At 47.6% G+C, this 288,358-nt stretch overlaps 5 protein-coding genes across 11 annotated transcripts; 4 read left to right on the top strand and 1 right to left on the bottom strand.

Moving 5' to 3' along the window:
* Positions 1 to 20,818: 20,818 nt before the first annotated feature.
* On the top strand, positions 20,819 to 35,699 carry LOC137562006 (zona pellucida sperm-binding protein 3-like). Its single transcript, XM_068273349.1, has 7 exons — positions 20,819 to 21,137; positions 26,821 to 26,933; positions 27,634 to 27,737; positions 27,807 to 27,984; positions 33,039 to 33,195; positions 33,818 to 33,909; positions 35,636 to 35,699. Exons 1-7 carry the CDS (start codon positions 20,982 to 20,984, stop codon positions 35,679 to 35,681), a joined length of 846 nt encoding a protein of 281 aa, XP_068129450.1. The 5' UTR covers positions 20,819 to 20,981; the 3' UTR covers positions 35,682 to 35,699.
* Positions 35,700 to 83,803: 48,104 nt separating this feature from the next.
* LOC137562530 (very-long-chain 3-oxoacyl-CoA reductase-like) lies at positions 83,804 to 201,818 on the top strand. Of its 6 annotated transcripts, none has more exons than XM_068273947.1 (11): positions 83,804 to 84,031; positions 167,798 to 167,844; positions 167,916 to 167,991; positions 168,510 to 168,620; positions 171,877 to 171,944; positions 181,978 to 182,022; positions 183,854 to 183,888; positions 186,095 to 186,176; positions 188,738 to 188,803; positions 190,303 to 190,452; positions 201,619 to 201,818. In XM_068273947.1, exons 1-11 carry the CDS (start codon positions 83,875 to 83,877, stop codon positions 201,727 to 201,729), a joined length of 948 nt encoding a protein of 315 aa, XP_068130048.1. In that variant the 5' UTR covers positions 83,804 to 83,874; the 3' UTR covers positions 201,730 to 201,818. The 6 variants fall into 6 exon arrangements, with proteins under 6 accessions (XP_068130048.1, XP_068130047.1, XP_068130045.1 ...); XM_068273946.1 differs by lacking the exon at positions 83,804 to 84,031 and adding an exon at positions 107,666 to 107,893; XM_068273949.1 differs by lacking the exon at positions 83,804 to 84,031 and adding an exon at positions 142,617 to 142,641.
* On the bottom strand, positions 149,037 to 152,886 carry LOC137562531 (uncharacterized). The gene is made up of 3 exons (XM_068273950.1): positions 152,707 to 152,886; positions 152,080 to 152,181; positions 149,037 to 150,479 (listed from the first exon to the last, which is right to left on the bottom strand). Exons 1-3 carry the CDS (start codon positions 152,850 to 152,852, stop codon positions 149,624 to 149,626), a joined length of 1,104 nt encoding a protein of 367 aa, XP_068130051.1. The 5' UTR covers positions 152,853 to 152,886; the 3' UTR covers positions 149,037 to 149,623.
* Positions 201,819 to 219,247: 17,429 nt separating the features above from the next.
* On the top strand, positions 219,248 to 255,541 carry LOC137562526 (very-long-chain 3-oxoacyl-CoA reductase-B-like). Its single transcript, XM_068273940.1, has 11 exons — positions 219,248 to 219,499; positions 222,710 to 222,756; positions 222,832 to 222,907; positions 223,668 to 223,778; positions 232,098 to 232,162; positions 235,839 to 235,883; positions 239,747 to 239,781; positions 245,532 to 245,613; positions 250,689 to 250,754; positions 252,197 to 252,346; positions 254,943 to 255,541. The coding sequence occupies exons 1-11, from the start codon at positions 219,343 to 219,345 to the stop codon at positions 255,051 to 255,053; spliced, it is 945 nt and encodes a 314-aa protein (XP_068130041.1). The 5' UTR covers positions 219,248 to 219,342; the 3' UTR covers positions 255,054 to 255,541.
* A 3,592-nt stretch (positions 255,542 to 259,133) lies between these two features.
* LOC137562527 (eukaryotic translation initiation factor 4E type 2-like) lies at positions 259,134 to 277,894 on the top strand. Of its 2 annotated transcripts, XM_068273941.1 has the most exons (6): positions 259,135 to 259,303; positions 264,028 to 264,162; positions 267,867 to 267,971; positions 269,346 to 269,498; positions 270,963 to 271,099; positions 277,546 to 277,894. In XM_068273941.1, the coding sequence occupies exons 1-6, from the start codon at positions 259,226 to 259,228 to the stop codon at positions 277,583 to 277,585; spliced, it is 648 nt and encodes a 215-aa protein (XP_068130042.1). In that variant the 5' UTR covers positions 259,135 to 259,225; the 3' UTR covers positions 277,586 to 277,894. The 2 variants fall into 2 exon arrangements, with proteins under 2 accessions (XP_068130043.1, XP_068130042.1); XM_068273942.1 differs by lacking the exon at positions 267,867 to 267,971 and having other exon boundaries at positions 259,134 to 259,303.
* Positions 277,895 to 288,358: the final 10,464 nt, after the last annotated feature.

Here is a 288,358-nt window from a genome sequence, read left to right as displayed (position 1 = left end):
AAACCACCCCCCAAAAAAATCAAAAATAGCCGGCGTCAGCGAATTCGATTTTAGATGTGAACACACAGCCTCAGAGGCAGAGGATTAGCAGGACAGCCAGGTATGAGGCCTCTTTTCCATGGACTGCTGAGCTGTGTGCTCAGCAAGCAGTTACCAGGCAGCAGTGAGCAGTTACCAGGCAGCAGTGAGCAGTTACCAGGCAGCAGTGAGCAGTTACCAGGCAGCAACGAGCAGTTACCAGGCAGCAACAAGCAGTTACCAGGCAGCAACAAGCAGTTACCAGGCAGCAGTGAGCAGTTGTGTGAGTTTGAGAGGCATTTCACTGCCTATCAACAGTCCATGGAAAAGAGGCCTTACTTAGAAGGAAATAGATATGGCAGCCTGCCTCCATTTACCTCTCACCTTGGGTTTACTTGAAGGAATATGAGTTTTTACACATCCATGCAAGCTGAATCCCTCCATAACCAAATCACGCACTTCTGTGGGAACACCCTAATAGGGTGAAACTGCATTAGCGATCGCCTCTGGTGTTAACTAGAGATGGCCCGAACCATTCGCGGGCGAATCTCTATGGGCTGGTTAACACTAGAGATGTACGGAGTAGTACGCCTGCACTGGCCCGGCGGTGCGCGTCTTTGATCACGCGCCTGTTGCTGGGCACTCTCTGCGCATGAGCGTGACGTCACGTCACGCACATGCACAGAAAGTGCCCGGCAACAGGAGCGCGATCTAGGACGCACATCGCTGGGCCAGCGCAGGCGTACTACTCTGGGTCATAGTGACCTGGAAGTAGTACAGGGTAAGATGTTCGCCGACATCTCTAGTGTTAACCAGCCCTACATGTTTCCATCATATAGCTTTCTATCTAACAATAAGGCCTCTTTTCCATGGACTGTTGAACTGTGTGCTCAGCAAGCAGTTGCCAGGCTGCAGTGAGCAGCTACCAGGCAGCAGTGAGCAGTCACCAGGCAGCAGTGAGCAGTCACCAGGCAGCAGTGAGTAGTCACCATGCAGCAGTTAGCAGTTTGGCCTAGTGCACACCAGAGCGGTTCGGCAGCGTTTTGCGATCCGCTTGCGGGTGCGGATCCGCTTGGGTAATGTATTTCAATGGGCTGGTGCACACCAGAGCGAGAGGCATTTTGCGGAAACGCATACTCCCGGGCTGCTGCAGATTTTGGATTGCGGAGGCGTTTCTGCCTCCAATGTAAAGTATAGAAAAACCACAAACCGCTCTGAAAAACGGCAGTTCAGAGCGGTTTCCCAGGCGTTTTTGTTACAGAAGCTGTTCAGTAACAGCTTTACTGTAACAATACATGAAGTCTACTACACCAAAAACGCTTCACAAAACCGCAAAATGTTAGGTGAAACGCTACAGAAAAATAAGAAAAAGCGTTTCAAAATCTGCTAGAATTTTGCCGATCTGCTAGCAGGTTTTGGTGTGCACTGGGCCTTTGAGAGGTATTTCACTGCCTATCAACAGTCCGTGGAAAAGAGGCCTAAAAATGGTAAATGAGACATAATAAATTCATGGTTGATACAGGATTATTCAAATACTGTATGCAAATATATACAGCTTGAAAATGGACCAATCGAATTCAACCTTGAGAGATTTGATCAGTCTATTTTAAGCTGTCTAAATTTGCATAATCCTCCTTAAGGTGGGTACACACATCAGATAAAAGTCTTTGGAAAGTGAAAGATATCAGACCAATTGTACCCCCTTCCATGTAGTATGAGAGCCATACCTACACAGTCTATTCTATGGAGCTGAACTCCCCATCAGACAGAAATCTTTGCAAGATGCTGCACACAAAGATGCTGTACACATTCAACAGATCAGTATCTGCAAAAGATCTGTTCCTGCAAAAGATTCGTTCCTGCAAAATGCATTCAGTGGGCTCTATTCACAATCATTTTCCGAAATGTGGAAATGCACTTGTGGTAAATTCCCGACTGAAAAAAGACTTTCCCTGGCAACTCCATGGCAGCATAACATATGGGCAGTTCCCCGCCCTGAACTGCCAGATAGGACAACCTCTAACTATAAAAGTGAACTCCACCCAATGGCCAGCACTCCTTTTCTCGTCCTCGCCGCCAGATAGGTCTGTGTTATTTTTATTTTTTTTATCTTTTACCAGTTTAAAGGTATGTTTTTATGGATTGTCCCCTATGCCTTACCTATAGCCGTTTTTTGGCTCACCAATCAGTTTGTAAAGCCTTCTGATTGATGTCCTATTCCTATGTATCTAAATGATCTAAAAGGGATAGAGATGTGCCTGGGTGGTCTCCAGCGCAACTATAAAGTGTTCATTAAAGATGAATAACTTGCCTGCCAATACCTCTTGGATGCCGGTTAGTCTGGGTGGCTTCCGTTCTGCATCACATTGCCGGGCGTCTCGTATAGTGAGCGGTGTCTGGTATTTCGGATTGCGCGATTGACGCAAACTACATTGCCGGTCGCCTCCCAGAAGGGCTTGGCGGCGTCTGGTATCACCGCGCATGCGCGGTCGGGGTGAGAGGTCATGGCGGCCATCTTTGCTGTGGGCAAAGATGAGGAAGGGTTAGCGGCGGCCATCTTGCTTGTGGGCGGCGGCGTTCCGTCATTAAAAACAGCCGGAAATCGCCGCTCGCAGTCCGTTTTCATCCTCAGCAGGATAGGAGGATACAGGGGACTAAGCGGAGAGCAGCAGTGCGTGCCCTAACAATCTTCATATAAGGTATTTATATTAACAAAGCCACCCTTCCTCACATGCTCCATAGCGGTGCAATGTTAGTAATACCTACATTACTTTCTTTGCATCCAAATCACACTGAGACAGTAATCTGATAAGAAAATGGTTTCGGCTCCCTGGGATCTCTGTAGGGTGGTTTTATTCCCCCATTTCCCAGGTTGAGCTGAACCCATTATTGGATATGTCTAACTTAACATCTTGGTGTTCTGGACTACATACAAGTACTGCTATAAGACTATAACTTAAACAGACATATGTATGTGTATTGATTTATCTTTCTGAAGACAAGAAATACTGTTTGTACCCTGTATGTACTGAAGATATGTAATTTATATCATTTTCTTTCAAAGTTATCAGACTTATTGTTAAGTCTGTTGTTGTAAAATTTCAAAAACTGTTCAATAAAAATTATTGAAACATACTTTCTTTGCAGTACAATCGCTATGGGAACACGCTCTAAAAAAGACCTGGATAAAAGAAAGAGGTAAGGAAGGTGAGTTTAGGAAAAAGGCTTTTGTTCTTCTGGGGAAGAATATTTAGTATTATTCTTATTTTTCTTTCTAGCCATAAACATCCCCGGACGAAGGAAAGTGGGGCCATGGCAAGTACAGTGTATAAAGTTTCCGGAATGCATGAATCCAGGAGAAAATCAAGTTCGGATAAACACTCTCCTTCAATTCAAGTTCAGATCCTTTAGATTCAGAAAAAGATCATCCTCTTGACCCAGTATCCAATATTAAAGCTTACTTAAGCATGACAAAGGACATTAGAATCTCTGATAGATTGTTCATACTTCCTTTAGGATTGAACAGGGGAAAAAATGCTTCTGTTAGAAACATTGCCAGATGGATAGTTTCCACCGTTCAGGGAGCTTACAAGTCTAGGAATCTTCCTCCTCCGCAAATTATTTCAGCTCACACTACAAGGGCAATGTCTGCTTCGTGGGCTTCCCTAGGCAATGTCTCAATTGAGACAATATGCAGAGCGGCTAATTGGGCTTCTAGCCATACGTTTATAAAGCATTATAAAATAGAGCCTGCAACATTGTCCACTGCCTCCTTTGGAAAGAGAGTAATTTCCTTGGCAGCAGAACAGTCATTATGAACTTATATCTTACTTACTGTATTGATTTGGTGTAATTAAAATTTGTGTTTATGCATTCCCTCCCTTGTTTTCTTATTTACTAGTTATTGCCCATATGTTATGCTGCCATGGAGTTGCCAGGGAATCAGGAAAATTGTATACTCACCTTCAGGCAATTTTCCTTTCCTGGCAATACTCCATGGCAGCATACATGCCCACCCATTCTTTGGCGGCTCGTCCGTTAGGAGTGCTGGCCATTGGGTGGAGTTCACTTTTATAGTTAGAGGTTGTCCTATCTAGCAGTTCAGGGCGGGGAACTGCCCATATGTTAAGGTGCGTACACACATGCGACTATGGTCGTTTGTAACGATCGTTCCCCGATCTTTACCAACGACGATCGTTACAAAAAACGAACCACCGACTATTAAGTCTAACAACGAACGAGCCAAATCGCTACAAAAGAAAGTTCTGTCTCGGCGGATTTTAACCAACGACGATCGTTTGCAAAAGTAGTACATCGTTGGAAACGATCGTTTGTACCAGGCTGGACATGCACATTTCACTTTTTCTCCAGGGAACTTTACAATTTTATGCGCAGGCGCATTGAGTGCTTTTACGTGGTGTAACGTTCGTTCTAACGATGTGATCGTTACACACTTTTTAGAACTAACTTTACTCCGGTCGTTCTTTCGTCAATTAAAAGATCGTTCGTCGTTAACAACGAACGATCGTTGTCGCATGTGTGTACGTAGCATTATGCTGCCATGGAGTATTGCCAGGAAAGGAAAATTGCCTGAAGGTGAGTATACAATTTTCCTGAATCTTGACATTCTCAAATTTTTACGCATCATTATTTACCACATGCATAAAATTGTACGCATTGTTTACCCGCATGCGTAAAAAGTCCGCAAAAGTCGGTAATTCCCGCAAAAAATAAAAATTCACAAAAAAAGGGGTGCCTTATTTCTGACTTAACTACCGATTTTTTTATCACCTTCTAGTACTTGGTGATATAAAAATGAAAATCTGACATTCCTGTGCAGTGCGGGAAATTACCGCCTTGTGCGGAGATTATCACAACACATGTCACTGAAGGTTAATTCATAAAGATTAGAGCAGGCGGAATGTGTGCGGAGAAATGCAGAGAAACCCGGCTGCTTAGATAAGGCGATAAGCCAGCCATTACAGGCAAGCTAATGGAGAGACAGACCTCCCAGGCAGCTGCAGTGAGAGGAGAGCAGACAAGGCATTCCGGGACACCAAGGCTGTGTTTTTTTAACCCCTTGGGTACCTGTTTTTAGATATGTGTCACATCAGAAAGCCTGCATGTGTAACATTTCTGGAACTTCTTCTAAGCTGCAGCAATTAAATAGATTGATTAGGAAGGCTAATAGACAGATTCAGCGCAGATTCAGGAGGAGAGGCAGAAAAATGCACATGTAAAGGGATGCTGGGGCTGCCTCCCTCATACTAACGCTGTCTCTGCAGGAGAAAATGTGACAACTCAGCCAGTACCGCCAATTTAGTGCAGGAATTCCCCGACCTATTATCGCAAGTGTAAACATTTTTATGAATTAGCACAGAAAAGTCTTAGGGCTGGTTCAGACAGACATCTGCGTGGCATTGTGTTTGGGGGCGTTGTGGCGGCTGCGTGGTCAGGCTTTCAGTAGCCTTCGCGTCGCGTTCCGATGCGGTCGCGTTTTTGCTTCCCCTAGGGGGACATTAGCCGTCGCGGTTGGCCGCCCCCTGGAAGCTACATGTCGCTTCCAGGGGCAGCTCAAACGCTACCGAAAATCGGGACCCGAACGCAGCGATCGTGCAAACGCGCGCAAAAGCTCGGTGTAAACGCTCCCATTCACTTGAATGGGAGCGTTTACCGCGACGTTCCGAATGCTTGCGGTAAACGCTCCGCAAGCGTCCGTCTGACCCAGCCCTTAAATACCGATGCAGTGTTTTCCCTCCAAGATTTTTTTTACCGCAAATGTTTTATGAATAGAGCCCATAGTGGTAAAAAATCTCTTACCGCATGTGTGATTGTGAATAGAGGCCATAGTCTATGATATCTGCAGATCTCATACACACCTTGGTTTAACAGACGATCATCTGCAGATCAGATCCACCAGGATGGATCTTCAGATCTGCAGATAATTGTCTGATCTGCAGATGAATGTCATTTTCCAAAGACTTTTAGCTGATGTGTGTACCCACCTTTTTTTAGGCCTTCTTTCCACGAACTGTTGATAGGCAGCGAAATGCCTCACAAACTCTCTCAACTGCTCGCTGCTGCCTGATAACTGCTCACTGTGCCTGGTAACTGCTTGCTGAGCACACAGCTCAACAGCAGTGAGCAGTTACCAGGCAGCAGCGAGCAGTTACCAGGCAGCAGCGAGCAGTTATCATGCAGCAGCGAGCAGTTGAGAGAGTTTGAGAGGCATTTCACTGCCTATCAACAGTTCTTGGAAAGGAGGCCTTAGGGCGCTTTTACACTAAGGCCTCTTGGTACTTATCCGTTAGCCGGGCGCATCCGGCAGGTGGCGCTAATTACTATTCCCCCTCCAGGCCGACATGGATAGTAGGGAAAGATGTAACTCTGGTGGAGTTTTGTCGCCACCTAGAGGATGCGCCCAGCTAACGGATAAGTACCGGCCTCTTTTTCACGGACTGTTGAACTGTGTGCTCAGCAAGCAGTTACCAAGCGTCAGTGAGCAGTTATCTGTCAGCAGCAAGCAGTTACCAGGCAGCAGTGAGCAGTTGTGAGAGTTTGAGAGGCATTTCACTGCCTATAAACAGTCCGTGGAAAGGAGGCCTTAATCAGTTGGTATGCATTAGTGAGCATTGGTACGCGGTTTTTCCATAGCAGTGCATTGGGAAAAAGATTTCAGTTAAATGCGTATAGGCCTCTTTTCCACGAACTGTTGAGCTGTGTGCTCAGCGAGCAGTTGCCAGGCAGCAGCGAGCAGTTACCAGGCAGCAGCAAGCAGTTACCAGGCAGCAGTGAGCAGTTGTGAGAGTTTGAGAGGCATTTCACTGCCTAGAAACCAGGGCCGGATTTACCAATAGGCACTATAGGCACGTGCCTAGAGGCGGAGCCATTTGTAAGGGGCGGGTGGCTCACTGGCCACCAAAAGTGCTTCCTTCTCTTTCTCCCTCCCTCCTTCCCACCCTCTATACCAGCGGCCGCGATGGCGAGCGGCTCCATCCCCCGGCAGCAGCAAGCGGCACGGGTGAAAGGATGCTTATCGGCTCCTGGTGTCCAGCATTGACGTCACTCAGCAGCGCCCCCTGCGTCCTCGCCATGGTTACAGTGTGTGACCGTGGAGGGGACACAGCGGGCGCTGCTGAGTGACGTCAACCCCGGTAAGCATCCTATGAAATGTGCTGCTCGCTGCTGATGCCGCTGCTGGAACCTGCCGCCACTGCTCCTTCAGATCCGGCTGTCCTTCTCCATCCTCTGAGTCCTTCTTCTGCCCATCGAGTCCCCCTCAGCCGCTATCTGGATCCTCGGGGCAATTGGGAGAAGAAGAATTTGAATCTGCCGCAAGTCCGCCCCTCCACCCGGAACCCCGCCCACTCCAACACCGCCGCTGTCAGTGGACCTGAATGAACTCCGGCACAGTGACCTGAACTCTTACAGGACAGAAGGACCCTGTAAGTGTTAAGAGAGTTTAGCCTGTCTAATTCCCTGTCATCTGTGCTTAATAGTAAATTGATCTCTCCTCTGTTTCAGCTGGGTGCCATGGCAGAGATAACAATATGTCTACTTCCATGAAAGCAGGAAGTAGACAAGCTGCAGATTTATTGCAGGATTTGTATCAGCTGTTACAAAATGTTTATTTAAAGGTTATTATGCTGTTGCTATCTTGCTCTCCCACCTACCTACCAACCTACCCCCACTGACTCCTCTCTCTGCTTTATACCTACCCGCTGTGTTCTCCCACTTACCTACCCCCACTGACTCCTCTCTCTGATCTTTATACCTACCTACTACACTCTCCCAGCTACCTACCCCCACTAACTCCTCTCTGTGCCCTCTACACCCACCTACTGCACTCTCCCACCTACCTACCCCCACTAACTCCTCTCTGTGCCCTCCACACCCACCTACTGCACTCTCCCACCTACCTACTCCCACTGCATCCTCTCTCTGTACCTACCTACTGCACTCTCCCACCTACCTACCCCCACTGACTCCTCTCTGTGCACTCTACACCGACTTGTAGCACTCTCTCACCTACCTACTCCCACTGCATCCTCTCTCTGTAGCTACTTGTTGCACTCTCCCACCTACCTACCCCCACTGACTCCTCTCTGTGCACTCTACACCGACTTGTAGCACTCTCTCACCTACCTACTCCCACTGCATCCTCTCTCTGTAGCTACTTGTTGCACTCTCCCACCTACCTACCCCCACTGACTCCTCTCTGTGCACTCTACACCGACTTGTAGCACTCTCTCACCTACCTACTCCCACTGCATCCTCTCTCTGTAGCTACTTGTTGCACTCTCCCACCTACCTACCCCCACTGACTCCTCTCTGTGCACTCTACACTGACCTGTAGCATTCTCCCACCTACCTACTCCCACTGCATCCTCTCTCTGCTCTCTGTAGCTACCTGCTGTACTCTCCCACCTACCTACCCCCACTGACTCCTCTCCAGGGCCGGATTACCGACCAGGCAACAAAAGCAGTCGCTTGGGGCCCCCATTCAGAGTCAAAGGGGCCCCATTAGCACATAAACCAGCCCTTGCCATCCTGTCAGCGGTGGCTGGATGGTTTCATGGTTAAAGGGACTCTGAGCAGTGCAGTAACTATGGAAAGATGCATATCATTTTAAAGCTCTCTTTCTCCTCTTTCCAATGATATCTAAACGGCTGCTCTATGCCTTTTAGTTTTCGATATTTTCGCGATTGAAATCGTGGCCACAGGACGACTTTTCTCCAAAGTCAGCGGTGGCTGGATGGTATAATGGTTAAAGGGACTCTGAGCAGTGCAGTAGCTATGGAAAGATTCATATTATTTTAAAGCTCTCTTTCTCCTCTTTCCAATGATATATAAACAGCTGCTCTATGCCTTTTAGTTTTCGATATTTTCGCGATTGAAATCGCGGCCACAGGACGACTTTTCTCCAAAGTCAGCGGTGGCTGGATGGTATAATGGTTAAAGGGACTCTGAGCAGTGCAGTAACTATGGAAAGATTTATATCATTTTAAAGCTCTCTTTCTCCTCTTTCCAATGATATATAAACAGCTGCTCTATGCCTTTTAGTTTTCGATATTTTCGCGATCGAAATCGCAGCCACAGGACGACTTTTCTCCAAAGTCAGCGGTGGCTGGATGGTATAATGGTTAAAGGGACTCTGAGCAGTGCAGTAACTATGGAAAGATGCATATCATTTTAAAGCTCTTTTTCTCCTCTTTCCAATGATATATAAACGGCTGCTCTAAGCCTTTTAGTTTTTGATATTTTCACAATCGAAATCACGGCCACAGGACGACTGTTCTCCAAAGTTGGCAGCTCGATTCAGCACAATGCAATGAAATATAAGGAACCCAGGGGGGTATAATTACAAACATCATGCTGGTAGGTGTGAGGATGTAATGAATTAGTTGTGGGTATGCTTAAAGGCATATCCACAGGCACTGCTTGGAGTCCCTTTAAGGGCTCTGCCGCTGACACAGGAGACCAGGGTTCGAATCTCAGCTCTGCCTGTTCAGTAAGCCAGCACCTATTCAGTAGGAGACCGTAGGCAAGTCTCTCTAACACTGCTACTGCCTATAGGGCGCGTCCTAGTGGCTGCAGCTCTGGCGCTTTGAGTCCACCAGGAGAAAAGCGCGATATAAATGTTATTTGTCTTGTCTTGTCAAATGATGCCGTGCGCTGCTGATTGTCTTCAGAGCCAGGCTCTCCTCCTAGGTCCCCCTCCTGCTACTGTGCGCTCTGCCACTGCCCACTCCACCCTCCCTTCCCACAGAGAACCACAGCTGCAGCAAGAATGACAGCAGCAGATGGCAAACGCTCACTCACCTATCCATGATCCAAGCAATAGCGATCCCGTCATCTGAAACCCATCTGTCTTTTCTACAGTGCAGCCGCTCGCTCTGAACTTCCTGATTCTCAGATCAGACATGAAGTAGGAAGTAGTAATAGTAGTAGTAACAGAGCGACAGCACTCTAGAGGAGACAGATGGGCTCCGGATGACGGGACCTCTATTGCTTGGATCGCAATAGGTGAATGTGATTCATCTGGTGCTGTCATTCTCCCCCACTGCGGCTGCCTTCTCTGCTGGACTATCGTATTCACTGGGATGAAGGCTGCATGGTGGCTGTCTAGTTTGGGAGGAAATTGGTTGTTCGGTGGTGGGAGTGGTTATGTAATTCTGTCTGGGGAACGGCTTCCGGTTTGGCGGTGTCCAGAGCTTTCTGCTATTGCCAGGCTGGAGATGCAGGGGGAAAGTGCTGCTGCTGTGATATCTGGCGCCCTCTTCACAGGGGTGCCCCAGCCCCTGAGTGCAAATGTCCCAGCCATTCATCTCTGACTCTGCATTTTGCCGCTGCTATTCCCTGCATTGTGCACCCACAGAGTAAAGCGTGCTGTTGCCCATAGCAACCAGTAGCTCGGCTGCCCGGTGTGAGCGACATATTGCTGTGCAGCTGCATCTTCTGATTCTATTACGACATGATGGGGGGGCCCAAATCAGTTACTTTGCTTAGGGCCCCATTTAGCCTTAATCCGGCTCTGCTCCTCTCTGTGCCCTCTACACCGACCTACTGCACTCTCCCACCTACCTACTCCCACTGCATCCTCTCTCTGTACCTACCTGCTTCACTCTCTCACCTACCTACCCCCAGTGACTCCTCTCTGTGCACTCTACACCTACATGTTGTTCTCTCCCACCTACCTACCCCCACTGATTCCTCTCTCTGCTCTCTGTACCTACCTGCTGCACTCTCCCACCTACCTACCCCCACTGACCCCTCTCTGTGCCCTCTACACCGACCTGTAGCACTCTCCCACCTGCCTACCCCCACTGACTCCTCTCTGTGCCCTCTACACCTACCTGCTGCACTCTCCCACTTCCCTAATCCCACTGACTCCTTTCTCTGCTCTCTATGCCTACTTGCTGCACTCTCCCACTTATCTACCCCAGTTGACTTCCCTCTGAGATCTCTGTACCTACCCAATGCACTCTCCCACTTTTCTACCCCCACTGACTATTTACTGCGCACTCTATACCTACCTGCCGCACTCTTCCACCCACCTACCACCACTGACTCCTGCTAGTATCAGCCTACATTTCAAAACAGTGGGGGTGTGGCCTGTTAAGGGGCGGAGATTAGGGCGCCGGAGGGTATGTGCCTATAGGCTCCGGAGCTGTAAATCCAGCCCTGCTAGAAACAGTTCGTGGAAAAGAGGCCTAAGTGTGAAAGGTGCCATAGGAAAACTTGGGCATTACTTTGAAAATCAGTTTTCTTTCAGTTATAACTGAGAGCAACTGATTTAGGCCTCTTTTCCACGAACTGTTTACAGGCAGTGAAATGCCTCTCAAACTCTCACAACTGCTAGCTGCTGCCTGGTAACTGCTGACTGCTGCCTGGCAACTGCTTGCTGAGCAAACAGCTCAACAGTCCATGGAAAGGAGGCCTAAGTGTAAAAGGACCCTTAGGCCTCCTTTCCATGAACTTTTTAACTGTGTGCTCAGCAATCAGTTACCAGGCAGCAGTCAGCAGTTACCAGGCAGCAACAAGCAGTTACTAAGCAGCAGTGAGCAGTTGAGAGCGTTTGAGGCCTCTTTTCCACGAACTGTTGAGCTGTGTGTTCGGCAAGCGGCTACCAGGCAGCAGTGAGCTGTTACCAGGCAGCAGTGAGCAGTTACCAGGCAGCAGTGAGCAGTTACCAGGCAGCAACAAGCAGTTACCAGGCAGCAGTGAGCAGTTGTGAGAGTTTGAGAGGCATTTAACTGCCTATCAACTGTCAGTGGAAAAGAGGCCTGAGAGGCATTTCACTGCCTGTAAACAGTTCGTGGAAAAGAGGCCTTAGCCTTGAGCCGTGTGTTCAGCAAGCAGTTACCAGGCAGAAGTAAGCAGTTATCATGCAGCAAAAAGCAGTTAGCAGGCAGCAGCAAGCAGTTGACAGGCAGCAGCAAGCAGTTGTGAGAGTTTGAGAGGCATTTCACTGCCTATCAACAGTCCGTGGAAAAGAGGCCTTAAACTGAATTGTTTGCATGCCAATTACTATCCCCAATCAGGAGAGCTATGCCAAGAAAGGCCTTCAGCTGGATGTAATGAGTGTGAATTGCCCCAGAAGAGGGAGGGGTTATCAGCTGCTGGGAGGAGTTATCAGCTGCTGGGAGGGGTATAAAGAGCAGGTCTCTGCTCCTCCCTCATTGTGCTGTTTCTCCTGCAGTCAGGATGGGTCTGGGTGGAAGTGGATGGTGCAGTTGGCTGCTGGTCCTGGCTCTGATCTATGGGCCGGAGTATAGCAGTGCTAGGGATGGGGGCTTGGCCAGAGACAGGAGGCAGCAGGATTGGTGGAGGGAGTACCAGAGGTTCTCACTAGAGATGCGAAGTTCAGATCTTTTCAATGATCCGGATCATTCGATTCGGATCATTGAAAAGATCCGGATCTTTGATCCGAATCTCGTATCATTTTACAAGGGAAGCATTCGGGGGTGAAATGACTAGCAGGACAGGAGAAGGGGAGGGGGGTGGACACACAGAGAAGGGGAGAAGATGGACAGAGGGCAGGGAGTGGACAGAGAAGGGAGGAGGGACGAGCAGAGAGCAGAAATGTTTGTTTGCACACAATACCCACATGTTGCAATCATATGCTTTACATATATTTCACCTACATGTTCTTCTGTATACTCCCAACTTCCATTCCCCAAAGCATGGAACTGAAGGAAACACTGCTAAAATATATACTTAAACTTCTAAATATACAATTCTTAAGGAAAACAAAGAACACTCCAGGCGTGGCATTTAAAGAGAATATGTATTGTTAAAATCACACAAAAGTAAACATATCAGTGCGTTAGGGGACATCTCCTATTACCCTCTGTCACAATTTCGCCGCTCCCCGCCGCAATAAAAGTGGTTAAAAACAGTTTTAAAAAGTATGTTTATAAACAAACAAAATGGCCACCAAAACAGGAAGTAGGTTGATGTACAGTATGTACACATATAGAAAATACATCCATACACAAGCTTGCTGTATACAGCCTTCCTTTTGAATCTCAAGAGTTCATTTGTATGTTTCTTTCCCCCTGTTCTCATGCACTGAAGTTTCAGGCTGCTTGTTTCTTCCTGCAAACAGCTTTGCCCTTGTCTGTAATTCCTCACTATGTGAAAGCCCAGCCAGCTCAGAGGACGATTTATCCAGCTTGTAAAAGATAAGAGAGAAGAGAGAAGCTGCTCTAATCTAAATAATACACAGGCAGTGTGCATAGAGCGGCCTGGAAGGGGGAGTTCATAGCAGAAGCACAACACTGAAGAACTTGGCAGCCTTCCAGACACAGGCCTGACAAGTCTGACAAGAGAGAGATAAGTTGATTTATTACAGGGACTGTGATAGTACAAAGTGCTGCAGTAAGCCAGAACACATTAGAATAGCTTTTGGAACTTGTAGGATGATAAAAAACAGGATGCAATTTTTGTTACAGAGTCTCTTTAAGGCCGTGGCCATCTTTATTGATTAACTTAAATAATAAAAAGGTTGAGTTCCATAAATAACTTTATTTAAAATGTAAAATTTTTATTAAAACCAAAGTATATAAATATAACACCGTTCATTAAAATGGTCCACCAATACGGTTCGGACCACGAAAACTTTAAACAACTTCCAGTAGGACCCCAACTCTAAGTTTTTGACCATGCCGGCAGGCGTGACCTTGATCAATAAAGACTTGACCACGACGATGTCTTCTGTAAAGAAAGGGGAGTGGTGGGCGGGGAGCTCACCCAGACCGCTCTGGTACACTGGCTGAAATACAGGCGACGGACCCTCCTTTTATACACTGAAATTGCTCCCCATTGGATGCTGCAACAATGTATGCCCCCCAGCAACACCTGGCAGATTTACCTGCCAGTATTGCCGACCAATCAGACTCCTTGCCATAGTACCACCTTACTGCAGTATCCTTTCAGCCAATCAGGAACTAGCTACCTCACAGAGGGAAAATTGAACTAGCTAGATAACTAATAACCCAGGTTACCACAGTCCCATGTAGGGCCTATTATTAGTCATATTGGCCCTTTTCATGGAACTGAAGGAAACACTGCTAAAATATATACTTAAACTTCTAAATATACATTTCTTAAGGAAAACAAAGAACACTCCAGGCGTGGCATTTAAGGCCGTGGCCATCTTTATTGATTAACTTAAATAATAAAAAGGTTGAGGTCCATAAATAACTTTATTTAAAATGTAAAATTTTTATTAAAACCAAAGTATATAAATATAACACCGTTCATTAAAATGATCCACCAATACGGTTCGGACCACGAAAACTTTAAACAACTTCCAGTAGGACCCCACCAGCCAGGCAAACCTAGCCTGGCACCCCACCAACGGCTCTTTCAATGCAGCACTGGAGGTTCCAATTGAAGATGTCGAGCCCGACATCACTTAAGTGCACTAAATCCTGCCTATATAGGCCTAAGGGACCACCCTCCAAATCGACATGTCTAAAAGAAAACCCCCGATGCATGGGAGGAATTTTTCCAACTTGTGATTTAGGCGCCGTCTGATCTTCTCGCAGGGGAGAAGATAAGAAGGCTGTAACCATAACCACCTAGGGACGATCTCAGAAAACACAATAGTTGTTTTCTTTGAAAATGAGGACAACATGGCGAGATCATCCCTGATGTTAAAATAAAGTTCAAGAGACTTGATTTTCCCAATGTCGTTTCCCCCTAGGTGGATTATCAAAACATCCGGAGCAGGCCACACATTAAACAAATCGAAAATAACCTCTTTCAATTGAGACCAAACCATCCCTCTCACTCCATGCCACAGGATTAGAAACTTCGATGGATCCAAGTTCAGGTTGGTAGAATAGCATCTTCTAAACGCTCTGTTATGGGCCCAAAAAACATAAGAGTGACCCACTATCCATGTCACCGACTTTGAACCTGAAAAATATAAATAGCATTAAAGAGAAACTCCAACCAAGAATTGAACTTTATCTCAATCAGTAGCTGATACCCCATTTTACATAAGAAATACAATGATTTTCACAAACAGACCATCAGGGGGCGCTGTGTGACTGATTTTGTGCTGAAACCCCTCCCACAAGAGGCTCTGAATACCGCGGTACTGCTGGCAAACTGCCACAATGTAACAATGTTCAGAGACAGGAAATAGCTGTTATTAGCTGTCTGTAACAGACAGAGCAGCTAGAAACAGCTAAATAACCTGCCCACAGTAACAATGTCACCATGTAATAAATGTCAGAATGTTAATCTGGGAGAGGAAAGATTTTACAATGAGCAAACACTGACTAAATCATTTATACATAATTATTGTAAAAAATGAAGCACTTTTTTTACTACATTATTTTCACTGGAGTTCCTCTTTAAGGGCGAATATAGAGCTTGAAAGCTCCTGACCTCCATCTACCCATTTTCTTAATAACACTTTCAGAAAGACCCAACCTGGCAGCTTCTGTGGCAGCTCCAATACGAAAAGAATGAGATGTTAGTTTGTAATTACTCAGCCCTGCTGCCGTTACACAACGTTCTAAAACAGAGGTAAATTGGTTCATAGATAAAGAAGAGCCATTTTCATGCCTTAATAATGTACCTGTGGCATTGCCTCTAACCTGAAGGAAATTGAGCAGATTCTGAAGAGGGCACAACTTATTCCCTTCCCATGCATTTAGCTCAATCGTACAACCTTTTCCCATGAAATACCTGTAGATATTGCTCTGTGCACAAGAACGCTGTATGGCTACTTAGAGAGTGCAAAGGCCAAACAAAATTGCAATACTTCCAGATTTGTAGAGACAGAGGCTTTGCACATCTCTTCTAAAACTTCACTTTTAATATTTCAAATAAAAATACATTACATGTCCATGCATACGGAAAGAGAGGTACAGGCAGTAAAGGAGGTCGACAGCCGTTTCACGCCGATTACATACAGTGGCGCATCATCAGGACCTAATCCTGATGATGCGCCACTGTATGTAATCGGCGCGAAACGGCTGTCGACCTCCCTTACTGCCTGTACCTCTCTTTCCGTATGCATGGACATGTAATGTATTTTTATTTGAAATATTAAAAGTGAAGTTTTAGAAGAGATGTGCAAAGCCTCTGTCTCTACAAATCTGGAAGTACAACCTTTTCCCAGCTGATCCGTTTTGGAGGATTGCAAGAAAATTCCCACCTTTTTTGTAGATATAATCACATTCTCATATAGTAGTCCGCCGGCATCGGCCGAAGATCTAGCGATCAGCTCAGACACCCGAAGAGCTGCAAAAAACATAAAACAAAACGCACAGCGAAATAGAAGGGACTCATAGTTTGAATAGCAAACTATTGCAGTAGCATCAAATAGCTGGGATAAGACCTGCAGGGAGATTGGGAGCCTGCTATCAGGTTTGGACGAGAAACGCTTGTGTCCCTTTAAAACCTGCTTAACTGAAAAATAGGAATTACAAGCAGGAAGATTAAACAGCTTCAAAAAGAATGAAATACCGGCCAATGACTTGACAATATGAGAATGTGACAGACCTTTTTTAATACATGCTGAGACATAGTGTAGAACTAAACCTTCTGACACCTGAAGCTCTTCAATACCTAAAACTCGAATGAAATTAATCCAATCCCTCCAAGCGCCTGAGTAAGACCTCCAAGTCGCTATAGAGACTGATTGCTGTATCCGTGAGCCAATTAACTCCATATCAGATTCCAGAGAAATTTTGGTACTTCTTCCCCTACTGATCGCGCTGTGGGGGCCAACGACCGGAATCTCTGCATCTGAAATCGGGACAGAGCATCCGCAATATCATTTGATATTCCTGGGACATGTTGTGCTTTCAGCCAGATATTAAATTTGAGAGAATATAAAACTAATAGTCGCAGTAATCGGACAACCAGTGGGGATTTAGAAGAGAGACAGTTAACTGCATAAGCTACTCCTTTATTGTCAGTCTGCACTAAGATTCTTTTCCCAACAAATTGGTCTCCCCAGATATAAACAGCTGCTACAACTGGGAATAGTTCTAATAGCACAATGTTTCCCGTCACCTCCTTCTGAAGCCATTCAGAAGGCCACCTAGCACAGAACCAATTATCATTAAAAAAGGCTCCGCAGCCGACGCTGCCGGAAGCATCAGAGAAGAAATTTAACTCAGAGTTCGTTTTAAAATCATCTTGCCAAAGGGAGCGCCCATTGTAAGTATCTAAAAAATTGGACCAGACTAATAAATCTTCCTTTAAATCTGCAGTCAAACGTACATGAGAAAAAGGGGATTTTAGACCCTTTATAGACATGGCCAACCTACGGGAAAATACTCGGCCAATGGGCATAATTCTACTGTCGAATGCTAAGGAACCTAGCAAGGATTGTATTTCTTTCAGTAATACCTTCTTCTTGCGCAAAAACGAACAAATCAGGGATTTAATTTTAATCAATTTTGCTTCTGGCAGGCGAAATTCCATTCTGATTGAATCAATGGTAATACCTAAAAACTCAATGCAGGTACAGGGATATACAGTTTTTTCCACTGCCAGAGGGATACCAAAATCTTGACAAATAACTGAAAAAGCTGTTAAAAGTTTATGGCAAATGTCTGAGGATGCTGGGCCCATGAATAAAAAATCATCTAGGTAGTGAATTAAATAATCATAACCTGAGATAAACTGCACTACCCACTCCAAAAAGGAGGAAAAACTCTCAAAATAAGTACATGAGAGTGAGCACCCCATCGGTAGGCATTTATCAAATTAGAATTGGTTGTCTAAATGAAAACCTAGCGAACTGAAAGCTGAGGGATGAATTGGTAACAAACGAAAAGCGGATTTAATATCCGCTTTCGCTAAAAGGGCATGGCGACCTAGGGGCCGGAGCAACTCCAGAGCTCTATCAAAAGAAGTATAGCAAACTGATGATAGATCACTGGAAATTTCGTCATTAAGAGAACTACCACTAGGATAAGATAAATGGTGAATGAGCCGAAAGGCACCCGGCTCCTTTTTTGGAACAATACCTAATGGTGACAGGCGGAAATTTACAAAAGGAGGTGACGGGAAAGGACCAGCTATCCTACCTTCAAGCAATTCTTTGTCAACCTTCTCTTTTGCTATGTGAAAATGTGACTGAATAGATTTTAAATTGTCAACCATAGAAAAACCCTGACCTGAAAATACTGGGAGATTAAAACCATAGTCAAAACCATTAGTTAGAAGGACAGCTTTCTCCTTGTCGGGGTAAATTTTGAGCCACGGCAACATTCTTGCCAGCCTCACTGGAGTGGGAGCTTTTAAGAAAAAGCTCCTTAGAGCCTGATTGTGCTACTGAACCTGCCTTCTTGAAGCATCTTGAAATAGGATGCGACCCGGCGCAAAAACCGCATTCGTGGCGATATTTACATGAACCGGGCCACTTGCACTGCCCGTCGTTGAAAGCGTAGCAGACGCCTTTCTTGTAATTGGAACCCGAATTCGGAACGGATTGTTTAACATTTGAAACTTTTGGTGACATCATTAAAGTGAGCCATAGGCCCACATCTTTTGAACCCCATTTTGTACCTGGGTAGATAGATAACTTTTGTCTGAAATTCTCATCGTACGTGTACCAACCAAAACCGCCGTACGCTTTATATGCTTCAAGAATTGTATCTAAGTATTGGAACATTTGCGGACACTGTTCAGGATGACGTTCACCCATAACACTGGCGTATATGCAAAATGCCTGTAACCAATTGTGCAATGATCGCGGAACAGGCCGCCGGCAATCATCTTCAGATTTGTCCTCCTTTTTGTCCTGCTTTAAAAATTCTTTTGAACTAGGAAGCAGTGACAATAAATCAATAAACTCACCTTTCCAAATTTTCTCCTTGACGCTAGGTGATAGATGAAAACCTAATGGGGATAGTTCACATGACATCTGTTCTTTATATACAGTCTCGGAAATGCCGGACTTTCTTATAGGAACAACAGGAGCAGAATGAGCAGGAAGAGCAGAAGGAAGGGTAGGAAGGGAAGGATTAACTGCAGGAAACAAAGGGTTAACTGAACTAGTAGAAACTGAAGGATTAGAAGAGACATTGTTATCAACCCATATGGTATCAGCGTTGCAAGGGTTACTGTTCTTCTGAAGAGCACACAACAAAGCAGACATCAAAGAGTTAATTGCATTTGAGTCGGCATACTTACTGCCTCCTGCAGCGGATGCTGGAGCAGTGGCTTGCTGCCCGACCCCTTCGCTGTGCTGAGCTGAGCGCTGCTCCTGTGTCCCCCCAGCATGGAGCTGCGCTGCACCGCCAGCTGCCGCCGACAAAAGCGTCCCAGGTTGCCCTGGCAACGACATGTCAGCGGCGCAGGCATGCGTACGCTCGCTCCCACCGCTGGTTGATGCGACCGGATGGTCGTTCGCCGCCTGAGCCGCCCCTTCATAGTTGTCGTCATCGGAGGAGTGGTCGGAAGAGTCGGCGGCCACATGATTGGTCGCCGAAAAGTGGGCGGAGCTGCCGCTGGCCCTTGAAGTGGAAGCCCGAACCTCTTCCGCTGGATAGCTCCGCCCATCTAGGACTGCCGCCGGCGGATTGGCTGGAAATTCAAATCCAGCCGCAGAACACGCCTCTTCAGACCCCGGATTGGTCGGCGCAGAGGATGCCACGGGGGGGCGGGATTCGGCCGGGATCAGCTTCACCGCCGCTGCCGAGGAGACCCCGCATGTTGCGCCGGGCTGGCGCTCACTGTTGGGGGGCTTCTTCCTCTTCGCCGCCGCTCCAACCGCCGATGCCTTCCCGCCGCCGATCCTGGATGAGCTGCCGCTGGAGTCATCCGGGGAGTAGGACCTGCGCTTCTTCCGGAGCCTCTTCGCCGGCAGGTTAGTAGATCTTCCCGCTTCTGCACCGACTCGCCGCTCCTCTTCTGCCAGCTGGAGACATCTCGCCAGCATCTCCAGTCCCCCGGGTTCTTCGGCTCTTGAAGCCAAAAGCCTTACAATGTCCATTGCGGCTGGGTAGCAACGTAATACAAGCTCAAGTACTACAAGCTCAAGCTCACCCAGACCGCTCTGGTACACTGGCTGAAATACAGGCGACGGACCCTCCTTTTATACACTGAAATTGCTCCCCATTGGATGCTGCAACAATGTATGCCCCCCAGCAACACCTGGCAGATTTACCTGCCAGTATTGCCGACCAATCAGACTCCTTGCCATAGTACCACCTTACTGCAGTATCCTTTCAGCCAATCAGGAGCTAGCTACCTCACAGAGGGAAAATTGAACTAGCTAGATAAATAATAACCCAGGTTACCACAGTCCCATGTAGGGCCTATTATTAGTCATATTGGCCCTTTTCATTCCCAGAAGTGAAGTGCAGCTGTATAGAGCAGTGCATGAGGATCATATTGCGCAGCAATCACAGTGCCCCTGTCCTAGCTCAGCATGCTGCCTGTAACGTTACTGAGCTGTGCCAAAAGTTTCCAATTTGTTCACTGTGCACAACTACGGAACAGACAGCCTATAATGAGCAGCACATTTCAGCCAGTATGTGTTCTCTACACATATCTGGCAGTGGCACCAATGTCCCCTCTCTCTCATCTACCTGTGGCTGTGCAAGGCTGGCTCCCCTCCAACTGAGCGACCCATCTCCGCTCTGCTTCCAGGACCCCGCTGCGAGGGGGTCGTGCTGCTCCTGGCCCCGCCCCCTTTGCGATCCGAATCACTCATTTTGATAATTCGGATGATTCGACTCACAAAATAGATTCGGATCAAAGATCCGAATCGTTCATGATCCAGACAACACTAGTTCTCACCTGCTCAGGGCTCTGCTAGAGCTTCTGCTAGGGACTTTGCTCGCCCAGTGGTTGGGTTTGGCTCCAGAAGAGGTGGTTCTCCCTCTGGGTGGGGGTCTAGCTTTGGTGGTCTCCCCAGACAAGCAGTGCAGCAAGTGTCCCAGTCTTCTCCCATCAGCCTCCAGTGTGGAGAGGATGTCATGGTGGTCAGTGTGAGCAGGAATTTCTATGGCAATGGGAAGCTGGTGAAGCCCTCTGATCTGACTCTGGGACCCCAATCCTGCCAGCCCACCTCCCAGACTGCTGATACTGTCGTCTTCCAGAACACCCTGCAGGACTGCAGCAACCCTGTCCAGGTAATGGTCAGCCGACTTATCTTTTATTCCTGTTGGGGAAGAGACTGAGCCCTGATAAGAGGGAGTGTTTAAAGAGGCCCTGTGGGGACATATAGTAAACTTTTCTAGATGCCCACTTTTAATGGTAATTTTCCTGGTTTTCCCCATCAGAAACCCTTCCTATATTTTATATATTGAATGTATCCCGGCACTCCCAGTGGTGCTTAGCCCAGGCTGACTAGCTATGTGGAATTTATTTTCTTCTGACAGCACCTGCCAGGAATAAAGATGTCACCACACATGTACTAAATGTCACAATTGGGAATGGTCCTGTTGATGCAGCTTGAAAAGGCCTAATCCAGCTTTACTGACTCAGGACTTGATTAGTTTTTCAAGCAGCATAAATTTGCATAAGGCTGCATTAACTTGCAATTATTTGCATTTCATTTACCATCAATAGAATGTAAATTGGGGTGAGGCAACAGGAAAATTATAATAAACTGTAGTTTTCCTTTCCTGGTGATGCTGCATGGCAGCATACAGATGGGCAGTTCTATACCCTTATGTATCCTGCAGTGGAGTCATGAGGTAAAGGCTTTTCAGTGGGCAAGACGGGCTGTGATCTGACACCTTGAAGCCCAAATTGTTCAATATGCCAGAATGAGGTGCAAAATACAGTGAAAGTACTCACAAAGGGAGGTTGCATGAGAGGCAATAACCACTAGATGCAGAAAACTCCATTCAGGTGTCCAGAGAAACCTGGATGTGGTTGCTCTCTTAGGGGGAACAAAACAGGCAGCAGATGTCAGAGCTACAATGGGCAAACAACCATTTATAAATGATGTATTAAATGTTTGAAATGTGGCCAGTCAAACGAGGAAATGGACCCCCCCCCACCCCCAATTCTGAACTGCTTACAATCTGCTTTGAAACAGGAAATTGGGCTCTCTTCGCAATTTTCCGCATACGGAAATGCACTTGCGGTAAATTCCTGACTGATATAAGACCATCTTGACATTCTCACAATTTTACGCATGATTTACCTGCATGCGGAAAGTGTGGTAAGTCGGTAATTCCCGCAAAAAAATCAAAATTCACAATCAATTTCTGACTTAACTACCGATTTTTATATCACCTACTAGTACTTGGTGAGATTTTGCTTCCCATTGACTTAATGTAGTCTGGAGCTGTGTGTGTCACTGCTTTCCATATGGTTACTATGTAATTACACATGTTTCCCAAATTTTTTTTTATGCATTGTTCCCGCATTCAGAAAATTTTAAGTAAATGTGGAAATTATCACTGGCGGTGATATAGCGGTCAATCTCTTTCCCATTATCTAGATCTATTCAGGTTTGCCTAATAAGTATAGTGTAAGGATGGTTCATGACATATTGTAAACTGAGTTGATGCAGGATTATGCTGTTTAAAAACGAGTCAAATTTCACATTAGTGACTTGTTCCGTCTTCTAGCTGCAAAAACGTATTTTCTGCATCTGGCTCCGGATAATATATTGGAACTGTGGCCTGAATTTGCATAAAACTACAGACTTGCTTAAACTCCCTAACCATCCATAGTGTCAGATACACTAAGTCCTGGCATTATAATCTGGGGTTACTGAGTTTAGTATAAGCAAAGCAGGGCTTTACTGGAATGCTAAATGGCAAAGCCTTAGGATACCTTGTCAAATAGTAATGGTGAAACATCATGACTCTTACAGCTGAGCCAATCAAATTCCAGTTAATTTGGACTGTCCAAGCTCACAGAAGCCAGAATTGTCTCATGGTTTGTCTACTTCCCAGGAATGAGCATGTTTACTATGCAAGAAGGCCTTGTTCACATTGGGGGCACTGCTGTATGCTTTTCACAGTGCGCTTTGCTAGATACAGCTTTTCTATTGATCCTAATGTACCCTGTTCACATGTATGCGCTGCGTTACTGTCCATGTATAATGAAATGTGGTGTGTGTGCGCTTTATATTTTTTTTTCCCTTTTTTTTTTTTTTTTTTTTTTTATAGGGAATGTCCAAATAAAAATCTACTTGCCTGGGGCTTCCTGCAGCTCTGATTAGCCACTAGCTCCCAGTCAAGTTCACGTTGTCTGGAGTGTACTGGGCAGTACACTTCGGACAACATGGACTTGATTGACAGCAGAGCAGGTGTCGTAGAGGACAACTTTGCCAGGCCGTCCTCTGCACCGACAGGGACCCCGGGCTGGCGGCTGAGAGCAGAGCTGCGGCATGGGACATTTTTTTGACAGGCATTCCCTTTAAGCAAGAAGCGTCTAAAGGGACATGTAAGTCTATAAATTTTACTCACCTGGGGGCTTCCACCAGCCCCTGCAGCTGTCCGGTGCCCATGCCGTCTTGCTCCGATGCTCCTGTCCCTGCTGGCAGCTGCTTCCATTTCAGCACCAACAGGCCTGGTAACTAAGTGATTCTTCACGTTCCTGGCCGCAATAGCGCGATCTATACTGCTATTGCTGCCAGGAATGCGAAGAATCACTTGTGTTCCCAGGCCTGTCACCGAAACGGAAGTAGCTGCCGCCGGCACCAGGAGGATCCAAGCGAGACTGCGTGGGCACGGACAGCTGCAGGGGGCTGGTAGAAGCTCCAGGTGAGTTACACTTTTTTGATAGACTTAAGTGACCCTTAAAGTGCATATAAAAAGCATGGGTCCACTTAAGTGCAACGCACTGAGATGTCATGAACTGCATCAATGCAAGCATTCTTCATGCGCTTAAATAGGTTTCTGAATGCACCTGATAATGAGGCCTAAACTTTGCATTTACTCAATCTGCAGTTTGCATCAGCAGAAATGGCATCTTGGGCATGGTTCTCAAAGCTTTCCCCTGTTTTTTTTTTTTTTTTTTTTTTTTTTTTACGCTCAAGATATAATATAATCAAAGTAAGAAAAGTAATATTGAAGTGAATCAGTAACAACTTAGGCCACATACAGACATCAGACTATAGTCTTTAGAAAATGAAAGATCACAGACCAATCTTACCCCTTTCCATGTTGTATGAGAGCCATACTCTACACAGTCTATTCTATGGAGCTGAACTCCACATCAGACAGAAATCATTGCAAGATGCTGCACACACAGATGCTGTACAGACACAAAAGATCAGTATCTGCAAAAGATCTGTTCCTGCCAAAAATCCATTCCTGCAAATTGCAATGATAGTCTATGAGATCTGCAGATCATCATACACACATGATTTAACTGACATTCATCTGCAGATCTGCAGATCTGAAAATCCATCCTGGTGGATCTGATCTGCAGATGAATGTCAGTTAAATCATGTGTGTATGATGATCTGCAGATCTCATAGACTATCATTGCAATTTGCAGGAATGGATTTTTTGCAGGAACAGATCTTTTGCAGATACTGATCTTTTGTGTCTGTACAGCATCTGTGTGTGCAGCATCTTGCAATGATTTCTGTCTGATGTGGAGTTCAGCTCCATAGAAAAGACTGTGTAGGTATGGCTCTCATACTACAGGAAGGGTGGTAAGATTGGTCTGTGATCTTTCATTTTCCAAAGACTATGGTCTGATGTCTGTATGTGGCCTCAGGGCCCGTTTCCACTATCGCGAATCCGCATGCGTTGCCCGCATGCGGATTCGCACAGTCAGTACAAGTGGATGGGACTGTTTCCACTTGTGCGTTTCCCTGCACGTTTTTCTGTGCAGAAAAAATATGCAGGCGAATCGCACGCAATGTATTTAATAGGGAAATCGCATGCGTTTTTCCCATGCGTTTTTTGCCGCGATTTCCCATGCGATTTCGCATAGGTACCCATGTTAATTCACACAGGCAGTGACATGGTTAAAATCGCATACAGCCTTACCTATGCGAAATCGCGGCAAAAACCGCATGCGGAATCGCACCCGCATGCGATTTGCCTGCGGTGATTCGCCGGCGATTTCGCAACGCTATAGTGGAAACGGGCCCTTAGAGTGATTGGTGTGTAAATGTGCTGAAAGGTTATCAATTAGGCGATAAGTCGTTTATGAGATTTTTTTTTTTTTTGTGAATGGAGCCCAATGTGTGGAGCTGATCAGCTTCTAGCTTACCTTGTGACCTTTTGGTTCTGTTGAATGGATATTTACATAATCTTGATTTATAGCTTCTCACTCCTAAAGGGGCCCATACACCAGTCGATTTCAGCGCTCAATCAGAAATAAAGTCTATCAGATCGATTTGATTTGGTCTTCCAGGATGGAAAATCTAGGTGGATCTCCTGCTGGCAGCAGATCGATGGCCCATAGTTGCATTGGATCTAATGGTACAATAATGCATTTAGGTAGGTTTCATTCTAAAATTTGTTCCTAGTGTGTGGCACACCAGATTCCTTTCAGATTTGACTTGACTGGCATCTATCTGATAGTCAAATCTGCTGCAAATCTAAGTGTATGGACACCTTAAAGGAATCATGGAAAAAAACAAAACAAATCGGCTTTCTCCAGCCCCTTGCAGCTGACTGTCCCACGCTGACCTCTCCGCTGCCATCCCAGGCTCCGTGCGGAGGCCGACCTCAAGGTCGTCCTTATTGCGTCAAGCGCTGCTGTCAATCACGGCCATGTTGTCCGCAGCTTACTGCACAGGCATGGTAGTTCTGTACAGTAAGCCACGGACAACGTGAGCTTGATTGTCAGCAGCGCTTGACGCAGGCACAGTAAGGGCGTCCTTGCGGTCGTCCTCTGCACTGAGCGGAGCAGCCAGTGTGGGACAGTCTGCTGCAAGGGGCTGGAGAGCCTCAGGAGAAAGCTTTTACACTAGGGGCTTGATTCACAACGCAGTGCTAACTGTTAGCACGCTTGTGAAAAGCACCTTATCGCACCTAAACTCAGCTTGGGCGTGAAATTCTGATCGCGTGCAAAGTGCCCATTCACCTCTATGCAACATTTCACAAGCTGTGCACATGCAAAACTTTGAGCACGGGACTTGGGCGCGATCAGGTTTACACAGCGGTGCTAACCCAGTTAGCACCCTAGTTTTTACACCTAAAATCTTTAAGTGTGCTAACTGGGTTAGTACCGCTTCGTGAATCAAGCCCTAGGTGAGCAGTGATGGAGGTAGTGCAACAAGGCTGATTCCCAAGAGATCTCATGATGAAGTCAATTGTAAATTGGCCCGCAGTGTATGGGCAGCTGAGATCTCTAATTAGATTTGATCAGATCTGTCAAATCTGTCCATACATCGCTACATATATGGGCACCTTAAGTTGGGCATGTCACTCAGGCACACTTCAAACTCCTCTTTCTCTGCATGAGATGTCTGTCTGTCATGGCTGAATGGAGTAATGGTTAAGGGCTCTGCCTCTGACACAGGAGACCAGGGTTCGAATCTTGGCTCAGCCTGTTCAGTAAGCCAGCACCTATTCAGTAGGAGACCTTAGGCAAGTATCCCTAACACTGCTACTGCCTATAGAGCGCATCCCAATGGCTGCAGCTCTGGCGCTTTGAGTCTGCCAGGAGAAAAGCGCGATATAAGTGTTCTGTTTGTTTGTTTTGATTACACATGTCCCAGTGACAACTCTTCCAGAGCTGATACTCAGAGCAGTGAAAGGTCTCCACAATGTAACTGTAGTAGTTGTACCTCCAGATGTGACTCTTGGGAAGGTGACAGAATTCTGCTTTTGGTAGAACAGTGGCTGTCATAATCTAAACGTGTGAGATTCTGGTTTGGCTCCACAGATGACTGCAGATCTCCTGATCTACTCCACCAGCCTGCTGTACAACCCTACTTCTGATGTCCCAATTATTAGGACCAACTCAGCTGTTGTCCCCATCACATGCTTCTACTTCCGGTAAGTCTGTGTTGAAGGTCCTTTTTATTATAAGGACAAATTGAAGTGAGAACATGGAGGCTGCCATAACATCATTTTAAACAATACCAGTTGCCCGGCAGCCCTGCTAGTCTATTTGGGCCTAACTTACAAAGGTTTCCAGGGTTGGAGCCCAGTGGTAACATCAGGTTTTTAGAGTACTTAAAGGACAACTGAAGCAAGGGGGATATGGAGGCTGCCATACTTAAACAAGTCCTCTGCCTTTAATACTTAGCCTTAGACCCTGAACAAGCATGCAGCAGATCAGGTGTTTTCTGACATTATGAAATCTGACCATATTAGCTGCATGCTTGTTTCAGGTGTTGCACTACTGCAGCCAAATGGATCAGGGTTGCCAGGAAACTGGGATTGTTTAAAAGAAAACACGGCAGCCTCCCTAATCTTACTTCAGATGTCCTTTAATACTGATTTGGTGGAAGATGACAGTAGACTTGATGTCAGTGTTTAGCACACATTGAAAAGTACCAAATCTGAAGATGGAGCACAAGGGCATGAAGTTCTGCCAACACTACAGCTACTAACTGCAAATGGCCAGGTCTGAAAACTGTGCCGGAGGGAGCTGCTTCTTAGCTTTAGGATCTTCAGGTTGGGTACTCTGACACTTAATGTTGGAAATACAAAATGTTTAAACCCGACGCTGAGAACTTTGTTTTTTGTGCAGACATGACAATGTGAGCAGCAACGCAATCAGGCCAACATGGTCTCCATTCAGCACCACCATCTCCACAGAAGAGAAGTTGTCCTTTAACTTGCAGCTAATGACTGGTAAGTGGAACTGGCTAAAGGGGAACACTGACAAGCTTGGCCTCTCCTAAACTTTGTGTTCCTCCACAGATAACTGGTCAGGCCCCAGAAATTCCATTGTCTACCAGCTGGGAGATGCTTTCAACATAGAGGCCTCAGTGCAAACTGAGAACCATATTGGTCTGATCCTGTTTGTTGACAGCTGTGTGGCCACCCAGTCTCCTGATCCCACCTCCAAGCCAAGCTATGACATTATCTCAGCAAATGGGTATGTTCTAGGCAAAACCTAAGGCCCGGTTCACATTAGCGGGCGCCGTCCGGAATCGCCGTGCCGGAGCCGGACCGCATGCGGGACGGACGGAACGGACGCACGGCATAGCAATGAAAGCCTATGCGTGCGTTCACATGGTTCCGTTTCGTCCGGACCGGATCCGGACTCCGGCATAAGACCCAACATGCGCTATTTTTTGGTCCGGCTCCTCCGGCAGCCGTATCCGGGGCGGAGCCGGACTGCACTATCCGGCCAATACAAAGCAATGAGAACCGGAGAGCGCACAACACACTGGCTAAAAATCCGGATGTTCTACCCCACTTCCTATGCGGATTGTTGCGGCGATTTTGGATGGGGACACATGGGCAAGCATTAGGAGTGGAGCAGCAGTGACTTTTAATGAGCTGGAGATGTTGGCAGCATGTCGGAGGTGGAGGTGAGTGCTAAACAGCGGAGGGCCTGATTCCACAGGTCCCCCTTCTGCTGACCTCCCAGACCCCAACATTTTATTTGGTTTGTACTAACTTTTGCCAAACTGATCCGGATCGCATCCTGATGAACACCTGATGCAACCTGACCGGATCCGGATCGGATCCGGATCAGAACCGTACAGTTCCGATCCGGATCCGGTCCGGATCCGGTCAGGTCATCCGGTCTGTTTGGCAGAGAACCGCAAGTGTGAACCGGGCCTTAGTTGGTCCCAAACTGTTTATAGATTGGACAAGTGTCCCAGCAAACCTGAACAGAGTCATCAAGTCTTAGATAAGGGGGGGAGGTGGTAACTACCTAAACCTGGGTCAGTGGGAGGGGAAAATAAACTTGTGAACTTTGTGGTTGTACATGCTAGCAGTGAGACTTAAAGAGGAACTGCAGTGACAATGTAGTAAAGTGCTTAACCTCCCTAGCGGTACTGACAGATATATCCGTCCATAAAAACATGCTGTGAACAGTATAAACGTGCATACACATCAATACACTCCTGCACTTTATACTAGACCCTTGCTTGACACATTTCGGCAAGTTACTGGGAAAAGTTTTAAATAAATGTTATCACTTTTTGCACAGAAATCCTGGGGAAATTGAACGCTAGGGAGGTTAAAGGAGTGATCCAAGCTCCAAAAAAATCCACTTACCTGGGGCTTCCTCCAGCCCATGGCAGCTGTCCTGTGTCCCCACCGCAGCTCCCGTCTTCTCCGCTGGTGCAGCCTCACCAGGCCAGGTTCCGGGTCGGCTTCTTCAGCGCTCCAGTGCAGGTCACATGGTTTCCCCGACATCATTAAGATGGTACTGCGCCTGTGCAGTACCGTTCTGAGGTCAGAAATCACGTGACCTGCACAGTAGGAACCCAACCTGGCGAGGCTGCGGCAAAGGCACAGGACAGCTGCCATGGGCTTGAGGAAGCCCCAGGTAAGTGGATTTTTTTTTTTTTTTTTTTTTTGAGCTTGGATGTCTTCATTTTTACTATAATTATGTATAAATGATTTAGTCTGCTCATTGAAAAATCTTCGCTCTCCCTGATTTAATTCAGACATTTATCATATGGTGACATTTTTACTGCTGGCAGGTGATGTCAATGGAAGGAGATGCTGCTTGCGGGTTTTTTATGGCTTTCCCATGGAAAATAAAAAAGCTGACTTGTGTGGTAAATGCTTAAAAGTCATCCAATTCAAAGATCTGAACATGCAGTGAGATATTTAGTTTTAGGGCTCTGGCACAAGAGACCTGGGCTCGGATCTTGGCTCTTCCTAGTAAGGGAGGAGACCTTGGGCAACACTCCTTAACACTGCTACTTCCAATAGAGCAAACTCTAGTGGCTGTAGCTCTGACAGAGACAAAAGGAGAAAAGTGCAATATAAATGTGGTGTTTAGATTGATGTAGAGCCCTCTAGTTGCATGCAGATCTAAAGGGAAGCTGGGAGTGGCTTTTATTATAAGCTGTCACAAGCAGCTCATGTGTTGGCTGGGTAGCTCACCTGAAGAATCAGCACAACTCTGGCCAGGGAGACCATCACTTAAAGAGACTCCCAGCTCTGCCTAAAATAAAAATTTCCACTTACCCGGGGCTTTCTGCAGCCCAGTGCTGGGTGGGACGTCCCACGCTGGCCTCCTGGCTCTTCTCCCCACGGCTGTCCGGCGGCTCCCCGGGCGACACTGGCCAAGTGTCGGGGCTTCTTCTTCCGCAAACCTCATCGACGTCGGCCGCCGTGATGACGCGTGGCGGCCGGGCGCGACGTCATTGAGGTTTGCGGAAGAAGCCCCGACACTCGGCCAGTGTCGCCCGGGGAGCTGCCGGACAGCTCTATATGGACAGCCGTGGGGAGAAGAGCCAGGAGGCCGGCGTGGGACGTCCCGACCAGCACTGGGCTGCAGAAAGCCCCGGGTAAGTGGAAATGTTTATTTTGGGCAGAGCTCAGAGTCCCTTTAAGTCTGGCTCTTTTCAATGAATCGATTCAATTCATTAAAAATATAATCATTTGATTCATTTCACTGGGGTGTGTGGCTAGCAGTAACTCCTTGCTAGTCACTCCCCTGCTAATTGGCCCAGACATCTATTATTCCTTCTCCTTCAGCTGTGTGGGCCCTTTTCCACTAGCTGCGTTTGTCCCAAAAACACGTGTTTGCTGATTCTTAAGTGCAGCCTGTTTAAAATCCTGGATGGCCTTTTCCACTGCCATGTTTGCATTTAACGCATGTCTGTACGATTATGATGCGTTTTGCGTTTCAATGTACAGTGTAGGAACACATGAAAAAATGATTCAATTTTTGTAGTGATTTAACCACTAGTATCTATTTTCAAAAAATCAAGACACTTGCTAATCAAACATAAATGCACATCAAAATTGGTTTTGCAGTGAAAAAGAACCCTGTGAAGCTGCAGTTCCTGGCTCATTCACTGAACTGATTCGGTTCAGTGCCACTCAGATCACTCAACTCACAGGAAAGAACCGGCTCAAATGAACCAACCACTCATGAACCGGACATCACTACACTGTACCGCCAGAACAGCTTGCTGTTAAGACTCCACAGTTGTTTAGACTATCTTTTACCAAATGTCTTAGGGCTCTTTCAGTGTGATGTTAAAGTCGCACATTTAAACAACACTTATAATAACTCAAAGCAATGAAAATCAATGGCCTGTTCAGTGCACAAATAGCGTTGGTGTCTAAAGCTGCACGTTAATTGAAAGTGCTGCATGCTGTGCGTTATACACATTTTTAGCTGCGTTAGACTGTTTGCACATGCTCAGTTAGACTTGCCAACACACTCTTCAATGCCTGTATTTTCTACTATACATGCTGTATGTAACAGGTACAAAAATGGAGGTTGCTTAGGGGGAATCCACCAGACACTAATCAACACAAATTGGTTCAATTTGAATTAATTAAACCAAATAGGTTAAATGAACCAGATATTTATACAATGAATAAATCAACAGTCAATGACACTCTTATTAGCTTTCTTCTTCTCTACTACAGCTGATCTAAACACACCTGTGGGTAAAAGGTTATTACACTTTATAAAACACTACATTCTTCTGCCTGTGAATTAAATTAAGAAGGTTAACATCCTTATCAAACATTACTATCTACATCCAGCATAGCCTTTTCTATTCTAGCACCCAGTAAGGTAAACTTTTACATTCTGCTTTTAAGCTATAACCAGTGGCGAAGGGCCCAGGGTCGCCTTGGCGACCAGGCCCGGCTCCTGAAGGGGGGGGCCATGTCCGTTTGGAGGGCCATGCGCGCTATTGGGAGGGGGCGCTGTAATGGAGGGGGGAGCTGCAACCGCAGGGAGGGCAGCCCGACCTCTCCCTCCCTTCCTCTCCCCGGGCCCCCCCTCAGATGCAGAGTGAGCGCACACAGAAGCGCTGTAGACAGAACTCTCCTCCCTGCGTTCCAATCGCCGATGATCTCCTCTCTGCATAGACGCTGATACACACTGCTTCCGGCTAAACAGGAAGCAGTGTATCCGCATCTATGCAGAGCGGGAAGAGATCAGCGGCGATTGGAACCAGGGACAAAGGTGAGTTCTGCCTACAGCACTTCCGTGCGTGCTCACTCTGCATCGGGGGGGGGGGGGGGGGGCCGGGGAGAGGTCAGGCTGCCCTCGCTGTGGCACCCCCCTCCATTATGTGGGGGCAACTACCTAATCTAACCTTATACTGGGGGGCACCTACCTCATCTAACCTATACTGGGGGCACTTGCTTATTTAACCTGTATTAGGGGCACCTAGCTAACCTATACAGGTGGCAACTATACTGGCTACCTATATTGGAGGCACCTACCTATCTAACCTATGCTGGGGGCAACTATTCTGGCTACCTATATTAGAGGCACCCACCTAGCTAACCTGTACTGGGGGCACCTATCTAACTTATACCGGCGGTGCCTGCCTATCTAACCTATACTGGGGGCAACTATACTGGCTTACCTATGCCTGGCTACCTATACTGGGGAGGACCTATAGCTGGCTATAGGGATTCAGATATGTGTGTGCGTTGGGTGTTGCCGGGGGGGGGGGGGGGGGTGGCCCACATCCAGATTCCACATCGGGGCCCAGAGGTTTGTAGCTACGCCACTGGCTATGACAGCCTTGCCACAGAACTGAGTATGCTGAGCAGCCCACTAGGTCATACCCTATCAGTTCTCTGTCCCTTGCAGCCAAGTTCACACTTGGGGCTTAGATTTATGTTGTCAGACACGGGTAAGATAATTCTTATGCTAGGTCTGTAAAACTGTGGCTCCAATGGGTATATTTAATCGTTGCAGGCCTGGTGCAGGTAGGGCTTGTTCCACAAATCAGCTGAATATAAATAAAAAAAAAAAAAATAGAAACCGATAACATATTCTCCCTGTTCTTCAAGTGCTATCAAACTAGAATGAATTCTCCAGAACAGTGGCTTCCAGTCAGCGATATCAAACCATGCTCCCCAAGTGTACGGGCGCGCTCACATCACTGCCCGACATACACTTGGGGAGCATGCTGGGACCCACTACGCGGCGGGAGGCGGGCTAAAGTCTGTGTACTCGCAGCAAAGCGTACTGCGCAGCCGCAGATCAAAGGCGGCGGCCATCTTAGAGGTGGAATCAATGCGACCCGTTCGGTGGGGTCAGGCCAAGCCCTGGGGGAACGGAAAGGCCTGCACTGATGGTGGAACGGAGCGGGAGACACGCAGGACGTCCTCCATGGATTCTGCTAATAAAAAGGTATAGTGTAATTTTCTTCTTTTTGGCCCTGAAGTCCTTTAAGTCAAAATTCATATGGTTTTAATATAAATGTTACTGGCCAGAAGAATACAAATATAAAAAGGAATTTTCAGTTCTCTTGTAGTAATCCTAAAAATCACCTCAGCAGTTAGAAATGACCCAGGCAGGTAGAATATGATTAATGAGGCAAACAGGCAAATCTTTAGTTTCTCAGAAAATAGGATTATTTGTATACAGCACGCTGCTAATAGCTGACTCTTGCTCAAATCTCTTGTCCGTTATCTGTCTTTCTCAATATACTTCATGCATCTATGACAGTCTGTCCTCTCATCAGATCCTGTCATGTATCTCTGCTTCATTCAATATTTCCTACTTTTCTTGTAATCTTTAATATAATACTGTCTTTATACTTCCTGGCTGTAATCTGCTTCCCTTTCTGCTCACTACTGGCCTTTTCTTCTCACACCATACTTTAAGACAAATACTTATATAGCGCTTTTCTCCTGGCGGACTCAAAGCGCCAGAGCTGCAGCCACTAGGACGCGCTCTATAGGCAGTGGCAGTGTTAAGGAGACTATCTAAGTTTTAAGATCAGACTTTCTAATGTTACAATCCCTCTTAGGTCTACATCACCTGTAATCTGACAGCTGCACCAGCAACTCAGGTCCCCGACTCCATGAACAAGGCCTGCTCCTTCAACAAAGCCACCAATAGGTAAGATGTGGATGGACGCAAGTCTAATAGAAAAGCTTGTCAGAACAGGGATTGCACAAACCTTTCTCTGGCACACACTCAGGGGCGTAGCAATAGGGGTTGCAGAGGTTGCGACCGCATCGGGGCCCTTGAGCCACAGGGGCCCAAAGGGCCCCCCCTCAACTGCAGTATTAGCTCTTTATTGGCCCTGTGCTGGTAATAATCACTTCTATAGATGCTTTGAATATTGGTAATCATAAACAAGCTGTTCCCCATCCCCTTCTTGCACCTCTGACACTGTAGTTGCCATTGGCAGGTTTTGGTGCACCGTATCAATTGTTATGTATAGAGTGCTTGGGGGGCCCCATTGTAAAACTTGCATCGGGGCCCACAGCTCCTTAGCTACGCCACTGCACACACTGGTGTAAATTCTTTGCAAGAGTTGGTAGTAAGGTATTTTTGTATACAAGGGCAGCAGTGCTGCTCTTATTCCAGCTAGACCATTTCCTACAGAGTTTTCTAAACTTCACCTGTAAGTACCTAATGTGACAGATGTTTATGTAGTGCCAAAGCTACTAGGCTGTTCTTGTGTTTTTTTTTTTCTTTGTTTTTTTTTCTTTCATTGATCAGCATTTTGTGATTTCTAGTTCAATTTAGCTTGCAGAATCACTCCGAAAATGCTACAGGCAACACAATTCTATTTCAGCAAATCGCTTAGATGAGAACACTTCCATTGTTCAACAAACATGAATGGGCAGCACAGTGGCATAGTGGTTGGCTTTCTCGCCTTGTATCACTGGGTCCCAAGTTCAAATCCCAGCCAGGTCAACATCTGCAAGGAGTTTGTATGTTCTCCCCGTTTCTGTCGGTTTCCTCCCACATTCCAAAAACATACAGATAAGTTAATTGGCTTCCCCTCTAAAAAAAAAAATTGTCCCTAGACTACAAAACATACACTACACAATACATACATAGACATATGACTATGGTACGGACTAGATTGTGAGCCCCTCTGAGGGACAGTTAGTGACGACTATATAAGCAGGAATTAAAACCTCAGTGCCCATCTTGAGGTAGAAATCTAGAGATGACCTCTTTGTAGTCTTGGGTGAACAGTTTAGCACTATAAAATGGTTAGAGGAACTTCAGCCTGAACATACTGTCATTAAGTTAGTTGTCATTAGTTACTGTCATTAGTTATGTGAATCAAAATAGAGTATAATCTCTTACCCACCCTGTCTTAAAAGAACAGGCAAGTGTTTCATGGGGCAGACATCTTTTTGGTTGAAAGGAGGTGATGAGGAGCATGAGACAGTTCCAACTGTCCTGTGTGCTCGCCCCTCCCAGCTGCATGTGCTGGGAACATCCATCATCATGCTTTACACAGCATCAGGAGAGTATGCCTGGGCAGATTTTTTTTTTTTGATGGGGTGGAGCTTTGCTTCTGTGCAGCTAAAAATGAGGCTTGGGTAAGATGAAATTCTGATGCTGTTAACCTCCCTGGTGTTCAAATTTCCCCAGGATTTCTGTGCAAAAGTGATCTAATTTGCATAACTTTTTCCTGTAACTTGCCAAAATGTGTCAAGCAAGGGTCTAGTATACAGTGCAGGAGAGTATTAACATGTATGGATGTCAATATTGTTCACAGCATGTCTTGTATCGATTGTGTATAACCGTCAATTGTGTTTTTTTTGTTTTGTTTTTTTTGTCTGGAGGTTCACACTAATCTTTCCTGTTCTTCCTACAGCTGGTCTCCAGTGGAAGGCTCTAATAACATCTGCCGGGCTCTGTAGCATGCCTGCCGGTCAGGCCAGAGGATGGGGCTCTGTGCAAGGAAGACAACGAGGATTTGGCAAGCGAGAAGCTGGTGAGTCTACTCCCTCCAGTAATGGTCTCCAACTAGAACCTGAATACAGCTGAGGGGCTACATCTCAATTCTTTCCCAGCAACTAGAGATGGTGGTAACAAGAGAAATCTCAAGGATGTAGGCCTCGGGTCTCACCTGGAATCAAAAACAATTATGCATGCGTAATTGAGTCTCACACCAAATGTTGATGGTATAGTTCTCTGCCCCAGAGAGCTTGGGGAGAGGTTTTAATTAAGCTTATGGCATAATGTAATTACATGTTAATATGATGTATAAAATGGGCTGTATTAAAGATATACATAGCACATATAAAAGAATTGCTGAACATGCTAGATTAATGTTTGTCCATTGGTTAGTGAAATCTGCTGGTATAAGTATTCTTCTAGTTGAGTAATGTCTGTTTGCTGTCTTCTCATAATCTTGTGATTGTCTCATTCCAACAAAATGCAAGCCAAGCATCCTGTCACTGTCTGTACAAACGGTTCCTTTCAGTCATAGAAACGTAAGCATAGATCTGATACACATTTGAAGGAAAATCAACATTTGATAAACATAAACCCATTTAATCAGATGGGTTTAGGTTAGAGTGGGTGTAGAGAAAAATTACATTGAAATATAGAACCTATGGGTCTCTTGACCACAATGTAGCCATTGTGGTCAAGAGACCCATAGGTTCTATATTTCAATGTAATTTTTCTCTACACCCACTCTAACTGGCCAGAGGGATAATTCTAGATTGGGACACCAGGAAGTGCATATGGCAAAATTCCTGCTGCAACATGCATGGGCAATTGGCCACCAGTGGAGGGATGGGAAAGGGCGTGTCATCAGTTGGATGACTCTGACAGCACCCCATGCTTTGTGCCCCCCCCCCCCCCCCCCAGAGCCATCAGATTGGGCCCTCGGGTTGTTTCCCCACTCTATTATATTTGGCTCGCTCTAGACCACCAGAGAAGCTATATTGAAGGGTAAGCCCTAGATCACCAGGGAAGCCATATGGGCAGGGGGACAGCACTAGATACCAGGGAACTGTAGGAGAGGGAAGGGAGCCACTAGACACCAGGGACCTGTATAGGGGAGGGAGGACCACTAAACACCAGGGAACTTTATAAGGGAGGAAGGTGGCCACTAGATACTGAGGTCAGACTGCAATTTGGTCCCACAGCTCAATTTCAGACCACTTTTTGTATTTGAGACTGACACCCCTGCTCCTAAAGGGAGGGAATCTCCAAAGTTGTTGCATAAATTTGCAGGCATTAAATCCACTCTGAATTCTCTAATGGCTAATTTATGACCTTGTTACAATTTCTCAATGGCTGGCCTGTAGGGTAACACTCTATATTTCTCAGTTCCTGCAGGTCTTCAGTCTGAAGTGGTCAGCCAGGCTGTTCTCGGTCCCCTCCTCATAGCTGGAGAAGAGTCTCACCTGTATCGTCGCAATCTGTCCTCCAGAATGTCTCCTCCTGAAGCCCAGCCTTTGGAGCTGTGGGTGTTAGTTGCCGTGGCGTCAGTCAGTTTTGTGGTTGTCATTGCTGGTGTTGCTGTCACTGTAAAGTATCATGAACAAGTTCTGTAATCAAAATAAAATAACCTTTTTGTAAACTGGGTTTTCTTATGATGACTTTCTAATTCAGAACTTTAGTCCTGACGGATACAAAGATTTGGTGCTACCCCACAAAGACTTTCCTTCCAAAGACAGTTAAGAGCTGTGGATGGTACAAAAATCATAACCCAACTTTTCTGCCTCTGCCACACCCCTAATCACACCATAACACACCCTCTACTCATGCATACCATAATTCTTAAGAAAAATTCAGCCCACACTGGTCTTTTAACAGTGGTCCATTATCCTCTAATCTCCATGTGTCGCTTCGTCCAGCTGTCCCTGTTTGCTACTGCGCATGTGCGCAGTATGGACAGGAGCAAGGCAGTTGCGTGTGCACTGGTGGCGGTGGTAGAAAAAAGACCTAGAGCCCGTCTTTAAACGGGCTTGGGTCTACTAGTCCTTCATATTAACATTTGAACAAAATATATTTAAGAGGGGATAAAATTGAATACATTTCAGTAGATATTTACACAGATCTTTACATTCTTGAAAGGGATATGGGGACTGGGTTCCCAAAAGACACTTGGTAGCTGTAACAAAGTTGCCTAAAACTAATATTCACATAAAGACTTGGGCCACAGGAGTCAAACTAAAGGCCTTAATCCCTCCTTGCTGTCCCTTCAGAGCTTCAAATGTGAATCGCTGTAAGCAGAAAACAAGTGCACAGCCTTCTGCCTGTTAAAGGGACTCTGAGCAGTGCAGAAACTATGGAAAGATGCATATCATTTTGAAGCTTTCTCCTCTTTTCAATGATATATAAACCGCCACCCTACACCTTTTAGTTTTCGCTATCGAAATCCCGACTGCAGCAATTTCAATCGCAAAAATATCAAACTAAAAGGCGTAGGGCAGCAGTTTATATACCATGAGAAAGGGCTTCAAAATGATATGCATCTTTCCATAGTTTCTGCACTGTTTGAGAGTCCGACTTTTCCCCAGTGTCGGCAGCTCCATTCAGCACAATGCAATGAAATATAAGGAACCCAGGGGGATATAATTACAAACATCATGCTGGTAGGTGTGAGGATATAATTAGTTGTGGGTATGCTTAAAGGGACTCCGAGCTCTACTTAAAAAGTAAAATTGTACTCACCCGGGGCTTTCCTTAGTCCAGCGCTGGTCGGGAGGTCCCACAACGGCGTCCTGGCTCCTCTCCTAGGCCCTGCTCCGGAATGGCTGGATGGCGACACTCTGCCGAGTGTCGGGCTCCTTCTTCCTGGTATGACGCGGCTGACGTCACCACGCCGGCTGCCGTGATGACGCGAGGCGGCCGGCGTGGTGACGTCAGCCGCGTCATACCAGGAAGGAGCCCGGCCGAGTGTCACCGGGCTGCTGCCGTCCAGCCATTCCGGAGCGGGGCCTAGGAGAGGAGCCAGGACGCCGTCGTGGGACCTCCTGACCAGCGCTGGACTAAAAGCCCCAGGTGAGTACAATTTTACTTTTTAAGTAGAGCTCGGAGTCCCTTTAAAGGCATAGCCACAGGCACTGCTCGGAGTCCCTTTAATGTTTGCAATGAAAACATTGTCAGTTTGAGCTGGGGAGCAGTAATAACCAATAGGACCACTATCTCAATGAAATTAGCAAGGGGATCACACCCAAACACCTTCTCCCAACACTTTCTCCTGACATAGCAGAAAAGTATATAATTTACCTGCTCCAGCGGATGCATTCTCCTTTTCTCCATTTCCTGATCATATCACATGCATTTGGAGCCAGAAGTATGTAACATAGAGCGTGCGGCTGCTGGGAAGGACAGAGGAGACCCAAAGCAGCACTGGAGTATGTAAATATGACATTGCTACTCTGCCTGCAACTTCACCACTGACTATGGTTTTAGATTCTGGCTCCCTGGGGGCAACTATGCTACCTACACTGGGGGCAACTATGCTAGCTGCACTGGGGCAACTATGCTACCTACACTGGGGGCAACTATACTACCTACACTGGGGGCAGCTATACTACCTACACTGGGGGCAACTATGCTAGCTGCACTGGGGCAACTATGCTAGCTGCATTGGGGGCAACTATGCTAGCTGCATTGGGGGCAACTATGCTAGCTGCACTGGGGGCAACTATGCTAGCTGCACTGGGGGCAACTATGCTAGCTGCACTGGGGGCAACTATGCTAGCTGCACTGGGGGCAACTATGCTAGCTGCACTGGGGGCAACTATGCTAGCTGCACTGGGGGCAACTATGCTAGCTGCACTGGGGGCAACTATGCTAGCTGCACTGGGGGCAACTATGCTAGCTGCACTGGGGGCAACTATACTAGCTGCACTGGGGGCAACTATACTAGCTGCACTGGGGGCAACTATACTAGCTGCACTGGGGGCAACTATACTAGCTGCACTGGGACCAAATATACTGGGGGCAGCTATACTAGCTGCACTGGGGGCAGCTATACTAGCTGCACTGGGGGCAGCTATACTAGCTGCACTGGGGGCAGCTATACTAGCTGCACTGGGGGCAGCTATACTAGCTGCACTGGGAGCAAATATACTGGGGGCAACTATACTAGCTACACTGGGGGCAACTATGCTAGCTGCACTGGGGGCAGCTATACTAGCTGCACTGGGGGCAGCTATACTACCTACACTGGGGGCAGCTATACTACCTACACTGGGGGCAGCTATACTACCTACACTGGGGGCAGCTATACTACCTACACTGGGGGCAGCTATACTAGCTACACTGGGGGCAGCTATACTAGCTACACTGGGGGCAGCTATACTAGCTACACTGGGGGCAGCTATACTTGCTACACTGGGGGCAGCTATACTAGCTACACTGGGGGCAGCTATACTAGCTACACTGGGGGCAGCTATACTAGCTACACTGGGGGCAGCTATACTACCTACACTGGGGGCAGCTATACTACCTACACTGGGGGCAGCTATACTACCTACACTGGGGGCAGCTATACTACCTACACTGGGGGCAGCTATACTACCTACACTGGGGGCAACTATACTACCTACACTGGGGGCAGCTATACTACCTACACTGGGGGCAGCTATACTACCTACACTGGGGGCAGCTATACTACCTACACTGGGGGCAGCTATACTACCTACACTGGGGGCAGCTATACTACCTACACTGGGGTATATCTATATATATATAAATATCCCTTTAATGTTTGCAATGAAAACATTGTCAGTTTGAGCTGGGGAGCAGTAATAACCAATAGGACCACTATCTCAATGAAATTAGCAAGGGGATCACACCCAAACACCTTCTCCCAACACTTTCTCCTGACATAGCAGAAAAGTATATAATTTACCTGCTCCAGCGGATGCATTCTCCTTTTCTCCATTTCCTGATCATATCACATGCATTTGGAGCCAGAAGTATGTAACATAGAGCGTGCGGCTGCTGGGAAGGACAGAGGAGACCCAAAGCAGCACTGGAGTATGTAAATATGACATTGCTACTCTGCCTGCAACTTCACCACTGACTATGGTTTTAGATTCTGGCTCCCTGGGGGCAACTATGCTACCTACACTGGGGGCAACTATGCTAGCTGCACTGGGGCAACTATGCTACCTACACTGGGGGCAACTATACTACCTACACTGGGGGCAGCTATACTACCTACACTGGGGGCAACTATGCTAGCTGCACTGGGGCAACTATGCTAGCTGCATTGGGGGCAACTATGCTAGCTGCATTGGGGGCAACTATGCTAGCTGCACTGGGGGCAACTATGCTAGCTGCACTGGGGGCAACTATGCTAGCTGCACTGGGGGCAACTATGCTAGCTGCACTGGGGGCAACTATGCTAGCTGCACTGGGGGCAACTATGCTAGCTGCACTGGGGGCAACTATGCTAGCTGCACTGGGGGCAACTATGCTAGCTGCACTGGGGGCAACTATGCTAGCTGCACTGGGGGCAACTATACTAGCTGCACTGGGGGCAACTATACTAGCTGCACTGGGGGCAACTATACTAGCTGCACTGGGGGCAACTATACTAGCTGCACTGGGACCAAATATACTGGGGGCAGCTATACTAGCTGCACTGGGGGCAGCTATACTAGCTGCACTGGGGGCAGCTATACTAGCTGCACTGGGGGCAGCTATACTAGCTGCACTGGGGGCAGCTATACTAGCTGCACTGGGAGCAAATATACTGGGGGCAACTATACTACCTACACTGGGGGCAGCTATACTACCTACACTGGGGGCAGCTATACTAGCTGCACTGGGGGCAGCTATACTACCTACACTGGGGGCAGCTATACTACCTACACTGGGGGCAGCTATACTACCTACACTGGGGGCAGCTATACTACCTACACTGGGGGCAGCTATACTAGCTACACTGGGGGCAGCTATACTAGCTACACTGGGGGCAGCTATACTAGCTACACTGGGGGCAGCTATACTTGCTACACTGGGGGCAGCTATACTAGCTACACTGGGGGCAGCTATACTAGCTACACTGGGGGCAGCTATACTACCTACACTGGGGGCAGCTATACTACCTACACTGGGGGCAGCTATACTACCTACACTGGGGGCAGCTATACTACCTACACTGGGGGCAGCTATACTACCTACACTGGGGGCAACTATACTACCTACACTGGGGGCAGCTATACTACCTACACTGGGGGCAGCTATACTACCTACACTGGGGGCAGCTATACTACCTACACTGGGGGCAGCTATACTACCTACACTGGGGGCAGCTATACTACCTACACTGGGGGCAACTATACTACCTACACTGGGGGCAGCTATACTACCTACACTGGGTGCAACTATACTAGCTACGCTATGGGCAACTATACTGCCTAAACTGGGTGCACCTTTACTAGCTATACTGGGGACAACTATACTAGCTACACTGGGGACAACTATACTAGCTACACTGGGGGCAGCTATAATACCTACACTGGGGGCAGCTATACTACCTACACTGGGGGCAACTATACTACCTACACTGGGGGCAACTATACAACCTATACTGGGGGCAACTATACTAGCTACACTGGGGGCAACTATACTAGCTATACTGGGGGCAACTATACTAGCTATACTGGGGGCAACTATACTAGCTATACTGGGGCAACTATACTAGCTATACTGGGGGCAACTATACTAGCTATACTGGGGGCAACTATACTAGCTATACTGGGGGCAACTATACTAGCTACACTGGGGGCAACTATACTAGCTATACTGGGGGCAACTATACTACCTACACTGGGAGCAACTATACTAGCTACACTGGGGGCAGCTATACTACCTACACTGGGGGCAACTATACTAGCTACACTGGGGGCAACTATCTTACCTACACTGGGGGCAACTATACTACAATACAATACAATAACATTTGTAAAGCGCTTTTCTCCCATAGGACTCAAAGCGCATAGCTGTGTCTCAGATTAATACAGGGTTTCAGTCTGGGTTGTGTTACAGAGGAGATAGTCAGATGTTCATGAATGCCAGACTGAAAAGGTAGGTTTTCAGTTTAGACTTAAATGCTTCCAGGGATGGAGCTGTCCTGATTGGGTGTGGCAGGGAGTTCCAAAGTGTAGGGGCAGCATGACAAAAGGCTCTGTCTCCAAAGGTTTTGAGGTGGCACTGGGGGCAACTATACTACCTACACTGGGGGCAACTATACTAGCTATACTGGGGGCAACTATACTAGCTATACTGAGGTCAACTATACTAGCTATACTGGGGGCAACTATACTAGCTATACTGGGAGCAACTATACTAGCTACACTGGGGGCAACTATAATACCTACACTGGGGGCAACTATACTAGCTACACTGGGGGAAACTATACTACCTACATTGGGGGCAACTATACTAGCCATTAGTGTTGGGCGAACAGTGTTCGCCACTGTTCGGGTTCTGCAGAACATCACCCTGTTCGGGTGATGTTCGAGTTCGGCCGAACACCTGACGGTGCTCGGCCAAACCGTTCGGCCATATGGCCGAACTAAGAGCGCATGGCCGAACGTTCCCCGAACGTTCGGCTAGCGCTGTGATTGGCCGAACGGGTCACGTGGTTCGGACCCGAACGCGCTCTGATTGGCCGAACGGTCACGTGGTTCGGGTAAATAAATACCCGAACCACGTCATATCTCCGCCATTTGTCTGTGGGTTTAGCTTTGGGTAGGCAGGCAGGGTAGTTCGCGCTCCAGCCACGCTAGCCAGGGTCCCCCCTGTCATTGTGTCACTGCTGGGAACAGTAGTACACCGCTTGCTCAGCCACACTATATAGCATTCTGTTTACTGCCACTCTGTGTACCTCGCTCAGCCACACTATATAGCATTCTGTTTACTGCCACTCTGTGTCTGCTGGGAATAGTAGTACACCGCTTGCTCAGCCACACTATATAGCATTCTGTTTACTGCCACTCTGTGTACCTCGCTCAGCCACACTATATAGCATTCTGTTTACTGCCACTCTGTGTCTGCTGGGAATAGTGGTACACCGCTCGCTCAGCCACACTATATAGCATTCTGTTCACTGTTCTGTGTCTGCTTGGAATAGTGGTACACCGCTCGCTCAGCCACACTATATAGCATTCTGTTTACTGTTCTGTGTCTGCTGGGAATAGTGGTACACCGCTCGCTCAGCCACACTATATAGCATTCTGTTTACTGTTCTGTGTCTGCTGGGAATAGTGGTACACCGCTCGCTCAGCCACACTATATAGCATTCTGTGCACTGTTCTGTGTCTGCTGGGAATAGTGGTACACCGCTCGCTCAGCCACACTATATAGCATTCTGTTCACTGTTCTGTGTCTGCTGGGAATAGTGGTACACCGCTCGCTCAGCCACACTATATAGCATTCTGTTTACTGTTCTGTGTCTGCTGGGAATAGTGGTACACCGCTCGCTCATCCACACTATATAGCATTCTGTTCACTGTTCTGTGTCTGCTGGGAATAGTGGTACACCGCCCGCTCAGCCACACTATATAGCATTCTGTTCACTGTTCTGTGTCTGCTGGGAATAGTGGTACACCGCTCGCTCAGCCACACTATATAGCATTCTGTTCACTGTTCTGTGTCTGCTGGGAACAGTAGTACACCGCTCGCTCAGCCAGAGTATATAGCATTGTGTTTACTGCCACTCTGTGTACACCGCTCAGCCAGACTATATACCATTGTTTACTGACACTCTGTGTACACCGCTCAGCCAGACTATATACCATTGTTTACTGACACTCTGTGTACACCGCTCAGCCAGACTATATACCATTGTTTACTGCCACTCTGATTCTGCTGGGAACAGTAGTACACCGCTCGCTCAGCCAGACTATATAGCATTGTGTTTACTGCCACTCTGTGTACACCGCTCAGCCAGACTATATACCATTGTTTACTGACACTCTGTGTACACCGCTCAGCCAGACTATATACCATTGTTTACTGAAACTCTGTGTACACCGCTCAGCCAGACTATATACCATTGTTTACTGCCACTCTGATTCTGCTGGGAACAGTAGTACACCGCTCGCTCAGCCAGACTATATACCATTGTTTACTGACACTATATAGCAGACTATATAGCATTGTGTGTACACCGCTCAGCCAGACTATATACCATTGTTTACTGACACTCTGTGTACACCGCTCAGCCAGACTATATACCATTGTTTACTGCCACTCTGATTCTGCTGGGAACAGTAGTACACCGCTCGCTCAGCCAGACTATATACCATTGTTTACTGACACTCTGTGTACACCGCTCAGCCAGACTATATACCATTGTTTACTGCCACTCTGATTCTGCTGGGAACAGTAGTACACCGCTCGCTCAGCCAGACTATATACCATTGTTTACTGACACTCTGTGTACACCGCTCAGCCAGACTATATACCATTGTTTACTGCCACTCTGATTCTGCTGGGAACAGTAGTACACCGCTCGCTCAGCCAGACTATATACCATTGTTTACTGACACTATATAGCAGACTATATAGCATTGTGTGTACACCGCTCAGCCAGACTATATACCATTGTTTACTGACACTCTGTGTACACCGCTCAGCCAGACTATATACCATTGTTTACTGCCACTCTGATTCTGCTGGGAACAGTAGTACACCGCTCGCTCAGCCAGACTATATACCATTGTTTACTGACACTCTGTGTACACCGCTCAGCCAGACTATATACCATTGTTTACTGCCACTCTGATTCTGCTGGGAACAGTAGTACACCGCTCGCTCAGCCAGACTATATAGCATTGTGTTTACTGCCACTCTGTGTACACCGCTCAGCCACACTATATAGCATTGCGTACTCTGCCAGTCAGTGTGTATATTGCTGGGATCAGTAATACTCCACTCACCGTCAACCACTATATGAGCTCAACATGAGTTCCCCAGAGACCTCCGCTGTGAGCAGCACTCCCAACAACAGCAACAGCCAACGCCCCACGCAAGCTATAACATCCACCCCAGCAGCCAGTGGTCAGCAGCAGCCCTCCCCGGAGGAGAACGTTGTGTCCATCAGTCCGTCGCCAGAGCGATTAATGAGGGCTGCCATTGAGGAGATGATGGGGCCTGATGTGGAGGAGGAGGTCTGGCTCAGGCCAGCATCCCAAGTTAATGTTGAGGACGATGAGGGGTCTGTGTCTGGGGATGTTGGGGTGGCAGAGGTGGTGGGTGGGTCAGACTCAGGAGAAGAGTTGTATGATGAGGATGATGATCGGGACCATCTGTATGTGCCTCAGAGTCCGACCCCGGAAAACATGTTGTATCGTGTGTTTAGGTACTAAAATCTGCGTTCCCTCCCAGTAGTGTTGGGCGAACAGTGTTTGCCACTGTTCGGGTTCTGCAGAACATCACCCTGTTCGGGGTGACTATATAGCAGACTATATAGCATTGTGTTTAATGCCACTCTGTGTACACGGCTCAGCCACACTATATAGCATTGTGTTTACTTCCACTCTGTGTCTGCTGGGAACAGTAGTACACCGCTCACCCGCCACTGTATAGCATTGTGCTCTGTGTCACTGCTGACAATAGTGGTACACCGCTCACCCACCACTGTATAGCATTTCTGTACTGCCACTGTACTGCTGCCAGTCAGCGTGTACTTTAAGGATAAGTGAAATGAGGAAGAAATCCGGTGAAAGAGGGAGGGGCAAGGGAAGAGGTGTTTCCCCTGACGGTTCACGTACAGGCCACAGGGGAGCACCCAAGAAAACCCACTCAATACTGCCCATGTTGTCCAGGACAACAACCCTCACAGATCCAAAAGAACAGGACCAGATAATTACTTGGATGACCTCTCAAGCGTCCAGCAGTGGGTTAAGCAGCACCAGCACATCACGCACGAGGTCCGAGTCCTCAGCCAGTTAAAGTCTGGGCTTTCTTTGAAGACTGCACTGAGGATGTTACCATGGCGATTTGCAAGGTGTGCAAGACCCGCCTGAGCAGGGGGAAAAGTATTAACAACCTCTCCACCACCAGCATGAGCCGCCACATTCTATCCAAACATCCCACTCTGTGGGCAAACGCGGCAGGACAGGGTACCACCAGCAACACTGCCTCCCTTGGGTTCACCAGACTCACCACCAGACCCGCCTCAGCAGCAGCAGTAGCCCAGCCATTGCGTGGTTCACAACATTCACAAACATCAGACGATGCTGACACTGTCACTTTCCGGACTAGTGCTCTTGAGGTCTCCCAGTGTTCATCAAACACAACAACCAACAGCCCTTCGGTGTGCAGCGCTACGGTTGAGTTGTCTGTCTCTGAGATGTTTGAGCACAAGAGGAAATTGCCAGCAAATGACCCCCGGGCCGTGGCAGTAACAGCCAGCCAGCATAGCCAAGCTTCTGGCCTGCGAAATGCTGCCATATCGAGTGCTGGAGACAAACAGCTTCAAGGGCATGATGTCAGTGGCCATCCCACGTTACGTGGTTCCCAGCCGCTACCACTTTGCGCGCTCTGCAGTGCCTGAGTTGCATGAGCACGTGGTCAGCTAAATAACCCGAAGCTTGAAGAATGCCGTTGCCTGCAAGGTTCACCTCACCACTGACACCTGGACGAGTGCGTTCGGCCAGGGTCGATACATCTCCCTTACCGCGCACTGGGTGAACCTTGTGGAGCCTGGCAGCGATTCCTCACCTGCTACGGCGCGGGTGTTGCCCACGCCGCAAACAGCTGGATAACAACAGCAGCACCTACCTCTCTGACTCCTTCTCCTCCAACGCATCTCAAAGCTGTACCTCATCCGGAAATGCTAACCCAGCACCAGCAGCAGTAGGATCGTGGAAGCAGTGCAGCACAGCTGTTGGCATGCGTCAGCAAGCGTTGCTGAAGCTGATCTGCCTTGGGGATAAGCAGCACACAGGGGAGGAAATTTGGAGGGGAATAAAGGAACAGACGGATTTGTGGCTGGCACCGCTGGACCTGAAACCGGGCATGAAGCTAGACACCTGGCACGAACTGGCAATGTACGCAATAGAGGTGCTGGCTTGCCCGGCAGCCAGCGTTATGTCGGAACGCTGTTTCAGTGCTGCCGGAGGCATCATCACAGATCGGCGTATCCGCCTCTCCACAGAAAATGCAGACCGTCTGACTCAAATTAAAATGAATCAATCCTGGATTGGAAACGACTACGCAACACTCCTGGACCCCAACCAAGTAACATGACCGATGAACATCTGGGATGGTTTAGCGTTTCCGGTCCCTGTTTATTGAACCTCTCATCTGTATTACATTTATGACTGCATGGCGGCAAAAAGCATTGCTGCTATATCCGCACGCTTTTTGTCCTCATGCAAGGCCTGGGTTGTTGTGTCTCACAAAGCGTGGCCTTCTCCTCCTGCGCCTCCTCCTGTTCCATCACGTGTGCTGCTGCTGCTGCTGCTGCTGCTGCTGCTGGGTTACCGTTGCCGGTCCCTGTTTATGGAACCTCTTATCTTTATTACATTTATGACTACATGGCGGTACAAAGCATGCTATCCGCACGCTTTTTGTCCTCATGCAAGGCCTGGGTTGTTGTGTCTCACAAAGCGTGGCCTTCTCCTCCTGCGCCTCCTCCTGTTCCATCACGTGTGCTGCTGCTGCTGCTGCTGCTGCTGGGTTACCGTTGCCGCGTGGTCCCTGTTTATGGAACCTCTTATCTTTATTACATTTATGACTACATGGCGGTACAAAGCATGCTATCCGCACGCTTTTTGTCCTCATGCAAGGCCTGGGTTGTTGTGTCTCACAAAGCGTGGCCTTCTCCTCCTGCGCCTCCTCCTGTTCCATCACGTGTGCTGCTGCTGCTGCTGCTGCTGCTGGGTTACCGTTGCCGCGTGGTCCCTGTTTATTGAACCTCTTATCTTTATTACATTTATGACTACATGGCGGTACAAAGCATGCTATCCGCACGCTTTTTGTCCTCATGCAAGGCCTGGGTTGTTGTGTCTCACAAAGCGTGGCCTTCTCCTCCTGCGCCTCCTCCTGTTCCATCACGTGTGCTGCTGCTGCTGCTGCTGCTGCTGCTGCTGGGTTACCGTTGCCGGTCCCTGTTTATGGAACCTCTTATCTTTATTACATTTATGACTACATGGCGGTACAAAGCATGCTATCCGCACGCTTTTTGTCCTCATGCAAGGCCTGGGTTGTTGTGTCTCACAAAGCGTGGCCTTCTCCTCCTGCGCCTCCTCCTGTTCCATCACGTGTGCTGCTGCTGGGTTAGCGTTGCCGCGTGGTCCCTGTTTATTGAACCACTTATCTTTATTACATTTATGACTGCATGGTGGTACAAAGCATGCTATCCGCACGCTTCTTGTCCTCATGCAAGGCCTGGGTTGTTGTGTCTCAAAGCGTGGCCTTCTCCTCCTGCGCCACCCTCCTCCTGTTCCATCACGTGTGCTGCTGCTGGGTTAGCATTACCGGTCCCTTTTCCTGGAACCTCTTATATGTATTACATTTATGACTGCATGCCGACAAAAAGCATGTTACCTGTGCAAAGAAAACAGACATTTCCCGCATTTAAAAGACAGTTTTCCCTTTGAAACTTTAAAATCGATTTTCTCAAAAACTATAAGCTCTTTTTGCTAAAAAAAATTTTCCTCTTGTACCCACTCCCAAGGTGCACATACCCTGTAAATTTGGGGTATGTAGCATGTAAGGAGGCTTTACAAACCACAAAAGTTCGGGTCCCCATTGACTTCCATTATGTTCGGAGTTCGGGTCGAACACCCGAACATCGCGGCCATGTTCGGCCTGTTCGGCCCGAACCCGAACATCTAGATGTTCGCCCAACACTACTAGCCATACTGGGGGCAACTATACTAGCTATACTGGGGGCAACTATACTAGCTATACTGGGGGCAACTATACTACCTACACAGGGAGCAACTATACTAGCTACACTGGGGGCAACTATACTACCTACACTGGGGGCAACTATACTACCTACACTGGGGGCAGCTATACTACCTACACTGGGGTCAACTATACTAGCTATACTGTGGGCAACTATACTACCTACACTGGGGGCAACTATACTAGCTACACTGGGGGCAACTATACTAGCTACACTGGGTGCAACTATACTAGCTACACTGGGGGCAACTATACTACCTACACTGGGGGCAACTATACTACCTACACTGGGGGCAGCTATACTACCTACACTGGGGGCAACTATACTAGCTACACTGGGGGCAGCTATACTAGCTATACTGGGGGCAACTATACTACCTACACTGGGGGCAGCTATACTACCTACACTGGGGGCAACTATACTAGCTACACTGGGGGCAACTATACTAGCTATACTGGGTGCAACTATACTACCTACACTGGGAGCAACTATACTACCTACACTGGGGGCAACTATACTAGCTATACTGGGTGCAACTATACTAGCTATACTGGGGGCAACTATACTACCTACACTGGGGGCAACTATACTACCTACACTGGGGGCAACTATACTAGCTATACTGGGGGCAACTATACTACCTACACTGGGGGCAACTATACTACCTACACTGGGGGCAACTATACTAGCTACACTGGGGGAAACTATACTACCTACATTGGGGGCAACTATACTAGCTATACTAGGGGCAACTATACTACCTACACTGGGGGCAACTATACTACCTACACTGGGGGCAACTATACTACCTACACTGGGGGCAGCTATACTACCTAACTGGGGGCAGCTATACTACCTACACTGGGAGTAAATATACTGGGGGCAACTATACTACCTACACTGGGGGCAACTATACTACCTACACTGGGGGCAGCTATACTACCTACACTGGGGGCAACTATACTACCTGCACTGGGGGCAACTATACTACCTACACTGGGGGCAGCTATACTACCTACACTGGGGGCAACTATACTACCTACACTGGGGGCAACTATACTAGCTATACTGGGGGCAACTATACTACCTACACTGGGGGCAACTATACTACCTACACTGGGAGCAACTATACTACCTACACTGGGGGCAGCTATTCTACCTACACTGGGGGCAACTATACTACCTACACTGGGAGCAACTATACTAGCTACACTGGGGGCAACTATACTACCTACACTGGGGGCAACTATACTACCTACACTGGGGGCAACTATACTAGCTACACTGGGAGCAACTATACTAGCTACACTGGGAGCAACTATACTAGCTACACTGGGGGCAACTATACTACCTACACTGGGGGCAACTATACTACCTACACTGGGGGCAACTATACTACCTACACTGGAGGAAACTATACTACCTACATTGGGGGCAACTATACTACCTGCACTGGGGGCAACTATACTAGCTACACTAGGGGCAACTATACTACCTACATTGGGGGCAACTATACTACCTACACTGGGGGCAACTATACTACCTACACTGGGGGAAACTATACTACCTACACTGGGGGCAACTATGCTAGCTGCACTGGGGCAACTATGCTAGCTGCACTGGGGGCAACTATGCTAGCTGCACTGGGGCAACTATGCTAGCTGCACTGGGGGCAACTATGGTGGAGGAACAATGGGGGCAACTATACTAGCTACACTGGGGGAAACTATACTACCTACATTGGGGGCAACTATACTAGCCATACTGGGGGCAACTATACTAGCTATACTGGGGGCAACTATACTAGCTATACTGGGGGCAACTATACTACCTACACAGGGAGCAACTATACTAGCTACACTGGGGGCAACTATACTACCTACACTGGGGGCAACTATACTACCTACACTGGGGGCAACTATACTAGCTATACTGGGGGCAACTATACTACCTACACTGGGGGCAGCTATACTACCTACACTGGGGGCAACTATACTAGCTATACTGGGGGCAACTATACTACCTACACTGGGGGCAACTATACTACCTACACTGGGGGCAACTATACTACCTACTCTGGGGGCAACTATACTACCTACACTGGGGGCAACTATACTACCTACACTGGGGGCAGCTATACTAGCTATACTGGGAGCAACTATACTACCTACACTGGGGGCAACTATACTACCTACACTGGGGGCAACTATACTAGCTACACTGGGGGAAACTATACTACCTACATTGGGGGCAACTATACTAGCTATACTAGGGGCAACTATACTACCTACACTGGGGGCAACTATACTACCTACACTGGGGGCAACTATACTACCTACACTGGGGGCAGCTATACTACCTACACTGGGAGCAACTATACTAGCTACACTGGGAGCAACTATACTACCTACACTGGGGGCAACTATACTACCTACACTGGGGGCAACTATACTAACTACACTGGGGGCAACTATACTAGCTACACTGGGGGCAACTATACTAGCTATACTGAGGGCAACTATACTACCTACACTGGGGGCAACTATACTACCTACACTGGGGGCAACTATACTACCTACACTGGGGGCAGCTATACTACCTACACTGGGGGCAACTATACTAGCTACACTGGGGGAAACTATACTACCTACATTGGGGGCAACTATACTAGCTATACTAGGGGCAACTATACTACCTACACTGGGGGCAACTATACTACCTACACTGGGGGCAACTATACTACCTACACTGGGGGCAACTATACTAGCTACACTGGGGGCAACTATACTACCTACACTGGGGGCAACTATACTAGCTACACTGGGGGCAGCTATACTACCTACACTGGGTGCAACTATACTAGCTACACTGGGGGAAACTATACTACCTACATTGGGGGCAACTATACTAGCTATACTAGGGGCAACTATACTACCTACACTGGGGGCAACTATACTACCTACACTGGGGGCAACTATACTACCTACACTGGGGGCAACTATACTACCTACACTGGGGGCAACTATACTACCTACACTGGGGGCAACTATACTACCTACACTGGGGGCAACTATACTACCTACACTGGGGGCAACTATACTACCTACACTGGGGGCAACTATACTAGCTATACTGGAGGAAACTATACTACCTACATTGGGGGCAACTATACTACCTGCACTGGGGGCAACTATACTACCTACATTGGGGGCAACTATACTACCTACACTGGGGGAAACTATACTACCTACACTGGGGGCCACTATGCTACCTACACTGGGGGCAACTATACTACCTACACTGGGGGCAACTATGCTAGCTGCACTGGGGGCAACTATGCTAGCTGCACTGGGGGCAACTATACTACCTACACTGGGGGCAACTATACTAGCTATACTGGGGGCAACTATACTACCTACACTGGGGGCAACTATGAAGGAGGAACAATGGGGGCAACTATACTAGCTACATTGGGGGCAACTATACTAGCTATACTGGGGGCAACTATACTAGCTACACAGGGAGCAACTATACTAGCTACACTGGGGGCAACTATACTACCTACACTGGGGGCAACTATACTAGCTACACTGGGGGCAACTATACTAGCTATACTGGGGGCAACTATACTACCTACACTGGGGGCAACTATACTACCTACACTGGGGGCAACTATACTAGCTATACTGGGGGCAACTATACTAGCTGCACTGGGGGCCACTATGCTACCTACACTGGGGGAAACTATGCTAGCTGCACTGGGGCAACTATGCTAGCTGCACTGGGGGCAACTATGCTAGCTGCACTGGGGGCAACTATGCTAGCTGCACTGGGGGCAACTATGCTAGCTGCACTGGGGGCAACTATGCTAGCTGCACTGGGGGCAACTATGCTAGCTGCACTGGGGCAACTATGCTAGCTGCACTGGGGGCAACTATGCTAGCTGCACTGGGGGCAACTATGCTAGCTGCACTGGGGGCAACTATGCTAGCTGCACTGGGGGCAACTATGCTAGCTGCACTGGGGGCAACTATGCTAGCTGCACTGGGGGCAACTATGCTAGCTGCACTGGGGGCAACTATGCTAGCTGCACTGGGGGCAACTATGCTAGCTGCACTGGGGGCAACTATACTAGCTGCACTGGGGGCAACTATACTAGCTGCACTGGGGGCAACTATGCTAGCTATACTGGGGGCAACTATACTAGCTATACTGGGGGCAACTATACTAGTTGCACTGGGAACAAATATACTGGGGGCAGCTATACTACCTACACTGGGGGCAGCTATACTACCTACACTGGGGGCAGCTATACTACCTACACTGGGGGCAGCTATACTACCTACACTGGGGGCAACTATACTAGCTACACTGGGGGCAACTATACTAGCTATACTGAGGGCAACTATACTACCTACACTGGGGGCAGCTATACTACCTACACTGGGGGCAGCTATACTACCTACACTGGGGGCAACTATACTAGCTATACTGAGGGCAACTATACTACCTACACTGGGGGCAACTATACTACCTACACTGGGGGCAGCTATACTACCTACACTGGGGGCAGCTATACTACCTACACTGGGGCAGCTATACTACCTACACTGGGGGCAGCTATACTACCTACACTGGGGGCAGCTATACTACCTACACTGGGGGCAACTATACTACCTACACTGGGGGCAGCTATACTACCTACACTGGGGGCAGCTATACTACCTACACTGGGGGCAGCTATACTACCTACACTGGGGGCAGCTATACTAGCTACACTGGGGGCAGCTATACTAGCTACACTGGGGGCAGCTGTACTACCTACACTGGGGGCAGCTATACTACCTACACTGGGGGCAACTATACTACCTACACTGGGGGCAGCTATACTACCTACACTGGGGGCAACTATACTGCCTAAACTGGGTGCACCTTTACTAGCTATACTGGGGACAACTATACTAACTACACTGGGGGCAACTATACTACCTACACTGGGGGCTACTATACAACCTACACTGGGGGCAACTATACTAGCTATACTGGGGGCAACTATACTAGCTACACTGGGGGCAACTATACTAGCTACACTGGGGGCAACTATACTAGCTACACTGGGGGCAACTATACTAGCTACACTGGGGGCAACTATACTAGCTATACTGGGGGCAACTATACTAGCTATACTGGGGCAACTATACTAGCTATACTGGGGGCAACTATACTAGCTATACTGGGGGCAACTATACTAGCTATACTGGGGGCAACTATACTAGCTATACTGGGGGCAACTATACTAGCTACACTGGGGGCAACTATACTACCTACACTGGGGGCAACTATACTACACACTGGGGGCAACTATACTACCTACACTGGGGGCAACTATACTACCTACACTGGGGGAAACTATACTACCTACACTGGGGGTCACTATGCTACCTACACTGGGGGCAACTATGCTAGCTGCACTGGGGCAACTATGCTAGCTGCACTGGGGGCAACTATGCTAGCTGCACTGGGGGCAACTATGCTAGCTGCACTGGGGGCAACTATGCTAGCTGCACTGGGGCAACTATGCTAGCTGCACTGGGGGCAACTATGGTGGAGGAACAATGGGGGCAACTATACTAGCTACACTGGGGGAAACTATACTACCTACATTGGGGGCAACTATACTAGCCATACTGGGGGCAACTATACTAGCTATACTGGGGGCAACTATACTAGCTATACTGGGGGCAACTATACTACCTACACAGGGAGCAACTATACTAGCTACACTGGGGGCAACTATACTACCTACACTGGGGGCAACTATACTACCTACACTGGGGGCAACTATACTAGCTATACTGGGGGCAACTATACTACCTACACTGGGAGCAACTATACTACCTACACTGGGGGCAACTATACTACCTACACTGGGGGCAACTATACTAGCTACACTGGGGGAAACTATACTACCTACATTGGGGGCAACTATACTATCTATACTAGGGGCAACTATACTACCTACACTGGGGGCAACTATACTACCTACACTGGGGGCAGCTATACTACCTAACTGGGGGCAGCTATACTACCTACACTGGGAGTAAATATACTGGGGGCAACTATACTACCTACACTGGGGGCAACTATACTACCTACACTGGGGGCAACTATACTACCTACACTGGGGGCAGCTATACTACCTACACTGGGGGCAACTATACTACCTACACTGGGGGCAGCTATACTACCTACACTGGGGGCAACTATACTACCTACACTGGGGGCAACTATACTACCTACACTGGGGGCAACTATACTACCTACACTGGGGGCAACTATACTAGCTACACTGGGGGAAACTATACTACCTACATTGGGGGCAACTATACTATCTATACTAGGGGCAACTATACTACCTACACTGGGGGCAACTATACTACCTACACTGGGGGCAGCTATACTACCTAACTGGGGGCAGCTATACTACCTACACTGGGAGTAAATATACTGGGGGCAACTATACTACCTACACTGGGGGCAACTATACTACCTACACTGGGGGCAGCTATACTACCTACACTGGGGGCAACTATACTACCTACACTGGGGGCAGCTATACTACCTACACTGGGGGCAACTATACTACCTACACTGGGAGCAACTATACTAGCTACACTGGGAGCAACTATACTACCTACACTGGGGGCAACTATACTACCTACACTGGGGGCAGCTATACTAGCTACACTGGGGGCAACTATACTACCTACACTGGGGGCAGCTATACTACCTACACTGGGGGCAACTATACTACCTACACTGGGGGCAACTATACTAGCTATACTGGGGGCAACTATACTACCTACACTGGGGGCAACTATACTACCTACACTGGAGGAAACTCTACTACTTACATTGGGGGCAACTATACTACCTGCACTGGGGGCAACTATACTAGCTACACTAGGGGCAACTATACTACCTACATTGGGGGCAACTATACTACCTACACTGGGGGCAACTATACTACCTACACTGGGGGCAACTATACTACCTACACTGGGGGCCACTATGCTACCTACACTGGGGGCAACTATGCTAGCTGCACTGGGGCAACTATGCTAGCTGCACTGGGGGCAACTATGCTAGCTGCACTGGGGGAACTATGCTAGCTGCACTGGGGGCAACTATGCTAGCTGCACTGGGGCAACTATGCTAGCTGCACTGGGGGCAACTATACTAGCTACACAGGGAGCAACTATACTAGCTACACTGGGGGCAACTATACTAGCTATACTGGGGGCAACTATACTACCTACACTGGGGGCAACTATACTAGCTACACTGGGGGAAACTATACTACCTACACTGGGGGCAGCTATACTACCTACACTGGGGGCAACTATACTACCTACACTGGGGGCAACTATACTACCTGCACTGGGGGCAACTATACTACCTACACTGGGGGCAACTATACTAGCTATACTGGGGGCAACTATACTATCTACACTGGGGGCAACTATACTAGCTACACTGGGAGCAACTATACTAGCTACACTGGGGGCAACTATACTACCTACACTGGGGGCAACTATACTACCTGCACTGGGGGCAACTATACTAGCTATACTGGGGGAAACTATACTACCTACATTGGGGGCAACTATACTACCTACACTGGGGGCAGCTATACTACCTACACTGGGGGCAACTATACTACCTACACTGGGGGCAACTATACTACCTACACTGGGGGCAACTATACTACCTACACTGGGGGCAACTATACTACCTACACTGGGGGCAGCTATACTACCTACACTGGGGGCAGCTATACTACCTACACTGGGAGCAACTATACTACCTACACTGGGGGCAACTATACTACCTACACTGGGGGCAACTATACTACCTACACTGGGGGCAGCTATACTACCTACACTGGGGGCAGCTATACTACCTACACTGGGGGCAGCTATACTACCTACACTGGGAGCAACTATACTACCTACACTGGGGGCAACTATACTACCTACACTGGGGGCAACTATACTACCTACACTGGGGGCAACTATACTACCTACACTGGGGGCAACTATACTACCTAACTGGGGGCAACTATACTACCTACACTGGAGGAAACTATACTACCTACACTGGGGGCAGCTATACTAGCTACACTGGGAGCAACTATACTAGCTACACTGGGGGCAACTATACTACCTACATTGGGGGCAACTATACTACCTGCACTGGGGGCAACTATACTAGCTACACTAGGGGCAACTATACTACCTACATTGGGGGCAACTATACTACCTACACTGGGGGCAACTATACTGCCTACACTGGGGGCAACTATACTAGCTATACTGGGGGCAACTATACTACCTACACTGGGGGAAACTATACTACCTAACTGGGGGCAACTATACTACCTACACTGGGGGCAGCTATACTACCTACACTGGAGGAAACTATACTACCTACATTGGGGGCAACTATACTACCTGCACTGGGGGCAACTATACTAGCTACACTAGGGGCAACTATACTACCTACATTGGGGGCAACTATACTACCTACACTGGGGGCAACTATACTGCCTACACTGGGGGCAACTATACTACCTACATTGGGGGCAACTATACTACCTACACTGGGGGAAACTATACTACCTACACTGGGGGCCACTATACTGCCTACACTGGGGGCAACTATACTACCTACACTGGGGGAAACTATGCTAGTTGCACTGGGGCAACTATGCTAGCTGCACTGGGGGCAACTATGCTAGCTGCACTGGGGGCAACTATGCTAGCTGCACTGGGGGCAACTATTTTAGCTGCACTGGGGCAACTATGCTAGCTGCACTGGGGGCAACTATGCTAGCTGCACTGGGGGCAACTATGCTAGCTGCACTGGGGGCAACTATGCTAGCTGCACTGGGGGCAACTATGCTAGCTGCACTGGGGGCAACTATGCTAGCTGCACTGGAGGCAACTATGCTAGCTGCACTGGGGGCAACTATGCTAGCTGCACTGGGGGCAACTATGCTAGCTGCACTGGGGGCAACTATGCTAGCTGCACTGGGGGCAACTATTTTAGCTGCACTGGGGGCAACTATGCTAGCTGCACTGGGGGCAACTATACTACCTACACTGGGGGCAACTATACTACCTACACTGGGGGCAACTATACTACCTACACTGGGGGCAGCTATACTACCTACACTGGGGGCAACTATACTACCTACACTGGGGGCAACTATACTACCTGCACTGGGGGCAACTATACTACCTACACTGGGGGCAACTATACTAGCTATACTGGGGGCAACTATACTATCTACACTGGGGGCAACTATACTACCTACACTGGGAGCAACTATACTAGCTACACTGGGGGCAACTATACTACCTACACTGGGGGCAACTATACTACCTGCACTGGGGGCAACTATACTAGCTATACTGGGGGAAACTATACTACCTACATTGGGGGCAACTATACTAGCTACACTGGGGGCAACTATACTACCTACACTGGGGGCAGCTATACTACCTACACTGGGGGAAACTATACTAGCTATACTGGGGGCAACTATACTAGCTATACTGAGGGCAACTATACTACCTACACTGGGGGCAACTATACTACCTACACTGGGGGCAGCTATACTACCTACACTGGGGGCAGCTATACTACCTACACTGGGTGCAACTATACTACCTACACTGGAGGAAACTATACTACCTACATTGGGGGCAACTATACTACCTGCACTGGGGGCAACTATACTAGCTACACTAGGGGCAACTATACTACCTACATTGGGGGCAACTATACTACCTACACTGGGAGCAACTATACTACCTACACTGGGGGCAACTATACTACCTACACTGGGGGCAACTATACTAGCTATACTGGGGGCAACTATACTAGCTATACTGAGGGCAACTATACTAGCTACACTGGGGGCAACTATACTGCCTACACTGGGGGAAACTATGCTACCTACATTGGGGGCAACTATACTACCTACACTGGGGGCAGCTATTTTAGCTGCACTGGGGCAACTATGCTAGCTGCACTGGGGGCAACTATGCTAGCTGCACTGGGGGCAACTATGCTAGCTGCACTGGGGGCAACTATGCTAGCTGCACTGGGGGCAACTATGCTAGCTGCACTGGAGGCAACTATGCTAGCTGCACTGGAGGCAACTATGCTAGCTGCACTGGGGGCAACTATACTACCTACACTGGGGGCAACTATGCTAGCTGCACTGGGGGCCACTATGCTACCTACACTGGGGGCAACTATGCTAGCTGCACTGGGGGCAACTATGCTAGCTGCACTGGAGGCAACTATGCTAGCTGCACTGGGGGCAACTATGCTAGCTGCACTGGGGGCAACTATGCTAGCTGCACTGGGGGCAACTATGCTAGCTGCACTGGGGGCAACTATGCTAGCTGCACTGGGGGCAACTATGCTAGCTGCACTGGGGGCAACTATACTAGCTGCACTGGGGGCAACTATACTAGCTGCACTGGGGGCAACTATGCTAGCTGCACTGGGGGCAACTATGCTAGCTGCACTGGGGGCAACTATACTAGCTGCACTGGGGGCAACTATACTAGCTGCACTGGGGGCAACTATACTAGCTGCACTGGGGGCAACTATACTAGCTGCACTGGGGGCAACTATACTAGCTGCACTGGGGGCAACTATACTAGTTGCACTGGGAACAAATATACTGGGGGCAGCTATACTAGCTGCACTGGGAGCAAATATACTGGGGGCAACTATACTAGCTACACTGGGGGCAACTATACTAGCTACACTGGGGGCAGCTATACTACCTACACTAGGAGAAACTATACTACCTACACTGGGGGCAGCTATACTACCTACACTGGGGGCAGCTATACTACCTACACTGGGGGCAGCTATACTAGCTACACTGGGGGCAACTATACTACCTACACTGGGGGCAGCTATACTACCTACACTGGGGGCAGCTATACTACCTACACTGGGGGCAGCTATACTACCTACACTGGGGGCAGCTATACTAGCTACACTGGGGGCAGCTATACTAGCTACACTGGGGGCAGCTATACTAGCTACACTGGGGGCAGCTATACTAGCTACACTGGGGCAGCTATACTAGCTACACTGGGGGCAGCTATACTAGCTACACTGGGGGCAGCTGTACTACCTACACTGGGGGCAGCTATACTACCTACACTGGGGGCAACTATACTACCTACACTGGGGGCAGCTATACTACCTACACTGGGGGCAACTATACTACCTACACTGGGTGCAACTATACTAGCTACGCTATGGGCAACTATACTGCCTAAACTGGGTGCACCTTTACTAGCTATACTGGGGACAACTATACTAACTACACTGGGGGCAACTATATTACCTACACTGGGGGCTACTATACAACCTACACTGGGGGCAACTATACTAGCTATACTGGGGGCAACTATACTAGCTACACTGGGGGCAACTATACTAGCTACACTGGGGGCAACTATACTAGCTACACTGGGGGCAACTATACTAGCTACACTGGGGGCAACTATACTAGCTATACTGGGGGCAACTATACTAGCTATACTGGGGCAACTATACTAGCTATACTGGGGGCAACTATACTAGCTATACTGGGGGCAACTATACTAGCTATACTGGGGGCAACTATACTAGCTATACTGGGGGCAACTATACTAGCTATACTGGGGGCAACTATACTAGCTACACTGGGGGCAACTATACTACCTACACTGGGGGCAACTATACAACCTACACTGGGGGCAACTATACTAGCTATACTGGGGGCAACTATACTAGCTACACTGGGGGCAACTATACTAGCTACACTGGGGGCAACTATACTAGCTACACTGGGGGCAACTATACTAGCTACACTGGGGGCAACTATACTAGCTATACTGGGGGCAACTATACTAGATATACTGGGGGCAACTATACTAGATATACTGGGGGCAACTATACTAGCTATACTGGGGGCAACTATACTAGCTATACTGGGGGCAACTATACTAGCTATACTGGGGGCAACTATACTAGCTATACTGGGGGCAACTATACTAGCTATACTGGGGCAACTATACTAGCTATACTGGGGGCAACTATACTAGCTATACTGGGGGCAACTATACTAGCTACACTGGGGGCAACTATACTAGCTACACTGGGGGCAACTATACTACCTACACTGGGGGCAACTATACTACACACTGGGGGCAACTATATTACCTACACTGGGGGCAACTATACTAGCTATATTGGGGCAACTATACTACCTACACTGTTGGCAACTATACTATCTACACTGGGGGCAACTATACTATCTACACTGGGGACAACTATACTACCTACTCTGGGGGCAACTATACTACCTACTCTGGGGGCAACTATACTACCTACACTGGGGGCAACTATACTGGTGGCAACTTTGTGACACCTTCCTCCCTGTCAATCAACGGTGCGCCACTCCCCCTGGCGCCCAATGGAAGGAATGCCCGACACCGGCGTTACTGTCTGCTGCTGTCCCCTCCGGAGCAGTGCTGCACAGGAGGAAGGGGGAAGTCTCATTAGGATCCAGAAGCTTCCCCCTCCCAAAGTAAGTACCTCCAGGTTCTTACAGATTCTCTTTAATTTTGCTGTAGCATTTCTGATACTCTCAGCAGTGCAGTGGAGGAGGACGTTACAGTTTAACCCAATAGAAATGATGAATGTCTCGAACCACAACAATAACAGAAGGCTCACTAGAGAATGACAGTTCTCTCACTGTGTCCAAGTATGAATTATAGAGTGAAAAAGAAGGGTGTGGGCCGAGATGTGGGAGGGGCCAGAGTCACTCTTCCATGCAGTATAATTCAGTGCAGTGACAGTGGCCGGACAACTGAGAGGATGGACTGTGTGCTGCACCCGGGGCTCACCCTGCTGGGGTACCTGGCTCTGTCCTACCTGCTCCTCACACAGCTCTACAAACTGCTGAGGGGGGTCCGAGTCCACATCCTGTCCCGCTGGTGGAGGAAGGACCTCCGGGAGTACAGAGGCTGGGCAGGTAAGTGTCATTACTGTCACTTACCTGCATTTTATATTACATTCAACATTCTATACTAAGTGTAGCACATCATAACTAGTTTACAGAATAATAGTCCCAATCTGAGATCTGACCATACTTTGTACTGTATCTATAGAGGCAGGAGCATACCCGGGATTTTCAAAGGGGGGGGGGGGGGGGGGATTCCTGAAAGGTCTCTCTCAGCCACACACAATACAGTATAATAATATGGTAGGACATCATGCTGGGTACTCACAATACAATTTCCCGTCCAACTGACAGGATCTGACAATTATTTCCTAAATGTCTGATCTGCTCCCGATCGACAACGGGATTTATCAGGAGCAGTTTGAATACAGATAATAATGAGGACAGTCGACATTGCTAATGAAGAGGAAAGTGAAGCATTCACACAGCAGGGCACAGCGGATCAGTGAATAATGGCGCACAGCGCCTATGCATAAAGATGGCGCCGCATTAAAAAGAAACGCTTATTGCTATTTATCGTTAGTACTGCATAATAATGGCGCACAGGGAAAAAAGAAGAAAAACGGCACACAGTATTGTTATTTATCAATAGCGCCGTTCATATGCCAAACAGCAACTATACTACCTATACTGGGGGCAACTATCTTACCTACACTGGGGGCAACTATACTACCTACACTGGGGGCAACTATACTAGCTATACTGGGGGCAACTATACTAGCTATACTGAGGGCAACTATACTAGCTACACTGGGGGCAACTATACTAGCTACACTGGGGGCAGCTATACTAGCTACACTGGGGGCAACTATACTACCTACACTGGGGGCAACTATACTAGCTACACTGGGGGCAACTATACTAGCTACACTGGGGGCAGCTATACTAGCTATACTGGGGGCAACTATACTAGCTATACTGGGGGCAACTATACTAGCTATACTGGGGGCAACTATACTAGCTATACTGGGGGCAACTATACTAGCTACACTGGGGGCAACTATACTAGCTATACTGGGGGCAACTATACTACCTACACTGGGAGCAACTATACTAGCTACACTGGGGGCAGCTATACTACCTACACTGGGGGCAACTATACTAGCTACACTGGGGGCAACTATCTTACCTACACTGGGGGCAACTATACTACAATACAATACAATAACATTTGTAAAGCGCTTTTCTCCCATAGGACTCAAAGCGCATAGCTGTGTCTCAGATTAATACAGGGTTTCAGTCTGGGTTGTGTTACAGAGGAGATAGTCAGATGTTCATGAATGCCAGACTGAAAAGGTAGGTTTTCAGTTTAGACTTAAATGCTTCCAGGGATGGAGCTGTCCTGATTGGGTGTGGCAGGGAGTTCCAAAGTGTAGGGGCAGCATGACAAAAGGCTCTGTCTCCAAAGGTTTTGAGGTGGCACTGGGGGCAACTATACTACCTACACTGGGGGCAACTATACTAGCTATACTGGGGGCAACTATACTAGCTATACTGAGGTCAACTATACTAGCTATACTGGGGGCAACTATACTAGCTATACTGGGAGCAACTATACTAGCTACACTGGGGGCAACTATAATACCTACACTGGGGGCAACTATACTAGCTACACTGGGGGAAACTATACTACCTACATTGGGGGCAACTATACTAGCCATTAGTGTTGGGCGAACAGTGTTCGCCACTGTTCGGGTTCTGCAGAACATCACCCTGTTCGGGTGATGTTCGAGTTCGGCCGAACACCTGACGGTGCTCGGCCAAACCGTTCGGCCATATGGCCGAACTAAGAGCGCATGGCCGAACGTTCCCCGAACGTTCGGCTAGCGCTGTGATTGGCCGAACGGGTCACGTGGTTCGGACCCGAACGCGCTCTGATTGGCCGAACGGTCACGTGGTTCGGGTAAATAAATACCCGAACCACGTCATATCTCCGCCATTTGTCTGTGGGTTTAGCTTTGGGTAGGCAGGCAGGGTAGTTCGCGCTCCAGCCACGCTAGCCAGGGTCCCCCCTGTCATTGTGTCACTGCTGGGAACAGTAGTACACCGCTTGCTCAGCCACACTATATAGCATTCTGTTTACTGCCACTCTGTGTACCTCGCTCAGCCACACTATATAGCATTCTGTTTACTGCCACTCTGTGTCTGCTGGGAATAGTAGTACACCGCTTGCTCAGCCACACTATATAGCATTCTGTTTACTGCCACTCTGTGTACCTCGCTCAGCCACACTATATAGCATTCTGTTTACTGCCACTCTGTGTCTGCTGGGAATAGTGGTACACCGCTCGCTCAGCCACACTATATAGCATTCTGTTCACTGTTCTGTGTCTGCTTGGAATAGTGGTACACCGCTCGCTCAGCCACACTATATAGCATTCTGTTTACTGTTCTGTGTCTGCTGGGAATAGTGGTACACCGCTCGCTCAGCCACACTATATAGCATTCTGTTTACTGTTCTGTGTCTGCTGGGAATAGTGGTACACCGCTCGCTCAGCCACACTATATAGCATTCTGTGCACTGTTCTGTGTCTGCTGGGAATAGTGGTACACCGCTCGCTCAGCCACACTATATAGCATTCTGTTCACTGTTCTGTGTCTGCTGGGAATAGTGGTACACCGCTCGCTCAGCCACACTATATAGCATTCTGTTTACTGTTCTGTGTCTGCTGGGAATAGTGGTACACCGCTCGCTCATCCACACTATATAGCATTCTGTTCACTGTTCTGTGTCTGCTGGGAATAGTGGTACACCGCCCGCTCAGCCACACTATATAGCATTCTGTTCACTGTTCTGTGTCTGCTGGGAATAGTGGTACACCGCTCGCTCAGCCACACTATATAGCATTCTGTTCACTGTTCTGTGTCTGCTGGGAACAGTAGTACACCGCTCGCTCAGCCAGAGTATATAGCATTGTGTTTACTGCCACTCTGTGTACACCGCTCAGCCAGACTATATACCATTGTTTACTGACACTCTGTGTACACCGCTCAGCCAGACTATATACCATTGTTTACTGACACTCTGTGTACACCGCTCAGCCAGACTATATACCATTGTTTACTGCCACTCTGATTCTGCTGGGAACAGTAGTACACCGCTCGCTCAGCCAGACTATATAGCATTGTGTTTACTGCCACTCTGTGTACACCGCTCAGCCAGACTATATACCATTGTTTACTGACACTCTGTGTACACCGCTCAGCCAGACTATATACCATTGTTTACTGAAACTCTGTGTACACCGCTCAGCCAGACTATATACCATTGTTTACTGCCACTCTGATTCTGCTGGGAACAGTAGTACACCGCTCGCTCAGCCAGACTATATACCATTGTTTACTGACACTATATAGCAGACTATATAGCATTGTGTGTACACCGCTCAGCCAGACTATATACCATTGTTTACTGACACTCTGTGTACACCGCTCAGCCAGACTATATACCATTGTTTACTGCCACTCTGATTCTGCTGGGAACAGTAGTACACCGCTCGCTCAGCCAGACTATATACCATTGTTTACTGACACTCTGTGTACACCGCTCAGCCAGACTATATACCATTGTTTACTGCCACTCTGATTCTGCTGGGAACAGTAGTACACCGCTCGCTCAGCCAGACTATATACCATTGTTTACTGACACTCTGTGTACACCGCTCAGCCAGACTATATACCATTGTTTACTGCCACTCTGATTCTGCTGGGAACAGTAGTACACCGCTCGCTCAGCCAGACTATATACCATTGTTTACTGACACTATATAGCAGACTATATAGCATTGTGTGTACACCGCTCAGCCAGACTATATACCATTGTTTACTGACACTCTGTGTACACCGCTCAGCCAGACTATATACCATTGTTTACTGCCACTCTGATTCTGCTGGGAACAGTAGTACACCGCTCGCTCAGCCAGACTATATACCATTGTTTACTGACACTCTGTGTACACCGCTCAGCCAGACTATATACCATTGTTTACTGCCACTCTGATTCTGCTGGGAACAGTAGTACACCGCTCGCTCAGCCAGACTATATAGCATTGTGTTTACTGCCACTCTGTGTACACCGCTCAGCCACACTATATAGCATTGCGTACTCTGCCAGTCAGTGTGTATATTGCTGGGATCAGTAATACTCCACTCACCGTCAACCACTATATGAGCTCAACATGAGTTCCCCAGAGACCTCCGCTGTGAGCAGCACTCCCAACAACAGCAACAGCCAACGCCCCACGCAAGCTATAACATCCACCCCAGCAGCCAGTGGTCAGCAGCAGCCCTCCCCGGAGGAGAACGTTGTGTCCATCAGTCCGTCGCCAGAGCGATTAATGAGGGCTGCCATTGAGGAGATGATGGGGCCTGATGTGGAGGAGGAGGTCTGGCTCAGGCCAGCATCCCAAGTTAATGTTGAGGACGATGAGGGGTCTGTGTCTGGGGATGTTGGGGTGGCAGAGGTGGTGGGTGGGTCAGACTCAGGAGAAGAGTTGTATGATGAGGATGATGATCGGGACCATCTGTATGTGCCTCAGAGTCCGACCCCGGAAAACATGTTGTATCGTGTGTTTAGGTACTAAAATCTGCGTTCCCTCCCAGTAGTGTTGGGCGAACAGTGTTTGCCACTGTTCGGGTTCTGCAGAACATCACCCTGTTCGGGGTGACTATATAGCAGACTATATAGCATTGTGTTTAATGCCACTCTGTGTACACGGCTCAGCCACACTATATAGCATTGTGTTTACTTCCACTCTGTGTCTGCTGGGAACAGTAGTACACCGCTCACCCGCCACTGTATAGCATTGTGCTCTGTGTCACTGCTGACAATAGTGGTACACCGCTCACCCACCACTGTATAGCATTTCTGTACTGCCACTGTACTGCTGCCAGTCAGCGTGTACTTTAAGGATAAGTGAAATGAGGAAGAAATCCGGTGAAAGAGGGAGGGGCAAGGGAAGAGGTGTTTCCCCTGACGGTTCACGTACAGGCCACAGGGGAGCACCCAAGAAAACCCACTCAATACTGCCCATGTTGTCCAGGACAACAACCCTCACAGATCCAAAAGAACAGGACCAGATAATTACTTGGATGACCTCTCAAGCGTCCAGCAGTGGGTTAAGCAGCACCAGCACATCACGCACGAGGTCCGAGTCCTCAGCCAGTTAAAGTCTGGGCTTTCTTTGAAGACTGCACTGAGGATGTTACCATGGCGATTTGCAAGGTGTGCAAGACCCGCCTGAGCAGGGGGAAAAGTATTAACAACCTCTCCACCACCAGCATGAGCCGCCACATTCTATCCAAACATCCCACTCTGTGGGCAAACGCGGCAGGACAGGGTACCACCAGCAACACTGCCTCCCTTGGGTTCACCAGACTCACCACCAGACCCGCCTCAGCAGCAGCAGTAGCCCAGCCATTGCGTGGTTCACAACATTCACAAACATCAGACGATGCTGACACTGTCACTTTCCGGACTAGTGCTCTTGAGGTCTCCCAGTGTTCATCAAACACAACAACCAACAGCCCTTCGGTGTGCAGCGCTACGGTTGAGTTGTCTGTCTCTGAGATGTTTGAGCACAAGAGGAAATTGCCAGCAAATGACCCCCGGGCCGTGGCAGTAACAGCCAGCCAGCATAGCCAAGCTTCTGGCCTGCGAAATGCTGCCATATCGAGTGCTGGAGACAAACAGCTTCAAGGGCATGATGTCAGTGGCCATCCCACGTTACGTGGTTCCCAGCCGCTACCACTTTGCGCGCTCTGCAGTGCCTGAGTTGCATGAGCACGTGGTCAGCTAAATAACCCGAAGCTTGAAGAATGCCGTTGCCTGCAAGGTTCACCTCACCACTGACACCTGGACGAGTGCGTTCGGCCAGGGTCGATACATCTCCCTTACCGCGCACTGGGTGAACCTTGTGGAGCCTGGCAGCGATTCCTCACCTGCTACGGCGCGGGTGTTGCCCACGCCGCAAACAGCTGGATAACAACAGCAGCACCTACCTCTCTGACTCCTTCTCCTCCAACGCATCTCAAAGCTGTACCTCATCCGGAAATGCTAACCCAGCACCAGCAGCAGTAGGATCGTGGAAGCAGTGCAGCACAGCTGTTGGCATGCGTCAGCAAGCGTTGCTGAAGCTGATCTGCCTTGGGGATAAGCAGCACACAGGGGAGGAAATTTGGAGGGGAATAAAGGAACAGACGGATTTGTGGCTGGCACCGCTGGACCTGAAACCGGGCATGAAGCTAGACACCTGGCACGAACTGGCAATGTACGCAATAGAGGTGCTGGCTTGCCCGGCAGCCAGCGTTATGTCGGAACGCTGTTTCAGTGCTGCCGGAGGCATCATCACAGATCGGCGTATCCGCCTCTCCACAGAAAATGCAGACCGTCTGACTCAAATTAAAATGAATCAATCCTGGATTGGAAACGACTACGCAACACTCCTGGACCCCAACCAAGTAACATGACCGATGAACATCTGGGATGGTTTAGCGTTTCCGGTCCCTGTTTATTGAACCTCTCATCTGTATTACATTTATGACTGCATGGCGGCAAAAAGCATTGCTGCTATATCCGCACGCTTTTTGTCCTCATGCAAGGCCTGGGTTGTTGTGTCTCACAAAGCGTGGCCTTCTCCTCCTGCGCCTCCTCCTGTTCCATCACGTGTGCTGCTGCTGCTGCTGCTGCTGCTGCTGCTGGGTTACCGTTGCCGGTCCCTGTTTATGGAACCTCTTATCTTTATTACATTTATGACTACATGGCGGTACAAAGCATGCTATCCGCACGCTTTTTGTCCTCATGCAAGGCCTGGGTTGTTGTGTCTCACAAAGCGTGGCCTTCTCCTCCTGCGCCTCCTCCTGTTCCATCACGTGTGCTGCTGCTGCTGCTGCTGCTGCTGGGTTACCGTTGCCGCGTGGTCCCTGTTTATGGAACCTCTTATCTTTATTACATTTATGACTACATGGCGGTACAAAGCATGCTATCCGCACGCTTTTTGTCCTCATGCAAGGCCTGGGTTGTTGTGTCTCACAAAGCGTGGCCTTCTCCTCCTGCGCCTCCTCCTGTTCCATCACGTGTGCTGCTGCTGCTGCTGCTGCTGCTGGGTTACCGTTGCCGCGTGGTCCCTGTTTATTGAACCTCTTATCTTTATTACATTTATGACTACATGGCGGTACAAAGCATGCTATCCGCACGCTTTTTGTCCTCATGCAAGGCCTGGGTTGTTGTGTCTCACAAAGCGTGGCCTTCTCCTCCTGCGCCTCCTCCTGTTCCATCACGTGTGCTGCTGCTGCTGCTGCTGCTGCTGCTGCTGGGTTACCGTTGCCGGTCCCTGTTTATGGAACCTCTTATCTTTATTACATTTATGACTACATGGCGGTACAAAGCATGCTATCCGCACGCTTTTTGTCCTCATGCAAGGCCTGGGTTGTTGTGTCTCACAAAGCGTGGCCTTCTCCTCCTGCGCCTCCTCCTGTTCCATCACGTGTGCTGCTGCTGGGTTAGCGTTGCCGCGTGGTCCCTGTTTATTGAACCACTTATCTTTATTACATTTATGACTGCATGGTGGTACAAAGCATGCTATCCGCACGCTTCTTGTCCTCATGCAAGGCCTGGGTTGTTGTGTCTCAAAGCGTGGCCTTCTCCTCCTGCGCCACCCTCCTCCTGTTCCATCACGTGTGCTGCTGCTGGGTTAGCATTACCGGTCCCTTTTCCTGGAACCTCTTATATGTATTACATTTATGACTGCATGCCGACAAAAAGCATGTTACCTGTGCAAAGAAAACAGACATTTCCCGCATTTAAAAGACAGTTTTCCCTTTGAAACTTTAAAATCGATTTTCTCAAAAACTATAAGCTCTTTTTGCTAAAAAAATTTTTCCTCTTGTACCCACTCCCAAGGTGCACATACCCTGTAAATTTGGGGTATGTAGCATGTAAGGAGGCTTTACAAACCACAAAAGTTCGGGTCCCCATTGACTTCCATTATGTTCGGAGTTCGGGTCGAACACCCGAACATCGCGGCCATGTTCGGCCTGTTCGGCCCGAACCCGAACATCTAGATGTTCGCCCAACACTACTAGCCATACTGGGGGCAACTATACTAGCTATACTGGGGGCAACTATACTAGCTATACTGGGGGCAACTATACTACCTACACAGGGAGCAACTATACTAGCTACACTGGGGGCAACTATACTACCTACACTGGGGGCAACTATACTACCTACACTGGGGGCAGCTATACTACCTACACTGGGGTCAACTATACTAGCTATACTGTGGGCAACTATACTACCTACACTGGGGGCAACTATACTAGCTACACTGGGGGCAACTATACTAGCTACACTGGGTGCAACTATACTAGCTACACTGGGGGCAACTATACTACCTACACTGGGGGCAACTATACTACCTACACTGGGGGCAGCTATACTACCTACACTGGGGGCAACTATACTAGCTACACTGGGGGCAGCTATACTAGCTATACTGGGGGCAACTATACTACCTACACTGGGGGCAGCTATACTACCTACACTGGGGGCAACTATACTAGCTACACTGGGGGCAACTATACTAGCTATACTGGGTGCAACTATACTACCTACACTGGGAGCAACTATACTACCTACACTGGGGGCAACTATACTAGCTATACTGGGTGCAACTATACTAGCTATACTGGGGGCAACTATACTACCTACACTGGGGGCAACTATACTACCTACACTGGGGGCAACTATACTAGCTATACTGGGGGCAACTATACTACCTACACTGGGGGCAACTATACTACCTACACTGGGGGCAACTATACTAGCTACACTGGGGGAAACTATACTACCTACATTGGGGGCAACTATACTAGCTATACTAGGGGCAACTATACTACCTACACTGGGGGCAACTATACTACCTACACTGGGGGCAACTATACTACCTACACTGGGGGCAGCTATACTACCTAACTGGGGGCAGCTATACTACCTACACTGGGAGTAAATATACTGGGGGCAACTATACTACCTACACTGGGGGCAACTATACTACCTACACTGGGGGCAGCTATACTACCTACACTGGGGGCAACTATACTACCTGCACTGGGGGCAACTATACTACCTACACTGGGGGCAGCTATACTACCTACACTGGGGGCAACTATACTACCTACACTGGGGGCAACTATACTAGCTATACTGGGGGCAACTATACTACCTACACTGGGGGCAACTATACTACCTACACTGGGAGCAACTATACTACCTACACTGGGGGCAGCTATTCTACCTACACTGGGGGCAACTATACTACCTACACTGGGAGCAACTATACTAGCTACACTGGGGGCAACTATACTACCTACACTGGGGGCAACTATACTACCTACACTGGGGGCAACTATACTAGCTACACTGGGAGCAACTATACTAGCTACACTGGGAGCAACTATACTAGCTACACTGGGGGCAACTATACTACCTACACTGGGGGCAACTATACTACCTACACTGGGGGCAACTATACTACCTACACTGGAGGAAACTATACTACCTACATTGGGGGCAACTATACTACCTGCACTGGGGGCAACTATACTAGCTACACTAGGGGCAACTATACTACCTACATTGGGGGCAACTATACTACCTACACTGGGGGCAACTATACTACCTACACTGGGGGAAACTATACTACCTACACTGGGGGCAACTATGCTAGCTGCACTGGGGCAACTATGCTAGCTGCACTGGGGGCAACTATGCTAGCTGCACTGGGGCAACTATGCTAGCTGCACTGGGGGCAACTATGGTGGAGGAACAATGGGGGCAACTATACTAGCTACACTGGGGGAAACTATACTACCTACATTGGGGGCAACTATACTAGCCATACTGGGGGCAACTATACTAGCTATACTGGGGGCAACTATACTAGCTATACTGGGGGCAACTATACTACCTACACAGGGAGCAACTATACTAGCTACACTGGGGGCAACTATACTACCTACACTGGGGGCAACTATACTACCTACACTGGGGGCAACTATACTAGCTATACTGGGGGCAACTATACTACCTACACTGGGGGCAGCTATACTACCTACACTGGGGGCAACTATACTAGCTATACTGGGGGCAACTATACTACCTACACTGGGGGCAACTATACTACCTACACTGGGGGCAACTATACTACCTACTCTGGGGGCAACTATACTACCTACACTGGGGGCAACTATACTACCTACACTGGGGGCAGCTATACTAGCTATACTGGGAGCAACTATACTACCTACACTGGGGGCAACTATACTACCTACACTGGGGGCAACTATACTAGCTACACTGGGGGAAACTATACTACCTACATTGGGGGCAACTATACTAGCTATACTAGGGGCAACTATACTACCTACACTGGGGGCAACTATACTACCTACACTGGGGGCAACTATACTACCTACACTGGGGGCAGCTATACTACCTACACTGGGAGCAACTATACTAGCTACACTGGGAGCAACTATACTACCTACACTGGGGGCAACTATACTACCTACACTGGGGGCAACTATACTAACTACACTGGGGGCAACTATACTAGCTACACTGGGGGCAACTATACTAGCTATACTGAGGGCAACTATACTACCTACACTGGGGGCAACTATACTACCTACACTGGGGGCAACTATACTACCTACACTGGGGGCAGCTATACTACCTACACTGGGGGCAACTATACTAGCTACACTGGGGGAAACTATACTACCTACATTGGGGGCAACTATACTAGCTATACTAGGGGCAACTATACTACCTACACTGGGGGCAACTATACTACCTACACTGGGGGCAACTATACTACCTACACTGGGGGCAACTATACTAGCTACACTGGGGGCAACTATACTACCTACACTGGGGGCAACTATACTAGCTACACTGGGGGCAGCTATACTACCTACACTGGGTGCAACTATACTAGCTACACTGGGGGAAACTATACTACCTACATTGGGGGCAACTATACTAGCTATACTAGGGGCAACTATACTACCTACACTGGGGGCAACTATACTACCTACACTGGGGGCAACTATACTACCTACACTGGGGGCAACTATACTACCTACACTGGGGGCAACTATACTACCTACACTGGGGGCAACTATACTACCTACACTGGGGGCAACTATACTACCTACACTGGGGGCAACTATACTACCTACACTGGGGGCAACTATACTAGCTATACTGGAGGAAACTATACTACCTACATTGGGGGCAACTATACTACCTGCACTGGGGGCAACTATACTACCTACATTGGGGGCAACTATACTACCTACACTGGGGGAAACTATACTACCTACACTGGGGGCCACTATGCTACCTACACTGGGGGCAACTATACTACCTACACTGGGGGCAACTATGCTAGCTGCACTGGGGGCAACTATGCTAGCTGCACTGGGGGCAACTATACTACCTACACTGGGGGCAACTATACTAGCTATACTGGGGGCAACTATACTACCTACACTGGGGGCAACTATGAAGGAGGAACAATGGGGGCAACTATACTAGCTACATTGGGGGCAACTATACTAGCTATACTGGGGGCAACTATACTAGCTACACAGGGAGCAACTATACTAGCTACACTGGGGGCAACTATACTACCTACACTGGGGGCAACTATACTAGCTACACTGGGGGCAACTATACTAGCTATACTGGGGGCAACTATACTACCTACACTGGGGGCAACTATACTACCTACACTGGGGGCAACTATACTAGCTATACTGGGGGCAACTATACTAGCTGCACTGGGGGCCACTATGCTACCTACACTGGGGGAAACTATGCTAGCTGCACTGGGGCAACTATGCTAGCTGCACTGGGGGCAACTATGCTAGCTGCACTGGGGGCAACTATGCTAGCTGCACTGGGGGCAACTATGCTAGCTGCACTGGGGGCAACTATGCTAGCTGCACTGGGGGCAACTATGCTAGCTGCACTGGGGCAACTATGCTAGCTGCACTGGGGGCAACTATGCTAGCTGCACTGGGGGCAACTATGCTAGCTGCACTGGGGGCAACTATGCTAGCTGCACTGGGGGCAACTATGCTAGCTGCACTGGGGGCAACTATGCTAGCTGCACTGGGGGCAACTATGCTAGCTGCACTGGGGGCAACTATGCTAGCTGCACTGGGGGCAACTATGCTAGCTGCACTGGGGGCAACTATACTAGCTGCACTGGGGGCAACTATACTAGCTGCACTGGGGGCAACTATGCTAGCTATACTGGGGGCAACTATACTAGCTATACTGGGGGCAACTATACTAGTTGCACTGGGAACAAATATACTGGGGGCAGCTATACTACCTACACTGGGGGCAGCTATACTACCTACACTGGGGGCAGCTATACTACCTACACTGGGGGCAGCTATACTACCTACACTGGGGGCAACTATACTAGCTACACTGGGGGCAACTATACTAGCTATACTGAGGGCAACTATACTACCTACACTGGGGGCAGCTATACTACCTACACTGGGGGCAGCTATACTACCTACACTGGGGGCAACTATACTAGCTATACTGAGGGCAACTATACTACCTACACTGGGGGCAACTATACTACCTACACTGGGGGCAGCTATACTACCTACACTGGGGGCAGCTATACTACCTACACTGGGGCAGCTATACTACCTACACTGGGGGCAGCTATACTACCTACACTGGGGGCAGCTATACTACCTACACTGGGGGCAACTATACTACCTACACTGGGGGCAGCTATACTACCTACACTGGGGGCAGCTATACTACCTACACTGGGGGCAGCTATACTACCTACACTGGGGGCAGCTATACTAGCTACACTGGGGGCAGCTATACTAGCTACACTGGGGGCAGCTGTACTACCTACACTGGGGGCAGCTATACTACCTACACTGGGGGCAACTATACTACCTACACTGGGGGCAGCTATACTACCTACACTGGGGGCAACTATACTGCCTAAACTGGGTGCACCTTTACTAGCTATACTGGGGACAACTATACTAACTACACTGGGGGCAACTATACTACCTACACTGGGGGCTACTATACAACCTACACTGGGGGCAACTATACTAGCTATACTGGGGGCAACTATACTAGCTACACTGGGGGCAACTATACTAGCTACACTGGGGGCAACTATACTAGCTACACTGGGGGCAACTATACTAGCTACACTGGGGGCAACTATACTAGCTATACTGGGGGCAACTATACTAGCTATACTGGGGCAACTATACTAGCTATACTGGGGGCAACTATACTAGCTATACTGGGGGCAACTATACTAGCTATACTGGGGGCAACTATACTAGCTATACTGGGGGCAACTATACTAGCTACACTGGGGGCAACTATACTACCTACACTGGGGGCAACTATACTACACACTGGGGGCAACTATACTACCTACACTGGGGGCAACTATACTACCTACACTGGGGGAAACTATACTACCTACACTGGGGGTCACTATGCTACCTACACTGGGGGCAACTATGCTAGCTGCACTGGGGCAACTATGCTAGCTGCACTGGGGGCAACTATGCTAGCTGCACTGGGGGCAACTATGCTAGCTGCACTGGGGGCAACTATGCTAGCTGCACTGGGGCAACTATGCTAGCTGCACTGGGGGCAACTATGGTGGAGGAACAATGGGGGCAACTATACTAGCTACACTGGGGGAAACTATACTACCTACATTGGGGGCAACTATACTAGCCATACTGGGGGCAACTATACTAGCTATACTGGGGGCAACTATACTAGCTATACTGGGGGCAACTATACTACCTACACAGGGAGCAACTATACTAGCTACACTGGGGGCAACTATACTACCTACACTGGGGGCAACTATACTACCTACACTGGGGGCAACTATACTAGCTATACTGGGGGCAACTATACTACCTACACTGGGAGCAACTATACTACCTACACTGGGGGCAACTATACTACCTACACTGGGGGCAACTATACTAGCTACACTGGGGGAAACTATACTACCTACATTGGGGGCAACTATACTATCTATACTAGGGGCAACTATACTACCTACACTGGGGGCAACTATACTACCTACACTGGGGGCAGCTATACTACCTAACTGGGGGCAGCTATACTACCTACACTGGGAGTAAATATACTGGGGGCAACTATACTACCTACACTGGGGGCAACTATACTACCTACACTGGGGGCAACTATACTACCTACACTGGGGGCAGCTATACTACCTACACTGGGGGCAACTATACTACCTACACTGGGGGCAGCTATACTACCTACACTGGGGGCAACTATACTACCTACACTGGGGGCAACTATACTACCTACACTGGGGGCAACTATACTACCTACACTGGGGGCAACTATACTAGCTACACTGGGGGAAACTATACTACCTACATTGGGGGCAACTATACTATCTATACTAGGGGCAACTATACTACCTACACTGGGGGCAACTATACTACCTACACTGGGGGCAGCTATACTACCTAACTGGGGGCAGCTATACTACCTACACTGGGAGTAAATATACTGGGGGCAACTATACTACCTACACTGGGGGCAACTATACTACCTACACTGGGGGCAGCTATACTACCTACACTGGGGGCAACTATACTACCTACACTGGGGGCAGCTATACTACCTACACTGGGGGCAACTATACTACCTACACTGGGAGCAACTATACTAGCTACACTGGGAGCAACTATACTACCTACACTGGGGGCAACTATACTACCTACACTGGGGGCAGCTATACTAGCTACACTGGGGGCAACTATACTACCTACACTGGGGGCAGCTATACTACCTACACTGGGGGCAACTATACTACCTACACTGGGGGCAACTATACTAGCTATACTGGGGGCAACTATACTACCTACACTGGGGGCAACTATACTACCTACACTGGAGGAAACTCTACTACTTACATTGGGGGCAACTATACTACCTGCACTGGGGGCAACTATACTAGCTACACTAGGGGCAACTATACTACCTACATTGGGGGCAACTATACTACCTACACTGGGGGCAACTATACTACCTACACTGGGGGCAACTATACTACCTACACTGGGGGCCACTATGCTACCTACACTGGGGGCAACTATGCTAGCTGCACTGGGGCAACTATGCTAGCTGCACTGGGGGCAACTATGCTAGCTGCACTGGGGGAACTATGCTAGCTGCACTGGGGGCAACTATGCTAGCTGCACTGGGGCAACTATGCTAGCTGCACTGGGGGCAACTATACTAGCTACACAGGGAGCAACTATACTAGCTACACTGGGGGCAACTATACTAGCTATACTGGGGGCAACTATACTACCTACACTGGGGGCAACTATACTAGCTACACTGGGGGAAACTATACTACCTACACTGGGGGCAGCTATACTACCTACACTGGGGGCAACTATACTACCTACACTGGGGGCAACTATACTACCTGCACTGGGGGCAACTATACTACCTACACTGGGGGCAACTATACTAGCTATACTGGGGGCAACTATACTATCTACACTGGGGGCAACTATACTAGCTACACTGGGAGCAACTATACTAGCTACACTGGGGGCAACTATACTACCTACACTGGGGGCAACTATACTACCTGCACTGGGGGCAACTATACTAGCTATACTGGGGGAAACTATACTACCTACATTGGGGGCAACTATACTACCTACACTGGGGGCAGCTATACTACCTACACTGGGGGCAACTATACTACCTACACTGGGGGCAACTATACTACCTACACTGGGGGCAACTATACTACCTACACTGGGGGCAACTATACTACCTACACTGGGGGCAGCTATACTACCTACACTGGGGGCAGCTATACTACCTACACTGGGAGCAACTATACTACCTACACTGGGGGCAACTATACTACCTACACTGGGGGCAACTATACTACCTACACTGGGGGCAGCTATACTACCTACACTGGGGGCAGCTATACTACCTACACTGGGGGCAGCTATACTACCTACACTGGGAGCAACTATACTACCTACACTGGGGGCAACTATACTACCTACACTGGGGGCAACTATACTACCTACACTGGGGGCAACTATACTACCTACACTGGGGGCAACTATACTACCTAACTGGGGGCAACTATACTACCTACACTGGAGGAAACTATACTACCTACACTGGGGGCAGCTATACTAGCTACACTGGGAGCAACTATACTAGCTACACTGGGGGCAACTATACTACCTACATTGGGGGCAACTATACTACCTGCACTGGGGGCAACTATACTAGCTACACTAGGGGCAACTATACTACCTACATTGGGGGCAACTATACTACCTACACTGGGGGCAACTATACTGCCTACACTGGGGGCAACTATACTAGCTATACTGGGGGCAACTATACTACCTACACTGGGGGAAACTATACTACCTAACTGGGGGCAACTATACTACCTACACTGGGGGCAGCTATACTACCTACACTGGAGGAAACTATACTACCTACATTGGGGGCAACTATACTACCTGCACTGGGGGCAACTATACTAGCTACACTAGGGGCAACTATACTACCTACATTGGGGGCAACTATACTACCTACACTGGGGGCAACTATACTGCCTACACTGGGGGCAACTATACTACCTACATTGGGGGCAACTATACTACCTACACTGGGGGAAACTATACTACCTACACTGGGGGCCACTATACTGCCTACACTGGGGGCAACTATACTACCTACACTGGGGGAAACTATGCTAGTTGCACTGGGGCAACTATGCTAGCTGCACTGGGGGCAACTATGCTAGCTGCACTGGGGGCAACTATGCTAGCTGCACTGGGGGCAACTATTTTAGCTGCACTGGGGCAACTATGCTAGCTGCACTGGGGGCAACTATGCTAGCTGCACTGGGGGCAACTATGCTAGCTGCACTGGGGGCAACTATGCTAGCTGCACTGGGGGCAACTATGCTAGCTGCACTGGGGGCAACTATGCTAGCTGCACTGGAGGCAACTATGCTAGCTGCACTGGGGGCAACTATGCTAGCTGCACTGGGGGCAACTATGCTAGCTGCACTGGGGGCAACTATGCTAGCTGCACTGGGGGCAACTATTTTAGCTGCACTGGGGGCAACTATGCTAGCTGCACTGGGGGCAACTATACTACCTACACTGGGGGCAACTATACTACCTACACTGGGGGCAACTATACTACCTACACTGGGGGCAGCTATACTACCTACACTGGGGGCAACTATACTACCTACACTGGGGGCAACTATACTACCTGCACTGGGGGCAACTATACTACCTACACTGGGGGCAACTATACTAGCTATACTGGGGGCAACTATACTATCTACACTGGGGGCAACTATACTACCTACACTGGGAGCAACTATACTAGCTACACTGGGGGCAACTATACTACCTACACTGGGGGCAACTATACTACCTGCACTGGGGGCAACTATACTAGCTATACTGGGGGAAACTATACTACCTACATTGGGGGCAACTATACTAGCTACACTGGGGGCAACTATACTACCTACACTGGGGGCAGCTATACTACCTACACTGGGGGAAACTATACTAGCTATACTGGGGGCAACTATACTAGCTATACTGAGGGCAACTATACTACCTACACTGGGGGCAACTATACTACCTACACTGGGGGCAGCTATACTACCTACACTGGGGGCAGCTATACTACCTACACTGGGTGCAACTATACTACCTACACTGGAGGAAACTATACTACCTACATTGGGGGCAACTATACTACCTGCACTGGGGGCAACTATACTAGCTACACTAGGGGCAACTATACTACCTACATTGGGGGCAACTATACTACCTACACTGGGAGCAACTATACTACCTACACTGGGGGCAACTATACTACCTACACTGGGGGCAACTATACTAGCTATACTGGGGGCAACTATACTAGCTATACTGAGGGCAACTATACTAGCTACACTGGGGGCAACTATACTGCCTACACTGGGGGAAACTATGCTACCTACATTGGGGGCAACTATACTACCTACACTGGGGGCAGCTATTTTAGCTGCACTGGGGCAACTATGCTAGCTGCACTGGGGGCAACTATGCTAGCTGCACTGGGGGCAACTATGCTAGCTGCACTGGGGGCAACTATGCTAGCTGCACTGGGGGCAACTATGCTAGCTGCACTGGAGGCAACTATGCTAGCTGCACTGGAGGCAACTATGCTAGCTGCACTGGGGGCAACTATACTACCTACACTGGGGGCAACTATGCTAGCTGCACTGGGGGCCACTATGCTACCTACACTGGGGGCAACTATGCTAGCTGCACTGGGGGCAACTATGCTAGCTGCACTGGAGGCAACTATGCTAGCTGCACTGGGGGCAACTATGCTAGCTGCACTGGGGGCAACTATGCTAGCTGCACTGGGGGCAACTATGCTAGCTGCACTGGGGGCAACTATGCTAGCTGCACTGGGGGCAACTATGCTAGCTGCACTGGGGGCAACTATACTAGCTGCACTGGGGGCAACTATACTAGCTGCACTGGGGGCAACTATGCTAGCTGCACTGGGGGCAACTATGCTAGCTGCACTGGGGGCAACTATACTAGCTGCACTGGGGGCAACTATACTAGCTGCACTGGGGGCAACTATACTAGCTGCACTGGGGGCAACTATACTAGCTGCACTGGGGGCAACTATACTAGCTGCACTGGGGGCAACTATACTAGTTGCACTGGGAACAAATATACTGGGGGCAGCTATACTAGCTGCACTGGGAGCAAATATACTGGGGGCAACTATACTAGCTACACTGGGGGCAACTATACTAGCTACACTGGGGGCAGCTATACTACCTACACTAGGAGAAACTATACTACCTACACTGGGGGCAGCTATACTACCTACACTGGGGGCAGCTATACTACCTACACTGGGGGCAGCTATACTAGCTACACTGGGGGCAACTATACTACCTACACTGGGGGCAGCTATACTACCTACACTGGGGGCAGCTATACTACCTACACTGGGGGCAGCTATACTACCTACACTGGGGGCAGCTATACTAGCTACACTGGGGGCAGCTATACTAGCTACACTGGGGGCAGCTATACTAGCTACACTGGGGGCAGCTATACTAGCTACACTGGGGCAGCTATACTAGCTACACTGGGGGCAGCTATACTAGCTACACTGGGGGCAGCTGTACTACCTACACTGGGGGCAGCTATACTACCTACACTGGGGGCAACTATACTACCTACACTGGGGGCAGCTATACTACCTACACTGGGGGCAACTATACTACCTACACTGGGTGCAACTATACTAGCTACGCTATGGGCAACTATACTGCCTAAACTGGGTGCACCTTTACTAGCTATACTGGGGACAACTATACTAACTACACTGGGGGCAACTATATTACCTACACTGGGGGCTACTATACAACCTACACTGGGGGCAACTATACTAGCTATACTGGGGGCAACTATACTAGCTACACTGGGGGCAACTATACTAGCTACACTGGGGGCAACTATACTAGCTACACTGGGGGCAACTATACTAGCTACACTGGGGGCAACTATACTAGCTATACTGGGGGCAACTATACTAGCTATACTGGGGCAACTATACTAGCTATACTGGGGGCAACTATACTAGCTATACTGGGGGCAACTATACTAGCTATACTGGGGGCAACTATACTAGCTATACTGGGGGCAACTATACTAGCTATACTGGGGGCAACTATACTAGCTACACTGGGGGCAACTATACTACCTACACTGGGGGCAACTATACAACCTACACTGGGGGCAACTATACTAGCTATACTGGGGGCAACTATACTAGCTACACTGGGGGCAACTATACTAGCTACACTGGGGGCAACTATACTAGCTACACTGGGGGCAACTATACTAGCTACACTGGGGGCAACTATACTAGCTATACTGGGGGCAACTATACTAGATATACTGGGGGCAACTATACTAGATATACTGGGGGCAACTATACTAGCTATACTGGGGGCAACTATACTAGCTATACTGGGGGCAACTATACTAGCTATACTGGGGGCAACTATACTAGCTATACTGGGGGCAACTATACTAGCTATACTGGGGCAACTATACTAGCTATACTGGGGGCAACTATACTAGCTATACTGGGGGCAACTATACTAGCTACACTGGGGGCAACTATACTAGCTACACTGGGGGCAACTATACTACCTACACTGGGGGCAACTATACTACACACTGGGGGCAACTATATTACCTACACTGGGGGCAACTATACTAGCTATATTGGGGCAACTATACTACCTACACTGTTGGCAACTATACTATCTACACTGGGGGCAACTATACTATCTACACTGGGGACAACTATACTACCTACTCTGGGGGCAACTATACTACCTACTCTGGGGGCAACTATACTACCTACACTGGGGGCAACTATACTGGTGGCAACTTTGTGACACCTTCCTCCCTGTCAATCAACGGTGCGCCACTCCCCCTGGCGCCCAATGGAAGGAATGCCCGACACCGGCGTTACTGTCTGCTGCTGTCCCCTCCGGAGCAGTGCTGCACAGGAGGAAGGGGGAAGTCTCATTAGGATCCAGAAGCTTCCCCCTCCCAAAGTAAGTACCTCCAGGTTCTTACAGATTCTCTTTAATTTTGCTGTAGCATTTCTGATACTCTCAGCAGTGCAGTGGAGGAGGACGTTACAGTTTAACCCAATAGAAATGATGAATGTCTCGAACCACAACAATAACAGAAGGCTCACTAGAGAATGACAGTTCTCTCACTGTGTCCAAGTATGAATTATAGAGTGAAAAAGAAGGGTGTGGGCCGAGATGTGGGAGGGGCCAGAGTCACTCTTCCATGCAGTATAATTCAGTGCAGTGACAGTGGCCGGACAACTGAGAGGATGGACTGTGTGCTGCACCCGGGGCTCACCCTGCTGGGGTACCTGGCTCTGTCCTACCTGCTCCTCACACAGCTCTACAAACTGCTGAGGGGGGTCCGAGTCCACATCCTGTCCCGCTGGTGGAGGAAGGACCTCCGGGAGTATGGAGGCTGGGCAGGTAAGTGTCACTACTGTCACTTACCTGCATTTTATATTACATTCAACATTCTATACTAAGTGTAGCACATCATAACTAGTTTACAGAATAATAGTCCCAATCTGAGATCTGACCATACTTTGTACTGTATCTATAGAGGCAGGAGCATACCCGGGATTTTCAAAGGGGGGGGGGGGGGGGGGATTCCTGAAAGGTCTCTCTCAGCCACACACAATACAGTATAATAATATGGTAGGACATCATGCTGGGTACTCACAATACAATTTCCCGTCCAACTGACAGGATCTGACAATTATTTCCTAAATGTCTGATCTGCTCCCGATCGACAACGGGATTTATCAGGAGCAGTTTGAATACAGATAATAATGAGGACAGTCGACATTGCTAATGAAGAGGAAAGTGAAGCATTCACACAGCAGGGCACAGCGGATCAGTGAATAATGGCGCACAGCGCCTATGCATAAAGATGGCGCCGCATTAAAAAGAAACGCTTATTGCTATTTATCGTTAGTACTGCATAATAATGGCGCACAGGGAAAAAAGAAGAAAAACGGCACACAGTATTGTTATTTATCAATAGCGCCATTCATATGCCAAACAGCAACTATACTACCTATACTGGGGGCAACTATCTTACCTACACTGGGGGCAACTATACTACAATACAATACAATAACATTTGTAAAGCGCTTTTCTCCCATAGGACTCAAAGCGCATAGCTGTGTCTCAGATTAATACAGGGTTTCAGTCTGGGTTGTGTTACAGAGGAGATAGTCAGATGTTCATGAATGCCAGACTGAGAAGGTAGGTTTTCAGTTTAGACTTAAATGCTTCCAGGGATGGAGCTGTCCTGATTGGGTGTGGCAGGGAGTTCCAAAGTGTAGGGGCAGCATGACAAAAGGCTCTGTCTCCAAAGGTTTTGAGGTGGCACTGGGGGCAACTATACTACCTACACTGGGGGCAACTATACTAGCTATACTGGGGGCAACTATACTAGCTATACTGAGGTCAACTATACTAGCTATACTGGGGGCAACTATACTAGCTATACTGGGAGCAACTATACTAGCTACACTGGGGGCAACTATAATACCTACACTGGGGGCAACTATACTAGCTACACTGGGGGAAACTATACTACCTACATTGGGGGCAACTATACTAGCCATACTGGGGGCAACTATACTAGCTATACTGGGGGCAACTATACTAGCTATACTGGGGGCAACTATACTACCTACACAGGGAGCAACTATACTAGCTACACTGGGGGCAACTATACTACCTACACTGGGGGCAACTATACTACCTACACTGGGGGCAACTATACTAGCTATACTGGGGGCAACTATACTAGCTATACTGGGGGAAACTATACTACCTACATTGGGGGCAACTATACTACCTACACTGGGGGCAACTATACTACCTACACTGGGTGCAACTATACTAGCTACACTGGGGGAAACTATACTACCTACACTGGGGGAAACTATACTACCTACATTGGGGGCAACTATACTAGCTATACTGGGTGCAACTATACTACCTACACTGGGAGCAACTATACTACCTACACTGGGGGCAACTATACTACCTACACTGGGGGCAACTATACTAGCTATACTGGGGACAACTATACTACCTACACTGGGGGCAACTATACTACCTACACTGGGGACAACTATACTAGCTATACTGGGGGCAGCTATACTACCTACACTGGGGACAACTATACTAGCTATACTGGGGACAACTATACTACCTACACTGGGGGCAACTATACTACCTACACTGGGGACAACTATACTACCTACACTGGGGGCAGCTATACTACCTACACTGGGGACAACTATACTAGCTATACTGGGGACAACTATACTACCTACACTGGGGGCAACTATACTACCTACACTGGGGGCAACTATACTAGCTACACTGGGGGAAACTATACTACCTACATTGGGGGCAACTATACTAGCTATACTAGGGGCAACTATACTACCTACATTGGGGGCAACTATACTACCTGCACTGGGGGCAACTATACTACCTACACTGGGGGCAACTATACTACCTACACTGGGGGCAACTATACTACCTACACTGGGGGCAACTATACTACCTACACTGGGGGAAACTATACTACCTACATTGGGGGCAACTATACTAGCTATACTAGGGGCAACTATACTACCTACACTGGGGGCAACTATACTAGCTATACTAGGGGCAACTATACTACCTACACTGGGGGCAACTATACTACCTACACTGGGGGCAACTATACTACCTACACTGGGGGCAGCTATACTACCTAACTGGGGGCAGCTATACTACCTACACTGGGGGCAGCTATACTACCTACACTGGGGGCAACTATACTACCTACACTGGGGGCAACTATACTACCTACACTGGGGGCAACTATACTAGCTATACTAGGGGCAACTATACTACCTACACTGGGGGCAACTATACTACCTACACTGGGGGCAACTATACTACCTACACTGGGGGCAGCTATACTACCTAACTGGGGGCAGCTATACTACCTACACTGGGGGCAACTATACTACCTACACTGGGGGCAACTATACTACCTACACTGGGGGCAGCTATACTACCTACACTGGGGGCAACTATACTACCTACACTGGGGGCAACTATACTACCTACACTGGGGGCAACTATACTAGCTATACTGGGGGCAACTATACTACCTACACTGGGGGCAACTATACTACCTACACTGGGAGCAACTATACTAGCTACACTGGGAGCAACTATACTAGCTACACTGGGGGCAACTATACTACCTACACTGGGGGCAACTATACTACCTACACTGGGGGCAACTATACTACCTACACTGGAGGAAACTATACTACCTACATTGGGGGCAACTATACTACCTGCACTGGGGGCAACTATACTAGCTACACTAGGGGCAACTATACTACCTACATTGGGGGCAACTATACTACCTACACTGGGGGAAACTATACTACCTACACTGGGGGCCACTATGCTACCTACACTGGGGGCAACTATGCTAGCTGCACTGGGGCAACTATGCTAGCTGCACTGGGGGCAACTATGCTAGCTGCACTGGGGGCAACTATGCTAGCTGCACTGGGGGCAACTATGCTAGCTGCACTGGGGCAACTATGCTAGCTGCACTGGGGGCAACTATGGTGGAGGAACAATGGGGGCAACTATACTAGCTACACTGGGGGAAACTATACTACCTACATTGGGGGCAACTATACTAGCCATACTGGGGGCAACTATACTACCTACACAGGGAGCAACTATACTACCTACACTGGGGGCAACTATACTAGCTACACTGGGGGCAACTATACTACCTACACAGGGAGCAACTATACTACCTACACTGGGGGCAACTATACTACCTACACTGGGGGCAACTATACTAGCTATACTGGGGGCAACTATACTAGCTATACTGGGGGCAACTATACTACCTACACTGGGGGCAACTATACTAGCTATACTGGGGGCAACTATACTATCTATACTGAGGGCAACTATACTAGCTACACTGGGGGCAACTATACTACCTACACTGGGGGCAACTATACTAGCTACACTGGGGGAAACTATACTATCTATACTGGGGGCAACTATACTAGCTACACTGGGGGAAACTATACTACCTACACTGGGGGCAACTATACTAGCTACACTGGGGGAAACTATACTACCTACATTGGGGGCAACTATACTAGCTATACTAGGGGCAACTATACTACCTACACTGGGGGCAACTATACTACCTACACTGGGGGCAACTATACTACCTACACTGGGGGCAGCTATACTACCTAACTGGGGGCAGCTATACTACCTACACTGGGAGTAAATATACTGGGGGCAACTATACTACCTACACTGGGGGCAACTATACTACCTACACTGGGGGCAACTATACTACCTACACTGGGGGCAGCTATACTACCTACACTGGGGGCAACTATACTACCTACACTGGGGGCAACTATACTACCTACACTGGGGGCAACTATACTAGCTATACTGGGGGCAACTATACTACCTACACTGGGGGCAACTATACTACCTACACTGGGGGCAACTATACTACCTACACTGGGGGCAACTATACTAGCTACACTGGGGGAAACTATACTACCTACATTGGGGGCAACTATACTAGCTATACTAGGGGCAACTATACTACCTACACTGGGGGCAACTATACTACCTACACTGGGGGCAACTATACTACCTACACTGGGGGCAGCTATACTACCTAACTGGGGGCAGCTATACTACCTACACTGGGAGTAAATATACTGGGGGCAACTATACTACCTACACTGGGGGCAACTATACTACCTACACTGGGGGCAACTATACTACCTACACTGGGGGCAGCTATACTACCTACACTGGGGGCAACTATACTACCTACACTGGGGGCAACTATACTACCTACACTGGGGGCAACTATACTAGCTATACTGGGGGCAACTATACTACCTACACTGGGGGCAACTATACTACCTACACTGGGGGCAACTATACTACCTACACTGGGGGCAACTATACTAGCTACACTGGGGGCAACTATACTACCTACACTGGGGGCAACTATACTAGCTACACTGGGGGCAACTATACTACCTACACTGGGGGCAGCTATACTACCTACACTGGGGGCAACTATACTACCTACACTGGAGGAAACTATACTACCTACATTGGGGGCAACTATACTACCTGCCCTGGGGGCAACTATACTAGCTACACTAGGGGCAACTATACTACCTACATTGGGGGCAACTATACTACCTACACTGGGGGCAACTATACTACCTACACTGGGGGAAACTATACTACCTACACTGGGGGCCACTATGCTACCTACACTGGGGGCAACTATGCTTGCTGCACTGGGGCAACTATGCTAGCTGCACTGGGGGCAACTATGCTAGCTGCACTGGGGGCAACTATGCTAGCTGCACTGGGGGCAACTATGCTAGCTGCACTGGGGCAACTATGCTAGCTGCACTGGGGGCAACTATGGTGGAGGAACAATGGGGGCAACTATACTAGCTACACTGGGGGAAACTATACTACCTACATTGGGGGCAACTATACTAGCCATACTGGGGGCAACTATACTAGCTATACTGGGGGCAACTATACTAGCTACACAGGGAGCAACTATACTAGCTACACTGGGGGCAACTATACTACCTACACTGGGGGCAACTATACTACCTACACTGGGGGCAACTATACTAGCTATACTGGGGGCAACTATACTAGCTATACTGGGTGCAACTATACTACCTACACTGGGGGCAACTATACTAGCTACACTGGGGGAAACTATACTAGCTATACTAGGGGCAACTATACTACCTACACTGGGGGCAACTATACTACCTACACTGGGGGCAACTATACTACCTACACTGGGGGCAACTATACTACCTACACTGGGGGCAGCTATACTACCTAACTGGGGGCAGCTATACTACCTACACTGGGAGTAAATACACTGGGGGCAACTATACTACCTACACTGGGGGCAACTATACTACCTACACTGGGGGCAGCTATACTACCTACACTGGGGGCAACTATACTACCTACACTGGGGGCAACTATACTACCTACACTGGGGGCAACTATACTACCTACACTGGGGGCAACTATACTAGCTATACTGGGGGCAACTATACTACCTACACTGGGGGCAACTATACTAGCTACACTGGGGGCAACTATACTACCTACACTGGGGGCAACTATACTACCTACACTGGGGGCAACTATACTACCTACACTGGAGGAAACTATACTACCTACACTGGGGGCCACTATGCTACCTACACTGGGGGAAACTATGCTAGCTGCACTGGGGCAACTATGCTAGCTGCACTGGGGGCAACTATGCTAGCTGCACTGGGGGCAACTATGCTAGCTGCACTGGGGGCAACTATGCTAGCTGCACTGGGGCAACTATGCTAGCTGCACTGGGGGCAACTATGCTAGCTGCACTGGGGGCAACTATGCTAGCTGCACTGGGGGCAACTATGCTAGCTGCACTGGGGGCAACTATGCTAGCTGCACTGGGGGCAACTATGCTAGCTGCACTGGAGGCAACTATGCTAGCTGCACTGGGGGCAACTATGCTAGCTGCACTGGGGGCAACTATGCTAGCTGCACTGGGGGCAACTATGCTAGCTGCACTGGGGGCAACTATGCTAGCTGCACTGGGGGCAACTATGCTAGCTGCACTGGGGGCAACTATGCTAGCTGCACTGGGGGCAACTATGCTAGCTGCACTGGGGGCAACTATACTAGCTGCACTGGGGGCAACTATACTAGCTGCACTGGGGGCAACTATACTAGCTGCACTGGGGGCAGCTATACTAGCTGCACTGGGGGCAGCTATACTAGCTGCACTGGGAGCAAATATACTGGGGGCAACTATACTAGTTACACTGGGGGCAACTATACTAGCTACACTGGGGGCAGCTATACTACCTACACTAGGAGAAACTATACTACCTACACTGGGGGCAGCTATACTACCTACACTGGGGGCAGCTATACTACCTACACTGGGGGCAGCTATACTACCTACACTGGGGGCAGCTATACTACCTACACTGGGGGCAGCTATACTAGCTACACTGGGGGCAGCTATACTAGCTACACTGGGGGCAGCTGTACTACCTACACTGGGGGCAGCTATACTACCTACACTGGGGGCAACTATACTAGCTACACTGGGTGCAACTATACTAGCTACGCTATGGGCAACTATACTACCTACACTGGGGGCAACTATACTACCTACACTGGGGGCAACTATACTGCCTAAACTGGGTGCACCTTTACTAGCTATACTGGGGACAACTATACTAACTACACTGGGGGCAACTATACTACCTACACTGGGGGCTACTATACAACCTACACTGGGGGAAACTATACTAGCTATACTGGGGGCAACTATACTAGCTACACTGGGGGCAACTATACTAGCTACACTGGGGGCAACTATACTAGCTACACTGGGGGCAACTATACTAGCTACACTGGGGGCAACTATACTAGCTATACTGGGGGCAACTATACTAGCTATACTGGGGCAACTATACTAGCTATACTGGGGGCAACTATACTAGCTATACTGGGGGCAACTATACTAGCTATACTGGGGGCAACTATACTAGCTATACTGGGGGCAACTATACTAGCTATACTGGGGGCAACTATACTAGCTACACTGGGGGCAAGTATACTACCTACACTGGGGGCAACTATACTACACACTGGGGGCAACTATACTACCTACACTGGGGGCAACTATACTACCTACACTGGGGGAAACTATACTACCTACACTGGGGGCCACTATGCTACCTACACTGGGGGCAACTATGCTAGCTGCACTGGGGCAACTATGCTAGCTGCACTGGGGGCAACTATGCTAGCTGCACTGGGGGCAACTATGCTAGCTGCACTGGGGGCAACTATGCTAGCTGCACTGGGGCAACTATGCTAGCTGCACTGGGGGCAACTATGGTGGAGGAACAATGGGGGCAACTATACTAGCTACACTGGGGGCAACTATACTAGCTACACTGGGGGCAACTATACTAGCTACACTGGGGGAAACTATACTACCTACATTGGGGGCAACTATACTAGCCATACTGGGGGCAACTATACTAGCTATACTGGGGGCAACTATACTAGCTATACTGGGGGCAACTATACTACCTACACAGGGAGCAACTATACTAGCTACACTGGGGGCAACTATACTACCTACACTGGGGGCAACTATACTACCTACACTGGGGGCAACTATACTAGCTATACTGGGGGCAACTATACTACCTACACTGGGAGCAACTATACTAGCTACACTGGGGGCAGCTATACTAACTATACTGGGGGCAACTATACTAGCTACACTGGGGGCAATTATACTACCTACACTGGGGGCAACTATACTAGCTACACTGGGGGAAACTATACTACCTACATTGGGGGCAACTATACTAGCTATACTAGGGGCAACTATACTACCTACACTGGGGGCAACTATACTACCTACACTGGGGGCAACTATACTACCTACACTGGGGGCAGCTATACTACCTACACTGGGGGCAGCTATACTACCTACACTGGGAGCAACTATACTACCTACACTGGGAGTAAATATACTGGGGGCAACTATACTACCTACACTGGGGGCAACTATACTACCTACACTGGGGGCAACTATACTACCTACACTGGGGGCAGCTATACTACCTACACTGGGGGCAACTATACTAGCTACACTGGGGGAAACTATACTACCTACATTGGGGGCAACTATACTAGCTATACTAGGGGCAACTATACTACCTACACTGGGGGCAACTATACTACCTACACTGGGGGCAACTATACTACCTACACTGGGGGCAGCTATACTACCTAACTGGGGGCAGCTATACTACCTACACTGGGAGTAAATATACTGGGGGCAACTATACTACCTACACTGGGGGCAACTATACTACCTACACTGGGGGCAACTATACTACCTACACTGGGGGCAGCTATACTAGCTACACTGGGGGCAACTATACTACCTACACTGGGAGCAACTATACTACCTACACTGGGGGCAACTATACTACCTACACTGGGGGCAACTATACTACCTACACTGGGAGCAACTATACTAGCTACACTGGGAGCAACTATACTACCTACACTGGGAGCAACTATACTAGCTACACTGGGAGCAACTATACTACCTACACTGGGGGCAGCTATACTAGCTACACTGGGGGCAACTATACTACCTACACTGGGAGCAACTATACTACCTACACTGGGGGCAACTATACTACCTACACTGGGGGCAACTATACTACCTACACTGGGGGCAACTATACTACCTACACTGGGGGCAACTATACTACCTACACTGGGGGCAGCTATACTAGCTACACTGGGGGCAACTATACTACCTACACTGGGAGCAACTATACTACCTACACTGGGGGCAACTATACTACCTACACTGGGGGCAACTATACTACCTACACTGGGGGCAACTATACTAGCTATACTGGGGGCAACTATACTACCTACACTGGGGGCAACTATACTACCTACACTGGGAGCAACTATACTAGCTACACTGGGAGCAACTATACTACCTACACTGGGGGCAACTATACTACCTACACTGGGGGCAGCTATACTAGCTACACTGGGGGAAACTATACTACCTACATTGGGGGCAAATATACTACCTGCACTGGGGGCAACTATACTAGCTACACTAGGGGCAACTATACTACCTACATTGGGGGCAACTATACTACCTACACTGGGGGCCACTATGCTACCTACACTGGGGGCAACTATGCTAGCTGCACTGGGGCAACTATGCTAGCTGCACTGGGGGCAACTATGCTAGCTGCACTGGGGCAACTATGCTAGCTGCACTGGGGGCAACTATGGTGGAGGAACAATGGGGGCAACTATACTAGCTACACTGGGGGAAACTATACTACCTACATTGGGGGCAACTATACTAGCCATACTGGGGGCAACTATACTAGCTATACTGGGGGCAACTATACTAGCTATACTGGGGGCAACTATACTAGCTATACTGGGGGCAACTATACTAGCTACACAGGGAGCAACTATACTAGCTACACTGGGGGCAACTATACTACCTACACTGGGGGCAACTATACTAGCTATACTGGGGGCAACTATACTACCTACACTGGGGGCAACTATACTAGCTACACTGGGGGCAACTATACTAGCTACACTGGGGGAAACTATACTACCTACATTGGGGGCAACTATACTAGCTATACTAGGGACAACTATACTACCTACACTGGGGGCAACTATACTACCTACACTGGGGGCAGCTATACTACCTAACTGGGGGCAGCTATACTACCTACACTGGGAGTAAATACACTGGGGGCAACTATACTACCTACACTGGGGGCAACTATACTACCTACACTGGGGGCAGCTATACTACCTACACTGGGGGCAACTATACTACCTACACTGGGGGTAACTATACTACCTACACTGGGGGCAACTATACTACCTACACTGGGGGCAACTATACTAGCTATACTGGGGGCAACTATACTACCTACACTGGGGGCAACTATACTACCTACACTGGGAGCAACTATACTAGCTACACTGGGAGCAACTATACTAGCTACACTGGGGGCAACTATACTACCTACACTGGGAGCAACTATACTACCTACACTGGGGGCAACTATACTACCTACATTGGGGGCAACTATACTACCTACACTGGGGGCAACTATACTACCTACACTGGAGGAAACTATACTACCTACATTGGGGGCAACTATACTACCTGCACTGGGGGCAACTATACTAGCTACACTAGGGGCAACTATACTACCTACATTGGGGGCAACTATACTACCTACACTGGGGGAAACTATACTAGCTATACTGGGGGCAACTATACTACCTACACTGGGGGCAACTATACTAGCTATACTGGGGGCAGCTATACTACCTACACTGGGGGCAACTATACTACCTACACTGGGGGCAGCTATACTAGCTACACTGGGGGCAGCTATACTAGCTACACTGGGGGCAAATATACTGGGGGAAACTATACTAGCTACACTGGGGGCAACTATACTAGCTACACTGGGGGCAGCTATACTACCTACACTAGGAGAAACTATACTACCTACACTGGGGGCAGCTATACTACCTACACTGGGGGCAGCTATACTAGCTACACTGGGGGCAACTATACTAGCTACACTGGGGGCAGCTATACTACCTACACTAGGAGAAACTATACTACCTACACTGGGGGCAGCTATACTAGCTACACTGGGGGCAGCTATACTACCTACACTGGGGGCAGCTATACTACCTACACTGGGGGCAGCTATACTACCTACACTGGGGGCAGCTATACTAGCTACACTGGGGGCAGCTATACTACCTACACTGGGGGCAGCTATACTAGCTACACTGGGGGCAGCTATACTAGCTACACTGGGGCAGCTATACTAGCTACACTGGGGGCAGCTATACTAGCTACACTGGGGGCAGCTGTACTACCTACACTGGGGGCAGCTATACTACCTACACTGGGGGCAACTATACTACCTACACTGGGGGCAGCTATACTACCTACACTGAGGGCAACTATACTACCTACACTGGGTGCAACTATACTAGCTACACTGGGAGCAACTATACTACCTACACTGGGGGCAACTATACTACCTACACTGGGGGCAACTATACTACCTACACTGGGGGCAACTATACTAGCTATACTGGGGGCAACTATACTACCTACACTGGGGGCAACTATACTACCTACACTGGGGGCAACTATACTAGCTATACTGGGGGCAACTATACTACCTACACTGGGGGCAACTATACTACCTACACTGGGTGCAACTATACTAGCTACGCTATGGGCAACTATACTGCCTAAACTGGGTGCACCTTTACTAGCTATACTGGGGACAACTATACTAACTACACTGGGGGCAACTATACTAGCTATACTGGGGACAACTATACTAACTACACTGGGGGCAACTATACTAGCTATACTGGGGGCAACTATACTAGCTACACTGGGGGCAACTATACTAGCTACACTGGGGGCAACTATACTAGCTACACTGGGGGCAACTATACTAGCTATACTGGGGGCAACTATACTAGCTATACTGGGGCAACTATACTAGCTATACTGGGGGCAACTATACTAGCTATACTGGGGGCAACTATACTAGCTATACTGGGGGCAACTATACTAGCTATACTGGGGGCAACTATACTAGCTATACTGGGGGCAACTATACTAGCTACACTGGGGGCAACTATACTACCTACACTGGGGGCAACTATACAACCTACACTGGGGGCAACTATACTAGCTATACTGGGGGCAACTATACTAGCTACACTGGGGGCAACTATACTAGCTACACTGGGGGCAACTATACTAGCTACACTGGGGGCAACTATACTAGCTACACTGGGGGCAACTATACTAGCTATACTGGGGGCAACTATACTAGCTATACTGGGGCAACTATACTAGCTATACTGGGGGCAACTATACTAGCTATACTGGGGGCAACTATACTAGCTACACTGGGGGCAACTATACTAGCTACACTGGGGGCAACTATACTACCTACACTGGGGGCAACTATACTACACACTGGGGGCAACTATATTACCTACACTGGGGGCAACTATACTAGCTATATTGGGGCAACTATACTACCTACACTGTTGGCAACTATAATAGCTACACTGGGGGCAACTATACTATCTACACTGGGGGCAACTATACTATCTACACTGGGGACAACTATACTACCTACTCTGGGGGCAACTATACTACCTACTCTGGGGGCAACTATACTACCTACACTGGGGGCAACTATACTGGTGGCAACTTTGTGACACCTTCCTCCCTGTCAATCAACGGTGCGCCACTCCCCCTGGCGCCCAATGGAAGGAATGCCCCTGACGCCGGCGTTACTGTCTGCTGCTGTCCCCTCCGGAGCAGTGCTGCACAGGAGGAAGGGGGAAGTCTCATTAGGATCCAGAAGCTTCCCCCTCCCAAAGTAAGTACCTCCAGGTTCTTACAGATTCTCTTTAATTTTGCTGTAGCATTTCTGATACTCTCAGCAGTGCAGTGGAGGAGGACGTTACAGTTTAACCCAATAGAAATGATGAATGTCTCGAACCACAACAATAACAGAAGGCTCACTAGAGAATGACAGTTCTCTCACTGTGTCCAAGTATGAATTATAGAGTGAAACAGAAGGGTGTGGGCCGAGATGTGGGAGGGGCCAGAGTCACTCTTCCATGCAGTATAATTCAGTGCAGTGACAGTGGCCGGACAACTGAGAGGATGGACTGTGTGCTGCACCCGGGGCTCACCCTGCTGGGGTACCTGGCTCTGTCCTACCTGCTCCTCACACAGCTCTACAAACTGCTGAGGGGGGTCCGAGTCCACATCCTGTCCCGCTGGTGGAGGAAGGACCTCCGGGAGTACAGAGGCTGGGCAGGTAAGTGTCACTACTGTCACTTACCTGCATTTTATATTACATTCAACATTCTATACTAAGTGTAGCACATCATAACTAGTTTACAGAATAATAGTCCCAATCTGAGATCTGACCATACTTTGTACTGTATCTATAGAGGCAGGAGCATACCCGGGATTTTCAAAGGGGGGGGGGGATTCCTGAAAGGTCTCTCTCAGCCACACACAATACAGTATAATAATATGGTAGGACATCATGCTGGGTACTCACAATACAATTTCCCGTCCAACTGACAGGATCTGACAATTATTTCCTAAATGTCTGATCTGCTCCCGATCGACAACGGGATTTATCAGGAGCAGTTTGAATACAGATAATAATGAGGACAGTCGACATTGCTAATGAAGAGGAAAGTGAAGCATTCACACAGCAGGGCACAGCGGATCAGTGAATAATGGCGCACAGCTCCTATGCATAAAGATGGCGCCGCATTAAAAAGAAACGCTTATTGCTATTTATCGTTAGTACTGCATAATAATGGCGCACAGGGAAAAAAGAAGAAAAACGGCACACAGTATTGTTATTTATCAATAGCGCCGTTCATATGCCAAACAGCAACTATACTACCTATACTGGGGGCAACTATCTTACCTACACTGGGGGCAACTATACTACCTACACTGGGGGCAACTATACTAGCTATACTGGGGGCAACTATACTAGCTATACTGAGGGCAACTATACTAGCTATACTGGGGGCAACTATACTACCTACACTGGGAGCAACTATACTACCTACACTGGGGGCAACTATACTAGCTACACTGGGGGAAACTATACTAGCTATACTGGGGGCAACTATACTAGCTATACTGGGGGCAACTATACTACCTATACTGGGGGCAACTATACTACCTACACTGGGGGCAACTATACTACCTACACTGGGGGCAACTATACTAGCTATACTGGGGGCAACTATACTAGCTATACTGAGGGCAACTATACTAGCTATACTGGGGGCAACTATACTACCTACACTGGGAGCAACTATACTAGCTACACTGGGGGCAACTATACTACCTACACTGGGGGCAACTATACTAGCTACACTGGGGGCAACTATACTACCTACACTGGGGGCAGCTATACTAGCTACACTGGGGGCAGCTATACTAGCTACACTGGGGGCAACTATACCAGCTACACTGGGGGCAACTATACCAGCTACACTGGGGGCAACTATACCAGCTACACTGGGGGCAACTATACTACCTACACTGGGGGCAACTATACTACCTCCACTGGGGGCAGCTATACTACCTACACTGGGGGCAACTATACTACCTACACTGGGGGCAATTATACTACCTACACTGGGGGCAACTATACTAGCTATACTGGGGGCAACTATACTAGCTATACTGGGGGCAACTATACTACCTACACTGGGGGCAACTATACTACCTACACTGGGGGCAACTATACTACCTACACTGGGGGCAACTATACTACCTACACTGGGGGCAACTATACTACCTACACTGGGGGCAACTATACTACCTACACTGGGGGCAACTATACTACCTACACTGGGGGCAACTATACTACCTACACTGGGGGCAACTATACTAGCTATACTGGGGGCAACTATACTAGCTATACTGGGGGCAACTATACTACCTACACTGGGGGCAACTATACTACCTACACTGGGGGCAACTATACTAGCTATACTGGGGGCAACTATACTACCTACACTGGGGGCAACTATACTACCTACACTGGGGGCAACTATACTAGCTATACTGGGGGCAACTATACTAGCTATACTGGGGGCAACTATACTAGCTATACTGGGGGCAACTATACTACCTACACTGGGGGCAACTATACTACCTACACTGGGGGCAACTATACTACCTACACTGGGGGCAACTATACTACCTACACTGGGGGCAACTATACTACCTACACTGGGGGCAACTATACTAGCTATACTGGGGGCAACTATACTAGCTATACTGGGGGCAACTATACTACCTACACTGGGGGCAACTATACTACCTACACTGGGGGCAACTATACTAGCTATACTGGGGGCAACTATACTACCTACACTGGGGGCAACTATACTACCTACACTGGGGGCAACTATACTAGCTATACTGGGGGCAACTATACTAGCTATACTGGGGGCAACTATACTACCTACACTGGGAGCAACTATACTAGCTACACTGGGGGCAACTATACTACCTACACTGGGGGCAACTATACTAGCTATACTGGGGGCAACTATACTACCTACACTGGGGGCAACTATACAAGCTATACTGGGGGCAACTATACTAGCTATACTGGGGGCAACTATACTACCTACACTGGGGGCAACTATACTACCTACACTGGGGGCAACTATACTAGCTATACTGGGGGCAAATATACTACCTACACTGGGGGAAACTATACTACCTACACTGGGGGCCACTATGCTAGCTATACTGGGGGCAACTATGCTAGCTGCACTGGGGGCAACTATGCTAGCTGCACTGGGGGCAACTATGCTAGCTGCACTGGGGCAACTATGCTAGCTGCACTGGGGGCAACTATGCTAGCTGCACTGGGGGCAACTATGCTAGCTGCACTGGGGGAAACTATGCTAGCTGCACTGGGGGCAACTATGCTAGCTGCACTGGGGGCAACTATGCTAGCTGCACTGGGGGCAACTATGCTAGCTGCACTGGGGGCAACTATGCTAGCTGCACTGGGGGCAACTATACTAGCTGCACTGGGGTCAACTATACTAGCTGCACTGGGGGCAACTATACTAGCTGCACTGGGGGCAACTATACTAGCTGCACTGGGGGCAACTATACTAGCTGCAATGGGGGCAACTATACTAGCTATACTGGGGGCAACTATACTAGCTATACTGGGGCAACTATACTAGCTATACTGGGGGCAACTATACTACCTACACTGGGAGAAACTATACTACCTACACTGGGGGCAACTATACTAGCTATACTGGGGGCAACTATACTAGCTATACTGGGGGCAACTATACTACCTACACTGGGGGCAACTATACTACCTACACTGGGGGCAACTATACTGCCTACACTGGGGGCAACTATACTGCCTACACTGGGGGCAACTATACTAGCTACACTGGGGGCAGCTATACTACCTACACTGGGGGCAACTATACTAGCTACACTGGGGGCAACTATACTACCTACACTGGGGGCAGCTATACTACCTACACTGGGGGCAACTATACTACCTACACTGGGGGCAGCTATACTACCTACACTGGGGGCAACTATACTACCTACACTGGGGGCAACTATACTAGCTACACTGGGGGCAGCTATACTACCTACACTGGGGGCAACTATACTACCTACACTGGGGGCAGCTATACTAGCTGCACTGGGAACAAATATACTGTGGGCAGCTATACTATCTGCACTGGGGGCAACTATACTAGCTACACTGGGGGCAACTATACTAGCTACACTGGGGGCAGCTATACTACCTACACTGGGGGTAACTATACTACCTACACTGGGAGAAACTATACTACCTACACTGGGGGCAGCTATACTACCTACACTGGGGGCAACTATACTACCTACACTGGGGGCAGCTATACTAGCTACACTGGGGGCAGCTATACTAGCTACACTGGGGGCAGCTATACTACCTACACTGGGGGCAGCTATACTAGCTATACTGGGGGCAACTATGCTAGCTACACTGGGGGCAGCTATACTACCTACACTGGGGGCAACTATACTACCTACACTGGGGGCAGCTATACTACCTACACTGGGGGCAGCTATACTAGCTACACTGGGGGCAGCTATACTACCTACACTGGGGGCAGCTATACTACCTACACTGGGGGCAGCTATACTACCTACACTGGGGGCAGCTATACTACCTACACTGGGGGCAGCTATACTACCTACACTGGGGGCAGCTATACTACCTACACTGGGGGCAGCTATACTACCTACACTGGGGGCAGCTATACTACCTACACTGGGGGCAGCTATACTAGCTACACTGGGGGCAGCTATACTACCTACACTGGGGGCAGCTATACTACCTACACTGGGGGCAGCTATACTACCTACACTGGGGGCAGCTATACTACCTACACTGGGGGCAGCTATACTACCTACACTGGGGGCAGCTATACTACCTACACTGGGGGCAGCTATACTACCTACACTGGGGGCAGCTATACTACCTACACTGGGGGCAGCTATACTACCTACACTGGGGGCAGCTATACTAGCTACACTGGGGGCAGCTATACTACCTACACTGGGGGCAGCTATACTACCTACACTGGGGGCAGCTATACTAGCTACACTGGGGGCAGCTATACTACCTACACTGGGGGCAGCTATACTACCTACACTGGGGGCAGCTATACTACCTACACTGGGGGCAACTATACTACCTACACTGGGGGCAACTATACTACCTACACTGGGGACAACTATACTAGCTACACTGGGGGCAGCTATACTACCTACACTGGGGGCAGCTATACTAGCTACACTGGGGGCAACTATACTATCTACACTGGGGACAACTATACTACCTACACTTGGAGCAACTATACTAGCTGCACTGGGGGCAACTATACTAGCTATACTGGGGGAAACTATACTATCTATACTGGGGGCAAATATACTACCTACACTGGGGGCAAATATACTACCTACACTGCGGGAAATATACTACTGGGGGCAACTATGCTAGCTGCACTGGGGGCAACTATGCTAGCTGCACTGGGGCAACTATGCTAGCTGCACTGGGGGCAACTATGCTAGCTGCACTGGGGGCAACTATGCTAGCTGCACTGGGGGCAACTATGCTAGGTGCACTGGGGGCAACTATGCTAGGTGCACTGGGGGCAACTATGCTAGGTGCACTGGGGGCAACTATGCTAGCTGCACTGGGGGCAACTATACTAGCTGCACTGGGGGCAACTATACTAGCTGCACTGGGGGCAACTATACTAGCTGCAATGGGGGCAACTATACTAGCTGCACTGGGGGCAACTATACTAGTTGCACTGGGAACAAATATACTGGGGGCAACTATACTAGCTACACTGGGGGCAACTATACTAGCTACACTGGGGGCAACTATACTAGCTACACTGGGGGCAGCTATACTACCTACACTGGGAGAAACTATACTAGCTACACTGGGGGCAGCTATACTACCTACACTGGGGGCAGCTATACTACCTACACTGGGGGCAGCTATACTACCTACACTGGGGGCAGCTATACTAGCTACACTGGGGGCAGCTATACTACCTACACTGGGGGCAGCTATACTAGCTACACTGGGGGCAGCTATACTAGCTACACTGGGGGCAGCTATACTAGCTACACTGGGGGCAACTATACTACCTACACTGGGGGCAGCTATACTACCTACACTGGGGGCAGCTATACTAGCTACACTGGGGGCAGCTATACTAGCTACACTGGGGGCAGCTATACTAGCTACACTGGGGGCAACTATACTACCTACACTGGGGGCAGCTATACTAGCTACACTGGGGGCAGCTATACTAGCTACACTGGGGGCAACTATACCAGCTACACTGGGGGCAACTATACTATCTGCACTGGGGGCAGCTATACTAGCTGCACTGGGGGCAGCTATACTAGCTGCACTGGGAGCAAATATACTGGGGGCAACTATACTAGCTACACTGGGGGCAACTATACTAGCTACACTGGGGGCAACTATACTAGCTACACTGGGGGCAGCTATACTAGCTACACTGGGGGCAGCTATACTACCTACACTGGGGGCAGCTATACTACCTACACTGGGGGCAGCTATACTAGCTACACTGGGGGCAACTATACTACCTACACTGGGGGCAATTATACTACCTACACTGGGGGCAGCTATACTACCTACACTGGGGGCAATTATACTACCTACACTGGGGGCAGCTATACTAGCTACACTGGGGGCAGCTATACTACCTACACTGGGGGCAGCTATACTATCTACACTGGGGGCAACTATACTATCTACACTGGGGGCAACTATACTACCTACACTGGGGGCAACTATACTAGCTACACTGGGGGCAACTATACTAGCTACACTGGGGTCAACTATACTAGCTACACTGGGGGCAACTATACTATCTACACTGGGGGCAATTATACTACCTACACTGGGGGCAGCTATACTAGCTACACTGGGGGCAGCTATACTAGCTACACTGGGGGCAGCTGTACTACCTACACTGGGGGCAGCTATACTACCTACACTGGGGGCAGCTATACTACCTACACTGGGGGCAGCTATACTACCTACACTGGGGGCAGCTATACTACCTACACTGGGGGCAGCTATACTATCTACACTGGGGGCAACTATACTATCTACACTGGGGGCAACTATACTACCTACACTGGGGGCAACTATACTAGCTACACTGGGGGCAACTATACTAGCTACACTGGGGTCAACTATACTAGCTACACTGGGGGCAACTATACTATCTACACTGGGGGCAATTATACTACCTACACTGGGGGCAGCTATACTAGCTACACTGGGGGCAGCTATACTAGCTACACTGGGGTCAACTATACTAGCTACACTGGGGGCAACTATACTACCTACACTGGGGGAAATTATACTACCTACACTGGGGGCAGCTATACTAGCTACACTGGGGGCAGCTATACTAGCTACACTGGGGGCAGCTGTACTACCTACACTGGGGGCAGCTATACTACCTACACTGGGGGCAGCTATACTACCTACACTGGGGGCAGCTATACTACCTACACTGGGGGCAGCTATACTACCTACACTGGGGGCAGCTATACTACCTACACTGGGGGCAGCTATACTATCTACACTGGGGGCAACTATACTATCTACACTGGGGGCAACTATACTACCTACACTGGGGGCAACTATACTAGCTACACTGGGGGCAACTATACTAGCTACACTGGGGTCAACTATACTAGCTACACTGGGGGCAACTATACTATCTACACTGGGGACAACTATACTACCTACACTGGGAGCAACTATACTAGCTATACTGGGGGCAACTATACTATCTATACTGGGGGCAAATATACTACCTACACTGGGGGCAAATATACTACCTACACTGCGGGAAATATACTACCTACACTGGGAGAAACTATACTAACTATACTGGGTGCAACTATACTACCTACACTGGGGGCAACTATACTACCTACACTGGGGGCAACTATACTACCTACACTGGGGGCAACTATACTAGCTACACTGGGGGAAACTATACTAGCTATACTGGGGGCAACTATACTAGCTATACTGGGGGCAACTATACTAGCTATACTGGGGGCAACTATACTAGCTACACTGGGGGCAACTATACTACCTACACTGGGAGCAACTATACTAGCTATACTGGGGGCAACTATACTAGCTATACTGGGGGCAACTATACTACCTACACTGGGGGCAGCTATACTACCTACACTGGGGGCAGCTATACTACCTACACTGGGGGCAACTATACTAGCTACACTGGGGGCAACTATACTAGCTATACTGGGGGCAACTATACTACCTACACTGGGGGCAACTATACTACCTACACTGGGGGCAATTATACTACCTACACTGGGGGCAACTATACTAGCTATACTGGGGGCAACTATACTAGCTATACTGGGGGCAACTATACTACCTACACTGGGGGCAACTATACTACCTACACTGGGGGCAACTATACTACCTACACTGGGGGCAACTATACTACCTACACTGGGGGCAACTATACTACCTACACTGGGGGCAACTATACTAGCTATACTGGGGGCAACTATACTAGCTATACTGGGGGCAACTATACTAGCTATACTGGGGGCAACTATATTACCTACACTGGGGGCAACTATACTACCTACACTGGGAGCAACTATACTACCTACACTGGGAGCAACTATACTAGCTACACTGGGGGCAACTATACTACCTACACTGGGGGCAACTATACTAGCTATACTGGGGGCAACTATACTAGCTGCACTGGGGCAACTATGCTAGCTGCACTGGGGGCAACTATACTAGCTATACTGGGGGCAACTATACTACCTACACTGGGAGCAACTATACTAGCTACACTGGGGGCAACTATACTACCTACACTGGGGGCAACTATACTAGCTATACTGGGAGCAACTATACTAGCTATACTGGGGGCAACTATACTAGCTATACTGGGGGCAGCTATACTACCTACACTGGGGGCAACTATACTAGCTACACTGGGGGCAGCTATACTACCTACACTGGGGGCAACTATACTACCTACACTGGGGGCAGCTATACTACCTACACTGGGGGCAGCTATACTACCTACACTGGGGGCAGCTATACTACCTACACTGGGGGCAGCTATACTACCTACACTGGGGGCAGCTATACTAGCTACACTGGGGGCAGCTATACTAGCTACACTGGGGCAGCTATACTAGCTACACTGGGGGCAGCTATACTAGCTACACTGGGGGCAGCTGTACTACCTACACTGGGGGCAACTATACTAGCTACACTGGGGGCAACTATACTAGCTATACTGAGGGCAACTATACTAGCTACACTGGGGGCAACTATACTACCTACACTGGGGGCAACTATACTACCTACACTGGGGGCAACTATACTAGCTACACTGGGGGCAACTATACTACCTACACTGGGGGCAGCTATACTAGCTACACTGGGGGCAGCTATACTAGCTACACTGGGGGCAGCTATACTACCTACACTGGGGGCAGCTGTACTACCTACACTGGGTGCAACTATACTAGCTACACTGGGGGCAACTATACTAGCTATACTGAGGGCAACTATACTAGCTACACTGGGGGCAACTATACTACCTACACTGGGGGCAACTATACTACCTACACTGGGGGCAACTATACTACCTACACTGGGGGCAACTATACTACCTACACTGGGGGCAACTATACTAGCTATACTGGGGGCAACTATACTACCTACACTGGGGGCAACTATACTACCTACACTGGGGGCAACTATACTAGCTATACTGGGGGCAACTATACTACCTACACTGGGGGCAACTATACTACCTACACTGGGTGCAACTATACTAGCTACGCTATGGGCAACTATACTAGCTACACTGGGGGCAACTATACTAGCTACACTGGGGGCAACTATACTAGCTACACTGGGGGCAACTATACTAGCTACACTGGGGGCAACTATACTAGCTATACTGGGGGCAACTATACTAGCTATACTGGGGCAACTATACTAGCTATACTGGGGGCAACTATACTAGCTATACTGGGGGCAACTATACTAGCTATACTGGGGGCAACTATACTAGCTATACTGGGGGCAACTATACTAGCTATACTGGGGGCAACTATACTAGCTACACTGGGGGCAACTATACTACCTACACTGGGGGCAACTATACAACCTACACTGGGGGCAACTATACTAGCTATACTGGGGGCAACTATACTAGCTACACTGGGGGCAACTATACTAGCTACACTGGGGGCAACTATACTAGCTACACTGGGGGCAACTATACTAGCTACACTGGGGGCAACTATACTAGCTATACTGGGGGCAACTATACTAGCTATACTGGGGCAACTATACTAGCTATACTGGGGGCAACTATACTAGCTATACTGGGGGCAACTATACTAGCTACACTGGGGGCAACTATACTAGCTACACTGGGGGCAACTATACTACCTACACTGGGGGCAACTATACTACACACTGGGGGCAACTATATTACCTACACTGGGGGCAACTATACTAGCTATATTGGGGCAACTATACTACCTACACTGTTGGCAACTATAATAGCTACACTGGGGGCAACTATACTATCTACACTGGGGGCAACTATACTATCTACACTGGGGACAACTATACTACCTACTCTGGGGGCAACTATACTACCTACTCTGGGGGCAACTATACTACCTACACTGGGGGCAACTATACTGGTGGCAACTTTGTGACACCTTCCTCCCTGTCAATCAACGGTGCGCCACTCCCCCTGGCGCCCAATGGAAGGAATGCCCCTGACGCCGGCGTTACTGTCTGCTGCTGTCCCCTCCGGAGCAGTGCTGCACAGGAGGAAGGGGGAAGTCTCATTAGGATCCAGAAGCTTCCCCCTCCCAAAGTAAGTACCTCCAGGTTCTTACAGATTCTCTTTAATTTTGCTGTAGCATTTCTGATACTCTCAGCAGTGCAGTGGAGGAGGACGTTACAGTTTAACCCAATAGAAATGATGAATGTCTCGAACCACAACAATAACAGAAGGCTCACTAGAGAATGACAGTTCTCTCACTGTGTCCAAGTATGAATTATAGAGTGAAACAGAAGGGTGTGGGCCGAGATGTGGGAGGGGCCAGAGTCACTCTTCCATGCAGTATAATTCAGTGCAGTGACAGTGGCCGGACAACTGAGAGGATGGACTGTGTGCTGCACCCGGGGCTCACCCTGCTGGGGTACCTGGCTCTGTCCTACCTGCTCCTCACACAGCTCTACAAACTGCTGAGGGGAGTCCGAGTCCACATCCTGTCCCGCTGGTGGAGGAAGGACCTCCGGGAGTACAGAGGCTGGGCAGGTAAGTGTCACTACTGTCACTTACCTGCATTTTATATTACATTCAACATTCTATACTAAGTGTAGCACATCATAACTAGTTTACAGAATAATAGTCCCAATCTGAGATCTGACCATACTTTGTACTGTATCTATAGAGGCAGGAGCATACCCGGGATTTTCAAAGGGGGGGGGGGGGGGGGGGGGGGATTCCTGAAAGGTCTCTCTCAGCCACACACAATACAGTATAATAATATGGTAGGACATCATGCTGGGTACTCACAATACAATTTCCCGTCCAACTGACAGGATCTGACAATTATTTCCTAAATGTCTGATCTGCTCCCGATCGACAACGGGATTTATCAGGAGCAGTTTGAATACAGATAATAATGAGGACAGTCGACATTGCTAATGAAGAGGAAAGTGAAGCATTCACACAGCAGGGCACAGCGGATCAGTGAATAATGGCGCACAGCGCCTATGCATAAAGATGGCGCCGCATTAAAAAGAAACGCTTATTGCTATTTATCGTTAGTACTGCATAATAATGGCGCACAGGGAAAAAAGAAGAAAAACGGCACACAGTATTGTTATTTATCAATAGCGCCGTTCATATGCCAAACAGCAACTATACTACCTATACTGGGGGCAACTATACTACCTACACTGGGGGCAACTATACTACCTACACTGGGGGCAACTATACTAGCTATACTGGGGGCAACTATACTAGCTATACTGAGGGCAACTATACTAGCTATACTGGGGGCAACTATACTACCTACACTGGGAGCAACTATACTAGCTACACTGGGGGCAACTATACTACCTACACTGGGGGCAACTATACTACCTACACTGGGGGCAACTATACTAGCTACACTGGGGGCAGCTATACTAGCTACACTGGGGGAAACTATACTAGCTATACTGGGGGCAACTATACTAGCTATACTGGGGGCAACTATACTAGCTATACTGGGGGCAACTATACTAGCTACACTGGGGGCAACTATACTAGCTACACTGGGGGCAACTATACTAGCTATACTGGGGGCAACTATACTACCTACACTGGGGGCAGCTATACTACCTACACTGGGGGCAACTATACTACCTACACTGGGGGCAGCTATACTACCTACACTGGGGGCAGCTATACTAGCTACACTGGGGGCAGCTATACTACCTACACTGGGGGCAGCTATACTAGCTACACTGGGGGCAACTATACTACCTACACTGGGGGCAGCTATACTAGCTACACTGGGGGCAGCTATACTACCTACACTGGGGGCAGCTATACTAGCTACACTGGGGGCAGCTATACTAGCTACACTGGGGGCAGCTATACTATCTGCACTGGGGGCAGCTATACTAGCTACACTGGGGGCAGCTATACTACCTACACTGGGGGCAGCTATACTACCTACATTGGGGGCAGCTATACTACCTACACTGGGGGCAGCTATACTACCTACACTGGGGGCAGCTATACTACCTACACTGGGGGCAGCTATACTAGCTACACTGGGGGCAACTATACTACCTACACTGGGGGCAGCTATACTACCTACACTGGGGGCAGCTATACTAGCTACACTGGGGGCAGCTATACTAGCTACACTGGGGGCAGCTATACTAGCTACACTGGGGGCAACTATACTACCTACACTGGGGGCAGCTATACTAGCTACACTGGGGGCAGCTATACTAGCTACACTGGGGGCAACTATACCAGCTACACTGGGGGCAACTATACTATCTGCACTGGGGGCAGCTATACTAGCTGCACTGGGGGCAGCTATAATAGCTGCACTGGGAGCAAATATACTGGGGGCAACTATACTAGCTACACTGGGGGCAACTATACTAGCTACACTGGGGGCAACTATACTAGCTACACTGGGGGCAGCTATACTAGCTACACTGGGGGCAGCTATACTACCTACACTGGGGGCAGCTATACTACCTACACTGGGGGCAGCTATACTAGCTACACTGGGGGCAACTATACTACCTACACTGGGGGCAATTATACTACCTACACTGGGGGCAGCTATACTACCTACACTGGGGGCAATTATACTACCTACACTGGGGGCAGCTATACTAGCTACACTGGGGGCAGCTATACTACCTACACTGGGGGCAGCTATACTATCTACACTGGGGGCAACTATACTATCTACACTGGGGGCAACTATACTACCTACACTGGGGGCAACTATACTAGCTACACTGGGGGCAACTATACTAGCTACACTGGGGTCAACTATACTAGCTACACTGGGGGCAACTATACTATCTACACTGGGGGCAATTATACTACCTACACTGGGGGCAGCTATACTAGCTACACTGGGGGCAGCTATACTAGCTACACTGGGGGCAGCTGTACTACCTACACTGGGGGCAGCTATACTACCTACACTGGGGGCAGCTATACTACCTACACTGGGGGCAGCTATACTACCTACACTGGGGGCAGCTATACTACCTACACTGGGGGCAGCTATACTATCTACACTGGGGGCAACTATACTATCTACACTGGGGGCAACTATACTACCTACACTGGGGGCAACTATACTAGCTACACTGGGGGCAACTATACTAGCTACACTGGGGTCAACTATACTAGCTACACTGGGGGCAACTATACTATCTACACTGGGGGCAATTATACTACCTACACTGGGGGCAGCTATACTAGCTACACTGGGGGCAGCTATACTAGCTACACTGGGGTCAACTATACTAGCTACACTGGGGGCAACTATACTACCTACACTGGGGGCAATTATACTACCTACACTGGGGGCAGCTATACTAGCTACACTGGGGGCAGCTATACTAGCTACACTGGGGGCAGCTGTACTACCTACACTGGGGGCAGCTATACTACCTACACTGGGGGCAGCTATACTACCTACACTGGGGGCAGCTATACTACCTACACTGGGGGCAGCTATACTACCTACACTGGGGGCAGCTATACTACCTACACTGGGGGCAGCTATACTATCTACACTGGGGGCAACTATACTATCTACACTGGGGGCAACTATACTACCTACACTGGGGGCAACTATACTAGCTACACTGGGGGCAACTATACTAGCTACACTGGGGTCAACTATACTAGCTACACTGGGGGCAACTATACTATCTACACTGGGGACAACTATACTACCTACACTGGGAGCAACTATACTAGCTATACTGGGGGCAACTATACTACCTACACTGGGGGCAACTATACTACCTACACTGGGGGCAACTATACTATCTATACTGGGGGCAAATATACTACCTACACTGGGGGCAAATATACTACCTACACTGCGGGAAATATACTACCTACACTGGGAGAAACTATACTAACTATACTGGGTGCAACTATACTACCTACACTGGGGGCAACTATACTACCTACACTGGGGGCAAATATACTAGCTATACTGGGGGCAACTATACTAGCTATACTGAGGGCAACTATACTAGCTATACTGGGGGCAACTATACTACCTACACTGGGAGCAACTATACTAGCTACACTGGGGGCAACTATACTACCTACACTGGGGGCAACTATACTAGCTACACTGGGGGAAACTATACTAGCTATACTAGGGGCAACTATACTAGCTATACTGGGGGCAACTATACTAGCTATACTGGGGGCAACTATACTAGCTATACTGGGGGCAACTATACTAGCTACACTGGGGGCAACTATACTACCTACACTGGGAGCAACTATACTAGCTATACTTGGGGCAACTATACTACCTACACTGGGGGCAGCTATACTACCTACACTGGGGGCAGCTATACTACCTACACTGGGGGCAACTATACTAGCTACACTGGGGGCAACTATACTAGCTATACTGGGGGCAACTATACTACCTACACTGGGGGCAACTATACTACCTACACTGGGGGCAATTATACTACCTACACTGGGGGCAACTATACTAGCTATACTGGGGGCAACTATACTAGCTATACTGGGGGCAACTATACTAGCTACACTGGGGGCAACTATACTACCTACACTGGGGGCAACTATACTACCTACACTGGGGGCAACTATACTACCTACACTGGGGGCAACTATACTACCTACACTGGGGGCAACTATACTAGCTATACTGGGGGCAACTATACTAGCTATACTGGGGGCAACTATACTAGCTATACTGGGGGCAACTATACTACCTACACTGGGGGCAACTATACTACCTACACTGGGGGCAACTATACTACCTACACTGGGGGCAACTATACTACCTACACTGGGGGCAACTATACTACCTACACTGGGGGCAACTATACTAGCTATACTGGGGGCAACTATACTAGCTATACTGGGGGCAACTATACTAGCTATACTGGGGGCAACTATACTACCTACACTGGGGGCAACTATACTACCTACACTGGGGGCAACTATACTACCTACACTGGGAGCAACTATACTAGCTACACTGGGGGCAACTATACTACCTACACTGGGGGCAACTATACTACCTACACTGGGGGCAACTATACTACCTACACTGGGGGCAACTATACTACCTACACTGGGGGCAACTATACTAGCTATACTGGGGGCAACTATACTAGCTATACTGGGGGCAACTATACTAGCTATACTGGGGGCAACTATACTACCTACACTGGGGGCAACTATACTACCTACACTGGGGGCAACTATACTACCTACACTGGGAGCAACTATACTAGCTACACTGGGGGCAACTATACTAGCTATACTGGGGGCAACTATACTAGCTGCACTGGGGCAACTATGCTAGCTGCACTGGGGGCAACTATACTAGCTATACTGGGGGCAACTATACTACCTACACTGGGAGCAACTATACTAGCTACACTGGGGGCAACTATACTACCTACACTGGGGGCAACTATACTAGCTATACTGGGGGCAACTATACTACCTACACTGGGGGCAACTATACTAGCTATACTGGGGGCAACTATACTACCTACACTGGGGGCAACTATACTACCTACACTGGGGGCAACTATACTACCTACACTGGGGGCAACTATACTAGCTATACTGGGGGAAACTATACTACCTACACTGGGGGCAACTATACTACCTACACTGGGGGCAACTATACTACCTACACTGGGGGCAACTATACTACCTACACTGGGGGCAACTATACTACCTACACTGGGGGCAGCTATACTACCTACACTGGGGGCAACTATACTAGCTATACTGGGGGCAAATATACTACCTACACTGGGGGCCACTATGCTAGCTATACTGGGGGCAACTATGCTAGCTGCACTGGGGGCAACTATGCTAGCTGCACTGGGGGCAACTATGCTAGCTGCACTGGGGCAACTATGCTAGCTGCACTGGGGGCAACTATGCTAGCTGCACTGGGGGCAACTATGCTAGCTGCACTGGGGGCAACTATGCTAGCTGCACTGGGGGCAACTATGCTAGGTGCACTGGGGGCAACTATGCTAGGTGCACTGGGGGAAACTATGCTAGCTGCACTGGGGGCAACTATGCTAGCTGCACTGGGGGCAACTATGCTAGCTGCACTGGGGGCAACTATGCTAGCTGCACTGGGGGCAACTATGCTAGCTGCACTGGGGGCAACTATACTAGCTGCACTGGGGTCAACTATACTAGCTGCACTGGGGGCAACTATACTAGCTGCACTGGGGGCAACTATACTAGCTGCACTGGGGGCAACTATACTAGCTGCAATGGGGGCAACTATACTAGCTATACTGGGGGCAACTATACTAGCTATACTGGGGCAACTATACTAGCTATACTGGGGGCAACTATACTAGCTACACTGGGGGCAGCTATACTACCTACACTGGGAGAAACTATACTACCTACACTGGGGGCAACTATACTAGCTATACTGGGGGCAACTATACTAGCTATACTGGGGGCAACTATACTACCTACACTGGGGGCAACTATACTACCTACACTGGGGGCAACTATACTGCCTACACTGGGGGCAACTATACTGCCTACACTGGGGGCAACTATACTAGCTACACTGTTGGCAGCTATACTACCTACACTGGGGGCAGCTATACTACCTACACTGGGGGCAACTATACTACCTACACTGGGGGCAACTATACTAGCTACACTGGGGGCAGCTATACTACCTACACTGGGGGCAGCTATACTACCTACACTGGGGGCAACTATACTACCTACACTGGGGGCAGCTATACTAGCTGCACTGGGAACAAATATACTGTGGGCAGCTATACTATCTGCACTGGGGGCAACTATACTAGCTCCACTGGGGGCAACTATACTAGCTACACTGGGGGCAGCTATACTACCTACACTGGGAGAAACTATACTACCTACACTGGGGGCAACTATACTACCTACACTGGGGGCAGCTATACTAGCTACACTGGGGGCAGCTATACTAGCTACACTGGGGGCAGCTATACTACCTACACTGGGGGCAGCTATACTAGCTATACTGGGGGCAACTATGCTAGCTACACTGGGGGCAACTATACTAGCTACACTGGGGGCAGCTATACTACCTACACTGGGGGCAGCTATACTACCTACACTGGGGGCAGCTATACTACCTACACTGGGGGCAGCTATACTACCTACACTGGGGGCAGCTATACTACCTACACTGGGGGCAGCTATACTAGCTACACTGGGGGCAGCTATACTACCTACACTGGGGGCAGCTATACTACCTACACTGGGGGCAGCTATACTACCTACACTGGGGGCAGCTATACTACCTACACTGGGGGCAGCTATACTACCTACACTGGGGGCAGCTATACTACCTACACTGGGGGCAGCTATACTACCTACACTGGGGGCAGCTATACTACCTACACTGGGGGCAGCTATACTACCTACACTGGGGGCAGCTATACTAGCTACACTGGGGGCAGCTATACTACCTACACTGGGGGCAGCTATACTACCTACACTGGGGGCAGCTATACTAGCTACACTGGGGGCAGCTATACTACCTACACTGGGGGCAGCTATACTACCTACACTGGGGGCAGCTATACTACCTACACTGGGGGCAACTATACTACCTACACTGGGGGCAACTATACTACCTACACTGGGGACAACTATACTAGCTACACTGGGGGCAACTATACTATCTACACTGGGGACAACTATACTACCTACACTGGGAGCAACTATACTAGCTATACTGGGGGAAACTATACTATCTATACTGGGGGCAAATATACTACCTACACTGGGGGCAAATATACTACCTACACTGCGGGAAATATACTACTGGGGGCAACTATGCTAGCTGCACTGGGGGCAACTATGCTAGCTGCACTGGGGCAACTATGCTAGCTGCACTGGGGGCAACTATGCTAGCTGCACTGGGGGCAACTATGCTAGCTGCACTGGGGGCAACTATGCTAGCTGCACTGGGGGCAACTATGCTAGCTGCACTGGGGGCAACTATGCTAGGTGCACTGGGGGCAACTATGCTAGGTGCACTGGGGGCAACTATGCTAGGTGCACTGGGGGCAACTATGCTAGCTGCACTGGGGGCAACTATACTAGCTGCACTGGGGGCAACTATACTAGCTGCACTGGGGGCAACTATACTAGCTGCAATGGGGGCAACTATACTAGCTGCACTGGGGGCAACTATACTAGTTGCACTGGGAACAAATATACTGGGGGCAACTATACTAGCTACACTGGGGGCAACTATACTAGCTACACTGGGGGCAACTATACTAGCTACACTGGGGGCAGCTATACTACCTACACTGGGGGCAGCTATACTACCTACACTGGGGGCAGCTATACTACCTACACTGGGGGCAGCTATACTAGCTACACTGGGGGCAGCTATACTACCTACACTGGGGGCAGCTATACTAGCTACACTGGGGGCAGCTATACTAGCTACACTGGGGGCAGCTATACTAGCTACACTGGGGGCAACTATACTACCTACACTGGGGGCAGCTATACTACCTACACTGGGGGCAGCTATACTAGCTACACTGGGGGCAGCTATACTAGCTACACTGGGGGCAGCTATACTAGCTATACTGGGGGCAACTATACTACCTACACTGGGGGCAGCTATACTAGCTACACTGGGGGCAGCTATACTAGCTACACTGGGGGCAGCTATACTAGCTACACTGGGGGCAGCTATACTAGCTACACTGGGGGCAGCTATACTAGCTACACTGGGGGCAGCTATACTACCTACACTGGGGGCAGCTATACTAGCTACACTGGGGGCAGCTATACTAGCTACACTGGGGGCAGCTATACTATCTGCACTGGGGGCAGCTATACTAGCTGCACTGGGGGCAGCTATACTAGCTGCACTGGGAGCAAATATACTGGGGGCAACTATACTAGCTACACTGGGGGCAACTATACTAGCTACACTGGGGGCAACTATACTAGCTACACTGGGGGCAGCTATACTAGCTACACTGGGGGCAGCTATACTACCTACACTGGGGGCAGCTATACTACCTACACTGGGGGTAGCTATACTAGCTACACTGGGGGCAACTATACTACCTACACTGGGGGCAATTATACTACCTACACTGGGGGCAGCTATACTACCTACACTGGGGGCAATTATACTACCTACACTGGGGGCAGCTATACTAGCTACACTGGGGGCAGCTATACTACCTACACTGGGGGCAGCTATACTATCTACACTGGGGGCAACTATACTATCTACACTGGGGGCAACTATACTACCTACACTGGGGGCAACTATACTAGCTACACTGGGGGCAACTATACTAGCTACACTGGGGTCAACTATACTAGCTACACTGGGGGCAACTATACTATCTACACTGGGGGCAATTATACTACCTACACTGGGGGCAGCTATACTAGCTACACTGGGGGCAGCTATACTAGCTACACTGGGGGCAGCTGTACTACCTACACTGGGGGCAGCTATACTACCTACACTGGGGGCAGCTATACTACCTACACTGGGGGCAGCTATACTACCTACACTGGGGGCAGCTATACTACCTACACTGGGGGCAGCTATACTATCTACACTGGGGGCAACTATACTATCTACACTGGGGGCAACTATACTACCTACACTGGGGGCAACTATACTAGCTACACTGGGGGCAACTATACTAGCTACACTGGGGTCAACTATACTAGCTACACTGGGGGCAACTATACTATCTACACTGGGGGCAATTATACTACCTACACTGGGGGCAGCTATACTAGCTACACTGGGGGCAGCTATACTAGCTACACTGGGGTCAACTATACTAGCTACACTGGGGGCAACTATACTACCTACACTGGGGGCAATTATACTACCTACACTGGGGGCAGCTATACTAGCTACACTGGGGGCAGCTATACTAGCTACACTGGGGGCAGCTGTACTACCTACACTGGGGGCAGCTATACTACCTACACTGGGGGCAGCTATACTACCTACACTGGGGGCAGCTATACTACCTACACTGGGGGCAGCTATACTACCTACACTGGGGGCAGCTATACTACCTACACTGGGGGCAGCTATACTATCTACACTGGGGGCAACTATACTATCTACACTGGGGGCAACTATACTACCTACACTGGGGGCAACTATACTAGCTACACTGGGGGCAACTATACTAGCTACACTGGGGTCAACTATACTAGCTACACTGGGGGCAACTATACTATCTACACTGGGGACAACTATACTACCTACACTGGGAGCAACTATACTAGCTATACTGGGGGCAACTATACTACCTACACTGGGGGCAACTATACTACCTACACTGGGGGCAACTATACTATCTATACTGGGGGCAAATATACTACCTACACTGGGGGCAAATATACTACCTACACTGCGGGAAATATACTACCTACACTGGGAGAAACTATACTAACTATACTGGGTGCAACTATACTACCTACACTGGGGGCAACTATACTAGCTATACTGGGGGCAACTATACTACCTACACTGGGGGCAACTATACTAGCTATACTGGGGGCAACTATACTACCTACACTGGGGGCAGCTATACTACCTACACTGGGGGCAGCTATACTACCTACACTGGGGGCAACTATACTAGCTACACTGGGGGCAGCTATACTACCTTCACTGGGAGAAACTATACTAACTATACTGGGTGCAACTATACTACCTACACTGGGGGCAACTATACTAGCTATACTGGGGGCAACTATACTACCTACACTGGGGGCAGCTATACTACCTACACTGGGGGCAGCTATACTACCTACACTGGGAGAAACTATACTACCTACACTGGGGGCAACTATACTAGCTATACTGGGGGCAACTATACTAGCTATACTGGGGGCAACTATACTACCTACACTGGGGGCAACTATACTAGCTATACTGGGGCCAACTATACTACCTACACTGGGGGCAACTATACTACCTACAATGGCATAAAAATGGCGCCGCATTAAAAAGAAACGCTTATCGCTATTTACCATTAGTACTGCATAATAATGGCGCACAGGGAAAAAAGAAGAAAAACGGCACACGGTAACGTTATTTATCAATAGCGCCGTTCATATGCCAAACAGCAGAAGTTATTGTGCACAGTAACGTTATTTATCAATAGCGCCCTACATAAGCCAAACTGCAGAAATTATTTAACTTCAAAACGGTGAATGGATTTAAAGCGGATCCGAGATGAATTACTAACTATAACAATTAACTTGTCTATATATCTTATCTACAGTTTAGATAGTTTACACAGCAAATCTAGCTGCCAACAGCTTTAATAGAATATGATTATTTCTTCCTGTGATACAATGACAGCAGCCATGTTGTTTGTAAACATTACACAGAGGCAGGCTTATCTGTATCTTGAGCACTCAGCCTGTGAAAAAAACCGAATCCCCCTCCTCCTCCCCCCCTTCTGCCTCTGAAATCTCTGGCTAGTAACACCTCCTCCTCCTCCTGCCCAGACTGAGCTCCCATGAGCCCTTGCTACTGCCAAGGCTCTCTGAAAACCTGTGGGCGTGGCTTCTTTAGTTTATAGGGAATTAGAGTATTAAAACAAAAACAAAAAAGTATTTAGCTTGAGGGATGCCCTATAAACAATAGGAAAGGAACACAATTATGCAATGAGTAAAAGTTCACCTCGGATCCACTTTAATGTAACACTGTCAAGGTTAGAGTTAGGCACCACCAGGGGAGATTTAGGGTTAGGCACCACCAGGGTGGACTTAGGGTTAGGCACCACCAGGAGGTGCTTAGGGCTATTCACCTCCAAGGGGGGTGGTTAGGGTTAGGCACCACCAGGGGGGTGCTTAGGGTTAGGCACCACCAGGGGGGTGGTTAGGGTTAGGCACCACAAGGGGGGTGCTTAGGGTTAGGCACCTCCAGGGGGGTGGTTAGGATTCGGCACCTCCAGGGGGGTGGTTAGGGTTAGGCACCACCAGGAGGGGTTTAGGGGTTAGGGATAGGTACAGAGAGAGTTCTGTGTATTAACGCTAAATAACGATAAGGCTTTAACATTAAATAGTGGTAAGCGACAAATGGATTAGCGGCAACACCGTGCGCCATTATTCTCAGGCGCCATTTTCAGATGGATCCGGGCACAGGGCGGTGCTCATACCTGACTAAGTTTCCCAGAGCTGCTCCATGGTGTGTGCACACGCTGCTGCTCCATGGTGTGTGCAGACGATGCTGCTCCATGGTGTGTGCAGACGATGCTGCTCCATGAGGTGTACACATGCTGCTGCTCCATGAGGTGTACACAAGCTGCTGCCCCATGCTCGGTGCACACATTGCTGCACCATGCTCTGTACACACGCTGCTTCTCGACAGTCTGTACACACGCTGCTGCTCCATGCTCTGTACACGCTGCTGCTCCATGCTCTGTACACAGGCTGCTGCTCCTTTCTCTGTACACAAGTAATTCAAGGTCGGCTGGCACACCAATTCAATGTTCCAAGCAGTTTTATTGTATGCACAACATGACAATTGTTTCGGGGGCCGCGGAGGGTCCCCTTCATCAGATAAAGTGCAGACATACGTCTGCACTTTATCTGATGAAGGGGACCATCTGCGGCCCCGAAACAATTGTCATGTTGTGCATACAATAAAACTGCTTGGAACATTGAATTGGTGTGCCAGCCGACCTTGAATTACTTGTATTGGACTGATGTTGCTTCTGCATCAAGGCTGAGCACCCAACTATCCACGGCAAGGTGTGCCTATCCAAAACCTGATATTGCATGCTCAGTACACTCGCTGCTGCTCCATGCTCTGTACACACGCTGCTGCTCCATGCTCAGTACACACGCTGCTGCTCCATGCTCTGTACATTAGCTGCTGCTTCATGCTCTGTACACACGCTGCTGCTCCATGCTCTGTACACACGCTGCTGCTCCATGCTCTGCACACACGCTGCTGCTCCATCCAAAGTCAGCTGTAGCAGGGAAAGAAAGGGAGCAGTGCTATGAGCTGCAGGTTACCTGCAGATATTCTGGTGTCTCAACTTGTGCCTGTCCCCAGACACTGGACTGGCTCTGGTCTGAGGGGGGATTCTGGGCAGCTGTAATTCCCCCCCCCCCCTGTGTTTGCTTATGAGAGGCATGGAGCGGACACTGCAGAACTTTGAACTGCAGATAGTCACATTGTTATCTAGGTTGGCAAAAGACGTGTTATTCAAGTTCAACCTCTCAAGCCTCTTCAATGCAAGGAAAGCTCACCTGACAGTGAGGCTGACATGCCGTATGTATTTCCTTTTAAACAATACACATTGCCTGGCTGTTAGGGATGCTAATTCGGATTCCGCGGAAACAAAATTTCCATATTTCCGATCGGAATTCCAGGGAGATCCAATTTACGGCAACTCGGTCATTTTAGCCCAATCCCAGAGCTCGGAAGCATTGGAACTATCAGAGAATGCAGAATTTTTCAGCAAAAATCGAATGACCATTGTCATTTTAGACCAATCACAAGACGCCGTTTTGCAACTTTCGATTTTAATTTGCAGTTTTTTTGCATTGTCCGATGCAAAAAAAAAAAGGACAAATAAAATACTGCTCGGAAATTGCACAATTGGAAGAATGGAAAATACGAAAAACTAAAAATTGAAAAAAGTGTTAATTGGAAATTCCGCTGTATAGGAAATGGGCATTTTCGATTACCCCTACTGGCTGTCCTGCATATCTCTCTGCCTGTAATACTTCTAGTCACAGCCCCTGAACAAGCATGCAGCAGATCAGGTGCTCTGACTGAAGTGGGACTGGATGAGCTGCATGCTTGTTTCAGGTGTGTGATGAAAATCAGCAGGATAGCCAGGCAACTGGTATTGTTTAAAAGGAAATATTCTAAATGTGGCCTCCTCTATAGCGCTCTCATTTTAGGTTCCCTTTAAATGTAGATATAGAATTTGCCATAACTACTCCTTGTGCTGTCCTAATCATGATAAAGAAACCCTTCCCAAAGACATGGAAAAATCTCCTTTCCTCCATACACAGCTCATGTTTATATTGTGCTTTGCGCAGACCTTATGAAAACTATTACAGTATATGGCATTTGGATGTATTTATAATTAGGACACTTTTAAAGAGGAACTGTAATGAAAATAACATAATTAATAAAATTGCTTACCGGTATTTTTTAAAATGTTAATTTTGGTGTTAATTTGAGTCTTATTTCACTCTTGCAGCCGCTTCAAATGTGGAGGTAGCCACTCCCTCCCCCGCAGTATACAAATATCAGGAAAGAAGTGGCGCTAGGTATAGCGTCAGTGATGAGAGAAAATGCAAATATTCTTTTCGCCTTCATTTCCGCAAAAATAAATGTTAAATTCTATTTTCGAGCAAAAATGCCATCAAAAATACGTTTTGTTATTTTTCAAGCTTTTTGCACTCTTCGCAAATATTTGCAATAAAAATATTAATTTTTTCACGGCAAAAATATTGTTTTTCCATGTATCTATGATTTTCGCAGTAAAAGTTTTTTTGCGTTTTCATAAAAAAAAATGCGAAAACGTGAAAATTCAACCTATTTTTCATGAAAATGTCTCAAAATCGAAAAAATTGCATTTTTGAAAAAATGACTTTGGCGAAAATTTGCATGCAACACTGATATAAATATAGATAGATAGATTGGATACACGCTATAAAACTACTCATACAATGGTTCTACCCCTAGGTCCCCAAACTTTTTCGGTCAAAGGCCGGGTCAACATACTTCAGACTGCCGGGGGGCCGGAACATACATAAAATAATGTTGAAAAACATAACATTGAATCTAGGTATTGATTCCCCCAATCATGCCCGGAGGAGAACTCCCAGCAGCAGCCAGTCATGTGGTGTCTTTGTGCACCAGACAGTGAAGCATACCCAGGTGACAACCTGCCGTGCAATTGGACAGCAGTGTCACCTGATGCAGAATTGGATTGGAAACCAGCGAATAACTGCTCACTGGCTTCTGCAATATGTGGATGGGTGGGGCCAGCACTGCTATTGTAAATGCGGGCCGCCCATTTTTAAAGGTACAGTGGGCTGCATCTATAAGTTCTACATTTTGTGTTTAGGGGGGCCAGTGAAAAAGCCTCTGCGGGCCGCATTGGAGTTTCAGGACCACTGCAACGCAATCAGCTGAAAAGTGCAAATGCAAGTTTGATTCATAAATATAATGCAGATGATTTTACTACATTCAATCTGACAGATTACAACACCCTTCCTGTAATGTGGTGCCCAGAACTGTACCCCCCCCCCCCCCCTTTATGTGGGCCTCACAAGTGATTTATTTATAGTGATTTCTGTATGCCAGAATTGTATTTGCTTTGGCAGCTGCTGCTTGGCATTGATTGCTAAACATATTGTCAACCAGTACTACCAGAAGCGTTACTATAGTGATAGCAGCCCAGGCAGCAGCAGGAGGGCCCCAGCCACATTTGTTATATGATTGTTGGCAGATGGGACGTCTGAGGTAACCACGGGGGAAAGGGGTGGTAACCAGGGTCGGCTGTAGACTTTTTGCTGCCTGAGGCAAACTTGTGAGGATGCATCCACCCAATTTGGAATGATTGCACAGCACCCGACAATTTAATGTTCTCACGTGACATGCTGCAGCTCAGTGACAAGCAAACTGCTCACCCTCATCTACTCTACTCCTCCTCAGTCAGGACAGCAGTGCCACCTCCTCCCTTCTGCTGCGCAAGTCACATGACACACTGCTGCTCTCCTGCCTCCCCCTCCTTACTCACTGTCAGACTCCTCACACATCACAACAAGCTGCTTTTCCCCAATGATGACCTCTTGACCTCGCTCTCCTCTCGCCTCCTACTCTGACTGCATGCTGTTAGTATAAACACAGTACAAAAATGCTGCCCCTGTAATCTCTGCACCTGATGCAAATGTTTCACCTTGCTTCATGAGAGAACCGGCCCTGGAGATAAAACTAAAGGAGGCCTTCAAAGTTTACTAAAGTCCCCCCTGGACTGGTTTGCAGTTATTCCCCTGAGTACAAGCAAGTCCTTCAGCAAGTCCTAAGTGCCAGTTGCAGGAATTATTGTGGTTTTGAAAACAAAGTCCACTAACAGTCCCTCTATTTCCGAGGTACCCCTTACACACCAGAGCTGCCTACATCTACATTACACGGGTACCGGCTGAACAGGTTTTTAAAGCAGTGTGAGAAACGCCCAAAATGTTTAAATAGTTTAAAAAGTAAGGTAAGGGCAGCTTACCCAGTAATGGAAGTCTAAGCCCGTATGCTCAAAAGAAGAATTTATTGCACACAAAAAAAATGTTTGTGGGCTACAATCTCACATCATCAGGTCAGTAACGTGCCTGAAAAGTAATAACATGGAGCTATGAGTGACTCTAGAAGGTGGTTGCTGTTTGGCAGCCCTGGTTTGTGACTACATTTTTCTGGTTAATAACTAGTCCACATTCTAGACATACTACAGGCAGCACACTGGGCTCTTACTCTTCTTTTGTGTGCTCCTTTTTTTTTTTTATCAAGTTCGCTTGACCTACTTCCTGCATTTTAAAGGATAGTGTCTATTTCTGGATCCAGAGCAATAGACAATTATGACAAGAAATGAGAGTAAATACTATTTGATTCAATTATAGATTGCACAAGCAGGGTGTTTCCAGAGCGAACTCTTATTAAAGAACTGCAATGAATTGTTCAAAACAAAAACACATTAAATATTTGCTATCCTGTCTGTATAGCGTGTTACGTTGAATTTTATAAGCACTACGACTCTCTTCCTGGCTTGTTAAAATTATTATTATTATGTATTTATATAGCACTGACATCTTCTTCTGTAGCACTTTACAGAGTACATAGTCATGTCACTGACTGTCCTCAGAGGAGCTCACAATCAAATCTAATCCTCCCATAGTCATAGTCTAATGCTCTACCACATTATTATTATGTACTAGCTGGACGCCCGGCGTTGCCCGGGTATGTATTTGGCTGGTGTTGGCTCTGCCCACTTTTCCTAACCCTAACACACAATTACTCAATGACCAAGTATGTGAGCTTTGCGGTCTTTGGCATCAATAATTTGCAATGAAATAAAATTAATCTGATTGGATGTGGCTCCACCCCTTTTCTGAATTTGAACCCCAATCACCCAATGGCCAACTGTACCAGGTACAGGTGATTAACAGTGCAAGAATGGCAGCAATTAAATATTCCACTTAAAAATCAATAGGTGGATTTTGATTGGCTTTTATAGGCTCCACCCACTTTTCTGAATATTAATCCCAGTCACCCAGTGACCAACTGTGCAAAGTTTGAGAACCCTACCATTAACAGTGTAAGAATGGCTGCAGTTTACATTTGCGCAATGAAATTTGTATTTTTCTCCACCCACTTATTTCCTAACATTGTTCAGGTATGTATTTGGCTGGTGTTGGCTCCGCCTACTATTTTTAACCCTAACACACAATTACTCAATAACCAAGTTTGTGAGCTTTGCGGTCTTTGGCATCAATAATTTGCATTGAGATTAAACAAATCTGATTGGCTGTTTGTGGCTCCACCCCTTTGTCTGAATTTGAACCCCAGTCACCTAATGACCAACTGTACCAGGTTTAAGGCTTGTGCCATTAACAGTGCAAGAATGGTAGCAATTACATATTCCCCTTAAAAATCAATACGTGAATTTTGATTGGCTTTTGTAGGTTCCACCCACTTCTCTGAATATTAATCTCAGTCACCCAGTGACCAATTGTGCAAAGTTTGAGAATCCTACCATTAAAAGCGTAAGAATTGCTGCAGTTTACATTTTCTCAGTGAAATTTGCATTTGTCTCCGCCTACTGATGACCCGGCATTGCCCGATTATGTATTTGGCTGGTGTTGGCTGTGCCCACTTTTCTAACCCTCACACACAATGAATCAATTACTCAATTACCAAGTTTGTGAGCTTTGCGGTGTTTGGCATCAATAATTTGCATTGGAATGAAACACATCTAATTGGCTGTTTGTGGCTCCACCCCCTTTCTGAAATTGAACCCTGGTCACCCAATGATCAACTGTACCAGGTTTGAGGCTTGTGCCATTAACAGTGCAAGAATGGCAGCAATGTAAATATTCCCCTTGAAAATCAATAGATTAATTTTGATTGGCTTTTATAGACTCCACCCACTTTTCTGAATATTAATCCCAGTCAACCAGTAACCAACTGTGCAAAGTTTGAGAACCCTACCATTAACAGTGTAAGAATGGCTGCTGTTTACATTTTCCCAGTAAAATTTGTATTTGTCTCCGTCCCCTCTTTGGTTATGGGAATAAAAAGTATCCTATACTTTATTCTAGGTAATGTACTATGTGTGTGCCAAATTTCATTCAAATCCGTTCAGCCATATTTGCGTGATCGAGTAACAAACATCCAAACATCTAAACATCCGAACTTTCCCATTTATTATATTAGTAGGATGTATATAGCACTGACATCTTCTGCAGCACTTTACAGAGTACATAGTCATGTCACTGACTGTCCTCAGAGGAGCTCACAATCTAATCCTACCATAGTCATATGTCTAATGTCACTACTATATTATTATTATGTATTTATATAGCACTGACATCTTCTGCAGCACTTTACAGAGTACATAGTCATGTCACTGACTGTCCTCAGAGGTCAGAATCTAATCCTCCCATAGTCATGTAATGTCCTACCATATTTTTATTATATATTTATATAACACTGACATCTTCTGCAACACTTTACAGAGTACAGGGCAACTACCTATCTAACCTATACTGGGGCACCTACCTATCTAGCCTATACTGTTACCTACCTATCTAGCCTATACTGGGGATACCTACCTATGTAACCTATACTGTTACCTACCTATCTAACCTATACTGGGGGCACCTACCTATCTAACCTATATTGGGGCAGCTATACTGGCTACCTATATTGGAGGCACCTACCTAGCTAACCTATACTGTGGGCACCTACCTATCTAACCTATATTGGGGGCAAATATACTGGCTACCTATATTAGAGGCACCCACCTAACTAACTTATACTGGGGGCACCTACCTATCTAACCTATACCGAGGGCACCTGCCTATCTAACATATACTGGGGGCAACTATACTGGCTTTCTATACTGGAGGCACCTACCTGGCTAACCTATACTGGGGGCAATTATACTGGCTACCTATACTGGGGCACCTATGCCTGGCTACCAATACTGGGGGAACTATAGCTGGCTACCTATACTGGGGGCAACTAGACCTGGCTAACCTATAATGCAGGCAGGCGCCTTTAGGAGTAGGCAGTACAGGCCATTGCCTGAAGTGCCATTGCTCCTGCGGGCGCCATGTTGCTGGATTAAGCTCCGCCCCCAAATTAAGCCCACCTCTGGACTAAGCCCTGCCCCATTGGTGTTCTATTACTTGCTTCTGCTGCATCTACTTAACGCAAGTTGCAGGCAGCTGCCACCTCTGTGCCTTGTGCACAGAGGACAGACCCTACTCCAAAAAGAAATTCTTGCTTAGCTGAGCTACAGGCGTGGATGAATGACAACTGGTTGAAACTGAATGCTGACAAAACTGAGGTCCTTGTTCTCCAAACCCAGCGCTTGCCATCAAAACAGCTCTATCCTAAATCAACACCAATCAGGATTGGGAATTCAGACATAAACAGCTCCAACCTTGTGCGCAGCCTTGGTGTGCTAATCGATGGGGAATTGAGTTTCAGAAACCAAATTTAGTCCATAGTCAAATCGTCCTACATTCATCTGAAGAACATTGCAAAAATTAAACATCCGATTCCCCCAGAGGATCTTCCAACCCTAGTCCACGCCTTCATCACATCACGGCTGGACTACTGCAATGCCCTTTATGCTGGCCTCCCCAAAGAGGACCTGCTCCGCCTACAATTAGTGCAGAATGCTGCTGCCAGATTGCTAACAGACCAGCCTCGCAGGGGCGTAGTAATAGGGGTTGCAGAGGTAGCCACCACATCGGGGCCCTTGGGCCAGAGGGGCCCCCGTAGGGCCCTCCCTCAACTGCAGTATTATCTCTCTATTGGTCCTGTGCTCATTATAATCACTTCTATAGATACTTTGAATAGTGGTAATCATTAACAAAGTGCTCCCCATTCCCTTCTTGCACCTCTGACGCTGTGGTTGCAATTGGCATATTTTGGTGCGCCGTATCAATTGCTATGTATAGGGTGCTTGGGGGGCCCCATTGTAAAACTTGCATCGGGGCCCACAGCTCCTTAGCTACGTCACTGCAGCCTCGCCACATTACACCGATCCTTCGCTCACTGCACTGACTACCAGTAGAATGGAGAATACTCTTCAAGATTGGTCTGCTGACATTCAAATCTCTGCACAATCTGGGCCTTGGATACATAAAGGACTTGCTGAAGCTGCACCACACCTCTCACAACCTCAGATCAGCAGAATCCATAAACTTGGTCACTCCCAGAGTGCACCTCAAAACCTGGAGCCAGAGCTTTCTGTCATGCTGCCCCTACTATTTGGAACTCCCTACCATACCCAGTAAAGCCAGCCCCTTCCCTGGAGCTATTCAAATCCAGACTGAAAAGCCACCTGTTTAGCCTGGCACTTCCAGACTTATAGAATTCTTCCTCTGTACCACGATTTACCGATCAACCAATGATTGGTCTGAGCCATGCTTAAGCACTTTGAGTCCTACGGGAGAAAAGCGATTTACAAATGTTATTTGTTGTTGTGCATCCTTCTGCCCCTTTGTGCCTCCTTCTGTCTCCTTGTGCTTCCTTCAGTCCCTTGTGCCATGTCTGACCCCCTATTTGTCCTTCTGTCTCCCTTTATGCCTCCCTCTGTCTCCGTTTGTGCCTCTTTCTGTCTCCATGTGCCTCCTTCACTCCCCCTGTGCCACCTCTGCTTCCTTCTGTGCCCCTTTGTGCCTCCTTCTGTCCCCCTCTGCCTCCTTATGTCCCCTTTGCCTTTCTTTGTCCCCTTGTGCTACCTCTGCACCCATGTTCCTCCTTCAGTCCCACTCTGCCTGCTTCTATGCTCCTGTGCCTCCTTCTGTCTCCCGGAGTCTGTGGGTTCCAGCAGGCAGGGCTACGGGAAAATTGCGTCAGAAGCCCTGCACTGGAGACAATTTGCAGGGCTTCGGGCACTATTTTCCCGTAGCCCTTCTCTGCCTGTCAGCGTGGGAGTTTTGTAGCCGGAGTTGCTGCACGAAGATCATTGGGGGAGCTGCTGCGTGCCGAAGGGAGGCCGGGAGAGGAGTCTTCTGCAGGGGAGTATCACGGACGGTTGCGGGGCCGCAGACGCGTCCTGGAACCGCCCGTGAAGAAAAAGCGATCGCACTCGATTCTCTGCATCGATTGCGCTTCAGATCAATAGAACCTGGATTGATTGTGTAGGAGCATCCTCAGTCTTTTCTCAGCAGAGAGATAGCATCAGCTTAACTGAAGGATGGCTCTTTTGATATGCTAATGAGCAGGACAAACCCTTGAGTTCAGGAAGCTAATCCCAGCAGGGGGCTATTCAAAACCTGCTTTTTCCCCCAGACCGGCCGGAGCCATGTAGACAGAATAAGAAAGCATGGAGTTTAGGATTTTGAGCATGTTTAAGCAATACCGTTCAGGTGAGAAATGTGAAAGTTATATCATTCTGCTGGTCCGGATCTTGTGAGTATTTTGATATTAAATTGGGGCCACTGGCATAACCAGAACTCGGGGGATTCCACCGTTTTTTAACCGGGCATGCAAACATGCCCAAGTTTGGTATCATATGAACTGGCCTAGTCTGAGAAATATGAATATGTGATGGTCATGTGTGTGCAGAAAGCGTAAGCCGAGATATGGCAAATGTCATATTTGGTGGGCATAGAGCATCCCTCCAGGGAGCACACCGCCCCTGTCCAACCCCTTGGCTGTACTTGAGGCTCCACCCAAAGGTGGGCACTGTTCAAAAGTGTTTGCAAGGAACCACTCATTCATTCCTCCATTTTTCCACCTTCATGAACACACGGCCACCGTGAGGAACAAGTGGTGGCCATTTTGATTGAACTTAGCTGAAACAAAGAACTCGGCGGAACTTGAAACCAAGGACTTGATGATTTTCCCACAAAAGGACATTTTCCATGAAACTAAGTATTTTTTCTCCCTTTTATTTCATACTGGCTATTACTGTTTTAATAATTGTTGATTTTAATAATTGTCGGTATATATTAATTATTTATATTGCTTTCAATAAACTGATGCTATCGTCAGTTGTTGTTCTAGCTACCCTATTATTCAGCATACACAGAAACTGATCCCAGGTCTCTGAAGAGACGCTACTATTGTTGTTGTTGGCTAGACAGAATACAGCGTGTTTTAACCGTTTTTATTTGTAGATCTAGGCACAGACAGTCAGTGGGCTCCTCTGTCCCATGGTAACGGAGGTGGTGGCAGTTATACCCTGAAATCGTGTGTAAGTTGTAATTACCGTACCTCACAGGCTCCCTTCTGGTTGGTCTGCGGCCAATTCCCAATGGTTCCTGCGCATTGACTGCGACCAGAGTTCGCACGATCCGTGCACTGGCACCAGAGATGGGACAAGGTCCTCCGCCACCCAAGGCTGAGACACCAAAGTGCGCCCCTCCATCCCTCCCACCCCAGTCATCACACACGAATTGTTAGACTAAGAGGCGCCCCAGGGCCCTCAACACCTTAATCTCTTGTTATCTGGCTTGCAGTCACTGCCATGAATCCCCTTTCATATATTTATTTGCTTCAAACACAATAGGGGAATGATATCTGAGTGAGTTGTGCGTCCCCCTCCTACAATGCGCCCTGAGGCTGGAGCCTCTCTCGCCTCTGCCTCGGCCCGGCCCTGACTGGCACCGTTTGGAAGGCCATTTGCGGTCTGACCACTAGGGCTCCTGTGACAGTGTTTGGCAGCGGTTGGGACCTGTGTTGTGCTGAAAGTATCTAAGATAGCGCTAGCACTATCAAGAAACGAACTAATTCGTTGGTGTAGCTGGAAGGCAATATATTTTTTATATATACAGAGAGACTGTGTAGCCAGTACCCCTCCCCAAAAGTTTTATTTTATTTGGCATGGAAATGTCCGGGAACTACCAGAACATGTGCCTAGCAGACCTGGAAAATCTTTGCCAATCTGCAGAACGCCACGCGGAGAGGGATGCCGCTGAGCGAGAACAGGAGCGCCAACTACAGCATGAGCTAAACATGGCAAAAGTGCAACAGGCCAGCCGGAGTTCCCCGCCCAGCCTGCCTGCTGAAGGAGCTGCATCACCTGTAAGTGCAAAATTTTAATTTGCTAATATTGAAAAAGACACTGACATTGACTTGTTTTTGCGGTCTTTTGAAAAAGCATGCCGTCAGTATCGTCTGTCCATCTGACACCTTTGCTGCGCTACAAAGCGCTTGATGTTTTCGCGGAGTTACCTGCGGAAAAAGATAATGATTATGCCGCTATAAAAGACGCTATCATTACCAAATACCAGCTGACGCCAGAAGCCTATCGCAAAAAGTTCAGGGCCTGGCAGAAAAAGTCTTCTGACTCGTATCGAGATGTGGTCAGCAGCTTGCTCACCACACTCCGCCAGTGGACTCTAGGCCTCACCAAAGGATCTTATGGTGTCCTGGAGGACTTGATAGTCCTGGAAAAATTTCTGAACATTTGCCCTGCTGATGTACGACAGTTTGTGCTTAAGCGCAAGCCTGCGTCAGCAACTGTCGCTGCAGACCTCGCTGAAACCTTTACAACTACCCGGGTGTCTGATACACGCAGAACTGTCCCATCCAGCTGGAGGGGAGATCAGCCCAATACCCCAGCAGACTCTCCTGCCCCTGTGAGCCGTCAGCCACAGAGGCCACCCAGCGCAGCTGCTGCGCCCAGGCTGCAGCCCCTGGAGAGGTCACCTGTCACTACTGCCGCCAGCCCGGACACATGAAATTCGACTGTCCGGAGCGGAGACAGACACCACCAGCACCTGCAGCACCTGTATCACCTGTACCTCCCCCACAGCAGAGGCAACCCACCAGCGAACCACAGCCTGGATCATCAGATTTTGTTCTGTTTGCCCGCGGAAAGGAAATCCGCGACCGGACCGACCAGCAGCAGCCTGTTAGAGTGAACGACAAAGTTGTCACCGGATTCCGAGACGCCGGAGCTGACATCACGTTGGTTCACTCACACCTTGTGCCAAAGGAGAGCATCAGCTCCAGCCGATCCCTTGCCCTTACTGGAGTGGAGGGCATCCTTTTACACATAGCCCACGCGAGAGTGAAGCTTGACTGGGGGGTAGGGGTCCAAGAAAGGGTTGTTGGGGTGGTGAAGGATCTCCCAGTCCCTGTGTTGCTGGGGACTGATTTGGGCAAGCTTGTGTCCTACTACGAACCTGCCACAACCGCTTTGTCGCTCACAGAAGGAGACGGACTCTCCACCCACCACCAGGTACTTTATACACTTGGGGGAGCACCAGGGAGACGTGGGTTGAATGTGCCCAGTTCAAGGGTACCAGGTTCAATAGTGCCTGCTTCAAAGGCACCTGAGTTTGATGCACGAACTGTCTGTTGTGATGATGTAACTGTACCTGTGTTTAATGTACCAACTGTCTGTAATGAAAATGTTCAAAAAGGTCCGCGCTCAATCACATAGATTACAGATCAAAGAAAGTCTCACGTCCTTATTCAAGTCCTTAACAGACACTCCAAGCTAGGATCCGGACTAGACCATCCACTTCAATTCATATAAACCATGTATTCACGTCACATGTAGGAAAAAACACAAATAAAACACACATATAGTGCGTCACTGATGGATTGATATAATTCCAACACCTCTCCGCAGTGTTTGGCCACGGCGGATGTTGGTTCTTTATATACCAACATCCCACACGAAGAGGGGATTGAAGCAGCTAGGTCCTTACTTTCACTTGGGAGCGAAGTCCCCATGGGAGAGATCAACTTTGTTTTGGACCTCCTGGATTTTGCTCTTAAAAGAAACTATTTTCGGCATAGCGGTAGCTACTATAGACAGATATACGGATGCGCCATGGGAGCGGCTTTTGCCCCTTCCCTGGCAAATCTCTATATGGCACTGTGGGAAGAGGAGGCCATTGCCCTTGGGGGGGAGGACCTGGTGCTATGGAGGAGGTACATAGATGACCTCCTCATCTTCTGGAAAGGAGATGAGGAGGGATTCAAGAAGTTTATGGCAGAAGTTAATGGCCTAAGATCCAATATTCAGTTGACCTTTGAGTTGAGTAAGGTGAGTATACATTTTTTGGATCTGGAGATTACTAGAGTTGGGACTGGTTTTAGTACCAAATGTTTCTTTAAACCCACCGATCGTAATGGGTATATAGAGACATCCAGCTGTCACCACCCTAGCTGGCTAAGAGGGGTCCCGAAGGGCCAGTTTACAAGGCTGAGAAGGAACTGTTCCAACATAGCGGATTACTACCTACAGTCCAATTTATTAAAAGAGAGATTTGTGGAAAAAGGGTACAATCTTGACTGGTTAGAAGAGGTATAGAATGAAGTCGCCAACGTAGATCGGGACAGATTAGTCCAACCGCAAGAAGAGGTACGTATGAATGAGATCAGCCCTTTTACCTTCTTTTCTGGGTTTTCCTCTCAATATAAACTGATAGAACGTATTTTTAAAAAACATTGGGGTGTCCTACAAGGGGATCACGTCCTGAAGGATGTACTGCCCCCTAGGCCCTCTTTCATATATAGGAAAGCGGAAAATTTAATAAATCAACTGGCCCCAAGTTGCGTGGCGCCACCGGCGCAGCCTCGATTAGGAGGTTGGCAAGAGAAAGGGTTTTTCCCGTGTAGGGGGTGTAAATGTTGTAATGAGGCTAACAGCATAAAAATGCGGAATATCGTATCAAATGTAAGTGGTCGGTCTTTTGATATTAAAAGTTTTATTACGTGTGCCACAACCTATGTGGTCTATGTAATCTGGTGTACATGCGGCCTACAGTACGTAGGTGTTAAGCTTGGAGGTGTAATCTCCACAGTCAGCATACAACACATAAGCTGACGTGAAGGAGGTACACACACCAGCACAAGGGAACAGGATATCCCCAGTTTAGTGGAGGAGAGGACTGACTCCAATAGGAGATTGTGGTGCACAGAGCCGGTGCAGATCCGAACAGCCACAAACAACACTTTCGTAATAACGTCTCAGCGCAAGGTAGCGCTGAGCGCATAAACCAGGACTGAGGAGATCAGAACAAGTAGACAGAATGAACGCTTGCTAGCTAGCGGCTACTTAGCGACAGCAAGCGTCCAAAACCAGACAGACTGGAATGAGGCAGCCAATGCGTTGCGGCGATGGCGTGCCTCACAAAGACAGGACAGGATAGTCAGAAAATAGCAGGATCAAGATAGATGAACGTAACACAGATAAATATACAATAAGTATGATTTCCTAGCGTATTATAATTACAGCTATCAATGAAACTATTCGTAACGTCTGACTAACATATGTATATATCGGCAATGAACCGATATATGACATAAGCAGGAACTCTGACTAAGACTGGAGTAATACAGGGAACAGGACTCAGAAGGATTCGCTATCTCTTCGCAGAGATGAACGCAATCCACAAACAGGACCAGGAACAGGATAACTAGCTCAGCGTGCTGGAACGCTGACTAACGGAACACAGGATATAAACAGTTCGTGTACGTATATATCAGCGACACTGATGTATCAACGTAACACAAATTCAAGGAAAATAACAAAATGCGCAAGTATGCGTATATATTGGCGATGAACCAATATATGACACAAGACAAGCAAGTAACAACTTCTAGAACAAGAGCAGAACTAGGAGGACTCGCTGACCCCTTCGCAGGAGTCAGCGCAGTCCACACGGACCAGGAACGAGGTGGGGCACGAGCAGAGTAACAGATAGAATCTGAGACTATGGTAGCCCATGAGACATTGCAGGAAGCAGTTCTTTATACTGAGGTCATCCAATGGGAGCAGACCTGCAGATTCCCACACAAGTGAATGGTAATTAATCACAGGCTGATAGCAGGAAAAGGCAGACAATGATATGCAGCCTGCAGGAAAGGGACTGCCCCTCCACTGCAGCAGACAATGTTTGTTTACACAAGAGCATTTTAAACTGTCATTAATTTCAGAGTGACTGCAGATGGAATCAGCAACTAGTTTAAGTGCAAACCAAACTATGCAAGAAAATGCATGTAATGACATCAGAACTGCTTGGGTTACAATACCACTGCAGCCAGCAGTAAACGCTGCAGACATGATCATAACATTACCCCCCCCCCCTTAAAAGCGGATACCAGACGCTTTTCGAAACTGAAATTCCCAACAAAACAATCTGACTGATAATTCATGATGACCGGGACAGCCCGGCAAGACCAAATTCCAGAATCAGTCCCCACAAGACTGGACCCATCAGAACCAGAACCTACAGAACCATGCCCGTCAGCACCACAAGCCTCAGTGTGATACCCATCAGAACCACGACTTCCAGAGAAAAGCCCCCAGAAACTCTCTGAGCGATACCCACCGCCTTCCCGGGACTGTCCAAAAACGCCAAAGCCTTTGCAATGCCCACCGGAACTGTCCCCACTAACACAAAACCCACCGTTGAACCAGTCCAAGGTACCAGGACAAGTTTCCTCAGAGATCTCCCAGAACACTTGGAAGCTCCAAAGAGATCCCCACAGGTCAGAACGCCCCTTAGGCTCACATGGAGAACCATCAAGAACCCCTATGGAACCCAGGGCAACTCTAGAGTCAGGGTCACAAGGACAAACATCAAGATCAGGGTTTTTAGGGACCAGAACCATCTCCGGGCATGCAGGCCAACCGGCAACATCAGAACATGTCTCCACTAGGGAAGCGTGTGAGCACGCCAACACAGACACACTTGGGCACTCTGGCATACGAAGCACATCTGGGCACACCGGCACAAGAGAGACTTCTGGGCATGTCAAGGAACTGCAAACCTCAAAGTCAGTCAAGGTAGGACCGAAACCAGGACTGGGCAAAAAAAAATCATCATGACTAGACTTCACAGTTACTGGATTCTCACTAAAAAATGCAGGATCAGACTTAGATGTCTCTGATTCCAGCAAAGTTATTAACAAATCATGTTCAGGGGCATTTACAAGACAGGACAAATCTTCTGATGTAAGCACCGAACTAGACAGGGTTCCCATAACTTCTTCTGGACTAGACAGAGACTCATCAAATACACTGGATTGGAGCTCATGAAGGGCTGCAAAACAAGTCAGTAGTGCAGCAATCCCCACTGAACTAGGCAAAACTGAGTAACTCACTGGACAGGAAGGGGACTCAGGAACTTCTGCCACACCGGCCAGAGAACCAGAATTTTCCAGGATACAGGGCTGGGTTTCAGAAACATTCATTAACCCGGACTGAAATTCTGAGATTTCTATTATTTTTTCCAGCGAGTCAGAATTATCCATGTCACAGGGCAAGACTTTTGAAACATTCAGAGGACAGGGCTGGAGTTCCTCGGCTGTTACAACACTGGAGAGGGACTCAACAACATTGGTTAAATCAGACTGTGTACAGGGCAAGGTATCTAACACACTTGCTGACGAGGACAATATTTCAATGGCTTCTGCTTCGCTGGGCAGAAATTCATCAAGTTTTATTAGAGCAGACTGTAATTCCAAAACAGCTGCTAGACAAGTGAATATTACTGCAACACCAACTGAGGTAAGCAGTGCCTCAGACTGTTCTGCTAGAGGGTTTGAAGTATCCAAAGTACTGGGTGAAGCATAAGACTCTGTGACCACAGCTTCACTGGACAGGATCACCGAACAGTCCACACTGCAGGGCAAAACCATGGAAGCACCTGCTGGACAGCATAATGATTCTGTGACCTGAGTTTCATTGGAGAGATCTACTGCACAATTCATGGTACAGGGCAAGTTCACTGGAACATTTTCTGAACACGGTAATAATTCTGCGATTTCGGACTCACATAGCAGACGCTCTGAGTTATTCATGAAACTAGAGTGAGGTGTAGAAACAGGAAGATCAAAACACAATGTTTGCGCATCTAAATCACCATTCAATTGTGAAATTGGAAAATTCAGATGCTGGGGTTCTGAGATTTCTGGACAGGATTGCTGGGACTCAGAAACTGATGTAGTGCATCTATTGGCATCTACTGGATCAGACAGGAGTTGAACTTTATTAACACAGGTAATTTCTGCAGAAGTGTTTGCAGAGACAGGCAAGATTTTTCTGGTGTCTGTTTCACTGAACAAAGACTCATGAGTACTGGCTAGGCTGGACTCAGAAGTCAGCAGGACCTCTGGGTCCTCTGCTGAGAAATTTGTGCAGGGCAAGATTAAGGAAGTATTAGTAATTTCTGTCTTACTGGGAAGTAACACTGAGTTATCCATGGTACAGGGTGGAATTACAGGAACTTCAATTTCACACAAAAGGAGCTCTGAATCACTTGCTGAATCAGCCAAAGGTGCTGAAGCAGGCGAGTCCTCAGGAACTGAGGAAGTGGAACAATCTCCACTTGACAGTGTGTCTTCCCTGGTATCAACTGATTGAATCGCATAAAAATCGTCCAGAATCATTCTCCACACATCGATCAATGGAGCCACAAAGTCATACCCACACACACCAGTCTTTATTAGGTTATAGGCAGACTTAATGCATGCATTCAATACTAATTCACTTTTTGCACTGTAAAACTGACAAAATGAACTTGCATCTTTCTTCCATTCATAGACCAGGGCTTCCATCTCTCCTTTCTCAAATGGAGGATCCCATGCATATTTAACAGCTGAGCATTCCGGCTGATCATAGTTTGCAAATGTGTTAGTGGCAGAAACATACATTGGGTTATTTAGCAGGTGATTGGCCGATTTCTTATTCCTAAGGATCTCCAATACCTGTAGCAAGTGTTGAACTGTAGTGTATGCAAATTTCCCTTGCTGCACGAATAAATTGATCTGTTCAATACTCTGTAATATATCTTCATAATCATATTCAGATAATTCATTTAAACAAGAACTTTTATTTTCCCTGGCTAGCAATGAAAGTTCATTAGTAGTTTCATAGGTCCATTTGACTCCCCTGAATGGTGACTGAATTTCATTATCTGCTACTGGCGGAGTCTCATTACAGATCTGATGCGCAGTCGCCAAGGGCAACGACTCCGCTGATTGTAACGCTTTTCTTTTGGAGCGTTTACGTTTGGCTTTAGACCCTGCTGCCTTAGCAGAAGAAAAGTTATCAGAACAATTATCTGCTTGCTGATTATTTTTGTAGGCAGTAGAAGGAGCAGCTGATTGACAAGCTGCCAGGAGCTTATCAAAAGGGCTAGGCAAATCGGTTTTGCGCAGCCAGTTATGGATCACAAACGCTAGAAATTCCAGTGGTCTCTCTTTTAAATTGGTATGATCCAAGACATCGTAGGCCCACTGAAACAATCTTCCCTTAAATAAAACATAAACTAGCTGGGGGGCCCACGTTGAAACAGGAGTAGCCTGGAGCTCGGGATTGGCCAGGAACCTGGTACATTCAGAAAAAAACTCATTTTCTGTTTCAGAATTGAGTTTTTCAAATTTCTTAAAGGAACAGGAACCATAACAAACAGTGTAATTTTTTCTGGGAACCCCCCCCCCCCCCACAATGGGAATTGGTAATGGGGCTACCATAATGTTAAGCTTGGAGGTGTAATCTCCACAGTCAGCATACAACACATAAGCTGACGTGAAGGAGGTACACACACCAGCACAAGGGAACAGGATATCCCCAGTTTAGTGGAGGAGAGGACTGACTCCAATAGGAGATTGTGGTGCACAGAGCCGGTGCAGATCCGAACAGCCACAAACAACACTTTCGTAATAACGTCTCAGCGCAAGGTAGCGCTGAGCGCATAAACCAGGACTGAGGAGATCAGAACAAGTAGACAGAATGAACGCTTGCTAGCTAGCGGCTACTTAGCGACAGCAAGCGTCCAAAACCAGACAGACTGGAATGAGGCAGCCAATGCGTTGCGGCGATGGCGTGCCTCACAAAGACAGGACAGGATAGTCAGAAAATAGCAGGATCAAGATAGATGAACGTAACACAGATAAATATACAATAAGTATGATTTCCTAGCGTATTATAATTACAGCTATCAATGAAACTATTCGTAACGTCTGACTAACATATGTATATATCGGCAATGAACCGATATATGACATAAGCAGGAACTCTGACTAAGACTGGAGTAATACAGGGAACAGGACTCAGAAGGATTCGCTATCTCTTCGCAGAGATGAACGCAATCCACAAACAGGACCAGGAACAGGATAACTAGCTCAGCGTGCTGGAACGCTGACTAACGGAACACAGGATATAAACAGTTCGTGTACGTATATATCAGCGACACTGATGTATCAACGTAACACGAATTCAAGGAAAATAACAAAATGCGCAAGTATGCGTATATATTGGCGATGAACCAATATATGACACAAGACAAGCAAGTAACAACTTCTAGAACAAGAGCAGAACTAGGAGGACTCGCTGACCCCTTCGCAGGAGTCAGCGCAGTCCACACGGACCAGGAACGAGGTGGGGCACGAGCAGAGTAACAGATAGAATCTGAGACTATGGTAGCCCATGAGACATTGCAGGAAGCAGTTCTTTATACTGAGGTCATCCAATGGGAGCAGACCTGCAGATTCCCACACAAGTGAATGGTAATTAATCACAGGCTGATAGCAGGAAAAGGCAGACAATGATATGCAGCCTGCAGGAAAGGGACTGCCCCTCCACTGCAGCAGACAATGTTTGTTTACACAAGAGCATGTTAAACTGTCATTAATTTCAGAGTGACTGCAGATGGAATCAGCAACTAGTTTAAGTGCAAACCAAACTATGCAAGAAAATGCATGTAATGACATCAGAACTGCTTGGGTTACAATACCACTGCAGCCAGCAGTAAACGCTGCAGACATGATCATAACAGTAGGCCGCACCACCACAACCCTGAAAGAACGGATCGGAGAACACATCCTTAATATAAAAAAGGGTTTTAAATCGCATAGTGTTTCACTGCATTTTAAAAAAGAACACCAGTGCGATCCCAATCAAATGTATTTCTGTGGAGTGGAGAAACTTCGCCCAGGATGGAGAGGTTCAAATAGAGTAAGGGAACTGTCAAAAAAAGAGACGCGTTGGATCTATGAATTAGATGCTCTAAGTCCAAAAGGATTAAATGTGGAATTAGATTTAAATTGCTTCATTAACAATACCTAGACTAGTGGCACTTTATTGGATTGAAATAGTAGTTTCTGTATTTGACTCTTTTTATTCTTTTATATTTTACTGTTATTTTTATCAAATCGATTAATTTTGATTGTATGTGCATAGGGTTTTGATCGGTATGGGAATGTCAATATGAGGAATGTGGAAGAACCCGCTGAGGGATGCGGGGTCCGCAGCTGCAGTAAAGAACTCTAAGATGCATAAAGTTCCTAGCGGGGTGGGATTTTTAGTGTAGTATGTTTATGTATAGTGGAGGAATCGGGTTGTGAGGTAATTTTCCTCTCTGCTGGCCGCCGAGGAGAGCGGTTTTTAAACCTTTAGGGGACGTTTTTTCCTGTTTTTTTTTTTTTTTTCCTTGTTGAGCTGAGTGGGAGGGGCGGGCACCCTTTTTAGACGCTGGCCTTGCGTGTGCCGTCAGCCCCTGATGAGTCAGTTCCTGACGAAATGCATCGGGCGGAGCCACGGCACACGCGACCAGCAAGGAGAGACTGAGAGTATACGGAAGTGCGCGGAGCAACGTTTGGCGAGTCTCTGAGACGGCAGCAGACGGGACAGTCACCCGGGGATTATCTCTGTACCTGATATGCTTGTCTGAAGCTAATGTTTATGAGTGCAATAATTATTTTTATTCATTAAAAACCTGACGATTTTACACTATGTCAGCATGTTTTAGATTTTAGTGTTACTGAGGAGTCAAGTGATTATTAAGAAGCAAGAGTGGATTGATCGGTACACTGACGGTCTTAACCCCCAAAAGCTCTAATTCCAACCTCCGGATACTTTGGAGGGCATTTGGGTGAGTGCGGGCACTGCAGGGGGGTGTCCCAGCACGGATGGTGTAGTGTGAGGTGGAGGTAAAACACTGCGGAGAGGTGTTGGAATTATATCAATCCATCAGTGACGCACTATATGTGTGTTTTATTTGTGTTTTTTCCTACATGTGACGTGAATACATGGTTTATATGAATTGAAGTGGATGGTCTAGTCCGGATCCTAGCTTGGAGTGTCTGTTAAGGACTTGAATAAGGACGTGAGACTTTCTTTGATATGTAATCTATGTGATTGAGCGCGGACCTTTTTGAACATTTTCTGATGATATTGTTTTACACAGCAATAGTGGAACGCGAACCACGCATGTAACTTTGTCTGTTCCTAAGCGCAAACGTTTTTTGTTGATATTTGTAATGAAAATGTGTCTATGCCTGTCACTGTCATTAATGCATGCAACGATGATTTGAGTAATGCCAGTCTGTGCCATTCTGAAGGTATACCTGTGCTAGCAGTAGCTCAGAACAGGTGAAGGGGGTTCCGGCCTCCTCCCCCTCCTCTGACCATAGGGATGCGACCTTTCAGCCGCTGGCCTCGTGTGACATGAGCCAGGTGGCTGAAACTGACAGCGTATTCACAGCAGCACTACAAAGGGACCCAAGCCTGGAGGTGCTCAGGCAGCAAGCCTCTGAGCCCCTTGCAGACTGGGCCGCTTTCAAGGTGTACTAGGGAGGTGGGAGACTGTACAGCGAGTCTGTACAGCCCCCTACAGGTAGATCACATGTGAATACCAAATGGCTTGTGGTCCCAAGTGCGTTCAGGGGACATGTGCTGAAATCCGCACATAATTCCCTGACAGGACACTCTGGTGTCCGCAAGACACTTGCCTGTATTCGGAGACAGTTTTATTGGCCCATGATGAACAGGGATGTAGCAAACTACTGCAAAGCATGTGCCGTTTGTCAGGAACTGGGAAGGTCCAGGGATTCCCACGGGGTTCCCTTAGGTCCACAGCCACTTCGCAGGGAACCTGTGCGTGGGCTGGCTGTTGACCTACCCAAACCACTGCCCGTTGTCAGCAGTCCCGGCAGACACCACATCCGACCGCAGTGGCGCCAACGCCCTGTCCAGAACGGTCCATGTCGGGTAAAACCTGAGGGTAGCAGACCGCGACCTGTCCAGTGGAACCGAGCCGCAGGCGCCAATGGGTTTTCCCGCCGTGCCGGCAGCTCAAGACCTGTCAGCCAGGTTAGCGGCGCCGCCACACATCTTGCGGATATGTGTCTAAGCCGCAGACAAGAAGGGGAGCTGTCACGGACGGTTGCGGGGCCGCAGACGCGTCCTGGAACCGCCCGTGAAGAAAAATCGATCGCACTCGATTCTCTGCATCGATTGCGCTTCAAATCAATAGAACCTGGATTGATTGTGTAGGAGCATCCTCAGTCTTTTCTCAGCAGAGAGATAGCATCAGCTTAACTGAAGGATGGCTCTTTTGATATGCTAATGAGCAGGACAAACCCTTGAGTTCAGGAAGCTAATCCCAGCAGGGGGCTATTCAAAACCTGCTTTTTCCCCCAGACCGGCCGGAGCCATGTAGACAGAATAAGAAAGCATGGAGTTTAGGATTTTGAGCATGTTTAAGCAATACCGTTCATGTGAGAAATGTGAAAGGTATATCATTCTGCTGGTCCGGTTCTTGTGAGTATTTTGATATTAAATTGGGGCCACTGGCATAACCAGAACTCGGGGGATTCCACCGTTTTTTAACCGGGCATGCAAACATGCCCAAGTTTGGTATCATATGAACTAGGCTAGTCTGAGAAATATGAATATGTGATGGTCATGTGTGTGCAGAAAGCGTAAGCCGAGATATGGCAAATGTCATATTTGGTGGGCATAGAGCATCCCTCCAGGGAGCACACCGCCCCTGTCCAACCCCTTGGCTGTACTTGAGGCTCCACCCAAAGGTGGGCATTGTTCAAAAGTGTTTGCAAGGAACCACTCATTCATTCCTCCATTTTTCCACCTTCATGAACACACGGCCACCGTGAGGAACAAGTGGTGGCCATTTTGATTGAACTTAGCTGAAACAAAGAACTCGGCGGAACTTGAAACCAAGGACTTGATGATTTTCCCACAAAAGGACATTTTCCATGAAACTAAGTATTCTTTCTCCCTTTTATTTCATACTGGCTATTACTGTTTTAATAATTGTTGATTTTAATAATTGTCTGTATATATTAATTATTTATATTGCTTTCAATAAACTGATGCTATCGTCAGTTGTTGTTTTAGCTACCCTATTATTCAGCATACACAGAAACTGATCCCAGGTCTCTGAAGAGACGCTACTATTGTTGTTGTTGGCTAGACAGAATACAGCGTGTTTTAACCGTTTTTATTTGTAGATCTAGGCACAGACAGTCAGTGGGCTCCTCTGTCCCATGGTAACAGAGGTGGTGGCAGTTATACCCTGAAATCGTGTGTAAGTTGTAATTACCGTACCTCACAGGCTCCCTTCTGGTTGGTCTGCGGCCAATTCCCAACGTTTCCTGCGCATTGACTGTGACCAGAGTTCGCACGATCCGTGCGCTGGCACCGTTTGGAAGGCCATTTGCGGTCTGACCACTAGGGCTCCTGTGACAGTGAGTAAATATTTTTTCTTTGTTATCGGTGCAGGCAGGTATCAGGGCTATTAGGGGGAAATAATGGGAATGGGGGTGAAAAGGAGCCCTGCCTATGTGTATTTTCTGGTGAAACGCTGCCCACATTACGTGTTTTTTCTGGTGAAACACTGCCCGCATTGTGTATTTTCTGGTGAAACGCTGCCACAATAAGTGTAATTTCTCGTGAAACACTGCTGCATTATGATTGTTTTGTGGTGAAACGCTTCTGCATTATGATTATTTTGATGGGGGAAGGGGCACCACACCGGGGGGGGCTCTTTTTTTGGGGTTACAGATTCTCTAACCACTTTCCAACTAACGGGTTTTTCCCCTTCTGTAACTGCATTCCTATTCATTGATCTCCCCTCTAAAGATCAGTGGCGAGTACCCCCGCATGAGCCAGTGCGGGAACGAGCGGTGGCTGTCGGATTCAAAAGACGAATATCTACATTCCTTCGCAGGAACTGAAGTCCTGCGGGACATAGATATACCATCTCAAATTACACAAGTGGTTAAGCCACCAGCAAGCAAGAAAATACTTATTTGGCATTACTTTTTCACCTACTTTTTGGTAAATGTTTAAATTGCAGAGTGCTGAAACGTTAGTTTAAACAAAACAATACAATACAAGAACATTTTTAAAGCGCTTTTTTCCCATAGGACTCAAAGCGCATAGTTGTGTCTCAGATCAATACAGGGTTGCAGGCTGGACTGTGTTACAGAGGAGATACTGTAGATGTTCATAAATGCCAGACTAAACAGGTGGCTTTTCAGCTTGGACTTAAATGCTTCCATGGATTAAGAAGTCATGATTGGGTGTGGCAGGGAGTTCCAAAGTGTAGCGGCAGCATGACAGAAGGCTCTGTCTCCAAAGGTTTTGTGCTGTACTCTAGGCGTGACCAAGTTATTAGATGCTGTTGATCTAAGATTGTGGGGTGTGTGATGCAGTTGCAACAAGTCCTTCAGGAATCCAGGGCCCAGATTGTGCAAGGATTTGAATGTCAATAGGCCAATCTTAAACAGAATTCTTCATTTTATCAGTAGCCAGTGGAGAGAGCGAAGGATTGGCGTTATGTGGCAATGGTGGGGTTGGCTAGTTAGCAACCTTGCAGCCAGGCCCGGTCCGCCCATGATGCCAAGTGAGGCAACTTCCTTAGGCAGCAGAAGTCTGGGGACAGCACCAGGCAGAAACAGGAAGTGACGAGAGTGCCTGGCCAACATATACTGGGGGCAACTGCACCTGACTAACCTATACTGGGACAACTGTACCTAGCTACCAAACTGGGGGCACCTATACCTGGCTACCTACCTATGTGAGGGTGTTTTGTGGGGGCTCAATGCAGCTATAAGGTGCGGTGCAAATTGTCAGGTGCTGTGCAATCATTCCAGCTCGCAGGGGTGCATCCTCACAAGTTTGCCTCAGGCAGCAAAAAGTCTAGGCCTGGCCCTGCTTGCAGTGGCATTCTATACTAATTGCAGGTGGCGCAGGTCTTTGTTTGGAAGGCTTGTATAGAGAACATTGCAGTAGTCCGGATGACAAATGATCTCCTAGGAGAAAACGTTCTAACAATACAACCCAATTTATTAAACTGCAGCACCTCGAGGTATCCCAACTGAAGTTCTCCGGAGATGTATTAGTGAATGAGGTGGTTTGTATACCAGTTATATCTTTTACATGTTCTGTATTGTTCTCTGAATATGAGAGAACAGCATTCCTTGGCATCCTTTGTCCAGTAATGGCAGAGCGAGGTAATACGCTGCATTCTGTATGCTGAATAAGGCTTTATATTTACTCTTGGAGTAGGATGATGATCACGTTACAGTGAAGTGGAGGCCATTCATGCAGCGGATTGCGCACATTAGTCTGGTCATGGTTCACACTCCTGAAAACCCCGCACATTCCTGGAGCTCAGCCAATGTAAAACTCAACCCAGAGCAGCTCTCTGGATTTCCACAGACTAAAGTCCAGCTAGAATAACTCATGAATAATTAACCATACCAGGACCGTGCCAAAAGCTTCCGCTGGCCCCAAGAAGCACCTTTATGTGTGGAAAATACTGATTCATCCAGCGGAGATCCAAAACCTGGATTAACCCCACCTTGTGATGTAACAGATGTAGATTAACCATTTCAGCCCGCAGGGATATTTCACCTTATGCATCAGAGCAATTTTCACCTCCCATTCATTCGCTAATAACTTTATCACTACTTATCACAATTTATTGATCTATAGCTTGTTTTTTTCCGCCACTAATTAGGCTTTCTTTGGGTGGTGCATTTTGCTAAGAATTATTTTTTTATAAATGCATTTTAACAGGATAAATAAGAAACAAATGGAAAAAAATCATTATTTCTCAGTTTTCGGCCATTATAGCTTTAAAGGACTTCCGAGGCCAAAATCTGCCCCCAAAACGTAAAAAAAAGTTAACTACCTGCATGACTTTGTAAGGCACGGAGGATGCCGTCCGCGCCCTCCGTGCCGTTCCGCCTGGTCCCCTCTGCTCAATAGCCCCCCGAAAGGCTGCGACCCCATGGTCCGGGTCGGTATGTGCAGCCTGCATAAAGATGGCCGCCGGAGCTGGCCACGGCTGCGCAGTCCGCATAGCCGCTACTGCGGCTGCACAGCTCTAGGGCCAACCCATGCTGCCTGTTACGTGGATCGGAGGGTTGGCCCTAGAGCTGCGCAGCCGCAGTAGCGGCTATGCGGACTCCGCAGCCGTGGCCAGCTCCAGCGGCCATCTTTATGCAGGCTGCAGATACCGACCCGGACCGTGGGGTCGCAGCCTTTCGAGGGGCTATTGAGCAGAGGGGACCAGGCGGAACGGCACGGAGGGCGCGGACGGCGTCCTCAGTGCCTTATAAAGTCATGCAGGTAGTTAACTTTTTTTTACGTTTTGGGGGCAGATTTTGGCCTCGGAAGTCCTTTAAAATAATCCATGCTACCATAATTAAAACCTATGTATTTTATTTGCAGGTTTGTCTCAGTTATTATACCATTTAAATTTTGTCCCTATCACAATGTATGGCGCCAATATTTTATTTGGAAATAAAAGTGCATTGTTTCCGTTTTGCGCCCATCACTATTTACAAGCTTATAATTTTAAAAATGTTCGTAGTATACGCCCTTCAAATGCATATTTAAAAAGTTCAGACCCTTAGGTAACTATTTATGTTTTTTGTTTTTTTGTATTAAAAATTTTATTTGGGTAATATTTTGGAGTGGGAAATAAACGGGTCCAGTGAAAAATGGCGCCAGCTAAATAATGGCGCCCCCTTCTGCCCGATATATATGTTTAAAGCGATATTTATCGTTTTAAAGGTTAAAATAGTGCAGACCTTTTGAACGAAATTTATCGTTTTAAAACTTTTTTTTTGTCCTGCCTGAACGGTATTTATCGTTTTAACCCCTGCTTTGCTGCCGTTTGGAAAATATCTGCCCGCCAACTTTAATGTTTAATAGCAAAGCCCCCTTAAATGCTAAAAACACCAAATTTGCAGGGAATGTTAAGAAAAAACTTGTGAACAAGAGAATTTTTTTTTTTTCAAAAAGACCTTATAGTTTTTGAGAAAATCCATTTTGAATATTCTCCCTCTGACCGTGGGAAAATTAAATGCCCGCCGACTTTAGCGGTTAATAGCAAAGCCCCTTTAAATGCCAGAAACACCAAATGTGTAGGGAAATGTTAAGAAGAACAGTGGGAACAAGAAGTAAAACATTTTTTTCAAAAAGACCTTATAGTTTTTGAGAAAATCGATTTTAAATCTTCAAAGAGAAACATTATCTATTTAAATCGCGTAATGACATTTTTGCGGAAACAATTCCCGCCGACTTTAGCAGCTAATAGCAAAGCCCCCTTAAATCCTAGCAACACCTAATTTGCAGGATATGTTAAAAAGATACTGGGAAACAATATTTTAAAAAAAAATTGAAACATTTTTTTTTTTTTACATTTAAATTTTTGGGTTATGTTCTGAGTGTGGGACCCCTTGTCTCCCATGCAGGCTGGGATAGCCAGAATGCAGATCAGTGCGGCGGGGGCGGCGTGTGTGGCGTCGGGGCAGCGGAGATCTTCAATCAAGATGTATCAGAAGGTCACAAGATGGAGGATGCTGTCGTGGGACCTAATTGGCGTGGGATTTTTTTCTTAAAGGTACAGGTAAGTATTTGTGGTTAATTTAGAACATTAAGGGGACTCCCAGATGCCACCATGAACCCCCTCCCCCAGGGAGTCGTCGCCCCCGCCTCCACCTGGGGCAAGGGAGGCGGGGAAGCGCCCCTTGGGGGAAGCGCCCCTTGTCTATGGATTGGACAAGGGGCTCCGGGGGGGATGGGGAGGCTTGGCCGCCCCTCCCCCCCGGAGCCCCCCCATACCATGGACCATGCGGGCTGGTATAGCTCAGGGTCGGCCGGGGCTCCGCATTCTGGCTATCCCAGCCTGCATGGGGGACAAGGGGTTACAAAGGCTCGGGAGGGGGGACCCACGTCGTTTTTTTTTTAAATTTGCTATCAATTTTTTTTTTTTTTATGTTCTGAGTGTGGGAAATAAATAAAAAAAAAACGACGTGGGGTCCCCCCGAGCCTCTGTAACCCCTTGTCTCCCATGCAGGCTGAGATAGCCAGAATGCGGAGCCCCGGCCGACTGGGGCTTCGCACCCTGAGCTATACCAGCCCGCATGGTCCATGGTATGGGGGGGCTCTGGGGGGGAGGGGCGGCCAAACCTCCCCCTCCCCCCCAGAGCCTTTGTCCAATCCATGGACAAGGGGCTCTTCCCCGCCTCCCTTGCCCCAGGTGGAGGCGGGGGCGAAGACTCCCTTTAAGAAGGGGACCCCCAGATGCCCACCCCCCTCCCAGGTGAAATGAGTATAGGGGTACAAAGTACCCCTTACCCATTTCCACAAAGGGTTAAATGAAATAAAAACACAACCACTAGAAAAGTATTTTAATAATCTTAATTAACCACAAATACTTACCTGTACCTTTAAAAAAATGTTCCCACGCCAATATATCCTCGGAAATGTTCCAACGAATAACAATATCCTCTTATCTTGCGATCTTCAATTATCTTGATTGAAGATCTCCCACGCCAATTAGAATACTGTACCTTACAATGCGTCCTGCGTAGGGACGCATAGCACGGCTCCCGCTGTCCTCCCCCGCCTCCTCACCTGTCACCCTCACCTAGCCTGGCACCTGGTGCACCGTGCACCGGGTGCCACCCTAGGTGAGGGTGACGGTTGCAGGCAGGTGGGGAGAGACAGCGGGAGCTGGTGCCATGCGTCCGCACAGGACGCATCCTAAGGTATAGTAACCGGCCAAGCCTTCCCCTCCCCCCCGGAGCCCCTTGTCCAATCCATGGACAAGGGGCTCTTCCCCGCCTCCCTTGCCCCAGGTGGAGGCGGGGGCGAAGACTCCCTGGGGGGGGTTCATGGTGGCATCTGGGAGTCCCCTTTAAGAAGGGGACCCCCAGATGCCCATCCCCCTCCCAGGAGAAATGAGTATAGGGGTACAAAGTACCCCTTACCCATTTCCACAAAGGGTTAAAGAGACACTGAAGCGAAAAAAAAAATTATGATATTATGATTTGTATGTGTAGCACAGCTAAGAAATAAAACATTAAGGGCTGGTGCACACCGGGCGGCTTTTTGGGCGTTTTCAGATCCGCTTGCGGCTGCGGATCTGCTTGGTCAATGTATCTCAATGGGGTGGTGCACACCAGAGCGGCAGGCGTTTTGCAGAAACGAAAAATGCCTGGGTGAGGCATTTTTTGGATTTCGGATGCGTTTCTGCCTCCAATGTTAAGTATAGGAAAAACGCAAAACGCCTGTAAAACCGCTTGATCAAGCGGATTTTGATGCGGATGCGTTTTTTCAAGAATGCGCACTTCCAGGTCAAAGTGTGCTTCCTGTGTGGCAGATTTGCATGAGGGATTTTAGACTGCGCAGGAGGAAGATGGCAGCAAAGTGGTTTACCACAGAAAACCTGATAATTAAGATTGAAAACAGCCCAGAACTTTATGACAAGTCTTTGCCTGGATATAAAGACCACCAAAGGGCTCATGAAATCTGGAGCAACATTGCAAAAGATTTTCTTGGAGAAAAATGGAATACTTTGAGCCAAAAGGGCAAGGATTCTAAGAGTAAGTATATGTGTACAGAATTGTTGTATTTTATTGATTTCATGCAGCACTTTGCAGACAATATATCATCACCCCTCCACTAAATGAGTAATTAAACAATTAGAAATGTCATTATCACAGGTCTCTGGCAAAGCTGTTCTCTCTATAGCCATCTCTCCTTATAAACAGCAGGTACATGTGTGTGTATGTACTCACATGTATTATTAGGGCGCTATTTGCCACTTTAGAGTGTCATGAATGATATAGACATACAACACGGTTTCAAGAATGTTTATTTGCACAATAATACTGATCTCGTCATGTAAGTAAATAGCAGCCTGCAGGTTTTTTATTTCTTACAGTTATGGCACAAAATAATCAGCTAATTTGTCTCTGTTGCGAATGGCAGAAATGGGACCACGTAAAGTAGCTGGTGGTAAAGTGACAAGAGCACTGTTTGAAAGATCCCCCTCTTCCTCCTCTATGGTCATGCTATCTAGTGTTCTCACATAATTATGCAAAATACATGTTGCCTTCACCACTATTATAGCATACTTTGGTTGCATTTTTATAGCAGTGTGATAAATGCGCCATTTGTTTGCCAGAATTCCAAATGCACATTCTACTACTTGTCTGGCTTTGGTCAGGCGGTTATTAAAGACTACTTTCTTATGAGTCATATCTCTCTGTGCATACGGTCTCATAACATGCTCAGACAGTGCAAAGGCCTCATCAGCCACAAACACACAGGGGTAAGGTGGTTCTACAGTGTCAGGCCAGGGGCGTGGTGGTGGTAAAGTCATCTGGCCTGTGCGAAGCTTCACGCCAAATCGACTGTGCTGGAAGACTGAGGAATCATAGGAACTTCCGTAAGCCCCAACATCCACATAGATAAATTTCAAATTAGGATCCACAACAGCCATGAGCACTAGTGAAAAGAATTTTTTATAATTGTAATAGAGACTGCCAGTGAATGCAGGCATAACCAGTCTGACATGTTTCCCATCCACTGCTCCAAGGCAGTTAGGGAAATCATGTTTCTCCCAAAAAAGCTGCATGTTAGCCTCCCACATAGGTACGTCAGGAGTTGGCATAAATTCCGGTTGAAGTACTTTCCAGATCAATGTGCAGGTGTCCAAAACTAAGTATCGGATTGTACTTCTTCCCATGAGGAATTGGTAGTGAAGTGCTGCATATGAATGCCCTGTTGCCAGAAATCTGCAAAAGAAAAGAAATAACATGTATGTTTATTTTTATTCCTAGTTGCCCTCCTGCGGACAAGATGGAAGTCGGTCAGAGACAGTTACAAAAAGGAGATTGAAAAGCAATACCATGAATCCAAAAGTGGGTCTGGAAGTTCGCAGCGAACAAAATATAAATATTGTGGCATATTAGAATTTCTAAGAAAACATCATGAACCGGCTGAGTAAGTATGGCGTAAATGTTAACCTATTGCAATGTTTGTCAACTTCGCCAATAGAACAGTGAAGGAAGGAGTAGGCCCACAATGCAATTCAGTAGTGTGGAACGAATAATCTGCCATCACTCTACCAAATATATTGGGGGACGTAGCTTAATGTAAGGATGGCATAGGTCCAGTTTAAAATGATTACATGACAGGAATGTGGACTGTTCGTTACCCAACATAACAGTTGCCTGACAGTGCTGGTTATATGTTTGGCTGCAGTAGTGTCTGCATCACACATCTGTAACACACATCTACCAAAATCAGTGCTAGTTTACTCAGGCCAGTTTTGCTCTATGCTTGCTCAGGGGCTGTGCCTAAAAGCTATGTACACAAATAATGGGAAAAATAGACAGGCTACTGCTATTGTTTTGCAATGAAAGATGCATCGCATTGTGCCCATATATTTGCTGTGACATCCATGGTCACTATTCCATGAACTAAAGTTGTGCTTTCCCCTTTCCAAAGGACTGAAGATAGCCTACCACCAGATCCTGAGGAGGACGATGTAGAGGTGCCACCTACCACCACCAGTGATGTTGAAGTTGAAGAAGACACTACACAGGATGTTGACACTGCTACAGTGGAAGACAGTGACTCTACTACCCCAGATCACACACCACACAGCCCAGCGAGTAGTCGGACACGCACAACTGTCAGGTCTAGTAGAGGTGTGAGGGTAGCTACACAAGGCAGGAGAATAGGAAGAGGTATGAGCAGGGCTGAATACGACCAGAAGCTGATTAGTTCAATAGAAAAGGCTGTTGATCATATGGAGAAGCGAGAGGATGAAATGAAACAACTTAAAGAGCCATGCACACAGTATCTTTTAAGTTTGGTGCCACTATTACAAAAAGTGCCTCCTGATAAGCAATGGGCAGCCAGACATGCCATCTCTGAGACCCTGGGGAGATTCTTACTACCTGAGACCCGTGCAGATGACAATGTGCACAACTACTTGCAGCAACCACACCTGCCTGCTTCCAGCCAACAATATAATGCACACCCACAACTCTCTTACCATATGCAACGCATTTATGACCCACCCCACTACCCACCAATGCATATGCATAACATGCCATATGGTCAACAGCCTCATTACTCTATGCCTCCACCTCAGCGCCCTGATCAAGGTATGCGATTTCAAACATCATCTATGCACAGTGACTCTACAGTGTACACTGATTTAACATCGCACAGCCAGCCTCATACAAATGCTGAATCAGGTACACATGCTTACAATCAGGGCCCTGGTAGTATGTGTGATTTGCTATCACAACATGACTAGTTTTTTGTAGTTTTACATTTTATTTTATTGTTCAATGCTCAGATTTGGATCTTAGTTTACATTACCTCAATGTTATGAGGAGTCGCTCAGTTGGTGTGATTGCTAGGCGAAAGTTAGTGTCTTGTCGGCGAAGGGCATCCTTCAGTTTGGCTAAAAGGCCATCAAAACTAGAAAAAAAGAGCATGCTTATCTTTAGATCTACTGTTGTTTGTTGCAGAAACATTTTTCATTTGTGACATATTACTTTTGCTGCTGAAAGCAAAGTATGGACAACACATGTCCAAAATATTCTTTGCACAGAAGAACAAAACATTAAAACGAAAGATTTTGTTCAAACATTGCTTCATTACTGTGTCCCATATGCTTATTGTTGCCATATACTTAATGAAGTATGCACCAGGAGTATGTAAGGTCATAATATACTACAAATGTTTTGGGTAAACTATGGATATATAATATAGTAGTTACTCCTATAGAAAAATTAGATGGAGGCCTTAGGCATTGAATACATAACACACCAGGATCAAGTATCACAGTTATTTGGTTAGCTTATGTATACACCGGATTGATTATTGTGTTGTTTTTCTGTTTACAGTCAAACACAGTTAACTAAGGGCCAAAAAGTGCTTCCAATTTCATTCCTCCCCAAAATACTTAGCCCCATTATAAAAATAAGTGACAAGTATTCTTACCTGGACACAGACATGCGGGTGTAGCCAAAAAACTTTTCTGGATGGTGCCTCAAATCTCTATATAGGGTCCTAAATTGACCCTTCCGGCGCCGCTCTTGTAGCATGGGATGCACCCAGTATCTCCTTGTCCTTGGCCTACGTCTCATATATGCTGCTACACAGAGCAATAACAGCACATCAGGAAACATTTTCCAAAACAAGTCACTCTTCTCTACAAACCACAGTGTCACCTCTCCTGAACTAACCCACAATGTTGTTAAGGACCCCACCCTTTTTATATTGGGTTTTTTACTTCAATTGCTCAATGTGCTTCACATGTGTCATCAATATATCGCACTTTAACCCTTTGTTTAAGGTCTTTAAACCTCTTTTCCTGAAAAACGCAAAACGCTTCCAAAAACGCTTGCAAAAACGCACGCAAAAAACGCAAAACGCCCCCAAAACGCCCCAAAACCGCGCTATCAAAATGACAATAAGCGGTTCAAAAAACGCTAGCGTTTTGCGGATCTGCTTGCGGTTTTTGGTGTGCACCAGCCCTCAGATCAGATACATCAGTGTAATTGTTTCCAGTACAGGAAGAGTTAAGAAACTCCAGTTGTTATCTCTATGCAAAAAAGCCATTAATCTCTACGACTTTCAAAGTCGTGGAGAGGGCTGTCTTCTGACTTTTATTATCTCAGCTGTAAGTGAACAGTTTTCTTTTTATCTGCCAGAGGAGAGGTCATTAGTTCACAGACTGCTCTGAAATAATCATTTTGAATGCTGAGTGTTGTGTAATCTGCACATATTAGAGAATGATGCAATGTTAGAAAACACACTATATACCTGAAAATAAAAATATGAGAATATTTTCTTTGCTGCTAATCTTCTAGTAATTATTCATAGTACACAACCAATTCATTATATCATATTTTTTTTCTCGCTTCAGTGTCTCTTTAAATGAAATAAAAACGCAACCACGAGAAAAGTCCTTTAATGTTCTAAATTAACCACAAATACTTACCTGTACCTTTAAGAAAAAAATCCCACGCCAATTAGGTCCCACGACAGTATCCTCCATCTTGCGACCTTCTGATACATCTTGATTGAAGATCTCCACCGCCCCGACGCCAGAAGATCGCAAGATGGAGGATACTGTCGTGGGACCTAATTGACGTGGGATTTTTTTCTTAAAGGTACAGGTAAGTATTTGTGGTTAATTAAGAACATTAAAGGACTTTTCTCGTGGTTGCGTTTTTATTTCATTTAACCCTTTGTGGAAATGGGTAAGGGGTACTTTGTACCCCTATACTAATTTCTCCTGGGAGGGGGGTGGGCATCTGGGGGTCCCCTTTTTAAAGGGGACTCCCAGATGCCACCATGAACCCCCCCAAGGAGTCGTCGCCCCCACCTCTTCCTGGGGCACCGGAGGTGGGGAAGAGCCCCTTGTCCATGGATTAGACAAGGGCTCCGGGGGGGAGGGGAAGGCTTGGCCGTCCCTCCCCCCCGGAGCCCCCCCATACCATGGACCATGTGGGCTGGTATAGCTCAGGGTGCGAAGCCCCAGTCGGCCGGGGCTCCGCATTCTGGCTATCCCAGCCTGCATGGGAGACAAGGGGTTACAGAGGCTCGGGAGGGGGGATCCCATGTCATTTTTTTCAAAAAATTTCCCACACTCAGAACATAACCCAAAAATTTTAACTTAAAAATAAATAAATAAAATGTTTCAATTTTTTTTAAAATATTGTTTCCCAGTATCTTTTTTAACATATCCTGCAAACTTGGTGTTGCTAGGATTTAAGGGGACTTTGCTATTAACTGCTAAAGTCGGCGGGAATTGTTTCCGCAAAAATGTCATTACGCGATTTAAATAGATAATGTTTCTCTTTGAGGATTTGGAATCAATTTTCTCAAATACTATAAGGTCTTTTTGAAAAAAAATTTTTACTTCTTGTTCCCACTGATCCTAGGGCTACCGGGGGACACCACGGGGGCACGCGCAGGAGCGCGGCACCGCAGCAGAGCAGCCGCCCAGACGTGAGCTTCATGTCCGGGCAGCAGAAATGGTTAAAGCAAACATGGGAGTTTTGTTACAGCAAAAAGCAGATACTTACCTCAGAAGAGGGAAGCCTCTGGATCCTATTTACCTACTCTATGTCCAGCCAGAGGCATCACTGGGGTTGGTGTCACCCGGTGTAGAAACTCATGTTGTCACCCCCTCATTTACCTAATGAACCTCCAACCTCACCAGGAAGTAATGTTGCTTGTTATAGAGGCATGTTAAGGTGATCACCATGTGACCCTGGTGACCTCTGAAATCAGCTCAGCACGGAGTCGCCAGTGGGGAGAAGAGCAGGAGGGAGAAGTACATCAGGCACTAGCCTGGTCAGTATTCACATAGCCTGCTCCACTCCCCCATAACCTGGAGCTTGGTGTCACCCCCTCTGCTGGTGACATTTGGTGCAGTCCACACCTACCGCACCTCCCTAGTGATGCCACTGTGTCCAGCATTTAGTACGCCTATGTCCAGAATATAGTACATTTATGCCCAGCATCTAGTACATCTATGTCCAGCATGTAGTACATCTATGTCCAGCATCTAGTACATTTATGTCCAGCATCTAGTACATCTAGGTCCAGCATGTAGTACATCTATGTCCAGCATCTAGTACATCTATGTCCAGCATGTAGTACATCTATGTCCAGCATCTAGTACATCTATGCCCAGCATCTAGTACATCTATGCCCAGCATCTAGTACATCTATGTCCAGCATGTAGTACATCTATGTCCAGCATGTAGTACATCTATGTCCAGCATCTAGTACATCTATGTCGAACATCTAGTACATTTATGCCCAGCATCTAGTACATCTATGTCCAGCATCTAGTACATCTATGTCTAGCATCTAGTACATCTATGTCCAGAATATAGTACATTTATGCCCAGCATCTAGTACATCTATGCCCAGCATCTAGTACATCTATGTCCAGCATCTAGTACATCTATGCCCAGCATCTAGTACAGGCATGGGCAAACTTGGCCATCCAGCTGTTAAGAAACTACAGATCCCACAATGCATTTGCCTTTATGAGTCATGACTGTGGCTGTAAGACTCCTGCAATGCATTGTGGGTCTTGTAGTTCCTTAACAGCTGGAGGGCCAAGTTTGCCCATGCCTGATCTAGTACATCTATGCCCAGCATCTAGTACATCTATGCCCAGCATCTAGTACATCTATGTCCAGCATCTAGTACATCTATGTCCAGCATCTAGTACATTTATGTCCAGCATCTAGTACATCTATGCCCAGCATCTAGTACATCTATGTCCAGCATCTAGTACATCTATGTCCAGCATCTAGTACATCCATGTCCAGCATGTGTACATCTATGTCCAGCATCTAGTACATCTATGTCCAGCATCTAGTACATCTATGTCCAGCATCTAGTACATCTAGGTCCAGCATTTAGTACATCTATGTCCAGCATGTAGTACATCTATGTCCAGCATGTAGTACATCTATGTCCAGCATCTAGTACATCTATGTCCAGCATGTAGTACATCGAGGTCCAGCATCTAGTACATCTATGTCCAGCATCTAGTACATTTATGTCCAGCATCTAGTACATTTGTGTCCAGCATGTAGTACATCTATGTCCAGCATCTAGTACATCTATGCCCAGCATCTAGTACATCTATGTCCAGCATGTAGAACATCTATGTCCAGCATCTAGTACATCTATGTCCAGCATCTAGTACATCTATGCCCAGCATCTAGTACATCTATGTCCAGCATCTAGTACATCTATGTCCAGCATCTAGTACATCTATGTCCAGCATCTAGTACATCTATGCCCAGCATCTAGTACATCTATGCCCAGCATCTAGTACATCTATGTCCAGCATCTAGTACATCTATGTCCAGCATGTAGTACATCCATGTCCAGCATCTAGTACATCTATCTCCAGCATGTAGTACATCTATGCCCAGCATTTAGTACATCTATGCCCAGCATCTAGTACATCCATGTCCAGCATCTAGTACATTTATGTCCAGCATCTACTACATCTATGTCCAGCATCTAGTACATCTATGTCTAGCATGTAGTACATCCATGTCCAGCATCTAGTACATCTATCTCCAGCATGTAGTACATCTATGCCCAGCATTTAGTACATCTATGCCCAGCATCTAGTACATCCATGTCCAGCATCTAGTACATTTATGTCCAGCATCTAGTACATCTATGTCCAGCATCTAGTACATCCATGTCCAGCATCTAGTACATCTATGTCCAGCATCTAGTACATTCATGTCCAGCATCTAGTACATCCATGTCCAACATCTAGTACATCTATGTCCAGCATCTAGTACATCTATGTCCAGCATGTAGTACATCCATGTCCAGCATCTAGTACATCTATGTCCAGCATGTAGTACATCCATGTCCAGCATGTAGTACATCCATGTCCAGCATCTAGTACATCTATGTCCAGCATCTAGTACATCTATGTCCAGCATGTAGTACATCTATGCCCAGCATCTAGTACATCTATGCCCAGCATCTAGTACATCTATGTCCAGCATCTAGTACATCTATGTCCAGCATCTAGTACATCTATGTCCCGCATCTAGTACATCTATGTCCAGCATCTAGTACATCTATGTCCAGCATCTAGTACATTTATGTCCAGCATCTAGTACATCTAGGTCCAGCATCTAGTACATCTAGGTCCAGCATGTAGTACATCTATGCCCAGCATCTAGTACATCTATGCCCAGCATCTAGTACATCTATGTCCAGCATCTAGTACATCTATGTCCAGCATCTAGTACATCTATGTCCAGCATGTAGTACATCTATGCCCAGCATCTAGTACATCTATGCCCAGCATCTAGTACATCTATGTCCAGCATCTAGTACATCTATGTCCAGCATCTAGTACATCTATGTCCCGCATCTAGTACATCTATGTCCCGCATCTAGTACATCTATGTCCAGCATCTAGTACATCTATGTCCAGCATCTAGTACATTTATGTCCAGCATCTAGTGCATCTAGGTCCAGCATCTAGTACATCTATGTCCAGCATCTAGTACATCTAGGTCCAGCATCTAGTACATCTATGTCCAGCATCTAGTGCGTCCATATCCAGCATCTAGTACATCTATGTCCAGCATCTAGTGCGTCCATATCCAGCATCTAGTACATCTATGTCCAACATCTAGTACATCTATGTCCAGCATCTAGTACATCTATGTCCAGCATCTAGTACATCTATGTCCAGCATCTAGTACATCTATGTCCAGCATGTAGTACATCCATGTCCAGCATGTAGTACATCTATGTCCAGCATCTAGTACATCTATGTCCAGCATCTAGTACATCTATGTCCAGCATGTAGTACATCTATGCCCAGCATCTAGTACATCTATGTCCCGCATCTAGTACATCTATGTCCAGCATCTAGTACATCTATGTCCAGCATCTAGTACATTTATGTCCAGCATCTAGTGCATCTAGGTCCAGCATCTAGTACATCTATGTCCAGCATCTAGTACATCTAGGTCCAGCATCTAGTACATCTATGTCCAGCATCTAGTGCGTCCATATCCAGCATCTAGTACATCTATGTCCAGCATCTAGTGCGTCCATATCCAGCATCTAGTACATCTATGTCCAACATCTAGTACATCTATGTCCAGCATCTAGTACATCTATGTCCAGCATGTAGTACATCTATGTCCAGCATGTAGTACATCCATGTCCAGCATCTAGTACATCCATGTCCAGCATCTAGTACATCTATGCCCAGCATCTAGTACATCCATGTCCAGCATCTAGTACATCTATGTCCAGCATCTAGTACATTCATGTCCAGCATCTAGTACATCCATGTCCAGCATCTAGTACATCTATGTCCAGCATCTAGTACATCTATGCCCAGCATCTAGTACATCTATGCCCAGCATCTAGTACATCTATGTCCCGCATCTAGTACATCTATGTCCAGCATCTAGTACATCTATGTCCAGCATGTAGTACATCTAGGTCCAGCATCTAGTACATCTATGTCCAGCATCTAGTACATTTATGTCCAGCATCTAGTACATCTAGGTCCAGCATCTAGTACATCTATGTCCAGCATCTAGTACATCTAGGTCCAGCATCTAGTACATCTATGTCCAGCATCTAGTGCGTCCATATCCAGCATCTAGTACATCTATGACCAGCATCTAGTACATCTATGTCCAGCATCTAGTACATCTATGCCCAGCATCTAGTACATCTATGTCCAGCATCTAGTACATCTATGTCCAGCATCTAGTACATCTATCTCCAGCATCTAGTACATCTATGTCCAGCATCTAGTACATCTATGCCCAGCATCTAGTACATCTATGCCCAGCATCTAGTACATCTATGTCCAGCATGTAGTACATCTATGCCCAGCATCTAGTACATCTATGTCCAGCATCTAGTACATCTATGTCCAGCATCTAGTACATCTATGTCCAGCATCTAGTACATCTATGCCCAGCATCTAGTACAACTATGTCCAGCATCTAGTACATCTATGTCCAGCATCTAGTACATCTATGTCCAGCATGTAGTACATCTATGTCCAGCATCTAGTACATCCATGTCCAGCATCTAGTACATCTATGTCCAGCATGTAGTACATCTATGTCCAGCATCTAGTACATCTATGCCCAACATGTAGTACATCTATGCCCAGCATCTAGTACATCTATGTCCAGCATCTAGTACATCTATGTCCAGCATCTAGTACATCTATTTCCAGCATGTAGTACATCCATGTCCAGCATCTAGTACATCTATGTCCAGCATCTAGTACATCTAGGTCCAGCATCTTGTACATCGATGTCCAGCATCTAGTACATCTATGTCCAGCATGTAGTACATCCATGTCCAGCATCTAGTACATCTATGCCCAGCATCTAGTACATCTATGTCCAGCATCTAGTACATCTATGTCCAGCATGTAGTACATCTATGTCCAGCATCTAGTACATCTATGCCCAGCATCTAGTACATCTATGTCCCGCATCTAGTACATCTATGTCCAGCATCTAGTACATCTATGTCCAGCATGTAGTACATCTAGGTCCAGCATCTAGTACATCTATGTCCAGCATCTAGTACATTTATGTCCAGCATCTAGTACATCTAGGTCCAGCATCTAGTACATCTATGTCCAGCATCTAGTGCGTCCATATCCAGCATCTAGTACATCTAGGTCCAGCATCTAGTGCGTCCATATCCAGCATCTAGTACATCTATGTCCAGCATCTAGTACATCTATGCCCAGCATCTAGTACATCTAGGTCCAGCATGTAGTACATCTATGTCCAGCATCTAGTACATCTATGCCCAGCATCTAGTACATCTATGCCCAGCATCTAGTACATCTATGCCCAGCATCTAGTACATCTATGCCCAGCATCTAGTACATCCATGTCCAGCATCTAGTACATCTATGTCCAGCATCTAGTACATCTATGTCCAGCATGTAGTACATCTATGTCCAGCATCTAGTACATCTATGTCCAGCATCTAGTACATCTATTCCCAGCATCTAGTACATATATGCCCAGCATCTAGTACATCTATGTCCTGCATCTAGTACATCTATGCCCAGCATCTAGTACATCTTTGTCCAGCATCTAGTACATCTATGTCCAGCATCTAGTACATCTAGGTTTAGCATCTAGTACATCTATGTCGAACATCTAGTACATCTATGCCCAGCATCTAGTACATCTATGCCCAGCATCTAGTACATCTATGCCCAGCATCTAGTACATCTATGTCCAGCATCTTGTACATCTATGCCCAGCATCTAGTACATCTATGCCCAGCATCTAGTACATCTATGCCCAGCATCTAGTACATCTAGGTCCTGCACCCTGGATATCTATGTCCAGCATCTAGTACATCTAGGTTTAGCATCTACAACAACAAAAAACATTCATAAAGCACTTTTCTCCCGTAGGACTCAAAGCGCATAAGCATGGCTCAGACCATCGTGGTACAGAGGAAGAATTTTATAAGTCTGGAAATGCCAGGCTAAACAGGTGAATAGCTCAAGGGATGGTGCGGTCTTTACTGGGTGTGGCAGAGAGTTCCAAAGAGTAGGGGCAGCATGACAGAAGGCTCTGTCTCCAGATTTTTTGAGGTGCACTCTGGGAGTCACCAAGTTTATAGAACTTGCTGATCTGAGGCTGTGAGAGGTGTGGTGCAGCTTCAGCAAGTCCTTCATGTATCCAGGGCCCAGATTGTGCAGGGATTTGAATGTCAGCAGTCCAATCTTGAAGAGTATTCTCCATTCTACTGGTAGCCAGTGCAGTGAGCGAAGGATCGGTGTAATGTGACAGTGGCAAGGCTGGTTTGTTAGCAATCTGGCAGCAGCATTCTGCACTAATTGCAGGCGACGCAGGTCCTTTTTGGGGAGGCCAGCATAAAGGGCATTGCAGTAATCCAGCCGTGATGTGATGAAGGCGTGAACTAGGGTTGGAAGATCCTCTGGGGGAATCAGATGTTTAATCTTTGCAATGTTCTTCAGATGAAAGTAGGAAGATTTAACTACAGATGAAATTTGGTTTCTGAAACTCAATTCCCCATCGATTAGTACGCCAAGGCTGCGCACAAGATTGGAGCTGTTTATGTCTGAATTCCCAATCCTGATTGGTGTTGCTTTAGGATAGAGCTGTTTTGATGGCGAGTGCTGGCTTTGGACAAAAAGGACCTCAGTTTTGTCAGCATCCAGTTTCAACCAGTTATCATTCATCCATGCCTGTAGCTCAGCTAAGCAAGAGTTTATTTTTGGAGTAGGGTCTGTTCCACCAGGTTTGAAGGACAGGTATAGCTGTGTGTCATCGGCGTAGCAGTGGTACGTCAGGCCATGACGTTGGATAAGTGTACCGAGTGGCAACATGTAGATTGCAAACAGCAGAGGGGATAGGATTGATCCTTGTGGCACTCCGAATTGTAGAGGTGCAGGTTTGGACATTATAGGTCCTAGGGATACTCTCTGTGTTCTCTCAGTCAGGAATGATCTGAACCACTGGAGGACTGATCCACTGATGCCACAGTACTCCTGCAGTCTGTTAAGCAGGATTTCGTGGTCAACTGTATCAAAAGCCGCTGAGAGATCCAACAGGATTAGGATGGAGCATTCCCCTCTGTCCCTTGCCATGAGCAGATCGTTGCAGACTTGGATGAGGGCTGTTTCACAGCTGTGGTGTTTCTTAAAGCCAGATTGTAGAGGGTCCAAGATGTTGTTCACTGACAGCCTGGTTTCAAGTTGCGGATAGACAGTACATAGATAGTACATTTATACCCAGCATCTAGTACATTTATGCCCAGCATCTAGTACATCTATGTCCAGCATCTAGTACATCTAGGTTTAGCATCTAGTACATCTATGTCCAGCATCTAGTACATCTAGGTTTAGCATCTAGTACATCTATGTCCAACATCTAGTACATCTATGTCCAGCATCTAGTACATCTATGTCCAGCATCTAGTACATCTAGGTTTAGCATCTAGTACATCTATGCCCAGCATCTAGTACATCTATGTCCAGCATCTAGTACATCTATGTCCAACATCTAGTACATCTATGTCCAGCATCTAGTACATCTATGTCCAGCATCTAGTACATCTATGTCCAGCATCTAGTACATCTATGTCCAGCATCTAGTACATTTATGTCCAGCATCTAGTACATCTATGTCCAGCATCTAGTACATCTATGTCCAGCATCTAGTACATCTATGTCCAGCATCTAGTACATCTATGTCCAGCATCTAGTACATCTATGTCCAGCATCTAGTACATCTATGTCCAGCATCTAGTACATCTATGTCCAGCATCTAGTACATCTAGGTTCAGCATCTAGTGCGTCCATATCCAGCATCTAGTACATCTATGTCCAGCATCTAGTACATCTATGCCCAGCATCTAGTACATCTAGGTCCAGCATGTAGTACATCTATGTCCAGCATCTAGTACATCTATGCCCAGCATCTAGTACATCTATGCCCAGCATCTAGTACATCTATGCCCAGCATCTAGTACATCTATGCCCAGCATCTAGTACATCCATGTCCAGCATCTAGTACATCTATGTCCAGCATCTAGTACATCTATGTCCAGCATGTAGTACATCTATGTCCAGCATCTAGTACATCTATGTCCAGCATCTAGTACATCTATTCCCAGCATCTAGTACATATATGCCCAGCATCTAGTACATCTATGTCCTGCATCTAGTACATCTATGCCCAGCATCTAGTACATCTTTGTCCAGCATCTAGTACATCTATGTCCAGCATCTAGTACATCTAGGTTTAGCATCTAGTACATCTATGTCGAACATCTAGTACATCTATGCCCAGCATCTAGTACATCTATGCCCAGCATCTAGTACATCTATGCCCAGCATCTAGTACATCTATGTCCAGCATCTTGTACATCTATGCCCAGCATCTAGTACATCTATGCCCAGCATCTAGTACATCTATGCCCAGCATCTAGTACATCTAGGTCCTGCACCCTGGATATCTATGTCCAGCATCTAGTACATCTAGGTTTAGCATCTACAACAACAAAAAACATTCATAAAGCACTTTTCTCCCGTAGGACTCAAAGCGCATAAGCATGGCTCAGACCATCGTGGTACAGAGGAAGAATTTTATAAGTCTGGAAATGCCAGGCTAAACAGGTGAATAGCTCAAGGGATGGTGCGGTCTTTACTGGGTGTGGCAGAGAGTTCCAAAGAGTAGGGGCAGCATGACAGAAGGCTCTGTCTCCAGATTTTTTGAGGTGCACTCTGGGAGTCACCAAGTTTATAGAACTTGCTGATCTGAGGCTGTGAGAGGTGTGGTGCAGCTTCAGCAAGTCCTTCATGTATCCAGGGCCCAGATTGTGCAGGGATTTGAATGTCAGCAGTCCAATCTTGAAGAGTATTCTCCATTCTACTGGTAGCCAGTGCAGTGAGCGAAGGATCGGTGTAATGTGACAGTGGCAAGGCTGGTTTGTTAGCAATCTGGCAGCAGCATTCTGCACTAATTGCAGGCGACGCAGGTCCTTTTTGGGGAGGCCAGCATAAAGGGCATTGCAGTAATCCAGCCGTGATGTGATGAAGGCGTGAACTAGGGTTGGAAGATCCTCTGGGGGAATCAGATGTTTAATCTTTGCAATGTTCTTCAGATGAAAGTAGGAAGATTTAACTACAGATGAAATTTGGTTTCTGAAACTCAATTCCCCATCGATTAGTACGCCAAGGCTGCGCACAAGATTGGAGCTGTTTATGTCTGAATTCCCAATCCTGATTGGTGTTGCTTTAGGATAGAGCTGTTTTGATGGCGAGTGCTGGCTTTGGACAAAAAGGACCTCAGTTTTGTCAGCATCCAGTTTCAACCAGTTATCATTCATCCATGCCTGTAGCTCAGCTAAGCAAGAGTTTATTTTTGGAGTAGGGTCTGTTCCACCAGGTTTGAAGGACAGGTATAGCTGTGTGTCATCGGCGTAGCAGTGGTACGTCAGGCCATGACGTTGGATAAGTGTACCGAGTGGCAACATGTAGATTGCAAACAGCAGAGGGGATAGGATTGATCCTTGTGGCACTCCGAATTGTAGAGGTGCAGGTTTGGACATTATAGGTCCTAGGGATACTCTCTGTGTTCTCTCAGTCAGGAATGATCTGAACCACTGGAGGACTGATCCACTGATGCCACAGTACTCCTGCAGTCTGTTAAGCAGGATTTCGTGGTCAACTGTATCAAAAGCCGCTGAGAGATCCAACAGGATTAGGATGGAGCATTCCCCTCTGTCCCTTGCCATGAGCAGATCGTTGCAGACTTGGATGAGGGCTGTTTCACAGCTGTGGTGTTTCTTAAAGCCAGATTGTAGAGGGTCCAAGATGTTGTTCACTGACAGCCTGGTTTCAAGTTGCGGATAGACAGTACATAGATAGTACATTTATACCCAGCATCTAGTACATTTATGCCCAGCATCTAGTACATCTATGTCCAGCATCTAGTACATCTAGGTTTAGCATCTAGTACATCTATGTCCAGCATCTAGTACATCTAGGTTTAGCATCTAGTACATCTATGTCCAACATCTAGTACATCTATGTCCAGCATCTAGTACATCTATGTCCAGCATCTAGTACATCTAGGTTTAGCATCTAGTACATCTATGCCCAGCATCTAGTACATCTATGTCCAGCATCTAGTACATCTATGTCCAACATCTAGTACATCTATGTCCAGCATCTAGTACATCTATGTCCAGCATCTAGTACATCTATGTCCAGCATCTAGTACATCTATGTCCAGCATCTAGTACATTTATGTCCAGCATCTAGTACATCTATGTCCAGCATCTAGTACATCTATGTCCAGCATCTAGTACATCTATGTCCAGCATCTAGTACATCTATGTCCAGCATCTAGTACATCTATGTCCAGCATCTAGTACATCTATGCCCAGCATCTAGTACATCTATGTCCAGCATCTAGTACATCTATGTCCAGCATCTAGTACATCTATGTCCAGCATCTAGTACATCTATGTCCAGCATCTAGTACATCTATGCCCAGCATCTAGTACATCTATGCCCAGCATCTAGTACATCTATGTCCAGCATCTAGTACATCTATGTCCAGCATCTAGTACATCCATGTCCAGCATCTAGTACATCTATGTCCAGCATCTAGTACATCTATGTCCAGCATCTAGTACATCTATGTCCAGCATCTAGTACATCCATGTCCAGCATCTAGTACATCCATGTCCAGCATCTAGTACATCCATGTCCAGCATCTAGTACATCCATGTCCAGCATCTTGTACATCTATGTCCAGCATCTAGTACATCTATGCCCAGCATGTAGTACATCCATGTCCAACATCTAGTACATCTATGTCTAGCATCTAGTACATCTATGTCCAGCATCTAGTACATCTATGTCCAGCATCTAGTACATCTATGTCCAGCATCTAGTACATCCATGTCCAGCATCTAGTACATCCATGTCCAGCATCTAGTACATCCATGTCCAGCATCTAGTACATCTATGTCCAGCATCTAGTACATCTATGCCCAGCATGTAGTACATCCATGTCCAGCATCTAGTACATCTATGTCCAGCATCTAGTACATCTATGCCCAGCATCTAGTACATCTATGTCCAGCATCTAGTACATCTATGCCCAGCATCTAGTACATCTATGTCCAACATCTAGTACATCTATGCCCAGCATCTAGTACATCTATGTCCAGCATCTAGTACATCTATGTCCAGCATCTAGTACATCTATGTCCAGCATCTAGTACATCTATGTCCAGCATCTAGTACATCTATGCCCAGCATCTAGTACATCTAGGTTTAGCATCTAGTACATCTATGTCCAGCATGTAGTACATCTATGTCCAGCATCTAGTACATCTATGTCCAGCATCTAGTACATCTAGGTTTAGCATCTAGTACATCTATGTCCAACATCTAGTACATCTATGTCCAGCATCTAGTACATCTATGTCCAGCATCTAGTACATCTATGCCCAGCATCTAGTACATCTATGCCCAGCATCTAGTACATCTATGTCCAGCATCTAGTACATCTATGTCCAGCATCTAGTACATCCATGTCCAGCATCTAGTACATCTATGTCCAGCATCTAGTACATCTATGTCCAGCATCTAGTACATCTATGTCCAGCATCTAGTACATCCATGTCCAGCATCTAGTACATCCATGTCCAGCATCTAGTACATCCATGTCCAGCATCTAGTACATCCATGTCCAGCATCTTGTACATCTATGTCCAGCATCTAGTACATCTATGCCCAGCATGTAGTACATCCATGTCCAACATCTAGTACATCTATGTCTAGCATCTAGTACATCTATGTCCAACATCTAGTACATCTATGTCCAGCATGTAGTACATCTATGTCCAGCATCTAGTACATCTATGTCCAGCATCTAGTACATCTATGTCCAGCATCTAGTACATCCATGTCCAGCATCTAGTACATCCATGTCCAGCATCTAGTACATCCATGTCCAGCATCTAGTACATCTATGTCCAGCATCTAGTACATCTATGCCCAGCATGTAGTACATCCATGTCCAGCATCTAGTACATCTATGTCCAGCATCTAGTACATCTATGCCCAGCATCTAGTACATCTATGTCCAGCATCTAGTACATCTATGCCCAGCATCTAGTACATCTATGTCCAACATCTAGTACATCTATGCCCAGCATCTAGTACATCTATGTCCAGCATCTAGTACATCTATGTCCAGCATCTAGTACATCTATGTCCAGCATCTAGTACATCTATGTCCAGCATCTAGTACATCTATGCCCAGCATCTAGTACATCTAGGTTTAGCATCTAGTACATCTATGTCCAACATCTAGTACATCTATGTCCAGCATCTAGTACATCTATGTCCAGCATCTAGTACATCTATGTCCAGCATCTAGTACATCTATGCCCAGCATCTAGTACATCTATGTCCAGCATCTAGTACATCTAGGTTTAGCATCTAGTACATCTATGTCCAACATCTAGTACATCTATGTCCAGCATCTAGTACATCTATGTCCAGCATCTAGTACATCTATGTCCAGCATCTAGTACATCTATGTCCAGCATGTAGTACATCTATGTCCAGCATCTAGTACATCTATGCCCAGCATCTAGTACATCTATGTCCAGCATCTAGTACATCTAGGTTTAGCATCTAGTACATCTATGTCGAACATCTAGTACATCTATGTCCAGCATCTAGTACATCTATGTCCAGCATCTAGTACATCTATGTCCAGCATGTAGTACATCTATGTCCAGCATCTAGTACATCTATGCCCAGCATCTAGTACATCCATGTCCAGCATCTAGTACATCTATGGCCAGCATCTAGCATATCCATGTCCTGCACCCTGTATATCTGCGTCCAGCATCTGGTACATCTTTGCCCAGCATCCTGTACATCCTCTGTATACTGTAGATATTTTTGGCTCTGTACAATAAATATTTCTTGCTTTTCCTTCTCTAGTAGTCACGGGAGCAACAGACGGAATAGGAAAATCCTACGCCCATGAGGTAAGAGTACCTGACATGATCTATACTTCCATCCTCCCTTTACACCATATCACGTACTCTCTCTTTCACAGCTGGCCAAGAGGGGATTCAATGTCGTCATCCTCAGTCGGACTTTGGAAAAACTTCAGAAAGTTGCAGAGGAGATCGGTAAGGATTCTGATTTCTGTGTTTGTACGGATTGTTTTCTAGCCCATTAAAGACAAGTATCAAATGAAGCTTTTACAAACTCATTTGTATATCTGCTGACATTTTTTTCTGAAAGGTTATTATGCTGTTGCTTATCTTTTAGAACAGGGAGGAAGTTCTGAGGTCAGGTCCGCTTTAATCTGAGTGTGAGAGTAGCTTGGTTTCAGTTTGGTTGTGGGATGGAAGGCATTGAGCCCGGTGAAACCTTGGCATTGTCCTCTTGAGATCCATCCATGCCACCTGGGAAGAAGACATTCACTGATGGAATAACCTGGTTGACAGTCAGTATATTCAGGTAGTCAGTTGACCTCATTCCTTGCACTCATTACATCGCTGAGCCTAGACTTGACCAACTGCGGCAATTGCTTTGTTAAATCCAGGTGGTGACCTTTTTGTTTTTGGACAGGCAGTGTAGGTTAACGTAACCATGTGTTGGATACCTGACAATTAATGTTATAGAAAATCGTTTATCTCCACAGAGCAACGAAGTGGACGCAAGGTCAAGATCATCCAAGCAGATTTCACAGGAGGAGCCGAAATCTACCCCAAGATTGAGGAGGGCCTAAAAGACCTGGACATTGGAATTCTAGGTACAGTATAGGATGCATCTGTCCTGTTTCTAGGCATAGGCAAACCAGGCAGCTGCTTAGTAGGCACTAAGCATACTTAGCACACTGTGCTTTATAGTATTCTTATACCCCTTGGGCCATATGCAATTCATTTTCTCACATGCGTTTTCTCCTTGGTGATATTTTCACTCCTCAATTAAATGCATTTTAATCCATCAGCAATCTAGAAAATTATTTCAATTGTACTTTTTCCACTTACTTTTTGGAGCTTTTTTAATTGCAAAATGCTGAAAAAATATTTTAAAGAGATGAAAAATTATCTCCTGGGAGAAAACTCTGGAGAAAAGGTTAATTGCATATGAGCCCTTGTGGCTTGCGTGGAGAAGCTCCCTCTATTCATCAGCTTTGGCTTTTAAATATTATGTTAGATGCCGTGTTTGGGGATGTATACACCTAGCCTTCTCCGTTTCTTTTTTTTTAAATTTCCACCACCAGCACATTTCTCGAGCCACAATCTGCCATTCCTGCACTCACATCCTTTTTTTTTGCATGGTTTTGCATTTAAAGAGAACCCGAGGTGGGTTTGAAGAATATTATCTGCATACAGAGGCTGGATCTGCCTATACAGCCCAGCCTCTGTTGCTATCCCAAACCCCCCTAAGGTCCCCCTGCACTCTGCAATCCCTCATAAATCACAGCCGTGCTGCTGACAAACAGCTTGTCAGAGCTGGCTGTGTTTATCTCTATAGTGTCAGTCTGCTGCTCTCCACGCCTCTTGCAGAACTCCAGTCCCCGCCTGCATCCCTTCCCTCCCTGCTGATTGGAGGAAAGGGACGGGGGCAGGGACCGGAGCTATGCAGGAGGCGGGGGAGCAGCTGAGACTGACACTACAGATGTAAACACAGCCTCACAGCACGGCTGTGATTTATGAGGGATTGCAGAGTGCAGGGGGACCTTAGTGGGGTTTGGGATAGCAACAGAGGCTGGGCTGTATAGGCAGATCCAGCCTCTGTATGCAGATAACATTCTTTAAACACACCTCGGGTTCTCTTTAAAACGCTCTGCAGTGACTAGAAAGTAGTAAATTATACACAATACCCACTTTTACGGCACTTTTCCAGCATCAAAAACAATTCCTATACCTATATATTGCTGTATATTGGTATGTAGCTCTGCTCTCCCAAATGATGTTTAGCCTAGGCTTTTTATTATGCAGAATTCTCGGAATGGACGATTTAAGTGCCCCATAGGAATTAATGCAAATATTGGCTATAAGGCGCCCCAAAGCAGAAATTTGGGCACACGATAATTATCATTTGAAAAATACAACGTTATAATTTTTGCAATTATTTGTTGTTGTTTTGAAAATTAGAATGTTATTGTTTTTGACATGTTTAATGTTTCTTTAATTACAAATTATTTATTTTTAAAAATTATAATTTTGAAATTAATAGTTTTGAACATTAATAGGATAGGGTTAGGCGTCAGGAAGGGGGATTTTAGGGTTAGGCGTCAGGAAGAGGGAGTTTTAGGGTTAGGTGTCAGGAAGGGGGGGTTTAGGGTTAGGCATCAGGAAGAGGGTTTTAGGGTTAGGCATCAAGAACGGGGTTTTAGGGTTAGGTGTCAGGAAGGGGGTTTTAGGGTTAGGTGTCAGGAAGGGGGGTTTAGGGTTAGGCATCAGGAAGGGGGTTTTAGGGTTAGGCATCAAGAAGGGGGGTTAGGGTTAGGTGTCAGGAAGGGGGGGGGGGTAAGGTTAGGTGTCGGGAAGGGGGATTTAGGGTTAGGTGTCAGGAAGGGGGGTTTTAGGGTTAGGTGTCAGAAAGGGGGGTTTAGGGTTAGGTGTCAGGAAGGAGAGTTTAGGGTTAGGTGTCAGGAAGGGGGGTTTTAGGGTTAGGCATCAAGAAGGGGGTTTAGAGTTAGGCATCAGGAAGGGGGTTTTAGGGTTAGGCATCAAGAAGGGGGGTTAGGGTTAGGTGTCAGGAAGGGGGGGGGGTTAAGGTTAGGTGTCAGGAAGGGGGATTTAGGGTTAGGTGTCAGGAAGGGGGGTTTTAGTGTTATTTGTCAGGAAGGGGTGTTTAGGGTTAGGTGTCAGGAAGGGGGGTTTAAGGTAAGGTGTCAAGAAGCGGGTTTTAGGGTTAGGTGTCAGGAAGGGGGGTTTAGGGTTAGGCATCAGGAAGGGGGTTTTAGGGTTAAGCATCAGGAAGGGGGTTTTAGGGTAAGGCATCAGGAAGGGGGGTTAGGGTTAGGTTTAAGGAAGGGGGGATTTAAGGTTAGGTGTCAGGAAGGGGGGGTTTAGGGTTAGGCATCAAGAAGGGTGTTTAGAGTTAGGCATCAGGAAGGGGGAGTTTAGGATTATGTGTCAGAAAGGGGGTTTTAGAGTTAGGCATCAAGAAGGGGGTTTAGGGTAGGTGTCAGCAAGGGGGGTTTTAGGATTAGGTGTCAGGAAGGGGGAGGGTTTTGTGTGAGAGTAGGGTTAGGTTAAGTTGTAGTAAAATATCATTAATATATACCAATATATTATTATGATAATTTACACTATTTACACATATCACACACACGTGTTACATTTTTCCACAATTGTTAAACAAAATGATTGAAAACACTGAGACAATTACTTGGGTTTGTACATCAAGGAATTGACAATCTACCCACCATTCATAAAATTTGATCATAAAAATCCATCATTTACGATCGACTTATGCCGAAAAAACAAACGAAATCATATCAAATTTCTCAAATGAATAAAAAAAAAAAAAATCTTTCAATTTTTCTATACAACAGATAATTTTTATTAAATAGCACTAATATTGGATCCTTTTATTGTATCGTGTGTGGCCACAGTGGCATGTTCTCTGCACAATGTCATGCCTCTGTGTCCTGCATTGTCACTGCCAGCCCCCTTCTCCCCCCCCCCCCCCCCGGCTCTGCTATCCCCCCTGAAAATAGCGCCAGGCTAGCGACAATCTGCTTGTCGCTAGCCTGCTGTTTATCTTACATTTTGTCAATCACTGCTCCTCCCCGCCTCCTCCATTTCATGCCTCCCGCCTCCCTCCCCTCACTTCCTGCCTCTGTAAGCTTCCTCCAATCGGAAGCTAAGCCGCGACCTAGGAAGTACTGGGGCTGGCTGCGGCAATACAAGGACACAGAGGCATGTCTAATTGTCTATGTGCAGAAAACATGCCTCTGTGTTCTATTATCTCTAGTAAAAAACGCCTCGGGTTCAGTTTAATAGACAGACCATCGAGAAAGGGCTGATTGATTTTCCTCATCTTTTCAGTTAACAATGTCGGAATGGCATCTCAGGAGCGGCAGCAGCGCTTTCTAGACACCAGGAATTTAGATAAGGTAAGTATTATTCATTTATTTTGAGGCTGGGTGCAGACATAACATAACGTGAAAGTTTTATGCCATGTGCGTTGTTTTGTGCATTTTTACTGCGTTTCTGGAGAGGGGTGCAGAATGCGTTTTATATGCGCTTTTCAATTGCACTTTATGCAAATAACTAGGAAGACCACAGAAAGCAGAAATACATCATACATTTTTTTTTTACAAAAACGCATATAAAAACGCATGGAAAACGCATTAAAAATGCATACCATTGCGTTTCCATTGACTTTCATTATGTGCGGTTTTGATGCGTTTTTGAATATCATGCAACAAAACATGCGTTTTTAAAAATGCATGTTTGAAAACCCATATGCATTTTTTATATGCGTTTTTTCCTGAAGCCCATAGACTTCCATTAGGGCTCTTTCACACCAGAGCCCGTTTTCTGCGTTTCCCAACTTTAAGTCAAAACTTTGCGTTAACCAAGGTAAAATGAAAGTCCATAGAGTTTTTATTTTACTTTTTACATCCGATGCTCCGTTTTGGTGTATTGCGGTTCGAAGGGCCCAGGAGCTTACAATCGTCCGAAGCCGGCGTTTTCCCGTCGGGTGAATGAATAGCTACTGCCGCTGATTGCGTTGCACCACAACATCTCGAAGGCACGCCACAGGCCATAGAATGGCTCCTGCACGCATTCTAGATGTGAAAGAAGCATAAGCGGCAAAAATGCAGAGTTTTCCGAGTGGCCATTCACTGACCAATTTTACTACCTCCACTATTAAGTCTGCTCATAGTATTCAAAATCTGCTGTAATGATAATTAGAGATGGGCGAACGATTCGACCGCGAACTTCAGTGGTCCGCGTTCGCGGTAAACCGCGAACTATATGCGAGTTCGACCCACCCCCTATACTACATCATTAGGGACCCTCTACATCACAGTCAGCAGACACAGGGTAGCCAATCAGGCTACACTCCCTCCTGGAGCCCCTCCCCCTTTTAAAAGGTAGGCAGCGTCAGCCTTTTCACTCACTCATGTGGCTGCAGTAATTAGAAAAGGGAGAGAACCTGCTGTAGAAATAGGGAAAGCTTAGTTAGGCTCCTGTGTTAGGCTTGTTAGCTTGCTCCTTGCTGATACTGCGAAAAAGTAACCCTTAAAAGCTTTTTTGAGAGCTAATGTTGTTCTTGTGATCTATTTTGTGTGTGTGTGTGTGTGTGTGTGTGTCCCACAGACACTTATGTTAAATATATATATATATATATATATATATATATATATATATATATATATATATATATATATATACATATATACAGCCCTGTCAGCCAGTCTTAGCTGGCCCTTGGCCCCTTGGTAATTCCTACTGTGCCACTGCCAGGCCCAGCACATTCAGTGACTACCTGTGTGTGTGACAGCTGCACATTTGTAATACCAATCACTGCATACCCACCTGTTCAGTGCACCTACCTACGTGAGAGCACGCATTGTTATATACTATCAGTCACACAGTTGAATGAATGGCAGACTTGCCCTCCATAACAGATTCTGAACAGCCAGAAGAAAAAGTAATTTAAAAAAATAGATGTAAGCTTTAACAATGGTAGAGAAAGGACCATCGAAAGTTGATAAGGCAGTCAGACATTACCTAATATCACTGAGGAAGAGCAATCTCGCCATGGTGCGCACCAATCCAGCACGGCTGTCGCTACACAAACAGCTGTTTGCGGTGCGTTACACAGTTTGGTGTGTCAGTATGAAGCAGTACTCTAATTACACTCCCTGATTGATGTATACACATGCAAGATGTTTTAAAGTACTTTATGCTTACAATTTAGCATTCAATGTGATTTCTGCTTTGCGGCAAATCCAAATTTTTCCCCCGGGACTTTTGGCATGTATCCCACTCCCCCATACAAAAAAACCCTTGAAACATCTTTTCCATCACTTTTGTGGCCAGCATAAATGTTTGTATTTTTCAAAGTTCGCCTCCCCATTAAAGTCTATAGCAGTTCGAAAAGTTTGTGCGAACCAAACTTTTTGCGGAGGTGCACGAACCGAAAATCGGAGGTTCGAGCCATCTCTAATGATAATTCACAAAACCTGTGAAAATAGTTAAACGGAGTGCCTATTTATCACCAAGGCACTGGTGACTGGATGGTGTAGTGGTGTAGTGTTGGCTGGATGGTGTAGTGGTGTAGTGGTATAGTGGTGGAGTGGTGGCTGGATAGTGTAATGGTTAAGGGCTCTGCCTCTGACACAGGAGACCAGGGTTTGAATCTCGGCACTGCCTGTTCAGTAAGCCAGCACCTATTCAGTAGGAGACCTTGGGCAAGTCTCCCTAACACTGTAACTTCCTATAGAGCGCGCCCTAGTGGCTGCAGCTCTGGAGCTTTGAGTCCACCAGGAGAAAAGCATGATATAAATGTTATTTGTCTTCTTGTTTTGTATTTGTATTAGGTTCGTGGTTTTAGAGCACAAAAAAATAACACAAAGACAGCACTTAGCTGCACAAAATAACATTTAATGACTAAATACTTAGCTTCAGAATGATGGTCAAATGCCCAAATGTATTTCAGCCCGATCAGATAGGTTCACAAATAGTCCTGAGGGGCCCCTATATGCACTAATAGGCATCTCAGGTTTGGTGACCTGGGCAAAGTTTGCTATCGGCAAAACCGTCCCATCATGAAGCTGGTGATATAGGGTGTTGGCTCCCTGTATAACTATACAGACAAAGACAGTCCCAGCCAATCCTAAGTGGTCTTCTGACACCTTTCCTTATAAGCAAGGGTTTAACAATAGACCCTGCAAGGGATGCAACCGCAGGGGGGCCCAGAAGCCACAGGGGCCCCGTGGGGGGAGAAGTTTCTTTTCCCTGTCCTGAGAGTCTGACAAGTAAGGGCACTGAGAGGAAAAACTTTATGCACTCTGCACAATTTTTCTAATAGCTGCTTCTGTTCAGCCACTGATAAAGAATCATACAAAGTTTTGTAGACAGTGTGCAGCAGGGTCTTGTGTACAGCGCACAGCACCCAACCTCTCTTCCCCTGGCCTGGTGCTGTGTACTGTAGTGATGCTGGAGATGTCTGCAGAGCCAGTTCTACTCCATCAGAGATGGACAGAGTGAGTGAAATAAGTTGAGGCTGGGGGGACACTCATCTGTCAGTGTTCTGTATGCGTTTGGCGGGTGTGCATCAAAAAAGGGAGCGTGGAAAAAAGGGCGCCAAAATGATAGGTTGTAATGTAAAACAATATTTTTCGCTTATAGCTTATAAACGAAAATCTAGTGCTAAATAAGTTGAATAAACAGAAATGAAATGGCAAAATACCGTCTATATCAAAAACGAAATTGGAAATGAAACATCAAATAGCGTCTATACCAAAAAACAATATTTACACTTGTATTAAGCATAGTAATACAATGGTAGATTTTGCAGGTATCTAACTGCAATACCTAACTGTAGGCTCACACAGATCTCTCCCTATCCCTAACCCCTCCTTTGTGTAAATAATTTAATACATTGTAACATAATTTAATAAATTGTATATATTACAAATATTGTACTGTAACTATACCTAACCCTACTCTCACACAGAACCCTCCCTGTACCTATCCCTAACCCCTAGACCCCTGGAGGTGCCTAACCCTAAGCCCCCCTGGTGGTGCCTAACCCTAATCCCCCCTGGTGGTGCCTAACTCTAACCACTCCCCTGGTGGTGCCTAACCCTAATCACCCCCCTGGTGGTGCCTAATCCTAACACCCCCCTGGTGGTGCCTAACCCTAACCACCCCCCTGGTGGTGCCTAACCCTAAGGCCCCCTGGTGGTGCCTAACCCTAATCCCCCCTGGTGGTGCCTAACTCTAACCACTCCCCTGGTGGTGCCTAACCCTAACCACCCCCCTGGTGGTGCCTAATCCTAACCACCCCCCTGGTGGTGCCTAACCCTAACCACCCCCCTGGAGGTGCCTAACCCTAAGCCCCCCTGGTGGTGCCTAACCCTAATCCCCCCTGGTGGTGCCTAACTCTAACCACTCCCCTGGTGGTGCCTAACCCTAATCACCCCCCTGGTGGTGCCTAATCCTAACCACCCCCCTGGTGGTGCCTAACCCTAACCACCCCTCTGGTGGTGCCTAACCCTAAGCCCCCCTGGTGGTGCCTAACCCTAATCCCCCCTGGTGGTGCCTAACTCTAACCACTCCCCTGGTGGTGCCTAACCCTAACCACCCCCCTGGTGGTGCCTAATCCTAACCACCCCCCTGGTGGTGCCTAACCCTAACCACCCCCCTGGAGGTGCCTAACCCTAAGCCCCCCTGGTGGTGCCTAACCCTAATCCCCCCTGGTGGTGCCTAACTCTAACCACTCCCCTGGTGGTGCCTAACCCTAATCACCCCCCTGGTGGTGCCTAACCCTAACCACCCCCCTGGTGGTGCCTAACCCTAACCACCCCCCTGGTGGTGCCTAACCCTAACTACCCCCCTGGTGGTGCCTAACCCTAACCACCCCCCTGGTGGTGCCTAACCCTAACCACCCCCCTGGTGGTGCCTAACCCTAACCACCCCCCTGGTGGGGACTAACCCTAACCACCCCCTGGTGATGCCTAACTCTAACCAACCCCCTGGTGATGCCAAGCCCTAACCAACCCCCTGGTGGTGCCCAAACCTAAGCACCCCCCTGGTGGTGCCTAACCCTAACCATCCCCCTGGTGGTGCCTAACCCTAACCATCCCCTGGTGATGCCTAACCCTAACCAACCCCCTGTAGACGGCGGTGACCACCCCCCTGGTGGTGCCTAACCCTAGCCACCCCCCTTGCGGTGCCTAACCCTAAGAGCCCCCCCTGGTGGTGCCTAACCCTAACCACCCCCCTGGTGGTGCCCAAACTTAACCACCCCCCTGGTGGTGCCCAAACTTAACCACCCCCCTGGTGGTGCCTAAACCTAACCACCCCCCTGGCAGTGCCTAACCCTAAGAGCCCCCCTGGTGGTGCCTAACTCTAACTAGTGATGTCGCGAACTTCCGATTTTCGGTTCGCGAACCCCATTCGCGAACTTCCGTGGAAGGTTCGGTTCGCGCAATAGACTTCAATGGGGAGGCGAACTTTGAAAAATAGAAATATTTATGCTGGCCACAAAAGTGATGGAAAACATGTTTCAAGGGGTCAAACACCTGGAGGGGAGCATGGCAGAGTGGGATACACACCAAAAGTCCCGGGGAAAAATCTGGATTTCACGCAAAGCAGCGTTTTAAGGGCAGAAATCACATTGAATGCTAAATTGCAGGCCTAAAGTGCTTTAAAACATCTTGCATGTGTATACATCAATCAGGGAGTGTAATTAGAGTACTGCTTCACACTGACACACCAAACTCGCTTTGTAACGCACCGCAAACAGCTGTTTGCGCAGTGACGGCCGTGCTGGACTGGTGCGCAACATGGCCAGAGTGCAGGCCGTGGCGGTTTTCCAGGCCATATGGTCGGTGGTAGCTCAATGATAGAACAACAGTGACTGTCCAGCTGATCAAATTTGGTCTGACCACAATGAAGCAACGACCTTATTATCTTTGGTGTGCCACCCCCACCCGAGACACTCATATAGCCGGCGGTCATTGCTTCATTGTGATACGCAAGCCCCTTCATCGCGGCAAGGTAATGATCACGAAGGGGGATGGGCACATGTGCATGCCTTTTGCTTTTTTTTTTGCAGCCGCCCACAGTGCAGCCAGAAAAATTAGGCAGGCATGTACACGCACCAGAAAAATTAGTATAGTGGCCGCTGCTTGCAGCGGCCTTAAAAATTATGGAATCCGCCTAGAGTCCTGGATCCTGTTGGTGGTGGTGGAGAAGGCAAGCGGCCTGCAGGCAGAGATGCTGTGTGTGGGGACTGACTTAGTCTTCGGTCGTGCAGTAGCCCTCCGGGATCCATGCCTCATTCATTTTGATAAAGGTCAGGTACTGAACACTGTCGTGACTTAGGCGACTTCTCTTCTCAGTGACAATGCCTCCAGCTGCACTGAAGGTCCTTTCTGACAGGACGCTTGCGGCAGGGCAAGAGAGAAGTTGTATGGCAAATTGGGACAGCTCTGGCCACAGGTCAAGCCTGCGCAACCAGTAGTTCAAGGGTTCATCATCGCTGCTCGCAGTGTCTACATCCACACTCAAGGCCAGGTAGTCGGCTACCTGCCGGTCCAGGCGTTGGTGGAGAGTGGATCCGGAAGGGCTATGGCGAGACGTTGGACTAAAGAATGTCCGCATGTCCGACATCACCCTGAGATCGCTGGAGCGTCCTGTTTTTGCCTGCGTGGACTTGGGAGGAGGAGGGTTACTGCCAGTGGTACCTTGATTGCGTTGTGCAGCCACATCACCCTTAAATGCATTGTAAAGCACCATCGACAGCTTGTTCTGCAAGTGCTGCATCCTTTCCGCCTTCTGTTGAGTTGGTAACAGGTCCGCCACTTTGTGCATGTACCGAGGGTCTAGTAGCGTGGCCACCCAGTACAGGTCATTCCCCTTGAGTTTTTTGATATGTGGGTCCCTCAACAGGCTGGACAACATGAAAGAGGCCATCTGCACAAAGCTGGATGCAGATGTACTCTCCATCTCCTCTTGCTCTTCCTGAGTGACTTCACGCTAGTCCTCTTCCTCCCCCCAGCCACGAACAATACCACGGGAACGTGGAGCAGCAGAAGCCCCCTGTGACGGCTGCTGCAGTTGTTCTTCTTCCGCCGCCTCTTCCTCCTCCACAGAAACACCTTCCTCCTCATCATCATCCGAGTTTGACTCCTCTCCTTCCCCACACGACTCCTCTTCTTCCTCCTCCTCCCCCCTCTGTGCTGCCGCAGGTGTTGAGAAAACATCTGGTTCGGATAAAAATTGCTCCCACGACTCCTTCTGCAGTAACTGTTCTCGATCACGCTTCTCCACAGCTTTATCCACCACTCTACGCACGGCACGCTCCAGGAAGTAAGCGTAGGGGATCAAGTTGCTGATGGTGCCTTCAGCGCGACTCACCAGTTTGGTCACCTCCTCAAAGGGCTGCATAATGCTGCATGCATTTCGCATCAGTGTCCAGTTGTTGGGCCACAACATCCCCATCTTCCCAGATTGTGTCCTTCTACTGTAATTGTACAGGTACCGGGTGACGGCTTTCTCCTGGTCTAGCAGGCGAGAGAACATGAGCAGGGTGGAATTCCAGCGAGTTGGGCTATCGCATATCAAGCGTCTCACCGGCAAGTTGTTTCTCCGCTGAATGTCCGCAAAGCGTGCCATGACCGTGTAAGACGCCTGAAATGCTCACACAACTTCCTGGCCTGCTTCAGGACGTCCTCTAAGCCTGGGTACTTTGACACAAATCTTTGCACGACCAGATTCAGCACATGTGCCATGCAGGGTACATATGTCAGCTTTTCCAAATTTAATGCGGAAATGAGATTGCTGCCGTTGTCACACACCATGTTGCCGATCTCCAGCTGGTGTGGGGTCAGCCATTGCTCCACCTGTTTGTTAAGAGCAGCCAGAAGAGCTGCTCCAGTGTGACTCTCCGCTTTGAGGCAAGACATGTCTAAGATGGCGTGACACCGTCGTACCTGGCATGCAGCATAGGCCCTGGAGTGCGGGGGCTGTGTAGCTGGAGAGGAGATCGCGGCACCAGCCAAGGAGGAGGAGGAGGATGACGACAGCGAAGAGGATGTAGAAGGCGGAGAGGAGGTAGCAGGAGGCCTGCCTGCAAGCCGTGGAGGTGTCACAAGTTGGTCCGCTGCGCAGCCACGTACTCCCTGCTTGCTGACATCGGACACCAGGTTGACCCAATGGGCTGTGTACGTAATGTAGCGGCCCTGCCCGTGCTTGGCAGACCAGGCATCCGTGGTCAGGTGGACCCTTGACCCAATGCTCTTCGCAAGAGATGACACCACCTGCCTCTCAACTGCACAGTATAGTTTGGGTATGGCCTTTTGTGAAAAATAATTTCGGTCTGGTATCTTCCACTGCAGTGTCCCAATGGCCACAAATTTATGGAAAGCCTCTGACTCCACCAGCTTGTATGGTAATAGCTGGCGAGCTAATAGTTCCGCCACGCCAGCTGTCAGACGCCGGGCAAGAGGGTGACTGGCAGAAATTTGCTTCTTACGCTCAAATACTTCCTTCACGGACACCTGGCTACTGCTGTGGGCAGAGGAGAAGGAACCGCTCAAGGGCAGAGTCGGTGTACAGCAAAAATAATAAAATACACTAATATTCAGATTGTGCACCCCTCTCAAACCATCATGTGAAATAAGGATCAGTTCAGTATTAATATAGTCAATTAATGAATAAATTAAATTAAATACTGAATCACACAATATGTAGGGAGGAGCGCACCTATATATACATGAATATATAAGACACAACGCTGTACCAACAAAAATACCTGACTGATCCTACATAAAAATAAAGTGCTAGCAATTAGAGATCCATCAATCAAAAACCAATACATGACATGAGTCATAAAGTGCATAATAGTGCATATTAAATAGGAGCAATTGCTCAACAACAAATAAAGTGCATAGTGCTAAGAGGTAGTGAGTAGACAGTATAGACGAATGTGTGTGATACCAAACTGTAAAATTGTATGGAGAAGAGATTAAATCCAGTGAAAGATTAGCAGTGTAATGAAGGAGACTGATAGATGCAGGGTGTAGTAGCATGAATAGGAATAAGAGATGAAAAAGATTGGTTGAAATAAGGTGTGGAAGCACGAGTAAGGAATAAAGATTGGCGAGGCTCACCTAGATAATAGGATAAATGAGGCCTGGGAACGGCTGCATGGGCGCTCCTGCGTCCGTCCGACTAGTTCCGCCGAAGCTGCTGAAGGCTACTCACTACATCACCCCTGCCTAGGTGTCAGCTGTAGCATCAGCTGACACCGCTCTGTCAGCTGACTGGAGTCAGCTGACTATTGTTTACCTTTGCAGAGGGCGTATTGGGAGCGCGCCCTCCGCCTATCAGAATTCCGCCCGGATCTCAGCGGAATTAATAACAGACACAGGTGAATTCCCAATAGAATGTTAACTATTCACATACTGGTAATGGGCACTATACTGAATGTGTTAACCAGAGCATCCACAAGGCAAATCTATTCAGTTACCTAGGGCCTGGAGAAAGTCTAGGGGACCAGTAGACGCTACGCCCCACCAAATATTACTAAAAAAGCCAGGTAGCTATCAGCTGAGGGCAAAAAGTGCTATTTTGCCTAGGGACCCCATTTCAACTATTGCTGATATTAACATGTATTTACAATATCACCGGTAATTGGAGGAGGCATGATTGCATCACTGATTAAAACGACATCATCCTGCATCTCTTTATTCTCATACTAAAGGATGATGGTAAATATGGTCAGTTGTTGGCCAATCATAATTAAAAGTGTGTACCAGGCTTAAGAGGCAAAGAGAAAAAAAAGGAAACCTTTGCTTAAAGGACCACTATCACGAAAAAATCATACAATTTAAAATACATGCAAACTTATACAAATAAGAAGTGTGTTTCTCCCAGAGTAAGATGAGCCATAAATTACTTTTCTCCCGTGTTCCTGTCACTTACAGTAGGTAGTAGAAATCGGACAGAATTTACAGGTTTTGAACTAGTCCATGTCTTTATGGGGGATTCTCACCAAGACATTCCCTGAAAAGGATTCAATGATGCTGGGCAGCCTCCCTGCCTGCCTCACACTTTTTTGGGCAGTTGGACAGAGCAACTGCCATTTGCTAAGTGATTTTGAAACTAAACAAAAACCATGAGAATCCCCCATGAAGAGATGTACTAGCCCAAAACCTGTCGGTTCTGTCAGATTTCTACTACCTACTGTAAGTGACAGCAACATAGGAGAAAAGTGAGGTATGGCTCGATTTACTCTGGAAGAAAGTACTTCTTATTTGTATATGTTTACATGCATTTTAAATTTTATGGGGTTTTTTTTTTTGCGATCGTGGTCCTTTAAAGAAGAGATAGAGAGTGAAACTTCCTTGGCAACAATGTTTTTTTGAAGAAATCTAACACTGATACTATTTTTTGTCCCAGGTGATTGAAGATATGTTAAATTGCAATGTGCAGTCAATGTTACAGGTATGTTGTACCCTTTATTTTTACTTCTTGTATCACATTGTGTAGAATGCTCCTCAAATAATGGACAGGCCACTCACTCCAAAGAATAGAAGGGAGCCGGGCCCCTGGGGCCGCCCACAATGAAAAATGCAGCTACAACTAGCAGGCACTTGCACCAGCGCGTGCTATTATTGGCTGCCCCGGGTGGGCAAATTTCATACTTGTACCAATATTTTCTATGGGCGCCTATGCAGCGACCAATATTTGTAGTCTTATTGCGGTGGAATTGGGGTGGGGCAGTTAAGGTTAGGCATCCGTAGAAGGGTTTTAAGGCATGGGGGGAGTCTTAAAGAGGAACTCCAGCCTAAACAAATTTACTGTCATTAAGTTACATTAGTTATGTTAATTAAAATAGATAGGTAATATAATCTCTTACCCACCCTGTATTAAAAGAACAGGCAAATGTTTGATTTCATGATGGCAGCCATCTTTTTGGTTGAAAGGAGGTGACAGGGAGCATGAGACACAGTTTCAACTGTCCTGTGTCCTGAGCGCCTCTCCCAGTTGCTTGGCAACGTGAATAACAACATAAGAAATCCCATCATGCTCTGCACAGCATCAGGGAAAAAAAGCCCGGGCTTTTTTTCTTTGATGGGTGGAGCTTAGATAAAAATGCAGCTAAAAATGATGCTTTAATAAGAAAAACAAAGTTCTGATGCTGTGAAACTGTTAAAGAAACACCAAGCCCTTTCAATGCTGCTGAGTAGATTTTTAGTTTGGAGGTTCACTTTAAGGTTAGGCGTGTGTGTGTGTGTGTGTGGGGGGGGGGGTGGGTGGGTTAGTTTTTGTCAGGGCTGTGAAGTCGGAGTCGAGGCGTCGAAGCAATTTTGGGTACCTGGAGTCGGAGGCTTTATGAACTGAGGAGTCGGAGTTGGGAGTCAGATGATTTTTGTACCAAATCCATTGTCATGGTAAGTATAAGATTAAGAAGTCGGAGTCGAGGAGTCAGAGTCGAAGCCATTTTGGGTACCTGGAGTCAGAGTTAGAGTCGGAGTCGTGGTTTCATAAACTGAGGAGTCGGATGATTTTTGTACCGACTCCACAGACCTGGTTTTTATGGCTAGGTGTGAGGGTAGTCTTTACAGTTAGTCGAGGAGTCGAGGCGTCGAAGCAATTTTGGGTACCTGGAGTCGGAGGCTTTATAAACTGAGGAGTCGGAGTTGGGAGTCCGATGATTTTTGTACCAAATCCATTGTCATGGTAAGTATAAGATTAAGGAGTCGGAGTCGAGGAGTCAGAGTCGAAGCCATTTTGGGTACCTGGAGTCAGAGTTAGAGTCGGAGTCGTGGTTTCATAAACTGAGGAGTCGGATGATTTTTGTACCGACTCCACAGACCTGGTTTTTATGGCTAGGTGTGAGGGTAGTCTTTACAGTTAGGCGTGACGGGTGTCGGTTAAGATTAGGTATCAGGGGCGGGAGGGGTTGAATTCAGGGATAGGCATCGGCAAGGGGTTGGTTAAGGTTAGGTATGGGGGGGGGGGGATTTAGGGTTACGTATCGGCGAGGGGGTGGTTAAGGTTAGGCATAGGTAGAGGGAGCGTTCTCGAATACGGTAAGGTTTTAGTTGTAGTAAATTTACCGATATTCTACTTGCCGAAATTGGGCGCCCAAATTTCCTGGCACTTGTTTTTTATGCAAACGTTTACAGAACCACTATTAAAGGTTCCAGGTAAGAACGCAAAGCATTCCATACATTTTTATTTTGTTTATACTACATCTGCACCAGACTCTAACCTGCAATAGCTCAATAAATCTTTCCAATAATTCCTTTCATTTGTTTAATGTTTGTAGATGATTCGTATTGTGCTCCCAAGAATGGAGGAGAGGTAATGATTTCTGAGTTATGATGCCATGAATGAGTAAACCAGAGACCTCAGTTATAAGCTGAGCAGGAACTGATTTTCCTGGTGATAGAACCAAACCGGACAGGTAGAGCAGGAGATGTAAAGCCCCCGACTAACATTACATTGTGGGTTGTGTGGCTTTTCTCTGGGACAAGGGTGTCCAACTCAAATACACAGTGGGCCAAATTTAAAAACTGTGACCAAGTTGCGGGCCAGCTTAGGTGTCTAATTGCCCCCTCCCTCCCCTATACTGTTCCATTGTGTCTAGTGCCCCCCTCCCTCGACTATACATTTCCCTGGTGTCTGGTGGCCCCCTCCCTCGCCTATACAGTTCCCTGGTGTCTAGTTCCCCCTCTACACAGTTCCCTGGTGTACAGTGACCCCCCTCTCTCTCCTATGCAGTCCCTTGGTGTCTAGATTCCCCCCCCCTCCTCTACACAGTTCACTGGTGTCTAGTGACCTCCCTACCCTATATAGTTCCCTCCCTATACAGTTCCCTGGTGTCTAGTGACCTCCCTCCCTTCCCTATATAGTTCCCTCCCTATACAGTTTCCTGGTGTCTAGTGGTCTTTCTCTGTTCACCAACTTAGCGATATATAGGCATAGCGTTCAAGTGCTCACATGCCAAATATAATGCAAAGTGGGGAAACCACTTGCGGGCCAAACTTGATGGCACTGTGGGCCAGATTTGGCCTGCAGACCAGAGTTTGACACGTATGCTCCAGACACTCCAGTTTTCCCCATTTCCCAAAAACATGCAGATAAGTTAATTGTTTGGAGACTTTGAAGCCCCTCTAAAAGAAGTGTAGGAACCAGTTGCAGGATCTTCCTCCTTCACACCCTCATCAAACCTCCAGTCACATCCCCCTTCCCCAGCAAAACCCTCTATGCCACCACTCACTTCACCCTCAGTATTTAAAATGTAGCTGAGACGGGGAGGGAGAGAAACATTATACATACCTGGGGCTTCCTCGATCACCCTCCAGGCTGATCTCTCCCTCGCTGTCCTCCTGCACCGCCTAGATCACCTGGAATCCGGCCCCGAAAGTCCTACGGTCTGGTGCGTTCTGTTGCCCCCATCAGTACGCATGCGCCTGTGCAGTACTAATGCGCAGGCGCATGAACACTCCCAAGAACGGGAGCGTGACAGGGGATCACATGTAGCTGGACTGCTCTGACTGGCCCCAACTGGAGGACTTTTGGGGGCCAGATTCCAGATGATCCAGGCAGCGGAGGAGGACAGCGGCGAGGGAGCCATTAGCCTGGAGGGGGCTAGAGGAAGCCACAGGTATGTATTATTTTCCTCTCCCTCCCAGCCTCAGGTACACTTTAATTATCTTTCACCCCTTCCCCCCACCCAATTAGGCAGAGCAGCAGCAGAGCATTACACTGTACCTGCTTCTGGTGTGAGGAAAGGTCCTCCTCACTCCTCCTTGGAGCAGCTTCTTGCCGGGCAGCCTATCACCGTGCGGCTCCGGTCTCTGTATGGTGCGCGGCTACACCGAATAGATGAGTAAGGACCTGTCCTGCCACCATAAGCAGGTAAAGTATGAGGTTCTACTGCCGTTGCCCTGCCCCCTTAGTTCCCGCATGGAATGGGGGTTGTGAGGGCTATGGGGATGCTCCTGGGGCTTCCGCTAGGAAGGTCTATGGACAGGTCAAGAAGGTAGTTTCTATTTTGACCCCCAGTGGCCCAGCCCAGTTGTCATTTCCCAATCCACAATCACACTTTGCAGCTTATATCATAAACATCTTACAGAAGTGGTAATTGTTCTCCATATTGGCCCATATCCTATAAACTTTTCTCCTGAGTTTTCTCCAAGGAGATATTTTCAGACCTTACTAATAAAGCTCTCAGCATGCAAGAAAATACTCCTAATAATTTAGATGTTACTTTGTGAACCTACTTTTTAGTTATTTTTCCAGTGCTAACTGTTGAAATGATATATCTTAGAAAGATTAAAAATTATCTTCTGATCTTCTGGGAGAAAACTTAGTAGAAAAAGTTAAGGGGGGGGGGGGGGGGGAGAGTTTGGGTGAGGCTGCTTTTTCAAATTCCGCCTTTATGCTTATGTCATGGTATGTGGCGTGCAAAGAACTCCCAAACTAACGTGGCATATACTTACGGAAAGATACAATAGATACATTTTAAAACATCCTGAATTCGAGTACCTTTTTCTCTTCCCAGGAAGAAAGGCCTGATAATAAATATAGCATCGGAAGCCGGCACCCGACCTTACCCGCAGGTCTCCTTGTACTGCGCTACCAAGGTATGGCTAGCCATCTAGACAGAACACTATCTTCTAAACAAGCCAATCTAAAGCTGACCCCCACTAACCAATTCTACCCCTCCACACACACACAGCGTTGGCGATAAGAAACCTAGAAACACTCCTGACCATTAGCGAGTGCCAATGAGATGCTAATATATCTGAGGTGATGCAAATGTATGCACTTATATGCATCTGAAAATGGATGCTGCGTTTGCATTTGATTGGTCCAGGGGTTCTCTAACTGGGTGCTGCGGCACCCTGGTGTGCCTCAAGCACCTCCCATCCTTTGTGTATTGCCATCAGGTAATGCAATCACACATTGATATACAATGCAGCTGCATTACCCGCCAGTTAACCTTTAGTCCTAGTAAGCCGTGGTTGAAGTTGGACATAAAGAGGGGTGCCCGGCGTCACAGTGAACGCCGGTGTCACATGGTACAGGCCCTCACTGTGACACTGAACACATGAGGAGGCCAGGAGCAGTGCTGGCGGAAAAGTGAGCCTTTAACACTGACCACTGGCACGGGGAGGTTGGCAGGGGCAGTGGCGTAGCTATGGAGCTATGGGCCCTGGTGCAAGTTTTGCATTGCCCCCCCCCCAAGCATGCTATGCATAACAATTGATACGGTTCACCAAAACCAATGAATGACAACCACAGTGTCAGAGGTGCAAGAAGGGGATGGGGAACAGTTTAACGATTACTACTATTCAGGGCCAATAGAGAGCTAATGCTGTGGTTGAGGGAGTGCCGCATGGGGCCCCCTCTGGCCCAAAGGCCCCGATGCGGTCCCTACCTCTGCACCCCCTATTGCTACGCCACTGGGCAGGGGACACTATACACTTGAAGGGCAGTCCGGCAAGCAGCGGCACTAGGACTGGCAATAGAACCCTCTCTGACCGTACATCAAGTTACTTTGCTTGTATGTGCTGCTTACCATCCTCTATTTTTTGTGCTCTTTATTGTGACTTTTTGTCACTTTCACCCAAAAAATTGGTTAGGGAGGTAGATTTTTTCACGACTTTAGTGGTTATGATGGAAGAGTTGTCAAAGAGGTATTCACCACTTTAAACAATAATGTTCATTTACTGGTGACTTTATGAAAAGCCAATAAGGCTTTTGTTTGCCGTTTTGACCATACCTGTTGTACACTAGGGTGGAAGGTCAAAAGTGGACAGTCACATGAACACATCACCACTTTTGAATAGGCCAATTGTACTTCATCCATGTAGTATGAGGGCCAATGGGTTTTGAACAGTTTGAAATGGTATATGTCAGAAGTGGGAAAACTTTTTTGCAATTGGGCCAATATCCTCTTGAGTGCGGCCCGCTCCATCTCGCTCCTTCTCCCTCCCTCCCTGTAGACTGTGTGGCCACGCAGTGATTGGGTGTAACTCACCCAATCGCTTATTCCAGTGGCAATCTTCATGGTGACGCGCTGGTACCTAATGATGGCTGGTCACATGATGCCGCCATTGCCATGGATATCGCAGATGAAATGACTGATGGGGTAATGTTACTTCTTGTATGTGCTCTGTACGTATATTTTAAAGAATGGCGAGAAGGAGAGAGAAAGAGGAGGTGAATGCGGCTCCCTATCGGTGGGCCGCCTTCATAGTGATTGCGATCTAAATCCGGCCCGCGGGCCGTAGTTTGCCCAGGACTGGTATATGTCACCTCTCATAGTGCTTAGAAGTGGTAAAATTGGCCAATCATTGGCCAATCATAATTAGATGTGTGTACTCAACCTTAGATTTGGAAAACTGATTGAGAATCTCTGGGGGTTTTCGAGAACACTAAGTCATCACAATATATTGATCCTCCTAATTGTTTATAATCCTTAACGAAACAGAACTTGATGAGTAAAAACATAAATAGCATGATGATATATACATATACAGCACATAGAAATAGAACAATATATAGGTGAAAACTTTTTTGTATAAATATTATGTTATCATGATATTCTGTGGTGATTGTTAAACTCCCCCTTAAAAAAAGCAGTCCTGTCTATAGTCACTTGTTGGAGTTAGTCATGATATTCCTGTTAAACGTGGGCTATTGTGATACCATTGCACTACTTATGCTTGGACTGCATGATTAAAAAGACATACACCCATGTAGACTATACCCACTTTGAAGCAAAGATTGAGTTATTTAGCCAATGCACCAGGAGACGTATTTGGCAAAACTCCAAGACAGAATTTTGCCAGAAGAATCTAATACCAACTGTAAAGCACGTTGGTGGAAATTATACGGTTTGGGTCTGCTTTGTTGCATTGACCCTGGGCAGCATAGAATCACTATGAGTTCTTCATTGTATTAGAGGATACTTCAGGATAATGTGAGATCAATAAGAAGACCAAAGTTCTATTTGATTTTGTAACATGGCAAAAACATATATTCCAGTAAATCTACCAAACCATGGCGGAATAAAAGAAACTGTTGATTCTAGAATAGGAAAAAAAGTCAAAACCCCATTAAAATGCTACTGCAAGCTGGGAAGAGGCTGACTGTAGGCAATTACTGTTTCATATATTGCTCTTTCTGTATCTTGCAGGTCTTTATGGACTTTTTCTCTCGTAGTCTGAACCTTGACTACATTTGCAACGGGATTGATGTTCAGGTAAATTCCCATCATATGCATTCTGCACCTGTGAATTAGGCATTAAGTATTATAATTTAACCTTTCAGTTTTTGTGAGCAGGGACCTACTATTTGCACCTGCTAACCTCCATTAGTGGCCTCTTCACGATATCACAGAGCTAAGAAATGAGTTGCTCCTTCAGAAGTATGAGATAATTGTACAACAGCTAGCATGTCGGTGCTCACAGGACACAGCAAGGCAGTGAGGTTCCATAGGTGAGGAGAACAGACTGATGGGAATGTAGATTGTGAGTATGGGTGTGAAGGAAGGGGAGGTGGAGGGGGATTGGAAAGGAAATAAAGGTGATAGAAGTTGTAAAGAGTGATGGTGGGTAGCTGGGAGTATAGTATGCTGAACGAGGTAGGAGTGGTACTGAAGGAAGTACACTGTGTGGAGGATACCATATACTGGGGTTCCTAGGACAGATGGAGGTGGGAACATAATGGGTGGTGGTAGGACAGAGGACACTTTGGGGCACTTATGCAAAAAAGTGTAAGGAAAAATTACACGAAATAGCGGAAGTCCTAACACTAAACTTGCTAATCAACCGGCCAAGCCATGGCGATAATTAAAAAGCATAGAGTGAGGCCGGTTTCAGATTATAAACCAGCGCAAGCGCGTGTCACTTCCTGGCCAGTGCCAGATGGGGAATACAGCATAGTAACACGGTATTCCCCAAAGGCCTGTTTCTGGCGGAGAGTTGCGGTGCGGCAGAAGCGACATGCGCTTGCAGTGCCTTCCTGCTTCGGGGTATACTGAAGTGCACGGGAGCGTATTGTAAAAAAAAAAAGTCATTTTTTTTAAATTACCCCGCCACGCCGTAGACTAACATGACTTCCAGGCCCATGCAGATCGCCGCAACTCGATGCAGAAGCCGCGTGGTAACGTAGTTCTGGACCTGCGGCGGGGATGTGGCGAAAACGTCACTTGCGTCCTGCCATAGCATCGCAGTATGAAAGTTTCCCAAGGCTGAACCTAGGTTAGTTTAATAGTGCTGACTTTTGATTGCAATGTAACGCCAAGATCTGATGAAAACCTTGTATTTCTGACTGAAGCCAATACATTTCCTTAACTGCTTGCGAATGTCTATGGTCCACATCGATATCTGCGGTGGCTGTGTGAATGTCAAGGTGCTAAATGCAGTCCTCAGTTTGCTGGTGCCGAATGGTGGTTAGTTACCAAGGGCAACAACTTCACCAAATGTTTCAGATACATACAGTAACTGTATCTGTATACCTTGCAAAGGAGGACCTTGCATATCCCAAAAACAATTGTTGGTTTTATTGCTGATGTTAGAATAAAGAATAGATCTTACTGCAACTTATTGTGCGTTGTGCCAACCCTACTGACTCTCTATTGGTGAGGAGCTGATCACCATGGTTATTCACTCACCAAATGAGAATAAGGAATGCCACTACTCCACCCTTCAGGGTTTTTATGCTGTGAACTGGATTTGTCATTGGTATCTGTCTCCACAGTGTGTGATGCCACTTATGGTCTCCACCAACATGACAAAAAATCTGAGGACCAACCTGCTGGTAAAGAGTGCTGACGATTTTGCCCGGGAGGCTCTGAATACCGTAGGCCTGACCAACCGCACCAGTGGCTGTCTCTCCCACTCCATCCAGGTACTTCATGAACATACACATATGTCTACTTGTTTCAAGAACCTGACCCATGAAGATCTTCACAGTTCACCTGTCATAGTTACCTATAGTAGTTAGTTTAGTTGGAAAAAGACATTTGTCCATTGCGTTCAACCAGAAAAATAAATAAATAAATAAATAAATAAAAAAACACCATCCAGAAACCGCACATATCCCAGTTGATCCAGGGGAAGGTGAAAAACCTTACAAGGCCTAGGCCAATTAGCCTTAAAAGGGAAAAATTCCACCCTGACTCCAGATGGCATTCAGATAAATCCCTGGATCAACTCTTCCAGGAATGATCTAATAATTATAGCCGTGGATGCCCTTCAATGCAAGGAAAGCATCCAAGCCCTCTTTAAAAGGAAATATCCATATCCCTCCTAATTAAGGTTCCCTTTAAATATTGAGCTGTAGTCAGTGAAGAGCATCCTAACATAGGTGTTGGGCTTTTCCAGGTGTGAGAGGGCAGTGTGGAGAGCTACACAGATGGCATCCTCAGTCAATCTATTTGTTCGGTAGGCAAACCTGTGTTGCTCTGCTGAAATGGAGGATTTGATGTGCGCGGCTACTAGTCGTTTAAAGCATTTGGCGATGACAGGGATTAGAGCATCTAGTCGGTAATCATTAAGACCGGTTAGTCTTGGGTTTTCCTTTTTTTTTTGAACTGGCAGAATGGTTGCAGATTTCAGACACGAGGGGACTACACCCAAGGAGAGGGAGAGGTTGAATATTTGCGTAAAATCTTCCTCTTGTTTGCCAGCGCAGGCCTGGAGCACATGGCCTTGCAATCCAATCAGGACCAGCTGCATTCCTGGTGTTGATATTTGTGTGTGCCTGCCGCACCTCATTCTGTGAAGGACTTAAAATGACATAGAGCTAAAAATGCAATAATGAATAATCAATATATTTCTGGGCAGCACAGTGGCGTAGTGGTTAGTGCTCTTGCCTTGCAGCGCTGGGCCCCTGGTTCGAGTTCCAGCCAAGCCACTATCTACATGGAGTTTGTATGTTCTCCCTGTGCCTGTGTGGGTTTCCTCTGTGTATGCTGGTTTCCTCCCACACCCCAAAAACATACAGATAAGTTACTTGACTTCCCCCTAAAATTGGCCCTAGACTACAATACATGCCCTACATGATACATACATAGACATAGGACTATGGTAGGGATTAGATTGTGAGCCCCTCTGAGGGACAGTTAAGTGACAAGACAATATACTCTGTACAGCGCTGCAGAAGATGTTGGCTCTATATAAATATTAAATAATAGTAATAATAATTATTAAAATGAGATGTTCCCTTTGTCATCAACCTCTGCAAATTGGACAAAAGATGGCTCTCATTTAGGTGCCTACTAGGAATTATCTGTGTAGGTTGATGGGATGAGGTACCTGCTGGGCTAACCTGTAGTGATGATCACAAATTTCGCATAGTCCTAATTTCGCATTGTAATTGGCAATCACGATGCAAAATTTCAGGAAAATTCATAACAAATTTTGCACGTGAACATAATCCATCCAAAATTTTGTGAAATATTACGTAATTTCGTGCAGACTTTGGCGGTTAATAGCAAGGCCCCCACTGCATGTTATCATCACCAAAATTGCTATGTATGTTACGGGGAATACTGGGAACAAGTAAAAAAAAAAAGAAAACAAGACAAACATTTTTTTTTTCAAAAAGTCCTTGTAATTTTTGAGAAAATCGATTGTAAAAATGTAAAGGAATCATGTTTTTTTTAACTGCAATTTTTTCTGAGTTTAAAAACCATTTTTCCTTTGCATTTTTAAAATTGATTTTCTCAAAAACAACAGTCTTTTTGAAAAGTTCTTTTTTTTAACTTGTTCCTAGTATTTACATTAAAGAGGCACTTAAGCCAAATAAAAAAAATGAGTTCTACTCAGCTGGGGCTTCCCTCAGCCCCCTGCAGCTGTCCGGTGCCCTCGCAGCCCCGCTCCGATCCTCCCGGACTCGCCGGCGACCACTTCCGGTTTCGCCGTCAGGACCCGACAGGCTGAGAACGCGAGTGATTCTTCGCGTTCCCAGCCACAATAGCTCCCTCTATGTTGCTATAGCAGCCCTCTATGCTACTATAGCAACATAGAGGGAGCTATTGTGGCTGGGAACGTGAAGAATCACTTGCGTTCTCAGCCTGTCGGGTCCTGCCGGCGAAACCGGAAGTGGTCGCCGCCGGGACCAGGAGGATCAAAGAGACACGGCAAAGGCACCGGACAGCTGCAGGGGGCTGAGGGAAGCCCCAGGTGAGTAAAACTCATTTTTTTAATTTGCCTTAAGGTTCACTTTAACTTATGCAGCAATTTCAGTGTCAATGTATGCCTATATGAGGGCTTTGCTATTCACTAGTTGGCACAAAATTACACGGAAATTACGTGAGAATTTACGCGAAATTACAAATGTGTCTACAAAATCACGTGAATTTACAAATCGTAATTACCTAAAGGCGTAATTATGACAATTTACACTAAATTTTGCGTAATCGTAATTAGCTTATTACGAACATCACTACTAACCTGTATTCAATTACATAAGTCAGTTACTTTTTATTTTCTACTCTTTGAAGTGTGCACGTCTTGCAGAGCCGGGTCATCCACATGACACATAGGCAGGAGCTTTGGGCCTGGAGAGAGTCTAGGGGCCCAGCTTATGCTAGCCCAGGCCCCCCACCAAATCTTACCCAAAAACCCAGGTGGCCATCAAGGGTGGGCCAAAGTCTTTGCTTGCCTAGGCCTCGTTACACCTTCATCCATCTCTGACGCCTTGTAAAGGGCGGATCACACACCCCTCTCTGCTCAGCTACAACTTGTCCTTAAATGACCATAACTATTACTCAATACTCATTAAAATTTAGTGACCCTTTTACCATCAACCCACGAAACTTGGATGGCGAACAGCCCTTATCAAGATGACCCCTTCAATTTTATTTGTATTGCTTGACGGATTAAAGTGAACCTTGAGTCAAAAATAAAAAATGAGTTTTACTCACCTGGGGCTTCCCTCAGTCCCCTGCAGCTGATCGATGCCCACGTAGAGTCGCTATGATGCACCTGGACCCGCCGGCGGCTACTTCCGGTTTCGCTGTCACCGGCCGTCAGGCTGGGAACGCGAGTGATTCTTCGTGTTCCCAGCTACAATAGCACCCCCTATACTGCTATTGCGGCCTTCCTTGCCGCAATAGCAGTATAGGGGGTGCTATTGTGGCTGGGAACACGAAGAATCACTCGCGTTCCCAGCCTGACGGCAGGTGATGGCGAAACCGGAAGTAGCCGCCGGTGGGTCAAGGAGCATCAGAGCAACTCTATGTGGGCACCGATCAGCTGCAGGGGCCTGAGGGAAGCCCCAGGTGAGTAAAACTTATTTTTTATTTTTGACTTAAGGTTCACTTTAAAGTTTAAATAACTTTACCTGTTTGAAAGCTGTATAACTTCATGTTCTTCTGAGATGATCAGGATTAAGCCTGCATGTTTCTTATCTTATCAACACCGCTTGGCTGAATTGGCCATCATCCCAGAGCTGTGTGTGTGTTTCTCTCCTATAAGACTACATGCCTGCCATCTACTACTCGTTACCTTACTTCAACTTTGCACGATATGTTCCTCTTCTCTAAATATCCTAAACTGTCACCTTACCTTTGGTTATTGTAACACACACACTCACACCTGCCAACTTTTTGAGATAAGAAAGAGGGACACTTAAGCCACACCCCAGCCACACCCCTAGTCACGCATACTATAAAGATTTCATAAGAAAAATGTGTTGTTTTAACATTCAAACCACACTGGTCCTTTCTATCCTTTGAGAACAAGGAATATATCAATTTAAAGGAGGCGAATAAAGTTTACAGTCAATTAACCACTTCAGTCTGCAGGTGTTTTCCCCTGTCAACGCTCCTCCCATTCATTCACCAATAACTTTTTCACTACTTCTCACACGTAAGTGCTGGCCCCCAATTGTCATATGTGCCCAACCCCCTGGTGTCCAGTGCAGCATACTCTACCTGTCCGTTTTAGCCACTGGCTCCGGGCACCGTCCTCCTTCCATACCGGTGCCCCACATGGTTGCCTGAGTAACGTGGATACCTGTGTGATGTCACACATGCACCCACCTGATCGCCCACTGCACCCATCATACCCCCCCTGCCCACCCCTCAGACCCCTGTTTGCACCCAATCACCCCCCTAATCACCCATTAATCACTCCCTTTCACTATCTCAATGCTATTTTTTAGATTAGGTCCTAAACTGCCCCCTGGGGGCTCCTGAACACCCCCCCCCCCCACACACCCTCAGATCCTCCCCAGACCTTCCCCCCCGTGTACTGTATACATCTATTCTCCCCTATAATCACCCACTGATCACCTGTCAATCACCCATCAATCACCCCCTGTCACCATCTGTCACTGCTATCCATCAGATCAGACCCTAACCTGCCCTTTGTGGGCACCTGATCACACACCCTCAGATTGCGTGCAGACCCACCCTCAGATCACCTCCGAAAGTGCATTGTTTACATCTGTTCTCCCCTCTAATCACCCACTGATCACCCATCAATCACCCCGTCACCGCCTGTCACTGCTACCCATCAGATCAGACACTAATCTGCCCCTTGCGGGCACCCAATCACCCGCCCACACCCTCAATTAGCCCCCCAGACCCCCTCTGATCAACTCGCCAGTGCATTGCTTGCATATACAGTGGGTTGCAAAAGTATTCGGCCCCCTTGAAGTTTTCCACATTTTGTCACATTACTGCCACAAACATGCATCAATTTTATTGGAATTCCACGTGAAAGACCAATACAAAGTGGTGTACACAGGAGAAGTGGAACGAAAACCGTACATAATTCCAAACATTTTTTACAAATCAATAACTGCAAAGTGGGGTGTGCGTAATTATTCGGCCCTCTGAGTCAACTGAGTCAATACTTTGTAGAACCACCTTTTGCTGCATTTACAGCTGCCAGTCTTTTAGGGTATGTCTCTACCAGCTTTGCACATCTAGAGACTGAAATCCTTGCCCATTCCTCTTTGCAAAACAGCTCCAGCTCAGTCAGATTAGAAGGACAGCGTTTGTAAACAGCAGTTTTCAGATCTTGCCAGAGATTTTCAATTGGATTTAGATCTGGACTTTAACTGGGCCATTCTAACACATGGATATGTTTTGTTTTAAACCATTCCATTTGTGCCCTGGCTTTATGTTTAGGGTCATTGTCCTGCTGGAAGGTGAACCTCCGCCCCAGTCTCAAGTCTTTTGCAGTCTCCAAGAGGTTTCTCTTCCAAATTTGCCCTGTATTTGGCTCCATCCATCTTCCCATCAACTCTGACCAGCTTCCCTGCCCCTGCTGAAGAGATGCACCCCCGAGCATGATGCTGCCACCACCATATTTGACAGTGGGGATGGTGTGTTCAGAGTGATGTGCAGTGTTAGTTTTCCGCCACACATAGCGTTTTGCATTTTGGCCAAAAAGTTCCATTTTGGTCTCATCTGACCAGAGCACCTTCTTCCACATGGTTGCTGTGTCCCCCACATGGCTTGTGGCAAACTGCAAACGGGACTTCTTATGCTTTTCTGTTAACAATGGCTTTCTTCTTGCCACTCTTCCATAAAGGCCAACTTTGTACAGTGCATGACTAATAGTTGTCCTATGGACAGAGTCTCCCACCTGAGCTGTAGATCTCTGCAGCTCGTCCAGAGTCACCATGGACCTCTTGACTGCATTTCTGATCAGCGCTCTCCTTGTTCAGCCTGTGAGTTTAGGTGGATGGCCTTGTCTTGCTAGGTTTACAGTTGTGCCATACTCCTTCCATTTCTGAATGATCGCTTGAACAGTGCTCCGTGGGATGTTCAAGGCTTTGGAAATCTTTTTGTAGCCTAAGCCTGCTTTAAATTTCTCAATAACTTGATCCCTGACCTGTCTTGTGTGTTCTTTGGACTTCACGGTGTTGTTGCTCCCAATATTCTCTTAGACAACCTCTGAGGCCCTCACAGAGCAACTGTATTTGTACTGACATTAGATTACACACAGGTGCACTCTATTTAGTCATTAGCACTCATCAGGCAATGTCTATAGGCAGCTGACTGCACTCAGATCAAAGGGGGCCGAATAATTATGCACACACCACTTTGCAGTTATTTATTTGTAAAAAATGTTTGGAATCGTGTATGATTTTCGTTCCACTTCTCACGTGTACACCACTTTGTGTTGGTCTTTCATGTGGAATTCCAATAACATTGATTCATGTTTGTGGCAGTAATCTGACAAAATGTGGAAAACTTCAAGGGGGTCGAATACTTTTGCAACCCACTGTATTCTCCCCTGTAATCACCTACTGATCACCTATCAATCACCCCATCACCCCCTGTCACTGCTACCCATCAGATCAGACCCTAATCTGCCCCTTGCGGGCACCCAATCACCCGCCCACACCCTCAGATAGCCCCCCAGTCCCCCAGATCAACTCGCCAGTGCATTGCTTGCATATATTCTCCTCTGTAATCACCTACTGATCACCTATCAATCACCCCGTCACCCCCTGTCATTACCTGTCACTGCTACCCATCAGATCAGGCCCTAATATGCCCCCTGCGGGCTTCTGATCACCCGGCCAAACTTTCACCCGCCCCACCGCAGTGACAGAATTTTTTTTTCTGATCACTGCTGGTACGACTTAATTGTGGCTGAGACCAACAGTTATGCCACACAATACGCAACCGCCAATCCAAGAAGCTACTTTGCCCAGCCTTTTCGGTGGAAGCCACTCCAAGTTTCCGAACGTAACAATTTTTTGGGGCCTTCTCCTTAACATGGGTGTAGTCAAAAATAATGTATTGCGGTCTTATTGGTCTATGCACCCAATACATCACATGCCCATGTTCTCTGCTGTCATGTCCAGGTCACGATTTGAGAACATCCGGCACTTCCGTGCCAATACAACCTGTCATCTAAGAGGCCACCCTGCTTATGACCGGTTCCACAAAATTCGGCCCCTCATAGACCACCTGTCATCAAAATTTGCAGATGCTTATACCCCTGAACAGTCATTTTGAGGCATTAGGTTTCCAGACTACTCCTCACGGTTTTGGGCCCCTAAAATTCCAGGGCAGTATAGGAACCCCACAAGTGACCCCATTTTAGAAAGAAGACACCCCAAGGTATTCCGTTAGGTGTATGACGAGTTCATAGAAGATTTAATTTTTTGTCAAAAGTTAGCGGAAATTTATTTTTATTGTTTTTTTTCACAAAGTGTAATTTTCCACTAACTTGTGACAAAAAATAAAATCTTCTATGAACTCACCATACACCTAACGGAATACCTTGGGGTGTCTTCTTTCTAAAATGGGGTCACTTGTGGGGTTCCTATACTGCCCTGGCATTTTAGGGGCCCTAAACCGTGAGGAGTAGTCTAGAAAACAAATGCCTCAAAATGACCTGTGAATAGGACGTTGGGCCCCTTAGCGCACCTAGGCTGCAAAAAAGTGTCACACGTGGTATCGCCGTACTCAGGAGAAGTAGTATAATGTGTTTTGGGGTGTGTTTTTACACATACCCATGCTGGATGGGAGACATATCTCTGTAAATTGACTATTGTGTGTAAAAAAAAATCAAAAAATTGTCATTTACAGAGATATTTCTCCCACCCAGCATGGGTATATGTAAAAATACACCACAAAACACATTATACTACTTCTCCTGAGTACGGCGATACCACATGTGTGACACTTTTTTGCAGCCTAGGTGCGCTAAGAGGCCCATTGTCCTATGAGTACCTTTAGAATTTCACAGGTCATTTTGAGGCATTTGGTTTCTAGACTACTCCTAGCGGTTTAGGGCCCCTAAAATGCCAGGGCAGTATAGGAACCCCACAAGTGACCCCATTTTAGAAAGAAGACACCCCAAGGTATTCCGTTAGGTGTATGGTAAGTTCATAGTAGATTTTATTTTTTGTCACAACTTAGTGGAAAATGACACTTTGTGAAAAAAAAAACAATGAAAATCATTTCAAAAGGTACTCATAGGACGTTGAGGAGGAGTCTAGAAAACAAATGCCTCAAAATGACCTGTGAATAGGACGTTGGGCCCCTTAGCGCACCTAGGCTGCAAAAAAGTGTCACACATGTGGTATCGCTGTACTCAGAAGAAGTAGTATAATGTGTTTTGGGGTGTATTTTTACACATATCCATGCTGGGTGGGAGAAATATCTCTGTAAATGGACAATTGTGTGTAAAAAAATAAGAAAAAATCTCATTTACAGAGATATTTCTCCCACCCATCATGGGTATGTGTAAAAATACACCCCAAAACACATTATACTATTTCTCCTGAGTACGGCGATACCACATGTGTGACACTTTTTTTGCAGCCTAGGTGCGCTAAGGGGCCCAAAGTCCTGTGAGCACCTTTAGGCTTTACAGGGGTGCTTACAATGTAGCACCCCCCAAAATGCGAGGACAGTAAACACACCCCACAAATGACCCCATTTTGGAAACTAGACACTTAAAGGTATTCAGAGAGGGCCATGGTGAGTCCGTGGCAGATTTGATTTTTTTTGTCGCAAGTTAGAAATGGAAACTTTTTTAATTTATTTTTTTGTCACAAAGTGTCATTTTCCGCTAACTTGTGACAAAAAATTAAATCTTCTATGAACTCACCATGCCTCTTAGTGAATACTTTGGGGTGTCTTCTTTCCAAAATGGAGTCATTTGGGGGGTATTTATACTATCCTGGAATTCTAGCACCTCATGAAACCTGACAGGTGCTCAGAAATGAGAGAGATGCTTCAAAATAGGAAAATTCACTTTTTGCACCATAGTTTGTAAACGCTATAACTTTTACCCAAACCAATAGATATAAACTGAATGTTTTTTTTTTTATCAAAGACATGTAGCACAATAAATGTGGACAAAAATGTATACAGAAATTTTACTTTATTTGAAAAATTGTATCACAGGAAGTTAAAAAAATCATTTTTTTGACAAAATTCATGTCTTTTTTGATGAATATAATACAAACTAAAAATCGCAGCAGCAATCAAATAGCACCAAAAGAAAGCTGTATTAGTGACAAGAAAAGGAGGTAAAATTCATTTAGATGGTAGCTTGTATGACTGAGCAATAAACCATTAAAGCTGCAGTGGTCTGAATGGAAAAAAGGCTCTGGTCCTTAAAGAGAAACTCCAACCAAGAATTGAACTTGATCCCAATCAGTAGCTGATACCCCCTTTTACATGAGAAATAGAATGCTTTTCACAAACAGACCATCAGGGGGTGCTGTGTGACTGATTTTGTGCTGAAACCCCTCCCACAAGAAGCTCTGAGTACCGCGGTACTCTGGGCAAACTGCCACAATGTAACAATATAAACAGAGGAACACCAAGAGCCCCAATAGTGTAGTATGTATTGACAAAGGGGGTAATGACAAAGAGTAATAGTTGTTATACTCACAAACATGGGTCACCAATAGGCAACCACTGTAAAGGCAGGTGGGGAGATTATCCTGACCCCATTTAGGAATAAGAAGTCGCTCTCTGTAGATAGTAGAAAGGGTCGCAACCCTCCACCAAGGGTGGATACAATATTATATAAGAGAGAACAGAGGCGCCAAAAGGATAAAAGGGGTTTTAAAGGAGCTTAAAAGCCAAAACTTGGTAATTAGAGGAGGCAGTGGTGGACTTACCCCCTCCTCAGGCAATAGAAAAAGGAGTTACACTGATCTCTGTCATTTGCAGCTGTAACTCCTTTTTCTATTGCCTGAGGAAGCGGGCGCTGACCCGTGAAACGCGTTGCTTTGTTTTATCTGGAGTTTGTTAATAAATAGACTGAATGTACAGTCGTGTTGTGTCTGCTTGGAGGGGGTAAGTCCACCACTGCCTCCTCTAATTACCAAGTTTTGGCTTTTAAGCTCCTTTAAAACCCCTTTTATCCTTTTGGCGCCTCTGTTCTCTCTTACACAATGTAACAATGTTCACAGACAGGAAATGGCTGTTTACAGCTGTCTAACAGCTAGAAACAGCTAAATAACCTGCCCACAGTAACAATGTCACCATGTAATACATGTCAGAATGCAAATCAGGGAGAGGAAAGATTTTACAATGGCCAAACACTGACTAAATCATTTATACATAATTATTGTAAAAATGAAGTACTTTTTTTATTACATTATTTTCACTGGAGTTCCTCTTTAAGGGGCGAAAAGACTGCGGTCCTCAAGTGGTTAATAACCTCCAGCGAGCAACCTGTTCCTCCTCTGTGGCCAGCAGCGGGGGGGGGGGGGGGGGGGGGGCAAGGTGCATCCTGTCAGTATCCATGTGCCAGTGACCTCACAACCCGTTTCAGCGTATCCACGCCCTTGTCAAGTGAGTCAAGTGAGAGTCACTTGACAAAGGTGTGGATATGCAGAAACTTTTTAGTAAGTGCATTTTATTCTTGCGTGTTTTATCAATAAAAATTGTAATACACTACGGAGCGCTTCTCCATCTTCTTTTTACTTTTCTGCCATAGTTTAACCCTTCAGCCAGGGAAGAGGAGCTGCTGGAGTTGTGTATTTCAGTTTTTTACCACGTGTGTGTTCCAGTAGCGCAAGATTGCACATCTTTACTTTTCAAATCAAGCCTAGCATGCTCTGCACAATCTGTAGAAGTGCTGTCTAGCACTTCTTAATCTGCATCAGTTTAGGAATGGATTTGCACTTTTCTTAAAGGACCACTATCGCGAAAAAAGTAGGCAGTTAAAATCTGACAGAAAACAGGTTTTGGGCCAGTCCGTCTCCTCATGGGGGATTCTCAGTGTTTTCTTTGCTTTCAACAGCATTTCCTGAACAACAGTTGCAAAGTCTAACTGACAAAATATTGTGCAAGTGAGTAAGGAGGCTGGCTGTTATCTTACTATTTTGGCAGTTAAACTGCTGGTTAGAACTGTTTAAGAGGAAAAAACTGTCTGTAATGCTTTGATACATCTGTCCCTCTGCCGTGTCCCAAGAGAAGGGCTATGATTTCTCGAAATAGCGATCAGTTTGGTAGAACATCTCCCATTACAGGCTGTTCATGGCTGCCATTTGTTCTTGGTTGGCCTATGTTTTTGATAAGTGTTTCTATTTTTTTACTTTGTATTGACTTATTGTTTTTTTTTCCCCCAGAGTTACTTGATAGATCTGTTCCTCACAGAATACGTTATGAATTCGAAGATCACAGCTTGGATCGCAACATTCACCTTCCAAACTCTGATGAAACATCGAAAACTAGATTAAACGCCTCCTTTTGGAACTGTCGATAAAGTGTTTTTAGTCTTGTTTTTTTTAATTTTTAAGCACTCTTCAATAAATATTAACTTTAAAAACGTGATGGCTGTTCATGGATTAGAAGAGTGGAGAGGATCTTTCAACTCGAAACTCGCAGTTCGGTTTTTGGCAGAAATTAAAAAGCTAGAGTGAGATTTAACACTCATTAACAAATTTGGTTAATCGTGTGTCATTGCCAGGGCTGCCTTCAGGGCAAAACAGCAGGGACTAGAGTATGGGGCCCGAGTAAGTCTGGGGCCCAATGAACAGTGCAACACACACGGGCTCCAGCTGCTGTGTATTTGTGTATCAGTGGCGTGGCTGCCCTTTGGTCACGGTTTGCCGGTTTGGCTAGCGTATGTGGGGCCCTGTTCTGGCCAGAGTGGTGCAGTTCTCTGGCCAATTCCTGACCTCCCCTTTATGCCAGTTCCCTGGCCTGGCCCTGACATCCCCTTTATGCCAGGCTTATTCTTAAAGGAAATGTTAAGTAAATATTAATGATGTTGAGGGACCAGAAGGATGGGGCTGGGAGAAGCCCCAGGTAAGTAACCCGCCACTTTAAATGTCACTTCATTTTCCTTAAAGTATACATGAGTCACAATCTAACATAAATACAGTATATATAATATAAACGTTGAGAAATTCTCCCCTAAATTTGCTTTAGTTATAGCTTGGAGAGTTTCTCATTTTTGTTGATGTTTACTAAAATTTGCCTTAATTTTTTATTATTACCATATTTTATTTGTGTACCCATTGCACAACAAGGTTTACAGAGACATGTAACTCATATTTTGTAAGGAGCTTAAGTACATCAAATATGATAAATGAATTTGATAAAATATTGTGCAACGGAAATTTGCTATGGTGCTATGATGCCTGTAGAGGGAGATTCCCACCGGCAGATGGAGCTGTGGAGTGCAGACGAACACAGCCTCTGCACAGCCACAGATGCCAACTGGGAATTGTACGAGTAGAAGCAATGCAGGGCAAGATAGCCCTTAAAGAGAGAGAGCACAGAGACAGAATGTATGTGTGTCCACCAATCTAGTCGCCACCCAGCGACGGTGAACACACAACAGTGAAGACGAAGTGGGAAAGCAATCATAAGAGATGGTGATTGCTAACAGCGACACAAGACTGAATAAGCACAGAGATAGAATGTATGTGTGTCCACTAATCTAGTCGCCACCCAGCAACGGCGAACACACAACAGCGAAAACCAAGTGAGAACGCAATCGCAAGAGATGACGATTGCTAACAGCGACACAAGACTGAATAAGCACAGAGATAGAATGTATGTGTGTCCACCAATCTAGTCGCCACCCAGCAACGGCGAACACACAACAGCGGAAACCAAGTGAGAGCGCAATCGCAAGAGATGAGGATTGCTAACAGCGACACAAGACCGAATAAGCACAGAGATAGAATGTAGCAGGAAAGACATAGCAAATAACAATGATCAGAACATCAAGGAAAACAACGCTAGCTAAACGCGAACACCGCACTCATTTGCAACAGCGAACGCGTTTAAGACACGATCACTGCGCATTAGGTGCCCAGTGATAAGCGTGCCACCCTAACTAACCAATGTAACACAAACACGAAATAAAGAACGCGAACGCTTGCTAAACGGTTACCTCACAGAGTCTACAGCAAGCGTTCGTACCAGACAAGACAGACAGATGGGGCTACCAGTAGCAACCGCTGCTCTGGCTAGCACCCCTAAGGCAGAATACAGAAGGAACCACCGCTGCTACCGCTAGAGCGGATGCGATCCAGACAGACAAACAGATGGGGCTACCAGTAGCAACCGATGCTCTGGTTAGCACCCCTAAGGCAGAATACAGAAGGAAGCACAGCCACTACCACTAGGGCGAATGCAATCCAGACAGATGGAGCAGCCAGCAGCAACCGCAGCTCTGGCCTACACTCCCAGACAGACAGAACGATCTCCTGTCGACCACTGCTGGCGACAAGACAATCGAGACAGAACAAGGCAATACAGATAATTCAACCTGACTGCACTAGAAGGGATGCCTAGTGCAGTCCCAAGGAATACTCTAAGATAATCTCTAGCAAACAATAGCAAGGCTGACACTCCAGGAGAGTTTAGCAGGAACAAACCATCATGACCAGCAAGCAATTCTGGGAGCACAAGGTATTTATACTGCAAGCCATCAAAGGAGGCAGCTAGGCAATTTGCATGACAAGTGTATGCAAATTCCTGACCAGCAGAGCAACTCTGAAACTTTGCAAAGTGAAGACAGGTCTCTTTTCCAGAGACCTGCAAAACTCAGACCCAAAGAATCTGCCTGTGCAGACAGCTGAGCGGATCATTACACAGTTTTAGGCAGTGTTTACAAACAAAAAACATGGCTGCTAACCAGCATGTGATAGGCTGAGAGAAGCTCAGTCTGTTACTCACACAGAGCCTGGAGGGGGCGTGGAGAGGGTGTGTATAACTTCTCCCTATCACAGCAGAGCAGCACATTCCTGCCTGAGCCGACAAAGGAAAGAAGATTAGAGTATATAACAGAGATAGTACAGCCACTGTGCAACTAGGAAAGGCTGCAGCAAGACAGACCACATTATAACAGGTATAGGAATTTAAAGGATAGAAGAAATAAGGCTGAAAATTTTATTACAGAGTCTCTTTAAACCACGATGAGGACTTTTCTCTAATGTCAGCAGCTAGATTCTCATGCCGGTACTACAAGGCTGAATCTGTGCCTGGCTTCCCTGTAGACATCCTGGGTAGAGCGCTGTTGTGTAAATACTAGTGTGTTAATCATATAAAGCCAAGAATAAGGCAGGAAGTGGTGAGTTTCACAGCACTAATACTCGTCAGGGCTGAATGATGAAAGAGGGCCTGAATGATGTCAGCAACGTGTCTAATATTATCCCAAGTACAAATAAGGTTATTTAATAACAAAGAAAAAAAAAAAAACAAGGATGCGTTTTACAGCATCAACAGCCAATCAACTGACAGCTTGCATTACTATTACAATACTTAGGAGAAAATGGCAAAATATATGTTTTAGCCATTAACCTCCTGAGCGATAATCCCGAGCTGAGCTCGGGGTACATCGCGCAGGAGGATTTCTCATGCCCTGGTGGGCCGATTTGCATAATTTTTTTTTTGTTACACGCAACTAGCACTTTGCTAGCTGCGTGTAACTTCCGATCGCCGCCGCTCGCCGCCGATCCGCCGCCGCTCGCCGTGCCGTGCAGTCCCCCCCCTCCCCGACCCCTTGCGCAGCCTGGCCAATCAGTGCCAGGCAGCGCTGAGGGGTGGATCTGGACTCCCTCCGACGTCACGACGTCCATGACGTCGGTGACGTCATCCCGCCCCGTCGCCATGGCGACCGGGGAAGCCCAGCAGGAAATCCCGTTCTGAACGGGATTTCCTGCTTGCTCTGATCGCCGAAGGCGATCGGAGTGGTTGGGGGGATGCCGCTGCGCTGCGGCTATCATGTAGCGAGCCCTGGGCTCGCTACATGATTTAAAAAATAAACAATTTAAAAAAATAGTGCTGCGCCACCTCCTGGGCGATATAATTGTATCGCCCAGAGGGTTAAGTTCATTCACTCGTTTTTCCTAGGAACGCACAGCAACTGAGTTTGATTAGCTGATGTGAAACCAGAGCCGGGACAAGGTCCTCCAGCACCCAAGGCTGAGACACCAAAGTGCGCCCCTCCATCCCTCCCACCCCAGCCGTCATACACGGATTGCTATTGGGCTAAGAGGTGTCCCATTGCTCCCAACCCCACCAACCCCTTAATCTCTAGTTATCTGGCTTGCAGTCACTGCCATGTATCCCCTTTTCTTATTTCTCTCTGCTTCAAACACAATAGGGGAATGACAGCTGAGTGAATTGTGCGCCCCCTCCTACACTGCTCCCTGAGGCTGGAGCCTCTCCTGCCTCTGCCTCGGCCCGGCGTGAAACGAATCAAATTGGAGTAGCTGGTCAATAGCCCTATTCGTAGCCTGCATCACAGACTTCCAGAGCTGAAGGTTCCATCGTCTCATAAAATGATGTCTGCGCCCTGCAATCTCAAAAGTAACAAAAATATCCTCATATGATAATTGATTGTATGCTAAAACTGAATGTACTAAAAGCCAGTTTTCTGCATCCATGGGTTAGCAAAGTGAGCTGGGTTGCTAATGACAATATGAGAGTCGGCTCCCTGATAGGATGTATTCCGCCGGCGGCTCTGGCACGTACGGGCATCCTATTGGCCGCTGCAGCGTGTATGGTTCAATGTTGATTAGCCGGGGCCAGAGCGGAAGTATGTCACCGCTCTCACAGGCTGGAACGCATATCGGTTCCTGGTATCTAGTAAACTACGGTGGCCGGCAGTGCCTAACAAAGTTAACAAAGCATTCTTTAGGTACAATCTTAAACAATACTATAAGAATACAAGGGTGGCAAACAACATTATTACAATTAGATATATATCAAGGTTAACCAGGAGTAAGCCAGAGACATTTCCCCAGCTAAGTGCGGGCATGATTAGACATAAATAAATCGCCCATGAGGGGGGCGCACTATAGCCTCCTTCAGCGTGAAATGGGCACAATTGCTTAGCGTCCGTAAATTTGCATTATATACGGAGACCCCTCTGTTGTTGATGCTGTGTTAGGCAGGAGCCTTCTTAAAGGGGAACTTCAGCCTAAACAAACATACTGTCATTAAGTTACATTAGCTATTTTAATTAAAATAGATAGGTAATATAATCTCTTACCAACCCGGTTTTAAAAGAACAGGCAAATGTTTGTGATTTCATGGGGGCAGCCATCTTGTTTCATGGGGCAGCCATCTTTTTGGTTGAAAGGAGGTGACAGGGAGCATGAGACACAGTTCCAACTATCCTGTCCTGTATCACACTTCCCAGCTGCACATGCTAGGCTTCAAATCTCAAATGTAAAAAAAAAAAAAAAAAATTTCACCAAAAGAGCAGAATGAGAACAGCAATATCAGCAATCCCATCATGCTTTGCACAGCATCAGGGGAGAAAAGCCCGGGCAGTTTTATTCTGTGCAGCTAAAAATGAGTTTTGGATAAGAAAAACAAAGTTCTGATGCTGTAAAACTGTTAAAGAAACACCAAGCCTTTCCAGTGCTGCTGAGTAGATTTTTAGTCCGGAGGTACACTTTAAAGGGAAGGTTCAGGGACTGTTTTAAAAAAATAAAAATCCGCATCCACTTACCTGGGGCTTCCTCCAGCCCGTGGCAGGCAGGAGGTGCCCTCGGCGCCGCTCCGCAGGCTGCCGGTGGTCTCCGGTTCCGCGTTCCAAAATGCGCCTCACGGCGGCGCGCTGACGTCATCGGACGTCCTCCGGGCTTTACTGCGCAGGCTGAGCCTGCGCAGTAAAGCCCGGAGGACGTCCGATGACGTCAGCGCGCCGCCGTGAGGCGCATTTTGGAACGCGGAAGGAGCCCGACCTGGCCGCCGGCCTGGCCAGGTCGGGTCGGCCACCGGCAGCCTGCGGAGCGGCGCCGAGGGCACCTCCTGCCTGCCACGGGCTGGAGGAAGCCCCAGGTAAGTGGATGCGGATTTTTATTTTTTTTAAACAGTCCCTGAACCTTCCCTTTAAAGAGAACCCGAGGTGGGTTTGAAGAATATTATCTGCATACAGAGGCTGGATCTGCCTATACAGCCCAGCCTCTGTTGCTATCCCAAACCCCCCTAAGGTCCCCCTGCACTCTGCAATCCCTCATAAATCACAGCCACGCTGCTGACAAACAGCTTGTCAGTGCTGGCTGTGTTTATCTCTATAGTGTCAGTCTGCTGCTCTCCCCGCCTCCTGCAGAACTCCAGTCCCCGCCTGCATCCCTTCCCTCCCTGCTGATTGGAGGGAAGGGACGGGGGCAGGGACCGGAGCTATGCAGGAGGCGGGGGAGCAGCTGAGACTGACACTACAGATGTAAACACAGCTTCACAGCATGGCTATGATTTATGAGGGATTGCAGAGTGCAGGGGGACCTTAGTGGGGTTTTGGAATAGCAACAGAGGCTGGGCTGTATAGGCAGATCCAGCCTCTGTATGCAGATAACATTCTTTAAACACACCTCGGGTTCTCTTTAAGCAAATCTTCCATTTAAAAAAAAAAGAGAAAGGAAAAAACAAAAAAACATAGGCAGAGAACGTAATGTTCTATCAAAGTCTATTTAGATTTATGCAAGACTACATGATATTGGCATACCTCACAACTTTTTGAGATGAGAAAGAGGGACACTTAAGCCATGCCCCTGCCACACCCCTGATCACGCCCCATCACAACCCTAGTCACGCATACCATAAAGATTTCATAAGAAAAATATGTTGTTTTACAATTCAAACCACACTGGTCCTTTCTATCCTGGCTCATTCTCCTTCATATTAACAATGTAAAATAAGTAATATATCAATGTAAAGGATGGGAATAAAGTTTAGAGTCAATCAAAGACATTTTTTTTGTAGAGAAATATATATATATATTTACATAGAAAGAGGGACAACGTCCTGAAAGAGGGACAAATGAGGAGGAAAGAGGAACAGAGGGACAGGGCTCCCAAAGAGGGACAAATGAGGAGGAAATAGGGACAGGGCTCCCAAAGAGGGACTGTCCCTCCAAAAGAGGGACAGTTGGGAGCTATGTATTGGTTTTAAGGGTCGTCACCAACAAGTTTGTAATCTTCTCACAAGCAAGAAGGCTAAAAAGATATCCAAAGTTTCCTTTGTATGTATATTACAAATCCATCTTGGGTCACAACCGTGAGCGGGTCACATGGAGGTTGGTGAGTATCTAGATAAGTTCAAGGGCAGCAGGAGTCTCCTATAATAAATGAACAGGCAGTGTTAAGGAGAGAAGCTTCCGGGCACCAGAGGATTAGACAGAACACCTTTATTTCATCCTCAGTACAAAGATTAAAAAGCAGATGTTTTAGCCTAATAGTCTGTTTCGCAGAGTCTAGCTCTGCTTCCCCAGAGGCAAAAAGATTTAAATGAACAGGTACTGATGTTAGAGATCCATACAGTAAGTCCACAGGCATGTGGAGAGCTTTCCCATACATTGGCCTCAATTCACTAAGCTTATCTCCTGTCTTTAATCACCATGGTGATAAGGCATGTAGTATTCAGGAAACATTTTACCTCAGGCAAACCTAAAGTTAACTCTTCTGTCTTTAAGTTAAAGGAAAACTTAAGTCAGCTAAAAAAAAAATGACTTTTACTCACCCGGGGCTCTCCTCAGCCCCCTGCAGCTGAACGGTGCCCTCGCCGTGTCCCTCCGATGCGCCTGGACTCGCCGGCGGCCACTTACGGTTTAGCAGTCACCGGCCGACAGGCTGGGAACGCGGCTGATTATCCGCGTCCCCGGCCGCAATAGCGCCCTTCTATAATGCTATTGCGGCTGGGGACGCGGGTAATCAGCCGCGTTCCCAGCCTGTCGGCCGGTGACGGCCAAACCGGAAGTGGCCGCCGGCGAGTCCAGGCGCATCGGAGGGACACGGCGAGGGTACCGTTCAGCTGCAGGGGGCTGAGGAGAGCCCCGGGTGAGTAAAAGTCATTTTTTTTAGCTGACTTAAGTTTTCCTTTAACTCTTTAATCCTTAAAATAACTCCAGAGTTAAAGAAAGGCTGTTCATTAACTCCGTGTGAAAATAACTACAGAGGAGGTAACTTAACTACAGAGGAGGTAAATTAACTACAGAGGGGGTAACGTAAGGAATGAAGAGATAAGATAACTCTCTTACTGTGTGGAGGTAAGTTTTCTCTTGCCTTATTATCTCCAGCATGATCTTAGTGAATTGAGGCCATTATGCCACTGAAGGCACCAAAGTGCAAGTGAATAAAGCGTGTATTAAATCAAGGGGATGTTTTACTCACCAAAACCACACCCCCATTAGTGACAGAGACACTAAAAATAGTGATTTGTTATGGCGATGGTCTGCGCTCACCATCACGGACCAATAGCCAGAACCACACAGTGCACTTATAATTAGTAGTGGTCCATGCTTACCTACATGGAACCCCCCTTGGATTGTGCTAATAAATGTGATTATGTGAGCTTGAGAAAAGGGAGGGATATATGTGCTCACCTTCACATTATTCCCAACAAAAAAAAGTCACAGCTGTCCAAACAAAGTGCATGCATTTATTGTCGTGTTATTTGTTATAAAGGAAAAAGAAAGAGAATATTTACCCATTTTATCCCAGAAATGATTTAAAGGAGAACTCCCCATTTAACCACCTGAGCGGTCTGGACGAGCTCAGCTCGTCCAACACCGCCGGAGGCTGCCGCTCAGGCCCTGCTGGGCCGATTTTAATGAAATAAAAAGCAGCACATGCAGCCGGCACTTTGCCAGCCGCGCGTGCTACCTGATCGCCGCCGCAGCGCGGTGATCCGCCGCGTGCAGCGGCGAAAGAGGGTCCCCCCAGCCGCCCGAGCCCAGCGTAGCCGGAACAAACAGTTCCGGCCAGCGCTAAGGGCTGGATCGGAGGCGGCTGACGTCAGGACGTCGGCTGACGTCCATGACGTCACTCCGCTCGTCGCCATGGCGACGAGGTAAGCGAAACACGGAAGGCCGCTCATTGCGGCCTTCCGTGTTACTTCTGGCCGCCGGAGGCGATCAGAAGAACGCATCCGGAGCGCCCTCTAGTGGGCTTTCATGCAGCCAACTTTTAGTTGGCTGCATGAAATAGTTTTTTTTTTATTTAAAAAAAAACCCTCCCGCAGCTGCCCTGGCGATCTTATCAGAACGCCGGGGAGGTTAAGCCAGAAGGGGCTTGGCTTTCCATTTCATATATCCATTTGAGCTCTTTTTGTAGTAGGCGTTTAGTGACATCACCTCCTCTAGGGTCAGTCCAGATACGTTCTAAGGCTACTACTTTAAATCCCTCAGCCCTTCCCTGATGATGTAACAAAAAGTGGGAGGCAACACTCGTCAGTTTTTTGTTGTTTTGATGCTCTCGATTAGATAATGATATATGTAGATATATGATGTGTTTGTGAGCATATTTTTATCTCTCACATCCCTTTATCACTTGATACCTATATGCACTGGATTTATATGCTGTTTTGCTTACATGCATTAGCACTTTAGCACTGTATTTGTCCCTCGGACCCGGGTCCTATAAACTTCCTGTTGGGATCTTTTTTGAACCCAAATGAAGATTGTGCAGCAATACGGTTATTATTGATTGTTGAGGGGTGAGGCACCATTATTGTATTGAATTTCCTCCCACATTACGTTGGGTCATGGAGGGTTGCTTGTATTGTGCGATGCACTTTTTTAAATGGTTTTAATTATTTGTATTTAAGTGTTTCTTCAATAAAGATGATATGATTATTTGAATATGGTGGTGCAGCCCATGCTTGTACAGGATTTCTTTCTCTGATGCTTTTCTGGTAAGCTGCAGGGGGTGCTGCACAGCACTGGGTGGGTGGTAAGCTGCAGGGGGTGCTGCACAGCGCTGGGTGAGTGGTAAGCTGCAGGGGGTTCTGCGCAGCGCTGGGTGAGTGGTAAGCTGCAGGGGGTGCTGCACAGCGCTGGGTGAGTGGTAAGCTGCAGGGGGTTCTGCGCAGCGCTGGGTGGGTGGTAAGCTGCAGGGGGTGCTGCGCAGCACTGGGTGAGTGGTAAGCTGCAGGGGGTTCTGCGCAGCGCTGGGTGGGTGGTAAGCTACAGTGGGTGCTGCGCAGCACTGGGTGAGTGGTAAGCTGCAGTGGGTGCTGCGCAGCGCTGGGTGGGTGGTTAGCTGCAGTGGGTGCTGCACAGCGCTGGGTGGGTGGTAAGCTGCAGTGGGTGCTGCACAGCGCTGGGTGGGTGGTAAGCTGCAGGGGGTTCTGCGCAGCACTGGGTGAGTGGTAAGCTGCAGTGGGTGCTGCACAGCGCTGGGTGGGTGGTAAGCTGCAGGGGGTTCTGCGCAGCACTGGGTGAGTGGTAAGCTGCAGTGGGTGCTGCACAGCGCTGGGTGGGTGGTAAGCTGCAGGGGGTTCTGCGCAGCACTGGGTGAGTGGTAAGCTGCAGTGGGTGCTGCACAGCGCTGGGTGGGTGGTAAGCTGCAGTGGGTGCTGCACAGCGCTGGGTGGGTGGTAAGCTGCAATTGGTGCTGCGCAGCACTGGGTGAGTGGTAAGCTGCAGTGGGTTCTGCGCAGCACTGGGTGGGTGGTTCTGCAGGGGGTTCTGCGCAGCACTGGGTGGGTGGTAAGCTGCAGTGGGTGCTGCACAGCACTGGGTGAGTGGTAAGCTGCAGTGGGTGCTGCGCAGCGCTGGGTGGGTGGTAAGCTGCAGGGGGTGCTGCACAGCGCTGGGTGAGTGGTAAGCTGCAGGGGGGGCTGCACAGCACTGGGTGGGTGGTAAGCTGCAGTGGGTTCTGCGCAGCGCTGGGTGGGTGGTAAGCTGCAGGGGGTGCTGCACAGCGCTGGGTGAGTGGGTGAGTGGTAAGCTGCAGTGGGTGCTGCGCAGCACTGGGTGAGTGGTAAGCTGCAGGGGGTGCTGCGCAGCACTGGGTGAGTGGTAAGCTGCAGGGGGTTCTGTGCAGCGCTGGGTGGGTGATAAGCAGCAGTGGGTGCTGCGCAGCACTGGGAGGGTGGTAAGCTGCAGTGGGTGCTGCACAGCACTGGGTGGGTGGTAAGCTGCAGTAGGTGCTGCGCAGCACTGGGTGGTAAGCTGCAGTGGGTGCTGCACAGCACTGGGTGAGTGGTAAGCTGCAGTGGGTGCTGCACAACACTGGTCGGGTGGTAAGCTGCAGGGAGTGCTGCACAGCACTGGGTGGTAAGCTGCAGTGGGTGCTGCTCAGCACTGGGTGAGTGGTAAGCTGCAGGGGGTGCAGCACAGCACTGGGTGAGTGGTAAGCTGTAGTGGGTGCTGCGCAATGCTGGGTGGGTGGTTAGCTGCAGTGGGTTTTGCGCAGCACTGGGTGGGTGGTAAGCTGCAATTGGTGCTGCGCAGCACTGGGTGAGTGGTAAGCTGCAGTGGGTTCTGCGCAGCACTGGGTGGGTGGTAAGCTGCAGTGGGTGCTGCACAGCGCTGGGTGGGTGGTAAGCTGCAATTGGTGCTGCGCAGCACTGGGTGAGTGGTAAGCTGCAGTGGGTTCTGCGCAGCACTGGGTGGGTGGTAAGCTGCAGTGGGTGCTGCACAGGGCTGGGTGGGTGGTAAGCTGCAGGGAGTGCTGCACAGCACTGGGTGAGTGGTAAGCTGTAGTGGGTGCTGCGCAATGCTGGGTGGGTGGTTAGCTGCAGTGGGTTTTGCGCAGCACTGGGTGGGTGGTAAGCTGCAATTGGTGCTGCGCAGCACTGGGTGAGTGGTAAGCTGCAGTGGGTTCTGCGCAGCACTGGGTGGGTGGTAAGCTGCAGTGGGTGCTGCACAGCGCTGGGTGGGTGGTAAGCTGCAATTGGTGCTGCGCAGCACTGGGTGAGTGGTAAGCTGCAGTGGGTTCTGCGCAGCACTGGGTGGGTGGTAAGCTGCAGTGGGTGCTGCACAGGGCTGGGTGGGTGGTAAGCTGCAGGGAGTGCTGCACAGCACTGGGTGAGTGGCAGGGCCGTTTCTTGCCCCGTTCAGCCGGTTCTGCTGAACGGGGCGCCGATGAGTGACAGATTGGGGGGCGCCAGGCGTCCCTGTGGCCGCCGCCACTGCTCCCCCTCCCTCCCTCCTGGCGCCTCACTCAGACCTCGATCAGGCGGCGACCAATCGTGCGGGCGCTAGGACCCAGCGCCCGCACTATGCGGAAGTGACATCACTTCCGCATATAGAGCGGTTGCGTCCGGCGCCCGCCGGTACTGGTCGGGTCGCCGCTGATCCTGAGGTCTGCAAGGTGAGGGGGGAGCGGGAGCGGCGGCTGGGGGCTCCCTGTCACTTACTGCTCAAACGGGCTCCCTGTCACTCACTTCCTAAAGGGGCTCCCTGTCACTCACTTCCTAAAGGGGCTCCCTGTCACTCACTTCCGAAAGGGGCTCCCTGTCACTTCCTAAAGGGGCTCCCTGTCACTTCCTAAAGGGGCTCCCTGTCACTCACTTCCTAAAGGGGCTCCCTGTCACTCACTTCCTAAAGGGGCTCCCTGTCACTCACTAGCTAAAGGGGCTCCCTGTCACTCACTAGCTAAAGGGGCTCCCTGTCGCTCACTAGCTAAAGGGGCTCCCTGTCGCTCACTAGCTAAAGGGGCTCCCTGTCGCTCACTTCCTAAAGGGGCTCCCTGTCACTCACTTCCTAAAGGTACTCCCTGTCACTCACTTCCTAAAGGGGCTCCCTGTCACTCACTTCCTAAAGGGGCTCCCTGTCACTCACTCACTTCCTAAAGGGGCTCCCTGTCACTCACTCACTTCCTAAAGGGGCTCCCTGTCACTCACTCACTTCCTAAAGGGGCTCCCTGTCACTCACTCACTTCCTAAAGGGGCTCCCTGTCACTCACTCACTTCCTAAAGGGGCTCCCTGTCACTCACTCACTTCCTAAAGGGGCTCCCTGTCACTCACTCACTTCCTAAAGGGGCTCCCTGTCACTCACTCACTGCCTAAAGGGGCTCCCTGTCACTCACTCACTGCCTAAAGGGGCTCCCTGTCACTCACTCACTGCCTAAAGGGGCTCCCTGTCACTCACTGCCTAAAGGGGCTCCCTGTCACTCACTGCCTAAAGGGGCTCCCTGTCACTCACTGCCTAAAGGGGCTCCCTGTCACTCACTGCCTAAAGGGGCTCCCTGTCACTCACTGCCTAAAGGGGCTCCCTGTCACTCACTGCCTAATGGGGGTCCAGGCTGGCTACATGTACTGGGGAAACTGGCTGTTTGTCATTATGTGCATTTACTGGTGAAAAGCGGTCTCTTATTATGTGCATTTACTGGTGAAAAGCGGTCTCTTATTATGTGCATTTACTGGTGAAAAGCGGTCTCTTATTATGTGCATTTACTGGTGAAAAGCAGTCTCTTATTATGTGCATTTACTGGTAAAAAGCAGTCTCTTATTATGTGCATTTACTGGTGAAAAGCAGTCTCTTATTATGTGCATTTACTGGTGAAAAGCTGTCTCTTATTATGTGCATTTACTGGTGAAAAGCAGTCTCTTGTTATGTGCATTTACTGGTGAAAAGCAGTCTCTTGTTATGTGCATTTACTGGTGAAAAGCAGTCTCTTGTTATGTGCATTTACTGGTGAAAAGCAGTCTCTTATTATGTGCATTTACTGGTAAAAAGCAGTCTCTTATTATGTGCATTTACTGGTGAAAAGCAGTCTCTTATTATGTGCATTTACTGGTGAAAAGCTGTCTCTTATTATGTGCATTTACTGGTGAAAAGCTGTCTCTTATTATGTGCATTTACTGGTAAAAAGCAGTCTCTTATTATGTGCATTTACTGGTAAAAAGCAGTCTCTTATTATGTGCATTTACTGGTGAAAAGCTGTCTCTTATGTGCATTTACTGGTGAAAAGCGGTCTCTTATGTGCATTTACTGGTGAAAAGCGGTCTCTTATTATGTGCATTTACTGGTGAAACGCTGTCTCTTATGTGCATTTAGTGGGGAAATTTTGTCAGTAAAAATAATCTTTTGTCAGTAAATTTTTAGGTATTTGTCAGTAAAAAATAACGTGAAAGGTTGGCAACACTGGCAGGCTGCGCGGCGCAACGGGAAAGATACAGGCAGCCCACCTCACGCTTGGGCTTGGCGGGGGGAGGAGCCGACGACAGCGAGCGAGAGTACGGTGGCCGCAGGCAGCCATAAATACGCAGTGTGTGACTGCGTCGCACTCGCAGAGCCTCTCAACCTGAGTCAGTCCAGAGACTAGCAGACTGCCAGGCAGTCAAAGCCAGCCAGGAGCAAGCCCATGGAAGAGGGGTAGGAATGGGGTACCACATGCATGCGTAAAGAGGTGGAAGGTGTGGGTGTGATTAGGCAGGACATGGGTGTGGTTATGTGGTTGGGCGCGGTTAATTTAACCACTCCCATAGGCGCCAGAGAAAATCTTGCTGCCAGGTGCCAGGCACCCCAGGCTCACCCCTGTGTGCAGAAGCAGTGTGCGGCGGAGCCCAGCCCCAGAAGGTGGAGTCTTTTTGGCCAGTTGGACTCGGGCTCCTCGCTGCCACTGCTGCTAGTGGGTGCCTTGGCCCTTGCTGCCGCTGCCCGCTAGCACCTCCATGGTCCCCTGCCCGGACCCCCACCGTTCCTGGCCCGGCGCCTTCTTCCAGTTCCACCTGCCATGAGATGGACCTCATGGTAAGTAGGCAGTAAGGCAGGCAGTCTATGTACAGCACTGCCTCTCTCTTTCTGATGTGGCTGCTGGGGGAGGGGGGCGCTCTTTTTGCCCTGGGCTGGTGGTCAGAACCCACCATGGTGATGGTCTAACAGTGTGACTCCCTGGCTGGGGGTAGGGGGGCACTCTTTTTGCCCTGGGCTGGTGGTCAGAGTCTGACCACCAACCAGCCCAGGGCAAAAAGAGTACCCCCCTTCCCCAGCCAGGGAGTCACAGTCAGACCATGGTGGGCTCTGACCACCAGCCCAGGGCAAAAAGAGCACCCCCCCTACCACCCACAGCCAGGGAGTCAAAGTCAGACCATGGTGGTCTGACGGTCAAACCACCATGGTCTGACTGTGACTCCCTGGCTAGGGGGGGAGAGGGTCACTCTTTTTTTCCCTGGACAGGTGGTCAGACCACCATACTGTGACTCCCTGGCTAGGGGGCGGAGGGGGTCACTCTTTTTTTCCCTGGGCAGGTGGTCAGACGCAGAGTAAAAAAATTAAAAATAAAATAAAAATGGTGAGTTGGTTTCAAGAAGCCTTTTGACATGATTTCACTTAGCAGCTTTGATTTTGGGGGGGGGGGGGGGGGCAATTTTTTGACTCTCGAACTGGGTGAAATTTAGCCTAGAAACTGCCCTGGTGAGTGGTAAGCTGCAGGGGGGCTGCACAGCGCTGGGTGAGTGGTAAGCTGCAGGGGGCAGAGCCAAGACAAGGTCCTCCAGCACCCAAGGCTGAGACATTAAAGTGCGCCCCTCCATCCCTCCCACCCCAGCCGTCACACACTGATTGCTATTAGACTAATAGGTGCCCCAGGGCTAGAGTGACCATACGTCCCAGATTACCTGGGACGGGTCCCAGATTCGGGGTCCCCTGTCCCAGGCTGGCTTGGGTCCCAGGAAAAGTCCCACTTTTAGATGCAGGACGTCCCAGCTGCGGGAGTATGTGACATCAGTGTTCCGTCCTCGGCCCACCGCCGCCCTGCTCTGCCCTGCTGCTACTGCTCCCCTCCCTCCCTGTCTTCTGCCTGCATTGAATTGGCTAACAACTGGATTCCTGTCGCAGTCTGCCCCGCCCCCCGCTGTTTAAAGGGAACCTAAACTGAGAGGGGTATGGATTTTTCTTTTAAACAATACCAGTTGCCTGGCAGCCTTGTTGCTCTCTATGGCTGCAGAAGTGGCTGAATGACACACCTGAAACAAGCATGCAGCTAATCCAGTCTGACTTCAGTCAGAGCTAGAGTGACCAGACGTCCCGGATTGCCCGGGACACGTCCCGGATTCGGGGTCCGCTGTCCCAGGCTTAATGAGGTCCCGGGAAACGTCCCGCTTTCAGCAGCGGGACGTCCCGGCCTCGGGACTCTGGCCACTCTCTCCTCAATGAACTGGCAGCGGCGTCTATAGACGCCGTGCCAGTTCATTGCCCGCAGCCCCGCTCCAGCCTCGTCTTCCGGTGTCTGTTTCCGACACCGGCAGGCGAGCAGGGCTACGGCAAGATGGCTGCCGAAGCCCTGTACTGGAGACCTATTTGTGTCACTAGTACAGGGCTTCGGGCGCCATCTTGCCGTAGCCCTGTCAGCGCGGGAGAGAAGAGCAGGAGGAGGAAGACGGTCCCGGGACGGAGCAGCGCGCCAGAGGCCGGACACTTCTGCCAGGTGAGTAAATGCTTTCTTTTCCAGGTGAAATGTTTGCCCGCATTGTTTCTTTTCCAGGTGAAATGTTTGCCCGCATTGTTTCTTTTCCAGGTGAAATGTTTGCCCGCATTGTTTCTTTTCCAGGTGAAATGTTTGCCCGCATTGTTTCTTTTCCAGGTGAAATGTTTGCCCGCATTGTTTCTTTTCTGGTGAAATGTTTGCCCGCATTGTTTCTTTTCCAGGTGAAATGTTTGCCCGCATTGTTTCTTTTCCAGGTGAAATGTTTGCCCGCATTGTTTCTTTTCTGGCGAAATGTTTGCCCGCAGTGCGTTTCTTTTCTGGCGAAATGTTTGCCCGCATTGCGTTTCTTTTCTGGTGAAATGTTTGGCCGCAGTGCGTTTCTTTTCTGGTGAAATGTTTGCCCGCAGTGCGTTTCTTTTCTGGTGAAATGTTTGCCCGCAGTGCGTTTCTTTTCTGGTGAAATGTTTGGCCGCAGTGCGTTTCTTTTCTGGTGAAATGTTTGCCCGCAGTGCGTTTATTTTGTACTGACATGTTGCCCGCATTGCGTTTATTTTGTACTGACATGTTTGCCCGCATTGCATTTATTTTATACTGACATGTTGCCTATTGCGTTTATTTTCTGGTGTCCGGGGTAACTGTTACTGCATTTATTATTTAATGGTCATAGATGGCTATGTTTGCTGCTTTGTGGTTACGGTATACTATTAGCATCACACAGTTTCTGCACACCCATGATACAAAGTCTCGTTTGTCCACATCATGGCGTAAACACTGCTTTCTTATGCCTCGCTGTTACATCATTACGTTAGCTCCGCCCATACAATGTCATGGCCACGCCCATTTTTTCGGCGCGGCGGCCCCCCTCCCCAGTCTTCGCCGCTGCGTGCTCCTCACTCCTTCCCACTTTTCGCCGCTGCGCGCACCGCCCCCCCCCCCCCACGTGCCCCCCCCCCCCCGTCCCGTCCCAGGTTGGACCCACAAAAATATGGTCACTCTACCCAGGGCCCACAACCTCCCCAACACCTTAATATCTAGTTATCTGGCTTGCAGTCACTGCCATGTATTCCCTTTTCTTATTTCTTTCTGCTTCAAACACAATTAGGAATGACAGCTGAATGAATTCTGCGCCCCCTCCTACACTGCGCCCTGAGGCTGGAGCCTCTCCAGCCTATGCCTCGGCCAGGCCCTGGCAGGGGGTGCTGGGTAAGTGTATGAATGCTGGGATAATAAGCGGTGGGAGGGGCCAGTGGCGAGGAGGTAGTCTCAAGACGTGTTTGCAGGCTGTGGGAGGAGCCAGGGGAGGAGGGCGTGTCGGGAACTGCATGCAGGCAGTGGTAATGCGCTGTGGGAGGGGCTAGTGGGGAGGAGGAAGAGGGAGTCTGGCGTATGAAGGCTGGGATAATAAACTGTAGGCGGGGCCAGGGGCGAGAAGGGAGTCTCGGGGTGAGTTTGCAGGCTGTGGTAATGAGCTCTGGGAGGAGCCAGGGGAGGAGGGAGTGTCGGGAAGTGTGTGAAGGCTGTGGTAGTGAGCTGTGGGAGGTGCCAGCGGCGAAGACGGCATGTCGGGAAGTGTGTGACGGCTGCGGTAATGAGCTGTGGGAGGGGCCAGAGGAGGAGGGCGTGTCGGGAAGTGTATGCAGGCTGTGGTAGTGACTGAGCTGTAGGAGGGGCCAGTGTCACATTAGTCAGTGCAAGTGCCGTGACAGTGGCCGGACACCTGAGAGAGGATGGACTGTGTGCTGCACCCGGGGCTCACCCTGCTGGGGTACCTGGCTCTGTCCTACCTGCTCCTCACCCAGCTCTACAAACTGCTTAGGGGGGTCCGAGTCCACATCCTGTCCCGCTGGTGGAGGAAGGACCTCCGGGAGTACGGAGGCTGGGCAGGTAAGTGTCTCTACACCACTGTCACTTACCTGCACTGTATTGCTATGCATAGAGAAATCATGTGCTTTACACTACAGTGCACTGTAACTAATCTGTCCACACAGAGCAAACTGCTACAATAGGCATAGATTGTAGTTTTTAGTTAAAGGGAATCCAAAGTCAGAAAAAAAGCAGTTTAAAGAGGAACTCCAGTGAAAATAACGTAATAAAAAAAGTGCTTCATTTTTACAATAATTATGTGTAAATGATTTAGGCTGTGATCATTTATTGTATTTACAGTGACAAGAGTTTAGTTAGAGTGATAGTAGCGTATCGGTAAGATGACTGATTTCCAACTATCGGTATTACACAGTGCCCAATAGCAGAATATCGGTAATTTATCGGCTTCTTCTGACAACTAAATGACAGAGGTGCACATATGATCTTCCCCTGAGCACGTATGATCCGCCCCTGCGCACATGTGCACGTATGATCCGCCCCTGCGCACATGAGCACGTATGATCCGCCCCTGCGCACATGAGCACGTATGATCTGTCCATCTGCAGGTATGATACGCCCCCGCGCACATGTGCACGTATGATCCGCACGTATGATCTGCCCTTGCGCACATGTGCACGTATGATCTGTCCATCTGCAGGTATGATCCGCCCCTGCGCACATGTGCAGGTATGATCCGCCCCTGCGCACATGTGCAGGTATGGTCCGCCCCTGCGAACATGTGCAGGTATGGTCCGCCCCTGCGCACATGTGCAGGTATGGTCCGCCCCTGCGCACATGTGCAGGTATGGTCCGCCCCTGCGCACATGTGCAGGTATGGTCCGCCCCTGCGCACATGTGCAGGTATGGTCCGCCCCTGCGCACATGTGCACGTATGATCCGCCCCTGCGCACATGAGCACGTATGATCTGTCCATCTGCAGGTATGATCCGCCCCTGCGCACATGTGCACGTATGATCCGCCCCTGCGCACATGTGCACGTATGGTCCGCCCCTGCGCACATGTGCACGTATGATCCGCCCCTGCGCACATGAGCACGTTTGATCCGCCCCTGCGCACATGAGCACGTATGATCTGTCCATCTGCAGGTAGGATCCGCCCTGCGCACATGTGCATGTATGGTCCGCCCCTGCGCACATGTGCACGTATGGTCCGCCCCTGCGCACATGTGCACGTATGGTCCGCCCCTGCGCACATGTGCACGTATGGTCCGCCCCTGCGCACATGTGCACGTATGGTCCGCCCCTGCGCACATGTGCACGTATGGTCCGCCCCTGCGCACATGTGCACGTATGGTCCGCCCCTGCGCACATGTGCACGTATGGTCCGCCCCTGCGCACATGTGCACGTATGGTCCGACCCTGCGCACATGTGCACGTATGGTCCACCCCTGCGCACATGTGCACGTATGGTCCGCCCCTGCGCACATGTGCACGTATGGTCCGCCCCTGTGCACATGTGCACGTATGGTCCGCCCCTGCGCACATGTGCACGTATAGTCCGCCCCTGCGCACATGTGCACGTATGGTCTGCCCCTGCGCACATGTGCACATATGATCTGCCCCTGCGCACATGTGCACATATGATCCGCCCCTGCGCACATGCTCATGTATGATCTGCCCCTGCGCACGTATGATCCACCCATGTGCACGTATGATCCACCCCTGTGCACATGTGCATGTATGATGCGCACATGTGCACGTATGATCCGCCCCTGCACACATGTGCACGTATGGTCCGCCCCTGCGCACATGTGCACGTATGGTCCACCCCTGCGCACATGTGCACGTATGGTCCACCCCTGCGCACATGTGCACGTATGGTCCACCCCTGCGCACATGTGCACGTATGGTCCGCACATGTGCACTTATGATCCGCCACTGCGCACATGTTCACGTATGATCTGCCCCTGCGCATATGTGCACGTATGATCCACCCATGTGCACGTATGGTCCGCCCCTGCGCACATGTGCACGTATGGTCCGCCCCTGCGCACATGTGCACGTATGGTCCGCCCCTGCGCACATGTGCACGTATGGTCCGCCCCTGTGCACATGTGCACGTATGGTCCGCCCCTGTGCACATGTGCACGTATGGTCCGCCCCAGCGCACATGTGCACGTATGATCCGCCCATGCACAGTAGCCGCTTGTGCACAGAGGGAAAAAAAATCTACGAGCGGCTTCATACTACAACAAACTCGGCCATGGGGAGTATGGCCGTAATCCTACACACATTGGAGTGTAGCCAAGGTAGCACGTCTGATAGGCCATTGTCAGCTATGTTCAGAGGGTCCCAGCTCAGAAATGGTGAGCAGGGCTGGGCAGAGGCGAGCGAGGCTCCAGCCTCAGGGCGCAGTGTAGGAGGGGGCACACAACTCACTCAGCTATCATTCCCTTGTTGTGTTTGAAGCAGAGAGAAATCAGAAAAGGGAATACATGGCAGTGACTGCAAGCCAAATAACTAGATATTAAGGTGTGTGTGTGTGTGTGGGGTGGGCGGCCCTTCGGGCACCTCTTAGTCTAATAGCAATCAGTGTGTGACGGCTGGGGTGGGAGGAATGCGGGGGGAGGGGCGCACTTTGGTGTCTCAGCCTTGAGTGCTGGAGGACCTCGTCCCAGTTTTGAAGGGGAGGTCAAGGAGGATGGGAGAAGCCTTACCCTTTTTCTCTAGAAAGGTGCAATTTATATTGCCCCCCACCACCACCTTACCCAGTAAGAGCGACAGTGAGGTTTTAGAGCAGGGGTGTGCAAATCTGTGGGCCACAAAGGAGCTGGACCAGTATAGCTAGCCGATGTGGACCCCTTCTTCCCTGCTACTGTACGCCAAATGCGCCCCTAGTCCGAGTCAGCCTCCAGTTAAGAAGATGATGACACTGCCACCTCAAGTACAGGTAGACAGGTGTGCCCCCAGAATTAAAGGTCAACTGAAGTAAGATGGCTATGGAGGCTGCCATATTTATTTCCTTTTAAGCAGTACCAGTTTCCTGGCTGCCCTGCTGCTCCTTTGCCTCTAATACTTTCAGCCATAGACCCTGAACAAGCATGCAGCAGATCAAACGTTTCTCACATTGTCAGATCTGTGCCCCCAGTATTAAATATCCCTCCCCCAGTATTAGGTAGGTCGCATGACTGGGTTAGAGTCTAGAAGAAATAATAATTTATGAATCCAGATGTTCCTCAGAATAATAAACCTTCTTTTGTCTTCCCTTTAGTGGTCACAGGAGCGACAGATGGAATAGGAAAATCCTACGCCCATGAGGTAAGGTTACACAACTGGCATGAGCTATACCTCTGACCTCTCTTCACCCCATAACACACACTCTCTCTTCCACAGCTGGCCAAGAGGGGATTCAACGTAGTCATCCTCAGTCGGACTTTGGAAAAGCTTCAGAAAGTTGCAAAGGAGATCGGTATGCCCTACTTGTGGTTTTATAATAGTCCTCCCTACTATAATGAATTCACTACTACAGGTTCACAGCCCCTCTAAATGCAGTATATGCACCCCGGTGTACTCTAACTGTGTCGTGGCCATGGCAAAAAGACTGAGTCTGGAAAAGTGATTGGTGGTGTGTACGGTATGTATGTCCCAGATTGCTCTCATCTGCTTTGCCAATTTGATCCACTCCAGGATTTGGTTTCTACCCTGAGACAGGTGCTCAAGTCTGCAAAAGGTGTTAATAACAGGATTTGACTGTTTTATCTGAGAGGACTACTCAGTTGGAAAATAAAACCCCAATTAACCAAGCATAGTGTGGTCTGATCTGGTGGAGCACACATGCTCTGTGCTAGGCTGTAAAGGTATTGATATTTAAGGTTCCCATACACTTTTCAATTTTTCTCTGATCAAATCTGCTAAAAATTAATGCCCCAATGTGCCGCCCAGAATAATTCGATTTTGTTTGAAAATCGATTAGTCACATAGACAAAGTGCTTTGCTCTGTTCGGTACATTTTTGATAGATATCGTGCTGAAATCTATTTAGTGTTGAAAAAGACTGCCATATTTAAGTTGTTTCGTTTAGGACAAGCAATTAGAGAGGATTTCCCCGGGTTAAAGTCCAATAATCGCCCATCCAGTGCCAACGTTTTGGCGTTTGTGGATTACGGAACTCTGCCTCCAAAGTTGTATTGAATTTTGCCTGTCACAGAAGTCAAATCTTTATCTCCACAGAGCAACAAAGTGGGCGTAAGGTCAAGATCATCCAAGCAGATTTCACAGGAGGAGCCGAAATCTACCCCAAGATAGAGGAGGCCCTAAAAGACCTGGACATTGGAATTCTGGGTACTAATATTCTGTAAGGTGACTTGATATTATCAGTAAGGGATCAGACAGCACTGGGATCTATAATGTAGAGAGGTGACTGGATATTATTATCAGGAAGGGATCAGACAGTGGTGGGATCTATAATGTAGAGAGGTGACTGGATATTATTATCAGGACAGGATCAGACAGTGCTGGGATCTATAATGTAGAGGTGACTGGATATTATTATCAGGACAGGATCAGACAGTGCTGGGATCTATAATGTAGAGAGGTGACTGGATATTAGCAGGACGGGATCAGACAGCGCTGGGATCTATAATGTAGAGAGGTGACTGGATATTATCAGGAAGGGATCAGACAGCACTGGGATCTATAATGTAGAGAGGTGACTGGATATTATCAGGAAGGGATCAGACAGCACTGGGATCTATAATGTAGAGAGGTGACTGGATATTATCAGGAAGGGATCAGACAGCACTGGGATCTATAATGTAGAGAGGTGACTGGATATTATCAGGAAGGGATCAGACAGCGCTGGGATCTATAATGTAGAGAGGTGACTGGATATTATCAGGAAGGGATCAGACAGCGCTGGTATCTATAATGTAGAGAGGTGACTGGATATTATCAGGAAGGGATCAGACAGTGCTGGTATCTATAATGTAGAGAGGTGACTGGATATTATCAGGAAGGGATCAGACAGCGCTGGTATCTATAATGTAGAGAGGTGACTGGATATTATCAGGAAGGGATCAGACAGTGCTGGTATCTATAATGTAGAGAGGTGACTGGATATTATCAGGATGGGATCAGACAGTGCTGGGATCTATAATGTAGAGAGGTGACTGGATATTATCAGGAAGGGATCAGACAGCGCTGGTATCTATAATGTAGAGAGGTGACTGGATATTATCAGGAAGGGATCAGACAGTGCTGGTATCTATAATGTAGAGAGGTGACTGTATATTATCAGGACAGGATCAGACAGTGCTGGGATCTATAATGTAGAGAGGTGACTGGATATTATCAGGAAGGGATCAGACAGCGCTGGTATCTATAATGTAGAGAGGTGACTGGATATTATCAGGAAGGGATCAGACAGTGCTGGTATCTATAATGTAGAGAGGTGACTGGATATTATCAGGATGGGATCAGACAGCGCTGGGATCTATAATGTAGAAAGGTGACTGGATATTATCAGGACAGGATCAGACAGCGCTGGGATCTATAATGTAGAAAGGTGACTGGATATTATCAGGACAGGATCAGACAGTGCTGGGATCTATAATGTAGAGAGGTGACTGGATATTATTATTAGGATGGGATCAGACAGTGCTGGGATCTATAATGTAGAGAGGTGACTGGATATTATCAGGACAAGATCAGACAGTGCTGGGATCTATAATGTAGAGAGGTGACTGGATATTATCAGGATGGGATCAGACAGAGCTGGGATCTATAATGTAGAGAGGTGACTGGATATTATTATTAGGATGGGATCAGACAGTGCTGGGATCTATAATGTAGAGAGGTGACTGGATATTATCAGGACAGGATCAGACAGCACTGGGATCTATAATGTAGAGAGGTGACTGGATATTATCAGGATGGGATCAGACAGCGCTGGGATCTATAATGTAGAGAGGTGACTGGATATTATCAGGATGGGATCAGACAGTGCTGGAATCTATAATGTAGAGAGGTGACTGGATATTATCAGGATGGGATCAGACAGTGCTGGGATCTATAATGTAGAGAGGTGACTGGATATTATCAGGAAGGGATCAGACAGTGCTGGGATCTATAATGTAGAGAGGTGACTGGATATTATCAGGATGGGATCAGACAGCGCTGGGATCTATAATGTAGAGAGGTGACTGGATATTATCAGGACGGGATCAGACAGCGCTGGGATCTATAATGTAGAGAGGTGACTGGATATTATCAGGATGGGATCAGACAGCGCTGGGATCTATAATGTAGAGAGGTGACTGGATATTATCAGGATGGGATCAGACAGCGCTGGGATCTATAATGTAGAGAGGTGACTGGATATTATCAGGATGGGATCAGACAGTGCTGGGATCTATAATGTAGAGAGGTGACTGGATATTATCAGGATGGGATCAGACAGTGCTGGGATCTATAATGTAGAGAGGTGACTGGATATTATCAGGACAGGATCAGACAGTGCTGGGATCTATAATGTAGAGAGGTGACTGGATATTATTATCAGGACGGGATCAGACAGTGCTGAGATCTATAATGTAGAGAGGTGACTGGATATTATTATCAGGACAGGATCAGACAGCACTGTGATCTATAATGTAGAGAGGTGACTGGATATTATTATCAGGACAGGATCAGACAGCACTGGGATCTATAATGTAGAGAGGTGACTGGATATTATCAGGATGGGATCAGACAGCACTGGGATCTATAATGTAGAGAGGTGACTGGATATTATCAGGACAGGATCAGACAGAGCTGGGATCTATAATGTAGAGAGGTGACTGGATATTATCAGGATGGGATCAGACAGCGCTGGGATCTATAATGTAGAGAGGTGACTGGATATTATCAGGACAGGATCAGACAGCTCTGGGATCTATAATGTAGAGAGGTGACTGGAAATTATTATCAGGATGGGATCAGACAGCGCTGGGATCTATAATGTAGAGAGGTGACTGGATATTATCAGGACGGGATCAGACAGCGCTGGGATCTATAATGTAGAGAGGTGACTGGATATTATCAGGATGGGATCAGACAGCGCTGGGATCTATAATGTAGAGAGGTGACTGGATATTATTATCAGGAAGGGATCAGACAGCACTGGGATCTATAATGTAGAGAGGGGACTGGATATTATTATCAGGAAGGGATCAGACAGCACTGGGATCTATAATGTAGAGAGGTGACAGGATATTATTATCAGGACAGGATCAGACAGTGCTGGGATCTATAATGTAGAGAGGGGACTGGATATTATTATCAGGAAGGGATCAGACAGCACTGGGATCTATAATGTAGAGAGGTGACAGGATATTATTATCAGGACAGGATCAGACAGTGCTGGGATCTATAATGTACAGAGGTGACTGGATATTATTATCAGGACAGGATCAGACAGCACTGGGATCTATAATGTAGAGAGGTGACTGGATATTATTATCAGGACAGGATCAGACAGCACTGGGATCTATAATGTAGAGAGGTGACTGGATATTATCAGGATGGGATCAGACAGCACTGGGATCTATAATGTAGAGAGGTGACTGGATATTATCAGGACAGGATCAGACAGAGCTGGGATCTATAATGTAGAGAGGTGACTGGATATTATCAGGATGGGATCAGACAGCGCTGGGATCTATAATGTAGAGAGGTGACTGGATATTATCAGGACAGGATCAGACAGCTCTGGGATCTATAATGTAGAGAGGTGACTGGATATTATTATCAGGATGGGATCAGACAGCACTGGGATCTATAATGTAGAGAGGTGACTGGATATTATCAGGACAGGATCAGACAGCGCTGGGATCTATAATGTAGAGAGGTGACTGGATATTATCAGGACGGGATCAGACAGTGCTGGGATCTATAATGTAGAGAGGGGACTGGATATTATCAGGACGGGATCAGACAGCACTGGGATCTATAATGTAGAGAGGTGACTGGATGATATCAGGACAGGATCAGACAGTTCTGGGATCTATAATGTAGAGAGGTGACTGGAAATTATTATCAGGATGGGATCAGACAGCGCTGGGATCTATAATGTAGAGAGGTGACTGGATATTATCAGGATGGGATCAGACAGCGCTGGGATCTATAATGTAGAGAGGTGACTGGATATTATCAGGATGGGATCAGACAGCGCTGGGATCTATAATGTAGAGAGGTGACTGGATATTATCAGGACGGGATCAGACTGCGCTGGGATCTATAATGTAGAGAGGTGACTGGATATTATTATCAGGAAGGGATCAGACAGCACTGGGATCTATAATGTAGAGAGGGGACTGGATATTATTATCAGGAAGGGATCAGACAGCACTGGGATCTATAATGTAGAGAGGTGACAGGATATTATTATCAGGACAGGATCAGACAGTGCTGGGATCTATAATGTAGAGAGGGGACTGGATATTATTATCAGGAAGGGATCAGACAGCACTGGGATCTATAATGTAGAGAGGTGACAGGATATTATTATCAGGACAGGATCAGACAGTGCTGGGATCTATAATGTACAGAGGTGACTGGATATTATCAGGATGGGATCAGACAGTGCTGGGATCTATAATGTAGAGAGGTGACTGGATATTATCAGGAAGGGATCAGACAGTGCTGGTATCTATAATGTAGAGAGGTGACTGGATATTATCAGGATGGGATCAGACAGCGCTGGGATCTATAATGTAGAAAGGTGACTGGATATTATCAGGACAGGATCAGACAGCGCTGGGATCTATAATGTAGAAAGGTGACTGGATATTATCAGGACAGGATCAGACAGTGCTGGGATCTATAATGTAGAGAGGTGACTGGATATTATTATTAGGATGGGATCAGACAGTGCTGGGATCTATAATGTAGAGAGGTGACTGGATATTATCAGGACAAGATCAGACAGTGCTGGGATCTATAATGTAGAGAGGTGACTGGATATTATCAGGATGGGATCAGACAGAGCTGGGATCTATAATGTAGAGAGGTGACTGGATATTATTATTAGGATGGGATCAGACAGTGCTGGGATCTATAATGTAGAGAGGTGACTGGATATTATCAGGACAGGATCAGACAGCACTGGGATCTATAATGTAGAGAGGTGACTGGATATTATCAGGATGGGATCAGACAGCGCTGGGATCTATAATGTAGAGAGGTGACTGGATATTATCAGGATGGGATCAGACAGTGCTGGAATCTATAATGTAGAGAGGTGACTGGATATTATCAGGATGGGATCAGACAGTGCTGGGATCTATAATGTAGAGAGGTGACTGGATATTATCAGGAAGGGATCAGACAGTGCTGGGATCTATAATGTAGAGAGGTGACTGGATATTATCAGGATGGGATCAGACAGCGCTGGGATCTATAATGTAGAGAGGTGACTGGATATTATCAGGACGGGATCAGACAGCGCTGGGATCTATAATGTAGAGAGGTGACTGGATATTATCAGGATGGGATCAGACAGCGCTGGGATCTATAATGTAGAGAGGTGACTGGATATTATCAGGATGGGATCAGACAGCGCTGGGATCTATAATGTAGAGAGGTGACTGGATATTATCAGGATGGGATCAGACAGTGCTGGGATCTATAATGTAGAGAGGTGACTGGATATTATCAGGATGGGATCAGACAGTGCTGGGATCTATAATGTAGAGAGGTGACTGGATATTATCAGGACAGGATCAGACAGTGCTGGGATCTATAATGTAGAGAGGTGACTGGATATTATTATCAGGACGGGATCAGACAGTGCTGAGATCTATAATGTAGAGAGGTGACTGGATATTATTATCAGGACAGGATCAGACAGCACTGGGATCTATAATGTAGAGAGGTGACTGGATATTATTATCAGGACGGGATCAGACAGAGCTGGGATCTATAATGTAGAGAGGTGACTGGATATTATCAGGATGGGATCAGACAGCGCTGGGATCTATAATGTAGAGAGGTGACTGGATATTATCAGGACAGGATCAGACAGCTCTGGGATCTATAATGTAGAGAGGTGACTGGAAATTATTATCAGGATGGGATCAGACAGCGCTGGGATCTATAATGTAGAGAGGTGACTGGATATTATCAGGACGGGATCAGACAGCGCTGGGATCTATAATGTAGAGAGGTGACTGGATATTATCAGGATGGGATCAGACAGCGCTGGGATCTATAATGTAGAGAGGTGACTGGATATTATCAGGACGGGATCAGACTGCGCTGGGATCTATAATGTAGAGAGGTGACTGGATATTATTATCAGGAAGGGATCAGACAGCACTGGGATCTATAATGTAGAGAGGGGACTGGATATTATTATCAGGAAGGGATCAGACAGCACTGGGATCTATAATGTAGAGAGGTGACAGGATATTATTATCAGGACAGGATCAGACAGTGCTGGGATCTATAATGTAGAGAGGGGACTGGATATTATTATCAGGAAGGGATCAGACAGCACTGGGATCTATAATGTAGAGAGGTGACAGGATATTATTATCAGGACAGGATCAGACAGTGCTGGGATCTATAATGTACAGAGGTGACTGGATATTATTATCAGGACAGGATCAGACAGCACTGGGATCTATAATGTAGAGAGGTGACTGGATATTATTATCAGGACAGGATCAGACAGCACTGGGATCTATAATGTAGAGAGGTGACTGGATATTATCAGGATGGGATCAGACAGCACTGGGATCTATAATGTAGAGAGGTGACTGGATATTATCAGGACAGGATCAGACAGAGCTGGGATCTATAATGTAGAGAGGTGACTGGATATTATCAGGATGGGATCAGACAGCGCTGGGATCTATAATGTAGAGAGGTGACTGGATATTATCAGGACAGGATCAGACAGCTCTGGGATCTATAATGTAGAGAGGTGACTGGATATTATTATCAGGATGGGATCAGACAGCACTGGGATCTATAATGTAGAGAGGTGACTGGATATTATCAGGACAGGATCAGACAGCGCTGGGATCTATAATGTAGAGAGGTGACTGGATATTATCAGGACGGGATCAGACAGTGCTGGGATCTATAATGTAGAGAGGGGACTGGATATTATCAGGACGGGATCAGACAGCACTGGGATCTATAATGTAGAGAGGTGACTGGATGATATCAGGACAGGATCAGACAGTTCTGGGATCTATAATGTAGAGAGGTGACTGGAAATTATTATCAGGATGGGATCAGACAGCGCTGGGATCTATAATGTAGAGAGGTGACTGGATATTATCAGGATGGGATCAGACAGCGCTGGGATCTATAATGTAGAGAGGTGACTGGATATTATCAGGATGGGATCAGACAGCGCTGGGATCTATAATGTAGAGAGGTGACTGGATATTATCAGGACGGGATCAGACTGCGCTGGGATCTATAATGTAGAGAGGTGACTGGATATTATTATCAGGAAGGGATCAGACAGCACTGGGATCTATAATGTAGAGAGGGGACTGGATATTATTATCAGGAAGGGATCAGACAGCACTGGGATCTATAATGTAGAGAGGTGACAGGATATTATTATCAGGACAGGATCAGACAGTGCTGGGATCTATAATGTAGAGAGGGGACTGGATATTATTATCAGGAAGGGATCAGACAGCACTGGGATCTATAATGTAGAGAGGTGACAGGATATTATTATCAGGACAGGATCAGACAGTGCTGGGATCTATAATGTACAGAGGTGACTGGATATTATCAGGATGGGATCAGACAGTGCTGGGATCTATAATGTAGAGAGGTGACTGGATATTATCTGGACAGGATCAGACAGCACTGGGATCTATAATGTAGAGAGGGGACTGGATATTATCAGGACAGGATCAGACAGCGCTGGGATCTATAATGTACAGAGGTGACTGGATATTATCAGGACGGGATCAGACAGTGCTGGGATCTATAATGTAGAGAGGTGACTGGATATTATCAGGACGGGATCAGACAGTGCTGGGATCTATAATGTAGAGAGGTGACTGGATATTATCAGGATGGGATCAGACAGTGCTGGGATCTATAATGTAGAGAGGTGACTGGATATTATCAGGACAGGATCAGACAGCGCTGGGATCTATAATGTAGAGAGGTGACTGGATATTATTATCAGGACAGGATCAGACAGCGCTGGGATCTATAATGTAGAGAGGTGACTGGATATTATCCGGACAGGATCAGACAGGGCTGGGATCTATAATGTAGAGAGGTGACTGGATATTATCAGGACAGGATCAGACAGTGCTGGGATCTATAATGTAGAGAGGTGACTGGATATTATCAGGACAGGATCAGACAGTGCTGGGATCTATAATGTAGAGAGGTGACTGGATATTATCAGGACAGGATCAGACAGTGCTGGGATCTATAATGTAGAGAGGTGACTGGATATTATCAGGACGGGATCAGACAGCGCTGGGATCTATAATGTAGAGAGGGGACTGGATATTATCAGGATGGGATCAGACAGTGCTGGGATCTATAATGTAGAAAGGGGACTGGATATTATTATCTGGACATTAGAATGATATGGAATTATTGAGCTAGTTATCTATTTTTTCCTTTTTTCAGTAAACAATGTTGGAATGACGTTTAAGGATATGTTGCGCTATGTTGAATTTAATGATTTAAGCAAGGTAAGTAGCATTTTAAATCACACTAGCAAAAGCTCTGTTGGCCAGAGAAAGAATTTTCTAGAGGTGAGGTTGAACTTAAAAGTTGTGGATTTTTGTTTGGTTGTTTTCTCCCCACTCACCCCACCGTCTGTATGACCTGCCTCACGCGCCACTCTGTCAGCTGTCCTCTCCCCAACATAGCAACACAACATGGAGGATAGCAACGCCTCTGCTGCTCGGCCCTGCACTGTCACCTGAAGGATCAAGTCCTAAACCTGCCGGGCGACTTGCCTCTTATGCTGGGCATACACGATCCGTTTCTGCGGCTCGACTAGCCGCCGGATCAACCCCCGCGCGCGCGCCTGGATCGATTCCCGCTCGTTTCCCGCTATTTTCCGCCTGCGGGTATCAAGCACGGAATTGATCCGGCGGTCATCTGACACGTCGGATATTACCAATCGAGCCATCAGCGGCTCAATTGATAACAAAAAAAATGACCCGTGTATGCCCAGCATCACATGTGTATGAAGCCTAAAGAGACTCTGAAGCGTTATTAAAAATAGCTTTTTACCCTATATTCAACATGGGCATGTTTGCCCCTGCTAGAACGAGGGGTATTTACCCCCCAAATCCCCCCCCCCCCCCCTGCAAAATCCACTACCAACTTGGTCGTAGATTTTGCTGCTCATGGAGGCAGAGCTAATGGCTGTAGCTCTGCCTCCATGCGCGTCTATCAGCCGGCGGATCTCCGCCTCTCCCCGCCCCTCTCAGTGAAGGAAGACTGAGAGGGGCAGGGAGAGGCTGTGATCAGCGCTGAGAGGCAGAGCTGCGGCCATTAGCCCTGTTTCAACAGGAAGCGCTCCCCGGGTGCTACGGAGAGGATTTGGGCGTAAGGACCCCTCGTTCTGCTGCGAGAGAGCTGCGTTTTAGCAGGGGAATATAGGGTAAAAGGCGATTTTTTTAATAACGCTTCGGAGTCGATACTTTATCATTTTTAGATTCTTTAATATAAAACTGCACAGATCAGCAGTTGAAAACGTCAGGAACTCACCCGCCACCCGTAAATAACAAAATCTAAAACGCCGCCCCCCTCCAGGCCATCTTTATTTGAAGTGTTCCTGAGCTCTTTTGCCATAGAGCTTTGAAACACTTAGGGGGAAAGAAAGCCACAGGGAAGGAAAAAGTGTGTGGTATGTGTGGGTGAGAGCGTGTGTGAGAGTGTAGGCGGGATTCTGGGGTGGAGTTTCAGAGCTCTGCAGCTTCACAGGTGGCGGGTGAGTGGCTGCGTTGGGGCCCGTTTCTACTAAATGTGAATGTCACATTAAAAACTGAAACCAATGCAGTTTAATAAAGTTGTTTCCACTGAAAGCGTTTTTCACAAGTCCTGCCATATAGAGCCACATTAGAGCTAGTCCACACTAGGTCCGGAAACGTATCCGTGGCTGCGTTTTTCAGCCCTGATGAGAAACTGAGTCCCGGATACTAATGTTAAAAATAGCAGCAGTCCTCACCCAAAAAAAACCCGGATCCGTCTGCGTTTGCAGGGACCCGTTTTCAAAACCTGAACAGAAGGTCCAGAATTGCTGCATTTTTACGGACCACGGATACACAGATGGGTAGTGAAAAGCAATGAGAAAACGCATCTCCATCTCCACAGGCAAAATAGCACCAAAAACGGATGAGAAAACTGATAGCCTGAACTTTATTATTGGCCCAAAAAATCCTCCCACTACCATCCTAATGATAGAGACGCTTTCTGTCCTTTTTGGGGTAAAAAACTGCACAGAAACTGATGCAAAACTGATGCACTTTGATCAGTTTGCGGTCTGGTGGTACTTCCCCTGATCCCGGACTGCAGTGTCCGTCCTGCAACCGTCCCTAGTGTGGACCTAGCCTTAATCTATGCCATGCACTGATGAGGATCAATCAGTCCGAAACAGTCTGTATGCATGTTGGATTATTATGGCTCTGTACAATTAACAAGCTGACCCATCATTGCATTCCAGCGGTTCTGGAGGTGTGGCTAGCTTACAGGGACAACAATGGATGATTTTCATATTCAGCAGTGATGCATTGTGGAAGACATCCCGTAGCTCACTCCAACCTGAATTATTGCAAATACTTTCTGTTTTAAGAAAGCAAACTTTTGTATTCCATCACATGCATTGTGATACAGAGATTCCTTGATGTCTCTCCCGCTGTACATGGATGAGTAGTATTTTGGCTTTTCTGGAAAAGATCTGAATACTTCTCTCTGCAGAAGTCCTGCTAAGTTGTAAATGTAAAGTCATGCATTTTGGTCGTACCAATGGTCTAGCACCATACAAAATAAATGGGATACAGTTGGGGACATCAAATTTGGAGAAGGACTTAGGAGTACTCATTGACAACAAGTTAAATAATCGCACTCAATGCCAAGCAGCTGCAGCTAAAGATAACAAAATTTTGGGATGCAATAAAAGGGAAATAAAAACTCGAGATGCTAGCATAATATTGCCCCTGTTTAACTCTCTAGTAAGGCCACATCTGGAATATGGAATTCAGTTCTGGGCACCACATTACAAAAAAGATATTGCAGTTTTAGAGCAGGTGCAGAGACGAGCAACAAAATTGATACGTGGGATGGAAGGTCTCACTTATCAAGAAAGGTTAGATAAACTGGGTTTATTTAGTCTTGAGAAAAGACGCCTTAGAGGGGATCTAATTAACATGTATAAATACATAAGAGGGCAATATAATAGCTTGGCGGATGAGCTTTTTGTCCCTAGGCCTTCTCAAAGGACTAGAGGACATGAGATTCGCATGGAGGAAAAACGTTTTAGCCATTTATTTAGGAAAGTGTTCTTTACAGTAAGAGTGATTAAGATGTGGAATGCATTGCCACAGGAAGTAGTTATGGCAAATTCTATACCTGCATTTAAAGGGGGCTTAGATGCTTTCCTTGCGTTGAAAGACATCCATGGCTACAATTACTAGGTAATGCCCATTGATGTTGATCCAGGGATTTTATCTGATTGCCATCTGGAGCAGGAGTGCTCTTCCGTGTTCATAATCTCGCCCTTCCTGCTGTGTCTGCACCTTGTACACCCATTGGCTATTACCAGCTATTACCAGCCAATGGGTGTACAAGGTGCAGACACAGCAGGAAGTGCAAGATTATGAACACGGAAGAGCGCTCCTGCTGTGTTTTTATTCTGTGTGGCAATCCATCCGCTCTCGCCGTGGACATCCAGCGGCTGCAGCTATACTCTCCGCCCTCCGCACCAGATCTCTCAGCTGCCCGCTCGCCTTCGGCCCGATCACTGCCGCATCATCGCTGCACTCTCTGAGCCGCTCTCCTCAGCAGGTTAGTCCGCACTGCACACCCCTCACTGATTCTGTGTGGCCATTCATTGCTCCTGCTCTGCTCCCCCCAGGGCTTGGGCTTGCATGAGGGTCAATCATTTTTTCATGTTAGGTAAAAGTTGGGGGGTCGGCTTACATGCGGGTCGGCTTGCTTGCGAGTATATAAGGTATGTTGGCTGAAATTATATTTACCGTTAATCCTTGCAATCTATGTGGTTGATATGAGGGAGCTGCTTGCTAATCAGCAACTATGGAAATTGCATTTAATCTTTAATAGAACAGTGAGTAGATACAAAGCTTGTTTCGGAATTTTATGGAGGGACGTAAAGTGATATTTTTTGTTTTGTTTCAGGGGATTACTGATTTGTTGAACTGTAATGTACAGTCAATGCTGCAGGTATGTTGTATCCTGTGTGTATTTTCCCATAGGAAATAGTGACTCTGGAGATCAGCAGACTCCATCTTTCTTCTCGCTATTGTCTGACGATTAATCAAAGCTTCCATTTCAAACTCTAACTTGCATGTAACCATCCTGTTGATTGAGGCCTCGTTCACATTGCATTCCGCCTGTGTTGGGCGCTTTTTGTGGAATGTTTTTTCCCGATTCCCGGCGATTACCTGCGCTTTCCCCCCCCCCCCCCCCCCCCCCCCGCTTTTTCTAAGCGGGTTTGCCGAGCGATTGTGGTTTATTTTTTTTTTCACTTCCTGAAATCAGTAGCAAAAACGCCTTTAGTGTGAATGAGCCCTGAAAGTATGTAACATAAAAGGCATTTCATCACTTCCAAAGCTTAGGAATTTTAAAACTATATTAAAGAGAACCCGAGGTGGGTTTGAAGAATATTATCTGCATACAGAGACAAGACAAGACAAGACAAATAACATTTATATTGCGCTTTTCTCCTTGCGGACTCAAAGCGCCAGAGCAGAGCAGCAGCCACTAGGGCGCGCTCTATTGGCAGTAGCAGTGTAAGGGAGACTTGCCAAAGGTCTCCTACTGAATTAGTGCTGGCTTACTGAACATGCAGAGCCGAGATTCGAACCCTGGTCTCCTGTGTCAGAGGCAGAGCCCTTAACCATTACACCATCAGCCAACTGCTGGATCTGCCTATACAGCCCAGTCTCTGTTGCTATCCCAAACCCCCCTAAGGTCTTCCTGCACTCTGCAATCCCTCATAAATCACAGCCACGCTGCTGACAAACAGCTTGTCAGAGCTGGCTGTGTTTATCTCTATAGTGTCAGTCTGCTGCTCTCCCCGCCTCCTGCAGAACTCCAGTCCCCACCTGCATCCCTTCCCTCCCTGCTGATTGGAGGGAAGGGACGGGGGCAGGGACCGGAGCTATGCAGGAGGCGGGGGAGCAGCTGAGACTGACACTACAGATGTAAACACAGCCTCACAGCATGGCTGTGATTTATGAGGGATTGCAGAGTGCATGGGGACCTTAGTGGCGTTTGGGATAGCAACAGAGGCTGGGCTGTATAGGCAGATTTAGCCTCTGTATGCAGATAATATTCTTTAAACACACCTCGGGTTCTCTTTAAGATGGCATCTGCTTATGGGAACAAAAGAAATCTCCTAGCCAGGAAGCTGACACTGTACCCTGTTGACCATTGTTATTATGATAATTTAGTATTTATATAGCGCCGACATCTTCCTCAGCGCAGTACAGAGTATATATTGTCTTGTCACTTAACTGTCCCTGTCTGTCTGGAACCGGAACCCAGCTGATGTGGGGTTCCATTGAATCTTAGTAAACCGACAATAAATGGCCTCAATTCACTAAATGGGCCCATACACTGGTCGATGTCAGCCGTCGATCGACCGATTGATTTGATCAAGTCAAATCTGCTGCAACCACATTGTCAAACGTTTGATATTTTACCTCATGGGAAAAATCTAATTTTGAATTCACTAAGGTGTTATAGATTTACATAGATTTGAACATTTTATCGATAAATACAAATATATAACACCTTAGTGAATTTAAAATTAGATTTTACCCATGAGGTAAATTATCAAACGTTTTATAAAGTGTTTGATAAAGCTTAGTGAATTGATAATGTGTTGGGGCATTATAACTTTTTAAGCATTAGCGTACTTCTGCTTTTTTTTTTTTTACACCACAGATGTAGTCGGTACTTTTTTTTTTTTTTTTCCGACTCGAGGTACCAAACATTGCTCCGACTCCGTAGCCCTACTCAAAACCCCATTTTTCCGACAAGCATACACTCTAACTTAGGCCATTCCCCTTCACCCTCTGGCTGAGTTGTGCTCCTTACTAAATATAACCTATAACACACTGCCTCTCTCGCCCTTTTGTGTCTTGGATTTTGCTATACAGGTAGTCCTCGGTTATCGAACGAGATAGGGACAGTCCGCTTGTTCTTAACCTGAATCTGTCCTTAAAGAGAGTCTGAAGCGAGAATAAATCTCGCTTCAGACCTCATATATATATATATATAGCAGGGGCATGTGTGCCCCTGCTAAACCGCCGCTATCCCGCGGCTTAACGAGGGTCCCTGTCCCCCCAAATCCCCTCCGCAATGCAGGGGAGCGCTTCCTGGTTGGGGCAGGGCTAACCGCCGCAGCCCTGCCCCACGCGCGTCTGTCAGCGCGTATCTCCGCCTCTCCTTCACTGAGAGGGGCGGGGGAGAGGCGGCGATGCGCTGCTGATAGACGCGACTGGAGGCAGGGCTGCAGCCGTTAGCCCTGCCTCCAGGAGCGACCAAGCCTGCGACCAAGTGTCGCAGTGGGGGGTTTGGGGGTGAAGGGACCCCCGTTTAGCGGTGCATATGCGGCGGTTTAGCAGGGGCACACATGCCCCTGCTAACTATGAGCTCTGAAGCGAGATTTATTCTCGCTTCAGAGTCTCTTTAAGTCGGGACAGCCACCTTTGCCCCCGTTTTTAAATGCAGAGTTACTGCAGCGGAAGGTAAATAGAGGACATCTCACCTGATCCTCGGCGGTAGAAGGTCCCCTCGGGGTGCCCGGAAGCTGCGCGGTCCGTCCTCTCGCTCCGCCCACTGTTCCCCGGCGGCTTCTGGCTTCTCATGCGGCGCATAATGACGCAATCAGGAAGAGCCCCCTAGTGGCGGCGCCTGCTAACGCGTCATTATGCGCCGCATGTGAAGCCAGAACAGTGGACGGAGCGAGAGGACGGGCGGCGCAGCTTCCGGGCACCACGATGGGACCTTCTACCGCCGAGGATCAGGTGAGATGTCCTCTATTTACCTTCCGCTGCAATAACTCTGCATTTAAAACGGCGCAGAAGAGGTAGTCACCCGGCGGGCGTGATGTCATTGCGACGGGGTGGAGCTATGGTCGCGGCGTTCCTGTCGGCGGGTCGTTCGTAAGTCACGCAGAAATTGGTCACATATATCGATTGGACATATTGCAAGATCTAGGGTCGACCGGCTCGATCAGGTGCGTGGCGGTAACTGCGTTATCGGGGCAAGCAACAAACCCCCCGGTGCTGTCCCTGCTAATGTAAAATGTGCCCGGTGCAGTATACTTCACCTGTCCATGTGCGCCACTGGCCCCGCCTGCAATTCACATACTGCTGATGTAACGTGGGCAGGTGTGTGATGTCACACACACCCACGTATCTGCCAGCAACCACGTGGGGTGTGTATGTGGGTGGAGCCAGCGCTGGACACTGACAGTTAAGGGCCTATTTCCACTATGCATCCAAAATGCAACAGGTTTGTGAATGGAGCTATTTCCATTCAATGCGAAATTGAATATTTGGATGCGATGCGAAAAAAATCTGGATGGTATGCTGCATTTTTTGACATCTGGATGCGAATCGCGGCTAATGTAAGTCAGTGGGGCTGCATTTATTTGCGTTACAAATGTGGAAATGCAAATTTAACCAGCATGCACAGCGTTATTTCCAAGTTAATTATGCTAATGAGTTGCTGGGCTGTACACATGACCGATGATATTGCTAGGCACTTTTCAAATCGCAACGCAAATTTTCACATGAAAGCGCGTATGTGTTTTTAAAAACTGATGCGGATTTCCGGACGCGACTTGAACACATGCTAGTGGAAATAGGCCCCAAAGTATACTGCACTGGGGGACCAGCGGGACACTGCCTCTGTGTATGTACAGGCAATCAGATTCAATCAGAGAGAGATCTGTCTCTTGGTGGATCTGCCCATACACTGTCTGATGTGTGGCTACCTTTACAATCTTGCTTGATAATTTCCCCCAGTGTCTCAGCTCTGCATAATTACTGCACTTTGTATTCTGTTTGTAGATGACTCGCATCGTGCTCCCGAGAATGGTGGAGAGGTAATGACTTCTGTTTTGTATTATCTGGAGTTGGGAAACCAGAGACCTCCGATAGGGCAGAGACACGCTGCAGAGCGCTTTTAATCCATTTTCCTTTTTAATAACAGGCTACCCATTGACTTGCATTAGTTCAGAAACCCGCTAGGAGCGATTTTCTGAGTGCTTTGTGATTTGAAAAGCTCTTGCTAATGTAATGCTATGGGTGTGATTCCCACCTGAGCTATGTGATTTTATAAACATCCCCCATAGCATTGCATTAGCAAGAGCTTTATCAAATCACTAGCGGTTAGAAAACTCTCCTAGTGATTTTCTGGCCTTAAAGAGACCCTGTACTGAAAAAAGTTCCCTTGGGGGGTACTCGCCTCTGTAGAGGGAAGCCTCAGGGTCCCAATAATAGCTGCAGGCAATCCAGCGCTGGCTCCCCCGAAGTCTCCGGCAATCCACGCTCGACAAGGCTTCATATACTTACCTTCCCTGGCTCCAGCGGGGGCGCTGTTGCGACTCTCGGCACGGAGATGGGCGGAAATAGCCAATCTCTGTCAGGTCCGCTCTACTGCTCAGGCGCAGGAGACTTGCGCCGGCGCAGTAGAGCAGGCCGGCAGCGATACTGCGCCTGCGCTGGGAAAGTAAATATTTACATTGCTGCTGTTTGGAGGGGCACAGCGAGACCACCATGGGACACAGGAGGACGGGGGAAGCCTCGATAGGATCCGGAGGCTTCCCCCACTTGCAGTGAGTACCCCCCAGGGGAACTTTTTCTTGTTACAGGTTTTCTTTAATTTCTTTAATGTTGGGGTTAAAAAGCAGAAAAATTGCCACAATGGTGATAAGTCATTGGGAGAGTATTTTTAAACATGAGAATGAATTGAAAAGTGCTTGTCAGGGTGTCTCTGCCCCAATAGACTGGCCCAAAACTGCTTTTCCCGGTGATCGTGCTGAGAAGCTCAGGAAGAATAAAAGATGTAAAGTCACAGTTACCATCACAAATATTTCACATTACAGTCGCGCTGATGCCAGGAAGTCTTCTCAGTCAGCTTTGTCGTGAATGATGGGCATAGGACCAGAAAGTCCTCTCTGCTCTAAAAAGATACACAACAGCATAATAACCTTTAAACAAAAAGCATGTATTTGTTACAGCTGATACAAATCCTAAAATAAATCTGCAGTTTCTACTTCCTGATTCATGGAAGCAGACATATTGTTAACAGCCTGTGCTTTCAAATGGGTTTATCTGCTGTGGCAGTCATGTGACACAGGGGAGAGATCAAATTACAACCTGTGATTAGACACAGATGTGGGGGAATTAGACAGCCTAAACTCTCTAAATACATCCAAGGTGCATTTCTCTATGTTTTTCCTTCTGTCCTGTGCAAGAGTTCAGCTCCACTTTAAAGTGATACTGAAGCGACTCTTGGGCGCCTCTATCCTTATGAGTCCAAATAATAGGTGAATAAAACAAAGGAAAGCTGAGAGATTCTAAATAACACAGCAGGGGAAGTCCTGTTTTGGTTTCTAAGTGAGAGCAGTAAGGTTTAGTAATGTCCTTTTCATCACTGGCGTAACAATAAGGGAAGCAGCCCCTGCCCCCTAGGGGGCCCGCTCATGGCCATTTTGGGGGGGGGGGGGGCAGGAGGGGTCGCAGCATAAGGGGAGAGCTTTGCACATCAGCGGAGAGGGAGGACAGTCCCCCCCTCACCTCGGGCTCTCCCCTATGCGCTCCCCTCCTGCATCTATCTAAGTGGCAGCAGCGTCGGCGGCGGCAGCTATAATTGCCTCCATTCACCACCAGAGATCTCCGATCTGCAAGGGCTTCACATTTCTTCCTGTTAAAACAGGAAGTAATGTGAAGCCTTTGCAGATTTGAGACCTCCGTGGTGAATGGAGGTGATTATAGCTGCTGCCACTTAGATAGATGCAGGAGTGGAGCGCAGAGGGGAGTGCTGGAGGTGAGGGAGGGGGGGTGGGGGACTGTCCCCCCTCCCCGCTGATGTGCAAAGCTCTCCCCTTATGCTGCGACCCCTCCTGCCCCCCCAAAACGGCTGGGGGGGGAGGGTCGCTCAAATTCTTGCAGAGGGGCCTGGGGACTTCTAGTTACGCCTCTGCTTTTCATCCAGGGTTGTAACTACAAAGTCTGTCTTCAGCAGAGTCCGCGCCATCCAAAGTAAATATAAGCCCTTTATTGAGATGAAACGTGATGTTCCTGGCTGGGAACCAGGAACATCCTGATTTAACTCAATAAAGAGCTTCTATTTACGTTGGATGGTGCCGACTCTGCTGAAGTCTTGTACACTTACGGGCGGATTCATGATGCTCCATGACAGCACCGCAAACTAAATTCAAGGCTGCACGCTACACTCACTCTTGCAGCGTAGCGTGCCTTCCTTAGTTACGTGCGCAGCGCTGCTCACATAGCAACACGAGTTCCTTTAAATGCCGGCCACTGCTGTGAAGTCATGGAGATCGTGCTGCTATAGCAACGCAGCTTCATGAATCGGGCCCCAAGTGCCTGAGTGTGCAAAGGCACTGTGAGTCTTGGTACATCCACCTTGCTTGCCACAAAAACTAGTTCTGATAACTACAAATCATGCGGCTCCCCCTGAAAAACTTAGATGAGGCCCCCCCAATGTTTGCACCCTTTTCCCTGTCTACCCCTTGTGACCATCACAGGCTGGGGTCTCATCTTGCATGCGCAGAAGATCCAGACTGGACCCGACTGAGCCTGTTACCGGGGCTGATCGCGGGAGGACGGTGAGGGACTCAGACGAGCTTATGGGGCTGGAGGAAGCACCGGGTAGGTATAAAATCTTTAAACTTTAACATCTCCGGTTTACTTCAAGTGCCCATTCACACTTGGGCGATTAGCGCACATTTACTGTGAATCGCCAGTGATCGCTAGCACTTTTAAAAGCGCTAGTGCACTTAAAAGTATATGTCGGTGATCTCACTGCTACGATCGCCAGCGATTCGCGGTAAACACAAACGTGCTACAAGCAGCATTTTTAGAGTGATTGCATTGTATTTAAACCACGGTTGCTAAAATGTACAGTAATTTTTTTCCGCGCGTTTTAGCCCTAGCGTTTTGCGATCGTAAGTGTGAATGAGGCCTAAAGGCACTTACTTTTTCATTTTGGTACCAGTACACTTAGTACTACAGCCTCCTTCCTCCCCGGGGTCTGAACTCCTAAGCAAGGTTCCTAGTTAAACTTCCAAAGCACGAGGTTATATATAAAACCCCTCCTTGGTCCTACTAGCCTGCACTCCTTGGTAGAACTCTACTCAAGGTGTGGTACGAAGTTACTTATCCCTGAGCGGCACAATATCCAAACCCGGAGGTTTCTGTGAAAGAGCAAGGCACATATTGGACTGCATCAACCGTCTAAAACTGTGTGTTACTGCATGTCTTGCTTATCTTGCTTGTATTATATGTTATTGTCTTATGCCTGTCTTGCTTGCACTATGGCTATTGTCTTATGCCAATCTCTGTCCTTGCTATTGTTGCCACTGCCATGTGAACCACAACCAATTCCGGGTACGACCTCGGTCGCACTTGGCGAAATAAAGATTCTGATTCTATTATGCATTAAAGGGGAACTTCAGCCTAAACATACTGTCATTAAGTTACATTAGTTATGTTAATTAGAATAGATAGGTAATATAATCTCTTACCCACCCTGTTTTAAAAGAACAGGCAAATGTTTGTGATTCATGGGGGCTGCCATCTTTGTCATGGGGGCAGCAATCTTTTTGGTTGAAAGGAGGTGACAAGGAGCAGGAGACACAGTTCCAACTATCCTGTGTCCTGATTACCCCTCCCAGCTGCACACGCTAGGCCTCAAATGTCAAATTCAAAATGTAAAAAAAAAAAAAAAAAAAATTTGCACCAAAACAGCAGAATGAGAGCAACAACATCAGAAGTCCCATCATGCTTTGCACAGCATTAGGGGAAAAAAGCCCGGGCAGTTTTATTCTGTGCAGCTAAAAATGAGACTTGTATAAGAGAAACAAAGTTCTGATGCTGTGAAACTGTTAAAGAAACACCAAGCCTTGTCATTGCTGCTGAGTCGATTTTTAGACTGAAGGTTCACATGTCACCCAATGCTTTCTGTGCTTGCGGCTTTTTTATCTGGTTTAATGATGGTACACCGTTCAATTTCCCATCAGATCGGCTGGTCAAATTGATCATTTCAGACAGGTCCAATCTGATTTGATTGTTTTTCTGATCACTTGTATACAAAATTGATCAGAAAAACAATCAGAAATCAGATCGGACCTATTTAGTTATAGTATTTATAAAGTGTGCTGTACATTAGTTTAGGGGACAGACAATATTTAGGGGTGACATACAGCAATAAGACAATACAGGAATACAAGAAAACCAGATCACGCAGCACAGTATGAGTACAAGGTAATGCTTAGTCAGTCACTGGATGGGAGGCAAGTCGAGTTCACTCAATAGTTCACTCAGATTCATAGGATGAGTGTACGGTAATGGAGGTGTGTAATCGAGTAGGAGACATAAGGAGGAGGACCCTGCCCGAAGGCTTACAATCTAGAGGGAGAGGTAGGGACATGAAAGGTAGGGGGCCAGAGTCCAGCTGTGGGTTTAGCGCACTAGTGAAGGGGGGTAGGCCAGAGTAAAAAGGTGAGTTTTGAGGGCCTTCTTGAAGATGTTGAAGGGAGAAACCCTAATGGGGGTAAGTAGGGAGTTCCATAGTGTTGCAGCAGCTTTTTAAGAAATCCTGTAAGCGTGCATGGGACTGGGTGATGCGGGGGGCAGTCAGGCAAAGTTCATTGGAAGAGCAGAGTGAGCGACTAGGTGTGTACCTCTGAGTAAGATCGGAAATGTAAGTTGGGCAGGTTTTGTGGACAGATTTGTAGGTCCGACACAGTATCTTGAATCTGATTCTGGACTGGATAGGAAGCCAGTGGAGGGATTCATAGAGGGGAGCTGCTGTGGTGGAGCGATGGGAGGAGTGGATAATTCTGGCTGCCGCATTCATAATAGACTGCAGTGGGGCTATTCGGGTCATAGGGAGACCAGAAGGGCATTGCAGTAGTCAAGGCGGGAAATTATGAGGGCATGGATGAGGAGTTTGGTGGTGGCAGAGGTCAGGAAAGGGTGGATCTTGTAGATGTTACGAAGGTGGAAGTTTCAGGACTTTGTGAGGATTTGGATGTGGGAAGTGAAGGAGAGTGCGGAGTCCAGGGTGACACCCAGACAGCGGGCTTGAGAGGTAGGGTGAATAGTAGTGTGGTTAACAGTGACCTGCACATCTGGGAGGTCCAGGGATGACTGGGGTGGGAAGATCATAAATTCCGTTTTGTCTAGATTTAGTTTTAGGAACCTAGCGGACATCCAGGAGGAGATGGCAGATAGGCAGGAGGAGACCTTGTCCATGGTAGTGGTGGATATGTCAGGGGTGTGGAGATAGATTTGAGTGTCATCTGCATACAGATGATAGTTAAAACCCATGGAGGAGATAACCTTGCCAATGGAGGATGTGTATAGGGAGACAGCGGGCTTGAGAAGTAGGGCGAATGGTAGTGTGGTTAATAGTGACATTCACATCTGGGAGGGTCCAGGGTGGGAATATCATAAATTCCGTTTTGTTTCAGGAACCTAGCGGACTGGTAAATAATCCATTCGCCCTGTCTGACTGGAAATGGCATGGTGTGTACCAGGCATTACAGTTTCTGTGAACTGGTCCTTAGGTGATAAAAATGACATTTTTGTTTTTCCCTCTCCCCAGGAAGAAGGGCCTGATAATAAACATGTCGTCTGGGGCCGGTGCTGTCCCATATCCGAGAGTATCCGTGTATTCGAGTACTAAGGTATGATCTATCCACTGGCCATCCAGTAATGGAGATAACCATTTACAAGCACATGCCAAGCTGCCAAGGGCGTAGCTATCTTACAGGGAACCGAGCAGCATTTTTAGCCAACAGGGCACCTCAATAACACCTTAAAAATGCATACTAACAATGTGGCTCATTACTAAAAATTTCATTCAGCCTCTTCTTTTTACATTGAAATGTTTGTTATAGGCATTCATTGCTCTACTTCCACGGGCCTGCTGTCTGCAGAAAGAGCAGGCAGATAAGGACTGCTGTAATTAGCAGTAGCTACCAGCAAACAAAGGCTTTCATCAGCAGGGGGTGGGGAGATTTACTTCAAACAGTTTAGAGAGTCCCACTTGTTTACATTCACACCTTCCACTGGATAAATAAGGGCAGAGGAAAGGGGAGGGGGAAAATGGCAGCTCCTACAGCTATTAGAAACCAGGACAAACTGCAGAAAAAAGGTTGCTTGATCCATGTCTGGCATATGGGGAAATAAAGGGTGAACACGTTGGTTCCAGCACAGGAGATTTTGGTGTAGCCGGCGCAAACATAGACCGTAATAGGAATTACAGCTATAGCGGCGCTCAGTGAGTAACTTCGGCGGCGTCAGACGACGGAGCTGCAGTTACTTTTAACCAGTTCAGCCTATCTGGACGAACTTACTCCCGCGCGCCGCTAGCCCCCCGATCGGTGAATGGGAATATAATTCCCATTCACCGATGTAAGTCCCCCGGAGAAATACTGACGCTTTCTATTCAGAGAGCGCGGTATTTCTGCCCCCAGGAAACTTTACCATCTTCTTTTTAGTTCCTAGATGCGAGATCGTTCGCATCCAGGACTTTTTTGACTGTGGCCATCTTGTGGCCAAATAGTAAACTGCACCCACATACATTTTTTATTAAACAATTATATTATTTTACATTAAAAATAAGCTGTTTCCCTCCCACACCAAAAATTACCCAAATACATTTTTTATTAAAAAAATAAAATAAAAAAAATACAATAAAAAAACAAAAACAACTTAAATAGTTACCCAAGGGTCTGAACTTTTTAAATATGCATGTCAAGAGAGTATGTTATTATATTATTTTAAATTCTAAGCTTATAAATAGTGATGGACGCAAATTGAAAAAATGCACCTTTATTTCTAAATAAAATATCGGCGCCATAAATTGTAATAGGGACATCGTTTAAACGGTGTAATAACCGGGACAGATGGGCAAATAAAATACATGAGTTTTAATTACGGTAGCGTATATTAATTTCAAACTATAATGGCCAAAAACTGAGAAATAATGATTTTTTTTTTTCATTTCTTTCTTAATCTTCCTGTTAAAATGGATTTAGAAAAAAATAATTCTTAGCAAAATGTATCACCCACAGAAAGCCTAATTAGTGGCGGAAAAAACAAGATATAGATCAATTCATTGTGATAAGTAGCAATAAAGTTATAGGCGAATGAATGGGAGGGTAACGTTGCTCGGATGCATGAGATTTTCGGCACTGCGGCGCTGAACCGGTTAAAGCCGCCGGGACTTGTGCAGCAGCAGCAGAATCAGCCATATACCGGCTGTATCCTGCGCCCAAGTCTCCCGGCGGTGATTTCATTTGTACTCAGTAAAGAGGACATGATACCGCCTTCTTACCCAGCTATCGTCCTTTTAGGGCTAGCTCACACTACAAAGCGCAGCCGCTTAGTAATTGTGATTTGTAAAGCAACTTTTCCAAGCGATTTTGTATTAATGTGTGATTTTGCAGGATTCTTTCAAGCACAATCATTCAAGAAACGACGCATGCTATGCTATTGTGGTTGAATACAAATCTCAATGCAGCAGTGGGATCCCCCTCATAGGGTTCCACTGTACTAGCGCTTTGCCGATCACCAGCAAACAGCAAGAACCCCAACAGTGCCGCTAGGTGAACTAGCCCTAATGCGGGCTGCCGTGGTCACGTGGCTGCTCATGCAGAGCGTGTTTTTACGCTTGCGCACAAAACTCTAATGCTTGTCACGCAAGTATATGTAGGTAACTTAGGCAATAACTAAAAAGCCATAACCCACTACAAGCATGTGTACTGCAGTATACACAGAACCAGGGCACCACCGACCAACAGGTAAGAATGGTACTTCATAACACTTACACTATTTCTGAAAGCTGCTGATGTGACATAGGCCAACACAACAAAGCCCTAGTGACCTGTTCACATTATGGTGCTCTCATGATCTCACCTGTGGCATCCTGTTTGATACAGCTGAGCTGCAGACAGTGCAGAACTCCCTGTGCACATGCTGCTGCAGAATGTTGCATGCATTTGCAATGAGAGTCCTGTCATCTGCAATCAGCCTGCACCCTCCAATAAGAGTAAGGCTTCGTTTCCATGCCCCATGGCTCTGCGCTGCGCGTCACTCCCGGCGGGGGGCGGGGGATTGCATTCCCTTCCATTATACTGAATGGGATCGCAGGCTGAAACACCCCAAAATGCAGGCAACCATGCGCGGTGATTCAGTGGTGAATCGCCATGCATGAATGGAACCGGCAGACAGTGCAGTCCCTGCGATTGCGTTTCCATAAGCTCGCCTGAAAGCACGCCATATGGAAACGGGCCCCGACACAAGATTGAGTGGTTACCATTCATCTATGTTGGAATTTGCATGCCTGTTATGAAGGTGGTTTTCACAGCAATTTGATAAGCACAATCGGATTTCCTGAGGAATCAAGTGTTGTTTTTTGTGTTTTTCGAGCAAGAAATCCGATTGGCTTTCCCATTTTTTTTCAATATGAGTGGTGGATTTTTCTTAGCAATTTTTATGAACATTGAATGGTGTAGGGTAGATTGTCAATTTCTTAATATATATATACAGGTAGTCCCCGGGTTACGAACGCCCGACTTACGAATGACCCGCCGATACAAACGCCGCGACCATAGCTCCGCCCCGCCGCATGACGTCACGCCCGTCGGGGACTACCTGTTCTGCCCTGTTGAAAATGAAGAATATGGGCAGCGGAAGGTAAATAGAGGCCTACTCACCTGATCCTCGGTGGTAGAAGGTGCCCTCGTGGTGCCCGGAAGGTCCGCAGCCCGTCCTCTCGCTTCCTCCACTGTTCCCTGGCGGCTCCTGGCTTCACATGCGGCTCTTCCTGATTACGTCATTATGAGGACGGGCTGCGGACCTTCTGGGCACCATGAGGGCACCTTCTACCGCCGGGGATCAGGTGAGTAGACCTCTATTTACCTTCCGCTGCCCATATTCTTCTTTTTCAACGGGGCAGAACAGGTAGTCCCGACTTACGGACAGATACAGGTTAAGAACGAGTGAACAGTCCCTATCTCGTTCGTTAACCGAGGACTACCTGTATATACACCCAAGCATTTTTCTCAGAGGTAGAGGGGTGTGTGTGTGTGTGTGTGTGTGTGTGTGTGTGTGTGTGTGTGTGTGTGTGTGTGTGTGTGTGTGTGTGTGTGTGTGTGTGTGTGTGTGTGTGTGTGTGTGTGTGTGTGTGTGTGTGTGTGTGTGTGTGTGTGTGTGTGTGTGTGTGTGTGTGTGTGTGTGTGTGTGTGTGTGCGTGTGCGCGCGTGCGCGCGTGCGCGCGTGCGCGTGCGTGCGTGCGTTCACAAAAAGTATGGTGCATGGCCCCTTTTGTTGGTGAAATCAAACCCTCTTTGTGCTTGATCGCTTTGCCTGTAGTAGCGTGTAGCTTCCACCATTGCTGGGTCTTGTGTGATAACTGTTACCTTGCATTGTTCCTTTGCGTACGTCTGCTATTCCTGCGGTAATCCAATAGCAGCGTTCCCTCCAGCCCTGTTGTGCAGACTTCGCCACTGCAGCTCATGCGATTGGCACTCCCTTTATCCTACTGTGTGGAAGTTACCATAGCTGCGGTTGCCAATCCAGTTGCTACCGTTGCCATGGTAAATATTCCTTTCGGTCTTGTTTATTGTGGCGGTTACCTGAAGCTGCAATCTTCCTCCCTGCTTTTTGTCTGTTTTACTCCTGCTGTGATCTGAGTCGGCTCCTCCACAGTGCATTCCACACTACTTCCTGATATTACCCAGCATTGCCTGTCCTTGCCCAGTAGTGTCTGATAGTATCTCTGTCTTCCATCAGTCTCTATACCTTGTGCACTTAAAGGCCAGGGTGTAACCGAGTGCTGGGCCGACACACTTATCATTCCTTGGCTGAGGTGAAGCGTGCTGAGATTGAGGCAGGGTCGCCTTCAGGGCATCACAGGAGGGCCAGCTGTATGGGGCCCAAGTGAATCTGGGGCTCAACAAACAGTGCCACACGTGGACCTCAGCTGCAGTCTGTGTCTGTCGGTGTCTATCCTTCTGGCGGCCCATTCATGTGATGAGGTGTCGGGAGATTCATCCAGGTGTTACCTTAGTCAAGCAGTGATTAAAGTAAATCTGAGGCAAATGGGAGAAAGGGATTTTTACTTACCTGGGGTTTCCTTCCAGCCCCCTGTACTTTGTCAGCTTCCTTTGATACTCTTTCAGTCCACTCCGTTGCGCTCCTGAGAAGTCCATACAATCCAGCTGGGTCGCAGTGCACTGCACATGCATCATTCCAGGCCAAGTCCTCCATTGTGCTTTCATAGCTCGGGGTGTTCTGTGCTAGTGCAGTTACAATCTGAATAAACTGATGTGTATGAGCATACACAGAACGTTCCCAGCCATAGAAGCACAGGGAAAGCCGTCACATGGCCATGTTCAGGCCTTCAACATTTGTGTTTTGCCATGTAGGGGCAGAGAGTAGTGAGGGGGGCCCAGTAGGTTTGCCCAGTATGGGGCCCTAAAGTTTCTGATGGCGGCCTTGGATTGGGGCATAGAGACTGGGAATCTGCCAGGCCTTACAGGTACTCACTGCTGGCTGCAGAGCAGCCCCCTTATCACATGGAGGAACAGACCGCATACCTACACCCTGCTGCACACCATTATTATTTGTTGGCCTGGGCATGCAGCACTGTATCAGAAAGAGGCTTCAGGCTCACAACTCTGTCTCTGTTGTATTCAGCACCTTCCCAGTAGTGAGGCAGATTCACATCCTTGTCTCTCTCTGTGTCCTATAGGCCTCTGTGGATTTCTTCTCCCGTAGCCTGAGCTTCGACTATAGTCCCCTGGGGATTGATGTGCAGGTGAGTCCACGTGATACATTGTTTGAATGTTTGTATTGAGTCCGGGGTATAACAAAGCCCCCAGGACCCCTGCCATTGCTGGGGCCTAGTAGATGGGGGGGGGGGGGGGGGGAGTTGGGGGCGGCGGTCCTGTGTAGAGCAGCAGCAAGGCATTACCTGCTCCCGGCAGCGATATAGGGCCTCTTCACTGTCTTCAGTTTATAAGAGCTGTGCAGCCAGCCAATCACCATGCAGCTTCCGTCCCTGTAACATGACATAGGACTGAAGCCACATGGTGATTGGCTAGCTGCATGGCACTTGCAATCTACTGTTGGAGAAGCAGCGCTTTGAGGTTTCACACAGTGGCATAACAATAGGGGCCGCGCCCGCGGGAGGGGGGCGCTCAGATCTGTTTTGGGGGCAGGAGGGGTCGCAGCATGAGGGGAGAGCATGGCCACCTACATTGGCGGGGAGGGGGGCACTCTCCCCCCTCCCCCTCTCGGGCTCTCCTCTCAGTGCTCCCCCTCCAGCATTGAATATGTGGCAGCACTGGTGGGCAGGGACACTGACGTTCCTCTCTCTTAGCGTCTGATGCTACTTCCTGTTTATCAGGAAGTAGCATCTGGCACTTACAGATCGGACCTCCAGGATGGAACACATGGCGGTATATGCTTGCGTTCCGGCCCGCCGCTGCTGCCACCTATTTAATGCTGCCCCTGCTAAAACGCCGCTATCCCGCGGCTTAACGGGGGTCCCTTCACCCCCAACCCACCCCCCGCAATACTTGGTCGTAAAATGGTCGCTGGCTGTCTCTTCCTAGAGGCAGGGCTAACGGCTGCAGCCCTGCCTCCCAGCGCGTCTATCAGACGTGCATCGCCGCCTCTCCCCCGCCCCTCTCAGTGAAGGAAGACTGAGAGGGGCGGGGGAGAGGCGGAGATACGCGTCTGACAGACGCGCATGGGGCAGGGCTGCGGCGGTTAGCCCTGCCCCAACCAGGAAGCGCTCCCCCGCTGCACGGAGGGGGTTTGGGGGGACAGGGACCCCCGTTAAGCCGCGCTATAGCGGCGTTTTAGCAGGGGCACGCATGCCCCTGCTAGCTATGAGGTCTGAAGCGAGATTTATTCTCGCTTCAGACCAGTGTTGCCAACTCATCCCTTTAATTACTGACACATATGAATTATACAGGTGTTGTGGCTAGGTAGATGCAGTTAAGGCACTGATTGTGTGTAAATAGCCCCAGAACCTGTATAACTTAGATGTGTCAGTAATTAAAGGGATGAGTTGTCAACACTGCTTCAGACTCTCTTTAAGCGAGCCCCGGGGTCAATGAGGCATCCAAATTTTGGCAGGGGGCCCCTGTGATTTTTAATTACGCTCCTGGGTTCACACTTGTGGTTGTGCTCAGAGCTGTCTCACTTATCCTGGGAAGATGATGTGATTGCTGTTGGTATGTCTCTCCACAGTGTGTGATGCCGCTTATGGTCTCCACCAACATGCTGGGGAATTTTGAGACTAACTTCTTTGTGAAGGCGCCTGATGATTTTGCCCGGGAGGCTCTGAACACCGTAGGCCTGACCCACCGCACCAACGGCTGTCTCGCCCACGCCATCCAGGTACAACATGGCTTGTGGACCTTCATCCAGCTTTTTGAAAGCCTTCTAAGACTATCTAAGATAAGATGCCAGCTCCCCCAACACACATGGGATGTGAGGGAGATGAACTAAAGTCATTTCCCAAGATTTAAAAAAACAACGTCCAATGACTCAGCTACAGACATCTCAAGGAAGCTACTTCTTAAAGGACAGCTGAAGCAAGAGGGATACAGAGACTGCCATATTGATGTCCTTTAAAGCCATATTCCAATTAGCTGGCTTTCCTGTTGATCCTCTGCCTGTAATACTTTTAGCTATAGCCCCTGAACAAGCATGCAGCAGATCAGATGTTTCTGGCATTACTGTCAAATCTGACAAGATTAGCTGCATGCTTGTTTCTGGTGTGTGATTCAGAAACTGCTACAGGCAAATAGATCAACAGGGCTGCCAAGCAACTGGTATTGTTCAACAGGAATCCCCCCCCCCCTCCCCTTTAGAAGGAAATAAATATGGCTGCCTCTATACTACTCTCACGTCAGCTGTCCTTTTCAGGTTGCAAAAAAAAAAAAGAAATCATGCATATCCTTTTAAGCTCCTCCTCATAGTGGTCACATGACTGCAAGACCATTCTTTTTCTCCCTTCCTTCTTGAACCCCCTTACACACTTGCTTACATGGCGATTATTCTACAATCGCACCACAACCACCTGGAAACGTTGCATGGCACATTGCGTTGTGACCATACAGTGAGGCATCCAGTACAATGAAAGTATGCCTCACTGACAATGTAAGCGCGCTTGTCGTACTGTCAATGCACTGCATGCAGTGGCTGGATGGTGTAATAGTTAAGGGCTCTGCCTCTGACACAGGAGACCAGGGTTCGAATCTCGGCTCTGCCTGCTCAGTAAGCCAGCACCTATTCAGTAGGAGACCTTAGGCAAGTCTCCCTAACACTGCTACTGCCTATAGAGCGCGTCCTAGTGGCTGCAGCTCTGGCGCTTTGAGTCCGCCAGGAGAAAAGCGCGATATAAATGTTATTTGTCTTGTTATTGAGTTGAAACACGCTGCGCCACATTGCACCACACCACCATCCGTATGATAGCCCCCCCTTAGGGCCACCATAGCTTCTGCGTCAGTGTGTGCAATATTGTGTGACGCAATGGTGCATGTGTAAAAGGAGCCTCAAGCTTAAGAGGCAACTCCCCTCATGGGAGAGTGTGATCCAGACTGCCTGGCTCCCCTTCTTACAAAACCACCCTATGGGAGTATGTTGTTGCCAATACCCCTGAGCTCCACCCCTTAAAACAGAACTGTTTTAGGGGAGGTGTGGCCTGTACTGCCAAACTATCTGGAAACCGGTTTGGTAGACTTGGCTTAAAAGAAATGTTAAGGCAAAATGAATTAAAAAAGCAATTTAACTTACCTTTTTACAGCCCCAGCAAGCAGTAGTGCCCCCCTCAAAGCTGGCCAGCTACGTGTCTCCTCGCTGCGCTCCCATGATTGGGAGCATTCTGCGCAGAAAAAGTATGCAAAAACCGATGTCGCAGTCGGGGTGCGCGTGGCTCGGGGCTGCACTTGCGCAGTAGATGCCGACTGGCTAGCTTTGCAGGGGTCACTGCTGCTTGTTGGAGGGAGTAGGATAGACATCGTATGCACCGGAGGAGTCCAGGGAGCTGCAAGAAATCCCAAGTAAGTTAAACTAATTTAGCACACTACCTCGTTAAACTTTGTTAGTTAATAATAATAATCTGAACATTTTTAGCACTTTTCTCCTGTTGGACTCAAAGCGCTCAAGAGCTGCAGCCACTGGAACGCGCTCAAGAGGCCACCCTGCAGTGTTAGGGAGTCTTGCCTTGAACTCCTTACTGAATAGGTACTGACCCTAGCCAGGATTCGAACCCTGGTCTCCCATGTCAAAGGCAGAGCCCTTAAAGCGGACCTGAACTCAGAACTTCCTATCTGCTCTAAAAGATGCGCAACAGCATAATAACCTTTAAAGAAAACCTGAACTGAAAATTAAAAGTCAAATAAGCACACACAAGTCTTACTTACCTTCCATGTAGTCTACTCCTCAGTGTCTTTCTCCTGTCCCGCATTTTGTTTGTTTACTGTGATCAATGGAATTTTCCGTCCTCCATTTTGAAAATGGCCAACCCATTACCCATAACAGCTTCCTGGTCAGCACACAGTTAAACTGTAACATCGCCCACTTGAGCCATAGGGAAACATGGACATTACCTGGTACATCAGTTTTCCTCTCAGCTATAACTGACAGCAACTGATATTTTACTGACAGCAACTGATATATTTCAGATCTGACAAAATATTGTCAGAACTGGAAGGGATCATTGTCAGAAGAAAATGGTGAGCTTCTGAGAGGAATTGATGGCAAGATAACTATGTAATGTTCATTTGAAGTTACCTCATGTGTTTATTTTAAATATTTTTACTCAGTACAGGTTCTCTTTAACCAGTACACTATACAGCCATTGGGGGGTGCCTGCATATCTCAGGATACTGATTGGCTGAATACAGTGTAGAGTTATCCATAACAAGCTGTGCATGGCTGACAATTCTTCCTGGTGACTTTCCTGATAAGTATCTGTATTGTTTTCCAGAATTACCTACAAGATTTGATCCTCACAGACTACGTTTTGGGTTCCAGGCTCTTCACCTGGGCTTTTGAAGCCGCCATCCGTTCTCGTGCCAAAATACATAAAACACATTAGCCGCGTATTTGCTTTATGCCTTCTTAATGCTTCGGCCCAAACACTGGGAAGAGAGGTTGTTTTAAAGGCTGCTGTCCTGCGAAACCAAGACACTGTGACCCGGATAACAGAAAGGGATCAGAAGTGCAGAAAAGACTACACCAGAAGGCAGGAGATAAAGATGACAGCAAAGGACCCCTCTTCAGTATGGAACACCACTGATTCCAGAAAGACGTCACAAGCAACGGACAACCTTCAGCTTGGAAATGAGCGCAACAAATGGCACTGCAGGTTTGACAACAAAAGCCGCCCACCTTCAGACCATCTGCGGGATTCATATCTCATTTCCAGCAACCACACATTTCCTACAACCACCACTTCCAATTTGCTCATTGTCCAACCACCACTACCTGCTGTGCCTCAATATCCTGGAGATACAGCACCCAGGTCCCACTCCCCTTCCCTCACTCTCTCGCCCACTAACAATAAACCAGCAAGAAGTGTACAAACTATTCAAGCAACAGAACTTTAAAGTAAGCCCAAGGTTGGGGGTAAAAAGTTGGCTTTTACTTACCTAGGTCTTTTCTCAGCCTTCCATAGTCTTAAAGGTCCCTCTGTATCTTGGTCCCTTCCTGTGATCCACTGTCAGACCTTGTAAAGTCTGAGACCTGGGCAGGTCGCACTCTGACACATGCGCTGACCCAGCCACACGCCTCTCAATTCGCCAAGACTCCTCTAACTGCACGTGCTGTGGTAGTGCAATACAGAAGGCACACTGCTGGGTCACCACATGTCGTAGTGCGCAACTCAGCCAACCAATGAACCTTACAGAGGCTGACAGTGGATCAATGAAGGGGAACAAGTGGACACCAAAGGACCTTCAAGGCTGGAAGAAGCCCCAGGTAAGTAAAACTCTTCACTCCGCCTTGGTCTTCTTTTCAAACAAAACAAAATTAGGCTCAGATTCCGTCTCTCCTACCTCCTTGAAATACTGCGCAGATCAAATATGTTTACAGGCATTTTTAGCAATACTCTGTCTCTCTCCACGGTGCCTGCCTTTGGAAAGGCACACTCCTGTCTGTACAAAGTCCCACAGCTGACCGTTCATGCTAGAGCACAAACCAAGCATGAAGTCAAAGGAATAGTCTGTAGACCTCTGAGACAGGATTGTCTCAAAGCACAAATCTGGGAAAGGAAATTTCTGCTGCTTTGAACCCCCCCCCCCCCCCCCCCCAAAAAAAAAGTATACCCTAAGTAATCATTCAAATTCATGGGGTCCATAAATTCCAATCAAAGATGGAAACACACTGTTTCCGTTACAGCAGAGTATGCACCAGCTGAGGCAGCTGAAGAAGTTCAGCCTACTACAGAAAGTATTTGAGCACTTTTACTTTGCCATCATTGCCTCCTTCCAGACTGTATAGTTCCTGCTTAGTGCAGGAGAAGGTGTGACTGCAGCGCATCGTCCAATCAGTAGAAAGGATCATTGACTGCTCCTCACTTCCTGCAGGTCTGCTTCAACAGCAATAGCAGAAAGAGGGCCATCAAGCCTGGCCATAACCTCAGGAGCGAGATGCCAAACTGCTAAATCAAAAACTTCCAGGCAAAGAATGTTTCTGGAATAGTTCTGCTTTAAGAACTGTTAAAAAAATCGGATTTTGCATTACCTGGGTAGTCTTCCATCCCCCATAATCTTTGAGGCTCCTCAGTTTCTTCTGGGTCTCCTCTGTTGTGCCGTTTTCGCCTCTCATGACATGCTCTGTCCCATCCGCGCACCACACCGATAGTTCTCCTGTGACTGGGAAAATTCTGCGCATGTGCAGTTTCACAATAATTGTAACTACTCATGCGCAGAAAGCTCATAGCCACAAGAGCGCAATCGAGGAGGCGTGCTGATGGGACAGAGCATGTGCCGTAGATGCTGAGTTTTTAATGAGGGGTGACAGTGGACCCAGAAAAAAAATAGGGGGCCTCAAGGATTTTTTTTTTTACCTGTTTGGGTGCTCTTTAGTGATGTACTTGAAAATCCCTCCAGTACTAAAAGCAATGCTGGAATGTGAAAGAGTTTAACCACAGAGCCACGGAATTGGAAACCTAAATGGTTTGTGTACTGTTATTCAAGTCAAAATGTGTAAACTTACTTGACCTAATAAAACCTGATTTTTATTTCGCTGTGTCTTTTTGAATTTTGGTCATCGTGGACTTGGACAAGATGTAATTTGGGTGAATTGCTCTTTTTTTTTTTTTTTTTAATTTATTTTTATTTGGACTCCATCTTTTGCCAGCGCCCAGATTACCCTCTGAGGAGCACCACTATAGCCGTAATTCACATAACAGCCTATGGCAGTGCCCAAGTGTCTGGCACTGCCAAGGACTAGAGATGGCCTGAACTATTTGCTTGCGAACACTACATGGGGAATGACCTTGCGGTCACTTCCGTATTCGCTCGCTTCCTCAATAATACGCTTTCCGGTGGGCTGGGCATCCTTGATCGTGCGCCCACAGCCGGGAGAGCTCTGCGCATGACGTCACACACAGCACTCCCGCCTGCGGGCGTGTGATCAAGGACATGCGACCCCCGGGAAAGTGACCACACAGTATTGAAAATAAAAAGAGATGGTGCACATCCAGCTAAAATGTCACTTTTATTTCGTCCATTAAAAAAGGTAAACAACCACAAGGCAAAAGCTTAAATTGATGGAGGAGGTACAGGCAGTCAGAGGTCTACAGCCGTTTCACGCCTAGTAAGGTGTGGCGCATTGTCAGGACCATGAATAGAAGTGGCATTTTAGCTGGATGTGCACCATCTCTTTTTGCTGTTTTTATTTTGGATATTATAGGTTATTACCCTGGTGTAGTGATGGGTTGTTCGCGAACGAGCCGGCTCTTTGCTGCGAACGACAAGAGCCGGTTCTCGGTTTTAAAAGAGCCGATGCCTCAGCCGCCCCACACAGCTCTGATTTGCTGTGTAATAAAGGGCGCTGAGGCATGCTGGGAGATATAGTCCTCCTCTTGCAGCTCGTAGGAGTGTATGGGGGGAGCAGAGCAGTAGCAGGAGGGATTGTGCCAGTCAGAGAAGCAGTCTGGAGTTGTCATGGAGACGGGGGCGGGGCTTTTACTCCGAATCTGAGTGGTGTCTAGTGATATTTAATGAAGAGCCGATTCAGAGCCGGCACTTTAACGCGAACGACCCATCACTACAAAAAGCCCTCCTACTAAAAAAGCAAAGCTTGGTGTAATTTGCCTTCTTAAAACAGAAGGAAATTTGCAATAATTCAGTTATAAGTGAACATTTGTTCCCACAATGCCCTACTGAATATGCAAATTATCCCTTTTCGTCCTTGTTAAGCCAAGCAAGCCTCCAGAACCGCAAATTTCCTTCTGTCATATAGAGTTCGCAAGGGAACAGTTCGGGCCATCTTTACCAATTGTGCCAGTAAATCTAGCTTGCATGCATGAAAATTGTATGCAGGCAATCTAAATGCACTTCCTGTTGATTTATCCAAACTGCGTTCAATTTGAATGCAGGCAGGAAATATCCAAAACCAAAAAAGCTTTATTGGCAGGACCAAATCTCTATTCTTTTGTGTTGTGTCTGTCACCCCATCATCGTCTATTTCCTACAGAAGTTCATAAATAATAATGACACCAGTCATAAGAAATTCCAAATAAACAGTACTCTGTTGCCCTTGTAATGTCAGATATTGCAGCCCCGCATGCGCAGTAGGAGCCTGCGTCCCATTAAATTGTGCAGCCACGTAAAACGTCCTAAATGTCTCCGCTTCCGCACCACGTACACCCCCTAAATTTTCAGGGGAGGGAGGGGACCCCCAGATCTAGCTCTGTGCTGAATTGCAGCCCCCGAGCCCCGCTGGTTCCCGAGACTGATTGCAGCAAACCTATCTCGGGAACTAGCGGGGCTAGGGGGCTGCAATTCGACACCGAGCTAGATCTGGGGGTCCCCTCCCTCCCCTGAAAATTTCGGGGGTATACGTGGTGCGGAAGCGGAGATATTTCAGGTATAATGTCTAACTTCCCACTGAGCATGCGCGATACTCAGTGAGGAAGGCTTTTCTGACACTTCACACAGAGGTGGTTTGGCCCTTCCCCCATGAACGTGTGACGTCAGCGCGGCCAACGGTACGCAGGACGGAGGGCGCTGCGAAGGGACAGCGGGATTAGGAGTTGGGGACATGGGACTGGCAGGGAATGATGCTGTCACCGCACCGGAGGAGGTGGAGGACGCTCTGGATTCCGTGCCCAAGTCCAAGGTGAGAGTCTGAAGGCTCTTCCGGTGCAGCGGTGACGTCAGGGAAGGCGCCGGAAGTGGATTTTGTCCACATGTTCTTGGTCTGTGGTGCTGAGGCTCCCTTGCTTCTGGCGTGTGGAATTCAAGACAGAGACCAGTCCTAAAGCCCCCCTCTACCCATCACCTGTCCCTACAGCCTCATTACTCAGTGACAGCCGCTGGCAGGCTGTTATAGCTGTCTGTGGCCAGAGCTGAGAGATTTCCAGACAGAGACTAGCCCTAAAGCTCCCCTCTAACCATCACCTGTCCCTACAGCCTCATTACTCAGTGACAGCAGCTGGCAGGCTGTTATAGCTGTCTGTAGTCAGAGCTGGGAGATTTCCAGCTAAAGAGCCCCTCTAACCATCAGCTGTCCCTACAGCCTCATTACTCAGTGACAGCAGCTGGCAAGTTTTTACAGCTGTCTGCGGCCAGAGCAGAGAAATTTCCTGCCAGAGACCAACCCTAAAGATCCCCTCTAACCTGGAGCACTGCTTTTCGGCGCTGCTAGATTTGGGTGCAGCGGTGCCTCCATAGACTGTAATAGGAATTACATCTATAGCGGCGCTCAGTGAGTAACGTTGGCGCCGTCAGAAGACGGAGCCGAAGTTGCTTAAAAAAACACTAATTCGGCCTCCAGCAATCGCTGGAAGCCGAATTATATCATTCCCCCACTATCCATGGCGGCCTGAAGTGGGGAATAGTAATTAACGCGGCCGGACTTGCTGTTTTCAAATGTACTAACCAAATGTACTAACAATCACCTGTCTCTACAACCTCAGTGACAGCAGCTGGCAGGCTGTTATAGCTGTCTGTGGCCAGAGCTAGGAGATTTCCAGCCAGAGACCAATCCTACAGCACCCCTCTAACCATCACCTGTCTCTACAGCCTCATTACTCAATGACAGTAGCTGGCTAGCTGTTATAGCGGTCTGTGGCCAGAGCTGAGAGATTTCCAGCCAGAGACCAGCCCTAAAGCGCCTATCTAACATGTCTCTACAGCCTCTTTACTCCGTGACAGCAGCTGGCAGGCTCTAATAGCTGTCTGTGGCCATAGCTGAGAGATTTGTGACCACTTCCTGTTGCTATGGATTAGGTTAGCAGAGAGTGCTTACACAATATGTACAAAATGAAAATATTGTAAATTTTATGTGTGAAGTGTGGTCTGCTACACTACCGGTAATCCATACTTCTTCAATCAGGTTACATGTTACGCTGTGCTAGAGGTGCAGCAAGCCCAGGCAAAATTGTTAGGGACTAGATAGGTTGTTGCACAGGGGAGCGCTTTAGGTGCCTATACATGTAGCATTAATGGGCAGATTTGACCAAGAGACAGAGCTCTCTCTGATTGAATTTTATCAGAGAGAGAGCTGTTGGCTGCCCTTACACCACAGGCCAATTCCCTTTCTATTTCAGTATGAAATCTTTGGGGAATTGGCTTCGTGACACCATGTCTCCCCAAATGCTTTATTTGCTTGTGCATTGCAATACTTTACCCAGTGTTCTCCCCGCAAATTTTTTCCAGCCGGGTGGCATAAAAAGTAGCCGGGTGGGAACAGCACACAGCATAGGAGGAGGTGAGCCGATGACAGCCGGATGCTCACCAAAATTAGTCGGGTGGAGCACCCGGCTAAAAGCCTGGGGAGAACTCTGATTTACCTGTCACTCTGTCCCGAGCGACCACTGGACTTCCGCACTCGTGCCTTACGTGGCTTCTGAGTTGGAGCACATGAGGTGCGCGTGTGACGTCACACATGGAGTACATTTGAAATCGGCGCCGGTAGACTTGGGCGCAGGATACAGCGGTATATAGCTGATCCTGCTTCTTGCACAAGTCCGGGCCGTTGTAATTACTATTCCCCCTCCAGGCCGCCATGGATAGTGGGGGAATGATATAATTCGGCTTCATTGCTGGAAGCCGAATTATTGTGTTTTTTAAGCAACTTCGGCTCCGTTTTCTGACAGAGCCGACATTACTCACTGAGCGCCCTAAAGACTGATTACCATTACAGTCTATGGCGGCGCTGGCTGCGCCCAAATCTAGCAGCGCTGAAAAGCACTGCTCCGTCACACATGTGCTCTATGACAGTAGTCACGTGTGACTTGAAAGCGGAGATACAGCGCTGGCGACGTGACAGGTAAACTATTGAAGTGCAAAGGCACTGGGGGGCACATAAAACATTTGGGAGGAACAGAGGCCAGGGTTCTGTCACATTCATTGTCCGCAATTACTGCACACCAGATCGACCACATCTACCTGAAATTTCCCAGCTTGTTTCACTCGCTACATTTGACCAGTTCTGTCCCGAATCGTCAATTATGCATGCCTGTGGCCGCACCGATTTTCATCCGATTCGATCACAGTTATCGGATGGTCGCCACCTTTCCTCTAATTCAACTTCCTCTTCTTGCTGACAACGAAACAAGAAATAACCTGTTATCTTCGGGAACACAACACAGTAAAATAAAAGTAAAAGTAAGGCCTCTTGCACACTGCAAGCAAATCAGATTCAGATTCAGATTTTTAATCTGTTTTTACATCCGATTCCGATTCAGATTTTTAATCTTAACTGCATGCTGCGTTTTTTGATCCGTTTTTCTGTTGAATGTATTCAAGGAAAATCGGAAACGGAATCGGAAACGGAATCGGAATCGGAAAACGGATTTGCAGTGTGCAGGGAGCCTAAAATAGATTTAGAAGCATGAACAAAGTGTACTTGGGAACGATTTGAGTATTTGGCTTTACAGCTATTAGGATGCCAGTCTAATCTGACTAAAAATATTTTTTGATTCGCAGGAAATGGAATTTGCAGATCTGAATAGGAATTTTGCAAATGATGCTGAGGTCCTGGAACTGATAACTGTCAGTTTGTTAAATGCAATTTCAGGGTGCGTTTCCACTAGTGCGGTGGGGAATCGCAGCGGATTCTCTGCGGACGAATTCGCATGCAGGAGCGTAATCGCATGCGGTTGTTTGCGAATTTTACCGCGAATTTGCATAGATGATGCTGTGTGCGAATTTAACCATGTCAGTGCCTGTGTGCTTTTTCATTGATTCCATGCGAAATCATATGCGAATTCGCATGAAAATTCGCATAAAAAAACGCCATGCGAATTCCCTTTTAAATACAATGTATGCGAATCGCGTGCGGTGTCCGAATTCGGATGACTCTGCTGTGCAGATTTATCCTGCACAAGAAAACGCTCCGTTTTCCTGACAAGTGGACACAGGCTCATTAACTTTTATTGGTTGTGCGAATTTGCATGCGGGCAACGCATGCGAATTCACGTTAGTGGAAACGTACCCTCATCCTATAGTGGAAATCACTTCACTGCAAAATGTCTGTAAAATGCTTTTATAATAGCAGTGAACACATGACTCAGCAGCCTGCATAACGTACTGCATTGCATGGCCTCCCCAGTGCTCAGGATCACATCCATCCAGCCCCTCTGTATTTCTGGGGTTGATGTCAGTATCAGGGCTTCGGAGTCGGGGCAATTTTGGGCACCGGAGTTGGAGTCGGAGTCGCTGATTTCATAAACTGAGGAGTCTGAGTCGGCTGATTTTTGTACAAAATCGACATCCCTGTTAAGTATTAGACTAAGGAGTCGGAGTCGGGGCCATTTTGGGTACCCGGAGTCGGAGTCGTGATTTCATAAACTGAGGAGTCAGCTGATTTTTGTACAAAATCCACAGCCCTGGTAAGTATTAGACTAAGGAGTCGGAGCCATTTTGGGTACCCGGAGTCGGAGTCGTGATTTCATAAACTGAGGTGTCGGAGTTGGAGTCGGAAGATTTTTGTACCGACTCCACAGCCCTTGTCCGTATGCCACTTTGAGGGAGCCTCTCTGTGTATTTCAAAGAAACCCGAGGTGTGAGACCTATGGAAGCTGCCATATTTATTTCCTGTTAAACAACACCAGTGCTGCTGATCTTTCTTGTCACACACCTGAAACAAGCATGCAGCTAATCTTGTCAGATGTGTCATAGGCATCTCATCTGCATGCTTGTTCAGGGTCTGTGGCTGATAGTGTTAGAGGCAGTGAATCAGCAGGACAGCCAGGCCATGTGCATTGTTTAAAAGGAAATAAACTTGTCAGCCTCCATATCCCTCTCAGCTCGGGTTGCCTTTAAAGGGAACCTGAAGTGAGAAGCATATGATGGTTGCCATACTTATTTCCGTACGTTCCACCCCCCGATATATACACTAGACTAAAATCGGTCCAATCATCAATCAGGCATGCTTCTTGCAGCACCGATTTTCATCTGATTTGTTAGTAGCAAGTTTCTGCACCGTGTTGGCTATTAAAGGGGCACTATGGCGAAAAATTGTAAAACTTTAAATATGTGAAAATGTATACAAAAAGTACATTTTTTCCAGAGATGGACTAGCCCAAAACCTGTCACTTCTGTCAGATTTCTACTACCTACTGTAAGTGACAGCAACATAAGAGAAAAGTAATTTTATGGCTCATTTTACTCTGGAAAAAATGTACTTCTTATTTGTCTGTTTGCACATATTTTAAAATTTACAATTTTTTTCGCCATAGTGCCCCTTTATGTAAATTATCTTGGGTAATTCTCTTTTTGCTGTAACAAACCTTTTCATCTGATGAGTTGAAATTAGCGGATTGGTTGGTCGATCGGCCGCAGAACCGCCCGATATATGGCCAGCATTAGCATTCTACTTGAACTCTCTGTACACAGGAGATAAGCATCCCGCCTGGTGAACACCCTCTGCAGTTCCGCTACACCTTCTGGTATTCCCGGAGGACGCCCTCCCGACCAGCCAGCACCCAGAACTATGAGCAGAACATCCGGCACCTCGGCACAGTGGCCACGGTAAGTAACACATCTTCTTATGCTGCTGCTGTATGTTTATTGTTGTGCATTGTGTATAGTAGGGGTGGTTGGAAATTATGATGGAATTCCACATTCCGATAAGTGTCTTTCCAATTTCCATGGAATTAGAGTTTCTGTGGAGTGTTTTATTTAAGTAATTTTTTTTTGTTACTTTTATCAATAAAGTTAGTTAATTAAAAAAAATAAATACATTGTGGAATCTGCTATATTTTGCAGATATATGTATTGTGCTTGGTCTGCAATCCTGAAATTGGCAACTGCAGTACACTTTCAAATTCTTTGATTGGCTTAATAATTTCAAGCCTTGTGATCGGCCTAAAAATTCTCGGTACTCCGTATTTTGCGGATTTCCGTGGTGCATTACTGATTCTCTAATTGGTCCAATACTTTCGGGTCTTACAATTGGCCTAAAAAGTCAGTCTCGGTAATGCAGTATTTTGCGGAATTTCAATTTCATAATAGGTGATTTCCAATCAGAAACTCTGAAATCTGAATTTTGCACAATTTGGAAGCTCATCCCTGTTTTAAATGTCTACCTCTATAGCAAAAGAAATACATTTAAAGGGCAACTGAAGTGAGAAGACTATGGAGGCTGCCATGCTTATTTCCTTTTAAACAATACCTGTTGCCTGGCAGCCCTGCTGGTCTGTTTGGCTGCAGAAGTGTCTGAATCACACCAGAAACAAGCATACAGCTAATCTTGCCAGAACTGACAATAATGTCAGAAACACCTGATGCATGCTTGTTCAGGGTCTATGGCTGAAAGAATTAGAGGCAGAGGGTTTGCAGGGCTGCCAGTTAACTGGTATTGCTTAAAAGGAAATAAACATGACAGCCTCCATATACCTCTCTCTTCAGTTGTCCTTTTAAAGAGACTTTGTAACAATTTTCAGCCTTATTTCTTCTATCCTGTAAGTTCTTACACCTGTTCTAATGTGGTCTGGCTTGCTGCGGCCTTTTCTAGTTGCACTGTCTCTGTAATAATTCTAATCTTCTTTCCTTTGTCAAGCCTTGCCGAGGCAGAGAGGAATGCACTGCTCTGCTGTAATTGGGAGTAGTTATACACACCTCCTCCACGCCCCCTGCAGGCTCTGTGTGTGTGCTGTGTGTATGAGTCAGACAATTGTGGGCTCTGCTCACAGCCAGCGTCTGCAGGCTCAGGAGCTGTGACCTTGTGAACAGCTGTGAGTGCAGAAAGATCAGTGCAGAGCCCAGACAAGCAGCTAAGGCAACATGTGGTGTAACATTCCAGCAATCAAATCCCGTTTGAGAGGAGCCTCTGCAAACAGGCACCTGCTCTGATGATGTATTTCCTGTTTGGCGGCCATCTTCATTGTTTACAAAAACAATGAATAAAACAGTGACTTTATCACCAAGAAAGCAGCGGGAAGCAGCAAAAATGTCACAGAGGGGGCTAAGAGAAGACAACAAACAGGCTGGTACGTTTTATTTATGTAAGATTTTCACAGTACAGATTCTCTTTAACTTCACATACCGTCTAATTACAAACATTAGCACTGCTAGGGATAACTTTTACTCATGTGAATTTGCTCATCCTGTGGTCCAAAAGAGAGGGGGTGGGGGGAGGAAAAGCAGGAGGCTCTTTGCTGTGTGCAGGAACAAAGCAATGAGCAGAAACATTCAGCCACAGCCAATAGCTAATCACCAGAAGTGTGATGGGCGCTGCGAACTGGGAGATACCTCTATGGCACGCGTATCAAACTCCGGCCTGCGGGCCAAACCTGGCCCTCAGAGCCATTACATTTGGCCCTCAGGTGGTTTCCCCACTTTGCATTATGTTTGGCCCACTCTAGACCACCAGAGAAGCTATATTGGAAGTGAAGCCCTAAAACACCATGGAAGCCATATGGGGGAGGAAAAGATAAAGCACTAGACACCAGGGAACTGTATAGGGGAGGGAGGGAGAGCCACTAGACACCAGGGAACTGTATAGGGGAGGGAGGAGGACCACTAGACACCAGGGAACTGTATAGGGGAGGGAGGGGCCACTAGACACCAGGAAACTGTATAGGGGAGGGAGGGGCCACTAGACACCAGGGAACTGTATAGGGGAGGGAGGGGCCACTAGACACCAGGGAACTGTATAGGGGAGGGAGGGGCCACTAGACACCAGGGAACTGTATAGGGGAGGGAGGACCACTAGACACCAGGGAACTGTATAGGGGGGGGGAGGACCACTAGACACCAGGGAACTGTATAGGGGAGGGAGGAGGACCACTAGACACCAGGGAACTGTATAGGGATTGGAAGGGGGCCATTAGACACCTGTGAACTTTTATAAGGGAGGAAGGTGGCCAGTGGACACTGAAGTTGGCCCAAGACTAGGTCCCAGTGCACAATTTCGGCCCACTTTGTATTTGAGTTTGACACCGCTACGGCCTGTAGGAGGCTCAGAAACTTACTTGCTGCAGCAGTATAGTGGTGCTCTGTCCTATTTACAAAACATTACCAGGCTGAGGTTTAGGTGGTTTGTTGCAAAAACCCTGCCATGTGTATTTATTTCACACACAAAAAAAATGTACTGTACTAGTCGCAATAAATAATTTCAATAGAACACAAAAAATAACCACCACACCCTCCACTTAACCACCCTAGCGTTCTATTAAGATCGCCAGGGCGGCTGCGGGAGGGTTTTTTTTAAATAAAAAAAAAAACTATTTCATGCAGCCAACTGAAAGTTGGCTGCATGAAAGCCCACTAGATGGCGCTCCGGAGGCGTTCTTCCGATCGCCTCCGGCAGCCAGAAGTAACACGGAAGGCCGCAATGAGCAGCCTTCCGTGTTTGGCTTCTCCTGTCGCCATGGCGACGAGCGGAGTGACGTCATGGACGTCAGCCGACGTCCTGACGTCAGCCGCCTCCGATCCAGCCCTTAGCGCTGGCCGGAACTATTTGTTCCGGCTGCGCAGGGCTCAGGCGGCTGGGGGGACCCTCTTTCGCTGCTGCTCGTGGCGGATCGCCGCAGAGCGGCGGCGATCGGGCAGCACACGCGGCTGGCAAAGTGCCGGCTGCGTGTGCTGCTCTTTATTTGAGCAAAATCGGCCCAGCAGGGCCTGAGCGGCAGCCATCGGCGATGATGGACGAGCTGAGCTCGTCCATACCGCTAAGATGGTTAAAGGACAACTGAAGTGCGAGGGATATGGAGGCTGCCATAGTTATTTCCTTTTAAACAATGCAGATTGCCCGGCTGTCCTGCTGATCCGCTGCTCCTAAAACTTTTAGCCATCGACCCTGAACAAGCATGCAGCAGATCAGGTGTTTCTCACAAAAATCTGTCTGTGCTGCAGTAGCTAACGGGAACCTGAAGTATATGAAGGCTGCATACTTATTTCCTGTTAAACAATGCCAGTTGCCTGGCAGCCCTGCTGGTCTGTTTGGCTGCAGTAGTGTCTGAATATCACCAGAAACAAGCATGCAGCTAATCCTGTCGGATCTGACAATAATGTCAGAAACACCTGATCTGCTGCATGCTTGTTCAGGGGCTATGGCTAAAAGTATCAGTGGCAGAAGATCAGCAGGATAGCCAGGCAACTGGTATTGTTTAAAAGGAAATAAATGTGGCAGCCTCCCTCTCGCTACAGTTATCCTTTTTAAAAGTGAAGTTTAACAGGCAGTCAGTGTCCTAGAACAAGCTGCTGTGTGACTGCTGATGTGCTCTGTGCAGGTGGAGCAGTTCTGGAGGATGTACAGCCATCTGGTGCGTCCCGGAGACCTGAGCGGATACAGCGATTTCCACCTCTTCAAAGAGGGCATCAAACCCATGTGGGAGGTCAGTGCTGAGACACGCGTGTTACAATGAGTTTACCTGCAATGGAGACTGGACATAGACATTAAAGGACACATGAGAACTTAAAAAATAAAAAAATCCACTTACCCAGGGCTTCCTCGAGCCCCTGACAGCCGTCCTGTGCCCTCGCTGCTGCTCCGCTCCACGCTGGTGGTCCGGGGTCCCCTCTGGTGCAAGATGCCCACTGCGCAACTTGCTTTCAGAGTCACGCTGACGTCATCTGGACTGTAGTTCTGCGCAGGACATTCCTGATGACGTCAGTGCGACTCAGTGATCCGTACAGTGGAATGCAGGAAGATGCCGACCTGGCGAACTCAGCATATGCACCGGCGGGGACAGGGAGCTGCGGCGAGGGCACTGAGGTCGGCTGCCAGGGGCTGGAGGAAGCCCCAGGTAAGTGTTTTTTTTCTTGTTTTTTTTTTTTTTTTTTTTAAGTTCTTCAGACCTTTCCTCTAAAGTAGACCTGAACTATTGCACATGACACAAGGTAAACAGGGATAAATGCACTCTGTGTGTTTTTTAGAGAGAAGAGCCTGGTGGCATAGTGGATAGCACTTTCGCCTTGCAGCGCTGGTTCGTATCCCAGCCAGGGCATTAGCTGCACAAAGTTTGTATGTTCTCCCCGTGTCTGCGTGGGTTTCCTCTGTGTACTCCAGTTTCCTCCCACATCCCAAAAACACAGATAAGTTAATTGGCTTCCCCTAAAAAATTGGCCCTAGACCACGATACTTACACTACATGATACATACATAGACGTATGACAGGGATTAGATTGTGAGCCCCTCTGAGGGACAGCTAAGTGACAAGACAATATACACTGTACAGCGCTGCGGAAGATGTCAGCGCTATATAAAATGCTAAATAATTGTAATATCAGCTCTGCCTTCTCCGCCAATATTCGTGCTGCCTAATTCTGATATCTATCAGGCGTCGTTGCCACTCAAATGACGCACTAGGTGCCCATTTTACTGAATTACCGCCGGTGCCCAAGTAGCCTTGCCTCGTGGTGTAGAGTATTGGCCAACAGGCAGTCACACAGCTTAGAGAAACTCGTAGATGTAGAAAGCAGAAAGCCTCGGTGGTAGAAGCAGCCTCACTAGCACCTCCTTGTGTCTTTGGCTGATGGTGTAATGGTTAAGGGCTCTGCCTCTGACACAGGAGACCAGGGTTCGAATCTCGGCTCTGCCTGTTCAGTAAGCCAGCACTAATTCAGTAGGAGACCTTGGGCCAGTCTCCCTTACACTGCTACTGCCAATAGAGCGCGCCCTAGTGGCTGCTGCTCTGGCGCTTTGAGTCCGCAAGGAGAAAAGCGCAATATAAATGTTATTTGTCTTGTCTTGTCTTGTCTTCTAACAGGATGAAGCCAATAGGAGCGGTGGTAAATGGATCATCCGTTTGCGGAAGGGCCTGGCCTCCCGCTTCTGGGAGAACATCATCCTGGCTATGCTGGGGGAGCAGTTCATGGTGGGAGAAGAGATCTGCGGAGTGGTCGTGTCCATACGATTCTCGGTGAGTGTGTGGACGTGTTTCTGCATATCCTTGTGCTTTTCAGGCCTGTGGAGTCAGATGGAGTCGAAAACGGAGCAATTTTGTGTACTTGGAGTCGGAAGATTTTTGTACCGACTCCACAGCCCTGGTGCTTTTTCTGAATTTTTAAGTCTCTGGAAATTATTTCAAGGTTGTGTAACTTAAAGGAAACCTGTAACGAGAAAAACCTCCCCTGGGGGGTACTCACCTGGGGTGGTGGCAGCCTCCGGATCCTATTGAGGCTTCCCCTGTCCTCCTCGGTCCCCCGGCGGCAGTGATAAAGCTCCCCGAACAGCAGGGATGTAAATATTTACCTTCCCAGCGCAGGCGCAGTATCAGCTTTCCGCTCGGAGATAGGCGGAAATAGCCGTTCGCTGTCGTGCCCCCTCTACTGCGCAGGTGCAAGTCTCCTGCGCAGTAGAGTGGACTCGACGGAGATTGGCTATTTTCGCCTATTTCTGTGCGGAGAGCCGCAACAGCACCCCTGCTGGAACCAGGAAAGGTAAATAAATCAGCACTTATCGATGGTGGATTGACGGAAACTTCGGGGGAGCCAGCGCTCGATTGCCTGTAGCTACAGGGATGGGGGAAGCCTCATTGGGACCCTGAGGCTTCCCCCTCCCGAGGTGAGTATCCCCCAGGGGAACTTTTTTTTTTTTTGTTACAGGTTCTATTTACAGTTTTGGGGTAATTTCCTCTCTCCCGCATTACCATATTAACCTCTTGACGACCAGCTAACGCCGATCGGCGTAAACTGGTCGTCTGCGGGTCTCCATAGAAATGGGCGCTCGTTCGAGCGGCCTTTCCATGTCCATTCACGGAGGGTGTCTCCGTGAACAACCGGAGAGCCGCCGATCGCGGCTCGCCGGCAAAATGTAAACACGCGAGGAAGAAATACCCGCTGTTTACAGCACCGCCGTAAGGCAGATCGGCGATCCCCGGCCTCTGATTGGCCGGGGATCGCCGGCATATGATAGGCTGAAGCCTACCCTACAATGCGCAGGACGGATATCCGTCTTGCGCAGCCCAGGGAGGAAGAGGTAGGGAGGGAGCACAGAAAACGCTGCGGAGGGGGGCTTTGAAGAGCCCCCCCCCCTGCAAAGCACAGCAAGCCGGCGGCGATCAGACCCCCCCAGCAGGACATACCCCTAGTGGGGAAAAAAGGGAGGAGGTCTGGTCGCCCTGGCATAATCCTGATCTGTGCTGCGGGCTGGAGAGCCCACGCAGCACAGGTCAGGCAAACCACACCTGGTCGTCAAGTGGTTGAAACAGTGGATATGCATATAGCAAATTATGTTTTTATGAATTTTGCTTTTTATTTTATTGCAGGAATCTGTTCCTCTTCCGAGTGGTCTCACTCATCACTCACCGTCTCTTTCACATTAGGGGGTAAGGTTTGTATTCTGCTATAGGGTAACTGCAGTGTGTGTATCGTGTCTCCTGCAGGAGGACATCCTGTCTATCTGGAACAGGACGGCCAATGACCAGCAGAGCACAGTCCGCATCCGAGACACCCTGAGGAGGGTCCTCAACCTCCCACCAAACACCATCATGGAGTACAAGACTCACAACGACAGCCTCAAGTAAGACAGAAAAGCTGGGCGCTGTGGGTGGCGGGAGGGAACCATCTCAGTGATGGAGAAAGGGGGTGTTCCATCAATGTGCTTCCCTGACTGAATGGCTGCATGATTCCCCTATGGCAGCAAGCATACCTTACATGACCGGCAGCCAGGGCTGAGGAGTCTTGAGAAATTTTGGGATACCTGGAGTCGGAGGTTCCATAAACGGAGGATTTTTTGTACCGACTTCACAAACCTATACTTGTATTTGGCTGTTCTAGAGCAGTGGTGGCTAACCTTGGCACTCCAGCTGTGGTGGAACTACAAGTCCCATGAGGCATTGCAGTACTCTGACAGCTCTAAGCATAACTCAGGGAGGCAGAGGCATGATGGGATTTGTAGTTTTGTCGCAGCTGGAGTTCCAAGGTTAGCCATTACTGTTCTAGACGAGCATACATGTCAAATTCCGGCCCGTGGGCCAAATCTGGCCCTCAGAGCCATCAGATTTGGCCCTCAGGTGGTTTTCCCATTTTGCATTATGTTTGGCCCACTTAGGACCACCAGAGAAGATATATTGGAAGGAAAGCCCTAGATCATCAGGAAAGCCATATGAGGGGGAAAGCACTATGTACCAGGGAACTGTATAGGAGAGAGAGGGGGCACTAGACGCTAGGGAACCGTATAGTTAAATGAAGGGGGTACCAGATACCAGGAAACTGTATAGGGGTTGGAGGGGGGCTGTTAGACACCAGGGAACTTTATAAGTGAGAGAGGTGGCCATTAAACATTGAGGTTGGCCCGCAGCTTGGTCCCAGAGCTCAATTTTGGCCCTCTTTGTATTTGAGTTTGACACCCCTGTTCTAGAGTGAGGCCCCTCTGATTGGACACAGAAAGGTGAGTGACTTTGCGAGTCCCGGGTCTCCGCCTCAGTGCGTTCACTTTTGGGATAGTTTTTCATGAACGTTTTGTCACTTTTGTTCCGTGATTTTTGCAGTTTTTTGTGACTGGATGCACTGTGATTGTGGCAGCATAGCGGCCTAGCGGTTATCACTCTCGTCTTGCAGCGCTGGGTCACCGGTTTGAATCAAAGCCAGATCAACATCAGCAAGGAGTTTGTATGTTCTCCCCGTCTCTGCGTGGGTTTCCTCCGGGCAATCCGGTTTCCTCCCAAATTCCGAAAAACATACGGATAAGTTAATTGGCTTCCTCTTACATTGTCCCTAGACTAGGATACATACACCACACTACATGATACAAACATAGACATAGAACTATAGTGGGGATTAGATTGTGAGCTCCTCTGAGGGACCGTTAGTGACAAGACAATATACTTTGTACAGCACTGCGTAATATGTCAGCGCTATATAAATACTAATAGTAATAATTGTGAACGCACATTGTACGGGAAATAGCAGAAAGCTGGACGATTTAAAAACTAAGACGTCTTGCTTCCGCCCATGATCCGTTATCTGTGAGTACGTATTGTCCGCCCTCTATCCCTGCGCTAGGTAATACAGCAAATATATTCCCCTGCTGATTATCTCATTTCTCCCCCTCTGCCAATAATTTGGGGTTCAGCTATTGCCGGTATCTGAATTACAATATTTGAGCGGCGGTGTCAAAATCCGGCGCTCTGCGGGTGCCCTAAAAGACCTTCTTCGTTATCCGCAATGTACCAGTGTTTTTATACAGAAGTTTTTCAAAATTCCCCATTCCCCCAGAATCCTTCAGTACCGGCACCCACCTTGTCCACATTTTCACGAGCCAGAGGCAGCATGACCCAAACAGCCAAGCGTACCATATATCCAGTGCAATCATTCCACCTGTTTGTTGTTTATAATCTCTTGCAGGAGGTAAACAGGTTCCTTATTAAAAATAATAGAGTTAGAATAGATCTAAGATGGCGCCGGACTCGGACGCCACGGCCACAGGGCTCCGGACTTTTTTCCTATTTCTTCTGTAATCCACCGTTGCTGCACCACCCGATCTCCCCTATCTATCTGGGGAGTGGGCGGGCATCGCAGACTGCCAAGCAGAGCGAGGAGGCAGAGGTTTCGGGCCCCGGTAGGGGCTATCGCAGCCGGAGGGGCAGGAAGAGCACATGCGGCCGAGCATTGCTCACTGTTTGTGCTGCCTCCGTAGCTGCGCTGGAGTGATGCACCGACGGCGCAGTGTACTACCGCTGATGAGGACCTATCCGGCCGGCCTCACCATCGCCCCATCCCCGGACCAGACATCCGCCTCAGTCCATCGCTCCACCGGCCCTCCCACGTGGTCCGCCAGGCTGCGCCCGTTGCCAGGGTGCCCAGGACACCAGAGCGGAGCACGTGGCCTGATCTCCATCGCAGAAACGGAGCTGTACCACCGCTGATGCCGCCGCCTGCAGCGCTCCCACAGAAGAGGAATACCACCGCTCTTCCGGATGGTGCTTCGGCTGCCTGCTGCACCCTGCTCTGCCATCAGCCTGACCGCAGCAGCTGGGCTTCACCATCGGCTGGCCTCCTCCGATCTCCAACACCGGCCTCCAGCCTGCTTGGCCACCCACGTGGAGCTCCTCTTCTCCAGGCCCTTCAGGCTGCCAGTGTGCCTCGCAGCATGCCTCCATCTGAAGCACCCCAGGCCGGCATCGCCCCCAGGGTCCCCTGAAACACCTCAGGCTGGAATCACCAGACCCCTCTGGTCACACCTGGGGTGATGGAGATGGTGCTGCTCCCCTCACAGTGGAGCTGGCTGCCGCCCAGCATCTGGGCATCTGTGTCCTGCCACCACCAAAGGTAGACCTCCCTGGCCTGTCCACCACTGCTGCCCAGCCGACCACCCCACCACCCAGGGGTGCCCCCGGGTGCACCCTGGCCCCACAGGGCCCCCACTGTATCTGCGCCCTCATTGCCCAGCCGGGCGGACTCAAAACCGGGACCGCTTCTCCTCGGGCAACCTGGTCCGAGTGAACTCTGCTGTCTGCCTCCATCATGATGCCCCTCAGCTTTCTCAGTTTCTTTCTCTCTACTTTCGTGGACAAATCGGAGCACCTGTCTTGTTGGGAGCGTGTCGCTGTGTAGCGTCCAGTGCCGAAAATGGCAGCGCTCATATCAGCTCTCAGGCTGCTCCTCCAGTCCCACTCTTTTCTGTTCCTGCTATCAATGTATGCTTTGCTATGTTTTGTATTATGTTAACTGTACGTGTATGCTGAAATGCTCTGCACTGCTTTATTTTTTGCTTTTATTGTTTATACGTATGACCCATGCTTGACTGCATGTGATGCTGCACTCTGCTTAATTGTCCTATGTATGCTTGTCCCATGTCTATGTATGTGCCATGCTTAACTGTATGCTATTTCTTGTCTCTTCACCAACGACCCTGTATGTGCCAAAACCAATTCCGGGTACAATCCACCGTTGTACTTGGCGATAATAAATTCTGATTCTGATTCTGAGTTCATCTGTTTTCTACTCAACAGCGCTACCTAGCGGCCAGAAGGAGCAGTTGGAACAGGATGTAAACAAACAAGTCCCAGCTTTTTATGCTGGGAATACACTACTTTTTTTTTTTTTTTTGTTTAGCAGGTAGATGGCTCTATAATTTGCGACAGGTCCGATCTGATTTTGATAGTTTTTCTGTTCGATTTTCTCATAGAAGTGAATGGAAATTGATCTAAAAAATCGATTGGCCAGTAAATCTACCAAAAAAAAAAAAACCTCATTGTTCACTCCCAGCATTAGATTGCTCTGCACCCAGTACCTGTGGTGTGGACAAGAGATATATCATATTTTCATACTCCGAGTTTGTTTATTTATTTATTTTTTTGGTTTGTTTGTTTCTGACTGGACCTGAGATAAAATAAAGCATTTGACTTTTTTATAGCACTACATATAATATTCATCTTAAAGTGGAACTGTCGGGCATAAAATAAAAAAATCAATTCTTTATTTTTATCTGGTAAACAAGTAATAAGGATGCTAACTAGACGATCCAAAAGTTAAAGCCTCGATTACTTTTCTTGTTTATAAATGATCATTCCCCAGTTTACCTGACTCTTATTTGGTACGTTGCCTCACATAGGAAGTTGCAGAGCATGCTGGGTTGTCTTTTTTTGCTTCTGTGCATTAGTTAAGTCTGAGTGGAAATTAAGAAGCAAAAAAAGACAACCCAGCATGCCCGGCAACTTCCTTTGTGCGGTAACGTACCAAACAAGAGTCAGGTAAACTGGGGAACGATAATTTATCAACAAGAAAAGTAATAGAGATTTTAACTTTTGGATTGCCTGGTTAGCATCCCTATTACTTGTTTACCAGATAAAAATAAAGAATTGATTTTTGATTTTTGCCCGACAGTTACACTTTAAATAAATTCAAAAGTCCTACTGCCTATACCCGATTCTTATTGTTTAGAGTACTTTTTCATCGTTTTGAAATCCTTTAAAGGGTCCCTGAGTAGACGCCGTGGTTATGCATAGATATAAGCATACCCACGACTATTTTGTTGAGAGGGGACACTTACCGGCCCCTTAGGTCAGTGCTCCTGCTCCCGGGCTGGCTGCTATGCATTACATTAGATCCGGCGACTCTGACATAAAGGCCTCGATTCATAAAGCGTTTCCCGCATGCAGAAATGCTGAAAACAGCCGGCTTTACCGACCACTTAGCAAAATTTGTATTCATAAAGGCTGTTTCCGCATGAAAAGCCGAAATTCCTGAGCAGAGCGATAAATTACCGCCTTGTGCGGTGATTATCGTAACAAATGTAACAACATTTCAATTCATAAAGATTAGAGGTAGCGGTATGCGGACGGGGATTACCGCTACCTCGGATGTGGCGAGAAGCGTGCGGAATACAGTGCAGTGAATGGAGACAGACCTCCCAAGCAGCAGCAGAGAGAGCAGCGCACGGAGGGACTCAGCCAGCTCCTGTGTTTCCGCATGTCTCCCGACAGCCTACAGCGGGAAATCTCCGCACTGCTATCGCAGCTGGCAACATTTTTATGAATGACCACCCATAAGTCTGAAATACTGAGCGCAGAGTTTTCCCGCACTAATTTACTTCACCAAACACACTTTTATGAATCGAGGCCAAAGTCGCGCTGTGACCCGGAACAGGAAGGCTGCTGGTCCTCTCTGCGCATGCGCAAGCTCCCTGGTTTCCCTCCGCTCTCTGCCGCGCATCATATTGCGGTTCATGCGTGGAGGGGAGCAAGAAGTCGGGAAGACTGCGCATGCGCACAGCGTGACTTTGTCACAGTCGCCAGATCCAGTGTAACTGATAGCAGCCAGCCCGGCAGCAGGAGCGCCTAGATTAGGGGGACGGTAAGCATCTCTTTTTTACCAAATAGACGTGGGTATGCTTATATGCACTCCCACGGCGTCTGCTCAGAGTCCCATTAATATAAACCTCCACCTCCCCCCTGCACAGATCGGCGGGTGTCACTTATCCACCATCCATAAATCTTTAAAGCTCTGAAAGTCCCCCCACTCTGGCAAAACCGCCGTGGCATTTTTCTTCTAGTTCTCAAGCTCTGTGACCGAAGAGCGTTGTAACACTCCAGATCAAAAGGCTGCAGCCATCTTGCCGCAGGAGGGGATGGAGTTTCAGAAAGCCTATTTATGGGCAGAGGGTGACTTGTCGCCCGCAGATGCTTGCAGCTCAGAGTTAGAGCTTTCTATTAAAAGGTTTATAACTGATTTAAAAAAAAGTATGCTTTAAAAGTGCCCCTGGGGGATACGTACCTCGGGAGGTGAGCCCTCCACAGGCAGCTCGTTTCAGCACTGGGAACCCCGCACAAGCAGGCATATTATTATTTACCTACTAGTGGCTGGCCGCTTGGGCTCTGGCAGAACTAGCTGAGCCAGTCTGGCTTGCTCTCCTATGCAGGCAAATAAGGCTCGTGCCTGCGCAGTAGTGTGGACCCAATCAGTCTGGATTATACCTGCTGGAGACCAAGCGGAGAGCCGATACTGTGCATGCTTCCCCCGCTGGCAAGTAGATTTTTGGGGAGCCAGCACTGGATCTCCTCTGCTGAGGAAAACGGGGGAAGCCTCATTAGGATCCAGAAGCTTCCCCGTTTCGAGGTAATTACCCCCAGAGGCACTTTTTCTCACTACAGGTACACTTTAAAAGTATGTATGTTCTCGCTACGTTTAATCTGGGCGCAGGGAAAAGCCGAGAGATGGCTCTCCCCTGCACTAGGTAATCTAGGAGAATACAAAATAAATATATTCCCTTACTAAGTACCTAATTTCGGCCTCTCTGGACCTAAGGTGGGGTCCGGTTATTGCCCAAATTACAGAGATTTAACTGCGGCGCCCAAATGCAGCACTGCGCGGGTGCCGAGTGGGCAGTTCAATGACGTGCTTCTGCTTTTAAACATTATAATATAAAAATAACTCATCTGTTTCCCCATGGAAGTGCAATTATAAATGTATACTCTGTTTAGCAGCGGTCACATGCGCTAATAAATATTTCATTTTTATTCACAGAGACAACTCGAGTTTCAGGAATACAAAGCTGACTTTATAGCACCATCTAGTGGTACAGCAGAGAACTGACACTAACCATCTGGAAACAACAGGAATGATATCTTTCTCCTGACACTTTTTACTCCAGTCGTTTTTGGAAACGTTTTTCAATAGTTCAGCCGTTACGCAAACCTTCATCGCTTATTACTGGTGTCCAGCAGAGATAAATAATCACTTGCTTCAATGCAACCAGACAAATCCCCTCGATGTCATCAGGAAAAGCCGCATCAGAGGGCTTGGAGTGTTCAGCCATTTTGTAGCAAATTTAAGTGACGCAATAAAGTATTTTTGAGAGTTCTGTTTTTCACAAGGTTGTTTGTTTTGTTTATATTTCCTGGGAGTGTACTTATTATTGGTTTGGAAATTCCATCGCCTTCGGGAAGGATCTGACTCTGCGCTGGCGATGTGCCACGGGGTAGTCGGTAGTCAATGCTTCTGAATGGCATCAGTGGCATTGGCTATCATTCATAAGAATAAGTTCGATAAAAAAAAAAATCTGGATGGGAAAATACCGCATTCGGTATTTTAGACTTTTGTGTGCTAATTCATAAAAATGTTTACAATTGCGATAGAAGTATTTTCCTGAACTGAGCTGGCGGTAACAGGAGAAGCTGCCTGAGTTGTTACAATCCTCCGTGCAGAGACAGCGTTACAATTAAGGAAAATTGAATACTTACCTGACGGTAATTTTCCTTTCCAGATGTATCCATGGCAGCACGATCGGGTTAATCCCGCCCCTCTTTAACCCCCATAGGACCTGTATCTATAAATTTCTCCCGGTAACTCCTCCCCCTAGTCTAATCTCCTCGTAATCACCGAATCTAGGGAGGGAGCCTCGTGCTGCCATGGATACATCTGGAAAGGAAAATTACCGTCAGGTAAGTATTCAATTTTCCTTATTCCATATGTATCCATGTCAGCACGATCGAGAGTTAACTAGTAATAACCACTCAGGGAGGGATGAGGTGCAATGCTGGCAGAAAATTTATTTACACTTACAACGTACTTAACTTCAATACATTTGTACCAAATTGTAAAGTAGAATTTGCTGCGGGGTCAACCCTATAATGTTTCATGAAAGTGTTCATGGACGACCAATTGGCCGCCTGACAGATCTTTTCCGGGGATACTTTAGTAAATGCGGCCCATGCCGCCGCCATGCCTCTTGTTGAGTGAGCCGTCACCTGTTCTGGTGGTGGCAAGTTGTTGATTTTATATGCTTCCTGAATTGTTTTAACCAGCCAGTTAGCCACCGTTTTTGATGAAGCCGCCTGTCCTTTCCTATACCCGGAGGGTATAACAAAGAGTCTTTCCGTTTTCCTGAATTCTCTGGTTTGCGCCACGTATATCTTTAGTGCTTCCCCCACATCCAGTGGATGAGGATCCAAGGCGTCATCCTCCCTTAACGTTGGCAATGTCCACTCCCGATTGAAGTGATATTCCGTGGCCACTTTAGGCACAAAGTGCTGAATGGGGCGTAACACTACACGATCCGAGTAAAACGTTAGTGAAGGCTCCTTCCATCCTAGAGCCTGTATCTCCGATACTCTCCGAGCTGAAGAGATGGCTACTAAAAATACAGTCTTTTGTGTCAGTTGTAATAGTGAACAGCTGGAAGAAGGTGAGTATGGAGCCTTTGATAGTGTATCCAGTATCAGTGGGAGATTCCATTTTGGAAAAAAATTCTTTGTAGGAGGTCTTTGTTTAATGACTCCTCTCAGAAATTGAACGACTAGTGGGTGAAAAGCCCATTTATTGTCTGTTAGAGCTGACAGGGCCGTTACCTGTACCTTCAGGGTACGGTATGCAAGGCCCTTCTCCAGACCTGTCTGAAGAAAGTGTAATACTTCAGATACGTGAGGATGAAGAGGATCGATTCTCTCTTTCCTGGCAAATTCTCTGAATCTGTCCCAGATTCTGTGGTATGTGATATTCGTAGAGGCGTTTCTTGCTTTAAGCATTGTTTGTATTACGTTCTCAGCACATCCTAAAGATTCGAGCTTCCCCCTCTCAATTTCCATATTGCCAGGTTGAGCCTCGTTGGGTCTGGATGGGATATTGGCCCTTGTGTTAAGAGATTGGGTATTATCGGAATCATTATCGGATCTTGCAACTTCAGTCTCCATAACAAAGGGAACCAGGGTCTCCTCGGCCAATAAGGTATTACTGCCAGTAATATTACATTCTCCCTGATCAGTCTCATTAGTAGGCGATGAATTAGTGCTATTGGAGGAAATACATATGCTACTCTGAATGTCCATTTGGTCGACAAAGCATCCACTGACTCCGCCTGTGGAGTCCAGCGTCTCGATATATACCTTTGGAAGTTGTGGTGAAGCACCGCTTTTTGCTTTGAGCCGGTGAATGTGCCTCGGTCCAATCTGGCAGCACCCCAGATTATATCAGCTTGAAGAAAAGGTCAGACCGGCACCATCCGAGATATAAATGCTCTTTTATTGCTCTTTTAATGAAGCATAGACAGCCATAATAGCAACGTTTCGGAGTAACAACCCCTTTCTCAAGCTAGGCTGGATATCATTAACAACTTGTAACATCTTACGCTACTATATATAGTACATATAGGCTGGGAAACGCCAATAGCAATGGAAAATACTCACAGCCAATCACAGTGGTCCGTACAGAGTCGGACCTGATGGGGAACTTATGCTATCGGGATCCCATTGGATGTCCACATGGAGGTAGTGCCCATACACACCCTCCGAATACATGGACGCCGTGACAACGAACACCTCCGGGCTGCGGCTTACTCCCGCGTCATCACCAGCTCCGCCTCTCTCCTCCCACTGGCGGACATGCTGGGAGACGTCGGGAGTTACGTGTGCTAGCGTGACGTATGCCGTCTCACCGCCCACCAAGCCAGCTGCCAATGATGAGAGCGCCGACTCTGTCAGCGCTACTCAAAGATGTAATGTGGAAGCGTCCATGACACGGCGGCCATGTACAAAGTTTGAAGTAACCACGGATACCAAACATAAATACTGGGTACCAAATTTGAAAAATAATATAAACATCACGTATATGCTAACTATCATACAGGCAAAGGCTAGGCAGCTAATATAACCATAATGGCTAAAGTATGTGAAGGGACATACTAGGACCAGTAGATGAGGTTGCATATAATACAAGATCCTGTCACCATGGAAACCAGGGATATAGTAAAATTTTTTAAACAAAAGGTAAAAGATCAAGTTCACGATTAAGACCCCTGGGTTCCATGGTGTCAAGAGTCTTAATCCAATGGGCTTCACGCCACAATAGCTTTTTGATACGATCTCCCCCTCTCCTAGGGGGGGGGCACTTGTTCAAGAACCATGAACCTAAGTTGGCTAACATTATGATTCGCTTGTGTGAAGTGATAAGGAACGGCCTGATCAACCAACCTCTCCCGAATTGCGTGTTTATGTGAAGAAAGTCGCTGCCTAGCCTTTGCCTGTATGATAGTTAGCATATACGTGATGTTTATATTATTTTTCAAATTTGGTACCCAGTATTTATGTTTGGTATCCGTGGTTACTTCAAACTTTGTACATGGCCGCCGTGTCATGGACGCTTCCACATTACATCTTTGATGAGTAGCGCTGACAGAGTCGGCGCTCTCATCATTGGCAGCTGGCTTGGTGGGCGGTGAGACGGCATACGTCACGCTAGCACACGTAACTCCCGACGTCTCCCAGCATGTCCGCCAGTGGGAGGAGAGAGGCGGAGCTGGTGATGACGCGGGAGTAAGCCGCAGCCCGGAGGTGTTCGTTGTCACGGCGTCCATGTATTCGGAGGGTGTGTATGGGCACTACCTCCATGTGGACATCCAATGGGATCCCGATAGCATAAGTTCCCCATCAGGTCCGACTCTGTACGGACCACTGTGATTGGCTGTGAGTATTTTCCATTGCTATTGGCGTTTCCCAGCCTATATGTACTATATATAGTAGCGTAAGATGTTACAAGTTGTTAATGATATCCAGCCTAGCTTGAGAAAGGGGTTGTTACTCCGAAACGTTGCTATTATGGCTGTCTATGCTTCATTAAAAGAGCAATAAAAGAGCATTTATATCTCGGATGGTGCCGGTCTGACCTTTTCTTCAAGTCGATATATACCTTTTGCATTTCGTATTTCTGTGTGTCGCCATCAAATCCACTTGTGGAACCTCGAAGTCCTTGCATATATTCTGGAAGACTTCCTGATGCAGTGACCACTCGTTGTGATCTAAAGTCGATCTGCTGAGGTAATCTGCCTTGCTGTTTTCCTTCCCTGGGATGTAAACCGCTGTCAAGCCATGAAAGAGGTTCTCTGCCAGATTGAATATTGGTGTTACTTCTTCCATCAACCTTCTTGACTTGGTTCCCCCTTGTTTTGTTGATATATGCCACAGCGGTTCGATTGTCCATTTGAAGTTGGACGTCCTTGAATATTAAATCTGTTTTTAACGTCTTGAGAGCCATAAACGCCGCTCTGATCTCCAGAACATTGGCCGGAACTTGTGTCTGAGATGATTTCCAGAGCCCTTGAATGGATTTGGACTGTAACTGGGCTCCACACCCTTTGCTGCTGGCATCCGTGGTAACAGTGGTCTGTGACAGCGTCTGAATTGATAAGCTTTTCTTGAGATTTCCAAGATCCAACCACCACTGTAGGCTGTCTCTCATGCCTCTTGTAATTAATATCGTCTGATTCATGCTCCCTGACTTCCACTGTGTTAGGAATCCGGTTTGCCACTGTCTGCAGTGCCATTGCGACCACCTTACCATCGGTATGTTTGATGTCATTGAGCCTAACAGACTGAGACATTGTCTCGCTGTTAATGTTGTACACGTAATTGTGTTCTGAATCTTTTCTATTAATCTGTGTGCTTTCTCCAGGGGTAGTCCAATCGAGTTCTGGTCTGTTTGGAGATGTGCTCCTAGAAATAAAATATTTTTCGTCGGGTTCAATTGGCTCTTTGCCTCGTTTATTTTCCAACCGAACTTCTCTAGGTGTTGGAGAAGTATCTGTCTGTGTTGAAGTATGGAGTCTCTGTTCTGGTCCAGCAGCAATAGATCGTCCAGATAATGGTGGAGCCTGAGTCCCTCTACTCTCAACAGCTCTACTAGGGACACTAATGTCTTGGTGAATGTTCTTGGAGCTGTGCAAATCCCGAAAGGGAGGCATCGGAATTGCAGATGTATCTCTCCAACCTTGAATCGCAGATACTTTTGAAACTGTGGGTGAATCATGATGTGTAAATAGGCATCTTGTAGATCCACCGATAGCGCCCAATCGTCTACTAATATCACTCTGGAAATGGTTTGAAGGGTCTCCATCTTGAAACTCTCCTTTTTGATGAAAGAATTCAATGTTCTCAAATCCATAACGGGTCGTAGGTCTCCGGTTTTTTTCTTTACAAAGAACAAGGGGGAATACACCCCTTGCCCTCTCTGATGGCTTGGTACTTCTACTATCGCCCTCTTCAGTAATAGCTCCTGAACGTATTCTAATAATAACTTCCTTTTGTCCTGATCCCTTGGAATTCTTGTAATCTGTAGGATATCTGGTGGCTCCCTTAGGAACTTCCAACGGTGGCCTTCCGATATCGTTTGTGTCACCCAAGCATTGTTTATATTTTCCATCCAGACCTGCTTGAATGCCCATAATCTTCCTCCCACAGGCAACGTCTGGATGGGCTGACCATCAAAAGGACTTAGTCTGAGTTGACGGCTGATTTGTTTTCTTCTGCTAATTTAATTTCATTAAGGTAGATTGTGAACTTTGCCAATTTCTTCTATACTCCCTTCCTGGCCTATAGGATGTATTTGTTCTATATCTGGACTGCTGGAAAGAGTTCCTTTGTACAAAACCCTGTCTTCTTGGCTTCCGATCTTGGGGGATCCTGCCTGCTTTTCCAGTAACTTTTTTGATTGCGGCATTTAATTCTTCACCGAATAAGTTCTTCCCATCGTATGGAATTTTGCACCAGTCTTGTCTGGATGTTTGGTCGGCCGACCAACCTTTAAGCCACAGCGCTCTTCTCGATACGACAGAATGTAGCATAGCTCTAGTTGCACATCTTAATATGTCTATGACCGCTTCACCCATGAAGTCCGCCGTTATTTTAACATCATCTAAGGCCGATATGATGGTTTCTTTATCTGCGTCAGCTCTCACGGTTTCCTCTATGTTTTGGACCCAGGATCTTAGTGCTTCAGCTACCGATGTCAATGCTACCGCTGGTTTGCAGGCTCCTCCGGCCGCAATATAGGATTTCCTTAGTTCTGAATCCATCTTCTTATCCATAGTGTCTTTAAAGGAAACTGCATCGTCCCTAGGTAGCGTAACATGTTTAGCTAAACCAGTAACTGCCGCGTCAACTTTCGGAGGATCTTCAATGTTTACCATATTTTCGTCTTCCATGGGGTATAATTTATTAAGTCTGTTGAGTAAACTAGGTTTTTTGTCAACCTTCTTCCATTCCTCTTCCATAATGCTCTTTATTGTATCAAATAATGGAAAGCCTTTAATCGATTTCTTGAGGTGAGAATAGTATTCCCTTTGGCTCGTTCCGGGCTGATCATCCTCTTTATCTTGATGCCATTCAATGGCTTCTCTAACTGCTTTGACAAATGGTTGTATTAGATCAAAACTGAACCCAGCCATTGATTGATCCTCTTCATAGTCCAGATTCTGGGCACTCACCGTCTGCATTGCAGACTGGTCAATTTGCGCACCTTGTGGGGGCTGTAAAGATGCTATATAGCTAGTCATTGACTCTTGAACTGCTTCTTTTATCATTAACCTGCTGAGCGGTCTGGACGAGCTCAGCTCGTCCAACACCGCCAGAGGCTGCCGCTCAGGCCCTGCTGGGCCGATTTGCACGAAATAAAAAGCAGCACACGCAGCCGGCACTTTGCCAGCCGCGCGTGCTGCCTGATCGCCGCTGCAGCGCGGCGATCCGCCGCGTGCAGCGGCGAAAGAGGGTCCCCCCAGCCGCCCGAGCCCAGCGTAGCCGGAACAAACAGTTCTGGCCAGCGCTAAGGGCTGGATCGGAGGCGGCTGACGTCAAGACGTCGGCTGACGTCCATGACGTCACTCCGCTCGTCGCCATGGCGACGAGGGAAGCGAAACACGGAGGGCCGCTCATTGCGGCCTTCCGTGTTATCTCTTGCCGCCGGAGGCGATCGGAAGATCGCCTCCGGAGCGCCCTCTAGTGGGCTTTCATGCAGCCAACTTTCAGTTGGCTGCATGAAATAGTTTTTTTTTTATTTAAAAAAAACCCTCCCGCAGCCACCCTGGCGATTTAATCAGAACGCCAGGGTGGTTAAAGCAATATCCCTTGGTTGCTCTGGTTCTTTTGCCATGCTGTAGAAGCATATGTGACATACCAACTTCCCCGGCATGACATCTTCTCCGCATGCCCAACATCTTTTCCTTGATGCATGTCTATTTTCCGCCCGTCGCCTATTAGGCGACCTACTGTGGTCACGTCTCCTGGACCTAGATCGTCTCCTAGAGTGTGACCTCCTCCTAGATTTTGAACGTCTTTTATATGAGGAATAATTCCTGTATGATCTTCTTGAACGTGATCTCGATCTTGACCTTGACTTCGTTTGCGGTCTTTGCTTGCTTCCGTCTTTGCTGAAATGGCAATGAACAGCCAATCAGTAAGCACTCTTTTCTTTTCTAAAGAGAACAAACGCAGAGTTAATACTTACTGGCCTCTTACCTCTTACTCTGCGACTGGTCATTGTCTGGTAACTTTTCCTTCGGCAATATAGGCTCTTGGTCCGAGCTTACAGCGTCCGCTGTAAAAGATAAAACATATCCCTGACTAGTACTTATATATTAATAACTCTTATAATAGAACTTTCCCCTACTACATACATATATACCTGCTTCTGCCATGTTGTTCTATATATCTAAATATATATCCGTTGTCTCCGCGTGCCAGTAGGAAACGTCCTGTCTCCAAGGTATGCACGCGGAGACTGAATAAACACCGACTTAAATGTCCGCTCTGCCCTCCCTCAGCCAATGGTAAGGCAGCGGTAAGGACGGACAGGGGGGTGTTAACTCCTATCCCCTGGACGAATCCCAGGTCAGGGGCGGAGTCAGAATATCGGCGCTGTCCAATCACGGCCCACAGAAGGCGGGGCAGAGCTCAGCGCCGACACGCATGGTGGAGCGCACGCCAAGACCACGCTGCCCGCACTTCCGCGTAGCAAGCCCAGGAACCAGAAGCGGCGGCCATTCGCCGCACACACACTTGCGGAGGACAAGACTGGAGGACTAGGAGGGAGTCACTCCGCACCCTGAGGCCAGAATCAGGGGATTCCAGCGCCAAGCCATTTAGTTATGGCGGTAGGGACACACAGGAGAGGCCAACCCATGTTAGAGGTAAGAGGGAAATACTTGTTTTTTGCTAGAAGTGTCCACAGCAGGTGCACCGGTCCAAGGAGGTAGATGAGGTGATGCGAGGACAAAAGACTAGGGGGAGGAGTTACCGGGAGAAATTTATAGATACAGGTCCTAGGGGGGTTAAAGAGGGGCGGGATTAACCCGATCGTGCTGACATGGATACATATGGAAAAAAGAGGCATCCCCAACTTCCCTTTAGATGTGCATTTTTTTTAAACTGCCTCTGTTTGCCCTGAATCTGCTCTGAGGCTGCTTTCATAGTGGGACGTTAAAGTCCCACGTTACAGCAGCCTGTAACGCAGTCCAACTCACAGCAATTAAAAAATCAATGGGCTGTTTACAGTGCCCACATTGCATACACACAGCACGTTAAATGAAAGTGCAGCGTGCTGTGCCTTATACTCCTATGTGGCTGCGTTAGACTGGTTGCACATGCTCAGTAATGTATGTCAGGAGAGGAGGAGGGGAGAGTCCGCTATTGTTCCTAGCCACATGGCTAATTAATATTCACTGCACTGCAGTGTTGTCCAGATCATGAACGATTCGGATCTTTGATCCGGATCTTTTTTGTGAGTTGAATCATCCAGATCATCACAATGAACGATTCGGTTTACAGTGGATGTCTGGAAGAAACAGGAACTGCAGCTTCTGTGCACAAGCACAATCTTCCTGCTGCATCTCTCCCTTCCCCATTAGCACCCTCAATGTGCCCTCATTCTCCTGCACCTCTCTCTGATGCACCCCTGCTTCCCTAGTAAAATGATTCAAAGATTCGGTTCAAAGTTCCGGATCTTTTCATTGATCCGATTCGAGTTATCCGACTCATTGAAAAGATCCGGACTTCCCAATATAGAAAGAAAACGGCGCACCGAGAGCCGCATAACGCGGCTCAATTTGACGCCCAACTTGAACACCACCATGCGTTGCGTTAGGGGCACATTATGCGACCTTAACGTCCCCTAAAACGCAACGTCTTGGTGTGAAAGAGGCCTGAATCTGTCTATTAGTCTTTCTAAACAATCTATTTAATTGCCACAGCTTAGAAGACGAGACATGTAACAAATGCAGGCTTTCTGATGTAAAAACATATGAAAGCAGGTACCCAAGAGGTTAAAAAACAGCCTTGGTATTCTGGAAAGCATTTTTTTGTTCCCTCCTCTATGCTGCTGCCTGGGAGATCTGTCTCCATTAACTTTGCTCTTATCTGCACCCTTATCACCTCTTCAAAGCAGATGGCATTCTCTGTCCCAATATCACCTGCTCTAATCTTTATGAATTGACATTTAGTGACGTGTTTGAGGTAATCACCGCATAATTTACCTCACTGCTCGGGAATGTCAGCTTTTCATGCGATAACGGCTTTTATGAATTGACACTTTGCTATGTGCTCGGTAAAGTCAGCTGTTTTCAGCATTACTGCAAGCAGGAACGCTTTATGAATGATAGCGATGGTGTTGAAATTGCGGCTTTGTGTGAATTTTCAGATCTGTTTTTTCCGCAGTTTTAAAGAGACACTGAAGTGAAAAAAAAATGATGATATAATGAATTGGTTGTTTAGTACAGAATACAGATAATTAATAGATCATCAGTAACAAAGAAAATATTCTCATAATTTTACTTTCAGTTATATAGTGTTTTTTTATGACGTTGCATCATTCTCTAATATTTGCAATGTACACACTACTCAGCGTTCTAAATGATTTTACAGAGCAGCCCAGTTAACTTTTGAACTGTCCTCTGGAGAGCAAATACTGAGACTGACAGATGAGATAATAAGCTTCAGAAGACAGAGCTCTCTGCCGCTTTGAAAGTCATAGAGATCAATGGTACTCTTCCTGTACTGGAAACAATATTAGACTAATGTCTCTGCTCCTAACGTTTTATTTTTTAGCTGTACTACACATACAAATCATAATTGTTTTTTTCGCTCCAGTGTCTTAAAATTAATGTATACCAAAATAGGGAAAAAAAATAAGGTACTCCCCTAAGGAGAGGGAGGGCTTTCAGACCTATAGAGCCTTCCCATTCTCCTCACGGTCCCTGCGTTCCAGCGATATCTCTCCCTGCATGCAGCATTTTTCCTGCACATTAAGTGCATTACCCCAATCTAAATTGTGAGCTACCTTCTCAAAACGTGCACCTAATGGAGAGCAAGGCACATGGCGTCTGAGAAAATTATATGCAAAGATCAGCCACACCCCCTCACACTCCTGCCACACCCACTCTAATGTTATGCCCCTCCCCTCCTGTGTCAGACACACCCCTCTCAGCCCACTGGTGATGTCACCACCTGACCTTTGCACTGACATGAAGGCTATTTTACACATTTAAATGTTTTAATGCAATAAATAATTTACTTCCCATAAA

Source organism: Hyperolius riggenbachi, chromosome 3, assembly GCF_040937935.1.
Source record: "Hyperolius riggenbachi isolate aHypRig1 chromosome 3, aHypRig1.pri, whole genome shotgun sequence".
NCBI lineage: Eukaryota > Metazoa > Chordata > Amphibia > Anura > Hyperoliidae > Hyperolius > Hyperolius riggenbachi.
This window is presented reverse-complemented; position numbering and strand designations above follow the sequence as displayed.

Bases quoted from the DNA above. Each gene is read 5' to 3' on its own strand.
- LOC137562527 (XM_068273941.1), top strand. From the start codon at position 259,226: ATGGGACTGGCAGGGAATGATGCTGTCACCGCACCGGAGGAGGTGGAG. The intron at 267,972-269,345 runs GTCAGTGCTGAG...GTCTTCTAACAG, and splicing joins GCATCAAACCCATGTGGGAG to GATGAAGCCAATAGGAGCGG. The intron at 269,499-270,962 runs GTGAGTGTGTGG...TGTCTCCTGCAG, and splicing joins TCGTGTCCATACGATTCTCG to GAGGACATCCTGTCTATCTG.
- LOC137562531 (XM_068273950.1), bottom strand. From the start codon at position 152,852: ATGAGACGTAGGCCAAGGACAAGGAGATACTGGGTGCATCCCATGCTA. The intron at 152,182-152,706 runs GTAAGAATACTT...CTTTTTTTCTAG, and splicing joins ACCCGCATGTCTGTGTCCAG to TTTTGATGGCCTTTTAGCCA. The intron at 150,480-152,079 runs GTAATGTAAACT...TTTCTTTTGCAG, and splicing joins CGACTCCTCATAACATTGAG to ATTTCTGGCAACAGGGCATT.
- LOC137562006 (XM_068273349.1), top strand. From the start codon at position 20,982: ATGGTGGTCAGTGTGAGCAGGAATTTCTATGGCAATGGGAAGCTGGTG. The intron at 26,934-27,633 runs GTAAGTCTGTGT...TTTTTTGTGCAG, and splicing joins ATCACATGCTTCTACTTCCG to ACATGACAATGTGAGCAGCA. The intron at 27,738-27,806 runs GTAAGTGGAACT...GTTCCTCCACAG, and splicing joins TAACTTGCAGCTAATGACTG to ATAACTGGTCAGGCCCCAGA.
- LOC137562526 (XM_068273940.1), top strand. From the start codon at position 219,343: ATGGACTGTGTGCTGCACCCGGGGCTCACCCTGCTGGGGTACCTGGCT. The intron at 222,757-222,831 runs GTAAGGTTACAC...TCTCTTCCACAG, and splicing joins GAAAATCCTACGCCCATGAG to CTGGCCAAGAGGGGATTCAA. The intron at 235,884-239,746 runs GTATGTTGTATC...TTCTGTTTGTAG, and splicing joins ATGTACAGTCAATGCTGCAG to ATGACTCGCATCGTGCTCCC.
- LOC137562530 (XM_068273943.1), top strand. From the start codon at position 149,096: ATGGCAGCAAAGTGGTTTACCACAGAAAACCTGATAATTAAGATTGAA. The intron at 149,283-150,524 runs GTAAGTATATGT...TTTTATTCCTAG, and splicing joins AAAGGGCAAGGATTCTAAGA to TTGCCCTCCTGCGGACAAGA. The intron at 150,688-151,194 runs GTAAGTATGGCG...CCCTTTCCAAAG, and splicing joins AAACATCATGAACCGGCTGA to GACTGAAGATAGCCTACCAC.